Below are 278,771 nucleotides of genomic sequence, written 5' to 3' on the forward strand. Positions count from 1 at the left end.
TATTTAATATACAATATCATATCATGTTGTTATAAAAGGAGTCTATAACACATCATTATATTAACGTGATGTGATTATATTATTACACAACTTATATATTTTATTGTGTTACTGTTTATTTATTGTATATATATATATATATATATATATATATATATATATATATTTGAATAATATCATGCTATCGGAGAATATCTGCATCGCATTTTTTATTTATTTTTAAGAATGATTGTACTTATAATTTATATGTTACTTTTTATTATCACATTAATAGATTTAGAACTTAACTAATAAAATATATTGTTATTTTTTTATTACCATCATGTCAAATTTGACAAAACTCGAATTTGTTGTGCTCGACATTACGAGAAAAAATTATATGACATGGACTTTCGATGTAAAAATACATTTTGATTCATTGTATCTAAGTGAGACTATTAAAGAAAATGGTAACTCATCATCACAAGAAAAATCAAAAGTTATAATATTTTTGCGTCGACATCTTGATGAATGATTAAAATGTGAATATCTCATTGAAAAATATCATCATGGCTTTATAGAAAGGATTAAAAGAAAGATTTGAACATATAAAGGAAGTTATACTTCTGACCGCTCGTGATGAATGAAATACGTTAAAATTCCAAGATTTTAAGAAAGTCAGTGATATAATTCAATGATATATCGAATAATCTCGCAATTAAAATTTTGTGGACATGAGGTTACGGAATCGAAAATGCTTGAAATTTTTTTTTCACTTTTAACGCATCAAACATAACTCTACAACAACAATATAGAGTGCGTGGATTTGTGAGATAGTCTGAACTTATCGCATGTCTTCTTGTGGCAGAAAAGAACAACGAGCTGCTAATGAGAAATCATCAGTCCCGACCCACTGGATCAACAACATTTTCACAAGTAAATATTATAAGTAAAAATGAATTTAAACATGAAAACCAAAACCAAAGTCAAAGACAAGTTTTTGGTTGAAGTCGAAATCGAGGTCGTGGTGGTGGACGTGGACATGGAAGTTGTCTTGATCGTGGTTGCGGCCGTGGTTTTGAAAACAATCGAGATAGTTACTTCTATAACTCATTTCAAAAAGCCGTCACGAACCACCCACTGAAAAGGCATCACGAGAACATGAGTGTTACTGAAAATCACTCAAAACAATTTGAAAGTTTTTGTTTTAGATGTGGCACTCCAGGACATTGGTCTCGTATTTTTCGAGCCATCGAGCACGTTTGTAAGCTCTATAAAGAATCGATAAAAGGAAAAGAAAAAGAGATCAATTTCACTGAACGCAGTAATCATTTGAGTTATTCAACTCATTTTCATGATGCAGAATTTTTGAATGATTTCTCTGAAAATGATCAATATATTGGTGGAATATAAATGTAAAATATTTTATTTTTCATATTCTTATATACTAATGTTTTATTGTATAATTATGATATGTGTTATATTTTTCAATAAATTACATATATATTGTCAGTAATTTTTTTTCATTACATATTTTTTTGAAGTTCAAATATGAAAAATGTTATGAACAAAGATAAACAGGAAACTAATCACATGGAAGTTTGTATACCTGATAGTGGTACAACACACACTATTCTCCGAGATAAAAGATATTTCTTGTAACTAAAACCAACAAAAAAATGGTTAATACGATATCATGTCATGTAGACTTGATTAAAGGTTGTTGTAAAACACATTTTTGTTACCTAATGGTACAAAATTTATGATAAATGATGTTTTGTATTCACCACAACCGAAAGAAAATTTGTTGAGTTTTAATGACATATATTCTCATGAGTATGATACTTAGAAGTAAATGAAAGAAATGAGAAATATATGTGTTATCACATATAAATCAGGAAAGAAATATATAGTTGAAAAACTACCAATGCTCCATACTGGATTGTATTATACACATATAAGTTCAATTGAATCAAACATGGTAGTTGATAATTCTTCAATACTGATTAATTGGCATGATCGATTAGAACATCCTGGTTCAACAATGATGCGAAGAATTATAGAAAATACACATAGTCATCCATTGAAAGACTAGAAGATTTTTCAAAATAATAAGTTTCAATGCAAAGCATGTACTCTTAGAATAATTATTATAAGACCATCACCAGCTAAAATCCAAATTGAATCACACATGTTTCTTGAACGTAATCAGGGTGATATTTGTGGGCCAATCCATCCACCACATGGGCTATTTAGACGTTTTATGGTATTGATCGATGCCTCCAGCAGATGGTCACATATATGTTTATATTCCATTAATAATTCGATATCTTGAATCTCAGACAGACGACGTATTTACAACATGTTTTGTTGATTTTCATTTTAATGAGGAAATCTTCTCAATGTTAAGGGAAGAAAAGAAACATATCGAAAAAAAATCACATGATTTACATCATCATTGTTACATATGGATCCAAGAACTAAACAATGTGAAAAGGAAGTACACCCATGAATGTGTGTGGCTAAAATCAATGACTGAACATATCTAAATCTCATGCGGATTATCATTCGACAAGAAGCTCGTGACACTAAATGAAGATAATGCTGCATGTGTTATTCAAATGAAAGAAGGATACATAATTCCCTCTAAGTTCTTCGCATTCACCCAAGAGGTTGAGAAGAAAAAAGATATTGATATTCGTCACATTCAGTCAAGTGAAAACTCACATATTTCTTCACAAAGACACTCCCTACGACAAGATTCAGAAATCATATATATAATATTGAGATGCGTAATCTACAAAATTTGTGAAGAATCATTTGTGTTAAGATGATGAAGAGTTTACGTGACTGCACTTTTTTTCCCTTACTATGATTTTTTTCCCAATGGATTTTTTCTAGTAGGATTTTTAACGAGACAATATAAAAATACATAGTATAGACAATCATTGTATCATGATTATCATCACAATGGAGAGTGTTGAAAATAAGAGATTGAGTGTTGAATATAAAAGTTGTAAATATTGAAAATTAGTGTGAGATGATGTATGTAATGATGTATATATTTTTGGATGATTCTCAAAGAAATTCTATAAATAGGTCTCTCAATTTGTGAAGAAAAACACAATTGAGTAGACAAAATTTTATAAAGTGTATAATTTAATATATTTTGAGAGTTTGAGATTTTTACTTTTTGCCATAACTTTTTACTTTTAAAAGTAACAATTCATTAATAATCATCATTGTTTACATAAAAAAGTCAAATCTGAATTTAGTGTGTAACATTACCAAATTCAATTTACTATTTAATTGACTGAGTTTTTTTTTTTTTTGGGTCTAGCCAAAACACGAGTATATTCATTAACAAAGAACTTCAACAATCAAACCCTGGCTGGAAGAGCCAAAAGGCGGTAGAGGCATTTGATTGCTGATGAATTGCAATCAACTCAATTTATGGGCTTTTCGGGTTTTCTCTATTTGGGCCGTGTGAAGATGGCTTTATTCTAAAGTGCGCCACAATCTGAGCTTACAAAATAAAGCCCAATTCGTTATTAGAAGGGGAAAAAGTGTGATTTTATGAAAGATTTTAGCTTTATGTATTTTAATGTTCAGATAATTTAGACTTTCCAAAAAAAAAAATCGAAATTGGTATATAGCAAGTGTATAGAATGCGTCATCAATCTTATAATTGAAAGATTACAAAACTAATCACAATTTAAAGGTAATCATTGCCCCCATTTGTAATTCATTCATGCAGAACATTAATATATATTAAACTCAATAATTTTTTTAATATAAAAAATTAACCATTGGAATCTTAATTAAAATTAACCAGTGTGTCCATTTAGTGCATGATTAATATATTGTTTGAAAGAACTACATGCGTAAATGACTACTATGTTGGACCACACCAACTTTTGAAAATTCTAACCATTCAAGTTTTCCTGAATTAAAGTTTCTTCCCGATACATTCGAATTCTAAGTTCTGGTTTCCAAGAAACAAGGCACTCTAGTCGAGGCATACATGATATTTTAACCGCTTTCCTAAACGCTTAGCCAACATCCTAGCATCAAAAGATCCGCTACAGAACATATACGTTTATTTTCTTTCGTTGATTTCTCCTAAATTACATTGATTCATGTGGATTTCAACAGAAGTCTCAAATCTTTGGATACAAATTTTTTCTTTCATCCAGATTAAGTCGAAGCACCAAATAAATAATAATAATAACAACAACAACGACGAGTTTTCATTTTAAAATGAGAAAGTGCAATATCAATTATGTAGCTATTTAGTTTTTTTACATGACGTTGATGTGACATGTTTGTGAAGGAGCCTACATGACTCCTATGTAAGCGCAATGTCACATCAATACTTAAAAAAAGACTATAACTGTCAAAAATTGAAAGATGCATGACTAATACTGAAATTGACAAATAAAAAATACTAATATCGCAAAAAAAACAAAAAAAAAACATACATGACAAAAAATATAGTTCTCTCTTTTAAAATTCTAGAAAATGGGAATACAAGAAGATATACTCCTTATAATTCAAGTTCCCAATGAAGACTAAACTATAATTTTCATTCTAGCATTGGAAAAAACGTTTTAACCTATGAGAAATGTAGTTTTTTTTTTCCTTTATGAGAATGGATGGCTTAAATTATGATATGGAAATTGAACTTCCCGTTTGGAACAACCTTTATTTTCAACTATTCCAAGGCAATGGAGAAAATTGAATTTTTGAATAAAAACTTAACATTGATTCTTGGATCACTTTTGGACACAAACGATGCAAGAAATGTTGATGGCTGGGGTTTGATGTGCGGTGGGTATAAAATAAAATTGGGAATAAACTAAGGTAACTTTTATAAAGAGGGCAGAGAGTTTGGAGCAGAGGGAACATGATGGCTTCCATGCTTACATATCCATGCCTTAGCCTACTTTAATGTCATAAATCTCTTGGAATTTGGATCCCTAGCTCGATGTGTTGATTCCTTGATTAGGTCAATGTAATTTTTTTTATTATTTATTTACTTTGGCACCCAAATGTTAACCCAATAATGACAGCATGTTTATGTCAGCACAATGTGTGTGTGTGTTAATGGTTTGATGAGTGACTTCTTTGCTTTGAAGGAAACTAACTAGCTAGTCTTGGCCGGGAATGGCTCTAGGAACTCATGGACGCGCATGTATCATGTACGTCGAACGACGCCTCGGAGACAGGTTTTATATTTGATATTTTGAATTAAAGTTGAGAAAAATTATTGATCATTAGAAGTTGCAATTGGAAAGTAGCTAGTTTTTTTTCCCCATGGAAAGTAGCCTAGTTCACATAAATCTATCGATATTTAAAGAAATATCGATGTTTAAATCACATAAATGTATCGATATTTTTTCCATGGCTCTAACGGGCTCTAAATATAATTTAAAATTTAACAAGTTCTTGAGCTCGAGCTTTATAAATTCAAGCCTCCACGAAGTTTGAAGTCAAGCTACAATCAATTAAAAATAGTTCATTATTTATGTTTCGATTTGATTTAAAAGTTCGAGTTATATAAAAATTAATAATGTTGGGGTCAATTACTTACTTTCAATTTTAATGTCGCTAAGATATGACACAGATAATTTATCTGGGAAATCAATTTTAGTGGTGGTCGAATTTCTAAAGTGAAAAGAATTTATTTTTTTCTTTTTACCATTTTGAATTTGTATTATCATATTTCAATCTTAGTTGATTATTTTATTTTTTTGTGATATTTTAAGTTATTTTTCCGATATGACACTGACATGTGTCTGTAAGGGCTGTATATCATAAACGTACATGAAATAAATATAATGAGTATATCAGAATTTGGTGTTGTGCCTCGGGTGTTGTCAACACCAGCACACAACACTGCAGCGAAAATTAATTTTTAACACACTCGTGAATTTTAATAAATAAACATCAGATTTCAACTATGCACAAGTACGAATACTTATGCGACGCCTCATGACAAAAATTCACTATGGAAAAATATGTAAATCGTTTACACAAACCACTACTAGTGAGATTAACAAAACTAAATTCATTGACAATCCAAGGAATTAAAATGCACCGAAATCAATCACACTAAAACTAGATGGATGAAACTAAAGACAATGTATTTAGGGATGGCAATGGGTAGGGTATGAGTCGGATTTCATACATCCATCTCCATGCCCATTTATTAAATTCATCCACATACCCATCGGGTATTGAATTTCATCTTCATCCCCATACCCATCGGATTATCGGATATCCATACCCTACCCAAATACCCTATTATCATATACAATTGAATTTTTTCAAATTTAAATTGTTTCAATGAAGTTATGAATATTTAAAAAATTATTTAAATGAAAAATAAGAAAAATTATTAATGATAAAAAATTGCAAAATAAACTTTGTAGAAAAAATAACAAAATATTAAAAATAGCCCAAGTTAAAAAAAAAAAAACAAAACCAAAACCAATAAAAAAACAAAGTCACGTACATTCCAAACTCTCAAAATTAATTGGTTAAAAAAACCATAAAATGAATTGGAAAATATGCAAACAAAAAAGGAATACAATGAACCATAATCAAGAAATAAAGTATTTTTCAATTTTGGGAGAAGATGAGAAATTGAATGCAAAATAAAAGAGTGGTAAAACCTTGAAACGTAAAAGTGAAAGTGAAAGGGAAGAGAAGAAAAATTACCGATTTACTTGGATTTGAGAAAATGAATCTTTAATATAAATAAATATAATTACTATATATATACATATATACATACATGTATATCTATATATATTTTTATATATATTAATTTAAACGAGTATTGGGGTCGGGTGTGGGTCGGATTATATCAAACCCGTCTCCATACCCGAACTCGAAAATCCCCATATCCGATTACCCAATTATTTAATCGGGTCTAAAAATCCCTCCATACCCTCTTCTATTCGGGTCGGGTATCGGATCCTCCAACGGGTTCGGAGGAAATTGCCATCCCTAAATGTATTGCTTAAAACCAAACACAATCACTCGTCGATCAACAGTCTGTATCACTAAAACTAGATGCATGAAACTAAAGACAATGTATTGCTTAAAACCAAACACAATCACTCGTCGATCAACAGTCTGTATCAGTGTTGTTCTTCGAGTGTTGACAACATCAATCAGCAACACGGCAACGTCTGTGACTCAATCACCCACAGTATTCACACGACTCCTCAACGCTGGACAAGAGCTTCAGCAGCTACGTTTGAAATGCATAAAGGCGTTTTCTTTTCTCAATATTCCATCTCAATTTATATATCTCTACTTGACCTCAATTTCCATAGATACTGTCTACAAATAAAGAAAACAAGAGTTTAATATGAAATAGATTCTATTAAAATCTTAGGAGATTATATTTTAGAGATAAGTTCCCAAATTAAATTATATTGAATAAATTCCAAGAATAAAATTATCTAGGAAATCAAATCTTAGTGATTAATCAATTTAATTCAAATTAATCTAAAAATGTAAAATAAGATATTAATTGATTATTAAAAAAAAATTTCTTTCAGTGTCAAATCAGACGTTAACGCTATATCAATACTAGTTTCAATGAAAAATAAGTAAAATTATCAAAAATTAGAAGATACATAACTAAAACTAAAATTTGTAAAACCGAGGGTTCTATCTTCTAGATTGATAAGGACAACCGACCCATTCAAATCATATATTTATAATTAAAAAAAAATAGAACTTGCTTTTGTTAAGTTTTATATATGTGTGCTACAAAATAGCCTTTTGTCTCAACGATGTCAATGTCTTTATAGAACCCACGATTAAATATTGCATCTTCAAAGAATTCTTCAAGATATTATAAATAGACTTGTGATGGTAATATGTAAAATCAACGTATAACCTTTTCGACATGAAGTACAAAAGGTTGAAAAGAGTGTGAATGTATATAAAATCTTGATATGATGTCCATTTGTTAGTGGGTATTTCAAGAAAGTTGCAAACTGTTGACGGTAACATATTGTGAAACATCATATCGGTTGTTATCTTACATATATCCTTACATATCTCGAGAAAAGTGTGAACATTTTTGAAATATCTAATCAAATAACGTGTGAGGACACAGTCGATGTGAGGTTCTATGATATGTTTCTGCAAATATTTTGTTGCACTCATGAAATCTCCATCAACTGGTACACAACGTATTAATACTTTATATTTATATATATGGCTAGCTGAAATAAAAAGAATATATATATAAAATGATGAAAGGCTTATGCAACGCTGTATATATCTTTTCTTTAATATAAAATGATGATTTGAATCAAAGAAGGGAAAAACGAGCAGAGAGAGAAGGACTGAATGATTGTTTGCGTGGCACAATCAATCAAGATTCTGCTGAAAAACTCATTTTAGTTAGGTATTTTTTTTAAAAAAAAATAAAATAATAAAGGCACGAGAGAATTAATGATGCTGCAGCGTGTAAGGTTTTCATCCACTTCGAGAGATTTGCTTGTGGCATGCAGGGCTCGAGGAAAACAGACACACGCCCATGTGGATGTCTGTGAGTTTGTTTGTGGGGGCAGTAGGAATTGAAGATCACAAGCACAAGAAAATCAACTCTCCTAACATGTCCTGTAATATCTTGATCAAAATCTCTGGATTTATAAAATACGTCTTTATCAATATCCCATTTTTCTAATGTCTATTTCTTGAACTTGAAGGACAAAGTGTTGCGTTTATTTTACCGACTTTGTATAATATCGATAATCATGAATAGGAACGAATATAATTGTGATGCGTCTATTCAGAAGAAAAATGCAAGAACTTGTGAATTAGTAGTACTAAACTTCAATTTATCCGACAATTTTTTAGTTAAATCATATATTTTTTACACGAGCACTTGAAATCCCCTTAACATGTCTTGTTTGCTACAAAATTTCCGGATGAATGGTAGCTTTGCAAGTATATGAGCAATGATTAGCAGACGTGGTCTCTCTAAAATGCAATAAATTAGAGGCCGTTTGGCTTGTTTTTGTAGTGCAGCAATAAGTATCCAGCATAAGTGGATTTAATTGCTAAATAATCGACAAGATAAGCAAATCCTACGTGCCTATTAGCTATTGAATTATGTAAATATCCAACTTTAGACTGAGAATAAGATTCGAATAATACATATTTCTCTATGTATTTTTTCCATAATTTAGAAGGGGGAAAAAAACAAATAGAGTATATTTTTTAACGTATCAATGTTAAAGTTCGACCTTTAGAGAAGAACCCACATGATGATGTAAATAGTATATTTTAATAACATAAAATGATTTTAGAGATAAATATATATTTGTTAAGATTGGAACTTGTACCTAACTCAACCACAAAAGCTAGCTTCGGGAGAGGATTGTTCAAGACTATATATATAACTTTCAGGTATTTTATCCCGACGATGTGGGATAACTAACACACCCCAAGAATGAACATCTGGAGCGTGAAGTTTACAAATGACCCAATTATAGGCAGAATGAGTGATCCAACTATGGGCAGTCCAACACATAACGGCAGAACCTGAGCTCTGATACCATGTTAAGATTGAAACTTGGACCTAACTCAACGCCAAAAGCTAGCTCCAGGAGGGAGGATTGTCCAAGATCATATATACAACTCCCAGATATTTTATCAAGACGATGTGTGACAACTAACAATATTCAAACTCTTTTAATTTGAGATTTGAGAGGAAATACTATGCAAAGTGTAGTGGCTAAATTGACTCCAAGTAAGAGTGGTGGGCATCACTCATTCTAATTCTTTGTGCGCATGGTACAGTGGCACTCGTTTTTATATACACTTGTGTTAGTGCTGAAATCGCACGTAAGACTTGGCCCCTAATTTTAATTCTTTTGGAACTATGGATTGTGCATATATTTTGTGCGCATGCGAGCATGTATGGCGGCTAAAGTCACTTGTAACCCTCTCAAATTATGCATCTGTCCCCCCTTTGTGTTTCTTGGTGGGGACTCGATGTTTGCGAAGATTTGTTCAATTTTAGAGTTACTTTGGCCTATGGGACTAGCTTGTAATGGAAGTAGGACACATTCTGGATGCATGATTTGGAGTTACACATAGTAACTGAGGTTTACTGTGCGTACGTGTGTACGGAGTGTCAAATTTGGAAAAATAGTTTATTCCTAAAAACTGAAATTTCGACCTGGTTTGTTGTTTTGGTCATCTATATGTCAAGTTTCCATTTTTAGTCATTTATCTATCAACTTTTGGTGGTTTTTTTTTAATCGAAAGTGATTAAGTGCTTATATTTTTTTGAACCTGAATTGAAATGAATTTTCTATTGTTGAGTGATAATTGATCTTTTGAAATCTCAAGAAGCTACTAGTTAAGTGTTTATTTTTTCTATATATACTTTTGTTTGACATGAGGTCACTATTTTTGGCACTTTATACATACACATTTGATTTATATTTTCGAAAGCCTTGGCATATTCTCTATTCTGTTTTTGCTTCCTTCATAATAAATAAATGGGGTGGGTCCCGTATATCTCATTTCTTATTTTTCTTTGTCATTTTGTTTTAAATAAAAGAGTGAGAATGGACTACATAAAAATTGGGTCAAATTTTCCTTGATTCGCACAAACTTTTAGTCTCTCATTTTAGGGGGAACATTTTCTTGTCACTTTTTCATGTCAAAGTTGAGATTTTGTCATACTTTTGAAGTAAGATTTGGCCTAAAAAAACACTTTCCTTTATCATTGAAGTTAAAAGTAGTTGACCATTCCTAAGCCCAAGGGGGGTGTCTCTCTCTGTGTGTGTGTTGAGTTTCTGTGTATGAAGTTTGGTGGTGCGCATGCAGCAAAATGAGGGAATGTGTAGTCATCATGTGTGAGTGTGGCAGCCACCATAAGATTGTCCGTGACACCTTCATTGCCAATATCATTTTCCTTATTTTCCACAAATTCCGATTTCTTGATTTTAATTTATATATATATATATATATATAAAATTTTAATTCACTATCCTTTCAAATTCTTATACAAATTTCAAATTTCTAGTGTGGTGTGCACATGTATACAAGTTTGTATAGTACAACTTAGGTGAATCAATGTTATCAAAATTCTTCGATACGACGGTCGTCGGTCATTTTAGTAATTAACTTCTTCGACCATTTATTCTTGATATGTAATCTTTTTTTTAAAATACCATTTTTGTACCTTTAATAACATGTACATACTCGGAATGATTGAGGCCAAATCTTGTTAGGTGTTCGGGTAAAGTAACTTAAAAGGTAAGGTGTAATGTATGTTATATGTATATGTATAGGCATAAATTAATTAGATATCATATCCACAGTGTCAAAGTCACATGATTTTTCTTGGACAAAAACTTGTGTGAGACGGTCTCACGGGTCATACTTTGTGAGACGAAACTCTTGTTTGACCCATCCATGAAAAAATATTACTTTTTATGCTAAGAGTATTACTTTTTATTGTGAATATCGGTAGGGTTGACATGTTCACAGATAAAGCGATTAAAAAAAAAGAAGTTGTCGTATTAGAGCAAATTGATGAACATTGTCTTCTTTTGAATTGACAAGAATGGCACGATATATAATAATTAAGCAAAAGTGTGAAGACCATGCATTATGGAAGTGTACCAATTGTGGAGGAACTCATACAGCCAAAATCACTCCATTTCAGCATAAATCTCGAGTGAGCACCTTGAACCAAAAAGTGGCCACATTCATCCGGGAGAAGTTAGTGCAATCACCCATTGATTAAGCCATTAGCGTCATTCGTGGAGCCATCAACGCAGCGTCATTCGTGGAGCGACTTCAGAGCTTACCTTGTAGCAGATTATTCGTGCCTATAAAAAGGAAGGCTCCTCATTCGAAACTTGCACATCCAAATTCTCGAAATCCTCTCTAGCAGCACCGTATTCTCGAAGCTCTTCGCCCTCTATTAACAAAGCTCTGCCGCAATCTCACCGTTCACGTTTACGTTTCCTTGAGCAGTCAGAATACAGTAAGTGGGCTTTTGCTATATATATTTCTTTGTAAGTGGGTTCTTGATACTATTTTATTTGGCACACTTATTTCTTTTTAAGTGGGCATAATATGTTTCGAAAATAAATTAAACATGACTTTGAAAATTCGGTCGGCGTGATATATTCATTTCCATTTGGTATTGAAATCCCTTGAATTGTTCTTTGTTCGATATCAGTTAAATATGTGAAAGCATGTTTGAATTTTTTTGAAATGCACTGTAATGACTCGATTTAGAAATGGTAAAGGAAATTCCGAACTTTGATATACTTTGTTTAGGCCCTGATGCGGTGGGTTATAATAACCGTTCCTTTGGCCTCGCCCCTTAGAGGAGTAACATATAGGGGACTGATCAGTAAAAACCATAGAAAATGAGATGATTTTCAGTGCTATATTCGTATTTGTGTTAGTATTTGATTCAACATGCTTAATATTGAAATTTTGATAATTTATTCATATGTATATCCTCGATAATGGTCATGCGCGATCGGCCCCTATTTACTGAGTATTTCTCCAAAATACTCACCCCTTACTTTCCCACCCAGATAAGAATGAGAATCAAATTGAGGATGAGGAGCAAGACTACTTTTGGGGATGGTGATGAAGCAGTCTAATTCGGGACCCGTCGATTATTCTGTCTTATGATTTCAGTATCGTGTATTTATGCTTCCGCATGTTTCTATTTCTTTTGAGTTGTAAAGACAGTGAACTTTTGGGAAATTTATGATAATAAACTGGTTTCGGTTTATGATGTACTACGAGGACTAGTTGTTTTTCGATCGTGTGGTTGTTAAACAACGCCGGTGTCATAACTCGGTCTCGGGGCGTGACAAAAAGTCACCTGATGCAATTGCATTCAGTCTCTTTGATCTGAATTTTGTTTGTTTCCTATCTAGAAAATTGTAAAAATTAAAATATACATGACTAAAATTAAAATTTAATAATATATATGAATTAAGATCGCGAAACAGAAACATATATAGCAAAGATTATAATTTTTCCTTTCTTAAAATATCACTTTCTATGTAACATTACCATCTTAACATTTTTTTATACAATATCTTAATTTCTTCGAGTATTTTTTATTTAAAATATCATTTTGCAGAAGAATATTATTATTTTTAAAATATAATATTTATAACATCAAAAATTTGTGCAAATATTTAATTTAGACATGCAACGTACAAGCAACCCGGCATAGAACTAAGTGTACAAGCATGTGGCTTCAAGAAAACGTACGAATTAATAAAGTAGATAAGCGTTTGACGAATAATCAGAAATTCTATTTCTCGTATCAGCACTTTTTTGGGTGAGCTTTTCACTCAACCTTTGCCCAATGTAGTTTATCTGACTAATATGATTTGCAGAGTATTACGTCCATACAAAAGTTTACACTCACACCGAAAGGTTGGGAATGTGATTAGAAAAAAGTATACAAGGATGTGATAGAAACGGATTGGTTGACAAATTAATTAAATAGTGCTCCAACTAAGGGAATTTAAATTAAATTACCAGCAATTTCTTAAGATGGACCCTCCCTAAAATTCAAGGATATATATTCTAATTATTTTAGCTGTCACGCCTGATTCCTTGTTATGTATTATTTAAATTTTGTAATTTGATGTTCAATGTTTTTGGGAAACAATTGATTATTTTTGGGCACGACTCACATTCTTTATGCACACCTGCTCACTACATCTGTAATTGCTTACTTGTCCCTTTTGCCCAATTGCTTTCACCTCAAATATTTTTATATAATATTTTTGAACTTGCAGGCACACTAGTTTCACTCATCTTTTTATGTGTAATATAAAAAAGGTCAAACAACTTAATGCTCTAAGATCAATTATATAACTAATACTCATTTGTTAAAAAAAAAATTCCCTAATTTTGAGAAAATGTAATTAAAAAAATAGCTAAAGAATAATTTCATGGTTTCCTTCATGATCTAGAACAAATATAAAATGTGTTGTAAATTTGCGAGCCTACTCGATGACACCCCATATATACAAGGAAATCAGCCTGCCTCCTCTTAGGAACTCTAATAATTGTTGTCATGAACTGAAGCATCTAACTTTATAATTATGTCTCTATACTTATGTATATATATATATATATATATATATATATACACACATATATAGAGTTTTGATGTGTTGCTCATCCATCGTTCTTAACTCTATACACACCAATGATGTGACATTAATCATCTATTGGATATATCATTTGAATATGACTGATCACATCTAACAGATGATTATCACTTCATTCGTGTAAACGGTAGTTGCACAATATACAAAACTATATATATGATAGATATGTCGACATAAAGTCGTTTTGGTATTTTTATGTCGATTGCGATTACGAATTAGTGTACAATCTAGATCTCCATTGAAGGTGTTTGATATTCAAGTTTTGAATCATCACTTGTTAGAAATCTTTCGGGAATAAATTGAATTAAACAAGATCAAATGTACCACACTACGAAGATGGTGCCAATAGTGGCACACCTTTTAGCAAAAGGAAATGATGTCAAGCTTTGAAATATAACAGGATACGCATTAATCCGTCTAATCTTGTCACATTAACTAATTAAATACATGTGTAGGATCAAAAATTAATTCTTTATCCACAAAAATCAATATATCCATATATTTTTTTCTTGAATTTTGAGAAGAAGAAAGAACAAGAAATGCGCATGGCCATGAATTAAGATTCATGTTGTTGTCTTCAAAAAGATCTCACAGAACACAAAAATAACCATCATCTTGCACTCATTTTGCCTGCAATCCTTCTTTTTTGTTGCCCTCAGGCCTCAACCCGCATGCCCCCCAACCCCCACCTTACCCCACTCCCATCTTTCTTCTTCTCCACCTATATATACTCACGTACTCCTGTACCTTGTAAAACACCTCAACTTGACTCACACATCAAACACACAGCACGCAAAGTACTGAGCTATAATATCCATTTCACCTTATCTTCGTCCTTTTGTTCTATATTTATCAGATTTGTAGTTTTCTTGAACTTCAAAAATCTTGGGTTTGATTTATTTTGTTAATGGCGATTTCCGGGTTCGAGGGATTCGAGAAGAGGCTGGAGTTACGTTTCTCCGGCGGTGATCTGGCTGCTGAGAAAGGTCTCCGGCTGTTGGATTTTTTGTCAGTGGAGAAAGTATTGCATGCGGTGCAGTGCACCGTGGTGTCAGCTGTGGGGAACAAATATTTCGACTCTTACGTTTTATCAGAATCGAGCCTCTTTGTTTACCCGACAAAAATCATCATCAAAACTTGTGGGACAACCCAATTACTCAAATCTGTCCGTCCATTGGTGGATCATGCTTTGACTATGGGACTGATCTTGTGCTGGTGCAGATACACCCGCGGCAGCTTCATTTTCCCGGATGCCCAACCCTACCCCCACACAAGTTTTAAGGATGAAGTTGTGTTCTTGGAAGAGAATTTGCCTAAGAATCTTTCATGCAGAAAGGCCTCTGTGATGAACTCGAAATCTTCTCACAAGTGGCATGTTTTTACTGGTTGTGATAAAGGGCATATTTTTGCTATGGAGGACGTGCATACAGACGATCTGTACACTGTTGAGATCTGCATGACTGGGCTGGACCGAATTCTGGCTAAGAATTTTTTCCGGCGCGTCGGAGATGGAAAAAACGGCGACTCCGCCGGAAAAGAGATGACAGAGGTGACCGGGATTAGGGGCATTAATAGGAAGGCCCTTATTTGTGATTACGCTTTTGATCCTTGTGGATATTCAATGAACGGAATTGATGGGAACCGGTACTCGACCGTTCACGTGACACCGGAGGACGATTTTAGTTACGCCAGTTTTGAGTGTGTTGGCTCGGTTTACGATGACCGGGATGAGTTTTTCGAGGTATTGAAGAAGGCCGTGAAGGTATTCCGGCCGACAGAGTTATCGGTGTCAACGACTTGCGCCACCGGCGGGCACCAGCTGTGGAGGGGCGTGGCGAAGGCCATGGAGCCTCTTGGTATGAGACTCCGGAGCCGTGTTGCCAACGAATTTCCGACTGCTGGAACTGTCGTTTTTCAAACATTTTCGGCTCGCAAAATGTAGTATGCGGTCCCGGCCTCTCGTGTTGGTGTTGATCACGCTAGTGCAAAGAAGTTGAAAAGATTAAAAAGGGACAACTTGGGAACTTTTTAGGATTTAGGTGGAATTCTTTTTTCTTTTCATTTTCTTTGTTAGGAAAATAGTTTGGTCTATCAATATTAATTGATCATGCATGCCGATTGATGTCATTGCATTGGATGATAAAATGATCAAATTAAAATGTGGGGTTGACTTTTTTGTAATAAAAAAAATGGAAGAAATTTTTAAATATGAAAATTATGAGGCTGACGTGGAAAATATTATTGGAGATGGTGCTAGTAGATAATAATATTGCACCCCACTTAAAGTTGGCACGCCTACAAATTTTTGATATTGCACACTGTAACTTCAATTCGTCAGTGGGGACATCTCTATCGCAAATTTCTAATGATTTTCCTTTGGTATCAGTTAAATGTACAAAATAATTCGATTAATTAATCGAGAGTTATATATATGAAATTAGACGTACAATTTTTTCGAATTTGAGTTAAGGTCAAACTCACAATCTTAACATATTATCAAAGTCAAAACTCATCGTTATGTGTCGAACTATCATATTGACCAACCGATGATGTTTTGTAAAATTTATTCTTGAGTTTTTCATTTCTAGGTACGAATGATGTATTAAATGTCGCACGTTGGCTGGATTAAAGGTTTAATTTGTATATATGAAGTTCAATAATCTTTATCACCCGAGCTAGCTTTTCGGTTGAATCAAGTCCAAATATCAATCTAAACAGTATCCAAATTATTCATGTAAAACGTATAATGATCAACTTATCTCACGCATCAATCATCCTATTTCTAATAAATTTGTCCACTTTTTTTTTTTTTTTTTGGTGATAGGGAACCGGGGCAGCCAATAAAAATAAACTTTCCTAAAAAAATGAATAAATTTTATTTTTGAAGAGGCTGGAGACTTGTAAACCTGTATTTAAAGAGAAGGGGGGACAACGTCAGCAAGCGTGCTTAAAACAATATAAAACATAAAAATCTTTGGCAGATTAGTTTTGCTGATTAAAATGGCTCCCACGTGCCACTGTCTATATATGCATGAACCTTATTATTTTGTACTAATATTACTAATATATTACTGTGCATGCATGCATGCATGCATGATGCGTTGGCCAAGTTTGTTTAAACTTGTAATAATATTAATAATTTAATTATTCAAATTTCAAATATCAAAACCTTAACCAAGAAAACAATACATGAACAAGTACGATTTTAAATTACTTATATTTTAACAAGTCAGATCGTAAGATGCATTGAAAAATTAATTAAAAAGGATTTTATGAACTAATTAAATAATCTTATATTCTTACGTAGTTTATTCGTTGTATTTTTCCGAATCCTATCTCCATTTTTTTATATATACATTAAAATTACTCAATACAATAAAATGGGGGGCATTAAAATATTACCGGTCTAAAATTGAAATTTAAAATTAGTGAAATTTGAATATTTTCACATTTAAAGGGTAAAAACTATCATTTTGCACCTATAATATTCTATTTATTTATTTCTATATTATTTTCCAATTTCTAAGCATGCATCTAACTAGCTAGGCTAACAATATGATAAAATGTATTTTGATTACTAATTGAAATAATAACCAAATATTTGGGCCAATTATTACCATTGCAACTTTGTTTATCTGGCACATTTATATTATTGTTTGTTTAAAAAAATATAATGGCCCTTGAATATTAAATTAATTGTTTAAAAGCAGATTCGATGAAAAGCCGAACTTAAATTAAGCATGGGCCGTCTAGCTCATGAAGCTGATTTTCCACTATCCATACATTTTTAACATGAACTTCGATTCCTCAAATTTTGCTAATATTGATTTTACATTTAACCAATTCATTGATGAAAAAATATATAATACGGTGAGGAAAATTTATAATTTACAATCGTATAAATTATTTCAAAATACGAAGTCTTTGATTTTTTTTAATTATGTGAGAATCCGGAGATTTTTCGTTATCACGTGAGATCGAAAGCAAGTTTTTCCGGTAATGGTGTATGCTAATGCACCAAAGCATATAAAGTGGTCACAAAAAATTATGTAAGATTGTTTCATGAATCTTTTTTTATTGTTAAAACTTATGTGAGACGGTTTCACGGGTCGTATTTTATGAGACAAATATCTTATTTGGGTCATCCATGAAAAAATATTATTTTTTATGCTAAAAGTATTATTTTTTATTATGAATATCGGTAGGATTGACCCGTCTTACAGATAAAAATTCGTGAGACCGTCTCATAAGATACCTACTCTTTTTTTAGATAGATATGTAACTCGATCTATGAAAAATATTACTTTTTTTTGTTCAAAGTGTCAATATTCACTGCAAGAACATATTTTTTGTTAATTAAGTTATGAATAAATATTGTTAATATATATAGATTCGAGTTAAAATATTATTTTTATTATAAACATGAACATGATTCATTTATTTTACAAATTCATGAGTTTGTTATACAGGAGACCTATATAAAATCCCGGATTGGACATTGGGTTTTATTTATGTACCAAAAGGGTTAAAGAAAATAAAACATTTAAAAAAACGGAACTTATCCGATAACCCGTCCACATTCATTTTCCGAGTCTCCACTCCCCTAGTTGGGGGATTCAGGGTTCCCCACCATTAAAAGAAAAAAGAAATTAAAAAACAAAGCAGGAATGGCAGAAAGTTCTCCTACAGCCGAGAAATCGGAGGATGAGTGGCGGGCGGTTCTCTCTCCTGAGCAGTTTCACATCCTCCGAGAGAAAGGCACTGAGTCAGTACACTCGAAACTTTCTCTTCCTTTTTTAATTTACTCGTAGTTTGAGGGAAACCCCTTTTCCATGTTCAATGTGTCGATCAGTTGTTAAGGCTTTTTTTTAAATCATTGAAATTTGAAATTGTACTTAGAATCTTGCGTCCTAATGAGCTGATTTGGGCGATTGAACGAATCTTGCGTCCTGATGAACTGATTTAGGCAACGTTCAATCGCCCCTGGAATTATATATAATAAAAAAAAGCACAGCAATCTTCCCTCAAATTTATAGTTTCTCCATGGAATCGAGTCTAAATTTCTGTTGGCCGCTGGATCACGTGCGATTTTTTTTTTTTTTAAAATCTAACTTAAGCGATAAGATTGTAATGTTGCACAGACCTCGTGGGACGGGGCATTACGACAAGTTCTACGAAGTAGGTGTTTACAACTGTGCGGGCTGTGGAACGCCCCTCTATAAATCCACAGCCAAGTTCGACTCTGGGTGTGGCTGGCCTGCATTCTACGAGGGTTTCCCTGGAGCCATCAACCGATCCGTGAGTGCTCAGTTTTCGACTCTGTTTCTTACCATTTCCATCGATCCTAGTTCATTATGTTTTCCATCTTGGTGTTTTCAGCCGGACCCTGATGGCAGGAGGACGGAGATAACATGCGCAGCGTGCGATGGGCACTTGGGGCATGTGTTCAAATGGGAAGGATTGAAGGTGCCTACGGATTAGAGGCACTGTGTTAACAGTGTCTCTATCGAGTTTTCTCCAGCTCCATAGCGTCGATGTAGAATGGAAGGAACTTTGTATCAAACTAATAATAATATCGTGGTTTTGAATTCATTCAGTAACGAGCAACTGAGCAAGGGCTTCAGTAGGTGTATGAACTTGGACGCATAAGTCATAACTATGTTATCATATCCGATGCTTGTCTGTCTAAACACCGAAAATTTGAAAAAGGAATGTTTCTTCATCTTTCCGTTACCATCAGCCATTTTTTCTTCTCTCGTTGCATGCCTACAGAGCTTGAACTTCTGTTCAAGATTATTATAAACCAATGGTCAACAGAAATCTGCGCCCTTGTCCTAAAAAAAAATATCAGACATACCTGCTAAATTTAAAGGGAAAAAAAATCGATACCCTTCTGGCAGGACTTCCAGTTCCTGTTGATTTTCAAACTCATGCGACCCATTCACGGCCCAGCTATAAATATGTAATCTAATATATGTATACCAATCACGGCCCAGCTACAAATACATGATGTAATATATATCTATACTTCTATACTATATTATTAAAGGTGAGACTCTTAGAGTAACTATCATAAAGGACATCAAAATATTTAATTTCATAAATACATTTCTTGTTCTACTAAAAACCTCGTCAAATTATTACATAGTTTACATAGAAAAAAATCTAAACAAAACATCATTTTAAATCGAACAACTCTTCTAAATTAAAATAATTTCGCTTTAATTGATTAGTATTATTTGATCAAATTAAAAATAATAATAACACATGCAACGTATGTGCATCTTTTACTAGTATATATAAGAAAAAGATCGTAAAATTAAGTAATTAACAAATTTTCAAAATGCTTAAAAAAAATTAAAAAAAATAGGAGCTATGTGGTAGACGAGAAGCTAGGCAGTGTATCAATTATTTGTGAACATACGATTCCCCTCCGTTTGAACAAAAAGTGATCCCTAGAAGATGATATGATGGTTATTAATATTCTTAGAATGCCGATCCCACAATTAAAAAGAAAATATATATATATTTCGTATACGATAAAATGACGATAATTTATTCAGCGAGAAGGGAAAGGGAGCACGAAACCCATCGTTTAGTATTTGATAGTGTAAATAAATCAAATCAAATCAAATCAAATCAAATCAAATCAAATCATATAGATTTGAGCCCGAAAATTCAACTATATTTGGCTTTATTTTCGTTCGTTTAAAATTTGAATTTAAGATTGATTCATTTGACTCCATCTCAATAATCGAGTTCTAATTAACAAAAAGTTAGAACCTTGTGCTCAAGCTTGTAATAATAATTAAACATTTTTTAAATTATTTTTCGTAATTAATTGTGTTTATCATTGAATATTGATTTGTATATTTCAACACTGATTTTTTTTTTACATTTCAACATTGATGTTTTTTAATTTTGTCTTTGATTTTAAATTAAATTAAGCTATAAGCTAACTCAATGCGAAGACAAAAATAAATGAGTTTAGATATCTCCTAATTTGGCGTTTGTCGTTTTCGTGTTTTTTTAAAAAAGAAAAAAGAAAAAAGAAAATCGGTGTTTTTCTAAGATTTGTCTTTAATTTGTAGCATTCAAGTTAAATCTGCTAATTTGCCAAAATTCATATTATGAATAATTATTTGGGTTAAATGATTTTATTTATAGTAAATCTTTAAATTAATGAAGAAATTCCCATTACGTGTTTTTTCATGAATTCAGTACAACCTCCGAAACCTTTAATTTTACATACATAGATTTACACAAAACTCACGTATATACAAGACGGTTTTTCAGTTCAAACTCACATATAAGACGGTTTTTCAGTTCAATTTTGTGAGATCAGATCTCCAACTCGTCCACACTCATAGAAAATATTATTTTTATATCAAAAGAATTATCTTTCATTACAAATATGAATAAGATCGACCAATCTCGCAAATTTAAATCGTTGAGACGATATGATCATCATACATTGAACGAAAACCTACCCTTACGCTTTCCTGTCTTATTTCTCCTTTATCCTATGAACATAAAGAATGAGAAAATAAATCTCTCAACCACTTATTCAATACCAATATTAAACAAATTACACACATTAATTCCACTATATCAAATTCATGATGCTCTTTAAGCTGAAGTGCTTGCAGACGGAGTTGAACTCGGGCTTGAAGGGTATCCTATTCCATTGCGTTTGTTTGGGAACAAAACAAACAAACACCCCGAAAACGCCCCGATAACTGTTGGCAGCACCATCAACATCGCCTTCTGCGTAGACTCGAACGATGGATAGAAGCATTCAACAGAGTTAGGGTCCAAAAGGGCCACTGCTGCAAACACTATCAGCGAGAAAAAGGCGTGAACAAAGTCTCCAAACCGGAGTTTGTACGATGACAAGTCTTGTGGGGCGGAAGAATAAGCAGGCCAGAGCCCGGTCCTTGTTGCAATCCCACAGTGTATCACTCCTTCGCTATCGGTGTAGCTATCTGTGAACGACGCGAAAAAACAAGCAAAGCCACAGCTTGCTATCAAGATGCTTGACAAGTACTTGTTGTTGGTGTGGCAATTGCCATTGTTTGTTAGGACAGGGTTGAGGAATTGGAACACGAAGACGGTGGCGGTAGGGAGGAGCTTGATGAGGTTGCCGAAACCGGTTAGGGTTACTTGTGTGATGTTTGTTGAACTTTTCGGTGATATGTTGCTTGAGTTCGCTGACATTTTTTAGTTGATTTTGTGTTTATTTTCGAAATGTGTGATGTTTTATGTGTTGGTTTTTATTTTGGTATGAAATCGGATTTTGGGCATATTTATAGAGTTGAGAAAGGGAGAGGGGTTGCTTCCAAGTAAAAGGAAAAAATTTAGCCAGGGCGAGAATTCAAATTTGGGTTTTGCTTGTACTCTTCGAAAGATGGGTACTCCATGCTTTAAGATTTTTGGGAATTCAATTTTCAAGTTAATTAGTGCACGTGCGATTAAGTTAATTTATGGATTAATTGCATACACTATTCATCTGAAATCACGAGAATGTTAAAACCTCGTGTGAAAAAATTGATCTATTAACTCCATACGTTTCAATCTTGATCGCATACATCCTCATATTTTTTTCAAATTATGTGCACATACCCCTTGTCCGTACGTGTTTTAAGAGATATGTATGCTTAAAATTTGAAAACAAAGAGAGTTAACAGTCGTATAAGACTTTTAACAATATCGTAAACAATCAACTCTTAATTTATATATAAAAAATTGTATGCAAGTGTATATGAATGATGTGTTAAATTTAACAACGTATCGGATAAATTTGGTTGGAAAATATTGTTGTCGTGTTACAATTGTGAGTTTTATTAATTAAAACAGTCAAACTTTGGCAGGATAATTCAAGATTGAAAAGACAATCAACTTTTATAACCATCTTTTATGTTAATTAATGGAAAGTTTTCATTGATCTATTTAAAATATGTATGGACATGCATGCATATTGAACAAAAAGAAACTCACAAATGCTATGTTTTTCGAAAAGGCTTGTGAATTTATTATGCTTATCAACATTACGATAATGATCAAACATTTTTTTAATCAATTTTCAAGTCAATTAATGAAAGGCTGCTTCAATAAATTTATTTATATTATAATATGTGTGAAAATGCATGCATTATATTGAACAAGAGAAGAAATGTTATTAAATGTTCGCGTGTTACGATGGTTAATTCATCCATTCAAAGAGGGAAGTAGAAGATATGGTCGTCCATTCATATATATATATATATATATATATATATATATATACTAGCAGCATCCCTTTGTGTAAAAGTTTTCTGAATTTTTGTTTTTGGTTTCGTCAATTTTGTAATTAATTTGTCGATATGGGAAGGTTTATAATTAAGGATAATAAAACATGGGTAATTTGACAATTATCAGAGTTGTCAAGGCTAAAATATGATAATTATAAAAAATTTGCCATACCAAACTTGTCGGACTAATGGGGTCACCATTAATTTAGAATAGATATGCGATCACTTTGGAAATTTCAAGTGTTCAAATACTATGAAATTATTTATAAATATAATAAAGATGGCATGGTCTCATTTGATTACTCGAAGGCTGCGTTTTGTGGTGTTCTTTGCCTAAATAAACGTTGTCATCGACCAAGATCCGTACAAGATACTCCTTTTACTTTGGAGGTTTTTTATTTTTTTTCTAAAAAAGGTAAATAGAAAGCTAAATCAGTTAAATCTAGCAGTCATATTACGTAATGCTTGGACATTCTTGACTCTTTCCTATGTTTATATATTTAGAGATTAAAAATAATTATTTTGTTTTAGAGTAGGCCTCTTGTGAGACGGTCTCACGAATATTTAAATGTGAGACAATTCAACCATACCGATATTCACAATAAAAAGTAATACTCTTAGAATAAAAAATAATATTTTTTATGGATGACCCAAATAAGAGATCTGCCTAAAAAAAACGATATGTGAGACCGTCTCACACAAGTTTTTGCCTTTGTGTTAATAGACTTGTTACGTTGTGAACTCAAGAAAGTATCATTTCAAAAGATTTGTCTGATGAGTCATATATCTTCATGATTTATAAATTATATTCATTAGTTTTAATATTCGATTTAGGATATTTATAACATTGTCGACCCATTGAGAAGACAACATCCGTTGTTTTCTATTCTAGACAACTTTCACTCATCTTTTGATATTCTAAACGGTTTTCACTCGTGATATTTGTAATATTGGCGATCTCTTGAGAAGCTGACATCTGTTGTGACATATACTAGACGAATTTCTCTCAATTTTCGGTATTTTAAAGGTTTTTACTCACCTTTTGGTATTCAACTCATTCATTTTAGATACATCTGATCTGATTATAACATTTTCAAGATCGCATCTTTCTCTACGTCGACTATCAACGAGAGTGACAATGTTAGGTTATAAACTCAAGTTTATAAAATATTATTTATTAGATTTAGTATTTGATGTGGTCGATTACTTGCTATTTTAAAATTCTTATATGAAAAATAAAAAAAATCTCTAATTCGGATTTCACATAAAATTAATCTTATATGATAATATGTACACGAAACTGGTTACTAACACGGATACTTATTCTGATATGAAGTGAAATTCAAATCAACATCAATAATATATATTAGTAAACTGTTTTAAATTTATGGATTTCATTTTTTTATGAAATTTAAAATTATAAATTTGACTCAATCCTAGTATATCCACAAAGATTATCCCTCTTCCATTCTTTTCTTCACCAAGTTTGCATCGCAAATCGACGAATATGACATTGCCCATGGGATCCCAATTTCTACACTACGTAGACACGGGAAAAATTTTGCAAACTACTTTGCGAGTTGATCCAATTTCGTTTCTCTGAGAATAGACACAGAAGATCTTTTGAAATTTAGGACACACTAATGGTCTTGTAAATATAGGCCGCAAAAGTTGGTCTAGGCCAATTGTGCACCAATTTTTGCACAAATGCATGTTTTTTTTTTCCCCATAGGAGATCTAGTCTGTTACGATATATCGATATCTAATTTGGCCCAGAACTTCGCAAGTTAATTAACAAGAAACTGAATTGTAAAATTTTATATAAATGCATATCAATTAACTACAAATAAATAGGATGCCAAGTTTTGGCTTCATGGTTTCAAGATTGATCATATACATAGAAATCAAGATTCACCACCCTGGATCCCTCGATTTTAATCAAATCTTCTGCAACTTCAAATTTATGTTCTACACCTCCTCATGCAGATGAGTGAATGAATAACAAAATACAACACAGTTTGACAGCAAAATTAAGGGAGGACTTTTGCAAAGTGCCAAAAGGAGTAAACAGGGATGCAGCCTCCTCGACCACAAGATTAATGTAAACCAGATGGAAGATTCTATGCTAGGTGCTTTACCCTATGTAGCATCCAACGTTAATTGATATGGACCTACACAATGAATGGTTAAGATCCAACTTCAACATGCATGCAGGCTATAAAATCTCATTTATTAAGGCCTATAACAAACCTAGTGCTCATGGAAAACAATCTCCTAACCCTTTTAAGACTTGGGGTTCCCAGGCATTTGAGAACTTTTAAAGTGAATTGTCATGTTGAGACAAGAAAGCAAGCCATAGCCAGAGTTTCTGCGATAAGCCATAGCCTTAGTTCCACCATGGGAGCGGAGCTTAGCTTATGGTTGCCGTAAATCCAACCCAAAAACAAAATTAACCATCCAAAACAAAATAGAGAAAACAAGAGCCAATTTTTTATAAATATCATTTCATAATGCCAATAGATACAGAATCTCTTATTACTTCATTGATGATACAAATTACAATTTCTCGTACACACATCATCAACAGACTGTACCTACAAAGCTAAAACAATTATCAAACCAAATTTCTAAAGCAAATGTGAAAAGGGCAAGTGCCTGTTCTGCCAATTAGTAGCAAACTCATAGCTGATACCACTTCTTAAGCCAGAAGTCTTTCCTTGATTTCGAATCAAAGAAGCATCTACAATAAAGATTTTCCCTCTTCTTTGTTTGATAATCATTCCACTGCTTCACGATCAGAAGACCCCACCCCACCCCCACCCCAACCCCCACCTAAACCACAATATCCCATTTTAAATAGCTACTGCGAGAGAAACATAATCTAAATCTAGAAAACAGCTGCAGCACCCCACAACCACACACACCCAGGCAAAAGAAAATGTAGTAACCACAATAATTTTAACCATCTGTGATGAAATTGCTTCATAGTTTGCTCATATTTCCAGATTTAGTAAACCCTCAATCCGTTTTGGAAAAATATATATACGGATATGGTTCGAGATATCAAAGAAATCAGAGCCCGTGAAGCGAATTCCCGAGCTTTTTCACATCGGATGCATAATCAATCGAGGCGAAGCATACGCCTGAGACCCCTTGTAGCAGAATCATCAAACGATTTGATCTCACCACGTACTAGTTGCTTCATAAAAAACGAAGGCACGGGAACAGATCTAGGAGAAGGTGATGAGTGAACAGCCGGACCGGAATACTCGTCTGCCAAATCATGCACGTTGATCTGCTTCGGTAGCATCAACGGTGAGACCGGTTCGATCAGATGGGGCTCACAAACTGCCAGATCCTCAACCGGTTTCTGATTCGGAGAAGTGGATTCAGAGTCTCATCCCTTGGTCTTAAAGGTGAGCGAGTTCAACGATTCGCGTCTTCTCAATAGAGTCCCCTTGTGAAATTTTTTCTGATCCGACTTGGGAGAATCCTTCCCGTTAACGGAGTTTCCCTTCCGATTCACGGTGAGATTCGTCAAACTCCCGTCCCCGACCAAATTCGGCCGGCGATGAAACGGCACGGGTGGAACCCGATTCACCGTCAATAGATCCTGCGGCCGCATAACCTCCGTTCCCATTTGGCACACGATAAACAAGATTAACGAAATATACCACACAACCCGTGAAAAAATTCCCGATACACGAGAAAAATTAATGTCAATCTGTAAGTCTACCCTTTCTTGAAAGAACAACAGAAATCCAAAATTTACCCTGATTTATTTATTTTTCTCTCAAATAAATAAAATAAAGGGATATATTCAACTCAGGAGATTTATTGATTTTTAATGATTTATTCATTCAAGATTTTTGCATAATCTATAGAAGTCTGGTGGTATTCAAAATAGACTTTCATGTAATTTTAAAAAGTTAAATGATATTCAACATTGACTTTTAAAAACTCTATAAAAGTTTAGAGGTATTCAAATTTTCAAAAGACGTTTAATAACTTCATGAAATTCATTAACATACAAACATTAAAGCCTAATGTACAACTATAAATTATTAAAAATTTTATTTGGTTCAACCCAAAGATTTGGATGGATTTTTAAAACTTCTAACTCATACACAAGCTATTTATTTTCTCTCTCTGTCACTTCACCTCACATCTCTTCTTATCTTCTCTCCTCTCATATATCTCTATCAATCTATTAAATTTTCTAAGTGTATTTCTATATTTTCATATTTTCTTATCAAATTTTTCATTTTTTGGCTGATTTTTCATTTAATAATTTTTATTTTAATATCATAAGAAATTTTGAATTCAGATTTGAATTTGTGATTTTTAATTTATGATTTTTACAAATTAATATAATATTCAATAATAATAAAAGATGATCCAAAAAATTCCGCTTAATTCTTAATAATTGAATAGCCTCGCAACAACCATGATTTTTTAAATTATTTTTAGTAGTTTCAATTAATGTGTAAGCTATGATATTTTTATACAAAATTATATCCAAATAATGATCACATGTATATTATCAATTCAAAAACAATGTTACAGATTAATCAATTGATGTATTTTAAAAATTTACAAACATGCATACAAACACACATATATACATATGTAAGGATTAAATGATTTAACTTTTAAATAAGTAAATTTACTTATTAATATAAATATCGAAAAAATATTTCAAACTGAATATGTTATATATGTCAACTAATTATTAGTTCATAATATGTTATAATTAAGTATAAAATTTATAAAATTCTATAAAAAAAAATTCACAAAAGCCTATAACAATCTTGCAAAAAAATCTACATGAATCCAAATAAATCTGTTTATAAATATGTGAGATTTTGTATAAGTCAATTAAAATCTATCAAATCTATAAAAGTCTATAATTCGAAAAAGTCATTAAAAATCATCAAAAGTCTGAATTGAATACACCCCACGAAATATGAACAAGGTATGGGGAGGGATTCGCTATAAATACGAGAAGCTTCCACCGAGCTTCTCTCCTCCCCGCGCGTTAAGAACATTTTCCATTACTCGACTAATATTTACCTATACAAATTAAATCTTTGTAATATTTTTTTGACAAAAATTTATGTGAGACGGTCTCACGGGTCGTATTTTGTGAGGCGGATCTCTTATTTGGGTCATCCATGAAAAATATTATTTTTTATGCTAAGAGTATTACTTTTTATTGTGAATTTCGGTATGGTTGACATGTCTTGTAGATAAAAATTCGTGAGATTATCTCACAAAAAACACATATTTTTTGTAATTTCACTTGCTCAGTCAAACAAATTAAATCTTTGTAATCTTTTTTTTTTGTAATTTCTCTTGCTCAGTCAAACAATTTAAATATTCTATTGCTTGCAAATACTGATGCTAAAACTAAAGATTCTATTTATTAATTAATACTCCAATTTATAAAATTAGGTAAATCTCTAACATTTAATTTTTATATATAAAAAACGACTCTATATTAATTATTCAAATATAGTTAAGATATCAATACTCATTTGGGAAGATATGATGTGTTTTTTATTTTGTGGATTTTGAATATCACATATAAATTTTAATGTATATGTAATATTTGTATTTGTGGATAAAGGTGTTAACAATTCCATTTCACAGTCGCTTGAAATTCGGAGGCCTGAAATTAATGGAAAGCAATTTAGAAGGACTTAATTTGGCGAGTAGGTCTCTTGTAAGACAATCTCATGAATCTTTATCTGTGAGACGGGTCAACCCTACCGATATTCACAATAAAAAATAGTACTTTTTCATGGATGACCTCAATAAGAGATCCGTCTTACAAAATACGATCCGTAAAACCATCTCACACAAGTTTTTGCTTAATTTAGCATGGGACTAGAATGACAAGTTTATCAAAGTTTCATTAAAAAAAAGATATAAATAAATAAATAATGTATGAAATATATTCAACAGATTTCATTCTAAAATGTTACATAATACAGACTTGTAAAGAGAACATTATGCCAAAGATATATTGTTTTTTATGATTACATATATATTTAACAAGTGATGATGAAATATTAAATTTATTCTATAATTATATAAAATATCATAATAATCATTGAAAATAAAAAAAAATCATATTAATCTTCATCATTGATATCAACAACTACTCATTCTTACATTCAACTAATTTAATTATATACAAGATGACTTAATATATGATATATATCATATAATTCTTTTTATATATCAGATTTTCAATATCATTAAATTATATATATTCATCGTATCTCAGTGGAAGGTGCCATCACATTTCTATCACATATCAAAACTCGAGCTAAATAGCTTGCTATGGTTATTACTCAAATATCTTTACATTTTGATAAAATTCAATAATCAAAGTATAGGGTAAATTTTTATAATTAAAATTTGGTATATTCCGTGTGCATATTGTGTTCGTGACCAGCATGTCACACCCTGTCCATAGTTTTTTGCCTGTATACCGTGTCAGCATCGTGTCTTGGATATCCCTTCGGTAAATTTAACATGGGAGAATCCGAAATTTCAGCAGGAAGATCTTCCATATAATGTGGACAATGGATGCCCACCACTATTCCATTTCACATTGATTATCTCTCTCTCTCACACATTCTGAATCAGAATTTTGCAGAGCTGAGCATTGGTTCCTGAGCCCAGGAACCATGGAAAACACCCATGACACCTTCACCCCTCCACGGTTATTATACTTCATCAATATCGTTTCTTTTTTGCTTATATTCTGTCAATGGTAGATGTTTTTAACTATATTCCTACGAAAAGTACCATGTTTTTCATTTCTGTTCTTTTTGGTCGGCAAATTTGGGATTCATTTGTTTTGATTGTTTCAAGTGCATGATTTCAAGACTATGTCATAGAGAACAATGTAGTGAAAGCAATGGGCAATATCAACGTAACTTGTAAATGTTAGCTTGCTATTGATTATTATTAAACCGGCCACGGGGAAGTTTGTATTGGTAGGGTGAAATGAACATCTTGCATATGTATAAAAAGAGATGATTAAAGTTTGGAGTTTTTCCTTTTTGATTTTCCATCTCTGGGTTGGCCATGCTCACCAGTGACCTCCTAACCAACAGGAGGTGGAAAAAATGTATTTTCTGTCGAACAAAAAATTTTGGATTTTTTGGAATGATTATTTCCAAGAACATACTGCATTGTATCCTGGTCCAAGTATTGAATTGAATTGGCATGAAGTGGGTATTTTGGGGTAAAATTGTTCCCCTTTGGAGGAGTAGTACATATAATCTAACAGGTTCTGAAATGACAGTGAAAGCGAGAATGCGTGCAATATTGCTGTTGAAAGTTCTGAAGGAGAACTTTTGGTGTTTGGACAGACATTGCTTGTTCCTGCTTCCTCCATTTCACTCTCTGATAATGGTAATAATCTCAAATCTTATAGTAATGTTTCTCTTATTTTGTAGTTAACTACAGGATGAATCAGCTAAGTAAAAAAATCATAAATTTTGTGTAATTTATGATTTTTATCGAATCTTCTTTTACAAGGTAAATGGTAATTTAAATCCACTAAAACTGCAATCATGAATTGTGACTCAGATTTGAAAGATGTAAGTGTGGAGGAAGTACTAGTAGAAGAATGCTTCCTTAGAGAAGAAAATGGGGAGGTGGCAAAGCCAGAAACGGTTAGTAATTCTGTGACAAGAACATTAGAACTAGAGCCTAAAACAGATGGGAACTCCGATTCGCAGTGGAAAGGGTTCATTCGGAAACTAAAAAAGGGGCCAACGATGAATTGGCATTCCTTCCATCCTAGCATACTTAACCTTCCTTCGATCAAGAAACTCTCGAGAAGACGAACAAGGAACACACAAAGCTTGCCAGCATTGCCTACCCATATAGAAGTAGACTTGTACTATTGCTTCGAAACTTCTTGGAAAAGTTTCTCTCTTTTAGATCTTGAAGAAGCAACCGATAATTTTAGCCATGGTATGTGGTTGGATAGATCCTCGGTGTGAATGGATAAACTGCAAATTAAATTAATGTCAAGAAAATGTAAAGAATATGAGTTTTATTAATTATTTGGATAGATAACCTGATTGGGGAGGGAGGCTATTCTGAAGTTTACAGGGGACACCTGAAAGATGGGCAACTAGTAGCCGTAAAAAGGTTGATTCGGGGAACTCAGGAGGAAATGACAGCAGACTACCTATCCGAGCTCGGTATTCTAATACACGTTAATCATCCAAACATTGCGAATGTTATTGGATACGGTGTCGAAGGAGGGATGCACCTTGTTCTTCCTTTGTCTCCACATGGGAATTTAGCATCTTCCCTGAATGGTTCGTCCCTCGTCCTGTGACAAGAAACGAGCTTTAGATGTTCAAGAATCTCATAATAGTTTCGTTTTGCATGGTTTGTTCAGGCAAAAGTGGCAAACTGGCATGGAATGTGAGATACAATATTGCTCTGGGAATTGCATCTGGGCTTTCATATCTTCACGAGGGGTGTCAACGAAGAATTATCCACAGAGATATCAAGTCTGCAAATATTTGCTTACTGAAGATTTTGAACCTCAGGTAGCGAACGATATCTGCAAAATTCTTGTGCAGCAATCCCTTATCTTGATGTGAATTTGATGTAAAAGAGTTGACGTTAATTTTTGGCAGTTATCCACTTTAAAACTTTGATATTTCATTCTTTACTATAGATTTCTGATTTTGGGCTTTCAAAGTGGCTGCCTGATAACTGGACTCACATTACTGTTTCACAATTTGAAGGAACGTTTGGGTAGGTGACTGCATTACATAAGCCAGAAATTGTTGAAACTTTTGTAATCATATCGTCATAATACTTCAACCTTTCTCTTATCAGCTATCTCCCTCCTTTTTCATGCATGGAATAGTTGATGAAAAGACTGATGTTTACGCTTATGGAGTGTTATTGTTAGAGCTCATTAGTGGTCAACCAGCTCTAGACGAATCACACAATAGTCTTGTGATGTGGGTATGGTTGCTTCTAGACAACAATCATTCTCTTACATAAAAATCTGGATAATATAATTTTTCTTTCAACCAAGAGATGCACTCTAATCTGATTGAAACTTTACAGGCCAAACCTCTGCTGAACAGAAAAAGTATAGTGGACCTAGTGGATCCATCACTCAATGGCGTCTATGACTATGACCAAGTCAGTCGAATGAGTACGGTTGCCTCCTTATGTATTCATCATAATTCTTCAGAAAGGCCTCAAATGAGCCAGGCAAGTTGTTTACTTAGCTAGCTCTTTGAGAGACACTTAAGAGTGAAGAAAGCAAATACAATAAACTATTTAGTGTGAATGATTCCTGAACGGGATGCAGGTTGTGAGTATGTTAAAATGTGGTGAAGGCATAATGCAAAGCAAGAAGAAGTTCCAAAAACGGCCTGCACTCAAGAGGACATACCCCTTGGAGCTAATTTCGGAAGAAGAATGAAACCCTGACAAATTTTGAAGCCAAGAGAGCCATTTTGCCTACGGTGTACATAGATTCGTTCTGACAAAATTCTTATGAATTTTACCTAGAATACTCTAGTATTTCGTGATGGGGTAGTTCATCAAATGAAGAGATAGAGTAGAAGTGAATTGTATGCAATTACTTGTGAATACTCTATGATTGAGTTCAATTAGTTTGTAGGAAGTAGACGTAAAGGGAACAAACATAGGTTCCACTTTTACAACTTTTATGGCTAATATTTTCCATCTGTACTTGCTTAAAAAATACTTCACTTTTATTTATAGAATCTGTAGGGGAACTACCCCCATGTCCTCTTTCCCATGCACTCTTGTTTATATATCTTCCATGATTTAGAAGTCTGATATGCACCTCACCGTTGCAACTTTCTGTAAGTTGCTTTCCAAATCCTCAGCAAATTTTTTGAACTAAAGTGTGTTGTGCCCCACCAAATTCTACCAGTTGAGTAAGTATTTTTGAAAACTAACGGGTTTCAAGTTGTCAGCCAACCTATATTCCCATATATTCATTCTAGAAATTGAAGGGATGAATCGGCTTGAACATGGCTGGCAATATTTTCAGTAGTTAATGTACTTACACTTTCTTCTGATAAGATTTTTTGGTCCCAGTCTAAGATGTTATCATGCATCATCTTAAACCTTCAACCACCATATTAATTAGTCAGTCACATTCATTGGTACAAATCATGTTTATCACATTAATAAAGGCATTTTGTTCTAGTATCATCTTCTCGGGGAGTATATTTTGAATTAGCCCCTTAGGACCATCTCCAATCCATAAATCTATTTTGGTGCAGTTTTTGCATCAAATATAACATTCATATCCAACTCATTTACTTCAAATTTTACCATAGAATATTCTTTTTGTTTACTATTTATTTATAAATTTAACAACATAATTATAATTAATGTTAATATTAGTATTATAATTATAATTTTATTAATAGTTAAATTTATTTATTTGATTCTTATATATGTTAACTCTAATATTTATAATACGAATTAATACAAATGCTTCATTATTAAAATTGACATAATTTTAATACAGATAATTGATTTTTAGAATTTAATATGAATTCAAATTCAAACATCTGAATAACTATATTCCTCCCACAATTTTTAATATGAATCAAAACAACTTAATATGAATCCAAATATCTAATTATTAAAATAAATATTATACTATTATTTTATAATATTTACAATTTTTAATATAGTTATTTATAATAAATACACATTAAAAAAATTTAAAAAAAATGACCCATGGCGCAGGGGAAGAGGGGTTGCGCTATTTTGGTGAAATAGCGGGGCCCCATTGGAGCATTGAATGCTGCGCCAGTGTTGGAGTTGCTCTCACAGTTCGTAATGACAGATCAAGTTCAGATTCAAACAAATATTTTCCACAAAAGTGAAATTTGGGAAAAATGATTAATTTTTTTTTCATATCCCACTGATTTTGCTTCTGTAAACTGCATCGATGGTGAGGGAATCCTTTGGAAATTTGATGATCAATCCATGTAAAGTCAGAACCATCTCGTGGAAGCCCAGGTACATATATTTTTTTGCAAATTATTCAATGATTGTGAATTTGTGACGAAGTCTCGGTTTTAAAATCCAATTATAACAAATCTCTCGTCCAACAAAAAAATATTGTTTCAATATTTTGTTTCCTTGACGAGCTCTAAAGGTAATAACCTCACACAATTAAATCTGACAAACAAATTTATATCTATATATATAGATATGAAAGTGTGATATATGAGGAAGGATTTTCTAATTGTGAGATATCAAATCCATCCTTCAAATGCTTATTTCTTTCAATAATATAAGAGTAGGTCTCTTGTGAGATTGTGTCACGAATCTTTATATGTGAGACGGGTAACCCTACTGATATTCACAATAAGAAGTAATACTCTTAGCATAAAAAATAATATTTTTTCATGGATGATCCAAATAAAGATCCGTCTAACAAGATACGACCCGTGAGATCATCTCACACAAGTTTTTGCCATAATATAATGTCAACAGTGAGATTTCACACTTGTTTACTCAATTGGCAAATTGAATTTTATTAATTGTTAAAAGTGCAATCATAAGATTAAAGTGAAAAAAAAATGAAAAGATACGAAATTTAGCAAATATATTTTTTGGAAGTTAATTTGACTGCACACATAACATATATAACAAAAAAATTACTTTAAATTTATTTTATAAATATTTAACAATTTCAAATATATAATAAAAAAATTAAAGTAACTTACAGAATACTCTTAACAAAAAAATTACTTTAAATTTATTTTATAAATATTTAACAATATCACTATAGCTTATAATTTATGTCAAATAGACTCTTTTTTTAAAAACATTTATTACACTTTTTTTTTCATGTCAAATGAATAATCTTATCAATTGATAAATATTTCAAAAGAAGTTTGATACATTCTTCTTATTAAGTGAATTATACAAGTGGATCTCATATGCCACAGTATTAATTATCTATACTTACGAGGGTCGACTCAGTTTATATTTACAATAAAATATAATATTTTTAATGTGTCAGATTTATGTCGAAAATCGGTTTCATAATATAGAATGATTTTATATATGTATTTTTAACTCACAATTTTTTTATTTTATTATATTTATTTGATATTTACGTAATTCATGTACTTTATGCTAGTCAAATAAAATGATATATAAATATAAAATGGAGCTTTCATATTTTAGGGTGGCAAAATGAGAGTTTAATGTATCACTGTGCAAGTACTGGAGCTTCCCCTAAATCCAAATTCTCATCAAACGACGTCAATTTAACTCCTCTCAGTCGTGTGTGTTGTTAAATGATCTGCCTAAGTCGCAATCTCAGAAAATTTCAGATTCGATCAAATATTTCCATAAATGAAAGTTGGCCAAATGATCAAATTTTCTCAAATTGCACTAATTTTCATTCTTACTATCGCAGCGATCGCGCGGGAGTCCTCCGGACATTCGATAATTAATCCATCTAAAGTCAAACCGTTATCATGGAAGCCCAGGTACTGAATGCAGGAACCATGTTGGTCTGTTTATCCATACCCTTCAATTTGTTTTACAATTTTTAAGGTTCTTTTGACAGCTATTGGCGATCGATTAATTGTTTTTTGATTACGGTACGGTTGTAATTATGTTTTAGAGCATTTGTGTATGAAGGTTTTCTAACGGATGAGGAATGCAATCATTTGATCTCGCTGGTGAGTTTAGAATTGATTAAAGAGGTCGATCTTTTTTTTTTCTTCGCCTTTTTAGGTTTTAATTAATTGTTTGTTTTGTGCTTTGTGGGATTTCGTAATTAAATTAGGCAAAAAACGGGTTGAAGAGGTCAGCTGTGGCGGACAGTGAGTCTGGCACGAGTAAGCTTAGCGAAGTACGGACTAGCTCTGGAATGTTTATTCCGAAGGAAAAGGTTTGGTTTTTCTTTCTTCTCCTTTTTATCATCTGATTTTGCTTTGATATGCATTGGTGTTCAGAAACCAAACCAAACTTTAAATCAAACCGAACCGCATGGTTTATTTTGGTTTTCAAGACATCACGATTTGGATTGGTTTTAAAATCTACCTAATCGTAAAAATTGGTTTGGATAAATATTTGCAATTTAAACCAACAACGTTGATATAAAAAGTAATGTAATAAAATTTGTTAACTTATTGTAATTTTTGTTAGATACAATGTAATTTTATTAGATTTTTAGTGTTGATTACTTTATTAGGGAGCTTTGAAATACAAATGCAACGAGAATTTATTTATCATATATTTTAGTCCTTACCATAACTCTAGAAGACTAGGTTTTTCATAAGTTACAAAATCATAAACATTTTAGTTCACTGACAAATAAAATATTCTCTTAATTTCTGTCAAATGTCAATCACCATTTTTTTCAAATTACAATATTTCATGCACTAATTCACAGTGAGAACTCAAAACTTAAACTTAGTCATCCAAATCAGACTAAACTGAAATATCGGGTTGGTTTGATTATAAAAATTTCATGTTTGGTTTGAAATTTTGTAAAACCAATAAAATGTGGTTTGGTTCGAGTTTTTATTTAAAATCGAACCAATCAGCAGTTGAACAACCCTAGATTTGATGATTCTTTTATGTGTTTTTTTTATTATTGTTTTGCTCAAAGGCCGTTATATCAAAGTTTCAACCTTTTTCCAGTCAAATTTTCAGTTTATTAAAACCAAGTAAAGCAATCCCAGTTGAACTCAAGTTGCACGTCAGTATATCTCACCACAAAATTAATCTCTCTTTTTTGAGCTGATTAAGATAACGAAAATTGTAAAATGTGAATTGTGCATGATTCTTTAGGTAACAGTACTGCAAGTTATTTGTGTCGGTGTCCATAACTTGCTTAACTTTTTCAACAGTTGATGGTACGGTTGGTTAGCCCTTTGGTGCAAAGGTGAAAAAGTTATAGCTTGAGTTATTGTTTTTTGGTGGCTTTTGTTTGTTATTTTAAATGATATTCAGTTGTGATTCTTTACTGACGTGTGACGTTTCGCAATGACTTGTATAAAATTTATTGGAGGGACAAACACCACACAAAGAATAATCACTTTAAATCTTGTAAATGAACCATGGAGTCATGCTCTTAGTTATTGTTTAATTTGCTGTTTGGCTTTTGAGACATAACTCGTCACACACCTAATTCTTTTTCTCCTCGTCTTGTGTAGGATCCTATCGTTGCTGGCATAGAAGAGAAGATATCCACGTGGACATTTTTACCAAAAGGTGTTCCATGTTGCAGAAAATTTGAGCTCTGAAAAAATCATTTACTTCTTTATATTGGGGCATATCACCATTTGATCATGAGTGTCAGTTTTTTATTACCTTTGCAGCATGAAACATCTATCAATGTGACATTCTTAGGAATGTCTTTTTGAGTTTTTTGATTGCATTGGAACTCACAAATTTGCGGGAAGTAAATCCAGATAGCGCTGGCCTGTGAATGTGACCTAATATTTATGTTGTCAATGATATTTTAATGACCCTTCCGTAACATTTTACAGTATTGGAACACATTTCTAGTCTTGATTGTTGCAGGCATGGAGTCTGGAGACAAGTAGTTTTTGAATTTACTGAATTGAAGTCCTGCTTTCTGTTTTGGTTTGATAGAGAATGGAGAAGATATTCAAGTATTACGTTATGAGCCTGGGCAGAAATATGAACCTCATTATGATTATTTTACGGACAAGGTCAACATTGCTCGTGGTGGGCACCGGATAGCTACTGTGCTAATGTATCTTACGGACGTCGAGAAAGGGGGTGAAACTGTTTTTCCCTCTGCAGAGGTTTGTCCAGAACTTTTTTTTTGTTAGGATTTTTGTAGATGCTTCAGAAGCGGTGATTTATTCATAAACTCAAGATACTAGCCAATGTTTATATACCTCAGAAGAACAAGGGTTCTAACTTGTTATATGGTAGAATTTTCATGCATCTAACTTGTTTATTGTGTATTCTTGTGGTTCATTTTGTGGAGAGACAATGCCTATTTTGAATAGAGAAGTGTATTCCTTAAATTTTCATGGTATGTACCTGAAAGTTCTGTCAAGGCCTGATGAATCACTGTCAAATTCCATTATGTTTTCTCCCCATCCGCTGCATTTTCTGTGATATGTTTTTAAATATCTCATTCACATGAAGCAGGAATCAACTCGTCGCAGAGCTGTTTCAGCTGATAACGATTTTTCTGAGTGTGGAAGACAAGGTCCTGCTGGTGAGACAATAAATTGATCCTTATAATTATATGTGATTGAAGAGGTTATCGTGATCAGCAACTGTATTTTAATTTTCTTTTCGTTTTGTCCAATAAAATTTTACAGTGAAACCACGCAAAGGAGACGCACTTCTATTTTTCAGTCTTCACCCAGATGCAATTCCAGACCCTGCTAGCCTTCATGCTGGCTGTCCGGTAGACCAGGGTGAGAAATGGTCTGCGACAAAGTGGATTCATGTGGATTCTTTCGACAAGATTGTCGGTGGGAACTGCACAGATTCAGATGCAAATTGCGAAAGATGGGCTTCCCTCGGGGAATGCAACAAGAATCCAGAATATATGGTCGGATCATCAGATCTTCCTGGATATTGCCGGAAGAGTTGCAAAGTGTGTTAAAGTTGTGCCTTCCACTCAAAACACTTTCATCGGCAATTCACCTGTTTACGTTGGTTTTACTTGCTGAACTCTTGCGTAATTAATAGTATTTTTTATAATTACCAGAAAAAACCGTCTGTTTTCATACTCTTTACTTCACGCTGTCTAAAAAGATTTGTTCTGTGCTCGACTTATGTGACCTGAAAACTATTCCATTTTGAGGGGGCCGTGAGGTAGCAGAGTTTGACTTCAATTTTAAACTTTATTTCCTCATAGGGTCATTAAGCTTGAAATATCATAAAACTAATAGCATCGGAAAATATCATAACGAATATCAAAGTCTCTTATTTATCGCTGTATGTTTTCTACGAGCTGATGGATGCCTGAATTTCTTCCAGTGTTCTTCCCTTCGTTTCAGGCACGATCTTTGCCACAAACAGTACAGCGAGGGCGCAGAATCCGGCATAGACTGAAAAAGTACCTGAAGTACTTGTATGTCAGAAATTTCTCAAAAAATATAACATTGTTGAATCTTTAAAATCTTTTGAAGTCAGTGAATGGTGTAGGAAACTTGAAGGGGCCATAAAACTTACTACTTCAGAAAAATCACGGGGAATTTGAAAATACTTAATCTGTGAACCAATGCACGTGGTGATAGCCCTTGTGAAATATGTGCCATTTTTATGATTACCTGGTGGACTCCAGCTCATGAGAAAGTTAAATGTGTAGGAAACTGCCCATGCACCTGACCAGTTCACCAACACTACCAAGCTTCCAGCAATGCCTTTCACATGAATTGGGAATATCTGAAAAACGGGTAGCAACGTTAAAATGCTTGCACACTTGGTTAAAAAAAGAATAGTTGGTGGCAGTGATGTTGCAACATGACTGCGGCTCGACCCACGTTAAGAGCCCTTTAATGAAAGCATTCTGTAGTCTAACAGGTCCTAGAGATAAGCACATATTGAGGAGAGTTGATTTTATGGTTAAATAAAAATCCCATTTGTATGGTTAAATATTGGCTGCTCAGAATCTGTGTATTGTCGTTATAAAGATGGGAAACTCGCATTTTCACGAGGAGCAGAGCTGAAGAAGTTAGTATAAGACTACTCCAACCAGAATGAGACTAATAATAGTTTCTTGACGAAAAATAAGTCTTAACCTTACCAATACACCAGATATAGCTAGAACTGGAACCCATCCTAGTAATAGATACTGACCCTGATTAGGAATGAAGGAGACTGTTGAAATATGAAAAAATTTTGCTACAACAAATGAAAATCACCCTGATTCTGAAACTTTACCTTCAGGTAGAAAGAGGTTGCTGCCAGAAGGCATCCGATAAATGTTCCTGATGCTGATATCTGAAAATCTAAGAGCATTTTTTTTGTAAGTTTTTACTTACATTGCTACATAATGTAAATTTCACTGGAAAAATATTCACCATGAGAAGAGGTCTTCTTCCCGATCTGTCCATTAGTATTGCACCCAGCAGAGTAACTGGAACCTAACGTATTATGTTAAACAAAACTAATTAATTGAAACTCTAGTTCAATGGTTGTCGAATGCAGAACTTCACGCAGTTGCCATGAGCTGAACAATTGGGTCCCTCCCTTAAAAAATCGCAAATTTTCGGCTTTAATGTATAATTCGGAAAGATATACATCTCGCCCGCCAGATTTTGCATGGAACTGCTTTCCTAAAAGTGACAAACCTGAATTATGGCATAAGAGATTGTTCCGATTGTTCCTGAAGAAAATCCTGCATTTCAACCATCAATATTAGTGATGAACTTCAGAAATAAGGAACGATCCAACGGAGTTGGATGGTTTTTCGTCCCTTCACAGCCAACCTAAGACCACCATGGTCTCGGTGTAGGATAGAACGACAATGAGTATACTTGAAAATGTGGGGGCAAAAATTTCAACTCATACCTGCTGCCTCTAAGGTTTCACTAGCGTAGAAGCCTATTCCATTTATTCCTCCAAATTGTTGAAAAAACATTAGTCCCGCACCAATCTGAATGTACGGATAAGAAAAATCCTGTAAGATTAAGGTATAACATTTAAGTATTCAAGAAAGCAAGATGTTATTTAAGGTTTTCGTACTATGACAGTGCGCATGTATTTGGCATGAAACAAGTCCATGATTTGAACTTTTGGAAGATCTTGAAGGGCGCCAATGCTCTTTTGTAATAAAATAACCTTTATACTTGACCAAAACAAAAAAAAATGGTTCAAATCATATTACATGTCAAATAATTGTAGACTTAAAATGTACTTGAATTTCTGCAGCTTCTTTAGAAACATCAGCATCTTTGCCGCGCATCATTCGTAGTGACCGCTCAAATTCGTTTTGATGGCCTACTTTTGCCTGCAAGATTCGATTTTTCACTCGTATTTCACAACCGAAAGGCGCAGACACAACAGAGGGGAGAGCAGGAAGGTTTTGTCATAAAAAAGTTTAATTCATTCAAGATTATATATCTGGATTCCTCAACCCCATTCACTAAATGGAGGTCTAATTCATACTTACCAGCCATCTTGGGGACTCTGGGATGAAGCATAGTCCCACAAGTTGCAAAATACATGGGATCAGTCCTATATATCATAAAATGATAGAAATACAAATTAGTTACATGAGAAGTAAACGTAAATTTTTTGTCATTGTTTATTTATTACATGTTTAAAAACTCACCTGTCAAAGCTAAGGTTCTCCAGGTTACTACTGCTCCCAGCAGAAATGCCATTGATGATCCACAGACAATCATCAGCTGCCGAGACAAGAAACAGGAACACTTTAGTTTATAGGGCAAAATATTACTTCTAAAAACTAACTTTATGCTAAAAAAATGTCCATTTGTTTTTTCTCACCTGATTAACAGTGGCAAGTCCTCCACGGAGATTCTTGGGTGCGATTTCAGCAATAAATACTGGAACCTGTCGAATTACGCGATTTCTAACCCGTGGTTGCCTAATAATGCAAGTGTAGAAAATCAAATTAGATGGTTGTTACCACATAAGAAAATATCCCTATGCCATATCCTGTGCAAAACCTCCCAATGTCTAGCCAAAAAGCCCCCTGCATCAATATATTTGGTGCCGTGAGCTGGATTTTGATCCTTACTATTTCACCTTTGTATTCCCTTTTGGAAAAACTATTAATATACAAAATTTACAAATTTGTTTGATCATCTCTTGACATTCTAAGCCACTAAATAACTGAAGATTCCAGCTGGTAAAATCACAATATAATTTACAGCAAAATGATACTTTACATTGATCGTACGTACCATGGCAAAATATACAGCTAACCATCCTATGATACATAAAGCAGCTGATATTCTCATTGCCTGTCACATAAAAAAAAATTAAAAAAGAAAAAAATTACATATAACGATAGTGAAAAAGGATAAAATAAAATAAAATAAACAGTCTTTTTATTTTCCTTCTCCTTTCTTTTGCTTACCCTTTTTCGACCAATGAAATCTGCAATTCTGCCACTGGAAATTGCTCCAATCATAGCACCAATTGTGATTATTGACCCAAACATTGCGTACTATGCATACGTGAAAAAATAAAAATAGTTTATACCACGTGAGAAGCTTAGCAGAATAACTTATGGAATGGAAGAGTTCAAAATATTTTTATTTAGTCAAGCTACCATTTTTTTAGAGTTAAGATAAAGTTCATAGCATTGTCCACTCCTGAGAAATCAAGACTGGACAATTTTGGTGAGATCATCATCTTTTCCAAAAGCATTCGTTGGGGAAATTTTGTACCTGAGGTAGAGTTCAGTTCAATTCTTGTCTTATTTGTGATTGAGTAGGTGATGAATAGCCCACCTGCACGATAAGAATATTACTAAAAGAAACTCTCCTAGCTTCTTCTTCAAAAAAAAAAAAAAAAAAAAAAAAAACCAAGAAACTATCCTAGATAATTAAATTTGACAAACAAACTTACACATGATCCGAATTCAAAAGATCCACAAACAGCAACAGATGTGCTCAACAAAACCATCCAAATCGATCCATTTTCGAGTCCTCGGTTCACGATTTCTTCTTCACGACCGACACATTTCTGGTTTCGAATAAAGGGTTTCTCCAAGTCATGACCCTCGTTTTCAGTATGGTATTCAGCATTAATAGCCATGGCTAACTTCTGCTAAAGAAATCAAGATTTATTGGAATGAATGCAGCAAAAACATGTATATTGTGAGATGAATTTGAGAGTAGACAATGAATTCACAGTTGAAGATTAAGATATTTAAGCTAAGTGTTTTAGATTCATATTAAGATTCATGCGAGCGAAGCTGTCTCTGACGTGTAATTGTCACCTTCATGCTATATATAACGATGGATGCTAAATATATTAAGCCAACAAATTTGAATTTAAGACACATCATTTTTTACAAATAATTAACACGTGTTTTGTGTTAATAAAAAATGATTGATTTAATTATGTAATCAATGAAGTTTTATTTTTTGTTTTTCCGCTAAACTTCATTTAAAAATATTCATTAATTCTTCATTTCAAAATCATACCAAAACATAATATCTTCTTATCTATAATCATAAGTGTGAAGTCGTATAAGAATTAAGTGTGAGATTTCTTAGGAATTATTTATCTTTTGAAGAAATATGATTAGTTGTGAGAAAATGAATGTTAAAATGAGTGTATTCTTAGTGAAATATTTTGTATTCTTAATTCTCTCGTCTTCCTTGTTATTAATCAATAATTGTTCTCCCTGAGAGGTTTAGAGTGGATGTAGCATAATTTTGAGGTGAACCACTATAAATATTGATGTTCATCTTATTCAATTGTTAATATTACTAATGATGTTCCGTTGCGATGTTACCTCATTTATTTACCTGATATTTCAACAACGGATATGAGAGCGAGGTTCTCAAATACTATAGGAAATCAATGTATGTTCTGTGGTTGTATTTTAGTCTGAACTTACATATCAGAAAAATCTTTCTAGACAGTATTAGAGAAATAGTTCTTTTTATTCAGGTTTTATCGATTTATTTGTTGGTAGCAGTCACACAATATGGAGGTACGAACCAACAAGATGATTAGCCTTAATGGCTCTAATTATCAACTTTGGAAAATTAAGATGAAAGATCATATATTCGTCACCAAGATACACCTATCGGAGTTCAGCAAGTGTAAACCATATGATAGATCAGATGTCGAATGGAACTTTGAGCACAAGCAAGTCTGTGGGTACATCCGACAATTTTTCGACGACAACATGGATAATCACATCTATAACGAGACTCGTGCTCGTATGTTTTAGATGAAGCTGGAGACACTATAAACCTTCAAAAGTGGCAATCAACAAATTGTTTTATTTGAGCAAGGTTGTCCAAGTACGATACAAAGAAATAACTCTGGTCGCAGATCATTTGAACGAGATTCAAGGATTTGTGGAGCAATTATCAAGTATGAGCATAAAACTTGAAGACAATGTGAGAGCTCTGATTGTGTCAGCTTCATACTGAAGGTATCACTCACGAGACAGTCTCATAAATTTATTATGTGATTTAGTCTCATATATTTATATTTATGAGACGGGTCAATTCGATTCATACATAGAATGAAAAAGAATATTTTTTCTCAAAAAATAATATTTTCATGAGTCGAGTCGGATAGAAGATTTGTTTCACAAAATTGACATGTGGGACGATGTCATAATAATGTTGTGTTAAAAAATGTACGTCAGATACATAAATTCGGTAAAAACAGACGGGTGAACTTTTAATGAAATGGAAAAATAAGCATTTTACCTTGTAAAGGTAGAGTAATTAACATCACAAAAATAGAAAGTAGGTTGGGCTTTAACCAGTTTAATTACTGTTCTAATTTTTTTTTTAAAGAAAAAAATGCCGTTTTACTTGGATTTTTCACCTTTTTATTACTTGGATTTTTCACCTATCTATTATTTATAACAGTATATTTTAACTAATACACCGTTCTTATTTTCATTTACCCATTTCTTTTAATATTCAATGCGGGGTTAAAAAAATTACTCGAATAAAATAATTGAGATGGAATTTTACTACAATATATGCTATAAACAAACATTAGTTCGACGAATTAATAATATCGGTAATATAATAAATTTTGGTCCACAGGCTGTCTATTTATTCACGATCTACTTCGTATCCCTCACAACTCACACACGCGATTAAGATTATCAAGAAAATAATAATTAAACTCTTTCGAGATTAAAAAAAAAAAAAAAATTACCATGCAAATAACGTTGGATCACAAAAAATATTTACAAAATACACAATATGGCCAATACAGATGCATTATTCATCGGAAACAAAGAATCATGAACAAGAGATGAACTCAGAATATTTTCTGGGGAAACTTTCGTGCAACAAAACCAGGGATTCGTTATGTGGTGAGGCTAGTGTCAAGACTAGTCAAACAAACACAACCTAATAGTCATGGCGATCTGAACGACCCTCGTATGATGGAGGACGATGACATATACTCTAAAACAAACACCTATAGCGACTATTGCCAAAATAAGAGGTCGTCGGGGTACAAAAATTGCTAGGCGGCTGCAAGATTTTCTCGGCCTTTCTTGAAGATTGACATTAATGACCACGTCTCGGTTTAAGAGAGGAACTGATGCGCCTTCAGCTCGTGAAAGGAGAGACGAGTGTGAGCCCATGAATATTCTCCATTGCTCAGTGCACAACCTGCAGAGGAACGTTTTACACCATTGAATAGATCAGAGTTTACAAGAACAAATCTTGTAAACGGTACCAATTAGGGTACCCTTCTAATAAAAAACAAAACAAATTGCTATGTACAGTTTTTCTATAAATGTAAGTCCCTTGGCTGTATCAGATGAAAATTGATGCCATCTACGATATTCCCTGAAATTTTCAAAGGAATTTGCTGTTTTTACCAGATTCATGGCTGGAACAACCAATCGATTGTGGTTTTGGGAGCTTTGACCATAAAGAGTTCCATCAGATGTAGGTGTCACCAAAAAATCATTTTGTTGTAGTTTCAGATCAAGCACGTTTCGTGCGGTGTCCATATTTTTCTGTAACAAGTTCATATCCGCATCAGAAATACCAGTAACAGAATTGTTATCCAACACAGACTTCAAGGAACAAAATACTCTCTCCAATATAACACCAGACTCTTTTTCTATCAAAAACTCCAGCAAATGGTTGAATCTCAGTAACGACGAAGATGTAGATGGCTGCCCTGAAATGGGATTCCTTAACAACCATGCTACATCTAAAACAAATTCCGAGAACTGAGCTCGTCTTGAGGCAAGAACTTCACAGTCAGGTCCCAGACAAGATAGTCGCTGTTCTTTAAAAGAGAGAGTGGCGTCAAACTTTTGTAGCAAGACCTCCATCTCCTCGCAAATTTCTCTGTCACCCACAAGAATTGGAATGAAGTTGGATAATCCAGACTCATTCTCAACCTGTTGGAGTAGCCCAATGTAAGTAAAGAGGTGAATCCAATATAAACTGCTCGAGATTCTACATTTTTCTTGAAGCGACTCATGCATCAACCCCACATAGATAGAAGAGTCGCAGATCTCACCTCAATAAATGCTGGGCCTAAAAGATTCATTTTAGCCTGCGGAACACGTATCTTCAATAATTGGTGGTCAGAACATTTGGTGCCTCCTTTTTCACAACGCTCAGATGTAATGGAAACATTTGATGACAGGTATCTTCCAGCAAAAGAAACAAGAAACCTGTAGTAGGCATCAGATATCATTTAAGATCTGGAAAGTATTCCAATTTCCCTACAGACATGAAGAACATCATATATTGAGGAGAACAGTGATTGTTAAAACTATCTACAGCATGAAAATATTCCACAAAGGGCACTGCTTTCCTTAAAGCTACTTACTATGAGTCAACCAGTCTCTTTTCCTATGTATCAGTTCACAATTAAAATTAATATCTGGCATCCTAAAAGCATCCATTCAGCATTTTACAAATAATTTTGTGGACAAATCCATTGTCTAATAATTTTGTGGACAAATCCATTGTCTTTCACACAGCGAGTATGCCACACCAAACAAGACTGAAAAAGTTATCAAGGTTTTGGGCAACAAATCCTGCAACAAGTGGGAAAACCGAAGTTAAGGGACTAAAGGGAGTTCAAATCTGAATAATGATGGCAAACTTGAGAATTAGCTAAGACAATACTAGAAAAGTAAAGGAAACTCATGGAAATAAATTATATTTTCATGTATGGTATGGATCACGTCATATACCGAAATTTTGGTTGAAGTAAATCACTTCCACAGGCAACAAATTCCATTGGCTTGCCAGCCTCAAAGCAAGTTGGATAGATATAATGTAGCTTTGGTGCTCGATCCTTCATTTCAATTTTCACAATTGAATTTGCATCTGTTTTCACAAAAGGATCCACCATGTGTTAAGGTAAACAAAGCTAATCATTTCGTCTTCATTGCCCCGCACACTCAGGACAACTCTTGGTGCAAAAGCAGTTATCTCACAGAGTACGATAATATTTTGTGAACTAAATAATATTATTGTTGTTAAAGGTGGAAACCGAAAAAATTTGACCACACCAATTTAACTCCATAACTTGGCATTTAATCCATCATAAACCATTCAAATTTCCATTAACATTACATAGTAGTATCTCTCGTCAATATAGATTAACCACATGTTTACATTCATTTTGTCACCATTTTCATTTTGTGAAAACATTAGTTATTTTGGTCAACCAAACCGACCAAATTCAGCGAATTTAAATCCATTTGGTCAGTTTTATTTTGGGTTATAAATCGGTCAATTTGGTTATCTTGAAAATTATTTCACATCTATTTCGCTTTTTGTAGAATGGTTTAGACGGAAGCTGAACCGACCAAACACTCAAAGCCAATCATTGTATTAACAATTCAAAACCGCCTCATGCACTGAAAATGGTAAAAAGAACGCATGCAACTATAAAAGGCTAAGATGACTTAGTCCAAAAAGAAAACAGAAAAATAAAATAAAAATCAATAGTGAACCAAATTTAATATAAAGTCAAACGGTAGTTCGCAATGCCTAAAATTATGGGCACACTTATACAGACACATTCCTAATGGGTAAAACCATGGAATTAGAATTTGAAATGAAACTAATATTGGAAGTAAAAACTGTAAGTAATCAATCGTTAAGATGCCCACTAACCTTTGGTGACACGATACACCATGTCATTTAAATATACGAGCAAGGTGCCTCTTCCAAACAACATGCTTTCGTGTGAGGAAATAAGGTCTTTTATAAAAGGAGCAGGTTCCTCAAATAACTGTTTGATGCAATAACATTTAACAATTAGGTCATCAAGAATCTACAAGGGAACAACACCAAAATGTTACAAACCACGCATATAACTTACATCAACATTTCTTTACTGTCAGTCACATACTTAGTTGTAAATACATCGGACGTAATGAAATAAAAGCTTGTTGAGGATTGTACAAGAATAGCAAGTGAATACCAGACAGAGATAGATGAAAAATCTGTCAATTTTTAAGTATCATAGTAGACCATTACAAAACATTTTAATTCATTCCACTCATTCACTTGTAACGATAAACAGATTTTTTGCTATGACGAGAATTAATTAATCATAACGAAAAGGTTAAGATTCTGAGTACCTTAATCCACATTGGCTTTGGCATTGCAATAAAAGCTGTCAAAATTGTGCAACCTGGACGAATATACTCCTCCAATTCAACAGGCATGCTAGCCAACCAGTGAAATATCTGTTGTCAGACAGTTACTGGTGCGTTAACCAAAGTCCATCACGATTATTACACAAAAAACATTAAGTTTTCTGCCTTATATACTAAACTGCAACAATAATCTTTAGAATACTTGATGTCGAAGTCGTCGAGGAAACTCCGCTGGGTTCCAGTTGTAGAGCTTGAAGGAGATTCGGCTAGAAGGACACTGAGATGTATATTAAAGCACTATTATCACACCAATCTAGTTTCATCAAACAACAATAAATAAAAGGGTAAAATGCAACACTAAGGTGTTGGGTGTACCAAAGAAGAAAAGGTACTCTTGTTGTCACAGAAGGACAAGGATTGTTTGACTTTGGGATTTCGTTTCTCATTATTCGGACCAAAGGATACAAAACTATCACTCTGGAGACTTTGGGAGTGTGTGGTTGAGCATGTTGTGGAGACATGTCCATCTAACTCTGGTAATGCCTCAAATTCTTCGTTCTGACAGCTTATCGACGTGTCCATCTGGACCATCAACAAAATTTGTTACAGAGGCCAACCAAAGAGTAGTACTTTCTGTCAAATGTTCAAAAATAGCAAAAGATAATCTAACACTCTGAAAAAAGTTCAAAGGCCGAAAAAAAAATCAGCTCTATTGGCTTGTCTAAGGGGAAAAAGTAAAGAGAGACCAAGAGGAAGTTGATTGTATGGAATGTTTCCAACAAAATCGTTCGGTACAATAAAGGTAGTTATACCTTTTCCAGCAGTATCATCACCACTAACATCATCAGTCAAGATAATCTGTTGAGTTTCCTTTTCTGTGTCTTCTTTGGAATCATTAGCTTTTCTTCTACGTCGATTGTGTTGTTCTAATTTTCTCCGACAACTACGTTTACCCTCGTCAAAATCTGACAAGATATGAAACCTGCCGAAGTTGTTGATACATTGGGGTGATAATCTCAGATACTAATTGTAAATCAATTTTCATGCATATACATCAAGGCGAATGCAAAATTCTTTGTAATTCAAGACAACATAAATAAATTGTGACGGATGATTGTAATTGTTTCCAAGTACTATCCGCGCTTACAAGACTCCAGAGAAAACATGAAACATATGATTTTCCAGCTAGAAAGATGGATGAAGCAATGGTCTCAGTCGTTACATACATTGCATCAACAGAAGGTGTACTACAAAACATAAACCAATTTCTCCAATTTTCATTTCCAAAAATCAAATTGTGAAAAGTTCCAGAATTGATATACAGACTGGGTAAGATCTTCCTTCAATCATTTAACAGATGATTAGACATCAATAAGCAACTCACATACTGTGCATATTAAAAAAAATCATCCAATTTTGCATAAAAACATCAAACACGTGTGCTAGCTTTAAGATATCCCAAATTTCAATATGATCTCAATTCTTACCCAAATCCACCTCGTGATCTAGATCTCAGCCTAATGCAACAAACTAAATTGAGCTCCTACACACCATTAGTCTAGCAGAGCCTACAACTTAGTCGTCCAAAGGAAAGGTATCATCCAATAAGCTTCCAACATATAGACTATAAGAAACCATCCCATAAAAGATCACTTGTTAAAACTAACTCAAATACTTGTCCAGAACATCAGAAGGTGGTTCATCATCAACTCAACAAAACAAAACAAAAGACCAAATTACTAACAATTTTTTCATCAAAAATATAGTCATAAGTAAAATAAACTCGTTGAAATTTGCCGAATGTTAGAGAAACTGACTTTCAGTTATTTTGATAGTCGGGCAGGCTGAAAAAACACCTAAAAGCTATAAATATAAATGGACCAACCTTATAGAATTTCAAACGATTGTAAACAGAAACTGAAGTGATTCTTAATCATAAAGACGAAGAATATTGACCAAGCATCTAAACATCAAAGTGAGCCATGTATGCAGTAATTTATTCGGGAGAAAAAAGGGTTGAGATAAAACGAAAAGCTTACTTTCCGCACTGCTGGCAGTACCTGTTGCTCACCTCATCAAGCACCACTACACTCGCATTTGCGCACTGCAGACAAACCCGGTGACGCTTGTGGTACCCTTTGAGCTGGCTAATATCCGCCTCGCAGCCGGCCACCTGACATCGCACCACAATCCCGGCAGGAACCCTCACCGCCCGGGGCCGCTTCTTCCCCGGAAGCGCCGACTCCTCCTCCTCCTCTCTCTCCAACATTTCATCCAGTTCTGGGCATGTGCAAGGAATTTTACCCGCCAAGAAATTGGAGCACACCAACCTCGGGTCCCTCTTCCTGACCCGACCCAGAATCTCCGACGGTTGACTTTGACCAGTTTCGGGCTGCGGGAAAGAAATATTGAAGCTTTCATCGAGGTGGAAGTCAAGAAGATCAGACCAATCGAAGACAGACGAGGAGGAGGGGTCATCGGCAATAACCTGAGTGGTGGCGAAGGACACAAAGGGAATCCCGGTTGTGTCGGCTTGTTTTGAGTTTCCTGGTGGTGGGTTTTGCTGCATGTTTTTATCAGTTTTTCACCTTCTACTGAATGAATTGCGAGTCGGGAAAATGGAGTCAGCCAAGTAAATTGCAAAACCCAAGTGGTCGGGAGTATAAAATTTCTATGGTGTGATTTTCCGTGTATGCATGCCACTCAGAGTCAATGGAGTTGCGTGTGTTGGTAACACGAAGACGCAAGTTTCTTGAGATATTGGTTACATATCACATAGCAAGCCTGGGGATTAGATTGGGGCTGTGCTTGGGTAATGATCCCACCACGTGGAGTGGGCACCTGTAAAAACTTAGATAGTCCCGCAGACGTACGATGATCTTCGACCAAGTTGTCGTTTCATTTTCACCTTTTAAATTTCCTTCATGTTTTTTCCCCAACAAAGTTGTCACCATATCTGATGTAAGGATGTGCTCATTATAGGACTTATGAATGTGCCCCAATAAAATTAAATATTTATATACGAGCTTTGGGACGAGTTTTTTATAACGACAAAAATTTGTATGAGACGGTCTCACGGGTCGTATTTTGTGAGACATGTCTCTTATTTGGGTCATCCATGAAAAAATATTAATTTTTATGCTAAAAGTATTACTTTTTCTTGTAAATATCGGTAGGGTTGACCCGTTTCATATATAAAGATTCGTGAGATTGTCTCACAAGAAACCTATTTATAAATAATTGATTCTCAAACTCGACATTTTAGTGTTTTAATTCAATTCAGTTACTTAATATAAATGAAATGACATCATTAATTTTTATATGATTGTCATATCTTGAGCAAACCAACGATCTTACCAAATAAATATCACAATTTTCCATATAATATTCCAAAATAGGACTTAAAAAATTATATTCATTGAATTGTAATAATAATTAAAAAAAAGGAGCGGAGTTAAATATGAATTTAATTAAATTCGTATTACACATATAAATATTTGTTGAAACTATATCAAAAAAAATATAATTTTTAAAAAATAGTAGCAATTAATTAATTACGAAAATCAAAATGACAACATACCGATTCTATAATGGCTCTTGAAACTCGAAAGGGACACCACACCACATTCATAATCCCCAATAATAATGTATTCCTTTATTTTTCTTACCGATGCCATCGATTGGTAGATTCTTGCGACTTTTCTATTCCGAGCCGAAATTTTCAATGAAATGGGAAAAAATTCATTATATTTGGCGTAGGCTCGAAAAAGACGTGTATTTATTCAAAGGCTAAAAGGGAGGTTTATCTGTTTTTTAATATAATATGTTCAATTGATATCTGAATTCATAATAAAATAAAATATAATATCATAAATTATAAATAAACAAACATATAAAACCCAAAATGTAATTTTTACTCATTTGAATCCGTGGTTATTTTGGTAAGATTTATTATAAAGTGTTAGACGAATTATTTAGGATATTATTGCAATTTAACTTCTCTTTATAATAATAATAATAATAATAATAATAATAATAATAAATTAGTTCTTGATTCAACATGTGTACGATGTTTCCAAGGTGATGGATACTATTGCCGGTGGAATTCGGTGCAGTCGACGGATAATTATTTTCATAGAGTAAAAATTTCACAACCAAAATATATGAAATTATTTAATTACTAAACCTATTTCGCGTCCCGAATCCAAATTATCATCGATCTTTACGAATTGTAGTCAAATGCGTGATTAATGTTTGTTGTCCACACTCTTTCTACAACAATCGCATATTTAAAATCTGAACATCTCAGGTTTTAAATTTTTTTGAAAAAAGTTAAATAAAAGTTATATGAACTTCTGGTATAAATTTTTTGGCAAAAACTTGTGTGAGACGGTCTCGTGGGTCGTATTTTGTGAGACATATATCTTATTTGGGTCATACATGAAAAAATATTATTTTTTATGCTAAGAGTATTACTTTTTATTGTGAATATCGGTAGAATTGACACGTCTCACAGATAAAGATTCGTGAGACCTACTCAATTTTTTTTGTATTCCAAAAAAAATAAAGATGTACTGAGATATGAATTTGAAATCCATGAATTTCGATTAGTTTTATAATAAAACAATAGATCAATTCTTAAATCAACAACTTACTTATTTATATATTAATAATACAAAGTATAATAAATTTCAGATGACATAATTATTGGGTGAACTTAATATCTATTAATATTAATATAAAATGCTATATAAAGATGTAATAAGAGATTGATTGAATTTTATGGACTTACTTCTGTGAACAAAAAAAAATAGATGCTAGAAGTAGTTTAATATCGTATTAAAACATGTTCGATTTAGAATAACAATCCCCTTATATTTTAACAAGACATGTTCGATTATTAGTTTGAATTCAAAATATAAATCTATTATGACCACTAAATAATCAATTGTACATGTCATATTGAAACATGCTTTGTCAGGATATTAGTCATTATATGGTGAAATGGCCACACACATTAATAGTTAACTGTGTTTTTCTTCACATGTATTCAGGCATTTATAGCGCAGCGCTTAGATATCTATCATAAAATGTGGGTTAATGAGATTCTATCTATGTGGGCACTGTCTTCATTTCATTTCAACGGGTAAGATCTTGCCACACATACAATTTCAAAAAAAAAGTGGGTCCTATTTATGCATGGGCAAATCTTGGTCATCCATCCTATCATGGGACAATGCCCACATGGGTAGGATGAAATAAACCTAAAATGTGGGGATATGTTTGACAAATAGAAACTATTTATAGAAAGAAAATTAATGGGAGAAGGTAACTAATTCAACAATTGAAATGGTGAATAACGTCATATCTTGTATCACGTGTTTTTTTTTATAATGTTATAACATGTAGTCGTTATAATTCGATGTACATTGAATAAACTCTTGAACTAACGTAATAACTTACTAGTTACGTTAGTCAGGTAAATCACACTAGTCAAGTAATGTGTGCAAGAACATATATATATATACACACACATACAAGTTAGAGCTAGCAATTTTCTACTAGGCAATAACCCACTATTGTCCTAAAGAAGTTATATGTGACCAGCCCATCCACCAACTCAAAGATTTCTTTCGACATTTTTTTTTTTTTAAATTCCTCTCGATAGTGGAAATGAAAGAGTGATGCATACATTATCATACATTTCTATCCATTTGTGATTTCTGATGACGTGGCCCAATGGAAATATGCCTCCCTAGTCCTTACTGTCTTTCTTTCTTTTCTTTTGAGCAAACCTCCTCAATGTCTGTCTTTATCTTACGTCGATTCCATCCATCCATATATTCTAATTACACAGAATGAACGAAGCATGGCTTCTTCACATCATGTGCTCCGATATTAAAAATAATTAAGAGGCTAGCCATCCACCAAATTGCTGTTCTGTAATAAATTCCTGAATTTACTCTCGCTATTCAAAAGCTTGTTCCTTTTTACCACTTCAAGGGATTTCATTTCTTTGCGAGTTCAGAAGTACAACAGCAACCCATCCTCAAACTACCCATATCCCGTACAGTTGCATCTTTGTGAGAACCAGAGTAAAGTTTGTTTCTTGCTCGGGAAAATCAGAGTAAAGGTGGTTTCTTTCTGGGAAATCCGAAACATTATTTGGGATTTCTTGAAACTTTAGTGTGCGGAAACGTGTATATAGAAATAGCATATCTATGATGGCCCTTTATACATTTCCCTTTGCTGGGCCTGTGAGCAAGGGTGTGGGTATAGATGCTCAAAAGCATACTATTTTAGCCTCTCAGTGGTTGGGTGGAACTGATCTGCAGTGCCACCTTGGCTTCAAGAATAAGCAGGTCTGCAAGTATTTAATTCTTCTGTATTGATTTGTTGATTTTAAAAGAAGAGCGATTCTTCTTGAGTTTTGAGAGTACATCCATGTGTTGTTCTTGGACGAGGAAGTTCCCTCTTTTGTCATTTATGTTACAGATTGGCATGTCAATTATTCTGTCCTAGATTCAATGGGTTGCTTAAGAGTGAAAAAATTTGCGGCTGTCTTTGTTTTTTGCATGTTGTTTTGGGTGTATGAATTGAAAGGAAATAGTTGTGTTGATATTCAGCTGTCAGCCAGACAGGAGGACTACCATTGGCATCCGCCGATTAAAAAAAAAACAAATTTTATTTGCAATTCTAGTGTCAGTTCTACCCAAAATGCAATTGAGTCCCTCGAATTTAGAATTTAATTAATGGATTGAAATGGATGCTTTGTGCTATGTTTGTGTTGTAGGCAAGGAAAAAGTCTACCGTGGTCCATGGGTCATTGTCCGAACGAGGAGAATATTACTCACAGAAGCCGCAAACTCCTCTTTTGGATACTATTAATTATCCAATCCATATGAAGAATCTCTCCATAAAGGTCTCACAAGTGTTTGAAACTCGAGCTATTATATTTTCTGTCAACCTTGGAATCAGCATTCATTGAATGCTATTTTTGGCGCAGGAATTGAATCAACTTGCAGATGAACTGCGATCTGATGTTATTTTCAATGTCTCAAAAACCGGAGGTCATCTTGGCTCAAGCCTTGGCGTAATTGAGCTCACTGTGGCACTGCATTATGTTTTCAATGCTCCTAAAGATAGAATACTTTGGGATGTTGGCCATCAGGTGATAGTTCATTTCCATTGAATCTTATGGTTGTGTACACAGGAGTCACTGTAATCGTTGTCCATATTTTGACATTCTAATTCTTAACGCTGCAGTCTTATCCGCACAAAATTTTAACCGGAAGAAGGGACAAGATGTCAACTTTGAGGCAAACAGATGGTCTTTCTGGCTTTACTAAACGGTCTGAAAGTGAATATGATTGCTTTGGTACTGGTCACAGCTCTACGACTATCTCTGCTGGATTAGGTATGATCTGACACCGAGATGAAAAATATAAACATACTTCATAAATCAGAAATTGTGATGTGATTTTAGTTTGGACGAGGCTTTTATTTCCTCATCAAGAACATGGAAGCTTTGTGTTCGCTTGGATATCCATCAGGTTTAGCTTAATATATGTGAAAGTTCCGTTTCCACAGAGTGAATGTGACGAGGGTGAGTGTTGTGTGTATCAGAATGTAGGTGTTGTGCGTAGGTGTTGTAACACCCACGACAACATGCAGCGGAAATTATAGTTTGACACACTAACACGCAACTTGAATGATAACAATACGAGATACGAGAGATAAATTATGCATAAGTATAAAATACTTGTGCGGTGCCTCAGGGCAAAATAATTCACTAGAAAAACTTGTAAGTTTACAAAAACCAATACTAGTGAAAGAATAAAACAACTCCCTTATTAAGGCGAGTAACAAATTGCATCCTAAACCTCTAACAAACCGTATAACCAAAATACATAGGATGCATCAACTGAGAAGTGAAAAAGTCTTCAAAAATCAGCGCACTAATCAAAACAGTGATTAGATGTTGTCTTCAGATGTTGTCAGCACTTCACAGCAACACTTTATCAACGACGCGAGATTGCTTCAATCAGAAAATATTTTCTTCGTACAAATGCATCTCTGTCTCTCCGAAAGTTTTTTTGCTCTATAACGTCCCTCTCGCATGTTTCTTCTCCTTTGAGTCCTATTTAACATAGAAACACAATTTCATTAGGAAACAAACTCTTTTTAAAACAAGGATAATATCTTAAAGATATTGTGATATCATATCTCAAAGATATTATGATATCACATCTTAAGGATATTATGAGTCATATCAAATGTAGTCTCATATCAAATATTAGATTTACATGAGATCATATTGTCAATTTCGAGATTATTCTCATGTCTAGAAAGGCAAAATATTAAAGATAAAAAAGAAAAATATATCAAGGAATAAAATTCCTTTCAATATGTTTGAAATGACTATCGGCATTTTGTAATGATGGAGCAAATGTTTTAAGTTATTGATGGAAAGGGGAGTTACTACTTAGTTACTGACAGTATACATCAACTTGTATGTATCATACATCAATAATAACTATATATACACAAATTGGGAATTTACATCTTTTTCAATTTATTTTTATCTGCATTTCTTGACTGAGCAGGAATGGCTGTGGGGAGGGATCTAAAAGGAAGAAAGAATAATGTAGTGGCTGTGATAGGGGATGGTGCTATGACAGCAGGGCAGGCATATGAAGCAATGAACAATGCTGGCTACCTCGATTCTGATATGATTGTTATTCTTAACGACAACAAACAAGTTTCTTTACCAACTGCTAACTTAGATGGGCCGATTCCTCCTGTTGGTGCTTTGAGTAGTGCTCTGAGTCGGTTGCAGTCCAACCGGCCTCTCAGAGAACTTAGAGAAGTTGCCAAGGTTCTTATTTTTCTTGGACATGTTAACTAGTAAAAGTATCCATTTGTCCCAGGCATTTATTTTGAGTCGTTTATTTATTGTATCTGAAATTATCACAGGGAGTTACCAAGCAGATTGGAGGGCCCATGCATGAACTTGCGTCTAAAGTGGATGAATATGCTCGTGGTCTGATCAGTGGTTCCGGGTCGACACTGTTTGAAGAGCTTGGACTTTATTATATTGGCCCTGTTGATGGTCACAATATTGATGATATGGTGGCGATTCTTAAAGAAGTCGAGAGTACTAAAACAACTGGTCCTGTTTTGATCCATGTGGTGACTGAGAAAGGCAGGGGATATCCATATGCAGAAAAAGCTGCAGACAAGTACCATGGTATGTTAACAGCTAAAGATTTACAGAAGGTTCCATAAAAATCAAGTCTTCCTTGAAGTTTTTGCTGTGCCTTATTCGCGCATGAACACGATATCTAGATCATCATTTAATGGGCTTACTACTTACAGGTGTGAACAAGTTTGATCCCGCAACAGGCAAGCAACATAAATCCAGTGCCCCGACTCAGTCGTACACGACCTACTTTGCCGAGGCCTTGATTGCCGAAGCTGAAGTAGACAAAGATATAGTTGCGATCCATGCTGCAATGGGCGGTGGTACGGGTTTGAACCTTTTCTTGCGCAGATTCCCCACAAGATGTTTCGATGTGGGAATAGCAGAACAGCATGCCGTAACTTTTGCTGCAGGTTTGGCATGTGAAGGCATCAAACCGTTTTGCGCAATCTACTCTTCTTTCTTGCAAAGGGGTTATGATCAGGCAAGAAAACACCAACACCCAATATTTTGTTTTCTCATCCACCATTGCTTATTACATTTTTGAAAGGGGAATTTCTTAGGATTTGGTTCCATATCCAGGTAGTACATGATGTGGATTTGCAGAAGCTTCCTGTGAGGTTTGCAATGGACAGAGCAGGCTTGGTCGGATCAGACGGTCCCACACATTGCGGAGCATTTGATGTTGCTTTTATGGCATGCCTTCCTAACATGGTGGTCATGGCTCCATCTGACGAGGCTGAACTATTTCACATGGTGGCAACTGCGGCTGCCATAGATGACAGACCTAGCTGTTTCCGATATCCAAGAGGTAACGGAGTAGGTGTCGAGCTGCCACCAGAAAACAAAGGCATCCCCCTTGAGGTACTGAGCTACCTTTTCTTCTACTCTAATTTACATCAAAGTAGAATGGTTGACCCTGATGGAATCGTACTTGTCTCAATTTTTCTGAAGGTTGGAAAGGGCAGGATCTTGATTGAAGGGGAGAGAGTGGCTCTGCTTGGGTATGGAACAGCAGTTCGGAGCTGTTTGTCCGCAGCTGCCTTGCTAGAACCCCGTGGTGTACGGTTGACAGTTGCAGATGCTCGTTTCTGCAAGCCGTTGGATCATGCTCTTATTCGCGGTTTGGCTAAATCCCATGATGTCTTAATCACCGTGGAAGAAGGGTCAATTGGTGGGTTTGGATCTCATGTAGCTCAATTTATGGCTCTCGATGGGCTTCTCGATGGCAAGTTGAAGGTAAAAATATGAACAATACAACTAGTTTTGGATCTCTTTCAAGAAACGTACTTCATCTGGAGAGTCCTGGACTAACAAACACTTAGTCAGGTCGGAGATATTCTCAATTTGTGGGATCATTGAATTACCAGAAGGTTTTGAAGAATCACCTAACACTTTGACTGGTGACAGAACCAGATCTTTGAACAGTCCGGGGTTGGGGGGGGGGGGGGGGGGGGGGGGGGTGGGGTTACGTGATGTTTCATAATATGCAAGTAAGATTGGTAGTTGGTACAAGGCGCCTAAACTATTTGGCTAGAGGGGAGTGACTCAACACTATTTTGACCTCGCTAATTCCATCCAACTAAGACAAATTACATCGGATTTAATAATTCTGTAGAGGTGGGTACAAGGAGAAGGTAAGGTGGGGAAAATTCGATGAATTTTAGGGGGAATCTAGCCCGTTCTTAAAAAATCACAAATAAAACTTCAAATTTTGTGTCTGGTTGTGTCCTAATTCTGCCCCTTGGTTTTCGTTGAACTAGACATAAAACTCGGCGTGCATTCACATTCACATTCATTATACGTTTTACTTGCAAACATCCTGCATAGGCCATCTAACACTGTCAAAATGATAGCTTAGTCGAATATAATGAAACGAGATAACTAATTCACATGTGTGTTATTTGATATTTTGCAGTGGAGGCCTCTGGTTCTTCCAGATCGTTACATTGACCATGGATGCCCAGCCGACCAGCTAATGGAGGCCGGTTTGACGCCATCCCACATAGCTGCAACAGTCTTTAACATGCTTGGGAAAGCTAGGGAGGCTTTGGAGATCATGTCCTAGGAAGATGTGCATTGTAGAAAGTGAAATATTTCTAAATTTTGTTTATAAATGCGTCATTTAGTGTTAGATTGAAATTGATTTTTTTGTATAATCAGATTTAACTAAACTATGGTGGTGAAACGATTGAGATTTCTTGCAGCGACCGAAGCTTTCAAATCACTGTCCTCGCGTTTCCTTTGCATGGATTTTTGCATTGTACGTGTTGTTTTCTTTGAATCCAATTTTAAGGCATACCTTGGCTTATTGTAGGACAATATATTACAATTTTTTTTAAAAAAAATATGTAGAAATTCGAATATTTTTTTAGTGGGTTTATTCTAATGCCTTTCGCAAAGCTGCTATATTTCATCAAGTAGTTATTTTTTTAAAAAAAAAAAAAACAGAAGCTGTAAAAACCATCAGCACTTAAACAAACGCCATGCAAATGCATCAAGTTTCAAGCCGATAACAATGAAAGTTAAAATTCATAGAACTACAGATCTGAGCTTAACAAAACACTGAAACAAACACAAATGATCATATTCGTAAAATAATCCTATTTGACTTTAGGGTTCACAACACGACAGTTCTTCCGAATTTCACCAGCATTTTCCCCGACCAGTACTTGAATCCCCCCCATTTTCACCATCGAAGCCGCAAACTGATTGAAAAAATTCCTCGTAGACTGGAATCTTCTGACGATTCCTGCTGAAGTTGGGTTGGTTAGAAGAGCTGCATCGGATTGGAAAAGGCCCATGCTTTGGTTGACAGCGATGAAATAGTGTGAGTCGAAAGAGAGGACGCTGTTAGGATCCATGCCCACGACTGTGGCGGGGTTGGCCGGATTGGGGCACCGTGTCTTCAAGAAAGCCGCGTAGGTTGGGTCGAGTGAAGGGTCAGTATCGCCTTTCCCCGTGAAGTCGAAGAGCCTCCGAGAGAAGGCTCCGCAATGGGCTACTCCGATGGTGTGTGCACCTGCCATTTTGTTTTGAAATCTCAAGCAACTGAATATATATTATAAAATGATTATTAGCAGTTTTTTTAAATATTCTACAGCCAAATGAGGGATATTTTGGAAAATACACCAGGTCAACCATTTTATTAAAAAAATGACTTACTAAGTGAAATACACTGCATATAAGACCATTTTTAAAAAATAATGATCGACTAGAGTTAGATAATAAAATATTCCGTCTAATGTCGAATGATAGTCGTATACGATATGCATGATCCCATTACTTACCTGATAAAGCAACGAGATCATTGATGTCTAAACCTTTATTTGCGAATAGATTTTCAAGTGTGGAAAAGTTCGAAAACGGCGAAGGCAAGTTGCCCGCAACATCTGATAAAAGAGAAACCCTGCCATCTTTTCTACCCGTGAGAACATTCCACATCGACCTTCCAAACTGCAAATAGATTGTACAAAACTGAAAGTGTTGAAACCAAGACGTTGTTTGGAATGTATGTTAAATATAAATATAATTTTTTTAAAAGAAAAAAAAAGAATTTACAGGCAAAGAAACAGCATCACGAGCAGCTAAAGCAAGAATATCAGCGCAAGAAACAATTCCGGGCGGGCAAGATTGCTCTATTTGAGTCTTGATATCATCAATAACTTCAAATCCACCCAATGTGAGATTCGGCCTCGCGTCCTTTTCAGATTGATTCGTCCCTACCGTGTCCAGTAGTATCGATGCATCGCACCCCTATACATACCCGAAGAACACGACAACATGCAACATTAGTACATGCATATTCATATTCATGTGAAGATACGATTCATGTTGGTTATACAATAGCGTGCATGCTGCACGCATGCTCGCAAAAAGTCGATATCTATATCAAGATAAATGTGTTGTTGTACGTGGTGTGAGACAGTTTGAATAGTATACCCTAACAAAGCAATCATGATAATGCACACGAAGCAATTTAGCAGCCAATGTAGGGTCTTTTCCCACCCTGTTCCAAGTGATTCGCCTCACTATCTGTTCGGCCTGTGGGCACCGAGTGGTTCCGTAGAAATTCGGTATCAAACGTGCTGTTTTTGCCGGACCCTTACCGGATCCAGCCTCCACCGAAACTAGCGACAACAAGATAATAAAATTAATTGCAAATCTCATTTTCATGATCACAAATAAGCAATAAGTTAGTAAAACAATACACAATTGTTTTTGAAATGTTGGAGGTACATGAAAATGAAATCCCCGATACCTTTTTATAGGCAACAAGATTTACGAATGACTGGATAAAAAGTTGGACTAGCTAGATAGCGCAACTAGCCGCAGTTGGTGGGTTGTGAAGAAGACATTGTTTATTTTCCCGAAGTAGGGTACGGATATTCAAACTTATATTATCATATTAAAAAAAATTAAATTTTCAAGTGGTAATACAATTTTATTTTTTTTCGGTTTTGGGTCTTTCTGCGAAAATGAGAGAATCATACAAAGTAGTCAACAGTTACTAGGAAAATGATGAAAGTTAGTGATTCCTCGGTTAAAAAAAGGTATTTGACAATTTGGACGTTTTATTATACATAAAAATTCATATGAGATTGTCTGTTTTTTTTGTGTGAAACATATATAGTTTGACTCGATTCATGGAAAAATATTATTTTACACTAAAACTATTATTTTTACTTTAAGTATGGATATGTTTGACCAGTCTCAGAGAATTGATAGATCTGTGAAGCATCTAAAAAGATAAATACTTATCTATACTATTTTATTAAAAACGTGGTCATCATATTAACTACCTTAGAGGTCACCAAAATATTTAACTTTATAGTTATCTTTTTTATCCTACTAAAAACCTCATCAAGTCACTTCATATTTTACATAGAAAAAAATCTAAACAAAATTTTTTTTGTGAAATTGAGCAACTCTCTTAAATTGAAAATAATTTCGTGTTAATTGTTTAGTATTACTTAATCAAATAAAAAATAATAATAATGCAGGCAACGCATGTGAATATTTTACAAGTTATTAGAATAATCTTAACACACTTTATCATTAAATTATAATTTTTACAAATCTGATTACTCTCAAATTAAATTAAACAAATCATTTTGCACATTTTTATATTTTCAATGGAATCTTTTCCCAAAATATCAAAATTTAAATGACAATGTGAATTAAAATAAATTATTAAAAGGATTATTAATAAAATGAGTTTTCATTGTCTTAACTTTTTATGGTATAGATAGATAGATATAAACGGGTAGGATATATTTTTATTCTTTAATCGATAGTAAATAGTTTTGAAATAGAATTAAACAGCATCTTACCATATATCAAATCATTGAAAATATAATTTATTTGTGATCAAATATATTTAAAAATAATAAATTTGAGAATATGAAAACAATATAGAATAAATATTTAAGAATATGTCTATTATTGACAGAATGGTGGATTATCCGATTTTTGTTGTGGTTGGAAATTTTGAAGTTGAAAACTAGTAATGAAGTAAAACGCCCTGAAAATATTATATTTCTAAACATTTTTGTTTAAAATAATCTTATAATTTATAACATTTTTGTTTAAAATAATCTTATTTTTCCCATTTAATTTAAGAGCTTAATCATTAATAAAATAACAAAAACCCACGCGGAACTGTCTTACGAGTTAATTATGTTAAACGAATCTCTGATATGACCCGACCATTGAAATATATTATTTTTATGTCAAAAATATTAACATTTATGGACCGGATGGAACTATTTCACGAATATATATGTGTGAGATTGTTTCACAAAGTATCAACTCCAATGAATTTAATAACATGGTCGATTAGGTCCTACCTGAAATTAAAGGTGTTCTTTCATTTTGAATAATTGAGAGTAGACATTATTTTTGTTTAGAGAGCTTTTTATAAAGTATGTTTGAGTTATGTACAATCTAGCCTAGGTAAGATATTTGAACCACATCGTACGTATTTGTTAATTACAAGTATTATATGTGTCCAAGTCAACTTTAAAAAAAAAAAAAAAAACTGACCTTTTTAACATAAAAAAAAAGCGACCTTTTCAAAAAGCGCTTGTATTAAAAAATATGGTATTTCATTTGAAATTTTATTTTTAGAAAAAAACACTTCAAATATAAATCGATAAATATGCCTTTAGACTTATATCTTAGCAGCATGAAGCAAAATTTAAAAAATAATACCTCAATCGTGTGTTTGAATGTATAAAAAATAGATTTGAAATTGGAATTCCATCTTTCGTTGGTTAAAATTTAAAATGTAATTTGGAATTTTAAAAATAATATTTCTTATATTAAAAATTTTTTTATTAATAATATTTATATTTATACTCGTATTTTTTATGAAAAGCAAAAATTACTTTTAGCATATAATAGCATATAACAAATATTTTTTTTAGCCCAACCAAACGGAACCTTGTGTTTTTGTTTTTTCCCGTTGACTGTATCAAGTCAAAAATATTTAAAAACCAGTGTTGACTCAAGCGTAGAGTACGCAGAAAAATAGGAAGAAATTTCTTAGTTTAATAAAGATTGAAATAAAATTTAAAAAAAAACTGTCACTCGATATGGTGAAATATGTAATAATAGATAAAAATAATTGTAATGACTCGAGTTAAGTTTTTAATAAAGTATCACTTAAATATGATTAAGATGTTATTAGTTAAGCAATTTGAAGTATTTAATCATCAATCAACCAGTTTGGAGCTACAGGTCATTCCGGAACTTCCGAAGTTTAGATCAGTCTTCCGAACCTACACAACCAGCAAGACAGTAACGCGTCAAATGAGTATCGATGCGTAACATTTCGAACCTTGAATTGGACCTTCCGATGAGGTACCAAGACAAGCATGACACGTAATGCAGAAGATGGTTCGAAGCTTAGCTTCCGAACTTCGATCACTTATAAATAGGTCATCCAAAATTCATTTCAAGTTAATCATTTATATGATACTCTCTCGAATTTATCTTGTTTTCTTGGCATTTCTAGCCATTCTAGAAGGCTCAGCAGTCAGCTAGCTACTCAAAGATCAATCCACCGAAGGGCGATCAACGATAAAAGTATGATAGGAAGATCTTAGTTATAATTGAGGAATTATAGACGTGAGGAGCCATAAGCATGTGTGGATAATAAATCAGTTTATTAATCATAATATCTAAGCCTAGAGGTAGGCATTCAAGACTATATACTAGACGGTGACGGAGTCAAGAGCTATATAGCTCTGCTCGAGCTAGAATTTTAAACTCTAAAATCTTTTAATATTTTAAATTGATCTACCCGAACTAATATCATGTTAATCCAAAATTATACAAAAATTACATATAAATTTTTTTAAAAAAATTGGACTAGCCCGAGTATCAATACAAGTGGCACCGCCACTGATAGTAGAGATATGTTTGCATTTTTATATGTTGTATTTTACTTGTTATATTATAATGTTATATATGTGACACGGGGGATATTATGGTTTACGTGTCTTGCACTGATTTGTGGATTTCATACTCTGATTATATTTGATTAAGGTTTATTATTACATGCTAGTTCCATATTATGTAGGTGTTTCAGGTAAAGTGCAATAATAATTACATAACAAACTATTTTATTTAATTTTCCTATATTTTAGTGGATTAGATCTCATGTAAGACGGTCTCACGAATCTTTATCGCTGAGACGGGTCAATCTTACCGATATTCATAATAAAAAGTAATACTTTTAGTATAAAAAGTAATATTTTTTCATGGAGGACTCAAATAAGAGATCCGTCTCAGAAAATACGACCCGTGATACCGTCTCACACAAGTTTTTGTCATTTTAGTGAGTGCCTAAAAACATTGACATTCGTAAGTTACATATAATTGTTAGGATGTTCACTATTTTAAATTATTTAGGAAAAAGTTTTACTAACATGATATATATTTTTCAAGAAAATTGATTTTAGTCTTTTTTGTGATTTGAAAGTGAATTTAGTAATCTAATCCTTAAATTAGAAGTACTATTTCAGTGTGTCCGAAAAAAATACAATAAATATTATGTTTTTATTTTTCTCAAATATATTGAAATTAATAACCATACAAATTGTTAATTTTAAAATTTCATATAAACAACATTTTTTCCTTGAATTTTAGCGTTAAGCAACTGATACTTTTATTATGGAGAAACTGATTCCTTGATATATAGGCAAAATTTATTACAAAATTTCTATAAAATTATTGTTGAATATAAATCATAATATATATATATATATATATATAAGCAACTGATACTTTTATTATGGAGAAACTGATTCCTTGATATATAGGCAAAATTTATTACAAAATTTCTATAAAATTATTGTTGAATATAAATCATAATATATATATATATATATATATATATATATATCATATTTGTTATTTAACTCATAATCCCTTCCTTCAAATCCGAAAGCTAAATTTCATTTTTCATTTGTCTTAAATATATAATCAGTACTTATATTTAATATTATTTTCTAAGTTTTTACCAATTTACCCCTATAAAATATTAATCATATACATTAGTTACTCCCAAAAATTTTATATCCTATCAAAACACTCCTTAAATAACGGTAAAGTAGAAAATTTCTAGGTGAATTTTTTAATATATATATCAGTTTTGATATGCTGCACATCTACCGTGCACACCTATGTGAGCACCGATGAAGTATCATTCACCATGAAATATAGAAAAATTGTGCATCCAATGGGTGATTGACACCTCAACAATACCCACATAGATGTACAGAATATCAAAACTATAATGTAAAAATAGGCAGGCCTGTCCGGATGGATTGGATGCAGGGGGTGTATATTCGATTCCTAGTATATTTTATAGTATTGGGCTTGGCTGATTAAAGAGGGCCATTCAGAGGCCTGTTTAGTATATTGGGCCTATGGAACATTAGAATTTCGGTCGACGAGTATTCAGGATTCACTTCCACTGAACCCTTGTTTGAAACCTGAATCGCAAGTACTATTACATTGCAGTATAATCAATCCAAACCCTAAATGAATAGTGATTGATATTTTAATTTTTGGGAGATTACATATTCTTTTGCTAATGCCACGGTAAGTCGATATTAGCTCATTTCTCTGTAAATCCATTTTTGTTTGGTTTTGCATGTGAATTTTTTGGTTTCAACTGATGGGAATGGCGTGTGGTTGCAGGTACTATTGCGATTACTGCGACACTTATTTGACGCATGATTCTGTGAGAGTTCACTTTCCGCATTTTGACTTTTGATTTTACTTTGATTTTTACGATTCTTTTTTAAAAAAAATGTAAATGCAAGAATTATGATTCTGATTGATAGTTAATTTGTCAGTTTACCTGTTTGAATGTGGAGGTATTTGTTGATATGCTTGTTTTGATTTTTTTGATAAAGAATGTTTATTTTTTGTTAATTAGATTATATGTTAATAAGAGACTTTGCGGTGCTGGAATGTGATTTCGCGAAAATTATATGCCTTAATTTTGATGAATTCAGAGATATGGTGAGCAAAATGATTTAACAGGACTTGTTCAGTTTATCTAGAGTAATGATCGGGTGCTTGACAAAACAACTCCGGAAAGCTTTATAGTTGTTGCTCTTAGAGTCCTTGGGTCCGAGCTTGAACTAGTTAGAGTGGGATCTTCTAGATGTTTAGTTACCTTGCATGAATAATCCCACTTTCTTGACAGGGTAATATATATGGCCTTCTCACATTTTCTTTAATCCTAGGATTAATTGAAGCATTGGATATGTCAGAATAAAATCCAGTTGTCATACTTATGTCTGCATCCAACTTGTAATACTTTGATGTCATGGTGTGAATTGCTATATTTGGTCTTAAATGAACAGGTGAGAGCTTGCCATGGTCGACTGTAAAATAAACTTATAATGATGGTAATCGTCTGTCCTAAAGCAATCAATAATAGGAAAACTCGGTTAAGTTTATTTCTTGGGGTTAAGTTCCTATTTGTTATGCATTAGTTGCTATCTGCCAACAACAGTGACTTATAACTTCCATGGCTATAGTACCATTGAGGCATTGGCATTTCCCTCCTGGTCATTGAAATCTTTTCTCAAATGCTCTATGATAAATGATACGACATAATGGATCGTATTATCTGTTGGGCAGGTATCTGTTTGAATATTGGTAAATTCCATGCCCACTGGCAAGTACTAAGAAATAAGACTTTGAATCTACATGTCTAAACTTGCTTAATGGAATCAATATTTCAGTTTGTGTCGTTGCCATGCACAATATTTTTCACATTCACATCGCCAGGAGGACATATTCTGACATTTTTTAACTCTCTCAGCCTTCCGTAAGAAAGCAGCACAATGCTGGTTACAAACACAAGGTGAAGATACAAAAAATTGAAGTAGTGGATGGTTGATTCAGAAATCTGTTTGAATATTTAACCAGTGATGCCGAATGCTTATTGGTATGCAGGCAAATATAAGGGCTTATTACCAAAAGTTTGAGGAGCAGCAAACACAGATCCTGATCGATCAAAAGATCAAGGAGCATCTTGGGCAGACGGCAGTTTACCAACAGATTGGTACGGCTTATCATCAACATCTTGCTGCTTTCCCAGGGGGACGGCCACGAGTTCCTATGCTACCCCCTCCTATGTTGCCTATTCCAGGAGTGGTTGCCCCACATTCCACTTTGGGTGTCAGGCCTCCAGTTCTTTCAACACCTTTTCCAGTTGCCTCTGGTACGCAGGCAGCAGGCGATACCTTTTTGCATGTTTTTTGTACTAAAACATGACACGAGGAAGTCTGAGTCTAATCATATTCAATGACCGGGTAATGAATTTCAGGTTATGCAGCTACACAAATGGGAGCGCAGCCTCCATCCGCTTCATCCTTCCCCTTACCACCTAATGGGGTACCAATACTTCCAACTCTGATTGGGCCTTCACCAATGTCAGGAGCAGGGCCTCCCCCGAGCTCAAATGGTATGCAATCTGCTACTACACAATCAACATACGAGGTTAATCCCTCCGGAACTGCAGCTGGTCTTGCTACACCTACTGCTGGAGTATATTCTTATGCACGAGACTCCCCAAGCAGTAATTGATATAATGATGGATTGTAAATGGCGTGCGCGTACCCACCTATAATCTTGCATAACAAAGAAATATATCTTTCGTCGGGCAACTTTTCCTGCAAAATGTATACATCATTATGATTGCTCCGGCAAAGAATCTGTTTGACTTCAGCTATGGTATCATTCGAAAAGTGGGAGTTGTAAGACTATAGACAAAAGAATATGCATGTCATGTGCGAATGTAAATCAGGCTTGTCATCCTGCCTATTCTTTTGCTTTTCCTGACGGGGTTCGAGAGAGTACGATACATCCCCTTACCCCGAGCCCAGAAACATGTAGATTTTCTGCACAGCATGTTTGTCACGATCCATTGCATCTCGAATATTTTGACTAGTAATGTAAATGTTCTTACGTGCCATATAACACAGTGGCGTGTGTGCCTTGTCAGGCTAGGTGTATTGAACCATAATATTGTTAAAACTGTGGTGTATAATCATATCTGGTCTAGTATCACAGTAAATACGCTTTATAGATTGTGGACAAACCAGATTTAATATAATGATAATAAAGATTTGTATCAGACATAACAATTCACACGATGTAAAAATAAAGATTTATTCGATCCTACCTTTGGGCATTATCATTTATATCAAGGGTTGTTCCGACGATCATAAAGAGGTCATGTCACAGTGAGAAAACATGTGTGAATTCGATCAACTCATGGTAGAGGATAGTGTCTCAATTGGTCGAATTTGAAGCTTGATTTTAAGCTATTCAAATAGATCGTACTTAAATCTTAGCTTGGTCGTATAACCCAAACGGATCTATATAAAATAGTTTGTCAAGTTGTGAACCGATCTGTGTCGAGTGGGGACGACAATAGGTTGAGTTCGGATAGAATTTCATATCATATGTCTTCATCCACATTTGTTATATTCATCTTCATCCACATCGGATATTCAATTGCATCATCATCTTCATAACCGTCAGATGATTGAATATCCATACACTACCCAAATATCATAGTTACTACATATAATTGTATTTTTTTAAATTTGAATTATTTCGACTAAACTATAAATATTTACTAAATCGTTGAAAACAATAAAGAAAAAATTATATAAAAATTAGCAAATTAAATATTATAAAAAATATTCTTTAAGATCTGCATTAATCCTCATACCCGAAGATCCTAATACCCGATTATCCATTTATTTAATGGGTAAAAAAAACTCCTTCGTACCTTTCTACATCTGAATCGGATATCGATTCTGAAGAAATTGTCATCTAGATGACCGGTTGGGATAGGTCCCAGTTAGACCGGTGGAAGGGTTTTGTGAAACATTAACATTTTAACTTAAATGTCTTTTTCGTTTTTCAAGTAGATAAAATTTAGGGAAAATTTGAATTGAGAAAATATATTTTAAAAAAGTTTTTTTTCCCAATTTAATCCAAAAAAATAATCCAGTCGCATATTTAACCAAAAAATGAAATGTTTAATTAACTTCTAACAATTTGGTTGCTTAAAGAATTTATGTAGCGAATTTCAAATCCGTCCATTTATTAATTTTATAAAAACTTGTGTGAGACGGTATTACGGGTCGTATTTTGTGAGACAGATCTCTTATTTGGGTCATCCATGAAAAGGTATTATATTTTATGCTAAGAGTATTACTTTTTATTGTGAATATCGGGAGGATTGACCCGTTTCACAGATAAAGATTCGTGAGACCGTGTGACAAGAGACATACTCTATTAATTTTATGAAATGATTCATTTGTTAATTTATGGAAAGGTAGATGTACGTCATTCCAAATTCATTCTTCAAATTCTTGTCCAAATCCGACTACTCCATCTAATCAAATTATTTCAGCGCAATCTTAATTTTAAGCGAATTGGATTTGATAAGTTGTAAGGGGCGTTTTCCGGTTCCCATATTTCTGTTCACAGCTTTAATGAGGGCACAATTTACAATCATACGAATGCTTGAACAATTGCTTGCATGAAACTTGCCAAACATTTCGATGAACATGGAATGAACGATCGGCTATCGCATAACCGAATCATAGTTAGCTAAAAAAAACTTCTATAGACAATTTCTTAAATCAATTTGAGATAAACTGACTTCACGGTATCCTTATTCTCGATACTTCTTTCCTATAAGTTGAACAGAAAATGAATAGATTTGGATAAAAAATCATTATCAACAGAAAATGTTGATTTCTTAACTTTCATCTGTAAAATAGATTCATAAAATATATATATATATATATATATATATATATATATATATATATTAGGAGGAGGAATAATAGGATTTTATTGCTACAAATACGGATTATTGAAAATAATAAGACATGGATTTAGATATTTCCCTTCAACTAATTGTGTTGTGTCCTAATCGTGCCAAATAAATGACGTTGTAAAGTTGAAAAAAATTCTCCGAAGAGAACATGATTTTTTTTTTATCAAACCTCCTACCACGAGCCATAAAAATGGGTTAAGCATGTCTAGCGCCAAATAAATAGATTGGGTTGGCAATTTCCCCACCACCCTCCCCGTCAAATGGCGGGTTGACCGACCGTTCCGGCCAGTCAGCCTGTTTATATGATTCTGATTTCTCTGGAAAAGATGATTCTAATAAAATGGATGGATCTTTATTTGAAAAATGTTGCGAGGAATTTTCTTTTTGTAAAGGGGGAAAAATAAGAGAGAGAAATAGAACCATCATCTGGGAGGATTTTGGAATTCATTAGGATAATTAACACAAGATCCAAGAAACTTTGGCAATACAAAACCGATGGTTTTCACTAAAAATAGAAACGGTTTCTCATAGTACAGTCACTAATGTCGAATGCAATCCTTGGAATGCAATTATGCAACAGAAAGAAGCCACAAGTCGACAAATCAAGTTCCAACCAGATGTCAAGTGACCTTTCATGCTGAGGACTATCGAACACCCACTCAGAGACAAAATGTTGTTCATTTGCACGAAATATATTAACCCTGTTGTGCCAGAATCATCAAGATAACTGAAAACAGGTGTCGTTCAAAATGAAAACCCGGGAATGACATGAAGAGGTACGCCGCAATAACCTTGCCATCAATAGTTTTTCATGATTTCTTTAAATAGTTCCTTTGGAGCTGCAATCATATCACAGCATATCAGCAAAAGTATCTATTCGATGTGTTTTCTTTTATACATGTCAAATATTCTGCCATATAACTTGTTGGACATTTAATCATTAATATACTAGGAGTTCCCCACAAATACATAATGGGACACTTGAAAATTATGTAGTCAGCATAACAGGAAGCATAGGTGTCACTGTATGGGCAAAAGACATAATGTTTCTTACCTGGTAATCCAGTAAACCTCTCGTATTGTTCGTACGCCTGTCCAACAAACATATCTACTCCAGTTACGATTTTGGCTCCCATTTCCTCAGCTTCTCGCAAAAGTCTAGTGATTTTGGGAGTGTACACAGCGTCAAAAACAAGATCGTAATATCTCAAAGCTTCCTGAAAAACCAGACAAAAGGCTAGTAATATAGTATTACTGAAGCAAATGAGTGATTACAACGAACTTCAAATTTGGATAACATGAAATTTTCTACACATGCACGAAAAGTTGCTCACTCAAAATTTATCCGTTCCGCCTCTGTAGACGAGATAGATAAAGTAAGAAAGACATAGTGTACCAACCTTGGTAACAGGCGTCTCATCGACCTTAGGCTGCATGCCTATAGAAGTTGTGTTTGCAAGTATCATTCCACTCTCAGGATGGAAACTATCTAGTTCTGCAAGAGACAGAGCCTGCCCTCCAACAAGCTCAGCCAATTCTCTAGCTCGATCTTGCAAAAATTAAACGGAGAACCGTAGTTGTCAAAAGCGAAAAGCGCATTAAAAGCGCTCAGGTGTCCTAGGGCTTAAAACGCAAATCGCACGCTTTACGGTCATGACGATGCAATGAATAAAATATTGTAAAAAGATAAAAATTAAATTACATTATTTTAAAAATATGAAACATAACATATCAAATATTAAATCATCGTCATTTTCATCTTCTAAGTATCAAATATTAAAACATTTGGGCAAAAGGCAAAGGCGATGGGTGGTTGAGGCGACGTGGGGCATAGGCTACAAGATATTAAGGTTTCTTCTGATCTATTTTCAATAAATAAAGGAGAAATCACATTTTTAGCGAGCGACATCTGTCAGATTTTTTAAAACAAAAAAACTATTTTTTCTATGAAGAGCAAAAAAAGACAAATAAAAAGCACAAAAGCATGCGCTTCATGGAAGCCGTTCGCTTTGGAGTACACTGGAGCGCAGGTTGTACGTTTCGCTGTGCTGCTTTTTGCGCTTTTGAAAACTATGGAGGGAACACAATAAAATATTCTAAAAATTATGAAAATATAAACATGTTCAAACTTCACACCCAACAGACTCAAACCATCCGAGGATGGGCGGCTTTCAATGTGTTAATTCAATGAAACACACAAAGTTCACTAATCAAAGTCGACTCAGACAGGAACTTAAGGGTTCTTTGTGTTACAAATGTCGCATGTCGAATATTAAAACTACTAAAGAGCAACTTATAAACCCAAGAAAATTATATCATTCAATTGGCAAACCTTTTGGAATGGTACCCGTTTGGAGTTTATAACAGCACTGGTGCTCTCATTGAGAGTTCGCACAGCGGAAGGTGCGACCTAGAAAAGGGATATTACCAGAGTGTTGACGAAAAAAAATATAGGCTGAATTAAGGTGTGTAATGCATGCATTGGTTACTGAAAAGTGTGTGAAAGTCTTCTAGAGTGGGCCGCCGCACATGTCGGCTTCTCAAGAGTCGTCAAAGTTACAATTGTCAGACATCGAATACTAAAACTAATAAAGATTGGCTGATAAACCCATAAAGATTATGTTTCCCGGTCAATATTCAATTTGAAACATTTGTAACATTTTGTCAATATGTGAGATCCAAATGTAGCGTGTATTACCAAACTTAAACTAGAAAGCTGCAATGTAAAAAGAAGTCTAACCATAAGTGCGATTAGCAACAACCACCCTTGCTCCCTTCTCTTTTGCACCATAAGCAATCGACTTACCCGCACCACCAGCACCTATGACAATAAACAGTTTCCCTGCCAAGGGCGACCCATCGGTGTTATTGTGCGAACCTAAAAAATAATACAAACGCATCAAACTGGGCACTTCAAGTCATGTTAAAACATCTTCTTAGCCAGCAAATAAAGAAAGAAACCTTGAAGTCCATTCTCAATAGCATTAATTGCACCAATATAGTCAGTATTACAACCAAACAGCTTTCCATCGGGTCGCTTGATGAGGCAATTAACTGCTCCTATTGACTAGCAAAATATTCATGTGAAAAATTAGATGCAAATACAAAATGCAATAGACTCAATGACATGAATCAGCAAGATTAAGTAGGTTGGCATAGATTTCATTAGCTACCTTTGCAACAGGATCAACTTCATCACAACAGGTAAGTGCCACTTCCTTGTGAGGAATAGTACAGCTGTGATATTCCAATTTCATTAAGCTTACATATTTAGACAACAAATCAATTTTTAGGTCCAGATGCATAGAACTGGCCATAAGAATTTAAATGAAGAAGATAAACCAAAACATGTCAAGAGTATATGTCTATGGTGGGGTAATATAATATCAACTCCTGGAGCTTGTTTGAGAATCGATGACAGAAAAAATTCAAATAATGCAGAAAAAATTGATATTTTCATTTAAATTTAAAGGCTATTTCCCATATAATATTTAATTCATAGATATGATGTACGGAAGTTGGATGGCAACCTGAAGCCAGTAAAATCTGATGTGGAATAGGTTTCAAAGAACTTTGGAACATTGTCCACTAACAAATATACAAACACTCCATTAAAGTTTTCTGATTTGAAAGCTCCATTGTAAAGTAATGGTGATTTGCTGTGAGCGACTGGCTTCCCAATTATCCCAAATACCTTGGTATCAGGACCAATTGATCTAAAGTTGTATAAACTAACCAAGTCCTCTATTGTTGGCTGCCCAGGAGCAGATACCTTTCCTGGTTCCAGAGTACCAAAAGTGAGATATCCACCAAATTTTGGACAAAGTACCCTTGACATCAATCCCCTTTCTCCCATAACCATCGCAATTATGGGCACCTGAAGATCACGAAGCTTTAGCAAATGTTTCCGGCTTTCAAAACAAATTTGATTAAGAAATGGTATATGCATCGATAAAAAAAAAAGAGTTATATTAGGAGAGAATAATACCAACTCATGAAAAATAACATCTCAAAGCAAAATAAAGATGAACAGAATGTCCATAGTAACTTGTTATCTGGCTTTCGCACTTACTTGGGAATGAACAGTTATTTGAAAAACTCTTGCAACATCAGTGATATCCAGTGCTGTTGTTGCAAACTTTACTATGTCAGCTCCGGCAGCTTGTATTCTGGCAACAAGGTTGCCCAGCTCCTCTGCTGAAGGGGTACAATCGTAGTTGTGCGATGAAACTATGACTTTGCACTTTCCAGGCTTATTTCCATTCATAAATTTGTTGAACTCATCGGCAGCCTTCAAAGAAGTTGACAGTATAAGATCTTTGCAGATCTTTTAGAGAACTCAAAATTGAGAGAGCTATATTGTGAACAATAATTGCATTTTTTCTAGTTTGGGTAAACAACAAATGCTACCAATGTTAAAAAATTTCTTCCCGGTGGCATGGTAGAATCTCATTGCTAAAACAAAAATTTTCACCAGGGGCAGGTTTGTTTCAAGAAAGAAAATTTAGCCATATAACAATAGTGACATCCTTACATAATTAAACCTTAAATAGGAAAAGGGACCTTGAGCTCAATATCAATGTGATCAGCTCCCAACTCCATGGCAGTTCGAAGTGCACCAAAACGACTTTTTTCATCACCATCATACTGACCACCTTCCCATGTAGGTCTAGGAATGACTACGAAGTCAGGTTCTTGAGATAATAGTTTCTATACTCTATTAACATGCAAAAGAATTGCTTACGGTAATAAACAGACTTAAGATGCAATACTAAAAGCAGTGACGAGGTAAATATGCTCACACCTCGCAATCATGTTCTGCAACTTGCTCTCGAAATGGATCTAAAGCTAGCATTTTGAGAGGCCACACATAAAAGAATCTTTTTTTAGAAGAACACACATAAAAGAATCTCATCAATCCAAATTACATCAACAACAAAATAGACACTAAGACACGTTTGTTTATTGACTTTTTGTTGTTAAATTAATGATTTCAGCTGGCAAGTTTGAGTTTATTACACTATTGTTTTGTCTATCTAATAATCAAAACAATTCACACATCTTGTGCTCTAATTACACTTGCAAACCTGTGATATGGAAAAGAGAAGGTTCGAAGAGAAAATCTTAAGCAAACAATTTCATATGCCCAAATAAGTTTAATTTCCTTTTCTTCGGGCACAATATCTTAATGACACTTATCCATGGTGCAATTCTTAACCTTCCCCCTTTTCTTTTCCTTCCACTTATATAATTAATGAGCTGAAATTCTTCATCGTTTCATATTTACACACACGCGTGCGTGTGTGCGCGCGCGCGCGTGCGTGTGCGTGTGTGTGCAGGAATCCATAAACAAAACCATATGTTGACTGGAAAAAGTTCTTTCCCGCCTAGAGGAAGAAGTGGCAAGTAGCAGTTAGAGGCTTGAATTAAAACCCAAAAGGAAGAAGAAAGAAAAAAGAGGCATGTAAGGCAACTGTAGATCAACCTATAAGTAAAGAGAGTAGGCAAAGGGCACTCTTTGATTAATCTTTCAACATCGAAATGAGGGTCAAAGCTCTTTAGATGGTCCAATCTAATTTCTACGATATCAGCTCCTTTTATCTTTGCCTTGTGCATCAACTCCACCAGCTGATCCACTGTGTCAGCCATTAATGGAGCACATATCAAAGTTTCATTCCTCCTCATCTTCGCAGCAGATTCAACTGCCAGGTAAAACCCTAAAACCCGAAGGAAGAAAACTAAAAATCAGAACTGATAAGAATCAAAATTACAAGTTTCATCATCGAAACAAGGGGACAAGGAAAATATGGGTTTTTTTTTTCTTTTTAAGGATGAATAGTGATGGAAAAGAGTCGAAAACCTGGAATCTTGCCGGAACTTCTTAAGTTCTTTTAACTTTGAACAATTTTTGGTTCTTTATACGTCTAAGCACCCAAAACAGGGAAAAAAAACCAGTCTTTACAATTACATAGAAATTTTCGATCAAATCTATTATATGGGTTGACGGAAGGTATTTCAAAATATATTTTATTTGAATAACTAATCTATAATTTTGAATCTAACAAAAACATCGACCATGAGGAAAAAGGGACAAATCAAATATAGTAATAAATCAAAGATACTAACTTTAACAAAACCCAGAAAACTCAAAAAAGAGAAGGGGAAAGACACAATCTTAACAAAAGCTAATGTGTGAAGAATATATTGAAAACATGGGCTGTTGGAAGCTTACAAACAAATTCAATGTGTTCCGAGTGGGCTTCTTCTAGCACGGATGGAGGTTTCAGTGCGTAGCTTATCAAGGATGGCAGAATGTGAAAAGCATGGGAATGTGGAGAGAGAAAGTTTCCCAACATTTGGTGGAGAAATGGGGTAGTGGCAGTTGGGGATTGTCTTGGTTTGTCAGGATCACTTCATCGCACAAGGCTTCGACCCATCTACCCGTTACAGCTTCCAAACCCCTACTAAATACGGATATAATGATATATCCACTGGAAACTCAAAAAAGACCAAATTGCCGATTTTGAGACGAGTTCTTGAATTCGATAATCAATTATAACAAATCTAACAAAAATCAACCCGGTCATATACAATTGCACTTGCCCGTACCATACATATGTTTGTGTTAGAGCCTAGAGGATGTACATATATATATTTTGATTTTCTAAAAAAAATTATTTTGATTTAAAAAAAAAAAAGGAAGCAGATGAACTGTGTCAGGTAATGAAGCTGCAGGCATCTGCCCTTTCAAGTCAACAGGCCAGTTCTTGTTGACAATAAATAAAATTTTGTTTAAAAAATTTACACTCTATTAGAAACCATAAAAAAATCATAAATAAGAAAATAATAATATCTGATGACAAAATAATATTATGTTTGATATAATTGCTGTGAAATCCATAATTAATCTTAATGCATTAATTAGATTATTCAAAATTAATTTGCACTAAATTCTGTTTTTTATAAGATTTTCTAAATAAAACTTCTAATTTTAAAAAGTTCTTGCTGGATTGGTTTTTTGCAGACAAACTCCCTTTAACACGAAAAAGAAAACAGAACAAACATGGGCAGCAACAACCCGGTGGTTCATTACAGTAAAAGTACCTAGAAGGCAAGTGCCCTCAAACAATGACAATAAAAATCATTCAAACTCAACGGTCCTAAGACTCAATCCCGAGTTCTTCACTTCTCCAAGAGCCTCAATCCCGAGTTCCTCACTTCTCCAAGAGCTTCTCGATCATATCAGCCGCTTCTTGAACGGTGGTGATGCTCTGGGCGCTTTCTTCCTCGACGCTGATTCCAAACTCCTCTTCGAGTCCCATTACAATCTCAACCTACGCGAACAACGGCAACGTTTCAATTGACATCATAAATATACAATCATTACCAAGAAATGGTCCGATCCCAGGTTCTGTTTCTAGGCTGTTTGAGTCTGATATTTTTCCAGAGATAGATATTACAACCATTAATGACAGACCACATATCATATTCTCATACATAACAATGCAAGATGGTTAGAGGAGTGTTTGTAAACAAAGAAAAAAGTACAATAAAAATCCCAAGAAAAATAGTTGACAGCCGAACAATATAAAAAGGAAGCAATTTTTAATTTACGCAACTATTTAGAAAATTCGGAGGTTGAAATGAATGATTTAGCCAATAGTTAAGAAACACAATGTTTGATTGATATCAATGCTTCACTAATTCCACATTACCGTGTCAAGTGAATCAGCACCAAGTGTTGCAAACTTCGACTCTCCAGAGACGCCTCGATCGGCAGGAAGGGCGAGTTGCTTCCTCACAATCTCACACACTTTGTCCACCGTTTCAGGTTTGGCCTATACAAAATAATTTTTGTTTCTTTGAGAATGTAATAAACACCACTCACTATCTTTTCCACTTTTTGGATAAGTAATGAAATTCATTTATAAATAAAAAAACACCACCTATCACCGGTGAACATGGAATAAACGACAAAAACTTCATGACAATGATAGCAAGATGCTAAGCAAAATGATGAACAAATGATTGTTGGTATAAACGAGACATACTGCACATGCAACTCGGAAACGAGTGGATGACTGTGCCGTGAGAGATGGGAAGCCCTTCACATGGAATGAAAGTGAAGCCTTCCTTAAATTTGAAACCTGCTTGATCTCAAAACATATAAGATTGGTGAAAACATGGCATTAAATAGAGATGAAAGAAATTTCAAAAAGCATGTTATCTGATGTAATTGATTGATTTTGAATATAATAATCCATAATTAATCACATTTGAGGTAATAAAAATCGCTAACTAAAACAGCTTTGAAAATTTTCTCTAAAATTTGAATTATTTCATAATTATTCGCATTGTTTCAAAATCCAATGGCACAGGCAATCAAAATAGAACTAAAACTGCTGCGTTCCTTTAGACATTCTCATATAAGTGGTACCGAGGTCAGCATTGAATCTTCATAAATTTTCGCTACATATAATATAGTAATATAGAACACCATCATTAAAAAACACAATACTGTTAAGCTCATGCTAAAATAAAACTTAAATAACATTCGGGAGACAAGTGTCGTGCTTAGATAAACACATACCCATGAAACTCGAATTTATTGCCTACAAAAGAAATTTGATTCCTTTTGTTTGAGATGAGACTCCGAAATCTTTTTCCCTCGAGAAATCTATCTGCTAGGTTCCGATTTTTAACTTAAAACTTGAAAAAAAAAACAGAAATCGGACTTCCTGTTTGGAAATCAATAATCCACAGCGAAAAATCAGAGTTATTTTGGTAGATCATGAAACTATGCTAATGCAACCAATATATGAGATTCCAAGAAACCTATCAGCCAACATAATGACAATATATTTATAACTATATAATCAAAAAGCAATCAAAATCAAAGATTTCGTCATCATTCGTGATTAGATAGTTTAAATTTCACAACCCAGGTAAAAAGGGTCGATTTTTTTCAACAATAAAATCAACATATATTTTACAACAAACAGATCAGATTTTTAACCCACGAAGAAAAAACGTATACATTTCACGACTGAATACACAGCTCCCCAAGACTTCAGTTCTAAAAAAAAATTATACGCCTACACATAGAAACCGAGAGAAACTACCCAGTGACAAAAACATTAAACCCAACAAAAAGAACAACAGAACACAAAAGAAAAGCCTCCAAAAATCGAATACATCGCGGGGAAGGGAATGTACCTGATTCTTCTTCAAGGTGCAAGAAACAGGTGAAAATGAAACAGGAGAAGCAGCGAACGAGGCCATTATTCTGGGATCAACTAATGGATATGCGAAAGGGGAGAAGGAGAGAGAGCCGCGGCGGAGAGCACGAAGTTTGTGACGTGCTGGTATGGTGATTAGCAAGCCAACTGTGTAGAGAAAAATAGTGAGAAATGAGACGAGCTCTCTTGGTATATATATACACATTAAACTTTTCTATTGTTTGTTTGATCTTTTCTTCGATTGTATCGAAAAGGTGTGTTTGGATGTGAGCTTGTTTGGGAAAACGAGGAAATCTTGTTTGGTATTTTCAGGTCCAATTTTTTGTTTTTTGGACAACCATTATATTAGTTTTTAAGTAATACTTTTTCCATTTCAATTGCATACACAAAAATTTACGGTCTCACGAGTCAATTTTATGAGATGAATATCTTATTTAAGTCATCTATAAAAAAAATGATTTTCATGTCAAAATAGTTATTTTTTATTGTAAGGCAAAACCTTGTGTGAGATGGTCTCACGGGTCGTATTTTGTGAGACGGATCTCTTATTTGGATCATCCATGAAAAAGTATAACTTTTTATGCTAACAGTATTACTTTTTATTGTGAATATCGGTAGGATTGATCCGTCTTACAGATAAAGATTTGTGAGACCGTCTCATAAGAAATCTATTCTTTCTTTAAAATCGTCATTCTAATATTTTATACTAAAACCAATTATTTCTCTAAAATACCCTTAACTCGTTTTGTTAAGAAGATTATTGGTTATATTTTGATGTTTTTTATACCATAAAATTCAATTTTCCAAAATTTTAGCAAAATTCTCGCAAAAATACCCTTAACGAATTTTGTTATTTTATTTGTTTTAGATAATTGTGTAGAGATTTTATTATTAACGTAACTTTTTGAGGAAATATATTTATTCAGCGTTATTATATTATTATTGAAAATCAACTAGTTCAACGGTATCTTGGTAAAATCTTGCTAGATTTGATAAATTGGATGTTTTTAATATGAAAATTCATACATGAAAATAATAATTATGAGAGTTACAAATTTGGTTGGCCACTTGACGTGAATTGAATTTGGAGTCGTTGGCTGAGCAATCCAAGTAATTTTGATAAAGACATAGACTAGTGTATTTAATTTACACAAAATATTTTTTAAAATAATAAATTATTAATTATGATTTTTTAAAATATTTTTAATGTTTATAGATTATTTTTAAAAATATTGTTAGAATTTTAAAATAGTTTTTAACACAAATACTTTTGTGAAAACGCCTTTGGAATATAGTGTGAATTTTATTCATGAATTGAGCAAATGTAATTTCAATATATAAATTATATTTTTGGAGAAAGAGATATACACAAAACTTAAAGGATCTTTTTGTAAATTTAGTAACGAAGATTAAATCTTAAAAAAATTTAAAAAATTGCTCATATTAATCCAAGAAAAATAATAGGTGTATTTTTTTTAATAGAATATTTAAACACACGCTCTTATGAAACTATTTAGCGGGTCAATTTTATGAGACATAACACATATTGAGCCCAACATATCCAAAAATATTAATTTTTATAATATAAATATTACTTTTAACTCTAAATATGGACCAATTCAATTCGTCTCACGAATATAGATCTTTGAAACCGTCACCAACTCATATTTAAATATATGTATGTTTGGCTGTGTGTTATTTATATTTTTTGTTATATTATTATTATTATTAATGTTTGAGCATATATGGCCTATATAATTATCGGATATTAATATATAATTTGTCGGTATGATTTTTAAAAATGGACGGTAACAACCAACCACACTACCTACTAAGTACTAACCCTATTGAAAATAGAACGTCCCTGATAGTTGATGATAATTTCTCGAATTTTAAATGGATATTTAGACTGCTTTTTATTATATTCTAATTTTATTACAAGTAATTAATGCATACAAATTAAGAACCTTGATTTAATTATTTTCTTCAACCGTAATTTTTTTTGAGTAGGTCTCTTGTGAGACGGTCTCACGAATCTTTATCTGTGAGACGGGTCAACCATACCCATATTCACAATAAAAAGTAATACTCTTAGCATAAAAATTAATGTTTTTCATAGATGATTCAAATAAGAGATTTTTCTCACAAAATACGACTTGTGAGACCGTCTAACACAAATTTTTGCATTTTTCTTATAGGAGGTTCAATTTTATGGAATTTATATCAACTTCTGAGAAACATTTTTCCACGATGTTTTGCGGAGAGTTTCATTGCAAGTTTATTGTGAACTTTTGTAATTGATGGTCAGATCATATGGGTAAAATTTATAAGACTAGGAACAACGCACATACGATATGTATGTAAGAGTAGGTATCTTATGAAATGGTCTCACGAATCTTTATCTGTGAGACGGGTCAATCCTACCGATATTCACAATAAAAAGTAATACTCTTAACATAAAAAGTAATATATTCTCATGGATGACCTAAATAAGATATATGTCTCATGAAATACGAACCATGAGAACGTCTCACACAATTTTTTACATATTACTAGTAACAGTAGGACCTGTACTATAATTTAGTTCAGACAGTAAAAAAATAAAAATATGAATTAAATATATAAATTTATATCATATCTATTATTTTACACACAGAACTGCTAGTTTACTACAATTTGAGTTAGATTGAAATCAATAATTTTATCAGCACAAGAACAAAAGCACAATTACATTATTTATTTTTTATTTGAACAAAAATTCTTTTTTTAATCTCTCAATATAATCATTAGTATGCTCGAAAAATATATAATTATTACTCTTCGTTCAAAATTTTATCAGTAAGAACAAAATGACATTCAAAATTAAGATCAAGTTTCGAGTTTAGAAAAATAAAAAATATTTAAATTCTAAAATTTAAATTAATTTTATGAAACGAATATTTTATTTAATTTAATTTATATTTTTTTATTTGAATAAGTTGGTTCTGTTCATAAAATTTAGAAAAATTTAAACCAAGTGAAGATCCCAACGACTGTTCTCAAAAAACACGATCACTTTCGCATATGATTCTTCGTTATCGATTTCTACGGGTGTCTTTGTTCGAATTTGAAGAATCGGATTCTGGTTCGCACAGCATCTCAGTACCTGTAAGTTTTTTTTTTCCTCTAATTTTTCACGTTCTATTTGTGTGAGCGGTGTGGGTGATGATGGTTTGGAGATCATAAATTCATGCAGTGATTGCTATTTTTTGAAGATCGTACTGTGTTGATTCGGCTATTGAGTTTGAATACTTTTGGACTTCGAATCTATTGATAAACTGTCCTGTAAACAGTGTGTGGTAGCTTTTGAACTTTATAAAGCACTGTACAGCCACTGCTCAGAGAGTACAAAGCTGTAAGTGATAGTTTAGGTGGAAGATGAAGTTCCATATTTGGTGGACGTGGAAAATTGAATTTGGGGTTAATTGTCCTTGATTACTGATTTTTAGTCCACGTTACCTGTATTTTAAAGCAAATGCCTTTCAGTCTGTTAAGAGAATGTGCAAGTTTTGTTTTTGTGTTGGACCCCTGCTTTTAATTAAACTGTCAAGGTTTGTTCTATTGGCCAGTGAAGGAATGAATTAAAATAATCTGCTATTGTTATTGCTTTAAGTTTAAGTCTGTTGACTTTTGCGTGTTATTTCAGGTTTGAAGAATTATGAATACTCAGCTAGTAGAGATTTTACCTCGGGAAATTAAATTCGTATGTAAGTAAAATAATGCAACTGCCAAATGCTACTGTTTTGAATCTTTTGACGGCCTTAAATTGTGTTTAGGGATGTATCCCATGCTTGGACGTTGGGTTTAAATAGTAAACTTTGAAAAGAAGTACTCGTTTGATATTCTTAAATTAAATTGTATGTGGAATAAGAATCACCGCTTTAATTTTCCTTACCATTTTGGAAACAACATTTCGTCAAAATTGATGCAGGTTGTTGTGCATGGGATTGGGAAAGTTATGTTCTTGTCGCAGTTACTTAGAACCCAGCATCATATTAATTATGCCTTTTGCCATGTCGATTTGGTTCTTTATTATTGCGCTGTACCATTTCCATGTCAGTTGTTCCCGGTGAAGCTTCTCACATATACAATAGAACATCTAATCTCAAGCAGAAAACTTTAGGATGCATTTTCCTTAGCTGCTTGTATGTTCCATGCATCATCTTTTGGAAATACCTAGTTAATTTTTGTTTGTGGAGTGCTGGGTAGAAGTTCTTCTTGAAGAAACGTAAGACAGTTATATTTGTATGACAAACAAAATTCAGTCTTTTGTAGATTTATGTTGCTTTCCTCCTTTTTCTACCATATTCGCTGCAGTACAATTGGTTCATCTCCATTTCATCATGTATGCAGATAATCTATCTGATTGTTCTGTTCTGAACTCTAATAGTTTTCTAAACAATGTTTCTTTTCTTTACTGAAAATTGAAACCGAGGAAAAATCCTTACTTCTCCGTTTGCGTAGAACCAAGCTTTTGTTCAGTTCAGTGGAGCGTGGACTTGAATCTTTTTCATTCTATGCCACATTTTATCTTTCGGTTTCTTCTTTCAAGAAGTTGTTCATTGCTTTATCATCTCCTGATATTTGTGCTCAACATTTCTCAGTATAAGTCTGTCTATTTAAACAAGTTCTTGTTACTTTAAATGGTTGAGTCCACAACTTCAAACAAAAGCTAAAAAAAGAACAGAATTGCATGAGTTCAAGCTACCCTGATAGTGGCATACTTGCTTAAATTCTTCTGGCTAGTGGCTAGGTGGGGTCCACATGAAAAGGTATTTCCACGTGACCAAAAAAATTTAGGCCGTTAGATCAATTGCCCTTAGGGTAGCATCTCATTAACTATTTGAAATTGATAAATCCTCATACCTCTCGTCTGAAATTGTTTCTGCTCGGACACTCTCTTGTCTTTTAAGTTGAGGTGAAGAAACAGAGTTCATGTGCTGTACACCTTGCCAATGTCACGGAGCAGTACGTAGCTTTCAAGGTTAATTGGTTTTCGACCCTGTATTTGTATCTTTTCTTTATGCAGCTGCGATGAATATATATTAGTGAATCTATGTGATCATTTTTCAGGTGAAGACAACATCGCCCAAGAAGTACTGTGTGAGGCCTAATGTAGGTATAATCAAGCCAAACTCAACATATGATTTCACGGGTATTTTATTCTCCTTCCTTGTTCTTGCAATACTTCATTCTTTTAAATCATGGTGGGGGCATTGGTTGTATAAGACTGTATTTCATTTCCCCTGCAACTTATCTAGAGCTGTGAGTTGTTTAATTTCTTTCAGGGACACTTGTTTTTTGGATCCGAAGTATAGATATCTACTAATAATTTACATCAATTTTGGACACATTACTACTATGGTTGTGCAACTGATGCACCTATCACTATGAAAACGGAGTTTAAAACTTTTATTTGAAATTTTTTTGCCAAAAACATTTTGTGTCTAGCGGTAAAGTTCTGCTTCTCATGTTTGATTTATCCTTTTCATGTTTCGATATCATTATCATATTTTATTGCAATTACCATCACATATGCTGTGGGTTAGAGAGTTTCTGATGTCTTCTTCCGATGCAGTTACCATGCAAGCTCAGAAATATGCTCCCTCTGAGATGCTATGCAAGGACAAATTCCTGATTCAGAGCACAGTGGTACCATTTGGCACCATAGAAGAGGAGATTGTGCCTAGCATGGTAGATAGCAGCCACACTGAACTTTGAATTGTATCTGTACTTTTCTTTACTTACTTTCCTTTTTCTTGCATGTCAAACTATCGGGAAAGTTGGTGGATTGCAAAGTATTGTCTTATTCTTATTCTTATTCTTCTGGCAGTTTGTTAAGGGGGGTGAAAAATATATTGAAGAGACCAAAATCCGGGTTGTTCTCACCAGTGCACCCAATTCACCCCAGAAGCAACCTGTTCATGGAATTCTCAAGGAAGAAGCCTCTCATGAAACTTTATCCCTGAAAGAGCCACATTCACCTGTTTTTCTGCCTCTTAATGGAGTTTCTAAGCAAGAACCATCATTTGAGACATCAGTTCTCGAAGTTCAATTGTTGGGTGGAGTTGAAAACATACCCCCTCCCTGTATGGTGAGACATCTTTACATCGCATCTTTCCTGAATGATAAACAGCAGGATCCAGGCCCCATTTTTACTGTTATTTAGCTGTAAGCATTGATGACAATCCGTACCTTGTTAACTAGTTGATTTCGCAATCAACAATGCTGTACTAACTCTATAATCGAGAATGCCTTTTGAAAGAGATCTTTATTTGAACTACATCTAATTAGAATACATAGCATTTGCTTCGTTAACCCAATCGAATTATGAAGCTATCTGTCTCTTGGATGCAGCTAAATAAGAAAGTCGAGGGAACCAAAACCGTTAATAACTCGGAGGAGTCTAAATCACCAAATATTAAGGACAATATGAAGTCATTTCCTGCCAAGGATGAGGAGTATCACCTTTGTAACGATGATGAATCAATACAAGTTAAAGACGGGGAAGCAACAAAGTTGCTACTTTCGGACAATGTTGAGAAGTTAAAGTTGAAGATTAGTGCTTTGAATTCAAAGTTAGCCGAGGTTATTATTTATCATACGGTACCCAAATTCTGGGGGCTGAATATACTTTGAGCTGCATATAATCCATTATTGGGGACTAGAAGTGTAGCTCAAACGTGGCTTCATATTGTGGTACAAGTGTGTCATATCTTTTAAGAATGCAGGGCATAGACTGTAGGCATAGCCAGAAACAGGGTATTTTCCTCCAATTATATTAACTCTACATCGGTAGCAACCAGTAAAACAAAGTGATATCTACCCATTTTGAATACAGGCTTTGCATCATTCACATGTCCAGGTGTAATTTGGTCCGGACTTACTCAGCTGATGCATCTTATCTTTTGTCATTCTTACAGGCTGAGTGCACCATTATGAAACTGCGAGAAGAAAATATGCATACCATCTGTGAGAAGGAAACACTGAAGGTAGAATTGGTTTTTGAATCTATACACTACATTCCTTGTCTAAATCTCCGAGCGTAACGTCCTTACTTTCTTGTAATGGCTGAATCTATAGGAATAACTGAAACCATGTTTATGACTTATGATGCATAACATGATAGTAACAAATTGAGAAATTGCTTTTATGCACTAATTAAAACGAATGCTATTCTCTACAAGTGGATAATATACTCTTGCAACTGACTATATGTCGGTTTCGGTTACGATTATTTTTCCTTTTTTACTCTTTAATGGTTTTTTCTTTCCTTCACAGGCGATTTCAAGGAGAAAGGGTGGTGGAAGAAAAGTTCAAGTTGGTTTTCCTCCACTATTTGTCTGCGTAGTCGCGCTGATTAGTCTGTCAGCTGGCTTCGTATTTCGATGTTAACTCTGGATATAGTAATAAGAACGTATAAAGGACTGACTTCTATCAAATATAAAAGGAGAAAAAAGGGAGGCCTTCGTTTTCCTCTTGGGATCTTGTGATTGCATTAAATAATGTGTATGCTTTGCTCCCCACATGAACATTGATGTGTCTGAAAAGCTGTTTTTACATATGGTAGACTAGATGGTGCTTGATGGGTTTCTTTTATCGTCATAACTTGAGCTCAAGACTGACAATAACACGAGTACCAACCATCTTTTGACATATCTGATATTTATTGGTAGAAGGGAGTCCTATTTTTTACATGGAATCAATGAATGTTTTAAATCAAAATTGTACTTTATTTGTTAGATCTTCATTCGAGATTTATACCTTATCCGATATGATATGTCTACAAGTAGAAACACCATCACCCAGTTGTCGTTTCCAGTATTCTCAAGATGGGAAACTCATAGTCGTACATCCTAGAGAGCTTGGGTATACCTACTTGTTAGTTCCGATTCGCGTGGAGTTGATGAAAGACTCGGGTAAACATCATCCATTCTATTTGTCTAGGTATTGGGAGGTTGAGAGCGAGAACCGTCACTTGATATTGCTTCATACTAAGGAACAAGGATGGAGCTCGAGAGGTTGGAGAGTCGAGCAAGCTATGGGTTTTCCCTTTTTTCCGAAGATCATGAGCTTGAGACCCTCCCAATTTGGATTGGATGAGAGCAGTGACACAAATATCCGAGGAGTTAGCAGTTTATTGTTGGGGTTATCCAAGACCATAATAAGTTCTTCAATTATATGACATATATATACATGTTTTTTTTGGCTCATGTATATGATTGACATGAGTATCCGTTCGATCAAATTTAATCAAAATATTTACATCCATAATAGAGAATTTTTGTTGTTATACATAATAAATGAGTTGAATTCCAATCGGGTAACTAGATAGAGGATCATCAATCAGGTACAAAGTTAGTTTTCGTTATTCCCTAACAAATGGCTAACATGACAACATGGGGACGGAAAAAAGATACGAGTCGAAATAAGACCATACGGAGTCGAGCTTCTAAAACTTCCAAGGCTACTTGGATCATTAAATTTTTGAGTTGAGCTCCAGTTGTTCATTGAAGCTTTATAGTTAATCGAATTCAAAATTAAGTAAATATACAGAATAAATCACTAGTAAGTAGTACATTGAATGCATCTAGTATTTTTTGCTTGCATATTAAATATTTAGGTAAAATAAATGTCTATATTTGCTTTAAAAAATTGTATATATTTAAATACTTTTTGGTTATGTACTTTTATATGTAAACCGTGATTTTAAATTTTTTTTAAAATATCTTCTTTTGTTTTCATAGAAACTGTGAACTTCTATGATTTGATGCTCTTATTTTAAAGAAGGAGTTGCTCTGAAGTTCTTTTTATTTTATATAATATGATATATATTTCATGGAGATAAAAGGTGATTGTAACTGAAAGACTATGTTTTAATTTTTACTTGATAGAGTATGTTATGGTGTATGACCAATATAAAAATTAATAATGATATGAACTTAGCGAGCTTGAGCAATTATATAGAGTTTAAACTCGATTGGCGATAACAGCTCGAACTGTATAACAATCGAGCTCTGTTAAAAGAAACTACCATCCGCAAAGAAACCAAGATGACACTTTGACTTGGCATATCACAACAAATGAACGTAACCTTGCGACCTATACCACCAATTATAGACATCTCTGCTACCTCCTCCACCCCCACACGACCAAAATAATCGTCCTAAAGCTCAAAACTGATCGTTTGCGACAAAGCAAACACGATGCAAATGAATATTAGCACAACATGATTATTCTTCACCTTGTAGAAGATGGATGCTTTGTTCGACTGGTGAGCCTGGAACGTATGGGGCAAAACCACGGCCACCAAAAACAGGACGCAGTGAATGCGTCATCGAATTTTCTCCAATAGTAGTGGACTGTACGAGTGGGGGTTGTAAGTAGCATCTTCAAACTGCTTGGATGGAGTAAGGTCTTGCCACCTTCATGAGATTCTGAAGCTTTTCCATTACCAACGAATAGCTCAGCTTCAGAATCTTGGCTTTCGCCTAGAAGTGGAATAATCAAGGATTTTGGGGTGCCTGGCTCTGAAGAAACCATTCTAGTCAGTTGTTTTGAAGATGGCATTAATAACCTTACAAGAGGCTTTGTCATCAACCCGAAAACCTGCATAATTATGCCATACAACGTGCATGAAGTCAACTTATAGAGATCATATTCTAGCAAAAATAAATGGCAAGGGTACAAAAGGAATATCGCATCACGGTGACAAGTACAAAATGATGCACATCTTTCATATATAATTTCTATGTTTTTTTGTTTTTCGGAAGCTTAAGTTATCTTACCACAGTGCTGAAAAGCACCACAGTTATTGTACTTGTGATCAAAATTGCATTCCCTCATAACTGGGTGTGGCCTGCCATAGTAAACTGTACAAGAAAGAAATTGGTCGGCATATATTCCTTTGTATGCACCCACGCTAGGCAATAAAAGTAAACTGAGTTACAGCTTCACCTGGTTGTAAGCGAGGGCCATGGAAACAGCACCACGCATAAGACCAGCCCACCATATCGTAATCTGCAGTCGCTATTGACGATTATTAAATAGTAAACATGAAGAAGGTTTTGCACGCCTTTAACAATTATTCTTACTTGCTGCTTAAAATCAATTCTCTCATTGGGAGACTTCTTGGTCAAGTTAGACAGGAACGATAAAGGGAAAACAAAGGCTGCTCTTCCAGCCAAGGTCAATCCCAGTAGTATTGCACTAACAGAAGCTGATGTTTTGGGACTGAAAAAAGAACCGATATATGAAAGTTGTGAAATTTTCAGATAACTGTAGATTTATTGTATATCTCTTTGATAATGTTTTGATGAAGAATGTACGCTGTTCTTGCTTATGCATCAACTTGCAGTAGCACACATGCACCGTACCTGGTACTTACAACTCTCCATTTCTCAATGTCTAGAGCATCCATGCCAACGTAAAGAAATATGAATATCTCAGCAACAAAAGACAGAGTAGCAAATGCGTGCCTGTAAATGGTTAAATATACACGTCAAGTAACGATTTTAATGGAAATGGGACGTGAAATGAAATAAGCAATAGTTTCTTCCAAGTGGCTCTAATTGTCAAACAATATCATACTTGGTGGTAACTCTTGAGTTCTCAGTGACATTATGCCAGGTGTAGCGTGACATCACAATCCCACAAAAGAATACGGTGAGGATGCCGCTTAAATAGAACAACTGCAGGATACATCGGGTTAAAAAGATGGTTCACTCTTACAAATCACATACTAAAAGAATGCCAAATTCACAAAATTTCTTACAATTATTCGAAAGACTTACTTCAGCCAACATGTATGAAAGGTAAGCCATAAGCATCATGATGGACACCTCACGGTCGGTGGAATGGCTGCGGTTGATCAGAGAATCAGTCACGGAGTTCAGAGAACACTACTAGCTAGGGCTATGAGGCTATCAACTGATCTTAATCCCAACATTTCTATATAAGATTGAATTATCTTCTGATAGATTTATGGAAGACAGCTCTAAAATATTACATTATTTCATTACAATGGATTATGAAAAATAGCTATGTGCACAGGTATCAAATACTTCACTCAGCTTGCTGTTTCTGGGGTTCATAGAATCTTCGGCAATAGTTAGTTCTCAAGTACAATGTGGTAATAAATTTTGATTTCAGTTGTTGTTGTGATAAAAGACGTTCACAGGGAAGGCAATTGTCACCAACCTTCCAAAGTAGAGCTTCTTAATAACGTATGCACTTAACAATCCAGCCTGCAGTACAAGACAAATCAAACATTACTTTCAAAATATCTAAGAAGCTAACAAATGAGATCCCCACCGAGAGAGAGGGAGGGAGCAACGTACGACAACTCCTAAGACAGTGCTTGTGACAAACAAATAAAAGAAGTTTCCAACTAGCTGCAAAGCTACAGCAGCATTGATATTAGACAGGTCAAAGTTCTGGACAGCATTGAAAAGCACCACAGATGTGGCATCATTGACAACTCCTTCCCCAAATACTAAACTGTAGAGTAAAGGTGTCTCATCTTGGTTTAGCACCTGCAGCGGTAGATTTAATGTCTCGAGATAGAAGAATTTTTTTTAGAAATTTCAATGGCAGAGGCTGCTTAGTCTACCTGCAATGTGCAAACTGAATCCGTTGCAGCAAAAATTGCTCCAATTGCTGAAATGAAGCAGATACAGTTTGTTCGAAACCGAAATAAGTGTCACACATATTGAAAGTAAGAAACAGAGAGATACCAAGATAATCCCCAATAGCAAGGTCAACATCCATTTTCTGGAAAAAGAAAATAGAGCCTGCCACAAGATTTAGAAGATGTAAGAAAGAGCATAATCATTTGGAGTTTACAAATTAAATAAATGTGACATGAAGGAATGAGCACACAACTTATTGAGTAATATCAAAAAAATTTCTATATGATTCCGAATTGTTTTCCCATCTAAATCTAAATAAAACTTGAGAATTGAGACAAGAAGTGAGAAAGAGAGACGGACTAATTATCAGTAAATTGCTCATGGTTATTGTTTTCCCAAGTCCCGATTAGAAAATATTTTATTCGGTTTGTGGCATAGCATTAACATTCCAAAAATCAGGAGGAACAATATGAATGAATTATCACATTGAAATTGAATCACGACATATATATGCAACCTTCAGAAATCTAAGCTCTATATCAAAGGTGATAAAGTTTTAAAGAAGGAAAAAAGAAAACAAAAGTTGACAAAAAGGCTTATCCACTAATTGACATGGTAAAATAAATTTTCTTGTTTTTGTTGAACAGGTTTAGCTCTCCAACACACACCAAACGAGAAAAGAGCAAGTGGCTGAAACAATGACAGTTAATATCAAACAAAACTGACTTAAATCTACATAAAAGACAAGAATAATTCTCATTAGTAACATGGGCAATCCATCAATTGAATAACTAAAATAAAATACAAAGCAATACCCAATGATATGATTATGAAGGATATCAAGGTGCCAAGTGCTCCAAACAGCATAATAGTCATGAAATTGCGAAAGAACTGTTTCTTCTTAACCTGAAACCTGATGAAAGATTGAGGAAAGAAAACGGAACTCAAGAAATCGGTATGTTAATCTCACACCTCAAAACCTAGCATAATTTGGAAAGCCTCAAAAGGACAGTAAAATTAGTCACTTCCACTCAAATAGCAAAACACGTTAGACTTCCGGGGTAAGACCATCTGCAGAAAGATTTGATCCAGGAAAAGAGTGTCGTCCAGAATAAGCATTAAGTAATTTGTGATTCTGTCTTAACCACACCTTATAGTTTCTCATTATCATAAAATGAAACTAAGGTTTAGAGTTCAGAGTAACAGAAACCTCAACCTCATGGGCTACCGATCAAAAGCAAACCCCAGATATGATTTTTATATCTCACTGGCACTGAGTAACACTCTTGCAAATAAATATATTCCAACGAAAGATATAATTTTGCATACTATGTTTTACAATGAATGCTGCAAAAAATGCTACTCAGGGGAAATTTGACGTCTGATTAAATAAAATTCATGGAAAATCTCTGATACTTTTTACCATTATGTTGATTAGGTCTCGTAATAGAATTGAACTCATCATCTCTTAATACCCTCATAATACATACGAAAATAGGGAAAACATCCTAGTGTCATTTTACGGAATAAGAGAATAATATCATGGCTCCAAATACAAAATAATCATATGGATTTCTTGTAAACCACAGATTGCAAAGTAAATGTCAAAGACAATCAAAAGATAATAGTGAGATTATTTTTCCAAAACAAGAACATACCCAGCATTGAAAATAATTGGTGGGAGGAGATAGAAGAAGAAAAGATCCTCACTGAAAACCAAAAGACGCGAGCTTTTCCCACCACTTATTACTAGAATCAAAACTCCGGTGCCTACTCCCTATGATATTAAATAAGTTGTAATCATCCAAATGCCAAATACAACTGATGAATAAAATCATTATTCAGATAAATATTGTCATTATGATTGCACGTGTGTGGTCAGAAGTTAACAGCATATTCATCGTCCCTCGCGAAGTTCCAGAGTCAAACCCAATTTCATCCAATAAATTTGGCCAACTATAGTTCTCAAATAGCTTCAAGCAAAAAAACTCAATTCAGCTCGCATGCAAAATTATTCCTGCAAGTTAAAACAAAAGGCAGAATACTGATATCAATAAATTTATTAAATAATAGAATCTCCGAATTTCCTTTCCCAACCAGTTCTCTCATTGCACGTAATTGCAGTTATAAGACAAGAATATCCACAAGGCACCATGTAACTAGATGAAAAAACAACACAAAAATTCGAACTTTTTTGAATTCACTTCATAGAACAACTAACCATCGGCAAATCCTTAATTACAAGGGAGCATAAATGTGACAGTGAAGCTATGTAATAAACAAGAGGCTGGTATATGTAATGAAATGCATTTCGAACTTGTACAACCGGAGTTGGTCAGTTAATGAGCAAGCACGAGTTCACAACATCCTAATGGTCAGGCTAATCGAGATTCTGTTACTCCAAAACATGAACCAAGATGGTTGAGAATCAGTCCTTGATGCACAAGCTAATAATCTGTAAAATAGATGTAAAAACATCAAGCCACTCAAGGTCCAGCCAGGACATTTAATTCATGTTTGGATTTGTCCATCATCAAACAAAGCTCAAACACAACTTCAAACCAGATAAAATTAAAATCAAGATTATCTATGGGCTGATTGCCTTGTTTCCATTATTTATCAACAAATAATACCAACACAGACGTTAGGCACATGCAGCCACACTCGAAGAAATAAAGAAAGATAAGAAATAGACAACACCCTGAAAAATAAATCAAAACGTCATGCGTACTTATTATGAGCACAATAAACATGTGAGCATGGCTACGTGATTGCATCAACTAAAAATAAAGAATACATACAAACAAACATTTCTCGTCACCTCACTAAAAGCCAAGAAACATCTCCTTCATCAAAGGCTAAACTCCAAATCAGATCTCCGTTTCAAACGTCAAATGAAAACCAGATCGCAAATAGCTTCCCCGAAATTCCTCCCGGAAAAGCTGCTTCCACAAAACTACTCAAAGACAACAAATCCAAGTCACCGAACTAGCTCAAATCACCCGAAAATGAACCTAACTGCATTCAAACACGGATTTGAATCCGTCCTTTTCCTTCAACCAGCACAAACACAGTAAATCAACAAAATAATATAATACGTTGAAATTGAAGATTCCTGAGGAACTTCCAAATAAAATACGGATTTTCGAATTAAATATTTCCCGAACAATGTGCTTCAAATTCCCACGGGATTAAAGCTCGAACGGTAAATTTTGGAGATATAAAATGTTGAACTGTGGGTTGTGCGTGCATGAGAGGGAAATCGTCAGAAAAACGACAAATCCGCGAGAGGTAACGTCAGTATTTATAATGGCAACTGAAGGAGAAAATGACGGGACTCTGATCAATTTCGTTACGATTTAATTTAAATAAATCAGATTTAAAAAGGCCACGTGGAAGAGAAATTGACGGTTGTGGAGCCCACTGAGGGTTTTAACCAATGGCAACAGTTGATTCCTTTTATTAGTGGAGCCCACTTTTGTCTTAATCCGCTTCATCATCGGGTTGATTATATTTCGTATCCCAACCGTCTGATTCGAACTCAATTTTGTACGAAGAATCACATAAGATCCCGCGGATGATGCCTTATGGCACATCTATGTCAAGATATACCAACTAAAACGGTTTGACAATTTCGACGTGCAAGATACAAACATTTTGACAAATGTCAAAAAATTGTTTGGATACTTTTTTAAATCTATTCTGTTTTATTAAAGTTGAGGATATGATAATAATCATTTGAGAAGGACATCAATTTTTTTTTTCCAATTTTCTAATATTATTATTTTTATTTTTTGTTTTTAAATTTCAACACACACTTTTATTTTTATTTTTTTTATTTCAACAATTCAAATATCAATTTAGTCCCTCCATAATTAATCAAATTTCACTTTAGTTCATCGATAATGATTAAAAAGATTGTACACACACATCGCGTGTGCAGAGTAAATAGTGTAAATGAAAATTTAAGAAAAGTTGAGAATAATCTTAAAGGATCTAGGTCTATGCCAAAAGACTTAATTATAATACATCGATAAATTAGGTTGTAAATGAATTAAATAGTTTGATCATTTATTGTGGTAAGTTTGATATTAAAAAGGTGGCTCAGAATATATTTTTGTGAGTGGCACGAAAATAATAAATGGAAATGGGGGTTTGGGCTTTTGGGGTAATTATTTAAAGTAAATCTTGTTTTGCTTTTTTGGGTGTCATATGTTAGGAAGAAAGACAACACCATGCCTAATGAATGCTTTATTAAATTGGAGAATTCACTTTTGGAGTTTCAAGAATGTTCGTAACAAATTTTCAAATCCTTTATTAAATTTTATAGTTTCATAAAAAGATGTGTAACAAAACGAGAATTTGAAGGTATAAATCATGTTAATTAGATAAATCGTATTAAACAAATCATATATGTTTAGTCGTACGATATAGTTAGTAAAGAGAATCGAACTCATGATTTTTTGTCATATAACCAAGTACTCTATCTGTTGGATGAATTTTATTTATATGAGCGTATATGTGAATACTTATGCGTTGTGGGTTGTCTATGAAATTAAGCCCAAAATAAAATGATTAAGAAAGATTTGAGTTATTGGGTTTTAATGTATCTAATAGGTTGTGTGCCTTTAATGTGTAGAGACATAAGTGTAATTTCTGTTTTTATAATGAGTTAAAACAAAAATATCAGAAGATAATAATAAACATTATCTATTTATATGGGTCATGGTCCCCAGAACACGCGCTCTCACGTTCCATGTTTCTTTCTTATTAAGAAAATAGCTCAAAAAAGAAAACTAGAAGTTTTCTATCAAGGAAAGAGCGCGTAGATCTAGAAGCTGATCAATGCACGTTCTAAAGAATTCAGGATTATGACTTCAGGTACGTTTCTGCTTGAGTTTTCTGTCAAATTCTTAACGATAAAGCATGTCAAATTCTTAATGATATATATATATATTTATTTATTTATTTTTTGTTGACGATAACAATTTAAAAGTACCCCCGTGACAAAAGAAAATTAAACACTCATCACGGCTCTTATATTATGTATATATATTTGTTGACGAGAACAATTCAAAAGTATAACCCACGACAAAAGCAAATTAACACACTCATCACGGCTCTTATATTATGTAGCATAAACGCAGCTCAACATAATTAGTGGCTTGTAAGCACATGTGTCTTTTTGCATTTAGTGAATAAAGCAGAAGCACTCGACCAGATTGTGGCGAGCAAGGCATGATTTCCACGCTTTACTTAAGGCAGACGAAATGTATTAACCAACTGGATTTATGGTCTAATTACTTATTAAGGTTCCAATTGGATTTATGATGTCCATTGATTATATAATGGCATGTTACGGTACGTGCAGGGAAACCAGGCCATATTTTTGTCAACGATGGCCCCCATTCGGCTTTCACGAAGGGAAGACCAATTGGAGCAGCCGTACACCTTCAAATTATTATTATCATTTTCAGATTTTATTTGAATTTTTTTTATAAAAATATTTATTTTGGTTGAGCAATTTTGAAACTATTAGCATATACTGTATCTGAATTTTAGTTCTCCTTTCGTCCCGAAATTGATATAAAAATGGCAAGATCATTAGGTTAATTCGGTCAAATTTGTGATAAAATTTCGAATTATTATTTAAATAAATATATTTTTGTAGTTTTAGATAAGTAAGATCATAAACTTCAAATTCAATTATTCGATATTTCATGTTAATTAAGATGAATTTCAAGTTCACTAATAATGGAGACATTTTAATTCAATTATACTTTGTTTGACTAATGTATAAATAAGTAAGATATGAATTTAAGATTTTATCTTTTTTTTTTTATTCTCAACGATAAAATTATAACCGAAATTCAAGGATTTTAAATATGTCGAAGTAAGTATTTGATTTTGAGTAAGATATTTGATTTGAGAAATGAATTTTAAATGACACTACTTTATATCGTATTTTAAACGCGCCACAATTACAAGTAATATTATTTAACTTGGTATTTAGTGGATATGAAATTCACTTATCATGTTTTTTTTCTATTTATCATGTTAATATTGTATAATTGTGTTATAATAAACCAATACTATAGGTTCCTCGTTATGTAGGATTATGTTTTGTTAGTTAAATTAAGGAGTACATTCTAAAATGGGCCCAAATAACATGTCCGGGCTTTCGAAATGCCTAGTTTATCTGCACTACCCAAATCACGTCCCGCAGATGACTCCAGGCCCAAATAACTTGCTGAATCATTTGAATTCACGTCTATAAATAATTTCAAATATTTTATTAATTTCACTAATATGTTTAAAAATGTTTAGATTGTGAACTGAAATTCAAACAAATAGTGATCTTATCATTTATAAAATTAAATTTCTTTTTAAACAATAATTTCACAGTTAACTTGTTTTTTCTTCAAGGGCAAAAACTTGTGTGAGACGGTCTCACATGTCGTATTTTGTGAGACATATCTCTTATTTGGGTCATCCATGAAAAAATATTACTTTTTATGCTAAGAATATTACTTTTGAATACTTTTTATTGTGAATATCGGTAGAGTTGACCCGTCTTATAGATAAAGATTCGTGATACCGTCTCACAAGAGACCTACTATATTTCAAGAAAATCCAAACTATTATTTTTTTTCCCTTCAGAAAATCCAAAGTTTTATTATTTTTTAAATAAAAAAGATTTTTATTTATAATTCAAATTCAATCCAAATCTTGGAATTGTTATTGACCGGAATAAAAAAATAATCTGAAAAATCATATAATGTGATAAAAGGAAAACTTTTACGCAATGAAACTTCAAAATAGTGTTTAGAACCTCTTCAAACGCGAGTTTTAATTATTTATGGTACAATAAATATTTTACTTGTCTCTAAATTTTATAAAAACATTAAAATAAAAACTCAAATACAAAATTAAGATTGAGAATACATCACACTTAAATAACACCACATAAAGATTTAAGACAATTTTTTAATTTAAAGATTTAAGACATTGTTGCTCGTGAGATGACAAAATTTAAAAAATTTGATATTTACTTTTTTCATTATTTTGAGAGCCATATTTTTAAAAAAGATTTCCAGTTATTTTCCTGTTGATATAAACTTAGAACAAAAGAATATTTTGAAAAATATAGTTAAATGATTTAAAAATAAACCTTCGTTATTTTTATTTTTTAAAAAGTTTTATATAAAAAAGATTTACAAATGATAAAATTCACGTTGTTTCTTACTTTTGTCAATATTACTATTATTACAAAATAAATAATTAATTACATTTACCTTCTCAGAGGTTGATCATGTTAAAAAAATTATATTTAAAATATTACATATACTTCCATTGAGATATGTGAAAAATAAATCCAAAAACTTCTAATATTATATTATTACACACACCCAAGCATGTTTGTATTTTTGTTACAATTAAATCCCCTAAAAATATAAAATAAATATTAATTTAAGAGTGAAAAATTTAAAATAAATAAAAACTTGACGTAGATGTTTGTAATTTCAGAAATTATTGAATTAAATTTTTTTGTTTTTCACAATCCGCAATGAAAATAAATATAATATTTTTTTATCACTTGGATTTTTTGTTAATTATTAAAAAAAACATAACGCCAATAAATGATAACGTGCTTCCGCCGAGGAGTCGTTGCCTCGTTGATACAGACTGCACATAACCGCAGGGAAAATTTGGTCCGTCTCCCTATATATAATATAATATAATATATATATAATATACAAATGATGAGGCTTTATAATAAATTATTTTTCTTTTTATTTTTCATTTTCCAATAATTTATAGGTTCCGAGTGATCCGCATTGCAGATTTTACTTCATTCGTCAATTTTATCGTTCACGATGAGTTCAGCTCGAGTTTTAGAGTAATTTGACGTATTTCCAACGTTTTTTCCCCCTATTTTTTGAATTTTATTGGAGATCAAGTAGTTTGATTCCAGGTAAGGCAGCTCTTGATTTTATTTGGACCTAATAATCCATTCGAATTTCAATTTATGTATTTTAATTTTTTGATTTTATGTTATTATTTTTCAAGTTCGGTAATATAATTGTTTTTCTACGGCTTCCTTCATTTGGCTTGATTTTTTAAATTCTTATGATAATGCTGGAAGTATCTTATCATGAACTATGTGTAACAGCTAATGCATTGAGTTGCAGAGGCTCTGAAGTTGTCGAGCTGGGTGTCATTATTATTATTATTATATTTCGAAAAACTTCGTTAAATAAAAATTCGTTGAAATCGAAGTCATTCTTGTATGAGATATTTCTTGTTAGAATACCTGTCGAAATATATGTATTTTGTGCAGTGTGTTACTTCTCTGTGGAGCAAGGTTGATGCCCACATTCTGATATTGAATGCGAAGCTTGAGATCTGTAATCCTGTTCCGAATTTTTGGTGATTAAATTCAGGTCACAGACAGAATAGACTGCTGGTTTGAATGTTTATCTTCCGGAAAAGATATTGTCCATTTTCTAGGTGTTCTATTGTTAGTGTGGTGTCCAGGAATCTATTGATGTTCCACACTAACTAGCGCGCAAGGTATAAGGTTTGCTTCTATAAATGTAAATTTGATGGGGAATCTTCATTGATTCAAACAAGTGAGTGTACAATGTTGAAATGTGATGTGTTGGTTTTTCTTTGTTTCTTTTTGACTGACACTGGATGCTCTTCCTAGCAGTTTGTAGGGTTATTTATTGCTTAAAATTTGGTGGTATGCCCTCTCGGGAGTGGGAGAATGGCTGCCTTGGTGAGGCTTCATGCTGCTGGAAGTGTCTCGCAAAATGTAAAAGGTAAGGAAACGAGCTATTTCATCTTTAAATCTACTTGTTTGTGAGAGCTGCTTACAGTTATTTAGGGGCTGAAGTATTGAGTATAATATCATAGATTTACTTTGTTGATTCTTTATTAAAAAATGTGCTTGATAATGTATAATTTTACTGAAACTTTTGGTATAAAATATTTGATAGAAGCTGCCTAAAAGGTCTCTATTGGGAATATTTTATATTTAGTAGCTTGTGTTCAACCAAATTTTAGTTGGAACGGTATGCTAGTCAGGAAAGTTTACAAGTTTTGGTTATTATTCTTGATGTTTAGGAATGATGACAAAATCAATTCACAAAGTTTATTTGGAGATTTAAGTAAATCACTGAAGATTGAGTGATGAAAGTTTCATACTGAAACTAATCACAGATAGAAGTATTTGTATAAACTTAGTTTTTTGGTGTTCTTTATGTGAAGATTTTCAAGATAGATAAGAATCCCTTTTATGTTATGTAAATTTGAAATTTAAGTTTCAAGTTATGCACCTCTGTGGCATTTTACTGAAAAATCTAATTTGAAAGCCATTGTGCCATGTCTTCATGCCTGAACTCAACCCTTCCCCCCCTCTCACTTTAATCTCTATGATGCAGCACAAGTTTAATTTTGGTGCAGTGGAATGGGTAATTTCAATCCAAACAACTAAAAATCTCAATTGAGAGAAAAACCAATATTACTCTTGAAAATAAATATTTTATTGCAGAATGGATTCATGTTTTTTTAGGGGTCATAGACCTATGTATAGAGTTGTAATGCGATTAAAATATGGAAAAACAATTAAAATATTGAAAATGCTAATAAAATACCAACAATAGAATAATCTTAAAATTAAAATAGAAAACTAATAATCACTCTCACTCCTGCATCTCCAATGTATCACTCACTATCTTCATATACATATTTGGGAATAAATTCCAGGATTGTCCAAACTTTATGTCCGCATCTCATGTTCATTTATTATAGTTTGAAGAGTATTCGGACGAAATGCAGTGGCTGTTGAATTTATTCCGACTTAACAAAAGCCATGTTAGCTTGCAGAAATCATAGAAAGGGCTAAATTTAATTGTCTGCTGCATACTTTTTTATTATGATTCTAATTTTCTTTGACCACTTGCTGGGAAAGTCCATTTAGCCTTTTGAAACTGGCCTTCCAACCTTTGTTGACTTAGAATTTTTCATCCTCTATGTTTGCTTTCTCTCTCTCTCTCTCTTGCTCAATTGGCAGAGGAAGCAGGCAAGCGGAAATTAGCTGCACAATACATACAGAGAGAACTATGTGAGGCAGATGAAGCAAACTTACTTGATGAAGAAGGTTCGAGCTCATGGTTAAACTCTAATATATCATTGTAAACCTAAGAGTTATCGAACTAACAATGGCTCTTGGATCTTATGTCTAATTCGTGGAGATCAGTATTTCTAGGTAGCGATAGTCGCTGGCCATAGTTTCTCATAACATTTCAATTCATTTATATTTATCCGCTTCTTTATTTGTTAACAGTGACTAGTAGCCTTAAAGTAATTAAAAAGAGACTAGACTGTATCTTAATGGGAATCCATACTTGTTATCTGGACCACAATCGCTTTGCTCTTCTCTGATGGTTGACTTTGTGAAGTTGAATTTTTACATGACTGTGGAAATCAAGGTCAATGTGATCGGCAGAAAATGCTGTTTGATTTATTGGTATGCACCATTATTTACGGTGCAATTATACGTTTACTTGACAGTCTTCTTTAGTTGTCAGATAATGGTGTCAGCACTTCTATTTGATTTGCAATACTGCATGATATTTATTTGATTGAGATTAAAATTTTTGGTCCTAAAAATCTTAGTCCCTTCAATGCTTAGTTGTGCTGGAGAATTTTCTAAATTTTTCAGTCCATGCTGAATGTTGTCTCGGTTTTTCCCTTCACTTTTATTAAATTTTCGGCTTCTGATTTCCCGACTTATTTCTGCTGACACATTCCTGTAGATATGATCATATTTGGTTTGAGACCGACGACAGATCCTTTAGATTTGGTAAGATTTGGAAACTTGTTCATCTAACCCTTTAATCTAAAGTTTTAGTGATCTGAGGTGTTATGAAGATATCATTACTGGTTTTTATGCCATACTGATTTCAGTTGAAGGGTAAAAAGCAAAGGCGTGTTTTCAAGTTGGACTTGCATAATTTGTAACCGTAGCCATTCTTTTGGTGTGTAATTCTCTTTAACAAGGTTGAACAAAATGATCACGTTACGAAGTTAATCGCCGTGTATGATTCTCAAAATATAACTTAGAAAAGTAAAACGCAGAGAGCTAAGAGTGCAACAGGTTACAAACCTGAAAAATTGTGAAGAAACCAAACATATACATGATCTATTGTGCAGGGTTGTATGAAACGTTTTTGATGCCATGTGGTAGGTTCGATGTGTTGGTCAAAATGGTCAAATAGGATTTTTAAGAACTTTTAGGTTGAATCATAATCACTATTGCACTTACATAAGTTATAGGTGGGTAAATTTAAGATCCATCCAATATAAATTCATGCAATCAAATGGATTTTAGATCCATAGCTTCAAATCTCTACGTCCAAGCACAATCTTAATTAAACAATATGTGGAATGCGTAATTCCCTCATTCGTGTTTAATTATTTAAAGAGCCTGGTGTTGAAAATTGGGTTAGAAGACGATTTTCTTTGAAACTCAACTGTAAGATAAATACATCATAATGAAAATGTTAAGGCCTATCAAGTTTGAGAAACTATTATAGCATCATATACTTTTGAACAACAGAATGAAATCAAATGAGGTGTATTAATTTTGGCCGATGCCGCGCATTTTATGAATATGTTTGCAATAATTAATTTTATTTAAGTTGTATGTCTAACTACAGATAGCATTCTTCCCCTCTAATTAGAGCTTAGTGAGTAGTAATCAAGTGTTTGACGTGTTTTGAGGTTTGCTGCAATGCTTGTAAGAAGCCAATCAAGGCCAGTCAATACACTATGCATGCAGGTTTTCCTTTAATATACGTTGTTTCTACTCAAATGCTTCTTCTCCTAATTCTTTTATTGAATTTCTAAACATATACTTTTCAATTTTTTCCAGAGCTTTGTAAGTCTTTGATTTCTAGAGCACAAATAGTTCCAGAACTCGAGAGTTTGGCAGTAAACAAGAAGCCTCCACGAAAGGAGAGAAAAAAGACGGTGATTGCTCATAACCGTATCCTTGTTTCCTCTTTACTGTTTTGTTATATATCCTTTCTTAGGTTGTCCTACATATTCTATGATATCCTGTTATAACGAGCAGTTCGTGAGATGATTTGCATCTTATTTTCAACTTGGAAAAAACTTGAAATTACCATTTTCACACACAGCTGCAGCATAAATTTCTTTGAAGTTGTACTGGTATGAATTAGTTTTACTTCTTGTAACCCATCATTGTTTTCAAGTTCAATTTCTTAAATTCGTATAGACCAAGCCACATCACAGAGAGAACGAAAAAAATTCGTTTCTGTAAACTCCGAGAGTATTGCTGGGACTGTATCATATTTAGACGAGCAGGTTCAAGTCACTCAGCTTGCTGAAGCTAATGGTATAGTTCTACCATGTCTCATTTTTCTGTATCTATCTTATTCAATTGGTTACACACTCATTTGGACATATTTGCAGCAAAAGATATGAACTTGTTCTTAGATTCTATATCAGTTTAAATTTCTAGTGTAATTTCTCTTGAACTGATTGTCGTTACAATGATATCGTTCCAAATGTGAAATTTGTGCGAATGGATTAATGATTGTCTTAATTTCCAGTTATATGATTCTTCCATTTGTATTTCTGTTTTTTCACTTGTAAAGTTATATTGCAGGAAACATGCAAGTAAGTGGGTCCCATTGTATAAATGGTTCAAGTGTTGGCCCTTACAATATGAATTGCCCAGAAAACGTCTCTTTACATTCTTCAAAGCCTTTGAAAGGGTATTTTAAGACCAAGATCTCATCTCCTCACAATTCTTTTGTTTTGACACGTTTTTCTTCTTTTGCTCATTTATCATTATACCCCTACAGCTTACACGTCCAATTATTTCTGGACTTGATTATGGGATGTGCTGTACCTTTTTTTTTCCTGAACATTTACTTTTCTAGCATTACCAGATCCACAATCTTTCCTCTTCAGGATAATTTTGAAATATTGTTGGTTTGCTTCAATATCTCAATCAAACACTGATGAGTGATGTAGTCATGTGCTTTTCGTATGGTGTTAAACAGTAATAAATGTTTTAATTTAGGTTACAAAAAGATATGCGAAATTAAGTAATAGAATTTGATATTAGTCGTTAGTGTTGGAAGCAATCAGTTGTCCCAAGGTCATTAAAAAAACCTAAATTCCATATATTTTTTAGTTGCTGAAATTTATGAATCCTTATGGGGCTGTCAAACATTAGCTTTTTATTTGGTGCATGAAAACATAAAATTAAGCTGTGAAGGTAATGGCTTTTACTGAAAGATGAATCAAGAACACAGCTTAAACACATTTTCACAGTTCTGATTTATGAACTTTTACAAATTTCTGCTAGAGCTTGGGGTGTGAAGTTACTTGAACTCTGTGCTGTTTGGCTGGATGAAAACTCAGTGGAAGCGGGCCTGTTAAGAAATCAGACCCAGTGGAGACTCAGTCTGAAGCTCACTAAATTTTCAAAAAAGATAGACTCTCTACTACATAGTTTTTTTGTTATGATTGTCTTTGTAAATATCCTAATCGTAAATGTGGCCTATCTATGTCTTAGTGATTGATCAGTAATACCACAGGTTCACACCTCTTGATGATTTTTGACTCAACATTGATTTGTCCCGAAGTTGGATTTCTTAGAGTAAAAAACCATCTATCGAGTCAGTAATTCCACTGACTTGAAGAACTAGGGATGTAACCTATTCTTCTCCTGTAGGGAAACAGTTGAGGCTCCATCAAATCCCGGCACTAAGAAATTTTGTACGACAACTGCAGGGGTAGTTCCATGTAAGTCGCCTCCTCTTTGTTGATGTTATATTTGCTTGAAAGTTTTAGCTTTGCAGGGTGGTTGTACCTCATTAATTGTCTATCTCTTTGCTCAGTGTTTGGTCATTTATGAATATTTCCTTTAGTGTACAGCAATCAGCATGCATATTTGGGGTAGACTCTGGGAATAAGTTTTCTGCTATAGTTACATCGAATCAATATCAGTCAGATCATATGAATAAGCCTACCAGATTTTATTAAATTCGAAAATTAACTAAGCACCCATTATTTTTTGACCTTCGAACGGATGGAGAAAAGATAGCGGCGGATTGTTCAGATACAGAGGTTTTTAGGCAATCATGGTGACGGTTTCCCTTGTGGACTTGATTCAGATGTCCATTGGTAATACTAAAAAGAATAACGGAAAAAAGGACAAAAAAAATTATTCTCTCAGATTTTCCACATCAATATGAGTTCAAAGTCCTTTTACGCTATGGATATACTAGATGGAGCTGGTAACATCCTCCTCTTATGGTCCGCATCAAAGCTAGGTAAATATTGAAAAAGTAACCTCTCTTTTCTCACAGAGCGCCTTAACAAAATATATTTTAGACTGTCAGCTCATGTGGTTCCATGAAACGTTGTTGTTGATTCATGACTAATTTTCTTAACTTTAGCTTTTTCTATAACTCGTGCTTAGGTCATGAGATCTAAATCAGTCCCTACTCCGTAGGAGGAGAGCAAACATGCTTAAAATTGTGCCCCAGGGAGCAAGTTATGACTGTATTTTAGTGACCGGAGTGAGAAGGTCTATTGGATTTTGGATATGGTTATCATTAATTGCTTGGCAGTCCAAATCGCTTGACTAATCAGACTGTCTATAGTTGTTACTTGTTAGATATTACCCTGATGATATTGACTGTATGTGACATTCTCAGATGTTCCTGCTCCCCTAGCTACCAAAGTATACTATTCCCAGAGAAGCCTCTATCTCCGAAGAGCCATGCGTTTCATGTACTATGAAGGATCAATCAAGGAGTGTAGCAGTGAGTATCTGAGTCCTGAAGTATTGCCGGTTAATGCAGTCAGCAACAGTTGCCATGAACCAGCTGTGAACCAGCAGGTTATAGTCTGCCACTGATTTATATCTGGTTACATTATCCTAATTTTACTTGAGAACGTGAGTTTTATGTGATGTTCATTGCTGTAATTTTTGCCTATTGAAGCCAAAAGCAAACCCTGGTAGTTGGTATAAGAATCTTATATGACTTGCCAAAGATGGCCACTTTAAGATGAATATGAAGGACCTCATAGGAACCTGTAATAACAGAAAATTGTTGGGCATCATAAGCAATGCCTGTGATTTACATTTTTCTCATCCATTCATATCAATTATCATTTCAATGTCTTTGACTTTATCTTTTTATATACTAATAAGAATATTTTGGGGGTAAAATTTTTCGCAGCAGCACGTGCCACAGTTTTAGTGCCTCAGATCACAAGCGTGTGGTTCATCACTTGCATATGTACATATTAATCCTTAACACCATGTCACAATAACTAGATTTGTTTCTTGTTGGAGCAGAGAGAGAGCCATATTTTGCATCTGGCACAAGAACCTGATCAAATTGCTCTGAAAAGTCCAGAAATGCACTTGGGCAAATCAGAAGGATTTGTTCCAGCGATGAACGTATCATCTCAACTTCCTGTGAATAATACCCTAGGACCTCATTACATGCCAAAATCATATTCTTTTGCAGGCAAATCTGGTAAGTCTGTTAGTTTTAGGTGTTGTGCTCTTTCTCTAAGAAGGTTAGTTGTGCAAACCCCCCATGTCTAGATTGGTACGCAGGAGTAGGTTGAGAATGAAATTGCATTATTGGCTTGTTTTAAAGCACATGATTGGTATGTTTTACACATGGGAATGCTCTATTTCCATTGAAATGGCTATTCCCACGATTTACTCATACTCTCGGGTTTAGCTACACTCATTCCTTCAATTTTTATAATTGACAAATTTGTCCTCAATTATTTTTATTTTTAACAATATAATTGATAATACTAACAAGAATAAAGGTAAAAATAAGTAAAATTAGTAGAAATGCCACTACTGCTACTAATAATAATAGTTGTGACAACAACAATTTAATAATAATTATCATAAACTTCATATGCAATTATTATTTACATTTTTTCACCAAAAATGGTGATTTGGTCGGTAAAAAAAAATTATTCAATCTCAATTTACTTTGAATTATCAATCATAAGATTGAAATTAAGTGAGGAATAAGTATTACATCCCCTTTTCATTTTTTATGATATCAATCGTAAAAAATGTTATGTTTATGCTATTCGTTTCCATGCTCATTCCATTCCAAAAGTCATTCCATTTTTTTTTTACCTTATTATGCTCTTCTATACCAGTCTAGACCTTAGACAATTGTCATGGTATGTAGTTCTGATTCTAGGGCACGCAGGTGTTCAAGTTTTTTGTGTACCGTGGACTGATTTATAGAGACAAATAATGAAGTCAATCAAGTCATTCCAGTCCCCGTTAATGTCTCCTTGTCACAGCCTTTTGTGTCTCTTTTTATTAACTCAATTTCTTTTTTATTCTCTGGTTCGTATATTTTTGGGTTTAGAGATGATTTCCCATTAAAAGTTTGAGCATTATTTGCGCGGCATACATCATTAAGGATGCAATACTAGTTTGGAGCTATCTTTTGTTACATTTTTCACGTGATCAGCATCTCTGGCGAAATTTTCTTTCAATAGTTTCTTGAACTAGAATTATAATAGCACCTAACTTTGTGGTATGCACTTCACAGCATCACTGCTGAAATTTTCTTTCCGTCATGTATCATTGAAAGTTCCAATTTGTGTGACTCGCCTGTTGAACTTATGTTTGCACGTTTAATTCATTGGATTTGCAGGAAACCCTCTAGGTACCGTTCAGTAATGTGTAGAACTCTTCGAAGTTGTACAGGAGTTGTGGAGGAGATTTTTACTTGGTAAAATTGATATACTCATTTTTGCTCTAATATATGAGTTAGTCGATCACCCAGCTTTGAAAAGAAAAAGAAATGGCTTACGACGGTAAGTTCTTTGTACATCAGATATCTGACTGGGACAATACCCACCGTTAAGTTAGTTTTAAATTTGTGCAGTGTCCCATATTTGTTACGCTTTTTTACTGCACATTAAATAGTTGTGGGTCAAGAAGTTTACCCTATTGGCATCTTAGCATCCCGCACATTTTTCATACAACGAATCATTTTCACGAATGGAACTTTCTACTTTTTTCCTCAAATTATGCATCTGGGAATTAGGATCATTTGGTTTTAATCGGAATCAGTGGTGGTGGATAAGGAAAATTAAAGTTGTGAAAAATGCGGATTTTATAATTCACCTTGTCAACTAACTGGACATCATTAGTTTAGATTATTTCTCGGACACAATTACACGTAGAGGTTATTATAGTAGAAATGTATACTTGATTTGGTGACTAAACATATGACCAACCTAACCTGTGTCCACCTACTGGGGCTATCCATTATCTCGTCACGTGGGAGTTGTAGGTTTGGTGTGAGCTGCGCTTGCTTTTATCCAAACAAAATTCAAGTTGTTTGGATTGGCATGTATAAACAGTGGGCGTAGCACAGTATATAAATCCTGAACTGAAAGAGTTGAGACTTTTTCGTCTCCGCCATCTTGTTCATCATACGTTTAAAAATGTTTCAATTGTTTCATCTCGTGTTTTTTTAGGACTTGTATACTGGTCCATTTTCTATAGGAGTAGAGTATTTGCTATGGATATTTCTTTAACTTAAGAGTAATTTGTGACTTCCTTTCTTAGGCCCCCCACAATTTGACGTTCAACAAGTGACTGACTGCTTTTCGTTAGGTCGTAGATAATAATAATTCATACAGCTTTTAGATTTGTTTTACTCTTTAAAAGCCCATTGTGCCCTTTTGGCCTGTGTATTATAGTCTACTTTTGTCTGTATTATTTAAGTTGTATGGAGTGGGAAAGCAGAAATTGAATCTGGGGTGGGGGGGCTAGGGGCTACCCCTTTGTATTATAAGAGTAACGACTGCTACCTAACATGTAGAATATAACTAAAGGAAGAAACAAGATAAAGAAAGAATCATCGATTATATTGCACAAGTTGGGACTTGCATATCATACTATTTTCTTTTGTGATTATTTGAAAATGGTTGTTTTGTTTAATTTAATCTGATCTTTGAGTCTCCATTGCTCTTCACCTTATATTTTTTTCTCCTTGTTTATTCTAGGGGAAAAAAATTTATCGCGCGCGGGGCACACAAATGTATATACCTATATTTTAATCGCAGTCCACGGAAAGTGAGGATATGGCCTTACATACACGGGGTCCATAGGCCTAGGATTTTCAAACTTCAACAGCGAGGCAATAATGAATTATAAATTAATGGAGAATATGAACGTCACCCACCCCTACGATACAGTAATATAAGACAAAAATTTATATGATACGGATTCAAATTTCGATTTTGGGAGACGAATTTTTTATTTTGATCGTCTATAAAAAATAATATTTTGATATTTTTTTATTGTAAATACATGCATGATTAATTTATCTCACGATTTGTGAAACGTTTTACAAGAGAACTACTCTTAATATAATATCTAATCCATAAAAAATAATAATACCGAATATATTTGACTTGAGATTTCAAATCCATAATTTTAAATTTATCATTTTAATTTCGATGACATATTTGAATGTACATAATTTAAGCCAACATCAAATTAAAGTTTAATTTTTTTTAATAATTATTATGATTAATTATAAACACATCCATGTATATCATTTGAAATTTATTATTCAAATATTTTTCAAATTAAATCTATCAATCAAAACACAGTCTAAAAAAAAATTAACAATAGTTGGTTAAAATACACCATGATTTTGTTTTCTTTTATTTTGAAAAAAAAAAACTATTAGTTGAAGCACTAAATCTAGATGATGTCATGAACAGAAAGAACTCTAGAACAAGTCTAATTTTGGGATAAGGTTGCATGTGGTTGTCTTAAATTGATTTTCATAATGCATTGTCATAAGTTTACAACTCTCGATAATAAATACCGTACCAACCAATTTTATCAATATTAAATATAATAATATCGAATATTGAGACTATCGAAGAAACTGACAACTAAACCATTTTATCTCCTTTTTCATTTACTCTTTTAATATATTTATGAAGAACATGTTATCATCCATAACGTTATGAATACAGGATAATTATTGACTTAATAGGATATTAAAATAATGTATAATTAGTTTATGAAAAATAAAATCTATTTTGAGCGAGTTTCAACATTTGTCAAATGAATTAAATATGATATGATAGTCTATCACTTGTTTTTTTCTTTCTTAAAATAATAATAATAATAATAACACTTTTCTTTCTTAAAATAATAATAATAATAACACTTTTTGCATTAAATCGAGATAAAAACTTGTGTGAGACGATCTTACAGTAGTATTTTGTGAGACGAATATCTTATTCAGGTCATCCATGAAAAAATATTACTTTTATACTAAGACATAGTTTGGTACACATGATAGGATAAACATGTGATATATAATAAAAGATAAGTTAATGATAAATAAGATGTATGATATTATAGTTATTGTTTTGATATGATTTTAATAAGATTGATTAAATTTATATATTAGATTGTAATGACAAACTTAATCTTATCATAATAGATTTTATAATTTCAAAGTTGTCGTTTGAGTTCATATTTCTTATCTGTTCATGGGCCGACAATGCTTGTATGATTTTTTTTTACCTAATTTTATATATTATATAATATGATAATTGAGTCCTTAATTTTGTGAGTCAAGTCAATTATAAATTTTTAAGGTTAATCGAGTAACACTAATAATTTTATTGAGATTTATACAAATCATTTATATAATTATCTCGAATTCATTTATATAATTATCATATTATATAATATATAAAAAATAAATAAAAATATTTATTTGATTTTAATTTCTAGCTTCAAGTGAATTGAAAGAAAAATAGGATTTAAGATTTTTATATATTGAGGGCAATTAAGTCATTTGTGATATTTTTATCATTAGATTAAAATTGTTATATCTCATGAAAATGATATTTTATCCATATATAAAATTATTTATCACGAACTTATGAGATTATCATGATCTTTCTAAAAAAATACTACGTGAGATAAAAAAAAATTATTTATCAACTTTTCTTAATTTATATATCAAATTATACCTAAAAATATTATTTTTATTATAAATATCAATAAGATCTACTAATATCACATAAAAAAAAGTCGTGATTCCAGGTCACAAGTGCCTTGATCTTAAATCGAATGAAATTTCAAATCAAACGCCCTCGACGTTTCACAATAGCACCTTTTCACCATTGCATTTCTTTCTGTGGGCAATCCTGGTTTGAATCCCGTTGTAATTTTTTTTTTTTGGAAAGATTTGATTTTTAGTGATGTTAGATAATACAGGTCAAGATTGGATTTCGTGTGTGGGATTCTTGATCCGAGAGGGATGAATGGTTGTTTGTGAAGAATCTATAAACTTCGTTAGTGGGTCGAAATTGTGATTTGGGAGAAAACAAAGAGCATAATGATGAATCTGGGCTTGAAGTCCCGGTCACGGAGAGTGGTTCAGGACAGCTCAACGGCGGTCGAAAAATCTAAACTTTATGTTGGAAGCAACAACAATAGTTTAAGCAAAGGTTTGTCGGATAATTATGATTATAGTTGTTGGGATAGCTTGCCTTCGGAATTACTTAGGGAGGTGTTGATGAAAGTGGAGGAGAGTGAATCTAAATGGCCGGGGAGAAAACATGTGGTGGCCTGCGCTGGTGTGTGCAAGAGCTGGAGGGAGATGATGAAGGAGCTGGTGAAAAATCCTGAGGATTCGGGGAAGATCACGTTCCCGATTTCTGTTAAGCAGGTCTGATTAGTAAACATGTGAGTTTTTGTTTTTGAGGTTGTTTTGTTTGGTTATTGTTGTTGGTGGTCAGTTTTCTGTGGTTTGTATTTGGGAGCGGGGAAATTCTTACGGTAAAATGGATGGTTTTTACTTTATCTGTTTTTCATATGTTCCAGATTATTTGAAACTTGGTTAATGAATAATGATCATCTTGGGAACTCCACAGAGCAGGAATTGATTTATAGCAGTTGGATTTTCTTTTGTTGCTTAGTTTTCCTTGTCTATTTGTATGTATGAATACGAATTATTTTGGATGTGGAAGTTTTGCAGGCATCCCAGATGAATTAAATTTGTGATGTCTTCAAGGTGATTAGTATTTGATTTTATTTGTTTGTCATATGCTTCTTATAATTTCGAATTTAATGATTCTATTTGGATTTTTTGAACATCTTACTGCTAAATTTGATAGACATTGAAGTATGAGTCCTTACATAAGATTCATTGCACCATAGTCATTTGCATTCCAATTCTACTTATAGTTTTCTGCGATGAGTATAGCTTTTGCCACTCAAAATAACTCCATTTTGAGCAGATGATTTTGTATGCAAAAGATTAAGCAACTGAAATGATTGAAACTTCAGTCAATATGACATTTTGTTGTCTTGAAATGTGGGTTTTGGCTGCATGAACTGAGAAATCGCAACTGGAAAATGGTCTTGCATTGGCTCTGAGAGAATGGATGAGTATCTGATTCTGTTTTCGAATCTGTGCTCATTCAGCTGTTTTCAGGGCACACAGTTGGCGGTGGTTCTTCTCAAACCCCCCCACCCACCGCGGGCACTGGCTACCTTTCATGGAACATTCGTCCCAAATGTCACTATGATTGTGTAGTCTTCAGTTTTCCATGTGATGTGATGGCGTAAAGTCTGGGCGAAGGACAACATGTCAAAATATTATCTGTAGTCTTACCTTTCCAATGAAGACTTTCCATTTACCAAGCAAGGCTTTGTAATTTATGAGCTTTTTTATATTTACGTAGATGTTCTTTTCTGTTATTTCAGCCTGGCCCAAGGGAGTCTCTACTCCATTGTTTTATAAAACGGAATCGTGCAACCCAAACATATTATCTTTTCGTGAGTTTAAGTCAAGGTTCGGCTTTCTTCAGAACTTTCTGCAGATATCCGTGTCTTATTATTTTAACACATAACACGATATGCAGGATTAGCCCTGTTCTATTCTGATGTATTTTTTCTCTCCTTTTTTTTTTGACAGCACTGGCTGATGATGGAAAGTTTCTTCTAGCTGCTCGTAAGTGTAAGCGAGCCACTTGTACAGACTACATGATCACTCTGCATGCCGATGATAAGTCGAAGGGGAGCAACACTTACATCGGAAAATTAAGGTTTATTTAGTTTTTGCCATTAGCTTCAAATAAAATACTTTCATATATGGTTGAAAGCCAAATTTTTTTTCCCAGATCTAATTTTCTTGGAGCAAAATTTGTGGTCTACGACACTCATCCTCCTCATTGTGGAGCAAAAATGGCAAAAAGTTGGTCCACTCGCCTGGTTGGCTCAAAACAAATATATCCAAGGATTGCTGCTGGAAACCATCCGGTGGCTCACATTTCGTACGAGTTGAATGTGTTGGGAGCTAGGTAAGAATAAGATCGATACTATTCTTGTTACTATTATTCAATTGTATGAAACATGAATGAATAAGGGAGTGGATTTTTTTAACTAGGTTTTGGAAACTATGCGTTGGCTTACATATATTTGCATTCAAAATTTGTCTGCGTATTTAATTCATACAAACATCTAATAATTGACATATTATGATTAAATATTGGAGATTTGGAACATTCTCGGGTTATTATTGACAACACATATTTGGCATATGAAGATGATTCATTTGTATGTGTTCTTATTAAATTCAGATGTAGTATACAAATATAGAGATATAGATGAAGAGTACTTTCACCAAGACATGCTTGACATACTGAAGTGTGTGATGACTGATTTTTTTTTCCCGAATGACTGAGGTTTTATTACTATATATAGATGTGTGAGGTGATACAGAGATATAGATGAATTGTATTTTTGGCATATCAAAATTATCAGACCCATGGTTTTTGTCTAGGACATAGTGCATGGTATATAGATATAGACGATGAGTGCTTTTGACAGGTAATTTGCAGATAATCAAAATTGTTGGTGTGAGATTCTCCCGGTGAAAATATGTAGTATAAGCTAATAAACAAAGTTGTCGCTCTTTATATGCAGAGGTCCAAGACGAATGCGCTGCTTAATGGATGTGATTCCAGCTTCTTCCATAAGACCTGGAGGAGTTGCTCCTACACAAACTCACTTCCCTATCACCAGTGTTGATTCATCTCCTACAATCCCTTTTTTTCGTTCAAGATCTAATCGTCTAGACGGTACTGTATCCGAACATTTGAGTGGCCAGACGGATAGTTCACTTGTGTTGAGAAATAAGGCCCCGAGATGGCATGAACAGCTCCAGTGCTGGTGCTTGAACTTCCACGGGCGTGTAACCGTCGCATCAGTGAAAAATTTTCAGTTGGTTGCTTCTCCTGAGAATGGTCTTGTTGGGCCCGAACATGATAAAATCATTCTTCAGTTCGGGAAAGTGGGGAAAGACGTGTTTACTATGGACTATCGGTATCCAATATCAGCTTTCCAGGCTTTCACAATCTGTCTTAGCAGCTTCGACACTAAAATTGCCTGCGAATGACATGGTTCGAGCAGGTTATTGATCCGACACACTCTTGTTCAAAGTGGCCTCCACTTCTTCACAGTTCCTGCTTTTAGAGCTTTGTTTAAACTTCATTTGCTCAGTTCATCTGGGCTATTTGTGATACGCAGAATGTTGGGAATTGTATGAACTTATCAAGATTCTCAGTTTCTCACTGTACATTCTCTGTGCATAAAAGAAACTGTTCATCTTAAGCTTTATTCGATGAACGTATCTATTATATTTTGTCCCAAATCTATTGTTAAAGATGTATAATATAACTGATTTGTAAGCAGGTGCGAGGTATATATATTGAATTAACTTCGACAAGCTTGGACTAATTATTTCCATGACAAACCCAAGCTGCAGTCATCCTATGTAACATTGATGATCCTTTGATCATTTAAATTACTATTTTACATGACAAAACACGTATTTTCTTTTTTAAAGATAATATCACATTGAATTTTTTGCTACGGCGAAAACCTCACCTTCCCGCACAAATTCTGTATAATGCAAAAAATTGAGATGATTATGCAGGAAGCTATTATTTGCTCCAACAATGATTCTGAGCTCGAGCGAGATTCAACTGGCTGGTGATCATCTGATAGGTCCATATTCCAGGGGGTTTCATCTTGCTCGAGTTCCTCCCAAAAAATTCAGCTACAGATTCATATCCATCTCTATTGACGGTGTTATAGAACCCTGCTGTTAACTCGGAAGTGTGGGAACGTGATTTAAACCACGAGTGTGCCAGAGGAACTTACCAGATATAGTAACTGGTACGTCTTTGAAAGTTGATGCAGCAAGTGACAAGATTCGGTCTTCCATGAGTTAATATTGTTTATTAAAGAATTCACTTGCACCGATCATTCGATGATGCTTTGTAGCCCATTACAATCGATCCATATTTTGGGCAATATTGTTTATTAAAGAACATACATATATAAAATAGTGGTTTCAATCCAAGAAAACCAAGAATTGTAATCAAACAAACAATGAGGTAATGAATCGCCCCCTCATCTGAAAATAACAAAGATTCCAACATACCATTTAGTACAATGTTGTTTATCTGCTGTCGGATATAACGCGTAAGCACTATATGCTGTCTTGGTAGGAACCAAATTCATTAATAGCTTTAGCCTGGGTAAACACCACCTTATTCTTTACATCATTCTTATTTACATGACAACAGTACAGATTAACTGTTATAAAAAAGAACATTCCCACTACAAATATCTCTACATGCCCGAAGCTTTCACTTGTGTCACACTTGAGCGACTTGTTGTGACCAGGACGAATGCATAGGCTTAGCAATAGAAATTTGGACACGAATCACTTCATGAATGGCACCACGATGAAGCACACCAAGGACCTCTTCGTTGTATGCCGCTAAATCACCCAAAGTTATGCTACGAGAATGTAATTCATCACGTAAACGGAAACCATAGAACCATCTACCAAGCTTCCACCATTGGACACACACTTGCCTTTCCGAAATTTGGCTTTGGTTTAGTGCCTCCACCACATACTCGACCTACCAAATGTGTTGTTAAAAAGATCATTTAACTCGTAAAAAAGAATATCACATCACTGTTCCTGGTATGTATAATGTGATTTAGTTAGGTAAAAGGAGTTGTTAGAGCTATAGGAATTACCGGCACGCCAAGACAAATGATGCAGTAATGCAGGCCAACCAAGTTAAGTAGCACGTGGAGCTTTGGTTTGAGTAAGAACATTTCAACATCTTTGAAACCAAAATGCAGAGAATTGAGTAATTCGATAGCTTTCAAATAGTTTCCGACCTCAATCGACTCGTAAGCTAAAGCTCGTTCCACAAAATCGTGTATCAAGGCTGCTTTTCCAGCCATCTCATTATGTTTGAATATATACAACTCCCTCCACCCCTATCGTCGTCAATAAAACAAAATATTGATCCAGTTCAAGTATTCAGTAACATATACAACAAGTAATGGGGTGATAATATGATTAACATTATAAGCATCATACAAATGTTAAGATTGAGATTTGGACCTAACTCAACCCCAAAACTAACTCAGAATTGGATGATTGTCCAAGCTCATATATGCAACTCAAGGATTTTATCCATCTGTGAGACAACTAACACACACCTATCACGTACATTAATGAAATTCTGGAGCGTGAAGTTTACATATGGCCTAGGCATGGGCAGAACGAGTGGCCCAACCGTGGGCAGTATAACACATAACGGTGGGTCTTGACTCTGATACTATATTAAGATTGTGACTTATACTTAACTCAACCCCAAATGTTAAAATTGATACTTAAATCTAACTCAAACCCAATATCTAGCTCAAAAGAGTAGAATTGACCAAGTCCGTATATGCAACTCCTAGGAATTCTGTCCGATGCAAGACATCTTAACACAACCCCTCGTGTTCAGGAATGAACAACTGGAGCGTGAATACACAAGCGAATGACACCACTATGGACAATCCAACACACATCTCTCACTTGTTTGATTTGCAGCACAACATTGGAAATAATTTGTGACGCAAGACATTAAATTAGGAGTAGTTCCTGATTCCAACAATGAGGAATCAGTTCTACAGCACCGTAAAGACAGAAGTATCCCTTAATTTTATTTGCTAATGTATCAAATATCCTAGTCCTAAGTGGAAAAACTTCAATCTCGGAATCAAGCAGTGATTCAACTAAAAAAAATACTGCAACATTCACAAAATCTATATCTCAAAATACTATAAGTATCACCAACTAAGTTTTTAAATTTGTACATAATTTGAAATATATCTGACGCGAAAATAAGATAAATCACTGCAGGTCAAACCGAGGAATTTGTAAGTTTAAGCAAGAACCTTGGAATCGGAGTCCATTTTTTGATCGGATTTCTGATCCCAAGCAATCGCAGGCCACCTGTCTTTGCATAAAACCTCCCACACGCAATCGGACCCGCATAGCTCCTTCCAGAACCTGGAGCAACTGCCTAATGAACACACATCCATAACCTGAAAAGAAAGACTAAATCTTTTTCAAAAAACAACTGTTCGATTTGAAAAATCAAGAAAGAAAAGATACAAGGTAGTTCAATGACCTCAAGGGAAGAAGCTATTTGGAGGGCAATATCATCTGGAATTGAATTCTGTATGCTGTTTCGTGAATTCACCATATTCCTATGATCCTTAGCAAGGAAAAAAAATTTATCGGGAAACAAAAGGAAATAGTTGTGAATTAATTTAATTTACTGGGATGTATTCAATCTAGAAAAAGGGGTGAGTTCTTGATGAAATATTCTTGTTACTCCACGAAGTTTTGATATTATTGTAGAATCTGAAGCTGTCCACGTACAGCGAACTCTTCTTTCATTTTCGCTCTCTTATTGGAATCCTGTCAGGGGATGTGTTTGGCTACGTTTTCGGATTGATCGAATAGATTTTTCTTTAAAAAATAATTTAATTGATCGAAATATTGTTATATTATATATTAATATCTATTTAATTTAATTAATAATATATTTTAAATTTTAAAACCTAAAATATATATAAATAAATAAAAATATATTTGCCACATTTTAAAAAATAAATAACATTATACATATGCTAAAAATATCAATAATAATTATAAACATTTTTTAAAACAAAAATAATATAATAAAGAATTAGTACGACTAAAATAATATTTTAATGAAGTCCAAATCCGAAACAATTATGTACATATATAACCAAATATTAAGTTTAAGTTTTTTTTGACAAAATTATTTTTTAAAAAATTAGAAAATCAATTGAACTGATTTTTCGATTCAATTACGGATAAAACCGGTTCTTGACCGATTTTTTTCGGTCAAACGGTTTTTAAACTATAATCGATCAAAAGCGTGATTGGTTCTCGATCAAATCGGTCGATTCGGTCTGATTTTAAAAAACCCTGCATTGGCAAGAACACGAAGTAAGGCTTCTGAGTTTGGTCTAGGGACTCAATTTATTATATTTGTGAGAAATAAAATTAGAGTAATTTTAATAAATAATTATTGGGCCGAAGCTCGATATAATTATTAAGTATAATAAAACGACGTATATCCCAGCTTATACACGTTTCACAAAATTATTCGAGATTTGAGCTCAGTGAGTTGAGGCGGTTCGAATTAAGAAATATTATTAAAAATTCAATTTGAGTTTTATAGGCTCTGAGGTAACAATTGTGCTATATTTTAAAGATTAATTAAAATTATTTTTAAAATTATACAAATTAATCTATCATTTATAATTTTATTTTAATATATATGCGTGGTAGTAATAATTATTTCTTAATTTAGTTTAGATGGTAAAAAAATATGAATTAAAGTGTATAGATTTATATTATATCCACCCATTTCCGTTCACAAAGACGTGTGCAAAAATTACTAGGTAAATAATTATATATGAATACTTAGCTAAATTCTATACATTCTTTGAAATATTACTCAATCATATGCACTGGTGAAATATTATTCAATCATATATTTAATCCAACAAAAAATTTCTAATATATAAATGAGTATTAATAAAACAAATTATTCAAGACCTTATTGAAAGATATTGAGAAAACGTATTATACTCATCATCACTAATGATTTAAATAGTAAATAGGGTGTATACATGGATCATATAATTGGGATGAAATAAATATCATATATAAAGTAAATGAGAGTCATAGTGTAGTACGAAATATTTGCAGTATTATCAAAAGTTATCACTTGTGATAATCGATACAATGCAATTTAAATTTTTTAAACCGTACAACAGCTCAACCGTCATGCTTCGACTGTTCAACCTATCAAAAGACAATTATTACCTTCCAATACACAAGTTGTGTGTTATAAACATTGCTTAAATGACATGATAATATGAAATATCTTCTATATTACTGCTAAGGTATAATATTTAATAAATTAAATAATCTATTTTTCCATACATACAAAAAAAAAACATATAATTTAGGTAATAAGAACATTTATTATAACCATTGCCTGAGGCATTAACACCTCATTTAACTGTCAAATAATGACAACAAATGGAGCCGTAAAAATAGTGTAATTGATGCAAACAATGCGTATACCAAGTAACTTTATATTCACCTAAATCTCAGCCTCATACACATTTACAACCTTCTTACAGAAAAAATTCAATCAAGAAACCAAGATTGCGTGATCCATTAGTGAAAAATAGAAAACACCATCAAGATCCATATAGTTCATAGTAAAACCTACAAGCGTAGAAGCTCTTCCTTCATCTTCTCAATGACAATGTCGTGTCCATGATGATTCGGTCCCATTAGCGTGGCTGCGAATGTCAACAAGTTTTGATTATTAACCGAGAATCTTGCCTCCAAAATCTCAGTTCGATGCTTATCCAGCACATATACAATATCAGTCATCAAACCAGGTCTAAACGGGACGTCAATGGCGAGAAATGTGGCATTATTGAATAGTGTGACATTGACTGAGGAGTTCTGGTTTGTGCATTTTGATAAAACTTGCTTTTTTGCATCCTTTGATTCATACCATGGCTGTTTCTTTAAACTCTCTAGCCACAGTATCTCTTCTTGAAGGGAATTAATGAACTTCACCGTTTCATCTATAATGTCTTCCCTTGAGGGCTGCAAATGCATTATAAAAACATTAAGAAGACAAACTTAATTAGGTATGCCAATCAACTTTCAGCCAACATCCAAGGTTCGAGAATTACTATCTTCAAATCTTTTATAAGATTCAGAAAACAGAATTTTCAAATAACAAGATGAGCAAGTAAGGAGTGCAATAAAATTTTTGTGTCAAGTGTTCACATATATCTTGTATAATGAGTTTGATTAGAGACAGAGGATTGCAATGTTGCTTCCTCCATGCCGGGCTAAAACCCATCTTCGGGGTAGCTTTCCTTGGGAATATATATATATCTTCTTCTACTTGTCAATATTTGTCATAATTCACATTATTGATTAGGGGGTTAACGATGTATCTCAAAGTATCATAGGATCAATGAGGAACATAAAACGTATAATCAAGTGCAGAAACAGGCTTAGTATATATGAAAGCAGCATTCTGAGTTCTTATAGGATGCTACCACTACTTTTCAGAATTGAATCCAAGGATTCACAAAATTTGGCAGACCAATAATTATTGATCAATACTTTTTCAACTGATTTAAAAAATCGCAGACCATATACAAAAGATAGATATAAAAACCAAAATTTCTTTAAAATCATGAATATGATTGATTAGCAAGAAATAAATGACACAATTACGTTTGAAACCAGAATGGAAACTTGCAGTGGGCTCTAAAAATTGATCAGTACAAGATTAACAACAGAAGCTTGGTCATCTAATCTAGTTGAATTGACCAAAATTAAGAAGATGAAAATGCAAAAAAAAACAGGAATCAATTAAGCTCATAATATCTAACCAAATACATGTATCAAATAAAATTTACAAGTGGGGGAGAACTGAATCGACCTTACTGATCTTGAAAAGGCTGGGCACCATAGAATGAAGAACAGAGAAATTATCATTAATTTGCTTTCTCCTTTTGCGTTCGCTGAGTGATTTCTCAGCCCAAATGGACTCCTCTTCTTCATCTCTTTTTCTTGAACTCGACCCATTTTCGCTGATTGAAATTGGTGAAAAATAAGAAAGTGGTGGGATCACAGTGTCCTTGTACCCTTCCATAATGCCCAGAAACAGATTTCTTATTTCATCTTCTTCCAACTGTAGCAGCGTTTTCCCCCTGCTGCTCATTTCGCACACTGAAATGAACCTCATTTGCCCATTTTAACATACAAAAATGTGGAATTTATACGTGCATGCACGCAGAGACACGCATTGGTGCGTCAGAGAGGAGAAGCATTTTGTTGGGTGGCCCGTTGTTTCAGCTAGCAAGAAAGCTGTTAGAATATTTGCAGCAGAGAAACAGTTGTGTCTGGATTTTCCATCAACTCAATCATAGTTCAATTAATTTAGCAATAGTTTGATTCATTTAATAACTTTATATAAAAAAAGTAAAATTAGAAAGAAAAAAAATAAGTAAAAAATTTTGTCCGGTCAAGCTACAATTTCATAATAAATCATTGTGTCAATCGATTATAATGCATTAGTGCAATAATTATCCTTGTTTGATAGAACGATCAAATCGTGATGATTGAGCTACTGTGCGGTTTAAAAGATTTGAGTTGCACCATTACCACTAGCTATAGATTTGGCAAAGCGGTAAGCACTCGGTCCTACAATTGGTATCAGAGTCAATGTCACGGGTTCCATTCACATGGATTGCAAGGAGTGCAATTATTGGGAGAGAGATTGTTGAGTGCAATAATTGTCCCTGCTTGGTAGAGCGATCGATCGAATCGTGGTGTTTGAGCTGTTGTGCGGTTTAAAAGATTTGAGTTGTACCATTACCACTAGCTATAACTTTTGATTAAGCGGTAAGCACTCGGTCCTACGTGATGATTTAATATTTATTTAGAGAATAATTTTTAAATATTTTTGAAATAATATTACACTTGAAAGTTGAAAAAGTGAACGAAAAAAAAAATTTGAGGTCATTTGCTGTGCTCTTTAATGATGACAAGTTGATTCTTGGTGGTGTGTAGTTTTGATTTTGTACTTCCCCTTCGATTGGATTAGTTAAACTAACTCTGCACCGTTGATTTTATTTTTATCTTTGGATGAATAATTGGAACAGTTGATTAGGTTGACCTTTTAACTCCATAGTATCGCGTTACACATCGATCATCATTTTCAGACTTGAATTTGATATGTTTTTCACTTGATTTTTCATTAATATTTACTGGTTATGATATTTTTATATTTTTATTAAATATAATATTATTTTATTACACATGACATCATTTTTCGAAATTTAGTTCATAACAATATTTCAAAACATACCACTACAATTTATTTTCACAGCGTTGGGATGCTTATGAATAATTTTCAAATATCTACTTATTATTTATACATATAGATATATTGATAACTAATTATGAATTTCCCTCTACATCTTTTTTATTTAGCTTAACAAGTTGTATTATTATATGGGTTAACTTGTAATTTATTTGTTTATATTATTATATGGGTTAACTTGTAATTTATTTGTTTATCTTAAATAACTATAACTAATTACTGATTATTAAGAAAACATTGAATTCATTCTGATTTTTTATGCCTTTCGGTTCTACATGACTTCTTCTTGTTTTTTTCAGGGTTCAGTTAATTCTTGTCACATTTTACAAAATTTGAAGATTAATATCTTGGTATCTAAGGATTTAGTTTGATGGTTATTTTGAGCTCTTTTATCCAAACTATACAGTCTATATTTATTTTACTTTATTACATTAATTTGTTTAATGCATTAGATATTTTAGTGTTTCATTTTATTTCAGTGATTATCTATTTTCCTTATTTTATGATTTTTTTTACTTAATTATTTGATGTTACGTTAGTTTGCTTGATTTAATTAGTTTAATTTATCGATTGTTCGCGTTTTGTTACCGTTTCTTTTCCTTTATCTTTTTTACAGTTCAATTAATCTATTTAATATATTTACCATCTTTCACAAAATTATGAGGATATATTAGTTTTCAAATATTTAGTTTGATAGTCATTTTAAGTTTTCCTCTTCCAAATTATATATTAGTCTATATTTATTTTAACTTTATTACATCAAGAACTTTTAATCTCGTTTTTAAATTACAAAATTATTAATGTTGTTTAAATATTATTCATGTACCACACCACATTAACTAAGTCATGATTACTAATAAATAGTATATTATTATTATTGCAACTCAACATAGCGTATGTGTGGGTAAATGATTGTCAATATCACCTCCACACAAAATTTGTCATGATGAAATAGTTGGGGTAAAATATGGTTAAGATAGTATATCGATTTGCTTTTGGATGAGATCATTTGATTTGTGATCTGGTATAACTCGATTAATATTATGTTCGTTTAACTAAATTAATAACGTGTTGTTAATTATTTGAGAAAAATATATTTAAAGATTTAGATTGAAAATGATAATAACATTATTTCATTATTTGGTTGAATTAACGACAAATATTATAAAATACATTAATATGATACTTTATTTAACTTTTTAACTTCTTAAATTATGATATTTAATTAATATCTCAATATATATATTAAGCTTATACTTTTCTACAAGTTCCATTAAAATCATGTCAGTAAATGTCATTTTTCTTATGATAATTTTCAAATGAAAATGAACATTGAGTGCATGTAGATTTTATATGTTTTTTTGCAATATATATATAATATATAATTATATATAATTTACAATATAATTTGATTAGTTCAATTTATCTCAACTTTATTCATATAAAGAAAAAGCAATGATAAATTAAAAAAGAATGAAATTTATTTTCTACTTTTGAACTAAATTTATGATATAATTCTTATAATTTTTTTAATCAATATAATCGTTATAATAAATATGAATTATGTTGATAATTTATTATCATTTGTTATATATTACAATTTTCCATATGATTTTTTTAACTAACTATTATATATTATTTTATTATATATGTGTTTTACTACACATATTTATTTGAGTGATATTATGTTAAAATTTTATTCCACCGAAATTTTTAATCGCAAATATTAATTTGTAAATGATTAATTGTGATATAAAATTAATTATCTATGATATGTATTCTAAAAACACTTAAAAAGTAAAATAACATCCGCAAGGGATTAAAAGATAGCAAAAACATAAGTGATATTTAACTAAATAACAAGTTTAATTGTTTTATTTTAACATTATTATGATAATTTAGTAAATTAAGAGAATTTTATTGGACGTTTGTCTATGTGTACTTCACTTAAGTACATTTTGGTTTTGATTTTGATAAAATTCACTATTATGTTAATTTTATTTTATTTTTTTCATTTTAAATGATATTTGGATGAGAAATATTTTTGTTGATTTATCATTTAAGAGAGTTTTCATTATGTCATGGATTAAAAATTGTCATATAAATAAGTGAATATATATGATTTATTGTCATGATGTATTTTTATGTATTGTGTTTTGATATATTTATATTGACTAGAAAAATGCACGTGTGTTGCACGTAAAAACCTAAACTGTTGAAAATATATGTACGAAATTTTGATAATATTTAAATGAATTAAAACATGGCTAATAACATTTATCAACTGAAACAAACTAATCCATAAAAAATAAAAAATCATGACCATAGACGGTATATGAATAAGATAAATTATCTTATCCACTCGAAACACTTTCCAATATGCTTCTTGGTTGATTTTGAGAACTCAACAACTCTTTGTCGTAGTTTGTTATAATATGCATATAACTATTTTGGTATGCTCAGCAAGTATCTGATCGTCTTTAACATATATTATGTTATTTACAATCCTTATCCGGGATCTGACATGCTCATAGTTTGCTTCTTTATCACGACATTTTTTCGGTTTTCTACATTGTTTTTATCTGATAATCTTATTTTTCCGACTATCTTTTTTGTTGTTAAATGATTTTTCAGCTTTTGACAATCATCAACTATAAATCCTAAGAAAAAATGCTTTTACTCGCGATAAGTTTTCACTGTGACTAAAAGTATGTATAACTTATATATTCTTCAACAACAAAATCAATGAATGATGTTGCACCTTCTTCAAATATTGTGATATTTGTGATATCATTTTTATATATTTAGTATCAATATTATAAACATATAGCTATAAGGTTAATAAATTTTGACAACTATTTCTCAATCATTGTGAGAAAAATACTTGAAATCTCTTCAAATGGCTATATTTTAAAATTCTGTCCTCATTTAATTTGACGCAATTCAAGAAAGTCATATTGATCGTCATTTTTCGAAAGTTTTGAAATAATGATTGCGCGCATCATGTCATAAGGATGATATAATTTCAATCTCATTTGTTGCGTTTAGAACATAATATTGTATTATTCATTGAAAAAAACAAATTTTTTTCTATCGAATTTATATTTTGTTTTATAATATTTTATATCTTGTGGAACGATATACAAAATTAATTATTGTATTTTAAAAATCTTGAGAAGAGATACGAATAATGTAATTAAGATATGCATATGAGATATCATTCAAATATATGTCAAAGTATTTGTCTTATTCAATATCACATCTAATAATATAACCATTTAGATTTCATGAGCATTTTATGATAGTCAAAATTAATTTGCTAAAATATTGTAGAATTTTATTTGAATTTCAATAGTTGGCTAAATGAATTTATTTGACGAGGAGTTTTCTATGCTACCATCATATATGTTATGAATTAGCTGGTTAGACAATTTGACTAAAAAAAGAGACAAAAACAATCTCGTAGTCACATCGAAATATATCGAGATAATATTGGAGGAAATAAAGTGAAACTGGCTTAATGTCTCAATAAAATGCACAAAATTGTTCTTTTATATTGTGTCAACAAAGCTTTAGAATTGTTCTCATACCATTATAAATAGAATGAGAATTATGCACAATCTGTTTTTTATGTATTTCTTTTTCTGAATGAAGAATTTTTTCTTTTTGAAAATTTTATTGAGAAATATTGACATTTTATATGGCATCCATATGTCGCACAACCATGAAGTAACAACATAATCAATATATAACACTTAACGTACACATACAATTCTTCAATTTCTTCTTCATTGTGCTTCATTTAAATTTAAATTTGAACCATTCTTGATCTTAATATTTCGCTTTAAATATGATTTAATATATATGTATATGTTTCATGTTACTTAGTTGAACTTAATTTCAAATATCTATAAAAAAAATGTGCTTGAATTATATCATACAGAAATTAGGACATAGTATATAGGACCACGCTTGCCGCTTTACCAAAATCTATAGATAGTAGTAATGGTGCAACTCAAATCTTTTAAACCGCACAGCAGCTCAAGCACCACGGTTCGGCCGCTCTACCAAGCAGGGACAATTATTGCACCCGACAATATCCCTCCCAATAATTGCACTCCTTGCAATCAATGGGAATCGAACCCGTGACCTTGACTCTGATACCAATAGTAGGGCCGAGCGCTTGCCGCTTTACCAAAGCTATAGCTAGTAGTAATGGTACAACTCAAATCTTTTAAACCGCACAGCAGTTCAAGCACCACGGTTCGACGGCTCTACCAAGCAGGGACAATTATTGTACCCAACATAGTAATACACAACATTATTTTTTTATTTAACATGTCTTTTTTTTTCATCCACTATGTTTGTCTTAACTTTTTTGTTCAAAATTTGACGCATTTCGTAGACTATATGTATGAAAAACCAATAATTATATAATTTACAGAAACCATATATTATTCTCTTTGTAGAACAGAAGACCCAAAATACGTGGCTTTGATTGGTATACTTTCATACTTATTTTTATATAAACAACAAGACACATCATATAATATCAGAAAAATCAATTACCGCCAACAATATTAACCAAAACGAATAAAAAAATCATAACACAAACAACCTCGATAAAAAAAAAATGATAACTCAAAGTTTAAAAATAATTTATTTAGTACAATAACAAAGAAATTGAAGTATATACGAGCAATAAAAAGCATAAATCACTCTCAAATTAAATATTAACTCATATTATTCACAATTTGTATAAATTTTCCAATATTTTTTTCAAATAAAGAGAAAACACCTTATTAATGTCATCGTTTTATAGATATTCATTCCACTTCTTTAAAAAAACACAAATGAAAAATGGTGCCTTGAAATCATAATAAAACCATTTAGAAAAGCAGCCGTAAAAATATAATTCAAAGTTACACAATTTTTCTTAAACCATAGAAAAATATTATACTATTGACAAAATATATATAGCAACAACAAAGCATGCGTTAACTTGTGATATAATTAAAATTTAGAATCATGCATAATCATTGAATTAGAACAAAATCGCATGCCAAAAATCTACTGGATATTATATATTTTAATAATTTATCCATATTTGTCGTTCATCAGAGGACTCTTAGACCTACCAAATTTTGTAGTTCACCTATTATTTTCATAATAAATAATATTACAAAAATAATATAAGCAAGAAAATAAAAACTCAAATTAAAATGACTTCTATCAATCTAAGTAAAAAAAATTGATTAGAGAATATAATAATGTCGTAAAAAAATTAAATATTGATTTATAGACAGAAGTTTGGAAATACATTTTCCCTAATAAATAAAAAATATTATCTCTTGATATTCTGAGACATAATGTAAAAACGAAGAAATATTTCAATTTTTTTAATATTTTGTAAGTCACTTCAAACTAAGTAATCTAAGCAAACAGAAAACATGCATTATGTGTTTAAAAATTAACAAAATATCTCAAAAATAAAAAATTGAAAAATAACCATTTTTGTTGGATATTTGATTTTGTTTCTCCTTCTTTGTGCAAACAAACAAATCACATAAACAATCCAAACACAATTACATGATCAATACAAATGACATATAACAATCAAACATGTTAACGCTAGGGTAAAAAAACTTCTCTCATTGCAAGAACAAAAAATGATCAAATGGAGCATATTATTTAGTAATATTTATTTAGCAGTATTTATAAAAAAAATTGACTAAATAACTTAAAAACAGTGTTTGAAATCACTTACAGACAAACATTTCTCTCAATCACATATCTCTATTGACACATATAGAGTCTGAAAATATTTTTATTCTAAATGGGAGAAAGAAATTTTGTATGACATTAATATTTATTATTAATTTATTTTTATTCAGTCCGACTCATCTCTCTTTGTCTTCAAATTATTATTTGACGACAATATATAAATTTAAGTAATTAAAATTAAATTTAAAAGTAAATTAAAATAATAATTAGTTTGATTGAGTTAAATACACTATTAATGATCTTATTAAACTAAGATAAAAAAATGACTTAAATAACATCATTAACATGACAAATTGTAAAACAAAAAAAATAATATAATAGTAAGATTACAAATGAAAGTCATATATTTAATAGATTAATTAATAGATAATATATTATTTAGTAATATGTATTTAGCATCATATATTGAAAATTGATTAAATAACTTAAATGTTTGCAATGAAATCACTTACATATAAACATTTTCTCTCAATCACGTATTTTTGTTGATACATAAGTAATCTATATATATCTACCTTCTAAATGGGAAAAAATGTTTTATATGACCTTAATATTTATTAATAATTTAATTTTATTTAATCACACTCATCTCTATTCGTTTTCCCATTATTACCTTAATGTTCGTAATATTAACAATTTATTTAAATTTATAACATTATGATATTGATTTTCTGTGAATTTGATGTCAATGTAAATATTAAAGTAAATAATTTTAAATTTAAAAATAAAAATATATTAATGATTATTATTAAATGAACAGATGAAAAAAACAAAAAATAAATATGTATTTATGATAGTGATTTTATGTGAATTTGATGTCAATGTAAATATTAAAGTAATTAATTTTAAATTTAAAAATAAAAATATATTAATGATTATTATTAAATGAATAGATGAAAAACAAACAAAAAATAAATATGTATTTATGATAGTGATTTTATGTGAATTTGATGTCAATGTAAATATTAAAGTAATTAATTTTAAATTTAAAAATAAAAATGTATTAATGATTATTATTAAAAGAATATATGAAAAAGAAAACATGTAGTAATTAATTTTAAATTTAAAAATAAAAATATATTAATGATTATTATTAAATGAGTAGATGAAAAAAAAAAATAAACATGTATTTATGATAGTGATTTCCTGTGAATTTGGTGTCAATGTAAATATTAAAGTAATTAATTTTAAATTTAAAAATATATAGATTATTAGTATATAAATATAGATATAGATATATATTAAACCTCGACATATAAATTTATAATTTCTTATTTTCTGTTTTCTTAAATATAAATTTTTTGTATTATTTATTTTAATAAAAGAATGTTTCTGTTTTGTTAAATATAAATTTTTTATATTATTTATTTTAATAAAAGAATGTATAACACTATTACTATTATTTGTAAGTATTTTCACAAAACCAATTAATTTTATAAATAATATTATTATATATTGAAATTTTTGTATTATTTATTTTAATAAAAAAATGTTTCTGTTTTGTTAAATATAAATTTTTTGTATTATTTATTTTAATAAAAGAATGTATAACACTATTACTATTATTTGTAAGGTATTTTCACAAGACCAATTAATTTTATAAATAATATTATTACATATTGATTATTTTAATAAAAGAATGTATAACACTATTACTATTATTTGTAAGGTATTTTCACAAAACCAATTAAATTTATAAATAATATTATTACATATTGATTCGAATCATTAGTTGTTGAACAAATACTTTGATATTATTTGTAGTCATGCCATGAAATTGAGTGAAAGAGTAATAAATAATAATTAGTGAGTGGATTAATAATAATTAACTAATTACATAAAAAGAAGACAAAGTGTCGTTAGAGTACAATTTTAATGAGGATAATAAAGGAAATTCACAATTCAATCTGTATATTTATATAGATATAGATAAATACTTATAAACATGATGTTATTCAAACAATTTTAAATATTATCTAATTCTAATGATTACATAAAAGGAAGACAAAGTATCATTAAGTACAATTTTAATGAACATTGCTAGTTCAACTCAATAGTCAATACAATCATCCTCCTAGTTTTAGTGAAATTATACAAAAATAAATATTACTTTTCGATTTAATGAACAACCAGAGTTGGTTTTTTTTTTTTTCAAGAATCCAAAACCAGATAGGCAAACTTGCTTTTCGAGTATTTTTGGACCGACAACAAAAGAATTTCTAGAAAATGGTTTCGGGATCATATATATCAGCATCATATTTTCCGGTTTTCTTATCTGCATCATAGAAAATGGTTTTCTTATCTGCATCATATTTTCCGGTTTCGGGATCATATATCAGCATACTCTCCGCTGCATAATACCTTCCGATCTTCCCAAACTCAGCTGCATCTTCCAGCTAAGGAAACACCTTCGCAAGAAAATTAATAACTCCAATAGCAAAGTCCATTATCTGAATTGGTACCTTAAGAAACTTAGGCTCCTTTCCTAACATCTTAAACAGGATCTCCCCTTGTTCCAATGGTGTCAACGCATCCCCTGGTCCCCGATGGGGAGAAGCCAGTTACTCATTTCTTCGCTCAACTCGCAATCCGCGATAAACGAAGCCAAATCTTGCTCGCTGATCGGCTTGCAGGCACATAATTTTCCGTCACCGAACATGACATAAGGTTTCCCATCTTTAACCAACTCAACCTGCCCTGCCAAGCTCTTGAAAAATGCAGTAGGCCTAACTATACTATAAGTGAAACCCTCATCCAATTTGGCTTCTTCCATCAACTCTGCCTCGAATTTCAGTTTTGCTCGTTGAAATTCAAGAAGGGGCTTTTGCACACAGATCGCAGAGAGCAAAACAAAATGTGAAGCACCATACTTCCTATCAGTAATAAAACTGTTCTTTGTTGCCTCATAATCAATCAACCATGAGTCCTTAACTCCACCATTTCTACTAGCAAGGCAAGAGACAACAACATCAACAGAAATCCCAAGATTTTCAATGCTTCTCTCTAAAGATTCTAGCTTGGTAACATCCGAGAAGCACACATTCGCGTCATTTAACAAACCGAATGTTTCCTCTGTACTATTCTTCCCTCTTATACCACTTCTTTCTCTAGCAATGGCTATAACATTGAAACCTCTTTTAATTAACTCTTTAACCACAAAATTTCCAATATAACCCGTTGAACCCACCACCAAAACGTTAATTTCTTTTAGGTTTTTGTTTCTGAATGAGACCTTGGGTACTGTTTCAACATCTGGGGTAGACGTAGATACGGCAGTCACAAGTTTAAATCTTTCTCTCCCAAATTTAAAGGGATGTAAGAAATAAACAGGAGGAAAAGGGAAAACATATGGGATAGTGTTACCTAAGTTGATTATCAAAATGAGAGAGTAAACACCTTCTATAGCTCAGATTTTTAGAGGAGCGCAGTGTGAGTCCATTGCAGTTGAAGGGAAACTGACATTTTGTTGATTATGGACACCAAATTTTCAGAAGAAAATTGGACCAAGGAAGAGCATTGTGTCAAAGAAAGTTCATAAAAATGGAGAAACAAAGAAGGGTGAACTGAATAAGAATCGTCAATTGTTATAGCTTAATGCCTCTGTCGCGGTAGAATCCAAATGATTGGTTCATATTTGGTGGGAATATCACAGGAGCTTATGGGATTGGGGAGACCAATAAATGGATTTGGGCCTTACGAGAATTTGTGAGGCAAAGCCCAAAAATGAACTCCGAATACCATACATATCGGATAATTAAATATCTTCCAAAAACCTAATAACATTGTCAAAAAGAAACAAGGTAAGAATTCAATTCCCTTGCCCCCAAAAAAACGACAGAGAGGAGAAACAGAAGGAATAATTTATGTTGTTTACTCTCCAATAGTATTACTACATCAGTATATCATAATATTATGAATAATATTTTATTTTTTCGATTCTCCGATAATATATGAAGTATGATATAGAAATGACGCGTCCTGCCAAATAGAAGGTTGCAAACAAGTCCATCTCACTGGCCTGTTTTGATGTCTCTATTGATGGATATATGTGTGTGTGTTTATATATATGCATATATTTGGAGTCGAGATAGAGGGAAACCCAACGATAACAACTAATGAATAGCTATCGTTCTACGAACTTTTACCTGTCTTCATCAATGATATCCTGTAAATCTGTTGGATGGATCGACATGAATAGGTATCCTTGATCATATTCCAGTGCTTGAGTAGCCAAAAAATATGCTGCCATGTTCTGCCCTTTATATATATCTCAATCTAACTTCTAAATCTTTAGCTATAAAGTTTATCCTGAAGGAAATCAAATCAAGTGACAATGAACAAGACATTCTTTCTTTATCAGCCACTTCACTGCTACTTTTTAATTAACTTCAAGCATGATCTCTTGTGCCCTCGGTTCCATGCTAGTTCAAGCCCCTCGCGAACAGCCCATAGCTCAGCTTTTTCGATCGAACATCCAATGTTAAACACGAAACCTGTGATCCAATTCCAGACTCATCACGGAGTAGTCCACCTCCACCTGCCATTCGGCCAGCCTGTTTGCAATATCCATCCACATTAAGTGAATTCCATCCTCTGGGTGGTGGTATCCACTGCAACACACAATTTTCATATTCCACTGTGCGGTTCGACATTACCTTCTTAGCACTAAAAGCTGATTTAATTTCCCCAAATTGGTTCTTCATCCACAGCACTTTAAAGCCCAAGTTCACTTTCTTCTCCTTGAATACAAAATGGTTACGGCATTGCCAAATCCACCATAACGCAGTAGCAGAAAAGGTGCTCCAGTCCATGTTTATATTATTATGTTGCTCATGTATCAATTTTGTCATTAACCAGTCATCAAAGCTTAGTCTCAGGGACAATTGATCAGCCGTTTGAGGCATTAACTTACACCGGATTCCTTGTGATTCACCACACTTACGGAAGAGGTGTTCCATATCTTCAATGGAGGTATGACAGAAGGCACACATTCCATTAGTGGTAAGGCCTCCTCTTAGCCTCTCAGCATCATAATCTTCCCATGACGTACTTCTAGCTTCCATATGTTTTGCCAAGAATTATCACTTGTCCTCTCATTCAAATCAGTTATCATATCATATGCTGATCTTAATGAGAATCGCCCGTTGCTCGTTTTGTCCCAGCATCTGCTGTCCTCTATATCCTCAATGTTACTCACAATACAAGTAGCCAATATATTCTTCATATATGTAGGCAACATTTCATTCAAGGCTTCTGAATTCCAACCTATTCTCCTTATCCAATATTCATGGACTTTTTTATATCTTTCCACTAAGTCAATGTACTTAAGTAGAAATTTGCCCAATGGTTCATTTCCCACCCATTTATCAATCCAAAAGCATGTGGATTTTCCATTTCTAACGGCAACCTTCCTTCCCAATTCTAAAAAATTTGCAACATTGGTTATACCTTGCCATGCATTAGATGCACCTTGTTTAGCCTGGAGTTCCTGTCCATTTGGAGCAGTTTGCATGTATTTGCCCTTCAAGACTCGCGCCCAAAAACTATCTTTTTCTTCCATTAACCGCCAACCAAGCTTTGTCTTAAAAGCTAAATCCCTTGGATGTAATCTCTTAATACCAAGGCCTCCCTTAGACTTTGGATTCACACAAACTTCCCAGTTCACCAGGTGACATTTGCGTTCCCCATTCTGTCCTCCCCACATAAAATTTCGAATTGTTTTCTCTATTTCAGAGCATATCCCCACCGGTAAAAGGCTAGTTTGTATCGAATATAGTGGGATGGATTTAAGCACTGACTGCACCAATACCTTACGCCTGCAAAGGTCAGATACTTGGTTTTCCAACCCTCTAACCTTGATTTCACTCTGTCCAGAACATGTTTGAATAGGTTACCAGTGACTCTCCCATGAATTGATGGTACCCCGACATACTGCCAGGATCAGCCGTTGATGGAATCCCTGATATAGAAGATAAGTTGTTTGCCACAGCTGCTTCAACATTTCTTGAGACAAAAATATGTGATTTCTGGCGGTTAACTTTTTGTCCAGACCTTGAGCAGAACCGATTTAAGCATTCAAGGATGATATTTAACTGTTGTGTGGAAGCCTCCGCAAATTGCACCATATCATCAGCAAAGAACATGTGTGATACGAGGGGGCCATTTCTGGAGATAGAGTTGAATTGCTTTCCAAGACTATTCACAAACTGATGGATATATTGAATTCGATGCTTTGTGTATTCCATAGAACCACGCAATTTCAATTATTGATGGTTGGACATCATCTCCTAGACATCCGTTTTGTGGACTCTACCGCAATGATACGGAATTATGGATATCATAAGACGTTTTTTAAAAAAGTTTTCTTTTTCTTTTTTGGGCCAAACATGCTTTAATAAAAGATTTACAAACTTTTTCCAAGTTTGAAAATAGGCATAGACCACCACTGTACTTAGGTTTGGATGTTAATGGGGATGCCCATATTTACGACCAGGACTGATCCATTCCAGGCGCACTTATGTGCAAGGAATGAGACTCTACGTCCATGTTTATTCATCTCTTAACTCGAGTTCTCGTCCGGTAAAATTCATTTAGTGTAATATTTTTTTTATTACAATACACGCGGGGAGGGAGATCGAACCCGGGGAACCGGCTAATTCGACAAAGAGCTGAGATCATTGGGCTACAAGCCGGTCTTATTTAGTGTAATTACAATACAAAACAAATATATCTCCCCAGAAATGTGATCATCCCTATAAACAAATACGTTCATCACATGGATTCTACAACTGAAGCTTGGATATACATACAAATTAACTTTTACATTTCCTTGGATCAATTCCCGACAATTAAAAAGCGAAACCAACCAACCATAGATTAAATTGAAATTCCAACGACTTCAGCTGTGAATTGGTGAAAGTTCATGCTAGCTACTTGTTCTTCAAACAAAGCCTCAAAATCTGCTCTGCCACTTCATCTACTTCTTGTTCTTCTTCCTTTTTAATCTTTTCGCTCAATTTCCGTGCTTGAAACCTCATATCTTCACCACTTCTCTCTGCAAAAACTTTACGGACCGCTTTCGATATCTCTTCCCCTGTAAAAAGACCATTTTGGCACTTCACAACCTCCACTCCAACACCAGCCTCGACGATCAATCTAGCATTTATAGGCTGATCATATCTACTAGGCATGGCTATAACTGGAACATTATAATACAAGCTTTCTGTTACAGAACTCCATCCGCAATGACTAGCAAAAGCACCTATGTTCGGATTCGACAAAATCTTGGCTTGTGGAACCCATCCCTCCACAACCATCCCTCTCCCATTCTTCACCCTTTCAAGAAATCCTCGAGGGAACGCCTCTTCTAAGGTGACACGCTTATCCTCAACCGAAAATTTTATTACCCATATGAAATTTACGTCGCATAGCTCCAACCCTTTTGAGATTTCTTGTATTTGATCCTTAGACAAGAAGTGTTCGCTACCAAAGCAAATGAACAAAGTAGAGAATCCCTCTTTTTTACTTAGCCACTGCAGAATATCTAAGTTTCCTTCATCTTCTTTAGAATCATCCACCAATAGTCCAGTAGGTACAACTTTTTTTTGACATAAAACAGAAAGATGATCCATATACTTCCCATCAAACCCTTTACACCCCTTGACCAAAACAATTTCACTAGACATCCTAAATATTCCAAATGAAAAATCTTGATCAGCATCTTTGATTTCTGGTTTAACCAGAGCATTTAGCTCGACTTTCTCACGATCCAGGAGATATATTTCTTGAAAAGGAAAAGTAGAAGTGCTCCCATATGTATATAAATGATGGAAATATGAAAAAGGTGCTGCTCCTGCAGTTGCAAAATAAACCGAAGGAATACCTTGGGATGAAGCAAGCTTTGGAACCCATGGTTGGAAGAAATCATATATCACCAAATCAGGCTTTAGATCATTGAAGATTTCAGAGAAGCTAGAACTTGACATTTGGAAAGCTTGCATAAGTGTTGATGTCAGGTTGGGAGGCAAATTCTTGGTCGTGTGGAGATCTGGAGGAAGTTGAGGCAAGGATGGCACGTTAAGTTCTACAAGTTCAATTGAGGAATCGCTGATTGATTTTTGCATAGTTTTCTTGATGGATTCAAGATTGATAGCAGAAGAACAAAAATATATGTGGAAGTTTCTGTTTGAGAGCCTTTTGGCTAGTTCAAAAAAGGGATATACATGGGAAAACGACAAGTACGGAAACACTAAGATTCTAAATTTGGCCTGTTCCAATTTCTCCATGAATGAAACCTCACACTCAAATTCTTTTTAGTTTGTATTTCTCTCAAGAACTTTTAGTTTTAGCTCCCAGTTCTCCAATGATTGTTGAATTCCGGTCCTGTGAGGTTCCAAGGAGCAAGTAGGCGATATATACTAATAAAATACAGTTTTAGTGAGAAAATTAACGAAAACAGTACTTGCTAAGGCCCAGCTAGGTTCCAAAGAGCACGCAGGCGATATACTAGGCCCACTGCAGTTCTCCAGCTACAATTCTTTTCCAGTTTGAACTAAAGTCGTTGGATTATATTGTTAGGAGGTAACGATTTTTGAGTTTCGGAGGTATGTGATAGGCCCAATGTAGAGGCCCAATGACCTAGCTCATGTTCATTTTAAATTTTTTTTTCAGGATGGAAATATGAAACATCAAATTTGCTTACCCAGTCAATCAATAATCAGTTGGATGCTACCATAATAAATTAAATTATATCCTTAATATTATTCTGAGAAAAATCATTTTAGTCCTCAATTTTCTCTTTTAGCTTTGTAGTTGGTCAAACTTTAGTATTGGTCCGCTAAATTATAAAAAATTTAGCGGAAAATTACTGACTAAGCCGATGACATGACATCAAGGAGTTTTGAATATCGATGAAAATAATCCTAGTTGGAATGCCACCTAAAATTCAACCATATCATTGTATCAAAATAAAAATTCCACAACATCAAACCAAACTGATAAGATGAAATATTTAGGGACCAAAAGCATTTTAGTATGAAACTATGGGGACTAACTCAAGGGCAGGCCGATTTTAAAAACTGGAGATCATGTGGACTCATCTTATTTGATTCCTAAAAATAACAATAAATCATTAACAACAAATTCATTATTCTCTTCTTTTTATATTTAAAAAAATCAGTAATAATTTGTTTTATGTACTTTATTTTAGTACCCATATATCGGACAGATGGTGCATATGGTTTATGGTTACCCGTGAACCTATTTTGAGTCTGGCAGATGATGTATGCTTTTCAAAGTTATTTTTTTAATTAAATGTGCTAAGAGACAGAGCCAAAAGGAGGACGAATAACTCTCTTGAGACGGTGTCACGAATCTTTATCTGTGAGATGAGTCAATCCTACCAATATTCAGCATAAAAAGTAATATTCTTAGCATAAAAAGTAATATTTTTTCATGGATGACCCAAATAAGAGATCTGTCTCAAAAAATACCGTGAGACTATCTCACGTAAATTTTTGTCAAAAAGAGGATGGTCTTCGATTTTTTTGTTTTTATACAGTAATGTCTTAGATGTAATTATTTTACTTTATTTTATTTCTCTGAAATTTTGCACTTGTCGTACTAAAATTTTAAAATAGATAAGTAAGATCAAGACGTCTGCTGAATCACCCGAGTAAACGATGAAGTTGAAATAATAAAATAGCAAGGATAGATTGGTATCTGCTACTGGGTTCGGTCGACTCTAGCAGCAAGGGTACTGCCGTAAACCACATATCACAGGTATTTACTGTTAGTTAGGTTGGTCAAAACTGTAAAAAAAAAATATTTGACATATGTCAAAATGTGAATGATCAGAGCAGTGCCCACAAAGGTAGTATGGAATAAACTCTGCTATTGACTGAATCACGGTTCGGTCGACCCTGGCAGCAAGGACACTGCCCTGAACCAATCAATGAATGACACATCACAAGTATTTACTGTTAGTTAGGTTGGTCAAAACTGTAAAAAAAAAAATATTGACACATGTCAAAATGTGAATGGGATCAGAGCAGTGTCCACAAAGTTAGTATGGAATAAATCCTGAATCACCAAATGACTATTTATTACTTGGAACACGCATCAATACACGTTCATTCTACGCTAAAATAAGTAATGCCTAATTAAGCCCGTTGCATACGTTTATATCAAAGGTATTTTATTAACATCAGAACAGTTGAATTTGGATGTAAATTTATGAGACTTGTTCTTGATGTGTTTTTTATTTTAAGAGCAAAGACGATGTCACGGGTTCGAGAGTTGACAAAATCCATATTTCAAGTCCACCACACTGCACTGCTGCAGGTTCATGACATGAAAATAGATCTAAAGTTTAGATACACAAAGCTTCATATACATTAATTAGTTGAATCAATTCCTGACATATAGAAAGCCAAACCAACCATGTAGATCAAATGAATTTGATCTTTACACCTTTAACAGTGAGTTCATGCAAAATCTTGTTACTTATTCTTCAAACATAGCTTCATAATCTGCTCTGCCACTTCACCTAATTCTTGTTCTTCTTCTTCTTTAATCTTCTGGCTCAATTTTCTTGTTTTAGACCTTATGTCTTCACCAGTCCTCTCCACAAAAATTTTACTGATCGATTTCGATAGTTCTTCCCCTGTAAAAAGACTGTCTTGACCCTTCACAACCTCCACTCCGATACCAGCATCCACGACCAACCTAGCATTTATCGGCTGATCATATCTGATCGGCATGGCTATAATCGGAACGCTATAATACAAGCTCTCTGTCACAGAACTCCAACCACAGTGGCTTGCAAAAGCACCTGTGCTAGGATTTGACAAAATCTTGGCTTGTGGTGCCCATCCATTCACAACCATCCCTCTCCCTTTCACCCTTTCACGAAATCCTTGAGGTAATGCCTCTTCTAAGGTGACAAGCTCATCCTCAACTGAAAATTTTACTACCCATATGAAATTTACGTCGCAGAGCTCCAACCCTTTTGCGATTTCTTGTATCTGCCCCTTGGACAAGAAGTATTCACTACCAAAGCAAATGAACAAAGTGGAGAATCGTTCTTTTTCACTTAGCCACCGGAGAATATCAGAATTTTCTTTATTTCCTTCAGAATCATGCACTAACAGTCCAACGGGGACGATTCTTTTTTGACACAAAACAGAAAGATGATCCATATGCTTCTCGTCAAACCCTTTGGACCCCTTGATCAAAACAATCTCGCTAGACAGCCTGAGCATTCCATCGGCAAAATCTTGATCAGCATCTTCGATTTCCACTTCAATCCGAGCCTTTACATCGTTCTTTTCATGCTCCAAAAGATATATTTCCTTAAAAGGAAAAGCAAAAACACTCCCATGTGTAAATAAATGATGGAAATACGAAAACGTTGCTGCTCCCACAGTTGAAAAGTAAACAGAAGGAACAGCTAGACGTGAAGCAAGCTTTGGAACCCATGGTTCGAAGTAATCATATATCACCAAATCAGGCTTCAAATTATTAAAGATTTCACAGAAGCTAGATCTTGACATTTGGAAAGCTTGTAAAAGGGCTGATGTCAGGTTGGGAGGCACATTCTTGGTGGTGTGGAGATCTGGAGGAAGTTGAGGCAATGATGGTACATTAAGTTCCACAAGTTCAATTGAGGAATCAGTGGGTGACTGTTTTTGCATAGTTTTCTTGATGGTTTCAAGATTGATAGCAGAAGAACAAAAGTATATGTGAAAATTTCTGTTGAAGAGCCTTTTGGCTAGTTCAAAATAAGGATATACATGAGAATAAGACAAGTACGGAAACATCAAGATTCTGGATTTCGCCTTATCTTTTTCCATGAATGAAACCTCTAGCTAGCTCGAATCTCTTTTAGTTGTATAAATGGAGCAAGTAGGCTGTTGACCATTGACCGATGAATTATATCCAGGCAAGCACATGGCAATCTTGAGTCAAGATAGATAATGAAAGGAAGCTACGAGCTTTCACTTTCTTCAGGCTGACACCTTCAATAATTTTCTATTCCTTGACAGAAACATCTTCCTGTAAATTGATTTCTTGAGAGTTATAATAAAATCCATTGCTCCTGGTTCCCAAGTGGATGTAGCCTATTGGCCGAACCACTATACATCTTGTGTTTCCAACTTTATGCATTAACATTCTTAATTCTTCTCTGTTGTGTATAATTGAGTTCTTGAACTCATCTTGATCGAGAAGTTCCGTGATTGTTTCACAACGCAATATAGAAGACAAATATAGACATATAGGGGAAAGATCTGTCGGGTGATATAATTTTGCTCTATGCTTACTTTGGGTGGCAATCCCTTTTAGTATGCCAAAAATGGTCGCTGGTGGACATAAAAAATCGGAAATCACAAAACATATGCATATATATTATTTATATATCAGAATCGAAAGAATCCGTCAACTGGATATTTTCTAATAAGAAATAAAAAACTTTTGAATATCCAATATATTATCAGATTACATCTGGGCTATCAAATTGTGATCTGAGTTGATTATCCATTTAAGAGTTTTTTTTAAGGAACTTCGTACATTTAGACGATTATATTATTGAGTCTTTTCTTATATTTTCATTTATTCTTTGTGTATTTTGACTTTCAAGAGTTTTAAATTCAATGATGAAACCCCCGTGGCGGACCAATTTAAGAGTATGTCTCTTGTGAGACGGTCTCACGAATCTTTATCTGTGAGACGAGTCAAGTCTACCGATATTCACAACAAAAGGTATATATTCTTAGCATAAAAAGTAATAATCTTTCATGGATGACTCAAATAAGAGGTCTGTCTCACAAAATACGACACTTGAGACCTTCTTACACAAGTTTTTGCCCCAGTTTAGCCCCCCCGCATGTGTAGTCCACTCACTTATTTTTTTTTAATCAAGAATTAATGCTTAGCACATTTCGTCCTTAAAATAATTAAATAAAATTGATATTTTTTATTTTAAAATTAAAAAAAATTCATATTTTTTTAATTACAAATGATATCTAAAAATTTAATGATATACATTCATAAATTTAAAATATTTTTAAAAGTTGATAAGATATGTTATAAATTTACTAAAAAATGTATTTATGTTATTTTTTATTTAAAATAATTTCATTTTTGTAAAATAAATTTTTTATTTATCTAATATAACTACATCTTATAAAATAAATTATTTATTTTTTCATGAGATAGCTTTATTGGTATTTAAATCGATAAAAGTGGACAAACATTCATTTAAATGTCATTCTAGTTAAATACTTCTTTGTATAGATTTGTCTCTCTATATGCACTATTTGTAATAGCAATGGATGCTTTTGCTGATATACAGAGAGATGCATTTATAAATTAAAATTTTAATTATATTTTATTTTACAAAAATAAATAGACAGGAGAAGGAAATTAGCGACGATAGATGACCAGAAAAAGTTGTACAACCTAGCTATGCGATTTTTGCTTAGATTGGTTCCACATTCGATACACTCATGTCACGCTCGTATGCTTCCAGACAAGTCAAGCATTTTTTTAATGAAAATCAAGCTTGTTAAAACAAATGCAAGAGAGATTAACGTAAAAATCAACACACAGAATTACGTGGTTCACTAACAATATGTTAGCTACGTCCACGGGCAGAGAAGATGATGCTTTATTGCCTTTGGTATTCAGAAATTACAGAGTGTTGTTCTAGGTTACAGAATAACCAGTATTTATGCTGCTAAAAAAAACCCTAGACCAGAAAGTGCCAGCTTAGGCCCATAATCAGACAGCCCAAATACCCAACATAGCATACACCGAGTCGGGGGCCTCGTTGCGCCCCCGAACCCCCAAAACCAGGGTGCTTCGCCCCTGGACCCCGACTCGTTGACCGGGCAGCGAGACCCCCGTTAAGGGTCGCAGTAGGGGCTAGACAGGTTCAAGGCATATTCTAACAAAGCTCTTTATTTGCACACCCCTCTGCGGGCTAGCGCTACAGAGAGCCTCTTCTCTTGATCAATCATTTTTATTATTTTATAAAATGTAACTCAATATAAATTCATCTGTACTCTTTTTATTTTTATGTGAAACAAACCCAATGTTCTCCAATAACATACAACCCATTATATATGTAATCCCACAACTTGTTCGGAGGAGGTAACAACTCTTGATTTTTGGAGGGATTATATGTGATAGGTCCAACAAAGAAAACCAATAAAATTGTTATCAAGTTTAATTCAATTGTGTTTTTGCTAACTTTTAATATTTTATGGATTTTGTATACTTTTTATGTTCGGTTTTTAGAATTACATATTTAGGTAATTAATTTTGTATCAGAATACATATTTTCCCGTTGATACTTTTAACTAAATTTCATTAAAAAATTTCTTCATGCAAAAATTCTTCCTAAAACAGAAATTTACATCTTATAGCTTTCGAGCAATGACTGTAAACCAAACCTAGAAATCGCTTCCTCTAACATCCATTTTAAGGAGGAAAGATATTTCTAAAATTATTTTCAAAATAATATCAAATCTAGCCAAAACTTCATTCACGATTGATACAAAAAGATCATATGTCAAATCGGTAAATCAACCGCTATAACTATCAAGCCTAATGACAAAAAACATGAATCACTTGCTATCATGAAGGATTTTCATTCACACGATTGTAATATAATAAAGGAGATGGTAAAAAATGAGAATGACTTGAACATTATCAACTATAATATAGCGAATTTCTACATATTTAGCATCATCTTTGGGACAAAACTAAGGGACAAAACTCAAAACCGAGTTAATATAAATATATATTCTACCTTTCTTCTCAAACGATAAAAAAGTGAACTAACCAATAAAGAGGTATCACATAAAAATAGATCAAGAATGTCAAGCACAATAAAAGTACTTCAATTTATTTGTGTTATCAACTGTAAGCTCTCACGAAATATCAAAAGTAAAACAAATTATGCATATAAACAAATGAAATGAAAAACAAAAAGGAAACAAGATACCACAGTCATCATAATAGAATGCAAAACCTCTTTCAACAAAAAAATGCCACAAAGAGGAAAAAAAGAGTGAAAATAACAAAAACGAATGTCACAAAGAAGAAAAAGAAAAGCATGAAGAAATCAATTAAAAAAAATGAAGAAGAATGATAAAACAAGTGAAAAAAATACAAAAGTAATACTAAATGTCACAAGAATATAATAAACACATGAACTAAAAAATAAATGCACAAGACATCAATTTATACCAACATAAATACAATTGAATGATACTATTAAAATGAATTAAATCATATTAACCTTAACATGCACAATTACTAAAATAACCTCGTCAACTATGTCAAAATGCAAAACAAGATGTCATAATAGTAAGCTCACAAATAAAACTCATATTTTTATAGGTACATATATAAATGCTAAATCATGAAGTTTTATATATATATATATATATATATATATATATATATATATATAAATGCTAAATCATGACAACTTCAATTATATATTATTTCAAAGAATAATTCCATTACTTTTTCACTTAAAAATACGGTTTTCTGCCTCTATATATATGAATACAAACTAACGTGAAAAACAGGCAGATGCATCAAAAAGGGAAATTAAAGGAAAAAATATAATCTCTTTATTTCTCTCAATTCAAGAATCCTTTCCTCCCTTCATTTCAACACCAAACATGGGTTGTGGGAAATCAAAGCAGGCTGTGGCGACAGACAATACTGTTACCATAACAAAAAGTTCAAATTCCATCAAGATCAATAACCCTGTTGTTGAAAAGGCTACAGAGGAGGAAAATGTTCAAGAATTTGGAAATGTGAAGAAAAATGATAGCCCTGATGCATTAATCAAGAAGGTCGAATATAATGAAAATATTGAGACAAAAGAAAACACAAAAGAAAAGGATGGAGCAGATGGAAACGGAGAATCACGGGCGGATGATAAGGCGAAAAAAGTTGAAGAAGGGGAGAAATTTGTTGAAAATGAACAAGGAAAGCTGAATTCAGACGATCATTCTCCAAGGAACTTTCTTTCGCCTATACGGGATCAAGAAGAAACCATTGAATTCATTATTTCTGAAGGGATATCTGGGAAATCCGAATACTATTCGCCCCGTGCTAAGGGGCACGTGCATGAACAGAAAACAGAATGGAATGATGCTGTGGAAGGAGAGGCAAAAGCAAAGAAAAAAAATGGTTTGTGTATCTTTAAAGTTCTTATCATCTATAGAAATGTTTGTTTATATATGTTCTTTAGCCACGCCATTGTATGTCTTGTATTGTTTTGTAATCTCGAGGTGCTGGATTTGCAGAAGAAGGAAACAAGGTTGAGGAAGGCAAAGAGGTGGTGATAATGGATGAAACAAAAGAGTCCGCCTCCACAGGCGAAGAGAAGACTCTTGATGGTACTAAAAATCTAAGTTAACAAAACTTCACATTTTCATGTCAAAAATGTTGAGATAATTCTATAAGTACATGTTTTCATGCAAAATATATCTATGTTTCATAGGGATAGGGCAGTTTAAATTGTTGTGATGCAAATTATGAACATGGTATTTAATTCGAAAACTAATTAATTTCTTGTAAATGACTTGAAATTTTCATGTATGAACAAAATCAGGAATAAGCTGCACCACCATTGTTTGAACCATGGGGACAAGTTTAGAAATCTTTGAAATCAAATACAAGGGAAAAAAATGAGAAGGTAGACCAACGGGCTCAAATAACTGAAATTAAATTAATAAAAATTGTTAGCTTTACCTTGCTACATACAATAAATTTAAACTTCTAAACAAACACAGATTTTTGCCTGCAAAAAAGCACATAATATGGCATGTGATCACTAAACATTTCTTACGTTGGATTTGGTGATGATTATGCAGGAAAGTGAAACCAAATGATTTGAAGACAAATTGAAGGAAATGGTGATCCAATCTTTTTATTTTGTTTATCACACATTTCCTATTCATTTATTAACCGCACAAATTCATATTTCAATGAAATTGATGGCAAGATTTGTATCTCGCCTTCTGTGTAAAAGTTACTGACTGAAAAATACAAGAAAAATTAACCAGTAGAAACTTAATTACGGAATAAAAATAATAATTATTAATATTTTTAATTTCAGTTGAATATTGCATTATTTCGTCGATCAAATTTCAGCATATCTGTCACGAACAAAGAAGTACATGTACAAAGTAGATATTTGGATTAAAATGATATATACACATGAACAGTATTTATATACAAGATACTCCTTCCCAACCCAAGGCCGTCCAGATACAGCTCCAACCAATAAGATAATCATACGGCTCGTGTCATGTACACGCATCAATGGCACAGTTGACCGAAATCTACATGGAAAGGCCCTGATTGGTTACCTCCTCTGTACTCTGTTTCAAAACTGGGGTGGACAGATTCCGGGATAAAATGAAATTCCCATCAACATCCGTTTTTCCATAAGCAGCAACACGGGGATCCATCACAATTCTGCAGCCACTTGGTGCATCACATCCCATTTCAATGCCATAATATGACAAATGGTCGGATATACTGTTCCCACTCACCGACCTACAGAGGAATCCGGGAAGTGATTATCACAAAGGCTGCCACTTTGCTAGCAATCAAGAATGATATTAGCAGGAGAATACCCAGGAATTTGGGCGCAGTGCAAGATAGAGGGAGATGGATACCTTCTGCCTTCTGGGAGAGAGGTGTATGAAAAGTGAATTTTAAATAAAATTAAAAAAAAATTCATTTTTTTTTCGGTTGAAGGGGTTGATTGCTTCACCTTGCCGCTGCAGGATCATCCTCTGATAAAAGAGGAAGCAATTTGAGAACTACAAATATTCTTACGAAGGATTGGCAACAGTATAGAGCTATCTTGGCCAACTCTATCACTATTTAGTGTCCAAAGGGTTGTTCGTCACCATCCAATACCCTCTGGTGATCAAGACTATCTAAAAGTATAAAGAAAGCATAGGCTATATCTTATATAGTACAGCAGCAACCAAAAATAACACATAAAATTCATTAATAGAAATATGACAAAACTTAGATGCAAATACTTGCCTGCTACAAGTTGGATCTTCCCCAGAATTGTCACAGACCTTCTCCACCGTATAAATCAAAATTCCAAACCCGATATCGTAAAGCCAGACCTACAACATGAAGATTTTATATCTTAATAAAGGAGCAAGCCGAGAAAAATCATGAAGCAATTAACGCCAAAATAACCCAATTGTATGCAGTATGATTAAAAAATGGTGAACTGTTCATTAATTTTGGGGGTTTATGCAGTCAAAGAACTAAGATACGAAAATAAAAAAATACAAAACTAAAGCAATCACTACCACAAAGTATATCATTTCTGCAGTTTAGGACAATGATCCAACAAGATAAATGAAAGCAGTGAATCAAAAAGTGTGCAAATACATCCAGGACATTTTTTTCCACGTTACCTTTATTTACGCCAATCAAATATAATTTTCCTTTAGAAAAAGAAAAGTATGTTTCAGATTCCATCATGCTGAAAATACTCCATAAAAGCAAAATTGATAACGTATATAATTGGGGTGTACAGAAAATACAAGAAAGAGGTGGTCTAGTTAATTAAGATTAGTTACTGACATGTACATAAATCAAATAAAGATTGAGCAACTAAAGCTTAATATATGTGTCATGAAGTTAAACACCAAAAACTAGTACCTCTCTCGCAAAGTGATGGTACGTCTTTTGAGGAAAATAATGGTAATAAGGAGGTAAATGAGGCACAATATCATGTCCATTCGTGATGCGAAAGGTATTTGGCACCACCTGGCCATAATATGCTGCAAAAGCAGTATTACCAATCCTAGGTTGCCCAAAGGTCATAACCTGAATGTCTTGATCTCCAAGACTGAGCTGAAAACAGGACAAGTACATTAGAAAAACTCCAAAAAAGAAAATACCAAACAAATTATCCCAGAATATATTAATTAATAAGTATTATTATACATTTCAATTTGAATCCTCTACCAGACGACATCCCAGGGCAATTATTTTGTAAAACTTTAAGAAACCATTGTGTAAAGTTTTGGACTGGAAAAATCAAACACAGTCGTGCAGTTAGTTAAGAGTATAGAAGCTCCAAGCACTTAACTCAAAACATCTTTTAGAACTAAGGAGTTCAATCTTCTTGATTGATAACCTGACCATAGACTAGGCTAATTCTGGAAACATGATCGTATTTTTGTACCAAAAATAAATCCCTGGGAGCGCTCTTCTATACCCCTTTTGGGCAAAGATCACCATCTAAATATTGGCATACAGCACTAAAGTAAAAGCCAATAATAGGTTAATAATGAAAATAATCATGTAGAATTACACGAAGATCGAGTCCACAAAAAGCAGCTATCGCCCCTCCCATCGAATGCCCAGTAACCATTATCTTAGTGTCTCCATATAACTGCTTTGCCTTTTGGACAGCATTTAGAACTCCAGAACGCAAGGATGTGTTGTAGTAAGCAGAATAAAAACCATGATGCACCTGGACCAAAAAATAACACCCACATAAAATGAATATGGATACAAACACAGCAAACTCGTCAAAATACTCATGTGGATGAGGGAAAAAGAAAAAAGAAATGCGTATGTTTAGTTGCACACACCATAGCATCATCAACTCCAGGGTAATCAATATCAAGCTGCTTCCAGTACAAATCTTCCACCCAGTTCTGTAAACTGCAAATAAATTACCTATAAATAAGTTAAGAACTGACCTTAACAGATTACAACATTTTAGTTTAGAAAAAATATTTTATGTAAATGGCAACTCTAAAAGCTCAGAGACACAAGCATCGGTCATATTATGTGTGGAAACAAAATAATGAGCATGGGAGATTGTCCACGGGTTGTATTACGCTTTTAATACATTCGACTCAAAATTCAAATAGAATGGCCTTGAGGTGAAACAACCAATCATGGAGAAGATAATATAGATCAACAAGTAAGAATAAGCCAAACCTGCGCTCTTGAGTTCCTCTGAATGCAATGACAGTGGCATTAAGATCAGTCGCAACCCCAACAAATCCCTTCATAGAAATAACTGGATATTAGAATCTCATAAACAAAGTCAACAGAAAATAAAAATAATGCTTTATCTGACAAAAATGATGAAAACGAAGATTCATTTCCCCAAACCTGCAGGCAGGATTTCACGTCCACAATTAGGTCCATTATTTCAAAGCCCTGTACCCAAGAAGAATAATACCAATCCAAATATTAGGGGATAAATAGCTATTCAATTTAAGTCAACAAATAATTATGTATTATGTAACTATTAGTCTATTACTTTACCTCAGTTAGACCATCGCATCTCGAACAAGTCCACGTAAACAACTCAGACAAGTCTGACAAATATACCTGCAATTGCAAATTTTGTTTAGTTATGCCATACATCAGCAGTTTCGTATATGGATGTTGACTCAACAAAATACTATCGAAAAATTTCTTGAGAGAATCGTAACGTAGAATCTGAGGTATTGTAACAAATTATTCACTCAATAATAAAATGGGAAAACTTACCAAACCTACCGCTTCAATAAAAAAGAGTGTTAATGAAACAACCAACACCTCTACTCACACAACTGCACTTATCTTTGAGGACGACAAGCAATAAAAATGACACTAAAGAAATGTATACATATATGTAAATATCTAAAATACTTATCCTAAAGCATAATCATACAAATGGATCCAAAATATAGTTCAGAATGAACTCACAGCCGAAGCATATTGCACCAATATTTTTGCAAGAGTATGATTGTACGTCACCAACTGATAATTGGTATTACGCCTGTGCTTCCCCGTCACCTTCAATTCTGCGCACATAAAGCATGGACACATTCATATCCAAAAGGGAAACAGAGATGCAGGTATCTCCAAATAGAATTAAGCAATAAGAATGATAAACCACCTCATTCAAAACAAAGTAAAGAATTCAGAATTTTTTAATTACATCTAAAGTTAATTTGGAACGAGATTTCTCTGCAGAGAATTAATCGACACCACATAAAAAAAAAGTATCATATAAGTCATAACATTAAGAACGTTTATGTATATAACGAAGCAAAGACAAATTAAATCAAAGATTGAACCAGTACAAGATTATTATAACACGAGATTAACGTAACAAGTTATGGATCATGAAACTTGGTCATTTAACGATCAACTCCTCTGCATAAACTTTATTTGTATCACACCACACACAATATTATTATAATTTTTTACCAAAATCTCGAGAAGGGTTAGAGTGTATCTGCGATACAAACTTCTCCTAAAAATATTCCAATTTATGCCGAATTTTGCCGCAAATAGAATTTTTGGAGTCACCGCTCATCGAATATCCCTTCACATCCGCAATCAGAACTAAAAACCCAAATAATTAATTACCTCTACATGATGAAAATCCAAACAAATATACACAAATTGCAATGGCCAACCACCGTCTTCTTTCCATCTCCTGCAAAAAAGAGTATCAAATAACGAATTATAGAAAACCAAATAAGAACAAAACCAATCAGCACTTCGAAAATAGCACGGGACAAACCCAATTAACTCTCCAGAACCGAATTGCAATCCCCAATTCCGAAAAAAGGTCAGCTTTCCGGTGAACTCGAGAGTTTTCTCCGGATAACTCAGACCAGACGAAACGACGCCGAATGATAGACACAGTTTTGTTGGATAGATCCTGGGAAGGGGAACACGTTCGTGTGGGAAAAGAAAAGGGTATAATATAGAGCTTAATTAATAATATGTAATTACATAATTGCCCCGAATAAGGCTGATTGATGACTTGGTTTGGGCGGTATTTTTGAAGTTATTGAGGGAGTAAATTGTAGTTTCATAATGTTGTTTATAAATAAGTTATGTAACTTGTTCGGGATGGTTTGTGGGTTGGAGAAAATTGACCTTTTGGTTTTTCTACAAATTCTAATCCGCAATGTATGGATGGAGTTATTAGGTAGCTAAAATCATCAATCTCGTCTAAAGAGTATTTGATAATTTACGCATAAGTGCCCTTCTAGTTTGCTATATCACAACGCAACAGTCTCACTTATCGATTTTGTGGGACATATCTTCAACTCGACACAATCCATTAAAAAATATTATTTTTTAGCGAAATATATATAATCTCTAGGTTCATGTATCTTTTCATGTAGGGGTGGGCAACGGTCGGTTTGGTCCGGTTTTACTCTACAACGGTTCGAGTTTTCGGTTTTCGGTTTTGAATATCTCTAGTCCAAAACCAAACCATTTTATTACGGCTCGGTTCGGTTTTATTTTTTATTTTTGTAATACGGTTCGGTTTATACGGTCGGTTATATACAGTTGGCTAAAATTTGTTGAGAAATAAAATTATATGTCACTTTATACCTTTAAAATCTAAATCATAATTTTTCAAATATTTAATTTGTTAGATTTAATCTTATATATGTGTGTGTGTGTGTGTGTTGTGTACAAACATGTCATACGAATATAATAACAATATATAACTAATTAACTATGTAAACATGGAAAATGCATGAATCAAACAGAATATTCAGTAATAAGAATGATAACAAGGTGTCAACCAGCTCGAATGGAACACAAATAATCTTACGAAAATATTAAAGAAATATATACAGAAAAAAGAGAAAACGTCGACTGATGAGTGTTAAGAAAAAAGAGAAAACGATTGGATTGAAAAATTAAGGGTTAATGATATTAAGTTCCTAAATCTTAATAGGTCCATTATACATAAAAGTCTTATACTTACCAATAATATGGCCCATTATACATAAAAACCTTATATTTAACAATAATATGGCTGGTTCGATTTTTCGGTTTTTTTGATGATTAAAACCGAAAACCGAACCGAAAAACCGAACTTCATAAATTTTAAAACCATAACCGACCGAAAAACCGATAAAACCGAACCATTTAAACCGAATTATTCGGTTCGGCCGGTTTTTTTGGTTTTTCGGGTTTTATGTCCACCCCTATTTTCATGGATGAAAATCGGTACAAAATATTGAAAATACGGTACTAATATATCATATTTGAGTAGCAACTGTTTCGTATCTACAAAATATAAAATTTTGAGTATACTGATTTTCATTTGAAAAAAGACATGCGTCATTAATATCAATACATGTTGTACATGTTTGGATACTCAAAAATCATATATTAATATCAGATTCAAAATATTTTGTAATCAAATATTATTTATTAATATCATATTTTCAATTTTTGTATCAATTTTCATCTGAAAAAAAAATAAACTCAAAGATTGCATAAACATTTTTTCATGCATAAGATAGTGTAAACACGTATTTTTTCTGACATGGACCAACAAAAAAATGATGTTGGGAAAGCTTGAAGTCCTAGTACTGACTAACTTTTAATTGTTTTGGTGAAACTTTGGTTGAAATTACAATTATGTAACTTTTGGAGATTTTTTTTTCATAAAATGACATTTTTTTAAAAAAAATATACTTTAGTTGAAATTACAATTATGTAACTTTTGGAGATTTTTTTTTCATAAAATGACATTTTTTTTAAAAAAATATCTATATTTTTTAATTCAATCCTATTTTTATCAATATTTTTAAGTTTGTAGATTGTTATATCATTCATGATAAAATAATATGAAAAATTATTAATTTAAAAATGACAAAAATCATGTATAAAAAATGTCTATATTTTTTAATTCAATCCTATTTTTATCAATATTTTTAAGTTTGTAGGTTGTTATATCATTCATGATAAAATAATATGAAAAATTATTAATTAAAAAATGACAAAAATCATGTATAGATAATTGTACAAGGACACTACCTTGCAAACGAGCACTAGTAGATATTGTTGTTTTAAATTATTATTGTTGTTGTTGTTATTATTATATAGTCCAACACATGTTCAATAATTAGATAATTTAAGCTATACTAAAATTTCTATAAATTAATATTATAAGGGTCACTAAATTTTATTTTAAAATTTATATAATAAATTAATGTCATGAGGATTAGGTGTGTTTCTAGCCACACTCATTTTATCGGCATCGTCCTTACTTCTCTTTGCTTCCATTTCTATTCCACACGTCTTTTTGTTATTTAAGAAAATCATCGAAAAAATGATTAAAATAAGTTTTCATTAGAATGTAATTTTATCTAGTACTTAAAACGATTGATTTAAAATTCATAATTTCTAATCTAGTTTTAGTTATTTTGGATCATATTTACGCCGTGGATTGATTGATTTAAAATATATTTCAAAAACTAAAATCAAAATGTTTTTCAAAACTTAAACTGAACTTGTTATGTGTATATTAATATAAGAGTTGATATTTACGTTCCATTTCTTGTTATTTTCACTTCATTTGTGAATAAATTTAAAATATATGTATACAAAAAACGTAGCGTTGATAACACAAAATAGAGTACAAATATCAAATCTATTAATATTATAATATATTCTATCCAGCACAGAAATATGGAGTGCAAGGTGGAGCAACGCCGCAAACTGACTTTTGAGACAATTTAGAGCCATTTATGGACTTCGCCGACCTATCGATCTTTAGCCCATTTCTCCTCTCTCTCCTTTTTTGGCTAAAGATGCGTGAGATCCAAGTTGCCAACTCCGTGTTAATGTAGTCAAGAATACGATTCATCAAATTTTGATTACGTAAATAGTTTGATTTTTAGCCTTAAAAGTTCGAGAAACTCGAATGATTTTTTTTTAAAAAAATAAAAAATTCAAGACCAAAAAAAAAAAAAAAAAAAAAAGAAGCCCGAACCCGATACAAAGACACATTATTCTACGTGAAATATGACGCAATTGATCTTACGCTGACAAATTTCTATTCTCCGACAAGGAACTAAATTTAAACATATATTCATTCATTCGTGGATGTCATCAATATATATCCCTTAACAATAAGGTTCTATCCTCGTTGCTTGTTCATTTCATACTATCGAATCTTTGTAAAGAAGAAAGAAAATAAAAAAAATTAAAAAGTAAAATAAGAAAATTAAAGAGGTCCCAAATGGATGTATCCAGCTTGCCAGATGCTTCTTTGAAAGATACAACAGAAAGACGAATGCGCTTGGAAATTTCACTCATATTCTTTAACCTTCGATACCTAATTAAGTCTATGTAATCATGAGTTTAATCAGATGGAAATTAATTCGTCGAGTCGGATTGAAAAATCTCATAAAAACTATGTTTTAATTCGATAATTAAAATATATAGATCTCGATTTTTGACAAGATATAGAGAAATTGATGATGAATTTGTAGTATATTATAATTTATTTGGAATTTTTATGCTATACAGATTAAAAGTTAGAAAAAATGACAACTTTTCATAGGTGAAAAAAGATTAGTAAATTAATATCTTATCATTTTGAACTCAAATTTATTTCACAAGTACTGTTAGTTGTTCCACATCGGTTGGATAAAATACGTGGAGTTGTATATATGGTCTTGGACAATACCCCCTTGAGCTAGCTTTTGGGGTTGAGTTAGGTCCAAGTTACAACCTTAACAAGTACTTATGCTTATTAAATTGGTTGGCATTGAAATAATAAGTATACTCGTACAATTTTGTTTATTTGTAGATAAAATCACATTCGGAATAAAGATAAATATGTAGACATACACAAATATGTATCACATTCAGAATAAAGATAATAATATGGATAGATATATACAAATATAAATCACATGATTCTGAATAAAAATTGACACATAAACATGGTGAAGTGGTGGAGCTTGATTTGGAATTGACAATTCACTAAAACATCAATATATATGTTCTTAAGATCAAATTTAATTCTAGGAATTAAAAATAGTGCTTAAAGACAACACATTTTTAACATGTTTTTATTATTCGATTTTAGAAATTTTTTACAAGATAATAAATAAAATCAATTAGCGAAAACACGAAATTTGTATCGAAAAATCAAAATATTAAAACCCGCAAAAATTTTGTAATTTCTTTGCGATTCTGTTCATCTTTGTGTTGAACACTGTCTCATGTAAGATACGTCTACCTACACACATGAAATATTATATACTGATTCAAATTATTGGTAATATTTGTTAGATTGATCCACGGATAAATTCTAAAATCAGTCTACTTTATGTTATAAGATTATATTTATGAGTACCATACAGAAATGCATGTCTCTATTATTGTATGCACAGATTCGTTATCGTGAAGTGTACCTTTTTATATGCTTAATCACTCTCAGGCTATTGACAAATACGAAATATGATGCATTATTTTAAATAATATGTTTTTTTTAAAATAAAAAAAACAGCCCATCTATCCAATAACAGCACCCTTCCTTCAATCCTATATAAACGTTCCCATGCACGCACAATTTTCCTCACACCAAAATCAAATCAATCCAACTAGAGATATATCATCAAAATACATACATAGTTACATATTCTCTCTATCAGGATCAATCACATCTTCTTCGATTTTTCATCGTCCCGACGACCTTGTAGAGTCAAAGCTACCTTAAATCGAATAGTCTATATATATCCAATGGAGAGAGTTAGCAAGATGGTGTCCGAGAAACCAGTGGTGATCTTCAGCAAGAGCTCGTGTTGCATGAGCCACACCATCAGATCACTCTTTAGTGATTTCGGAGTCCACCCGACGGTCTATGAGCTCGACGAGATTTCCCGAGGACGCGAGATTGAGCAAGCCCTCTCGAGACTCGGCTGCAACCCGACGGTTCCGGCGGTGTTCATTGGTGGCGAGTTTGTCGGAGGAGCCAACGAGGTGATGAGCCACCACATCAAGAGGTCACTAAAGCCCATGCTCAAAAGGGCTGGTGCCCTGTGGGTCTAATTGAACCAGCATATGACGTACGAATTAGGCAGACACGAATAATGATGCATTTTGTTGCATCTCACGTTAAATTATAACGTAGTTAGAGAAATTGAGCAACTGGGCTCCAATTACCACTTCGAATCCTGCGAACTTACTCGAGCTTCTTTTGTGTTTTGACTGATTAATAAATAAACTTTAAATTTCGAGAAATTAATGCGAACGCAAGAAATGATCCATATGGCTTATTAATTAAATCCAAATTAATATATATGTGTGTGTGTGTGGGGGCGCGCGCGCACATGTCCAAAAAGACGGTCTCACGAATCTTTATCTGTGAGACGACGAATCAATCCTATTGATATTTACAATAAAACGTAATAATTTTTCATGGATGACCCAGATAAGAGATATATCTCACAAAATACGACCCGTGAGACCGTTTCACATAAATTTTTTTCGATTTGATTAGACACACACATATGTGCGTGTGCATTATCCAACTAAATATGTGGGTCTACCACTTATATATATATTTGAAAGGAAGAGTAACTATTTTTTCTTGTAACTTTCATATTTTTTATTTTTTTATTTATCATATTATCGATTCAATTTAAATTTTACTCAACTTTAACTTTTTCCCTTCATATTTAGTCTTTTTTCCCCGTATGTTGACATGAAACCGGATACGTCATCATTTCTCGGTCTCAATTCAACATTTTCTAGTGTCATATAAGGATTCTGATTAAAAAAAATTGACTAACAACGAACAAAATACAAGTTAATGAACCAAAATCGTTAATTGATCCATAACATAATCGAATATGAAAATGTGTACAAATTACAGTACCAAGATTATTATTCTCCCCTTTCAAAAATAAATCTAGGGGTAGATGAAGTCCAATACATGCAATCGCATGCAGTTACACGAGAAGCAACTTTAGGAAGCGGCCTCTGAGATACGGTAGGGGTAATTATATTGCGAGTATGCGAGTTTTCTCTTCTTTTTTCCGTTTCTTAAATTTTTAATAGAGTTAAGGGTTTTATTTATTACGAAGATTATGCACAAATTTGTGACACAAAAATAAATAATTTTAGTATCATGAAATAGAAAAAATTAAAGATCTAATAAAAAAATCCTACATATTTCGATCTCCGTGAGCTTATAGAACATGACATTATATAATTAAAGTGAAGGTTTATTACCATTAAATATGTAATAGTATAATTAAATATGATCTTAATTAAAAAAAACGAAAAAAAAAACATAAAACATAACCACTAAATTCAATCAAGAAACAAGATTCCCAACAATTTGAATATGTAATTCCAGCAGGCGAACAGGACAATATATATATATATATATATATATATATATATATATATACATGGTGAAAATCAATTGATATATATATATATATATATACATGGTGAAAATCAATTGGAGACGATTGTCGTGAAGGGGGAAGAATCAAAGAAATTTAAATATCATTGGACATTTAGTATTAATGTATTATGTTGTATCCAAATGTATGTTTACATTTCTTTTTTTTTTAAAGGAAAATATTGAGATTATTTCTTCATCCGATTTTCAGATATATATGGTCAATTATTTTGTTTTGATAGAGTAATAAAGTTTTATAAACATGTTAGATAAATAGCAAAAGACAAATTATCAGAAAATATAAATAATAATAAATGTACATCCGAATGTATTGATTGATCTAACGTTAGAGTTATTGATTTTTCAAGACAACAGATAATCGATAATCTTATTTCGACTTAGATGAGAGAAGGAGATAGTTGTGCCTTGAGACCATAACCATATATATAATATAATCAATCTTCGACTCATCACAGAAGACTTAATTAAGTTGAGTTTCTACATGTAAGGTGTATCATATTAATTTATTTAATACTTTGAAAACTCATAATTAATTCAACCACCTTATTAGAATATTTATTAGATAACTTGTCTATGTACACTTTTCAAATACTCTACACTTACAAATCAACCTTTATAGAAAGTTAAAGTGGGGATCGGGACTCATTCATGAAGGAAAACACGGAAAACATAAATATAATTGATATTGATGATTAGTATGTCTGTTAACTAAATAAAATTGAGATTCTTCACATAAAAAGTAAAATTGTATTTTTCGTGCATTTTTAATTTTTTGAAGTTTTATTTTTTTTATTGTCAATTTTAAGTTTTATTAGCTATATTTGTTTTCTGACAATTTTTATAATTTATCCAATATGCCGTTGACATGTCACCGATGTGACGCTTATGTGTGTAATATTTGCTACATCAGCATTCTCAATGAAAAACTAAAATTATCAAAAAATAAAAAAAATACATAGCCAAGAGATTAATAAGACAAAATAGATTACTAAAATCGCAAACAATCGATATTTCCCTAAATAAATTTAAGCATATTAGTTGGGAAAAAATCCAGTTATAAGTAGTATTCTGTCGTTGAGTCCATGTTGTACACCAGAGAATCAATAACCCACGAGGTAACATAACGTAGGCTTTCGGATTTGGGCCCTCATTTTGCACACACTAGTGTTTCTTCTGTAGAGAATTGGATACGAATATTTGTTTTTCAGAACGAAAAATTTTAGGTCCCAAATGGATAAATTCAACTTCGTTCTCAACCTAATTTGATGCCTTGTGGAAAGATACACAAGAAAGTTCAATGGACCACTTATATTTATCACAATCAGAATTCATTAAACCTTCTAAGAGTAGCTTATAACAAGAAGAAAATGATATTTAGCTAAATTAAAATGCTCAAAGATCGTTATTTTTATTCAAAAAAACTTGAATTTATGCGTGTGTGTATATATCACGATTGCTTCTATTTTATGACAAAAACTTGTGTGAAACGGTCTCACGAGTCGTATTTTGTTAAACGGATCTCTTATTTGGGTCATCCATGGAAAAATATTACTTTTTATGCTAAAAGTATTACTTTTTATTGTGAATATCGGTAGAGTTGACCCGTTTCACAGATAAAGATACGTGAGACCGTCTCACCAGAGACCTACTCCTATCTTATATATAATAAGGTGATACATATGTATCAACTACTTTCCTCAAATCAAGAAATAAATTACACTACTCTCGATCCTACCCAATTAATCTTTAGGAAATTAAGGTTTTTGGTCCATTAATTATCCTACTTCGGCTTTTGTAAACTAAGTACTCAAATGTTGGTTTGATACGTTAATTGTGACTTTTTTTTTTACTTTTACTCATATTTCGTCTGAGTGTTGATATAACAACAAAAAATATTGATATAACGTAGAAAAATGCTAACATGATATCATAAATTACTTATGTGGAATAGAAAGTTGTCGACTTTCCAATGTTACGTCAGCAGTTTGATCAAAATATATTAAAATTAAAAGTTAGTACACACGTACCAAAGTTTGACAAGTCAGTGGACTACAACAAAAAATGAAACAAGTTATTTGACCAAAAAATTTATTTTTCATAATCTTAATTTACAACATCATCAATCTGCAATAATATTAAGCATATCCAAGTTTTTTGAGGAATTATCTTTGAAATTTTGAATAAGTTGAAATAGGAAAATTGCAATTTCACTCTTGTAAATTGACTTGTTTTGAGTTTTAGTCATGTAACTTGTCAATTTTTGGTTTTCATCCAATAATTTTTTTTAAAAAATTGTCTTCTTTTCGCTCGAAGCCACTAAATTTGTAATACATTGCTAGGGAAACGACTACCATTTTTCTTCTATTTTGAAATATTGAGTCTCATTTTGCTGATTTAATTTAGTACGTGTAATATAAGTTTGTCCTCTCTACATATCTACGTAGAAGAGAATAAATGTAAAATAAACAATATTCAATGTGATTAATCATTGTTGGCAAAAAAAAAAAAAAAAACGATCAAAACAAAAAAATTCAAGTTATTGAATGAGAACCAAACATTGATAAATTACATTACTAAAACTCAAAACAAATCGACTTACATAACTAAAATTGCAACTTTTATGCTGAATTATAAACCATGCTCCAAGATTTCGAGTTCGGCTACAGATTGGCTCTCATGAGCAAGTTGCTCGGTTATAATCTGCGTTAGATCATGCACGTTTTTTTTTTTTTACGTTAGTCTGTGCATCATCTTCAATGTATTACCTCACTCTAGAAAAAGTCACTGAAGCACCGTCCAAAATGTACACATAATTAACTTATGTTCATACTTTTTCCCCCAAAAAAGATTATCCATGAATGGAAAGTCCTTCTTATGGGTCAGAAGCCCTTTGACTCGGACGAGATGGTAAAGCGAAGATTGTATACGAGTAAACAGCGACCCAAGGAGAAAACTGCAAACATCGACTCTAGAACATATATCTCACAATATTTTAGTGAGAAATATGCTCCACGCGAAGATCAATCCTGCAATGCCAAGGAATATCTTCTCACATCATCCCAAACCTTACCAACTCGCTTATGCACATGGAAGCTTGTTCATGCTATTTTTATATTGACATATATGTGATCCATAAGCTCGCTCTCTTTATACATGCAGCTTCGGAAAATTTTGGAAAATAATCTTAATCTTGGTAAAACTAAAATTTTGAGAAAATTGTATTCATATACATTTGTGAGGGTTAGTTCTCATACAAACATGACACATTACATTACCGATAATCCTTATAAATCTCATAATTAAGGAGCTACTTTTGATATTTAAATTAGTGAAAATAGTATTATTTGTTTTCTTGAATAAAAATCATTCGACAATCTATTTTAATAATATGCAAATTCACCACAATGCACATGTTTTTCCATGTGTGTGTACTAATTTGGTTGAATGGAAAGGGGAATAATAGGAAATATATAGTGGGAATAATGAGAATCAAAGATTTACGCAGAGATTCGTTATCGTGCATGCTCTTTATCGTATGTGATATAACACATCAATCACCCTCAACCAATGCTTCAAATTTAGGTAGTCACTTCACCAAAAATAAAAACAAAGCTACAATTATTAATAAAATATTCTTGACCATATGTCTGTGAGAATGGAAAATTATATAAAATATAATATAATATAATATAATAAAATAAAATGCTAGCAACCAATCCAATAATATTTCGCAAGTACGTACTACGGCCTTCTTTACAATCGAGATTTCTATTTAAATAGCATCCACGCACTGCCCATTTTCCTCACACCAAAACCTCCTACAAACAAATCACCACACACTATATTTCTGACCCCGAGATTTGAAATTTAAGACATTTTCAAATCCAATGGAGAGGGTAGGCCTCATGGTATCCGAAAAACCCGTAGTCATATTTAGCAAGAGCCAGTGTTGCATCAGCCACAGCGTTCGGGCACTCCTTCACGACTTCGGGGTGAACCCTACGGTGCACGAGCTCGACAAGATCCCGGTCGGTCGGGAAATCGAGCAAGCACTGTCGAACATCGGTTGCAATCCCACAGTCCCCGCGGTGTTCATTGGCGGAAAGTTCGTGGGAGGAGCAAATGAGGTCATGAGCCTCCACCTCAAGAGGTCCTTAAGGCCCATGCTCCAAAGGGCTGGTGCGTTGTGGGTCTAAGATTACAGTAATCGAGTGTCTATTTTACCCGATTCGAATAATAATACATGCGGCCGGTTGCTGCATGTTATGTCAAATCTAGCTAGTACGTGCATGGGGTCTGGGGACTAATTAATTAGTTCAGGATTTAGGTGCAGAAAGGGAGCCGATTGATGTCAGCTTATATTTTTCCTAACATTATAAACTAAATGTTGTGTACGTACTCTGTAAGATTTGTTGCACCTCGACATGCTATCTTCGGCACACACTAAAAAAAACCGGTCCTCTAACTATGGTTTTCGAAAAACCGTTACTAAAAATCATCGCAACCTAAAATTTTCTCATGGATTATGTACACCGGGAAAATTGCAACTATTTTCAGAAACTATTGATAAATTTAGCAACACATTGCCAAATGATATATTTCAAATACATTCTGAGTGTTATTTGTGAAAATTATGTGATTTTGCAGTATTAGTGGCTTGTTATTTATTGTTTTTTTTTACATGCATGAATAATAAAATAATGAACACAAAAACACCTGAATTTTAATGTAGTTCGGTCGAAAGACCTATATCTACAGAATCACGCTCATATATCAAGTGAATCAACTAAAATTTAAATAATGTTACAATCACGCAAAGACTTAGACAAATCAAAACACTCCATTTTTATATGACGCCACTATGATGAATACTTTTGCAGACTTCTCTCGATGAACATCACTTCTCTTTGATTCCATTTCACTCGAACTCACTTCGATACTGCGGAAGGCTCTCCCGAAAATGTCACCTTCCTCTCCCGATAAATGAATTACAAATCAGTGAATGTCGGTGCAACCAACATTAATAGAAAAGTTCTCAAACATAATGATAAGGTGGAGCTAATTGAATCTTGTTGTAACGATTATTGCGCTATAAAATGAATGATATGTGTTTTTCTTCACAAAAGTTGCTCACGACAGCTGATACTCTTTCATATTAATATAACAATCACAATGTTTCTCCCTCCACGAAATCTCCATAGTAGATTGAATAAATCTTGTCTAGTTTTATCATTATCCAATTTAGAGTTTTTCTTTGAAACTTGCAATACTTACTGATAAAGAAAAAACAATCGCTCTCATCACTATTCAAAAGATAATATCAAATAAAAATCCACAATCATATCTATTAATCAACTTATCAACCGCCGCGCATTTTATCTTTGGCGTCTAATGCCGAAAGAGCACAAGGCTAACCTGCGCAGTACGCACTCCCTGCCTCACTTCAGTGTAACAGTGCTGCAACTCTCGCTGAATGCAAAAAGAACTATACTTACATTTTCTGTATCGAGACACCAATAGCTAGATAATTGACACGATACAGTACAGTATTACAAAATCGTTCGAAAATCTAGCTTTGGTTCAGTTCAGTGCAATACAAATCCCTAAATTTCAGCTGCATTCTGTTCTGTTCAGTAATTTCACTTCCGTGTGGTGTGTATGTGTCAATATTAGTCTATAGATGCACAATGCTGTATCTAGACCTGATCTTTGTTGATTTTATGTTTACTGTTTGCTGTAATGTGGTGTATTTTTTGAAAATTTATGAAGGTTTCCTCGTTCGATTTTTCTGTGGCAACTGGGGGTTCTGTGAAAAAGAAGGAAATGTTTGGGTTCTCGAGGAGAAGAATTAAGCTCGAAAGGTAATTGATGTCAATGTATTTGTTAAAAAAAGTTTCTTTTCTTTTTTTATTTGTGTGTAAATTGGGCTGGATGGAAAAAAAAATAAAAATTAAACGCCACTGCCAATCGTTTTTTTATTTAACGTGTGTGTGTGGTAATTACTGGCTATTTTTATTTCTAAGGTTTTTGTGAAAATAGTTATTTAGATTTGCTTGTTGAGTTAATGCATCTCCTGTCCACATAAACCGAAATGGTAGATAGATACCTCCAAATATCATTACTTAAGACAAATGTTAAGAATAAACTATGCTCTTGTGTTCGTTGAGTAAGCACTTCGTAATCTTTTCCGGTATTAATCTTATTGACGACTTAGTGGTTTTAAGCCTTTATCATCACATGTATGATGAGAGTATGCACTTGAACAAAATATTGATTGATTTGGAAATTGATTATAGTGTTTCAAATGGTTTAGAGTGAGCCACCAGCTTATTTGTTGAAATCTGTATTGATTTCAAATGAAAATATTAGAATTGGAATTTTCTTTTGTAGAATATGCTAACTTTGTCAAAATTTGAGTTGCACTTAGTATTTTGATGATATGGTGATAACAACAGTGACCCTCTTCCCTGTGATGCCTTTGAACGGAAAATTGAAATACTGTTCCTTTATTGCTCGAATGTAAAACTTCGATTAGACTACCTTTTCATTTTCATAGGACCCAACTATAGACATGCTTGAGAATTGAGCAATTGTCCTGTATAATTGAGTGCATGATTTCACTGGCTACCATTGTGGTATTTATTTTTGGTAAAATATTTAGATCTAGCATATTATTGAAACTTGTTACTATCATATTCATCATTTGTGCAGATGGTTTTGGTGTACATGTCTTGTTATGGTTAACCAGAATTGTAAATACTTCAGAAACTTATCATTGTAAAGTTTTTCATATTTTTTGTTTTCTTCAGAATAAAAAAAGTTCAACACTCGGATGCTGCTCAAGGAACTAGAAGTCCAGGAAGGCACAATAAAAGACTTAACAGTTCAAATGTCAGTACTCAGTTTTCGTCATCGAGAGGTTTTATTAAAGATTTGCCTGCTCATTGAACTATTCTATCATGGCAGGGGGAAAGCATGGCAGACAACACTAATGATTATGATGAGCTCATCCGTCAATCTTCATCTGATGGGTCTGAGCTTAGTAACTGTGCTTCAGGAAGCTCTGAAGATTGGATGGTGCTTTCTGTCAGCGGAGTGAAGCCTGAAGCCCGCTTCAATGTAAAATACTCTTGGTCCTACTCACACCTGTTGAATAAAAATCACGCCTGATTGGTTCTTTTCTTAGATGAAAACATTTGAATATTTTGGATGTATTCTCTATAGCACGCGGCAGCAGTTGTCGGGAACAACATGGTGATAGTCGGTGGTGAATCTTCAGATGGATTGCTAGATGATGTCCAGGTATCATAATAAGCACTTCAACTTCTCTATCCTGTTATTGGACAAAATTTGTGGTGATTTCTTTTGCTTGCAAATTCTACAGTTAAATTATTCTTTTATTCTATCCAGAATTGGTAGTTTTTCTCATTTCCAATTACCCAAACTAAGCAAATGTTTACGGTGTTTGTGAAGGCAATGATGTGTTCAAATATTGCTTGTATTGTTTATAGCATTGACTATGGATTTGTTTGAGGAAGAATGTTGTATGTCATATAGTGAAGTGGAATGCACTCTTATTTCTTCATTATTTGTTCAGGTACTGAATTTTGACAGATTTTCATGGACTAAGGTTTCACCAAAGCGGTATCGTTCACCAACTAGTTATCCATTAAAAATACCGGCGTGCAAGGGTCACACTTTGGTATTACAGTATTTCCTACATCTTATCAGTGTCTGGAGTATGTGCTGCATCCTCTTATTTCTTGCCCATGCCGCCTGATAGTCATCTCATGTCACTTTCTAGGTTCCTTGGGGGAAAAAAGTGCTTCTTATAGGAGGAAAAACTGAACCTGCAAGTGAAAGAGTCACTGGTAGGCTTTATCTGATTGTAAGTCTCTCTTGCTCTCTCCTGGATAATGTGTCCCCTCATGCACTTGTCCCCTTACCATGCAGTCTGGGCATTTGACATGGACGGAGAATGCTGGTCTCTTATGGAAGCAAAAGGAGACATTCCGGTACTAATTTCTCCATAATTAATAGGTTAAAGTAACTATTGTCAATTTTTCTCCATGATTAATAGGTTAAAGTAACTATTGTCAAATTTTCTCCATGATTAATAGGTTAACATAATTCAGACTTTAAATTTGATACATGTAGCTGTACTTTTTTAAGCTGAATATGTTTCTGAGTTATGTATTAGCATTAGAACTTTGGGCTTTGGTTTTATCTGGCATATTGTATATGAACACTCCTGTTATCAATAGTTATTCCATCGAGAAATTCTGAGTTTTGCATTATGCATCATTTTATTTTATTTTTGAATAATTTAGCATATGACCTGAGCTGTCCATCCTGTTCTAATTGTTTATGTTTAACAAGCATCTCTCCCTTGTTGGTTTGAAGAAGCATGTGAATCTAATGCTCAGTTGTTATGTTTTCCCTAATGATGAGATACTTGTATAAAATTAATCGGCAGCACTTATTTTTATATACTTTTTTCTGCCTTTTCCCTAAGCATTCCATTACGTGTTAAGAAATACTATCTAAATCTTCTGTTATTATTTTTGGGAATCTACGTATTCTAGCCCAGTGTAATTTTAAAAATAGCATTCTTTATTAAATATTATATACAATATAGCATTTTATAATTTAGTACTCCTCAAATACCCCTTCTTTATCCTTTTTCCCCGCCTCAATAAAAATATTACGACTTACAGAAATAAGAATCACTTTCCAAAATAGTAATGTTTATCTAGACTATCGGAAATTATTTTACAATTGATATTAAAATTGAGTTATATAATGCGTTTTTATAATATTATCAACAATAATGACGAATATCATCATTATCTTTATTATTTTATATATGATTGTTTATGATTATTCTTATTTATTATTTTCTTTGTTATTACTTATTTTTCTTATTTTTTTATTTGAAAAAATTATTGAAAAAGCAAAAAGTTGGCAAAACGCGGTAGATTCAAATTTTGCAAAATTAGAAAAGTTATTACTTTATTTTATAAAAGAAATTCTTATAAATATCACTAATTCATACTAAAAAGTCTATAATTTTTATTATCAATATAAATTAGATAAAGAGCAAATAAAATTGAATATAAAAACAAATGCAAGAAATTAAAACACAATTGCAATAAAAAAATTATTCATCATCATCATAGCACATTCCTGTTAGTTGCAGGATCGGCTACATGGATATTAGTTCTCCTAACTAAATGATTTTCCCACGTCATATCTTAAAAGAAGATCTAAGATATCTTCCTTATCAATTTTATCCAAGTTTTCAATGACTCACCCTTCTTTTTACTCCCATTAACCTGTCAATCTAAGGATATGTCAGATTGAGGTCGTGTTTGGTCTCCTCTTCACATGACCAAATCATGTTAGACGTTTCTCTCTAATCTTATTCTCAACTCTTTGACAACATGAAAAAACCAAAAGCTCCTCTACACATGACCAAACCATGTTAGAAGTCTCTCTCTAATCTTATTCTCAACTCTTTGACAACATGAAAAAACCAAAAGCTCCTCTTTACATGACCAAACCATGTTAGACGTCTCTATCTAATCTTATTCTCCGTGGGAGCTACAACTAAATAAATCATAATCTTTTCATTTCTAATTTCATCATTGTGGATTTTGACACATCCATCTTAACAAACGCATATCTGCTACCTCCATCTTATGTATATGTAGTCTTGTAGTGGCCCAACAATCCGAGCCATAAATCATAGCTGGTCGAACAATAATCTTATAACATTTTCCTTTCAATCTCGCAGACATCCTTCTATCGCATAAGACTTCTGACGTCATCCTCCATTTCATCCACTCTGCTTTACTCATATGGTCTTTATTATCTCTATTGTCTCCAATCTTTTGGATAGTATATCCTAAATAGCGAAAATGTTCACACCTAGGATTTTCGACCTTCAATATTAATTGGACTACCCATTCGTCTAGATTCAGGACCAAATTATCTAATAAAATACGTAGTAGCTCAATAATTATATTATCATATTAACTCAATTTAGTTTGTTTGTGTGTTGATGTAAAAATTGTCTAAAGGATATATTTAGAACTTAAGGCTATTTTAAAAAATTAAATCTCATTAAGGTCAAATTTGATTATAGGTATTTGTAGAAGGTCATTTTAAAAAATCCCTATCTTTTTTTTATTTGAAAGAAAAAATCGGAGGGAATGTAATCCTAGAATCAAATGGAGCATTGGTGGCAAATTTAGAATAATCAGTAATATCTAGAGCTTCATAAATTGCAGGTTGCTCGTAGTGGTCATACAGTTGTTAGGGCAAACTCTGTTCTGATTTTGTTTGGAGGCGAAGATTCTAAAAGGAGGAAACTCAATGATATGCATATGTTCGATCTGAAATCTCTGACCTGGCTTCCTCTTCATTGCATGTAAGCAAAACTGCCGTCAATAATTTTAGGCTTTCCAGAATAATCGGCGAGTGAATCTTTCTGTATCTGATTATCATTCTGTTACATGTTTTTCCGTGATCCCTAAATATGGAAAAATTGGTTCAGTTGTTATTGACCGAACATTTCCTGTATGCAGTGGACCACGGCCGTCTCCAAGGTCGAATCACGTTGCAGCTCTTTATGATGAAAAAATACTTCTAGTTTTTGGTGGAGTGTCAAAGTCTCGTACTCTAAATGACTTGTACTCACTTGACTTTGAGACGGTTTGTGGAAATAGTTTATCTAAATCTACTGAATTCTTACATGATGATAATATGATTTAAACCAGAGCATATGCAAAAATATAATTCGTGAATATATTCATATAGATGGTGTGGTCAAGAGTTAAAACTCGGGGTTTTCATCCATTGCCTAGAGGTGGTTGTTGTGGAGCGCTTTGCGGAACTAAGTGGTATATTTTTGGTGGTGGTAGCAAGAAAAAACGTATGTCCTTCTAGCTCACCACCAATCTTCTGCTATCATTTTACTCTAAATGCCGGCTGTTTTTGGGTTTGCTGTCCTATATATGTATATATTTTTAAGTTCAGAGAATCTATCATTCTTTTACTTTGCATGAATATAAGCAACTGTTGCCTGTGTGTCTCAAGTCTCTCGAGATTTTCCAATGTTTGAAAGTTCCTTGGGTGGTACAGATAAGAATTTTGAAATCCTGTTTAATTACCCAGCTGACTCTCAATTATTTTCCCTTTTACAGCTGATGCAGAGACCTTGATATTTGATATTCTTAAGCTTGAATGGTCAGTTGTTGTTGCATCACCGTCGTCTTCCATCACTACCAATAAGGTTTGGTTTGATTCTTCTGGTTTACTCTTGCAAATATGTCGCATTCTCAATACATGAAAAATATAAATTTAATTGATGAGAATCTTTTTATGTATATTTGTTTGCCATGTTGCATGCATTCTCGGCATGTGATTGATGTAACCACTGTTATTAATGCTTTTGTTATTTAGAGTAGCCTTGCTCTTGTCTGAACTCTGAAAGATCATGTTATTGAATGAGACTGTGAAACATTGAATGAAAGACCAGCTAAGAATGGATTAGCTGGACTCTTGTTGGGTTGTCGCTATTGACCTCCCGCAAAATCACACACCTGACATTTCTAATTCACTGTGATGCAAATTGGGTTGCATGATGACAATAAGCATTCCTTGAAATTTTAAATTGCATATTGTGAATCCACACATATCTGTGTTTCCAGATATAGACTTAAATGAAGCAACTGCATAAGTTTCCCCTTTGTATTTGTCTTTTTTTCCCTCCCTATGCTATATTTTTATATTTCACCCTACATTCTGAGAATTGTTACTTTCCCCTGCAGGGATTTAGCCTAGTTCTTGTACCGCACAGGGAAAGGGATTTTCTTGCTGCTTTTGGTGGTTTCAAGAAGGATGCATCAGACCAGGTCATACATGAGCCAAACATGATGTGATTTTTTTGGTTTATGACTTGGGCGATTGGAGTCTATTTCTGATTCTTGTGTTTTTCTACAGGTTGAGGTACTTTTCATGGAAAAGATTGAATCATCGATTATTCAAAAAACAACATTGAGTAAAGTTGCTGGATTGCTGTCTGAGAATCGTGCCTCGTCTGTAGAATTGTCTTCTCAGCCAAACAATGGTTCTCTCGGTGCTCATTTTGATTCTGTCTCAAGACTTCATTTAGCATCTGCTACCGAACAACATGGGTCTGGTAGAAAATCGTTGTCAGAATCCTTACTTGTTGACACAAATTCTGCTCCTGGAAATGCCTCATTCCGCAAACAATTTAATAATCAGGAGGAGAATGCTGAGATGACAATCATGAATGTCTTAGGGAAAAGAAACCAACCACAGGTAAACACGATTGGCTATTTGCCATTGTCCCTGTTAAATTCTTATCTAAAATGTTCCAGTTGGTAGTGACTACCTTACTGTTTTTCTTTTTCCCCTCGGTTCTTGCTCTTTTACCTTATGATTTGGGAAAAAAGTTCATTATTACTGCTTTCAGGGTTTCTGTTGGTCTTGTGAAACCTCAAATTGGTAAGGAATCCGAAGACATGAAACTCCTGCTCGTTCTAATGGGGAAAAAAGGTTGTCTAATTCATGTACATGATATCGTTTCAGTTAAGGGAGCAAAACATAAAGCCAGTCGATTTAGGAGCTGGGATTAGCTCTGGAGGAGATAAAATTGCAGAAGAAACATGTGCGTCAGAATCTGATAACTTGAGTTCTCTTGACAAGCAAGGAAGTGGAAGCTTGCTGTCAGAAAGTGATGGTCTTGCATTTCCAGAAAGTGATGGTATATCTAGAATAACAGTGCAATCAAACATCTATCAAGCATATGAAACAAAACTAGCTGCCCTGTTAAGAAAGAATGGCATTCTGGAAGGACAATTGACAGTTGCATTAGCTGGTCGTGAAGCGGCAGAAAATAATTTGTTATCTTCTCTCAAAAGTAGGCAGGAAATGGAGAAAAAATTGGCAGACATAATGAAGGAGTTGGAGTTTTTTAAGGAGAAGCTAAACAGTGTTGAGTTGGCACATGAAGAAGCGAATAGCCTATCTAATATTGTCCACTCTGACAATGTAAGACTGGAACACGATGTATCTTTCCTTAAAGCCGTTTTGGACGATACACAGAAGGTATAGACAGAGCGTAGCTTTCAATCTAAGCATTCCTTCTAGTTAATTATGAAAAGTTATCGGGTTACTGATTTGACTGATTTCCTTCGTAGGAGCTTCATTCGACTCGAGGCGTCCTTACAGGAGAACGAGCTAGAGCATTCCAACTACAGGTTCCATCCACTTCTTAATCAACATGATATCATAAAAAATACGTTGGTCCTAAACTGATTGGGTTGATTACTTGGATCCATCTTCTATACTCTGTCTGAAATCAACTAAATCACTTGTCTCATCTTCTAATTAGACAATAAATTGCAAAAAATCAGTGTTCTTGTTTTCCTGTCCTTTAGATCATTCTATGTTCAGTGAATTGATTCAAGAATAAGAAAACATCCCTTCACACTGTATCAGATTTGCCTGGACAGATGAGATTCTACTCGGGCTCACTGCCTGTCTATGCGATTTAAAAATGTTGGCCAATTTTCACAATTGATTGGCCTGGAAATGACATTATACAAGATTTACCCATTCTTGGTTCAACTTGACTACCAGTTCTCCGCTTTCTTTTTAAAATAATTCATTCTTATTTACTGACCTTATCCATATCAATTACCAGGTTGAAGTTTTCCATCTGAAGCAAAGATTACAGTCCTTGGAAACTCGAGCACCAACTCCAAGAAAACCTTTCCACGTTTAGCGTCCATAAGAATGCTCGTTTCTGTTTTATGTAGTTAGGTCTTCCACTAGCCACATTCTCACAAACAATAATGGCCGGTTTTTGTATTCTTCGCAGCGTTTGTATTGCTAGCTACGCGTGTGTAATCTTGGTCCAGAGACGATGTTGTAATGTAAAAAAGTTGCAGTTGTTAGCTTTGAATGTTGTAATGTTAGCTTTGAATGTTGTAATAATTAATCTCATCATTTCGATAATAATAATAATCTTTGCAAGATCATGATAATTTTATTCTAAGTACCTGTTCCTTTCCTTCTTTAGTCTTGACGTTGACAACATGTGCATACAAGTAGTAACAACCACAAGGATTAAGATCGAGTGAAAGTGAAGTTGATACCACTCATTCTTCTATTTTAAGTTCAAATGAAACGAATTCCTTTGAAATTGAGAATGTCATAATTTTTGGATTTAACGTTCTCTCCGCGGATCGAGGCTTGAAATATTATAGAATTTACAAAATCATTTATTTTTTACATACGTTAATCAAATATACAATATGAAAACTGGCAACAAAAAATTTTTAAATTCTAGTTTCGATAAATTATAATTTCAATTATTTTTTTAAATGAATTATAATTTCAAGAATTCTCGAGCTATTCAATAACTCAAATCATCCACCAGATATCAGCCTAGCTAAAGCTAATTAATACTCTTACGATATTCAGATATTGAGTAGCAACTTGAGAACACACGACACTATACATGATAAATAATAATAATAATAATAATAACTGATACTAAAACTGGACTTACAGTACGGTTTGTCGGTGAGACAAACCTGGTATAAATGTTAAAGCCTTCCACGACCTCATTATTTGACACAACACCATGCTTGAGGGTAGGAACACAACAAGATTTTGACAAAGTCAATTACGCAAATGTATGAAGTCACTATAAAAGATCAGCGTCGTCTGGATCTACCTCAGCATCATCAGCCTCGTTGTCTTTGTCTTCTTCAGGGGCATCCGGATCAACCCCCTACAAGATAAAATGTGCAAAGACAGGTTGGTCTAACTGTACCACACAACCACGTGGACAGACAACACAAACCTTCCTTTGTTTTTCCAACCGCTCCAGTCCCTTTCTTGCGTCATCACTTAGGGGGTTTATCCTGAATGATGATAAGATGCAAACATTACTTCCCCATAATCAGCAGCAATGAAACATGTTTTGTTGACCCCAATTCTCCGATGATCCTTTAGTGAACTAGCCCACCGCCACAAATTGGGCAGGGGAGTTGGAGTAGGGATGAGGGAGGACAAATAAGAGAAATTTACCTCAGTGCTGCCTGATAATGTGAAAGGGCCTCTTGCAGCATGCTTGTAGCTGCAAAAACTTGAGCAAGCTTAGCATGCAAAGAATCATCGGCCCAATCTTTTAAAAATCCCTGGAGGAGGGAGGCAGCATCTCCATTTCGGCCTTCCTGTACATGGAGCTCAGCCAATGCCAATGCAGCTCCAAGGAAACCAGGTTCCAGTCTGAGAGCCGATTCATAAAACTTCTTTGCCTGCAAAATTGAGCGAATAAGCAAAAAATTAAGAAAGATTCACATAAGAATGCTGAATTTAATAGCGCAGAAGGCCTCAATAACTTTGAAGTTCGATTTGAGGAAAAGGGAGTGTACAATTACGAAGTTCACTGATTGAACTCCAGTCAAACCATTACAATATTCAAAAGACCAACTCATGCAAGCACATGCACATTAAATTAGAAGAAAAACTGATTTGCTGCAGAGATTTCTCATCAATACGTGTTTTCTACAAGTTGCTGTATCTAAAAGGTACTTCTAAAAAACACAGAGAGAGACTTCAGGGGGAGTAAAACAAAATCAAGAATCCATAGAACTTACCTTTTCTCTGCCACTGCTGCTACTAGCGTGAACATCCCCAACTAATTTTAGAGCCTTCGCTGATTGAGGCATTGGCTTCATTGCTTCTCGAGCTACAAACAAGGCCTCCTTGATTTTTGACAGAGCCAAATAAGAACGCACTAACCCTGTAATATATTTGAAGATTTTAGCCACAAAAAGCATTCACACTTGTCGATGAATTCATAGAAATAGAATATGCATATAAGATTTAAAAGCCAATCCACAGAGATTTGAAAACTTCATGTCTGCCAGATTGTCTCAAGACTTACCTTGATAGGATCGAAGATCAGGCCTCAGTTCTTGAGCTCCCCTGTAGGCAACCACTGCTGCTTCTGGTCGATTAATTGACAAGAAAAGATTTCCCTGATATCAAGTAAATTATAAGCTAACAAAATTGTACAAACCAATAAACTTGAAGATAGCAAATCAAATGATGCAACCAATAAACTTGAAGATAGCAAATCAAATGATGCATGAAGGTAATTAGATATCCTCGAGCTTCTGAGAAACTAGTGGCAAAAAGGAAAAAAAGGCATAATCAGCTTTTTGGCAATAGACGTAACTATACCTTCATTATATAGCCAGCGACATGCCTCTCATCGATGCGAAGGCTCTGTCATTAGTTAATTGATTGTGATCATAGAAGCATTTGTATAAGAAATGAAGAACAAAAGTCAAGAAATCTAACCTTCTCCACATAAGATAAAGCTCCCCTCTCATCTTTCTTTTCCCAAAGAACAGACAAGGCCACAAAAACTTCAGGCCTCTTAGGATCGATGTTCAACAGATCATGAACTAATTTATTTAACTTGAAATTATCAGACTTGAGCTTTAGAAGCATTGCGTACTCATCCATGTAAGTAACCAAATGTGGATCAACTGATCGAACCTGAAGAGATAATTTTCTAAATTTAATGTTGTCAAGAACAAGAAATCACAATAGCACAAGTGAACTTCCTACCTTTTCGAAGTCCAAAATGGCTTCATCATTTTTCCCAATGACAGCTTTAACCTTAAAAAGACATTTCAACATTACACAGTAGAAGAACGTCATTGGGGCTTGGATATGTTGTATGGTAGCTTTATATGAAAAACTAACAAAGAACTTAAATTCGGTACTTTCCAAATCACTTCCAACAATATTTCTGTCTGCTTATTGATTGGCATCACTTATCTTTGGAAAGTGCATTAATCATTCATTTAACTTAGCATTTATAAACGAACATATCAGCCTATATCTCCCACTTAAATATGAAGGCCTGTGCCACAAGAACGTTCATACATACTGCTTATTTTCACATCCATAAAGGGAACCCACAACCCGGACAAATAAGTTGCTCAGAGAACCTAGAATCCATCAATATTTTGCTGCATTGACATAGATATATGTCCTAAAGCAACATAGCATTTTGAGTCTCTTACAATCTAATTGCGAAGTAGAAGTTTATTCTAAAGTTCATCTAAGGAAGCCTGATGGATCATTTTAAATTGGAACTGATTAAACAAGTATGTAATTAATGAATAGTGCCCTGACCATGTTTGAAATGTTAAGATAATTTATAATGCGAAAGTTATAGACCTTAGCCATTTCAAGTAAAATGTGAATGTTGTTAGGAAATCGCTGGAGAAGTTCTGAGAATAGTTCCAGACCACCTGCAAACCAGGGAAAAAACAAATAAGAACAGTGATGCACTATGGAGAATATATTGGTTGACTGCCCATCAGTTACAGCTCAAAATCAGAACAGAATGCAAAAACAAATAAGAAAAGTTATGCTTAGAGAATGAAACTTCTCAGTTGCAGAACTCAAAATCATTGCCAATAATAGTAGCCATAGAAACTGTTAGTGCATTTCTGTGGCCGCACAATAAGAAATGACAGCTCAAAAAATTTCTGCTGTAAAATTGTTCTAATCAAGTATTGCAATTTTGTTTTCAAAACAAAAGTTTTTATCGACTACATAAAAGAACAAGGATAAGGACTACATGAACATGAGACGCAACCATGTGCACAATGGAACTATTCATACAAAAATCAAATCGTGAAAGAATGCAATGGAAAAAATCGAGTTCTGTAGCCTGACCTTTGTAATCATTTGAAGCAACACAGCATTGAGCTTCAACATACCGCTGCATCGGAAGAAAAGATGGCATTACTGTTACAGTGCCAAAAAAATTTCCACCAAGTGGTTTAAATGCCACGAAAAACAAACAGATACACATGGTTGCAGGAAAATATTTTTTAAAAGAAGTTCAGTGTCTTGGAAATCATAGTATCTAGTTAGATGCAAGTGTGAATTTTTCAGAATATTGTTTGATGTTCCAAGTTCTTTATCACCTATGCTTGAGATATACTATGAAATGCGAAACTGAATGTTTAATTATGATGATATTAGGGAGAGCTCAACGCAGCTAACAAATCACAGAAATAGATAACCTATTTGCCAATTTTAATTCATTGTGATAATGATAGAGTGAGTATTGCCTCTATGTTGATTGTCTGCATCATAAAAAACCGATTGATTGCATGTGATAAGAACTGTAATGGAGGGATTCTCAAAACTTACCAACAACCAGCGGCTCGAATCAGAATAATCAAAGGGAGGTCTTCCACTTCTCTTTGGAGCCTGGAACAATCAACAAATGACATTGTAGAGTAAGAAAATTTACAACTTGTTCAACAAATTAAAAAATTAATTTGTATCCAATGCGGAAGTTGCAAAGGTAATCAATGGACTTTAAACTGTTTAGAATATCCCTGAAAGAAACAGTACAACTTCATAACGTATATCAGAACCAATGGACGACCATGCCAAAGAGAAGAGAACACAATAAACAAGATAATGAAGTGTTCAAAGAAGTATTGTTCATATCGCTAAGAGTTCCTATTTGGCTGTACATAAAAGAAGAGCTTTCTGAAACTTCTCATTGCAGCTTTAACATGGCATGACAATGAATTTAAAATAATGTTATCTTTATGCTAAAATAAAATAATCGAGTGATTAATCGTAGCAAACTTAATTTTCAAAGAAATTAGAGCATTTTATCCTTAGTAGCACAAATAAAACAAATCTGAAAGATGAAAATGCACATTATGAAGGGAACAGAGACAACCGTCATTGAACAATGAAAGTAACTGAAGGATGGATGATGGATCTGAGCTAGAAGGGTCAGGACAATTCAACAACAAAAAAAAAATTCAAATGCATTATACCAGAAACCTTTTTAGCAACTTTGTAAAGCACCATCCTTCTAACTAAAACGGAAAATGTAAAATCCGGGAACACACACACACACACATATGTATATATATATATTACATGGAATCAAGTGTAGACATCAAACCTGAGGGAACAAAGAAATGATATCCTTGGCAGAGACACCCAATTCAGCCAAAACTATAATAGCATCAAGTATGTACGGGCAATTCCTGTCAATATCAAGAATAAAAGCACACACTAATTGTCACAACTGTCGATTATTTCACAAATACAGAAAAACAAACAAGCAAACAAAGTAAGTTGGACCAGTCTATGCACTCTGAGGTGCGGGAGTGCTCCTAAATCATGCAAAGTTATAATTGAACACCAAGATAGGATACCTCAAACACTCCTTAAAACATCCAATTGCAGCTCGAGTGTGCCTAGAATTTCGGTAAAGCTTAGCCATCATAAGGTTCATCTCTAGATTCCTCGATTTGCTAGGAATTCCCTCCATCTATTAAAAACAATAATGGCAAATCAAAGCTTTCAGTACTATTAATGAACCCTGTCTAACTAGACCTCAGTGATATTCAAAATATAGTAAATGCTGAAACTTGATGCCAGTCAAAATACAAAATCAATTTAAGGAAAGAAAGGGATGTGTTCAGGGACTCTGTAATAACATAGCTAACACAGTCCACAAGACTTGATTTGCAACAGAAGAAGAAACCGATTGAGATAATGAGAAGTCAAATATAATTATATACCTCAGCAAGAGCAGCTTTATTCTCATTTAGTGAATTGTGACAAGTAGCAATCTTGAATTTTACCTGTACTGACAAGAACAAAGAAAAGACGAAGAGCCTTTTGGCATTTCTGAATTGCTAACATCACAAAAATACATACTCCCATGATGTGTGATACCTCGTTTTCATTTAAAGCCGAAGGATTAAGAGAACCAGGAGAAGAGGACCTATTTGCTGCTGACAGTGAGCTTCTGATTGTCAGGGATGCAGCTGCATTTCGTTTAGGTATTATTTTGTGGTATTGCAATGCTTGCTTGTATATTTGCTGTCCAAGATATGAGAAACATAGAAAATGAAATACAACATGAAAATTTAAAGAAACATTGGAGCAAAAACAAGAGAAGCGTATTAAATTCATTTGAGTGTACGCATATTAAATTCATTTGCAGTGTCTGATATCGAGGAACCAAAGCCTTAAAATTGAAACCGGAAACACATTCACGTAATCCGTACATATTCTCTATCAATTCGACAAGACTCTAGTTTCACAGATCCAAACAGGCAACTGAATTAAGACAACACAATTTTACAAATGCATTCAAACATTTAAAACACAAAACTGAAGCAGAACTGAGATTATACAGCTAAATTAAAAAAATGTAGCATATGGACTTGCAAATATTGCATGCCGAAAATCTTACAATAGCTCTGCTGTATTCTTTTTCTCGAAAGAGTGAATCCCCATATAGCACCTGTCAACAGAGACAAAATCCAAACATCAACGACACAAATGCAACAAAAGTTCAAAATAAAAAGATAACCCTAAAAGCTGTAAAAATTAGTTCATCTCCGATCCAAATTCTATTTTAAAACAACTGTATTTTAAAATAGCGCAGTATCTGCACCAAATAATTGCGATAATATTATTAAAATGATTAATTTATTTATTTTAAATATATTATTGAAATCTATATTATACGAATTGAAATAAAAATAATTAAAATTGGTGAAATAAAATTAATACATGACATTAAAAAAATAACATATTACAAATACAATTTCAAATATTTGAACGACCATATTCATTCAATAAATTATCAATTAAAGTATTTCATAATGTATAGTGAGCGTCTTTGTCTTGTATTTTTTTATATCGAGCAAGAAATTCTCGAAATCTGATATGCTCATTGACAGCCATTTCTACCATTGGAGTCGGTGCTTCCCTAGCATCTTGAATTGGTGCACTAAGATCGCGTTCATATTCGATTATCATATTGTGCATTATAATACATGCTTTCCTGCATGACTCTTGTTTCATTGCAAAATACTGCTTCTTTGGACCACGCGGATCATGGATAGTTTGCACAATAGTTGACCATTTCGGATAAATACTATCAGCTGAATAATATTCAGTGTTATAATCTTTTGTTCCAATAGTATAATGACCTGGAGGAGCAATTCCTTGTGCAAGATTGAAAAATAGACTGGAAGACTCTAAAACATTTGTATCATTATTGGTTTCAGGCATACCAAAATATGCATGTCATATCCAAATATAGTAATCATCTATCGCTTCTAAAATGATTGTTGGACAACCACTACGACCTGCAAATTGTCCCACCCAAGCCGTGGGGCAATTTTTCCACCTCCACTGCGTACACTCGAGACTTCCCAAAATTCCAGGAAAATCTCGTTGTTTGCTAATGATGTTGCTAGACTTCTCTATATCGGCAAACAACGAGGTTTTCCTGGAATTTTGGGAAGTCTCGACTGTACGCATTGGAGGTGGAAATATTGCCCCATGGCTTGGGCGGGACAATATGCAGGTCGTAGTGGTTATCCAACAATCATTTAAGAAGCGATAGATAATTACGATCTTTAGATATGTCATGCATATTTTGGTAAATAGGAAAAACTTCCACTATAGCTCGACAAAAGCGTTACATACACTGAATTGCAGTAAATTCTCCTATTTGGATGTATTCATCAGTAGCATCCGCAGGTAAGCCATATGCTAGCATTCTCAATGAAGCAGTTGCTTTTTGATTAGTCGATAGCTCGAGCCGTCCCAAACTATCACTTGTTTGTATGAAATAAACATCGTTATTCTTTACGACATCTACTATTCGAAGAAAAAGATTTCGAGACATTTGAAATCTTCGTCGGAACATTGCTTCTTTATATAATGGATTCTCAGGAAAATAGTCCTTAAACAACTTATGATCGGCAATTTCACATTCGTCGGATGACTGTGTGACCTGGAATTGACCCTATGTATATGACTTCTTGTTGGATGATGTAGACAGCAACTAAATCTTGTTCTCGAGCTATAGTTGACAGTATTGCTCTTCTTCTATTTTCAAAGTTTTCAACAAATTGAATATCATCTTCATTATCTGACGATGAAGATGAGCTAGATGAGTTTGCATCAAATAGAGAATACAGAAATTTTAAATTTAGAAAAAAGGTAAAATCAGTATGAAAGTATGATACTATAGTTACATTATATAGATGAGTTTGGAACGGTAGATGAGTTTGGACTGATGGATGAGTTTTGACAGGTAGATAAGTTTGGACTGGTAGATGCGATTTTGACTGGTATATGAGTTTTGACTGGTAGACACGTTTGGACATGTAGATGAGTTTTGACTGGTAAATACGTTTTGACTAGTAGATGAATTTTGACTGGTAGATAAGTTTGGACTGGTAGATGCATTTTTGACTGGTAGGTCACCTTCAAACTATAAATAAACTTATTGTTGGTTGATTAAATCATAAACATTATAGTCTACAACCAAAAAATCTCATTATTCAAAGAAATTCAATGGACTCCATTTTCCGAACAACTAATTACGCTATTGAAGAACAAGTTTGATCATGTTTGGCATATAATGAAATGTATGGAGAAATTTTCGGCAAACGACAATGCACGGATGCCAGTATCGAAACAACATGTCACAAATTTGGGTTCATCATAGTCGGATACTGAAGAACAAGAATCTCCAATATCAATTTCCCCTGCAGTAAATTCATTTTCAATTAATTTAAGCAGTGAGGAAAATGCAGGTGGAACTCCATCTCAACGACCTCTTGGAGTTAAAAATCCAAATTAAAGAAAAAAAAGAAAAAAATGTTTTGAAATTAATTTCTACGATGAAGGACATCGCGAGCTTATCAATGTATTGCAAAATGGATCTAACGATATGCAACAAAATTATGATATTAAGCTGTTAGCATTGAAAAATGAGCAAAAAAAACTAGAAATTCGTCAACAACAAATAGAATTGGCTAAAATTCAGGAGGAGAATAAAGTTTTGTACATGGATCTAAGCACAATTGGCGATCCAGAAATGCGTCAGTTGTGCTTAGATCCATATACCAAACTTTATTCTCCTCCTGAATTTTAGACAATTTTATTTGTTGTTGACGAATTTCTAGTTTTTTTGCTCATTTTGCAATGCTATCAGCTTAATATCATAATATTGTTGCATATCGGTAGATCCCTTTTGCAATACATTGATAAGCTCGCGAAGTCTTTCCTTCATCGTAGAAATTAATTCCGAAACATTTTCTTCTTTTTTTCTTTAATTTGGATTTTTTCACTCCAAGAGGTCGTTGAGATAGAGTTCTACCTGCATTTTCGTCACTGCTTAACTTAATTGAAAATGAATTTACTGCAGGGGAACCTGTTATTGTAGATTCTGGTTCTTGAGTTTCCGACTATGATGAATCCAAATTTGTGACATGTTGTTTGGATACTAGCATCGGTGCACTATCGTTGGCCGAAAATTTCTACATATTTTTCATTATAGACCAAACATGATCAAACTTGAATCTTTTAGTGAAATTTTTATCTTGCTTCATTAAATCCTTTGCCATGTTCAACTGCATAGAAATATGTTACTCGCATAAAAAATAGACTTAGAGTATTCATGTAAATATAATAATAAATACTTACAGTATCTTCTTCAGATGCGTCCACTCGGCTTCAGCTTTTCAATTATCCTAATATATCCACATAATTTTCTAACAGCGCGTAGGATAACTTGCATACGACATTGCAATGATATGATATTGCGTACTTGCATGTTATTCGATTTGCCGACATTGAAAGCTTCTTCAATTCGACTCCAAAATCGTTCTTTGGATTGGTTTATACCAATGACTGGATTTTGCGAAACGTCAAGATAAACATGACACATGAGTTTATCTTCTTCAATAGTGTAATTAGTTCTTCGGAAAGTGAAGTCCATTTAATATATTTGAACTGTGAGATTTTTTGGTCGTTGTAAAATCCAAGAATTTTAAGTTTTATCATTTAAGTTTTATCACGATAGTATATTTTGGATACCAGGATTTATCTCATTTGAGGATGTGAGATTTGTAAGATTTTACCAAGATTGAGTGAATAATAATATCGTGTATATTATTATTTGAAATTTCGCAGATAAATGCCTAATATTTGAGTTGATATGGAGATACCGGGATAAAAATCAGGCAAAGGATAATAAAATCCCTAGAATTCGAAATTTACAGTGTATATATTTGAGAATTTCGAAAATTGAGAGATAAAAGATTTAGAGTTCGAATTTATATCACGGATAGATCACGATTCTCGATAAAGATTTGATTCAGATTCAAACGCGATATCACTCGATCACGATAGCAGCCAACCCCTATAAATAGGAGGGCCCTGTAGACTCGAAAATCACACCACATATCACACCAAATTTTCGAAAATTTGTGCTCTAGTCTCCTTAGGAATTTTCGAGCGCAGCGAAGCCCTGCCGCCGTCCAACCAGTGAAGTAGGAATTTCGAAGAACCCTAGCCTTTTTACGTTTTTCATCAAGAATTTAAGGTAAGTGAGCTTGTTTTAAATTATTGAATTTCGATGCACATATTTTCGGTTTTATAAAAATTCGGGCGAGTACAATTCTTCTTCTACACCCTTCTGGTTACGATATTTTGCATGAATAAATGTTTTGACACTATGAGAATTCAACTTGATATGGGTGGGAATCCCAACCATACGTACCCTTACGCGGTGGGGGAGATAACCGCTATACGGCCTCGTCCCCTTAGAGGAGTAAAAATTAGGGATTGATATCAGTAAACCATTGAAAGTAGATGAATCTCAGTGTCGGGTTAATGATGCGCACGTGATAAGAATTATGTTTGCATGGTATGTATATTTCGAAATTGCATGTTGTTTTGTTGTACTCGAACGGCCCCCACTTGCTGAGTATTTCCCAAAATACTCACCCCTTACAACCTTCCCAGATAAATCTGAAGAGCAGATTGAAGAAGAAGAATCGGAACAATTTTGGGGCTGGTGAATTGTTTTAATCTCGAGAGTTGCTAGTAAAGAGGTTTCTGAATTTTGGTACTCAAGTTTTATGTAAAAAACGTTTCCGCATTTATTTCATTAGTTATTTCAGTTGTAAAGACTTTGGTTTTTGAGATTATGATTAATAAACTGGTATTTCGGTTTATACTATGCTACGAGGCTGGTTGTTTCAATTGTGTGATTGTTAAACGACGCCGGTGTCAAATCCCGAGTTTCGGGGCGTGACATTTTAGTGGTATCAGAGCCGCAAGGTTCATAATTCGAGTGGGAAAAATCGAGTTTCAAAAAAAAAAAAAAAAATTCGGCCAAACAGCCCCTACGCGCGCCGCCGCGTTTTTCGCCGATTCCGACCGCTTCCGGTAGTGTTTCTTTGATCGGAGACCAGATCTAGAACCGTCTCGATGAGACGAACAAAATCCCTCAAACAATTTCATATTTCGTGTTCGGATGAAACGGGAATTTCAGATCTACGAATTTAGCGTATAAAGCCTAACCAGAAAATTATTTTGTCCAATTACCCTACCAATCCTACTCCGATTTTCAATTCCTTATAGCCAACTAATCTATGATCCATGGGTAACTTTTACCAACAATCAATTTTGAGTTCGGATCACCCAATCGGAAACGCCCAATTTCATTGAGTTAACCGAGTTGCGCGAGTTCCCCGCCAAATTAGGTAGTTTTCCTACCGATTCCTGCCGTGCCACCACCGGTTCTGTGATCCTGACCCCTTCGCCGTCATAAGCATTTGCTCCGACCATACTCCAACGAGTCAACTCGGCGAGTCAACCCGACCGAGTCAGCGAGTCAACCCGCCAGCATACGTCATTCGATTTTTTTTTTGTAGGAAACTCCGAATTCGGTTCTGTCAACTATTCTGAAACCCTCTCGACGAATTCTTTCAATCCATATGTTTATCTCTAGACTTTCCATTTTTGGAAAATATCTCGAAAAATCTCGTTCAACGCGTTTCTTGTAGTGCTTATCGGATTTTTATGGAATTTTATTAAGGAAACAATTAATATTGACCTATATTGTTGGGATTGTACTTATCTGAGATAAGTTGACTTAAGCTTCTGATTTAAGGTGAAATATTTGATTTGGGGACAATAAATTATTTATGGGAAGAAAAAAAAACTAGTATGTGAAAATCTGAGATAAGAGTTATAATAAGTTTTGGATATTCCAATATGGAAGTTGATTTTGGGCAATAGTTAAATGTGTAAACATTAATTTGGGTTCTTAAAGAATGCTAAGCGTTAACTTTAAATATGTATAATTTTGGGTTACCTTGTCTAAAAGGAAGTTGGGAAACAATATCTTAAGGTTTAAGTAATTTATATTATTTTGGGATAACTCGTAGATTACGATCTTATATGAATAAAATAAGTTATGAGATTATTGCTGGATATTGAGGAAAGTAAGGTTTAGTGCAAGTAAGATTTAACAAAAGCATTAATTGATGATTAATTTCATTTATACAAGGTTGAATAAGATTTTATTTTCTGACGACTGGGTTATAATTTTTGGGATTTAAATCAATAGGGTATAGATTGATATTGAATTAAGTTCCAAGATTTTATATGGATTTTTAGTTTTGAGATAGTAATCGTGATAATTTCAAGATAGAATAAAATCATCATCTATTCGTATATATTCAGTGCCGACTTGATTCAAAGCACTTTGGTAAGATTTCGACGTCATCATATGGATGGATTGGTTATCTAAGAGCAGTGCAATAGCAGATTGCCGGAGTAAAAAAAAAAATTCAAACTCCGAAACGCGAACCAAGAAGAAATAAGGTATCATTGCAATGCCAAGAGACAGAAATACATTCTTTCTGCTTCCCAGACTTGGAAAGCCATTAAATCAGGCAAAAAAAAAAAAGTTTACCTAGCAATGGTGAACGAAGTGCAGGAAAAAAATTGAGCTCAAGCTGGAAGATACCCTAATTATGCGGGAATTTCCGAACGTTTTTCTAGAAGAACTCAAAGGGATAGTCCCGGACCGCGAAGTTGAGTTCGAAATTAATCTGGTCCCTGGTGCAGCACCAATTTCGAAAGCACCTTACCGAATGACGCCAACTGAACTCCAAGAGCCAAAGGAACAACTCCAAGAATTGCCAGACAAGAAGCAATTTCAACTGGGTACGTCTCCATAAGGAACTCCAGTACTGATTGTGAATAAGGAAGACAGAAGTATGAGATTGTGTATAGATTATAGAGAACTCAATAAGATCACAATCGAGAATAAATATCTTCTTCCAATGATAGACGATTCTTTTCGATCAACTTAAAGAAGTTACAACATTTTCCAAGCTTAACCTGAGAAGATGTTACTACCAATGGAAGGTCAGGGCTGAAGATATTCTCAAAACAGCTTTTCGGACAAGATATGGACATTATGAGTTCATAGTGATGCCTTTTGGACTGACCAACGCGCCTGCAGCCTTCATGGACCTAATGAACAGAGTTTTCAAGCCATTCCTGGATCAGTTCATAGTAGTATTTATTGACGACATCCTCGTCTATTCTTCCAATGAACATGATCACGAAGAGCATCTCCGCATTGCACTTCAGACCTTGAGAGAGAAGGAACTCTACGCTAAGTTTAAGAAATGTGAGTTCTGGTTAAAGAGTGTATCCTTTTTAGGACACGTAATCTCTGAAGCAGGAGTATCAGTGGATCCCAAGAAAGTCGAGGCAATTACAGATTGGCCAAAACCTAAGAACGCCACAGACATCAGGAGCTTTCTTGGACTGGCAGGTTATTACAGAAAGTTTGTCGAAGGTTTTTCCTCAATCGCCATACCACTGACTAAACTCACTCAAAAGAATTCCAAGTTCGTCTGGGACGAAGGTTGCGAGAAAAGTTTTCAGACATTAAAAGAAAAACTCGCATCCACGCCAGTACTAATCTTACCCACTGAAGATAAGGAATTCACCATCTACAGCGACGCATCTAAGGAAGGTTTGGGATGCGTACTCATGCAAGAGGGAAGAGTAATAGCCTACGCATCAAGGCAGTTGAAACCGCACGAGCAGAACTACCCTACGCATGATCTGGAGCTAGAAGCAGTTGTATTTGCCTTAAAAATTTGGAGGCACTATCTCTATGGCGCCAAGTGCGAAATTTTCACAGATCACCAGAGCCTCAAATACCTGTTCACCCAAAAGAAACTTAACATGAGGCAAAGACGGTGGATCGAACTCCTGAAGGATTACGACCTGACAATCAGTTACCACCCGGGTAAAGCGAACAAGGTGGCCGATGCTCTGAGTCGGAAAAATGAGAGCAAAATTACTCTGGCTTCACTCTCCGCGAGACCATGTCTGCAAGAGACCGTCAAGTTAAACCAGGATCGAGACCCTGAGCTAAAGAAACTTAGGGGACAAGTCGAAAACGGGAAGTCTCAAGATTTACAAATTGATGACAAGGGAGTCGTTTGGATGAAAGGACGACTGTGGGTACCAGACAGCGATAACCTCCGCCAAGAAATATTATCAGAAGCACACAAGTCCAAGTTTTCAGTCCATCCAGGGAGTACGAAAATGTACAGAGACCTTAAGAGAAATTTTTGGTGGAACGGAATGAAAAGAGATGTGGCAGTGTTCGTCTCTAAGTGTCAGGTTTGTCAACAGGTCAAAGCAGAGCACCAGCGACCCGGAGGATTATTGCAACCGTTGGAGATACCTGAGTGGAAGTGGGACCACATCTCCATGGACTTTGTGGTGGGGTTACCAAAGTCGAGGCAAGGTCAAGACGGAATATGGGTAATTGTAGATAGACTTACAAAATCTGCACACTTCCTACCTGTCCGTATGAACTATAATCTGGACAAGTTGGCTACACTGTATATGGATAATATTGTACGAATTCATGGAGTATCAGTGAGCATCCTGTCTGACAGAGACCCAAGATTCGTCTCACGTTTTTGGAAGAGCTTTCAGGGGGCCATGGGAACTAAAGTGACTCTTAGTACGGCCTATCACCCACAAACCGATGGCCAAACCTAGAGAACAATTCAAACCCTGGAAGACATGCTGCGAGCCTGCGCTCTAGAATTCAATAGCAATTGGAGCAATCATCTACCATTGATCGAGTTTTCTTATAATAACAGCTATCACAGCAGTATTGGGATGGCTCCATACGAAGCCCTGTATGGGAGAAAATGCCGATCACCCTTATATTGGGATGAAGTGAGAGAAAAAGCAATAGTAGGACCCGAACTCGTACAGATAACAATAGGCAAGGTTACAGTAGTCCGAGAGAAACTCAAGGCAGCTCAAGATCGACAAAAGAGTTGGGCAGATCTGAAAAGAAGGCCAGTGGAATTCAATATCGGCGAGAAGGCCTACGTAAAAGTATCGCCTATGAAAGGAGTTGTCCGATTCAGTAAAGCTGGAAAGCTAAACCCTCGTTACGTAGGACCCTTTGAGATTTTGGAAAAGGTGGGCACACTAGCATACAGATTGGCGCTGCCGCCAAACATGCCTAGAATTCACAACGTTTTCCACGTGTCCCAACTACGGAAATACATCTCGGACCCAAACCACGTGTTGGAAGCAGAACCGCTCATGATCGAAAGTAACTTGGGAGAAGAGCTGAAGTACGAAGAAGTTCCCATCAGAATTGTGGACACCAACGACCAAGTACTAAGGCGACGTATCATTCCCTACGCAATGGTCTAACCACACGGAAAGAGAAGCCACGTAGGAGCTAGAAGAAAGGATGAGGGACCAATACCCGTACCTCTTCGGAGACCAAGCCAACCCAAGTTTCGAGGACGAAACTTCCCATAAGGAGGGAGGGATGTAAAATCCAAGAATTTTAAGTTTTATCATTTAAGTTTTATCACGATAGTATATTTTGGATACCAGGATTTATCTCATTTGAGGATGTGAGATTTGTAAGATTTTACCAAGATTGAGTGAATAATAATATCGTGTATATTATTATTTGAAATTTCGCAAATAAATGCCTAATATTTGAGTTGATATGGAGATACCGGGATAAAAATCAGGCAAAGGATAATAAAATCCCTAGAATTCGAAATTTACAGTGTATATATTTGAGAATTTCGAAAATTGAGAGATAAAAGATTTAGAGTTCGAATTTATATCACGGATAGATCACGATTCTCGATAAAGATTTGATTCAGATTCAAACGCGATATCACTCGATCACGATAGCAGCCAACCCCTATAAATAGGAGGGCCATGTAGACTCGAAAATCACACCACATATCACACCAAATTTTCGAAAATTTGTGCTCTAGTCTCCTTAGGAATTTTCGAGCGCAGCGAAGCCCTGCCGCCGTCCAACCAGTGAAGTAGGAATTTCGAAGAACCCTAGCCTTTTTACGTTTTTCATCAAGAATTTAAGGTAAGTGAGCTTGTTTTAAATTATTGAATTTCGATGCACATATTTTCGGTTTTATAAAAATTCGGGCGAGTACAATTCTTCTTCTACACCCTTCTGGTTACGATATTTTGCATGAATAAATGTTTTGACACTATGAGAATTCAACTTGATATGGGTGGGAATCCCAACCATACGTACCCTTACGCGGTGGGGGAGATAACCGCTATACGGCCTCGTCCCCTTAGAGGAGTAAAAATTAGGGATTGATATCAGTAAACCATTGAAAGTAGATGAATCTCAGTGTCGGGTTAATGATGCGCACGTGATAAGAATTATGTTTGCATGGTATGTATATTTCGAAATTGCATGTTGTTTTGTTGTACTCGAACGGCCCCCACTTGCTGAGTATTTCCCAAAATACTCACCCCTTACAACCTTTCCAGATAAATCTGAAGAGCAGATTGAAGAAGAAGAATCGGAACAATTTTGGGGCTGGTGAATTGTTTTAATCTCGAGAGTTGCTAGTAAAGAGGTTTCTGAATTTTGGTACTCAAGTTTTATGTAAAAAACGTTTCCGCATTTATTTCATTAGTTATTTCAGTTGTAAAGACTTTGGTTTTTGAGATTATGATTAATAAATTGGTATTTCGGTTTATACTATGCTACGAGGCTGGTTGTTTCAATTGTGTGATTGTTAAACGACGCCGGTGTCAAATCCCGAGTTTCGGGGCGTGACAGTCGTAGATTGTAATGTTTATGATTTAATCAATCAACAAAAAGTTTATTTATAGTGAGAAGATGACCTACCAGTCAGAAGCGCATCTACCAATCCAAACTTATCTACCAGTCAAAATTCATCTACCAGTCCAAACACATCTACGAGTCAAAAACACATCTACCAGTCCAAACTTAAATACTAGTCAAAACTCATCTACAGTCAAAATTCATCTACCATTCCAAACTCATCTACCATTCCAAACTCATTTACCAGTCCAAAATGCATATACAAGACATCTATATAATGTAACTATGATATCATACTTTCATACAGATTTTACCTTCTTTCTAATTTAAAAATGAATCTGTATTTTCAATTTGATGCAAACTCATCTACCTCATCTTCATTGTCAGATAATGAAGATGATATTCAATTTATTGAAAACTTTGAAAATAGAAGAAAGCAATAATGTAAACTATAGGTCGAGAACAAGATTTACTTGATGTCTACATCATTCAACAAGAACAAGAAGTCACACACGGAGTGTCAATTCCAGGTCACAGTCATTCGGCCAAAATAGCGTGATTTTGGCGCAGGGATTAGAGATGCCCTTAATACAAACCAAACTTTCTGCTTTGAGATGAGGACTCATCTCAGGGCTTATCGAAGTCGACGAAACAGCAAAAAACCCTAGTTTAACCAACAAAACAAATTAATTTCCAGGAAAAAAGCTCAAATCTAAAAAAAATCATATATCAGCCTAATTACGAAACAATTGACTACATACTACTAGTTTGCATGAAATTAGCTTCATTATTTCCAGCATTTGAGCAGAAGAGTAGAGGCCATGATCCAGTAAAGTGGATAAATGCTCTTTAGGTACATCCATCGAACAGGTGGAGTGTAGTTCGTGTGTGAAGCTTTGACTGAACTCTCAGAACGCTCTTCTATGAAATCGCAATTTGAAGAAAAATTCTCATATTCGGACCATGCTTTTGGGTAATTCGTTTCAGGCCCCAAAATAGACCCCTGCTGGGCTGGCCAGTAACAAGATTGGCTGATGTTTCAAATAATTAAAGGTTTTAATGAGGCGGCATTATTTCTTTTGAGTTTCTGGGCATAATAATTTCACTCATTATTATTCATAAAAAAGGAGCACAAATATATCTATTCCCCACGTCTATACTATTTTATTAAGTTTGAGACAATTAAAGTAACTAACTTTGATGTCATGATCTATTTTTATAATTATATATATTAATAAAATTTTAAAATTTAATGTAAATTATATGTAGTTCAGCGGATAGAGTCATTGTTTCTTGGGATTTAGGTTGTAGGTTCAATTCTTAATTTTTTTATTTTTTTATTTTTCAATTTATTCTTAAATTTATATATCAAAATTACACTGTAGTCCCTTATATTTCTTATAATTATATGTTGATCCTCATTTAAATATGAACCAAATTAATTATAAAAAATATTATACAAGCACGCAACGCGTGCGTCGGTGTACTAGTATATATTATGAACCGCGCCACCTCTAATTAAAATATTTTTCATGTTTAACGAGCTGATTTGATTTATACTTATAATAAAAAGTAAAACTTTTAACATAAAAACAAATAGTTTGGAAGTGAAAAATAATATTTTTGAAATAACAAATAATATGTATCATGTGTTAAATATTTTTAACTCAAATCAGCATACATCATACATTACAAAATATTTCTTCACAACAGAACTAGCAAAAGATGATATTTTTGTTGTTAAAAATATTACTTTGGACATAAAATGTAATAATTTTTTTAGATCGGGTCGGAGATTCGTATCACAAAATTGATCTGTGATACGGTCTCACATGAGTTTTTGTATTATAATTTTAATGACATGATTTTGAGTATATTACTTGCGAATAAAATTTCAAATTACCTATATATTTATATTATGTTTTAAGGCAGAAGTTAATGTCGTATAGGACTATATTTGTCTCATTAAGCCATTATAGTGAAATGCAAATTAATAAAATCAAAGAGGACTAGTCATATTTTAATATCATTGTGTTCAATTCGAGTTCAAAATAAATATATATAAAATTTCAAACGATCAATTGAACATATTATATTAAAATAATAAGAAGACTGTTAAGAAATAAGGATAGGCAAGTGTAAATATCAAAATCAAGAGTATATTTAAAAAATTACAAACTAAAATGGTGACTTTTGCACTTCTATTCCATGAACTTATTCAGACCCCCCGCAAGTTGTTGCATGAGGACAAGGAGTTTTGGTTTATTTTTACGAAACTTCTCCAGAGTTCCACCTTTTAAAATTCACCAAACGTCAGCCATATATATAGATAACAATTTAGTATAAATATCCTTATAATTCTTTATCTTAAATATTATTATACATATATTAAGTTAATGCTTTGCATTAAATTATTGGATCCGCAGCTAGAAAATAAAAAAGTTTACAAGGGCTGCCAACAAACACGCCTAATACATCCAATCTTTTGTGACTTAGCCTGCAAAAAAGTATGGGAAATAATCAACGTATTTCCACTAAGAATAGGGGTGTCAATTCGGGTAGGTTGAGTGGGGTTGAGCAATAATACTATTCAAAAATTGCTCAACCCGAACCCGAGCAAACCCGTAAACTCTCAACTTGAACCTGAACCCGAATCAACCCGATAAACCCGTATAACCTGATTTTGAATTTTTTATAATTTTTTTAAAAAGAAAATTAAATAAAATTCAAAAAAATAATAGTAATATTTTAATTTAAACACATAATAATAAAATCTCTCTCATATATATGATTTAAATTTGAAAATCTAATTGTCGAAAAATAAAGTATATTTACTAAATCAAATAAACAATTATTTAAAAAATATAAAATGTTCAAAATAATTAATAAATTATGAAAATTTATGATATAAATATACAATAAATATTTTTTCAAACATACAATATATAAAAATATAGGCAATATTTATTAATTATATTTTTAAAAAAAATTAAAATTTTCGGGTCAAACCTAACCCGATCATTTTTTCGGGTCAGCTATCGGGTCCAACCCGAACCCGAAAACCCCAAACTCAAACCTGATTTTTTTCGGGTTAAATCATGTTGGGTTGGTGGGTCGTGTCTGATTTTGACACCAAGAAGAATCCCCACACACACACACACACATATATATATATATATATATATATATATATTACAGAAGTTCTTTGTTGGTTCATTAATTTGTCATCACGTAAAGAATGCATGAGTATATCCCTTTGTTTACACATATTTTTCAAAATATTCCCACAAATTAATTTAATAATTCGATTTGATTTTTTATTTTCTTGGGACAAAAATGCAGAGCGAGCTAGTGAGTAGCAAGAAAAGACTGGGATTTGATTTGATAGTCTTGTGATGATAACTTACTCGAGTAATTTTATGAGTCAGCCTCATCATTGGTTGTCTGTATTCTGATAAAAAAAAAATAATTCAAACTTCCACATTTTTTGAGTTTCGGGAATTTCATATGGTGTGAAGAATTTACTGCTTTTGTGACTTTTTTTCTCGAGAAGCTGAGTTCAAATCCAAATGACTGTGAAAAACCTCACCTATATATAATTAAAAATAAATTTTGGAGTGAATGTGTTTGAAAGTCAACTCACACTTCTCCTAATGCCCATAACTAGTCTTTTTTCCTACAAAATAAAATAATAATTTCACATTAATTATACATATATTTATATATTATCGCCATGGATTAAAGTAATTTGTATGTCGCTGCTCAAGATTTATTTATTTATGGTGCTGCCAAGGTACTAGTACTTGGAAGGATACAAAAAGTTTATGAGCTGTAAGGAATCCATGATGAAACATGGGGTTAGCATATATGCTGTCTGTAAGCAACAAAGATTGAAAAAAGGATGACATCACCTTGTGTGCTTCGGGTTGTTTTATGTTATCTCCCTTATCCTTAACCCCAACCCACCTCCTCCAACAAAAAATTTAATGCCCCATCAAGCGAAAATATATGAGCCATTTTCATGTGTAATTAATTATGGAAGTCAGATTCCATTATTGTTTTTGGGTATTTTGCATTGAAGGTTCTTCGCTCCGGCCCCGTAAATCTTGGTTGTGTGGATATCTTTTATGTTGAAGATAATTTTTAAAAAAAAAAATAGAAGAAGAAAGGAATGTCAAATAGTAGTGGGGTACAAGAAAAAAGCGAATGAGTTGTACTGCATTAGGAATTGGCAGCATTTCTCCTTTACACAAGCTTATGTTACCCATGTTGATTCTAAAGATTATCATCCAGTTCTTCACCAGTGAGCAACAAAAACAGCCACTTTCACACGGATTAATAGATCAGAAAGTATCGCTTGTAATTGTGCACCATGTTTTTTGAGCAAAAATAGATTCTGAGTGTTGCAGCTTTCTTGAATATTTTGATGTGGAGTTGTCTGGTATTTATCCTTCTATATCATAGGGGAAATGTTGCTTGAGAAGCTATCAGCAGCTCGATGTCTTTCTCTTTCGACTTTTTCGAGCTTGTTTATGATTTCGTTCTGCGGTAAGTAGAGAAGAAGAAGGGCTAGTTTTTATCCCGAGGGAGAAGCGGATGCTCGAATAGATGGCAGGTTCATTTGCGGCTATTGTTGGAGCGGTAGGAGGGACATTAGCTGTTTTAGCCACTGTCATTTTGCTCTTGTGGATTCGCATGAAACAATACGGAAAATTTTCGAACAAGAATTCGGAAACAGAATCCTCCGACCCATCTGCTGTGGGTAATGTCTTCACATAAAAGAAAAAAAGTTACCTTCAAGTTTCTCGAAAGAAATTTTTTTCTATCACCCGTTGTTGCATTAAGTTTCATGCTCAGTTATCAATATTTTGCCCTCAAGTTTCTTGAAACTCTTGTTTCTGCCATCTGATACTTGCATTAAATTCCATGATCAATTGTCAAGATTTTGCTTTCAATTTTCTTGAAACAATTCTTTTTCTGTCACCTGGTTATCTGCATTAAATTCCATGAGCAAATGTGAAGATTTTGACTTCAAGTTCCTTTTATCACATAAAATTCCACTAATGGCAAACTCTATTGCCAAGATTTTGAATTTCAAGTTTCTTGAGACACTTTTTCATCACCGATTTTTCCTCTGAATTATCAAGATGTTGCGTTTAAGTTTGTCGAAACATTTCCTCTCACTAATATCACAATAAATTTCATGCACAATCCTCAAGATTTCACCTTGAGGTTTTCGAAGGACTCTGTCTGAATCCTAATTTTCATGTTCGATTGTGTATAGTGGAGATGAAAAGAGGTGGAAGCAGTCCATTTTCAGCTCCATCAATTACTGGAATAAGGCAATTCAAAATGGAAGAATTGGAACAAGCCACAAGAAATTTTAATGAAACCAATCTCATAGGATGTGGTACATTTGGTTTAGTTTTTAAAGGACTGCTCAGCGATGGAACTGTCGTGGCCATCAAAAAACGTATGGGTGAACCTCGGCAGGAGTTTGTTGAAGAGGTATCAAAAAATGTTCGCCATCTTTGAATTTGAAATGAGGACATGATCAAACAAAACTGCAATAATAGAAGCCCTTTTTCAGATCAATCAATAAGATTCCTACTTGTTCATGGTTCATTTGGATTAAACATACGTAACAACATTTAATTATAGAGAGTATTCTATCAATAACTTCCTGATATTTGCAGTTATGATCCCAGGTGGCCTATTTGTCGACGATTTGCCACCGTAATTTAGTGGTACTTCTTGGATACTGTCAAGAAAGAGGGTACCAGATGCTAGTTTCCGAGTACTTACCTAATGGTAGCATGTGTAGCCATTTGTACGGTACGAATTTCTAATGACAATGGCTTACATTCATCGGAAAGAAAATGATGGTTATTTTGTTGAATAGACACTGGAAAAAGTTCTACCACGAAGCTCGAATTTAAACAAAGGCTATCAGTAGCAATTGGTGCTGCTAAAGGTATATATCAGCGAAGATTTTCAAGCAATTTTTTTTTATAAAAAAACCAGTATTAAACATAGTTCCGTGTTCTTTTTCCTCTGTAGCAGGTTTATGTCATTTGCATGGCCTAAATCCCAGGTTCGTGCACGGTAACTTCAAAACGGGGAGCGTCTTGGTTGATGAGAATTTCATCGCTAAAGTCGCGGATGCAGGGATGTCTAAAATTCTTGAAAAAATAGAAGATGGGGCTTCATCTGTATCAAGTTCCCTCAGTGCTTTCAAAGATCCAGAGTAAATCAATTCCACCTCAACTTTTAATAAGGGCATCTGAAATTTGAGTCAAGAATTTCATTGAGTAAATATATGTCCTACCTACATGAATTAAGTATCATATTATAGATAGATTCTTGTAGCAAATTTTATGATTCTGCTCTGATCAAACTTTCATTTGTTTGATTATTAGGATGGAACAACTCGAGGTATTATATGAAACAAGTGATGTATACAGTTTTGGTGTATTTCTTTTAGAGCTCATATCTGGTAAGGAGGCGACGACATACGAAGAGGCCTTTGGATCAAATCACAGCTTAATTCAGTTGGTATGGAACAAAACTTTCTGTTCATACTCAAATTTAAATGAGATCAACTATACTCGAGTATCATGTTAAACAATACTTGCACCCCGCAAAAATAATAGGTGGAAGACCATTTGAGATCAAACGATCTAGTCGACCCTCGACTAGCCGGGGGCTTCACTGCCGAAGGGATGAGGGATCTTCTGTTGTTGATGCTCAAATGCATGAGTTTTCCAGGGAAGGGTAGGCCAAGAATGGAGAATGTAGTGGTGGAGATTGATCGAATACTCGAGACAGAGATCGAACGGACCATGGTCATGGGTGAGGGGACTGCAACCGTTACTCTGGGAAGCCAACTCTTTACAAGTTGAGCGAGACAAAATTGTAAGCATTTGAAGGTACAGAGTTTCTTTGTTTTCGGTACATTTTAGCTTAGGAAGGCTTGTTTTTACCTGCTGAATTTTGTAGCAGGCAGAAATACATGTTCTTTTGTTAACATTTTTGGGTCTGTCTTGATTTTGGTATTAGCCAGAGTTTGCTAGCTGGGAGGGGTCAACAAATTGAAACATTTTCAACTCAATTGTAAAAACTGTTTCTTGCTTAGATTCAACATTTGTTCATGAGCTATAGCCACCACTCTTTTCTTTTTCTATATTTTGTGGAGGGGAGATAAAATTGGCATCTTGCGAGATCTCATCCGTTTATTGGGAAGCTGGTGTTACTGGGCCAAAGGCGCATCTTTTGAACTTACAATGGCAAGATTTAAATATTAGATTATGTCGAATTTGGATGGATGAATATAAACTTACGAATTTCAAATTCATAATAATAAATTCATTAGTTTGTTTGGGCAATTTCACTTTACAATAGTTTCTTGGACCAATGATTATTACCGATGATAAAACTCCGCAACTTTTTTCGGGGTCCAAATATCCAACTATTTTATAATGTGAGATTTTCGATATGTGAGCATAAAATCTTTAATTCACTTTATGTATCGCATAACCCGATTAATGGTCCAATGTCGGGTTTCTTAAATATCTGCCAAACATTCCAATGATGTACACAATATTCAGACGGTGTTCTCTATAAATCCGAATGAGATTACCATGCGATAAAATTTATACTACCACATATGTAGACATATACATCAATATTTTCTTCTTAATGTTGACTTTTTAATTCACTCACTTCTGCTGAAGTCAACATACAAAATTAATTTGCATTTAATTTCATGCATGCATACTATCAATGTCATTTAAAATATTGATGTTCATTTATCAAGCTTATCAATCAAGGAATCAATACCAAACATATTTGAATTTCGAAAAATTGAAAATTTTCTTTATCACATGGATAAAGGAAAAACTTGATTTGTCCAAACATAAAACTAAAATCAAATTTCTTCTAAAAGCATCGCAACAAAAGTGTTTTTTTTTTTCAAAATCAAATACCAGAAAAATAAAAAAATCAGTTCTTAAATAAAGCTTTTTTTAAAAAATAAAATAAAATAAACCAACAATTTTATTGTCATTTTCCATAAGAGATGTATCTTTCACCATGAGTTGGCAATTGGCACCTTAGGTAGCCCTTTCTTTGCACGCCAACTGACATATTTGAAACAATATTTCTTCTTATGCCCATCAGTCTTTTTGCAAAAGAAACAAGTGATCACTTTATCTTGATTATGTTGTTTTATATGTTGTGAAGTCTCAGATTTTCCTTCCTTACTGCTCAATTTCATTTTCTTATTGATGCAATTACCTTGATCGTTAGATGCCAAGTACTGAGCACTTTCAATCACATCTTGTTTCAATCTATTCTCCTCCTGAATGCACTGTGTAATAAGCTCATTCAAAGTGTACTTTTCCTTCTGGGTATGTATTATAACTTAATTTGAGTTGATTAAATTGCGCAGGCAGATAGATCAAAATTAAATGCACGACTATGTGTTCCGAAAATTTCAACTTGAATGCTTTAAGTCTAGTCACAAGATTTGACATTTCTATTATGTACTTCATTATGTTTCCTTTCTCTTTGTACCGCATTGAGGCAAGCTTAATCAAAATAGTACTTGTCTCGACTTTTTCATTTGCAGCGAAACAATTTCCTATTTGAGTAAAGAACTTTTTGGCATCATTTTCTTCAGGAATTGCACCCCTTATAGTATCTGAAATGGAATGTTTCATAATCATCAGACTCATGCGATTTGATCACTCCCACTTTTTCAAAGAAACCCTTTCGATCAGCAGTTCCAGAACTGGCCAAAGGTGGGGGGCGATCTTCCCTTAGCGCATAGTCCAAATCCATGCAGTCGAGCACTATCATAATATGCTCTTTCCATTTCTTGAAGTTTGAGCCATTAAGTACTAGAATGTTTTTCAGATTCGCAGATGTAGAAGATGCTATAACAAAATAGAATAAAAACTCACAACAAATTATAGTCCATGCATATATTTAAATTAAATAAATCTCAAAAATATATGCAAGCAGATTGTGGAACCATTAAAAAAATATCTAGCACAACATTGATATTTAATCTTTGAACGAAAATAACAATCTGTAAGTGGTACACTCAAATATCATGGTTATTAAATATTGATAATAAATCCGACTAATAATATGAATTTCCTTGGACCGACAATTGAATGCATGGATAAATTCAAAATTATCACATATTTAGTACCACATAAAGACCTTCCTTTGGGCTGATCATTTTTCGCATAAATTTAAATACAATTTGCCCTGAATCCGGCGGTTTATCCCAGAATCCAAAATAAGAATTTTTTATTTTCTTTTTTTTTTAATTTCGAAAATAAATGTGGATTTTGTATTTAAAATTCAAAAATAATAAATCAAATAGCATGAATTTATTCAAATTCAACTTCAGAAAACCTAAAAAAATCAGATCAGAATCCAAAAAATTTATAGACAAGAAAATCGCCTCGGATATGAGAATAAAACATAATTTTCTGTTTCGATCAATCAATAAACAAAATTCTCATAATTCAACATGAACGTGTCTCTGATACAACTTGTTGGAGATTTAATAAAATAAATCTATAAATCATGTGATTAAATTCATATATTACAACACGCCAGAAATTCATGACAAATTATCAGAAAATATAAATAACAGAAAAAAGTACCAAAATCCATTGACTGATATAGCGTCGGAGTTATGAATCTTCTAAGATAACAGAGAATCGATCACCTTATTCTTGCCTTAGATGGCAAAAGGAGAGAAATCTAGAATATATGTGCCGTATATATTCTGTGTTATTTTTTATAACTTGGGGACCATATCCTTATATAGCATTAGCTGTCTTCGACTCATCATAGAAGACCTAATTGGGCTGAGTTGCTACACATAAGGAGGACCATATCAATTTATTTAATACCTTGAAAACTCATAATTAATTAGATCGTTTTATTGAGTTATTTATTAGATAGTTTATCCATGCAAAAAAAATTAAGTAAATTATGTGAGCCCACAAAATAATTCCAACAGAATGGACATTTGAAATATGAAGTTTACACGGAATGATCAGCCCAACAGAAAAAATAGAATCTAAGCTCTAATAGAATATTAAAATTGAAATTTAAACATAACCAGTCTCGAAAATCATCATTAATTACTTAACATGATGCTTCATGTATAAAAAACAATTGTCAATATTTTTATATTAAAAGAATAAAATTAGGGACAAAGTTGAAAGTACTTCTATATCCCCACTTCCAGAACTTGACAGTCCTCGTAATCTTTGACCCCACTCTCAGAGATTCGCTTCTACTGCTCACTATTCTGATTTTTACAGACACCGTAATCCAAAATACACAAATTAATCCTCGTAGTAATCATAGTATTATATGCTCCTCGATTCACGTGTTTACCGTACGTGGCAACCAGTCCCCCGCCCAAATGCACACAGTACAATCCTGACACTTGCAGCTTTACTGACGTGGCGGCCAAGGTGCTCCTCGCAGGTCGACACGTCACCGCGTAGGGGCCCACCCACTGCGTATGAAAACTTACACGTTTCACTACGTTGGATTATGTGGCAGTCCAAGCAGAATCTGGAGGCACTACTCTTTTTTTTTGCCCGTGTTTGCAGTTTGTGCTTCTTTATTAGTCATATGCAACTTCTAGTTTCAAGTACCCTATAAGCAGAAAAATATAGATATGATTTAATGAATAAATCCAAATATTATTTTTTTTAAGAACGAGTTATTCACTTATAATTGCTAGTTATATGTTGATACTTGTATATTAATTATTTATTTGAAGATTTCGTTAGCGGAACATCTATTCGAAAGACACGACCATGTTCATACGACTACATCATATGTGGTGTGACTAAATAAGAGTTTTGGATACTCAAAATATGAGTATATATACAGGGACGGAGCCACCCCAAAGGCTGGGGTGGGCTCCAGCCCAGGTTAAAATTTTGGCCCAAAATAGTAATATGTATTGGGTTTTTTTGTATTAAATTTTAGCCTTCTTAGTAAATTTTTTGAGCCCACTTTAGCCCATTTCTTTCAGCCTATTTCATAGCCGTCTTACAAGGGCTTCTCTCTGCACAAAAAATCTTCATCTCCAACAAATGAATACGGAGGGGAGTGAGATTCACATGGGAGATCTTGGCGGTTCGTCTTCCGCAAAAACTGAGGTAATTGAACTTTTATTTGTGTAAATATTTCCTAGGCATTATTATTCATTTAGTATGAATTGGTTTACTTAGCGGTGCGTGCAAAAGAAAATTGTTTGGTCGTAGTTTGAATGGATTTTCTGAAAATTATTTGGTTGTAGTATGAACTGATTCATTTAGAATAGCTTTTATGAGAATCTTATGCGTTAATTTGGTGCTAAGTGTTTCAAGTAGTAAGATTTACTAATTATGCGTGAAAGAGATCTGTCTTTTTAGCATTGGTTGAGATATTTTTTTTCTTTTATTTTTCTTTCATGGTTTCACATGGATCCATCTGTTTTAAATTTTTCTTATATTTAAGATTCAAATGTACAAGCCACGGTGCATTGAAATTTTAGTATTGTAAAATGTTAAGATTCATACTGCGCAGTGAAAAATGCTTGAGATTCATCCTTGGCAATACATTTCGTTGATGAATGGCTTGCTTTTCATTTTTTAGGGCAACAATGATATGATTATGGTATGCATCTCAGCCCAGGTTCAAAATACTTTCTGGCTAATTCCCTATATATATATATATATATATATATATATATATATATATGTCTTTAATAAGATATGCTAGATTTATATAATCGAAATATATATATCCACGCTCATTAACATTTTTTTTAATGAAAGTTGTATTTAGATCTATGAATTCAAATATATTTTTGTAAATTTACAGAGGCGAAATCATAAATTCCAAATTCACCACTTGCAGGTTTAAATAGATTTTCATATTAATTATGATGTATTTCAAGTTCACTCAATAATATAGATATTTAAAATTCATTCTGTTCTGTGCAACTAATGTGTAAATAAGTAATATATGGATTTCAGATTTTATCTATTATTTCATTTTTAACATTAAAATTATAATCGAAATCAATATATTTCAAATCTATTACCTAAAACACAAAGTAAAAGAAATATTCAGTTATGAGATCTGAAATGGTTTTAAATTTAGAGCATAAGTATACTTCTAGTTTTTATATTTGTTTCGATACTTACTCAGTGTTTATTATATGTTAAAGTTTTTTAATCAATTCAAAAGTTGTGTAATCGGTCAAAGACATGAAGTCAAAGTCCAGTTCTTTTGGTCCTCGCTCTCATATCCTCGTTCTCTTTTTTCCCTGAATTAAGGATAGCCTTAAAGATATATTTTCATAAGGAAAAAAGATTGCATTTTTTTGGAGATTGTGCAAAATTCCAATCTGACCAAACCAGTTTTCTTGTCAGATTTGCAGGATTTCATTCAAAGTCATATACACAAAGTTATCTTTAAATAGTTTTTTAACTGATTATTTTAAGAATCCGAATTTAGCTTGGCGAGAGTAGTTTATATATTAATCAATAAAGTTTTAATATATTAAGCCTATAAAACCTATGTTGTTCTCTCGAGATGTAACGATTTTTCTTGTTGGGTAAAACAATTGAAACGCGACATTTGAATTATTATACGATTTAAATTAAATATTTAAAATGCATTTAATATACACCGACAATTAATTCGAAATTAAAATTCATAGTCGGAAGAGGAAATTGATATCTTGGTGTCTTTTTTATTTATTAAATTGTAGGAAATGTTTAGTGGAAGAGTCAAGGCTCCTATATCTTGTATATATGTCACACTAAAAACATAGGAAATCATATTATATATATGTGTGTGTGTGTGTTATTAAACAGTTCCAAATCATTAATGTGAGGTATTTTATTATTAATATATGATCTTATGTTGTTCCCAATGCCATTAGGCACGTGAAAAGCGCAATTATAAAAAAGGGTATAAAGTTAAAAGCTCCATCTTTAGAGCTGCTTATTACCTCGATTTTATAATTATATAGATAGAAAAAAATGGTGTGTGAATTGTCACTAGAAAATATAATTGGAAAATTCATAATATTTATCTAATGTTTTTTTTTAAAAAAATATGCTAATTATACTTGGCCTCATTGGTTAAATATTGAAATTTAACAGAATAAATTGTAATTTTAATTGTATTGTGCTTAGGGATGGCAATGGGCCGGGGCGGGTTTGTCATCCCCATCCCTGAATTCCATCCCCACCTACATACTCGTCCCAATCTCCGTTTTTTTCGGTTCGGGGAATCCCTAAACCCGAAACTTCGGGGATCAACTTCCCATCCCCGTTTCAAAAATATTAATATGGCAAGACGATGACGAATTCAGAGATTTTCTCAAACCAAAACTTATTATTATCTATTATTATTAGAGATAATATTAATATTAATATCACTATTAGTATTAATAATAATAAGATTATTAATATTTTTAAAAAATAATAATATTATTATATTATTATTATTATTATTAATATCATTATTTTATTATTGATATTATTTTCTGGGCGGGTTCGGGGATTTCGGGGATGGGGATAGTAATCTCATATCCGTCCCGAATTACATCGGAGATTTTTTCAAATCCCCGAACCTGAACCCGAACCCGAAAAAATCGGGGATCCCCATCCTCGTTTCGACTTTCACCGCGGGGCCCAAAACCCGTGGGAAAAGTTGTCATCCCTAATTGTGCTTTGCATGTGATTTTTTAAGCTTTTGCAAGGCCCTTTTGACTAGACAGGGCTTAATGAATCCCCAAATTACTTTGCTTTTCAATACTTGGTTACCAAGATTTCTTGAAAAATGTACACATATATAAAATCATTATTGATTAGTTCATTCATCTACTTAGTTTTACTCAGATTTGTATAGCCACCAGCACAAGCTAGTCGCTCCCTAATATTTTAATATATCGTTTAGTACTCTACGATACTGTTTGATCGGAAGATCTAATGAAATGAATATGTAATACGAGTGATGAAAAATCGATAGATATAGATAATTTATGCAGTGTAATTCATTATATAGCGTTTGATACTTTTTTTTTTAAACGACAATGGGCCGTAACCTGATCTAAATTGAGATTCAGTTCATACTCATGTATCTCTACTAGTCATACGCCGTAGGTTGGTCCAGCATGAGTAGTAGCTCATGTCCATGCAACGTCGCTAATAAAATATTTCACCCATGGAAAGTGGTTTCTTTCGCATCCCCACTTGAACCAAGATTCTTAAGTATTGGTATCAACTGAGCTCTAGTTATTTAAGTCTGGAGGTCCTGGGTTCAACTGTTGGGAGAAGAGAGAAAAATCACTTTCCAAGAATGAGATATTCTATGAGTGACGAAAGCATGAACATGGACTACGATCCATGCTAGACCAACCTACTAGCCATGATCCTTACAGTATCTTAAAAACTACACCAAACATTAAATAAACAACATGCTTGTTTTTACATGGCATACTATATATTTCACAAATAATTTAATAATTTATTCAAACAATAACGCCTTGCTATTCGTTCACAATCATCATGTTTAAACAAACATACTGTCTTTAATTCAAATTCAAATTATGACAAGAATATTCACCTAATCCATTTATGATATTTTTTAAAAAAATTAACAAAAAAAATGGAATTATATATGTATTATTGCATAACATGGGGAGCTTTTATATAAGTGTCAAATTACTATATATATTTGACTTGAAGCTTTCTCAAGTAGTATCTCTTTTTCTGAACCCTCAAAAGAGCTAGTAGCTAGATAGCTATTTTATTAATAATTAAACTGTATTAATTTTAATTTAAATAATATTTCAAAAATTATCTTATGGCAATTCCCTAACTACTCCCTTTGAAAAGTATCAACAAAGACACGATCTTTGGAACATTTTATTTGTTTAAATTTTGCATTAAATTCGGATTAAACACGTGCATGCATGCAATCCATGATGGGAGATTTCAAATGCTCGAGTCTCTCAAGAAATGCGATTAGAGATAGGGATATATAGTAAATAAATATTAATAGTCTTTTTAAGAAATGTTTTATGCATATAATTTTGTGAAATTTTGAATTGGTTTTAATATGAGGTCTATACTATGTTTTACGATATATAGAAGTGAGTATAATATGATTGTGACAAAAACTTATGTGAGACGGTTTTACGAGTCGTATTTTGTGAGATGTGTTGTTTATTTGAATCATCCATGAAAAAAGTATTACTTTTATGCTAAGAATATTACTTTTTATTGTCAATATCGCTAGGTTGACCCGTCTCACAGATAAATATTCGTGAGAACGTCTCACAAGGGACCTACTTAATTCATTAGTTATACTTCAATTTAAATTAGGTCATTGGTTATTAAAGATTGAAAAAATTTCAAAAAAATTCTAAATTTTTTTATTATTAATATTTTCAAATAAAATAAATTATCCACCAAAATCAAAGTTAGTGGAGGAGCAAGGGCTACTACTAATAAAGAAAAATAAAAAACTCGAGATAGATATAAATTATTATTATTTCAAAGAATGACATTTTGCAGTGTCCTCTAACACACTGCTACTGATTACTGCCTTTAAAAGCCCCTCCATGCACACGCTCTTTCACCAATCCAACTTAAAAGAATCAGCCCTTTTTCGAACACTTGAAAACTTTTCCCATATTTCATCCAACTTTTCTCCTCGACTCGCCAAGAACAACATTCTGCAAAGAAGAAAGAAAACAGTGGAGTTTGTTTGATTTTCATCTCTTGCAAGAATCACAATCATGTCACACCCAAAACCCTCCCCAGAAACTATACCCTTCCCTCTCTTTGAACCCATTCTCACTAACACGGGCTTCACATTGCTCCAACGCAACACAGCCGCACTGTCTCAGCCGAATGAGCGTCGGGGCCGGAAGAAGCCTGCGGAACCGGGGCGGTACCTCGGAGTCAGGCGGCGTCCCTGGGGCCGATTCGCGGCGGAGATAAGGGACCCCACTACCAAGGAAAGACACTGGTTAGGGACCTTTGATACTGCACAGGAAGCGGCATTGGCTTATGATAGGGCGGCCCTCTCGATGAGAGGCACTCAAGCAAGAACAAATTTCATATACTCCGATCAAACAAACTATTTCCACTCCCTAAATGTGAGCCCTTTTGATCATAATCTTCAGAACCTTTTTCACCAATCATCATCCCGGAACAGACGATCTGAAGCCAACGCAAACCATTCCGCCCCCTGTACTCAGCCTGATGCCTGCAGCATGATCAATCATACAATCCAATCGGAAGCAGACGCATGTCATTCCCCTGAATCTTCTTCACCACGTAATGATCATGATGAATACAGCACTGTCTTTAACCTCTCCACATCGGACTCAAATTCTGGATATCTAGATTGCATTGTTCCCAACAAGTACTTGAATCCTGCCAGCTCTTCCGAGGGAAAGATAATATTCAGCCCGAACTTGAGTTTTTCATCCGGCAAGTCCAACATTAATCACCCGTGTGATGAAAGCTACAGCAATGCACTTATTTCTGATGAATCCAGGATTGGAGCTATTGAAACGATGGGATACTGGGATCTTGAAAACCCTGAAAACTTTTCAAACTGTGATGATCACATGGGTTATGGATTCTTGGACTGTGATCAAATACAGTCATGGGAGGGGTTGGGTTCAAACTGTGAGCTTTCAGCCATGATAAATAACCCTTTGTCAAATATGGGAGCTGATCACATGAATAATCCAGTTATTGATTGTGAAAATAATCCAGTTTTTCCGATGACGAACATTCCAACCAGTACAAGTGCTGGTACTGAATCTGATGCGTCAATTGGTTGCTCGTCTATGTTTCCTTCTTTTGTGGACTTGGGCTACCCACTCTTTTGAGATTTGAAGGCATCGAGGGTTAATTAGTGAACGAGATTTTACATGTATAAGTTCTTGAAGTTGATATAATTTTCTCATCTTCTCATGTTATTACCATTGTATTTGTTAATCACTTTATTGTGTCAAAATGAAGTAGGGTTTTATCAATCAAGCGTGTGCTATAATATTATCATATGTGACATATCCTACCCTTGCAACCAGTTAAATAACAACATTTTCTTAGGTATATGCTATACTAATTTGTAGAATTAAGATCGTACAATTAATCTATGATCATCAACACATTTACAAGTCTCCCGGATCGATATATCATGCACATAAAATTTTAAAATGCATAACTTATTAAATTGAGGAACTTGTAGTTATCATATTAATTAACCATGAAATGTGGAACTTGATAGTATCTATTAATATAAATTTATATCTACGTAAATAACATTGAATAAGGGCTTTCTTAAAGGTTCCTACAATAAGTCATGAAGGGTATTCTAATGCAATGTATTGTATTATAATACGTACTTGTATCAGTAACATGATACGTAACATAATCCCATGGACAACTTAAGATGTAAGTGAACGATAGTTGACAAATTCAAGATTTTCTATACAGTTTCATGTATTGGTCATAAATATATAGTCAGAAGCATTCAAGCAATTCAGACAACTACATATCTTACATAAACAGGCATTATAAATTTGCCTTGTCATTCTCCCCAAGTTAATCGCATCGCTTCCACTGCAAAGCCCCAGACCCAAAAAGAGAACCAAAACAGACGCATGCCCATAATTTGGGATGATCTTTTAACGAAGAGATCAACGGATGAGAGAATAGCGAAGATGGTTAAATCAACGTGGAAGCGGTGAGGAATGTATCTTTTCCTTTCTGAAAAAGATATCATAAACAGACACGACAAGATTAAAAAATGGAGCAGTGCTGACAAATGCCTAAAGGAGGATGTTTGTTTTATTTGTTATTGAAGAGACTAGGTGAAAAGGATAAATATGGTCTTGCAAGATCTTTTGGGGGGTGTGATGACTTTATTTTCTAATGGAAATTGTAGTCCGGTGATCATATTATGAACACGGATGGATGTTGAAGTGGATTTGCACCAATAAATCACATCTGCTTTGTGACAGAGAAGATCGGATGAGTCGGCCCTTCTGTTTATCTTGATGTGCGAATCTCACCTCCCTGACTTGTGCTACCACTTGAAGAGATAGAACTCGTTCCAGATTGACGAACACTTGGTTGAGGAACATGCTCGGTTTTTGAGAACATTGAACCAACTGAGGCACTTGAACTGTTCATAGATGACATCTGTGCTGAGAAGGCATCTTGACTGAAACCAGAAAGTAATTCGGGCCTCAGGTCTGATGACGAAGATGATGGAGCCAGAGTTGCACTTGTTGATCCCACAGGATAAGGTGCAACAGGCATATCAGTTAGAGAGGAAGCAGATGGACTATAACTCAAGGTTCTCATTGAGTGATCGAATTTGCACGAGGGGCCAAATTTGCAGACTCCATTTTGTGCGTAATGCAGACATGGTGGTGCTCCCTGAAAATGATGAGAGTAATACGAAAGGTAAGGTACAAGTCTCAGTAACGACCATACAACAGAATGGAATCACAAGTCCAAAATCGTAACCAAAGTTGAAGAAAATCGATGGACAGATGTACCCCACAACTCCAAGCTGTGAAAAGCTATGAGAATATGCCTACTCTATCTCTGACGTTTGATAGAAAAATATCTAGAAGACAAATCCAACCCTTCTAATTCTGGCACAAACTCATGCATCACCCAATCAAACTGTCCCACACCACTACAGTTGTAATCACTGTAATGCAATGACACCCACTTTTTCCCCCACAAGTAACAGTTACAGTTTTGTAAGCCAATACTTTCAATCAAGCAATAATGCATTCCACAGAACCGGAAGAGGTCACAATTAACAGGTACTTACAAGCTTCAAATTACTAGCAGCAAAAATTTTGTTATTTTATCCGGTATAATAACCAAAGGATATAAAGAAATGTTTCATTCCTCAAAGTTTCTGTTCTATATCAAGATACTTAAGTACTGATCTGTCAAGTTATAAGGAACCAAGGAGAATTTGAATAATGTCCAAACCATAATGTTCTCGCTGGAAAAGGCAAAATTCAATCTAAAAAAGCATAAAGAATCACGATTATTATATAATTATTTGCCAATTTAGAACTGTGGATGCACTGATAGTATGTTATAATTGCACTCATAGCATGTTATACTTCGTTTAGAGCAGGTACTAGGTCAAAAAGAAGATGCCCATTTAAGGCTGTATGCAATAGAAAATTAAGAACACCTTCATATATAATTATTGGTAAATTAGATTGACAATAACAGATTCAAAATAGAGCTACATGCTTACTGGGCGTAGTGGTAGACCCATTGGACTTAGCAGAAAACTTGTTTTTTGTGCACTCCACTCAGGTGGGTGATGATATTTACAAGTAGATCCAAATTTACAGTCCCCTGTCCTCAAATAGTACTGGCATTCTGGTTGACCAGGCCTTTCTGGAAATGCATTTTCCTTTTGACTGCTACTTGAGGGACCAGCAGACGAAGTAACAGGAAGGTATGGTCTGGTGTATGTGGTTGCCTGAGGAGATAACTGGGTGATCCTATACATTGTGCCTGTACCGCCAGAGGATTGGGTACTTGGGAAGCCCGCAGGGCTAATTGGCGCCTGTCCAATGCACTTGTACTAGTTAGCATGAAACATAAGCATTTAAAACCGTCGTAGTTAGAATGGAATAAAAGCATTTAAAACGGTCCTGAAGATAGGTAAACATGTGCTCAAGAAGGAAAAAAGAAGAGGCAAAAAGTTCCATCTACACTCACGGGATAAGGTGTCCAACCAGGGACAGGAACAACTCCTGGAGGAAGGAGCACGTGACCATAACTTCCAGGAACATAAGAACCAGGAAGTATGGGTGGCCTGGCTACTGGCCAGTTGCCTGAAATTACCCCATATTGTTGAGAAGAATGAATAGGAGGCTGCAACGTTGGATAAACTGCAGGCGTCGGTACAGCTGCTGGACCAGCCAAAGCTCCTGGACCAGGGGTTCGCTCTGGCACTTGGATACCAACTGGTTGAGGATGATGATATTTACAGGTAACACCAAACTTGCAATGCCCTGTTTTAACATAATATGAACATTCCTTTTCTCCCTGCAGCAAAAACTCAACGTGACACCTGGATAGTTAGTGAAACATTATCTAAAATGAAATCATAAAAGACGGAACTAAAATATGAAAAAGCCAATATATTTCAAGGTGCCTAACCGGTCGCAAGGGATATCCATAAAAATTCAGTGTCACTGGACCTGAAGAACCAACTCCATGCCTTGGATGGTGATACTTGCAGGATGCACCAAATTTGCACATTCCCGTCCTCATGTAGTACTACAAATTTGGTGCAAATAGTGTTGGTATAAACTTCAGTATGAGTAGAATAATTATAATAAAATTCGTACGAAGGCGATCAACTTCTTTATTTGTTTTTAACAATTACAAATAAAATAACAAACAGAAAAATCTTAGGATGGAAACTTTTACATTACGAATCTGAAATAAATAACAAAGGAATATGGCAGGTCATGCAGCCATAAAAAAGTAATAAGAAATCCTCATTTTTATCAAAAAAAAAGGGCCAACTCTAAATAATAGCCGATGGACCTTAGTCACGACAAGTTTCATTGACAGATTCTAGTTTGATCCAGCATGGTAAGGCCATAATAAATGTATGACGGTAACAAACTGATGAAATACGAGAGAAAATGTAGCAGGTATTTGTTGTTTATTCTGGCATATATAACAACAACGAAATCAATTTACAGCACAGGAAAGAGTAAACTTTTAAATTTAAAATAAGTAAAGAACAAGAGTAACTTATGGACCTGCAAATAGGATCAAACAAAACCAGAGGATGATAATAGATAGCAAGAAGACGAAGCACCACAGATCAATAAAGAAAACTGTCAACCAAGAAAAGACAGGAACAGGATAACGATCTAAGCAACTGATATGTTTCCAACAAAAAAATATGATGTCGTGCCAACGTGCAGCATCCATAAATATAAAAACGACACAATGGACACAACCATGTGGTTACTAATTTGATCAAACCAAAAAAAGACGAATGCCCAACCAACCAGACTGACCAGTAGAAACTCACCTTTCCAGAACCAACAAGAAGACAAATTTATAGTTAGGCAGAACAATAAAAGAAACTGAAATTCCCAAAACATCAAGCAACCATTAAAAACATCAAGTACAAAATGTAATACAGAGCACTTAGATGTATGTTCTATATCATTTAGCAGTTTACATATTGCACCAAATTTAAGTTAAGTACATATCTGAATATATTTCAGCTTAGTTTCATAAACACGGTGATTTCAAAGCTGAAAACCAAAGGCAAACAATCGTAGACCTGACAGTCAGGTTGCCCAAAGCGTTCTGGATGTTCACTTCCGCCAGCCCTCGTAGTTCCCATTGCCTATAATTAGTATAAAAAAAAAACATTTTATCGATTCATTTCCTTGGTAGAATCTTATAATAAGTCAAAACCATCACAATCTCACTTAAACAAGAAATACTCCACTTTTACTAAAAATTACCACAAATTCCACACGAAATTCCACTATTTTACTCAATGAATGTGCACCAGAATAGAGTGATCATTATGATTTAAATGTTTTTCTCGATCTCATCTACTTCTGTTTCATCAAAATCAAAACAATATAAACACCTCTGAAACAAGAAGACCGGTTGTGTACATTCATTGCCATAAATATTTCACTGGACACCATCCATTAAAATCAATGCATGATTGAAACAATTTTATCATTCCAAAAGAAGATATCATTCCAATCTATTTCAAGACTACAACTATAATCAAATCAACACAGGAAAGACAACATTTTTACTCAAATTATCAACAAATCGGCATAAAACATCAATAAATTTCAATCTTAGACACAATGATCACACAAACAGTGCATCAAAAAGTCAAAACAGAATCCTACAGCTCAAAAAAAACTGGGGATTTTACCACGCCACGATCACGGGGATGATTGAACCGACACCTATTGCCGTATCCACAGAATCCAGTCCTCAAGTAATAAATACAATCGGGATCATCAGGCCTCTCAGGGTACGATGGGGGCCCACCGCCAAGCCTCAATTGCCATATAGGTTCTGCATTCAAATATCAACCTCAACTCGTCAACATTACAAAAAAATGCTCCATTTAGTAAAATGGAACTCAAATTCATGTGAAATTAAAATGAAATGCAAATGTAACCCGCCTTCAAGCCCAGTTTCTCCTCCCGGCGCCACCCATTCCCCCACCGACTCCCCCGGTACCCCTTCCATTGCCTGGATTCCACTGTACCTCTCCATACGCAAACACACACTACCTCTAAAATATACACACAAAAAAAAGTATAAATACACAAGTACAACACAAATATTTCGCAATGAAAGGAAGGAATTCACTGAGATAATGCAAGAACTTGGGTATATACACGAGTGTATAGATACAAATCAGACAGAAGTGTGTGTGATTGTGTGAGAGAGAGGCGGTTTGATCGAATGGAATTCGATAGTCTTAGAGAGAGAAGGGGCTTTGGAAGTGATATTTTGGGTACTCACTTGCCTTTTATATATCTCACACTCTGCGTGTGCGGTGTGTGTGTGTGATTTTTGTGCACTTTTTGTGTGTCTTCTTTTTTTAATAAAATTAAAAAAAATTCCGTTTTCTTAAAAAATACTTTTCTTTTTCCTTTTTTCTTTGTTTGTTTGGTCAGTTTTATGACGCGCCAAATATGTGTACCTAACAGTAATCTCACGCATGATGGCCTGGGTGTCACTTACTGAATGGTGCGAAAAGACTGATTCGTCCTCCCCTGTTTTAATTTTGACCCTTATATCTAATAATCCATATTTTAAAAAATTTACATGAGACGATCTCATTAGTTGTATTTTGTGAGATATATCTCTTATTTGGGTCATCTATAAAAAATTATTATTTTTATGCTATAAATATTATTTTTTATTGTGAATATCGGTAGGGTTAACCCGTCTCATAAATAAAGATTCGTGAGACCCTCTCACAAGAGGTCTACTCATCCATATTTATTTTTAAAAATTTTAACCCACATACGAGAATAAATTAAAACTATAACATCTATAATTTTCAATTGGTCTTTATCTTAATTACGAGTAGGTCTCTTGTGAGACGGTCTCGCGAATCTTTATCTGTGAGACATGTAAACCCTACTGATATTCACAATAAAAAGTAATACTCTTGGTATAAAAAGTAATACTTTTTCATGGATGACCCAAATAGAGACTCGTCTCACAGAATACGATCTGTAAGACCATCTCACACAAGTTTTTGACCTTAATTATATACTTAGTATTCTTTTACATTGCATAAATACTTTCGCTAAAAAATAGAAATTTAAATTTGGTTACTCTAATACAAAAAATAGAAGTTCGAGTTTGGCTCGAAAGAACCTGTTTAGAGGCGAGCTTCGAATAATTGTTCTAGCCAGGCTTTGGATTTCTCGTGAATTGTGATTCAATGACCGCTTGTGTGGGTTCGAGTCAACATTTTTGAAGGAATTTTTGATATAAAGCGTTTGATATCTGTACTGAATCCTATGCTTTTGAAGAAAATCATTTGCTTTGGTATCACTGTCGTGTTACTTTATTGGCGGAGGAAATGAATAAAAGATTTTTACACCCCATTCGAAGTTTAGAAGATTCAATTGTACAACAAATTCTTGTGTGGCCCCAATAATAAAAGGCTATTATTCCATGGTTTCATCTACATCGAATCTTTTATGTGATGATAATTCCTCATGTTACAAATTTGTGGGGAATTTGCAATTTTTTGGTCTTTATATAAAATGCATTTTTATGTTTCAAATATTCTATGCTGTCAAATTTCAGTCTTGATATGTTAGATTTGTTTTTTTATTTATAAATTTTAGCCATTTTTCTAACATGATTTTAATGTAACACCGAGAGACGTTAACATGTATTATGTTACATCAGCATTTCTATTGATAATGAACTTTAATTGCAAAAAAATTGAAACATAGATGACTAAAACTGAGTTTTAAAATATCAAAATGATAAAAAAAAATATAAAGAAATCAAGAGTTTTAAATTAAATTCAAATATTTTCTTCTTTCATTTGACTTTTTGAAACGCTTTTGAAATTATAAAATTGTAATAAAACACAAACATTTATTATAATAAAAATAATTTTTCAGGAAATATATTATTATTTTATAAAAAAAAAATTTGATTTAGAACGTAAGTGATTATATTTCGTTTGATTACGATGTATGAGATCAAGTAATCTTAATAATTTTACCTTAATAATTAAACTGTGTTTATTAATATTAGTAATATAATTACGCAACGTTAAATTTTACTGCCTGTCATTATGATATAATACTTGTTAATATTTGTAAAAAGATTCATAGAATAATTTTAATTGATATTTATTTAGACATATTACTGAATAATAATACTAATATTAATAAAGAATATATCTTCTCCAAATATAATTTGTAAAATAACGGCATAAATAATAATAATGAAGTATAATTTCATCATCCTCCTCATTGAATGCGAGCAGCGGCCCATTGCCTTCTCTCTCTCTCTCTCTCTCCAGAAACCATGCATGCGTCGGCGCCTTGTATATTTTGTCATTATTGCTAGCATATCTTCGGGTCTTTCCTCCATTAATGCTTCAATTTAATTTAATTTAATGATACATACATACATACATACAAACATCGTATGCAGAACCGTACCTGTCATTCACATGGCCTAAAACGATATGTTAAAAAAAATCTTGTTGTGATAAATAACCGTAAAGCTCAGTTTGTAAATTAAAAATAACCAAACAATAGATATAAAGAAAATATAATTTACGAGTTATATATTTATCTTTTTGTGATTTTTTTCTTCGTGCGTTACAACATCAACATAGCTATAACGTAATGCAGTGTCATATGAACAATTATATTGGAAAAAGATTGAAATTGACAAAAATTGTAAGATATGTTGCTAAAATTGAAATTTATCAATATAAACTGTCAAATAAAAAAATGATAAATATAATGAATCAATATTGTAAAAATATATGATTTGTTTAAATAATAAATATAATATTTTATTCAAGAAAATATAAAATAAAGATATGTAAAATAGATAAGTATCACAATTTTTTTTATTTTATTTTTTGAAATGGGTTCAACTACATAAATTCAAGAAAAGAGGCCAAATAATCGACAAGTAAAATATAAAAATTTAACATATTAATTGACACAAGATAAAATAATAAATATATTGGACAAACATTACTATTTTATGCATACAAAATTTTTAAAAAATTAATTAATGAGCCATGTAGCTTTATTGTTTTGGCTCTACATAATTTGATTAAATCTCAATGAACACAATCATCATAATTTAATCATATTTTCAATAGGCCAATGTCTAATTTTTTTAAAATGTCTAATGTAAATATTATTTAGGTGCATGCCTCAACAACATGAGACCAATTTTTTTTTTTTGGGCCCCTGTGAAGGCTGGGCCCTGAGGCGATGGCCTCTCTCGCCTCACAGGAGGTACGACTCTGATTGTATGCGTGTATATATATATATATGTATGTATATATATATGTATGTATTGTAATAACAACTATGATTTTTATTTGGACAACAAATTTGAATTTACTACACGATAGGAATTCAATAAGACGAACGATATATTATTATTACACCACGTAGACATGTTTAAGTTATGAGAAAGAGTAGGTTTTTGTGAGACTGTCTCACGAATCTTTATTTGTGAGACATATCAACCTTACCGAAATTCACAATAAAAAGTAATATTTTTTTATGGATGACCCAAATAAGATATCCGTCTAACAAAATACGATCTGTGAGATTGTCTCACACAAATTTTTGTCCACGAGAAAACTTCTTTTGTCATTTTGAAAATATTTATTTGTTAGTCTTTTAATACTTCAGATTTTGTTTGTTGCTTCTTAGACATTTATTTATTTTTTTTTTCTGTTTACAAAACTATTCTTATATGTAGTACACTATTCATCACTACAACAAAAAAGGGACAAAATCATAAATGAACTTGACATAGTTCATATTTCAATATATTCTAAAAAACTTCTAGTATTATGTATGTTCTACATTGTTACTAAAATATTGATTTATAAATTTTAGAAAGTTACGTTAACTAATATGCAAGTTTTTTGGAATGATGTTTCTTGAATTTGTAATTTAACATTTATGCTCTAGTTGAGAGTCAGCGTAGCAGGTTAGCAGAAAGAGCGACCTTAAAAAGAGCTATCATCAGAAAAAAGTGAGATAAATTCGTCTAGAGTAGGTCGCCATAGACTTCAGCTAGTCAAGGAATCGACAACGCTACAAATATCCTGCATGGATGTATTAAACTAATAAAAAATTACTTATAAGCTCTACAAGGTTACATTAAGATAAACTTGAGGTTGATAATTTCAAATTCATTTATTTGTTTGGGTGAATTCAAACAATTAACGAATTTTAAATTTCAACTAGTTATTTTTTGAATCATTTCAAATAATTCATTCAAATAATTTATGAAATCCAAACTTTATGATTCAAATAAACCTGATTGAAATGAAGTTTGCTCTATATTAGAACAAAATAATTAATGCTTAATCTCATAATCATATTGTTATCGTCTTCATAAAACTCGTATAATAATTGGGTAGCATAATTAATCATATTGTTCTTGTTACAACACGTTTGGTTCAAATAATTCAACAAAAGTGGTTCATGTACTAAAGAATTAAGTTTAACATGTAATAATTTCAAATCCATGTATTTCAGTTCTAATCTTTATCGTAAACAATCAAATCTTAAATCCATATATAACTTATTTACACAATAGTTATATAAAACACAATAGATTTCAAATGACACCATTATCAAGTAAAATTTGAAATTCACCGCGTAATCAACATAAATATTTTACAAACATGAAATAAATGAATTTGAAGTTTATAGTATCGTTTATCTAAATAACAAAAATACATTTGAACATATTTAAAATCTATCGTCACATCCAAACGCAACCTAAAAGCTTTTTCTCCTCAAACATACAAAGAATGATGAATAATTAAACTCTTATTTGGTTTTTTATTTTCTTCCAAATTAAAAGCAAGATGGTGGTTCGGTCGACCCTACTCCTGCGGGGTCGATCCAACAGGTCGGATTTTTCCGAGTCAATTTTTTTTTTTACAGGGAGGTGGGCCCCGGATCACTCATGTGGAGTGATCCGGGCCGTTCATTGCCCGTGTAGGCACTAGGCAGTGCCTACACGGGCAGGTTGAAACAAACCGTGGTCTGGGCAGACGTTTTTGTAAACGCATTTAATAGATGCCTTGTGCATGTTTGAGTTTTCCAAAAGATTTTCATTATTCCAAAACATATACAAATGAACACACATCCTGCGTTATTTGACCATGTCATTTTCTGAAATTGTCTTCTTTTTACATGTTTTAAAATTTTGCAGTGTTCAGTGTTCTCTGCTGTCAAAGTTCAATCCTAGTAGAAGTGATGTTGAAGTGGTGTCAATGTGACGTTTATACGTGCAATATTACATGAAGGTTCTTGATAAAAACCATTAAAATTGTCAATAATTGAAAGTTATATGACTAAAATCTACATTTGACAATTTACAAAGAAGACCAAAACTGCAAAATAAGAAACATTCTAGATGAAAATTTTCAATTTTCCCAACCTTTTTTTTACATAATTATTGCTATATTTTAAATTTTTGTTGTTCTTCACACACAAATATTTAATTCTAGTTATATTTTACGTATCAAATATATAGTTAATAACCTAAATATAATATTTAAAGTGGTATCACCGACCCAACAATTTTTTAACTAAACTAATACCTCATTTAATAAATAGTAAAATACAATATCCCAAATTATATTTTCTTATAAAATTTTTAACTCAATTTTTTCTTTAAAAAATATTTTTATTCAAATATTGACATATCTCGTATAATTAAAATATTAGGCGATATTTGTTATTATTATGCCAAAATATTTCATTCTCACATATGACAAACAAAAATATATCATTTTCATCATCTTCTTTTTTTAAAAAATATATTTTTCAGCTCAGTAACTCCACAAAATGCTGTATTGTTATATTTTAATTAAATATATTTACTCTAAAATCTTAAAATATCTAAATATAAACAACTACTTACATTTATTTTTATCGCAGAAGATTTACAATTAGATTTTTTCCCATCATGTTTGAGCTACTCTTAAAAAGTATTTGAACCTGTACAGATGAGTTTTGAAAGATTTAGCAATTAATTAGTGACCAGACTTGCCTTTAACTCAGCCCAGCCCAGCCCATAAGCCACTGATTTAAAATTCCGGGCTCTGGCCCAATGGGTTCTTTCTTTGTTTCATAATAATAATAAATAAATAAAAATAAATAATAAATGTCTATTCTGTATTAGTATAATAATTTATTCTTTACAATTTATAATTTTTTTTATAAAAACAAATATACTGGTAATTAATTTAATATAATATTTAAAATAGAGGATGATTGTATTTGTATAGCTATGTTTAATATATTCTTTGGAAAGATTAAAATAATTTTAAATCTTAGGAACCATTGTAAAAAAGAAAAATATCTTAGGGACCAAATAGTATAAACCATCCATGTCGAGGGACTCAACAAAATATTGAATTTCGCGGCTTGTCTCTCTTTTTTTCCTCCGATTGATCAATCCTACGGCTCTTGTCAATCAATTTATATTTCCAAGACCAGTTTCTAATGTTTCTGATCCTGATGAGCATTGAATTCGTGTGGGGTTGGTGGGGTGGGGGGTGGGGTGGGGTTTGGTTTCAAGCTAAAGAAACAGGAACACTTGTGGCTCAAATCTTAGATGGTTCAAGAACAAAAGACACAAACGATTTTAGATGCTGCTATGCAGGTATAGGAATACATTCCAGTCAAAATACTCTCTCCTTGCAAGCATGCATCTTTTTTATTTGCCTATAAAAGCAAGAGACACGGGTAATAGTTTCTTCACTGTATCTTGACTTACATCAGCAAAGCAGAAGGTCGATAACAGTTCTTCTGTGCGATCTGATTCATTTTCTCATCTGTAGGAAATATCATCACTAAAAAATACAGAAGACACTGTCAAGAAAATTGAGCACGCTCCAGGTTATGCAAACAACCATATCCCACCAGATGACCTCTGTATGCAAGTGGTAGGATCTTACATCTTAAAAATAATTCTCTCTCCTTTTTTCAGGATCCTTTGAAATTTTTATCCAGATTTTTCCTACTGCCTAATTCTAAGTTGGCTAATGCATCCATCATTGATCATCCATGCTCAAATTCCTTCAGAACTAATCACAAAATGTGTAGCAGCTTTGCTTATGATTCAGGTGAATTGTTGGATGAATCCATCCACATCCCCACCCCATAAAGCATCCTATTTATTTATTTTATTTCTGTAAGAGGTCGTTTACCATTGTCGAATAAAATGCTGACCTTCGAAGTATAACTGCAGAATTGCACAGAACGGCGCATCCCTCCATCAGACATTGCACAGATTCTAGATTCTGTTATCACGAGCTTACATCCCGCAGTTTGCAAAAACCTTACTACTCTTATACTGAAAGACAGTGGTGCTTGGGTATCATCTAGAACCAAATAATGGCACTAATACCTGCGTAGTTTCGTTAGCGAAATTGGGCTTCTGTTAATTCTTGAATCTTTATAAATAATTAAGTTGGTCTTCCTTGTGTTGATTTTCCTTTCATTTTGAAGCAAGTAATTTATAACTGTAACTTTATCTTAAGTTTCGAGTAGTTAAACTTAGAGATGTGAAAACATATGAAAGTGTGGCGAGTTTTGGCTTGATGGTGTCGCTGATCGAGATCTCACTAGTTGCTTTGAAATTGTTCAGATAAGAGGGTATCGACCTTTACTCGACTCGTACCATGACTAGGCAAAGTGCATTTATATCAACATCAAGTAAATAAAGGTTATAATCGAGGTTGACTCTTCCACAACTGCACTTTTACATGTCAACCAAGTTACCTAGAAAGTATCAATCACTACATGAACATTGTAGAACCAAAGCAATGATAATACCAGAAATAAAACATTAAAGAAAGATTCAAATAATTCAATCATCCCTCTTTTTCCTTATTTTTTTTTCTTTTTCACTAAATTCTGTGCTGCTGATAATGTAAAGCAGCCCACTAATATCAAGAAAACCCCAGTTTCGAATGACATTACTCGTTTTTCCAGCTGATTTAACTTAAAACCAGGCGATGAAAGACGAGGCATCCAATTGTATATATACGAACAATGCCATCAATGAAATTATTGTTGCTGACTTTGTTTAACCACCACCCACAAGAAACCGAAAAATATCACCAAGGGAAATGACACCTTCCACACGCTTACTTCCAGCTTCCACAATAACAAGACGTCTAACGCCTGAACATGAAGAATTAACAGTAAAACAAGAAGCTAAGTGCTTAGGGTAATCTACAAATGCATAATAAAATAAAGGAATGTTCCATCAAAATATTTAGCAAGAGACGACAAGCAACCTGGCACCGATAATCTCTCCATCACCTTATGGAGAGGATCAGACCGCAAACACATGTGACACCTTTGGTTGGTGTACCCGTACGTCGAAAAGGGATCGTCTCTGTACTGCAATGCCTGTAATTCGAGAGCCGGAAGGTGATCATAATACCAAAGATCACCTGAATTATGCTACTAAAATATAGGGCAATGAAAAGCTTTATACGTGGAATTTCTAACTAAAACAACTCATTCAATACTATCCAGATCTAAAAGACAATTCAAGTGAAACAAAAGTTCGGAGATCTGGCTTCAGGTCTTCGGCATTATCTGTGAACAAGCATTTTTTATGCAGTGCATCCAGGAGCAAATCTAGCATCATATTAAAAAGGGAATACGTGGCTGCTTGCTACAGTATGCATGTGCTTGAGATAAGAAGTTCAACAAAGGGAATTTAGATGCCTAAAAAACCACTCGGTGCATTATTATTTTTAAATCCTCTTAGTGCAATTAATTTAATTTTATTTGTCGCAATTAATTTAATGTAAGTGTATGATTATCACCCTACCACGGCAAAAATTTTAAATTCTGTTGCCAGGTAGCTTATTTCAATGAAGATCTAATTCAAATCCCATATATAGTTGAATACAAGGCTTCTATAACATGGCAAAAGCAGAAAGGCGCCTACGTAATAGATGTGCTCACCTGATGAATAGTTGTTTCTTCAAGATTAATATGTGTGTAAATTTTGTCCTTCGCCAAGGTAGTTATATCACTGGAGGAAAACAAGATACAAATAGATAGACAATTCATGAATGTTTTAAAAAATAAAATAAGCATGGATAACAGTTTGCATTACTAACCTTCTAGAATATACATCCAATAACGAGTCACTATCATCCACAATTGGTATCGAACTAACTTGGGCTGCGCAAGACAGGGACAGGGTGGAGTCATAGAGATATAACCGGAATCTTCCACTAATATATCACATAATCATAGATCACAAGGGATACTTTTTGTCATTCTCCGTACTTCACAAAATCGCATACATACATTAAAGAACTCTAAAGAAGTTATAATTTTTCTCAGGAAAAGCCTTACGGAGAACCCACAAATTCGGTGACTAAACCATCTATAGCCAAGAGATATCATGTTTAGAGTTATAGATTAAATGAATCTTCTATAACACCAGTTTGGAGCATTCAAAGTTGAATGCTCGCTGTTATAAAACCTCATAAAATTCGACTTAATTTTCAAGGCCAAGTATTCTGCCACGAGAAAATATTGAAAATTTTCCCACTACGGTTGTGAAAGGAACAGATTGTACATGGCTAGAAATTTATCATACTGTCAAACACAAAGGTTAAAGGACACTAATTATTATCAGAAGAGGCACATGCTAGTAAAACGTAAATTTTATTATAAATTATTCTTTAGATTTTAAAGCAAAACGCACGATAAAGAAAATTTTTGTATAAACTAATTTCGTATGTGATAAGAAAATGAAAATTTTCAAAAAAATGTCAGATAATTACCTTGAATTAATAAATTCAGTGCCGCACTAAGTGAAGCACTTGGTCTCAAGATAGCCAATGGCTGGCCATCTGGCTCTCCAATCTTTGGAACCCAGGTGCCCACAGGGATGGCACAGATTGGCATTTGGAGAACTGGTAATGAACCAGGGGAATGTTTAAAAAATCGACAAATACCTGTAAAACACCCCATGTTAATATTGACAGGAATTCTATCATTTCCTGAACAGTAATATTCATATATACACAAAAGTACAAAGGCATGATCCGATATCCTCACATTTTAGTATTCCAGAAAGAGAAGCAAGATGTAAAAGATGTGGGTGTGATGCATTGTCCGAAGGAGAATGAATAATGGGAATTGTGGCAACACCATTTTGCAAAATCTTCAAGGCAATTTCCTTCAAACTGTCATCTGGTCCAGCCTGAAAACTCTCATTTATTAAATTAGCATAGAAGAATGGACTACATGCTAATTACAGGCTAAAGTATGTAACAAATGAATAAAATGCCGATGCTGGTTCAATGATTTACATGATCAGATAATCATGGCAATATCAGAACGACCACAAGCATGCCTGGACATGGTTTTAAGAATGATCAGATTAACTACCACGGGGATGAAAATGGCAAAAGTAGCATTTTTATTTATTCTTTATCGTGGGTATACTAAAAATCCACATACAACACAGATATCCAGACTTACTTGTATGAGTCGTCTTGAAACTGCACTCCCTTGCCCATTAAGTTCGCCATTCAGATATGACTTCGCATCTTTCCAAGCAGAAATAGTGTGTGTCTCAAGCTCTTCCTCAGTCAGGTTGGAACCGTGGTTGCCAAGCTGCCAACCACATCGAACACATCAAAGCAGCACATGTAAAGGTTTGGAGCACATAACCAGCAAATATTATTCAAGTGAGCCTACCAATAAAGAAATTTAATAAAGCCAATTGAAAACGAGCCTCTTTATGCTTCAAGCAACTTAGAAAACAAGACAAGGGTAGCACAAATGCGGTTGTCTTACTGCATCTTTAAGAGGTCCAAAAATGCATTTCAATGGAACATATTAACATCTCAACTTTTTAAATGCAAATTAAGAAAAGATTTATCCAAGAAATAAGTTCACCTCAACTGAAAAGCAAAAGGACTGGGGTAGGGAGTAAATTCAGGAATAGTAGAGGATACGGAAGTGAGTAATAATAATATATATTCCTTATAAAAACTGACTGAAGACAAGGCTTACACCTCTCTCATAATGAGAATAAAATCCAACGCACTAAGGACGCCAACAAATTTTCCTTTTGAGAAGTCCCATAAGGGCGCCATGGAGATTCCCTGGAAAGATATTGGTTGTTCAAAAGAGTTGTGTTTGCATCAAAATCAAAGTAACATAAAAAGCGTAATAAATAACAAAATACTAATACCACATGGGAAGATTAAATGAAGTAATCTTTATTCTATAAGCATAAAGAAATGCATATGTGGAGCTACTTATTTTAGCAGACCTTGATAAAAAAACACAAACAGTCCCCATTCTTCATCACAACTCATATTTCAAGTTGAATACTTTAGGAACTTGAACATATTACAAGCAGATATCCTCATTTCACCTACTTACAAGTTACAACATTACGCTGTCTCGTGTTCTTAAAAAAATGATGGCAAAAAAGCTGATGATGCTAGAAGTGGTGACCAAATTATTTTGCAGGTAAAACACAAATCCTAACAACTTCGTGCAATTATTATTGTAAAACATACCTGCTCGTGCAGAATATGAAATGCTTGCTTTACAGGCAGTTCAACATCCAATGCAATAACCTGCAAGCGTGTAAAACAAATCAATATAAAAATTTAATGAAAAAGAAATAAATGTAAAATAATAGCATTAGGACAGACAAGGGTGGGGTCATCCAGACCTTTCCAGATTCAGGAAGTAACTCATAAGCCAGGTGTGTCGACATGAACACAGCTATACGATGCCGAGAAATCTCCAAATCTGCATCTGATATGCTTGGAAAGGGCTCAGGTGAAGTACCATCCGACAGTCGAACCTGTTGATAGACATTTATTATGATGGGGCACTCCTGTAACTTTCAGCATGAATTGATCATGAGCCACCAATACCATGCAAACTGTGCTACATATTTGGAGGAGGGGCCGGGTGGGTGTGCTAGTTTTACTTTGATGCTATGCTTAGTATGCTATATTATTGGAGATGGGCGTGGCCGATTTCTCTAAGATGCCACACTGTAATATTCAAAATAGGAAGTGTTCAAACATATTTTGTTCACAAAATCATTTGGTAAAATCTGCAGTAATGACTGATCAAAATATATCCCAGTTTGAAAAATGGAAACTAATAAAGAAACCATCATTCTCAAGATTTTTCCATGCACACCTGACATGTAAAACTGAAAAAGGTAAGAACAATAGAAAAATCAGGAAGATATGCTCTTTATCAAATGAAAATGGGTATGAATAAATTACTTGGTCCAAGATATCCAAACAATATTACAAACCTATAGCTGCAAAAAATAGTATCTGGAAACAAGCATGAATGAAAGGAAAGATGTCAGCAGCAACTGCATACCACACGCTGAAAGGTCTCATTATCTACATCCATACTGGAACTGGGACCAGAGGGAGGTATTTGCGGGCTTAGAATTGCAGGAAGGTAATCAGATTTCCTAGCTAAGAGGACTGTATTCACGGTTCCAATGTTACTACTGACATAAGGCCGTTGCTCATCATGTCTCCATTCCCCATCAACCACGAATTTGTACTGGAAATAAGCAACAGTATACAATTTAAAATGCACAAGCAAACAAACAAATATGAAATCCATGGAAAATTGCAATTAATTAAAAAGCAATACGTGCAATCCCAATTTCAATGCAACAACTAGCTAAATAAATTCTTCAAAGAAGTACACATCTTTTCTTAGTTTACCCACTGAAAAAAATTCACAAGTCATTGTGTAAATTGGCACGGCAACAAAATTCGATCCACAAACCCGAAGTACAGCACCAACCTGGTGAAAACCGGGCGGTAAGCTACAAACTGTCTGAAACACGGTTGGGCAACCCTCGACCGGAGTCATAGGCCATTGTGTCCACCTTTTGCAAAAATTACCATAAATTACAGAAATAGCTTAGCGCAGAAAACCACAAATGATGAGAAACAAATTAAATAACAAGCATTCAAAAATTTTAAACGCTAATAAAATTTCACCCAGTAAACGAGCCGCTGATACACACAATTCTCCCACCATAACGCCACTCGAAACGCGTGGGTATCAACACCATTCCACTTTCAGGTGCAAAATCCATGTTAATAGGATACATTAACTCCTAATTACTTCTAAAATTTCCCCAAAAAACAGCATCGGAATTTCAAACTTCAACAATTGATTGCAAATTCCAAGAGCACCGTTGAGCCAAATCCCTCAAATTTAACGACAATGCCGAATTTCACCTTCAGAAGCACAATATGATGTAAATCACCACTTTTTTGTTTTTTATCGACAAAGCCCCGACTGTACGGAAATAGGTCTAAATACGAAATCAAGAACGATAAAATTAAGAACACTAGAGGAGGAAACAGCTAGGGAATGCGAGCACGAAGAATTAAAATGAGAACTTTATACATAAATCGAGAAGCATTTGATAAATATAATTAGAGGATGAACCAGTGGAAATTTTTTTGGCAGAGAATCCATTTAGCCCTAACCCTAAAATCCCCGATTTTTTAAAGAGATTTTGTGTGTAAAAATTGTGAGTTGGGTCCCGCACCACATCAAAGTATAAGATTCCCCGATGTGTTGCCAAGTCAGCATTCTCTTCCTTCAGATTATTCACAACGGACACCTTATATTATCATAGGTTCTCATTCGTTCCCCTGTACTATCCTAAATTCTTATTTCCCCCTCATATTACCATGAATTCTTATTTTCCCCTGTTATTGTCATGAATTCTCTTATTCACACCCCAAATGTACCGTAATTAATTAGGAAAATATTTAGAAATCGAATAAATCATTTTGGGAGAAAGTAGCTCCATTTTCCGGATATAATTTGACGGAAAAAACCCAAAAATTTCATAATAATTTATAATTAAGTAACTTAATCATTTCTTCTTTCAAATGATGAGAAAGTAATTTTTATCATGTCATTAGATAAATATGATTTCTTTATTTCTTTGAATAAAGTTTAATTACGTTGCTAATAATTTATTTATTTTCAAAGTGCATCATGTCCTTTACACATGCAATGTGTGTCGATGACAAATTTCATCGACTGATAGACTTGTGCCGTATATTTCCATGGATGGACGGGGCTATTAAATAAAGTTAATATTTAGAGTAATTAATTTTGGTATACTAATCGGTTGAATTCTTTTTCAAAATTTCATCAATATCCCTCATATGTTTTTAAGCCAAAATTTATTATAAATTTAATTATACCTTCAATACTTCTCATTCATTTTCCCTTACAAATTAAACTGCCAGACAAAAAATAATTGCTCCCTTAAATATCTAAAGTCAAATTTGTCGTTAATTTTTCAAAAGCAAGTATTGGAATTAAGAACCTTGAGAGATTGGTGTTTATTTCTTTCTTTTTGGCTGCACTTGTTTTGAATTGAATGGCTGGTGATATGGCACAGAGATGTCTAATAGTGTCGGGATCGATACTCGGTTGAGCTTTTTTCATCACTCGAGTGAGTTTACCTGAAGTGAGCAAAATAACTCACTCCAAAAGCAATATTATAGGCATAACCTGAATAATCTGAAGTTAAACCAGCGAACTTTTGGATCAGAAATTTATTAATACATTATTTCTTAGTCAGTGAATTGAATTACTGTTGTTTTACTGTTTGATATTACAATAACAAGTGCATTTTCAGGTTGATGGTAATCAAAGCTTTAGATTATTAAGTAGATTAAACTTGCCATTTTTAGTTTTAAATTCTGTTGTTCATTGATTGGCCAGTTTTTGGTTGTAGTATTAGCTATGGCTTTAATCATGGTTTTGTTTGGCATATATGGGATATGTGCAACAATAAATCGGCTTCTTTCATAAACAAAAGATGTAATAATAAATGTCTACCTCTGGGATAATGCTGGCATGAAATTTTCACGCCCAAGTAATCTTGGCTGTGAATGGAGGCACAACTTTTGCGATATAGTGTAGAAAGAAAACAGAGAGCACAACAATTTTGTATACTTGTACAAATTGGTGTTGATTCAGCATTTTATTAATATGTACTCAATCAATGTTGTGGAGTACATGTGGGAATGTAGTTCATGCATGTTCAAGAACATGGGTTCAGACTTGAGAACGTATGTATAAAAGTAAAGAGCTGTTTATGAGAAAAAGACAAGTACTTGTGCATGCTATTATCACATCTGTCTTCATATTATAATGTGAATGTCATTGTAGATCTGTAAATCTTTTTTTCTTTTTTTTCTTTTTTTTTTTCGAATTTTCACTTAGGACATCATAAACACATCTTATGTTTTTTTATGAATGTTTGCAGCAATTCCGAGATTCGCATTATTGCTTAAGATTGTGATTTTGAAGCAATATTGTGTTTTAAGTTCTCAAATATTGTGATTGTGATTATGTTAGATAATTACTGAGTCGATTTGGAGACATTAGAGCCATATGAAAGACAGAAATCAAGAAAATGACATGTGGTATTCCTAATGCGGGGGGTTCCAAATTGCCTTACGAAAAAGTCACACAAATGGCCTACTCTCATTTTGATTGATTTTAAGGTGGGATTGGATCGATTGATTTGTATTTGATGTATGCAAATGATTTTAATAGAGGAAGATTAAGAACACAATACGAGTCAAATACAGAGACAAAAAAGCTTAATATAATTGGTGTCCACGATTTTCACTTGTCAAACAAAGAAGGATGTGGAATGGCTAAAAGATTCTCCAAATAATATTTCTCCCAAATGGACAAATGTGGTATGTTGACATGGAGACAGACATACTCGCCAATGGTAGAATTAGCCCTCACCAAGTACTTCTTGCTCTCAAGTCACATGTGACAACTACATTTACTTGTAAAATATTTCATTTTCTTGAAATTAAACTGGATTCCTTCTCCTATATTGATTCTCTTCTTAGTTTTTACAATCAACCTATAAACACCACTCATATTTCTTTTGGTGCTAATGCACCAACCTTTTGTGTGGCTTGTCATGGAAATTCACTAACACGCTAGAAATTTCTTTGTTCGAGCTTTGAATGAAAGTATGAAGTCATATTTCTCTGTTGATGGGTTATTCTAAATTTACTTTTATTTCTCTTTAATATGGATTTCATTCGATCACATGGTACTGTTGAAATCCCAACTTTGAAAAATGTATTGTATATTTATCAAATCACGACCTTTCTTATATAACATAAGTTTCCAAAAATGAATCTTGAGTCCACCAGAATCCATCAAATCTCACTGTTTCGGTTTAAAGAAATTCAGTCAATTTGTTGTTAATTATGGTAATTATTAACTTTCCTAATCTTATCAAATGCCAAAGTTTGATCATAAGAATTACTGAGCAGTCTCTGCCAAATAACATGTATCACTAAACCTCAGAAAGTGCAATTATTTGGACCCTCAATTTCTTTTATAAATAGACACTGTCCAAACTGGATAAATCATAATCTAGACAACATATGATCACCTAACTTCGATACAACTCAAAATCTTCACGCAATCAGTGGCTCCAATGTCAGTTTCCCATATTGATGATGTTCAAGAGTTGAGAAAGGCTAAATCTTTACAAATTCAGGAAAGGCCAAATTTAGATAAGGCCATTCCCTCCACAAATTCCCATATTTGCTGGAAAATTTTGAAGAAGTGGCTATGGAATTCTTCTTGATGCCATTAGAGGAGAAACAGAAGAATCCAATGATTCCAGGGACTGTTCAGGTATATGGCCAGGCTTTTGTCTTCTCAGAAAACCAGAAACTAGATTGGTGTGACACGTTTGCTCTTGGGTTGGAGCCTCATTAACTAAGAAACCCAAAATTATGGCCGACTAAGCCATCGAGTTTCAGGTAAAAAACTATCCAGAATTCTATTTTCATCCCAGGACCTATAGGAGTCTGCTTGTATTGTTCAAAACTAACACCTCAAGAATTTTACAGTGAAATTGTGGAGATATTCTCCAGAGAAATAAGGAACTGTGCAACAATTTACTCAAGTACATAGCTATTTGTCTTGGCCGCAAGGACGACCTTTTTGAAGAGATTTTTGGTGTGGCTGTGCGAGCAATAAGGATGAACTATTATTCAGCCTGCCCCAGATCAGACCTTGTTTTAGGTTTAAGCCCACATTCTGACGGAAATGCACCGACAGTTTTACAGCAAGGTAAGGGCAACTTAGTTGAACTTCAAATACTACGAGACAATGCAAGGATACCCGTTGAACCTATTCCAAATGCTCTGGTCATCATCAGTATTGGTGATACCATTGAGGTATGGTATCAAGCTTTTTTACTTTTTCTGCTGCTGTTTCCACCCTTTCTTTCCCAAAATTTGAGGCATTGTAAGAACAAGTAAGCGCAGAATTCCCCATCAGTTTGTGGGATTTGACGGGATTGATAAATACAAGAGTACAATTTGCTTTTCTAGCAACTTGTATTAATCAGTGTTGAAAAGATGCGAAGAATCTTGTTTGTGATCTTCTAACAGGGTGGGAAGTGACAATCATATTAGAGCCAATCCTTGGATGCTATTCCTCTGCCAGGTGTTGTAGAAAAGCCCATAATTCTTTTTTGAAGGTTTAATTAAAGGGAAAAATTTTAGGAGAAGAAATTATGTTATCACCCTTTATCTTATATGAAAATCACCCTTGCTGGCCTCTGTCCCTGCGCTGCCACTGCCCAAATTGTGAACAGGAATGACTCAATAGTGCTCGTCTGATAGTGGTACTCATAGAATCAGTTGCTATGGAGGCTATTATACATTTGCTAAATATTTTAGATCCAATGCATAATAGGCATGATAGTCACCAACTAAAACTTAAACTAATGGCCACCCCATCATCAAAGTTACACAAATTATGCCCCTGATTTACATTCATTTTCAATCAAACCACGTTCTAACAAATGGGAGATACAAGAGTGTGGAACACAGAGCAGTGACACATAAAGGAAAAGAGAGGCTCTCAATTGTCACATTATACACTCCTAGTTATGAAATAGAGGTTGGGTCACTTCAAGAACTCGTAGGCGACGAAAATCCTTGCATGTACAGAAGATACAACCATGGAGACTACAGCAAACATTATGTCACCAACAAGCTTCAGGGCAAGAAAACGCTGGAATTTGCAAAAATCAGTCATGTATAAACATCAGACTAAACCATAATGAATTGGACATGCTTAAGTAAATATCTTCCTTCAACTGTAGTTTAAGTGATGTAACATATTTCATTAGTTATATGACATTCTTAGGACTTGTGAATAGTGTGCTGTGAAATGCAAGTTGTGTGAAGATTGATTAATTAAAGCTTTTTTCTTCTTCCACCTACCAAGCACAGGGCTAGCCTTAGGCAAGAGCAAAATCTGGAGTTCGAACTCAAGCTTTCAAGCAAGAGTTGTGGGACTATAAATAAGTTACTGATAATATTTTCTACTATTAATATAATATCGGTATGAATCCTTTAAAGCATAAAACTAACTACTTTTTGATAGCTTTCAAAAGATGCTTCACAAGTCTCTGAATTTCACTGATTCACTTGAACTAGAGGGAGGATTGCAGTGGCAATCACTTCCCCTAAATTTTTCAAGTTTTAGTTTCGAATATGGTCTTTCGATAAACGAAAATATTAAGTTTTTTAACGAGATAAATTTTATCATCTAAAACACATAATCTACCCCACCCCACTAAATTTGAGTACTACAATACCACAACCAAGTACTAGTCTGTAAGATTCCAAGAGAAGTAGTCACATTTCACCTTTTGTACTACAAGATTCCAGTTATGGAAAGCAACATATTTAGTCTAGGAGAATGAAAATGGAGAAAAATTGCATCAAGTTGGTTGCATCAAGTCGGCTGCCGGATCCGCCGCCGGACCACCGCGGGACTGCCGGACCGCCGCCGCCGGAGTGGAAGAAGAAAAAAAAGAGGAAGGGCAATTTTATCCTTTTCATCAAAAATTTCAAAATTATCCTACACTTAAAAATCTTACCAAACATACTACCATATATCACATATCTACGACAATAATTTTCTTTATCATTTACATACTAATCATTAGTTTATTTTATCCTGCAACCAAACGCAGCCTGACAGTATACTACTGAAACATTTTTTGTCCTAAATTTAGCAATACTTTTATCCCTATAAACTATATGAATCATTAGGCAGTTGGTATTCTCTCTTAATTTGATGGTTAAACATAACAATAATGACTAATTTCTTAGGGAGTGTTTGGTAGGGGTGATAAGATGGGTTTATAATTTTTAACCCACCTTATCCCTTGTTTGGTACGAGTGATTATTTAACCAAGTCAATCCCTCCTATGAATGATTAGGTTATATTAACTGGGATAAAATATTCACTCTTCACCCCTTAGGATTATTTATCCTACTTTTAATACATCCTATTTTTTCACTTTTACCCTTCTCCTAAATCCAAATTCACCACCACTTCCCTCCACCGACTGCCGACCGACCACCCCCGCCGCCTCCACCCGTCACCGGACGCCGCCGACCGTCGGCGCACGCCGACGCCGCACGCCGCCGGCGCCGATCGCCCCCCTCCGACCCCCGTCGGCCGCCCACCCCCTCCTCCTGCCGCCGCCGGTCGGCGCCGCCTCCTCCGACCGGCAATCACACCGCTGGCCGACTACCACCGCCGCAAAAATGGAAGGACAATTTCGTCAATTCATCTAAAGATTATTATTTATCTCATTCTTAATAATCATATCAAACATAATATTATTTTATCATTCTCTAATTCAATAATTCTTTTTATCATTTATGTGTTAATCATTTTATAATCCTATCATTTAAACCAAACATAGCCTTAATATCTTTCACAGTTTTGACACCAAAAGTGTTATGCTAAATGTTAGAAACTAAAAACATTAGAGTAAGATGAATAAGCCTCAATTATAAGTTATTGTAATCGAATTTTTTAATAATTTATATCTATTTTATTATATTTTTATATTATTTGTATGAACTAGAATTTGTAATAATTTTTAATTTCTCCATTTCCAGGAATAATTTTTTTTTAAAAAAAGCAAACTAAAAGTTTTTCCCCGTGTTGGTCAAGGTGGGAATTTCACTAAAACCGACTACTTTTAAAATTCTTTTACTCGTATAACTTTCAATTCCAAAGGGAAAAGAATAAAAGAAAATAAATTAAAATTGTATAGAATTAGGACAAGAAGGAGCTCGTACAAAAATCCATCAATGGAAGAGAATTTATCTTGGGAACAAGTGGAGACAAATGCAACCAAAAGGCTACGCAAAATGGAACACAGTAGCAACGATCGACTGAGCACATAAGTTTCTGCATAAAATGCTGTGACCTACATCCATTTCTCATCTTATGTTATATTAGACTAAAAGCTGAAAATGAAATATTAAGCATTCGAAAACAGATGTCATTGAATCATAAAATAGAACACAAAACATCAATAGACGTGGTTACTGAAATAAAGGTAAGAGGAGGGTAAAAAGGGTGGAGACAGATTTTACTAAATAGCTATATTTGTTGAAAAAAGCAAATGCACGATGACGGAAAATATCGAGATGGACAACATACATTGAGAACCAAGTATGAAGAAAACGCAAGAAGCTGGATTTGTCTCACTGCTCAGAACAGTCGATTCACCTTCTCAATGCAGACCAGTGTGTAATGATGGCCCGTGCCTCTGATTTAGGGTCCATTGTTCAAGATTTCTCACGCCTCTTGAGTCAATCAAACTATATCACAAAGTCACAAAAAACATCAGGCGAGTTTTGCAGTTTGAGCTCGAAAGGTGTCCCCACTCTTTTGAACTGTTCTGCAGCAGCAATAGAGTTACAAATTCGATCACTAGCTAGCTTGAATCATGCCAAGTACTTGAACAAGTTGGGGTTTTCCCTGTCTCTTTCCAGATAGTCACGAGTGATCAAATCTTCGATCCTCTTCTTGATTGCTTTAACATCAGGCTGTGAAGTTACATTTCAGCTACGTCAGCATCTAAATAGGAACAAATAATATCTATCAGAAAATTAATGTACACTTCAAGGGCATGGGGTACCTTGAACGTACAACCCAATTGCTCAACACATTCCATAACCAACTGCTGATATCCCAAAACTTTCCTACTCTTCATGATACGCACAATTGAGGCATCAATGGCATATCGTCTGTCCTTGTCAACATCCTCAATAACCTTCTTCTTCTCGTCAACTGGAGGGAGAGGGATCTGAGTTCAAATGAAAGCAGTGAGAGAATCAGGTACAAATAAACACAGATAAAAATTTTAAAACATACTCAATCTAGCATAGGGATAGTGCGTGAAATAATTACCTTAATCCTTCTCATTTTGTCGGTGAACTTTGAATTAAACTCAAAAACATCAGTCGGAGAAATAGTTTTGGTGTTTGGCTCCTTGTTCAGAATCCTATATTTGGCACATGAAAGTGAATGAAGCAGCCTAACAACATCATCATCTGACAGGTTTAACTGATTCATGATTTCCTGGTAACTCAATCTATCTGAGGCATTGAACAGAAGCAAGGCAGCAGCCTAGGAAAAGGAACCACAGATTCCAATCATTACTGTATCCGTTACAGAAATCATGAATAAATGTGATATGATCTTGGTGCTGGGACGAAACCTGATAGGTTGTCACGATCAGCTCTATTGTCTTTGGTTCAAACTTTCCATTGATGTTACAAGTACCCAGAGAATATATCCACGTAAGTTTTCGATGCTTCGTTTTTGTCTGGTAGAAATCTCTAAATACTTCCACGCACTTCACCTAACACAAGTTTTTCAAAGTAAAATGAAAAGAAAGTGGTATACTAACTTTGAAAACAAATAAGATGTAGCCTAATGCAATGTACCATCTCAGCTGGAAGGTTAAGATCAAAGGACTTGTAACTTGGCCAGAAACCTGTTGTGAGTACAGTCACTGTTAAGTCAATCCCTGGATTAACATTTACATTATTGCTGAGATATTCCTCAAAGCTGGCTTGATTTTCCCTTGCTAGTGTCAAATCCATGACCTGGTATGGATGCAACAGAAGGAAATATAATCTATGTCCTAAGTTGATTCACTATAGGCAACACCAGGCAACACATTAACAACAAGCAAGCTCACCATCCCCTCCATTTTTGAGGTAAATTGACCACCACATTGCTGTTTCAACTTTGTCAGTATACTTCTCTCATGTTCATCATTAGCACTTTTATCAAATAATAGCCTCCGAGCAAGCTTTTTCCTATTGACAGAAGCCAAAAAAGAATAAAGTATAATCACATAAGGAATGACTAAACACTAACTAACCCGTTAGTTACAAAAATTACCTATAGAATTCAGCAAATAAATCCTTATCACTGATATAAGCAAGCAGTTTCACAACCTGTAGGAAGATTAGAGTCCCAATCATAGCCGAACAAATGTTAAAGTGCGAGTGTAATATACATAATACACACCTTCTCCAGTGTTTCTTCAATAGCTTCATCACTCAATTTTTCACTCCCACCCTTTTTGAGAATGTTATCACAGAATGTGGCAAGGAGTTCCGCGTTGGAACTTCCAGCAACTCCTTTGTTGCAAAAGACTTCAAAGGCCTCTTTAAGAGCCTAGAGAGAATAGAGAAAAGGGGAAGTTGTATAACACCTACAGCCTCTTCTTAAATGGTATATTAAAAAAATCATGAACTAGTTTCATAATCCTAACCTTATGGAAAAGTGTGTGGTTTAAGAAACAGTCATTCACATATGCCATGAATTTGTCGTGGAGCTCGATTACTCTTCTGACAAAAATCTGATATCCATACGCTAGTTACTGTTAACATCTTAAATCGTATTGAAAAATAAAAGTAACTAAGAAAAGCTTACATGTTCTTGTAATCCAACAACATCTTTCTTTTCTGCCTGTAAAAGACAATCCTTCAAGTCAGATAAGTTAAATATTAAACTATTACATAAAATCTTTCGCATAATCATCCCACGGAAGAAGATGGCAGAGTTTCCAGAAGACCTGCTCTGAAAATATGTTATTACCAGAACTGGAATAATGTGCTACCTAGTGTTCTAACGTCCAGCAGATATCATTTGGACATCCAAAAAAGAAAAAAGAACAATGTAATAATGATATTAAGAAATTATTTTTGTTTTATGAAAAAATCAAGTTCATGTCATTAACGCTTATATAAGACAAAAATGAAAGCTTTGACAGGAACCAGAGTTTCGGTTATAATTATGAGAAACCACGAAAAAGGTATGTGCACGTTATTATGGACTTCTCTGTGAAGTACAAAAATCTTTCAAACCACTTTTGTGCAGTTCTATTGTCTTCCATGACTTTCAGACAAATGAGTTGAATTGAGGGAATACAGACTTTCCATTTGCATCTGCCAATTTAAATGAAATTCTATAGCAATGGAAATACTTTAGAGATAATGAAAAATTTCACTCGTACGATCTAGCAAGAGATGATTGTAGTTTTTATTTCATGAGCACAACTACACCATTTGAAAATTATTTAACCTTCTTTTCCTCCTTGTTACTCCAGGGTAAATGCGGAGTTTTCTCTCAGTTCGTGGAATTAAATAGGCAACCTCACAGCGTTCACTAATATCATAAAAGAATTCAAGTGATCTTTAGAAAATTCTAACATCATAAGCATGGAATACCATGCAAGAGAGGCACCATGGCGATCCCGGCATGAGCTTTTGATTGTTTTATCGAATAGCATTACTACCATAATATATTCCATTTTTTCCCAAATGTAGTAATGATTTCTTACACCCTTAAAAATACCACATTCTGCAACTAAAAAGAAGATAGGAAACTTTTAAGCTCTACATAGCAGTACTCGAGACTATTTTTACTGATATAAAACACACAATCTATTTAACAAATAAATCTAACTAAAAATGCTATAACACGCTTAAAAAAAGACACCTTCTTGTTACTTGCTGCATCTTCTGCTTGTTTAACAAGAGCTGTGCCCTCAGCAATAACATGCTGCCATGGAAACATGACACATTAAACTTCGAATAATTTTGAAAAGGTATAGGCAGCATGAATGAACAGATACTCATTCCATCACTTAAAATAAAAAATTATGCACCTGCTTAAATATATTCGCAACAGGTTCTAAGCCACGAGGTACTTTGGAGAAGAGTCTATACATCCTTGACAGATCCTCAACCTAAAAGATTAAAAAGGCTATGAGTTGTCATATCCAGCATCACAACAAATAAAACATCCAAACATGGAAACAAAGACTTCATTGTTAAGTACCTTGTCATCTCTAAGTAATGCATGACAACCAGAGTGCTCCTTCTCAAGCAGTTGGGCGGCATACACAGACAAGAGCTCGTTTTGTACTTTCTACCATTAAAAAAAATCATGAATATTCAATTGCATCATAAGATCCTATTAACATGACTCTTGACCATACAATCGCATCACAACACTCAGAATGCTACATATCACCCACTTCCGGGAATCACTATCCTAGTCCAAGAACAAACCTCGAGCAATTTTGTTTCGCTACTTGAATGAAGATAATGCGAAACTCTGTCCTTTTCCCTTTTTAAACACTCCTCGGCCTGCATTTTACGACCAAATGTTTAGCGACCAAGTGCAAAAGTAGTAGGATTAGGGACACCATGGCTCCCATATCCTCAATTATGTCAACGCATGCTGTGCATGTGTTTTCTCCTTTAAATTCAAGAGGGATGGAGAATTCTAAGTCAAAGGGAAATTTTACTTTTTTCATGTAGTCTGGACACGAATCATCTAAGATCCAAGTGGAAGCCTTCCGAGAATAATAAGCTGCAGAGTCATTCAGCATTGCTGCTTCGAAATCATTCTCATACTCATTCATCTGACCCATTCCTATTTCAACAAAAATATCTAATACATTCTTCAACAAAGCTCGATCAATTTGCTCTCCTTCGCGCTCTTGATCAATCTGTCAGAAAGAATCATACACAGGGTCCAAAAGCAAATAGAGATAGAAAGGCACAAAACAATATGAAAATCATACCAGAGATATAACTGCATCTCTTACTTTCCCATCTACCTCTAAGTACACCTGCGATAACAATCCCAATACCAGCTCAAAAACCAGAAAGGAAAATGTAGGAAGAAAAGATGAAAGGGAGAGCAAGGGAAAATGTATAAGAAACAAAGACGGAAAAATCCGCTCAAATTTGTTCCCCTTTTGAAGCTACAAGACGAATTTACATGTAAATGAGAGATAATAGAACAAAATATCAAGGAGTCATGCAAATAAAAACTAAAAAGAAGTTACCATGTCTCTAAAGCATGTCAAACCAACTTCTTTAAGTGCTGGGAGTGACCTTCTAGCTATGAAGTATCGATCAAGATAGTAAAAGAATCTTGACAGCCATCGCACCATGATTTTATGATTTGACCACCGTTTTACTAGTTCCCTCAACATAAACTCATCATGCTTCTCTCTCAATGAGGGTAATACCTGTAAAAAAATCAGAGATGCCAACTTGTTGGAATGAAGGTACCACAAATAAATTCTAGAAACTTGGCATACAAACAGCTGTGATAACTAATGTTTCAAAATTAAGCATCCAGTTTATCCAAAAAATGTTTAGTTTAGAATAGAGTCGGACAACTTTATGTGTCAGGGTGTGATTTTAAAAAGCTCTAAAGTAGAATAGTTGAAGTTAAATTGTCTAATGTTCTTCACGTAGTTTTTTTTTATTATAAAAAACGATATTATATTAAATAATTAAAAGTAGTTACAAGCAGCGGAATCTGCACAGTAAAAAAACAAAAGCTCTAATCATATCAACAACATATATAACTTCAATCTCAGAATAAATCTGAGATCGAGAAATTATTAAATTCTATATGCGTCTCAATCTAGTCATATGCTCAAATCTTGATCTTGTAACAAATACTCTTCAACCGACTCTTCTAGATTGTCAAAATATCCTTCTATTCCGCTCTAGCCAAACTGTTCAGTCTAATGGCATATTTGGATGGGAAACTTTTATAAGAAAATGTTGTATTTTTTTAATTAAAAAATGTTCTTTTGTCACAAAGAATGATACTCAGTTGGTATCTTATTCTAAAAATAAGACGTTTAAAAATGACCGGAAGCAAATAACAGTAAAATGTGGTTTTTAAGCCTTCTACTTCAGCTTCTCATTAAAAAATTTAAAAAAACCTTTTCCATGATCAAATTAAAGTAAAATAGTGTTTCTATTATAACAAGACAAACACCAAAAGAAAATAACGAAATCGTTTCTTTTAAGACAATTGCTTATATAGTCAACAAAAGATGGCTATAGATCATCAACCAACTCAATGTCTCCATTCACTACATAAACTGTAGAGTTGTTTTTCCTATATCAATATTGGGGCAGACTTTGCACCCGGTTTGTGATCGATCAAACCTCTGCACGGTAAGAATGTAAGCCACTGAGAGGCATTAGATTACTTATTTCCTAAGATACATTGTCTTTCAACAATTAACCACATAGTGTAATCCACAAGGATGAACTCCACATGCCTTGGCATCGACAAAAATAAGGTTCTCCACAGTGTCCTGCCATCTAGCAACTTGAAACCCACTCGATAACCATCCTCCAATCCATATGTTAGAAAGCCTTGTCAGACGAGTAAAGGTTCTCCATAGTTATTTAAGACTGAACGTGCCTCGTGATTCGACTGATATCTTAATAAATAATGTTGCTGAAGAGTTCAAACAACACATACGAATTTGTCAACCCATGAAGACAAGTGAGATCAGCAAACAATAGGCACGAGATGGAGTAACTCTACAAGTCATTTGCATATATTTATAAGAAATCAAATGAAGAATGGCAATAATGTGAATCAACTGAGGCATCTAAAGCAAGGTCAACAAAGTTTATATCATGAAAGACTGATCATGTTTTAAGATTTGAAGACTGTCTGAGGAGGTAACTTGCAATGAAGGAGTTGTTACTTAGGAAAGTTGCATATTTAACAAAATGTAAAAGAAACCATCCCCAGAACATGGCAAATCTGTGTGCATGAAATTATACAAATCTTCACAACAATACATCTGTAACTATAAAATCTGAATTCGCCGTTACCGTCGATGTAATGTACACTTCGAAAGCCTCCTTGTACTTTTCATACAACGGTTGAGAATAATCGTGCGGGGGTTTTTGAGTACACATGTTATAAATGGTCCTGTAAATAGGAATTTGGAGACATGCATTAAGCAAGTTACATATGGTCTATGAAATCAAGAGAACTATACAAAGAACTAATTGATACGTGTAGAGCGTCATGTAGTCTTCTGAACTGAATTGTGGCTCTGGTAATCCTTCCAGAATATTTTTCAGTTTTGTAATCCCCTTTTGCATAATATCCCATCCCTGTTCTAAATCAATGATGTTCCGCTGGTTCATCGACATATTCTATATCTAGACAAGGTCAACAGTTTAATTCGGATTCCGAACCTGACATCATTTGAACAGTAAAATAAAACTGATCAACATACAACAAAAAATTATCACAGAAACTTAAATTTTTGAGACAATTCAATAGCATGAGCTCAATAGCATTTGCAAACATCTTCATCTTTACAAAGAATTTAGTGGTAGCTTAAACAATAACTGTGCTAAGGTTGTACATACTTAAAATAAAGTGATTATGGACTTATCATTTATAAAGTTGCACAGTTTTGTAAAGAAAAAGTTCATAATCACTTTCTGAAAACATTTGCAAATACTACCTAAGTACCCTTAACATGCTATCACTGAGAATAAAAAATAGCCAGCTGAATATATTAATCTCAGGTAGTACAAAGCAACAAATGAAATTGGAAAATCAACATAAAATTACAAAAGAATCATTAATAACATGTAATGCCACAGCAAAAAGACAAATTACCAAACGTGGCCAACATTTATTTTGAAGAGAACCATGACAAGGAAATCTACACTAATTCCAATCACAACATGTTACAATGCTAACCAATCTTATAAATCAGCAAGAAAGAAACTCACTTCAAGGAAACCATGAAACAAATAATAGAAAACACTTAGATTTCACAATTAAAAATATCACTTAAATCTTAATATGCACAAAAGTTCCCCACAAAACTCTTTTCTAAAAGTCTTTCCTGCAGTCAAAATTCTTGCAACTTCATAAGTAAAAACGATCGCAAGGTAAGGAAGAGCATTTATTGGTATCAATTATCAAATAAAGGAGAACTGAATTTCTACTGAGGCCAAGAATTATCACCAAGCAACATTAAACTCAAAATAAAATCACAGCAGATATAGAAACACCATCAAAGATCCAACATAACCCTGCCCGCCCATAATTATAACAGCAACAATTTGAAAAATAAAACCCTAACAAGCAGTAGAATGACTGCCAAACACGATCAAGGATCATAGTGATACCAAAAACACAAGACGATCGATCGAATCTCCAGCAAAATATACGAACACCCGCACCAGTCAGTACCAGCACACGATAGAAAAACACACAGTACACATACAAAGTAAATCTATAAGCAGGTAGAGAATACCTGAAAGGAGAAAATCCGAGCGACAGGTGAGTGAATCTCTCTCTTCTATTTTTTTCCCGACTACATATATTTTTTTTCTGCCATCACAACCTTATATATATACATTATAAAATATATATTTACCAAAATTCTAAAACGAAGACCGGAGATCGTTTGGTTTATTGCAATTTTGATCCCTCAACTATAACTGGTGTTCATTTAAACCCTCGTGATCCCTTTTTTCAACAACTCGTAATCCAATTATATTATTATAATATATAATTAATTTAAGGATAAATTACCAATAAACCTCCGATACCAAACATAAGTTTATACTCAGTCTCTATGTTAGAAAAATGTATTTAAACTTTTTGCATGAAAATAATTTTTGTTTGAGCTCTCTATCGATTATTTTACAAATCTTCATTATTGGTCGTTAATACAGTAATAATTTTCATAGTGCCGAATTTCTGGAGACTGGGTGGTTGGTGTTCTCATATATAAATACTCAATTTACTAATTGAAAGTGTTCGATTTCATCAAAATTGTAATCAGATATTGGTGATTCGAACGGTAAATGTGTTCGTTGGTGCCAAATTTCTGGAACTTAGATGGTTATTATCCTCACATTTAGATGATCAATTTACTCATTAAAAGTGCCCAATTTCATTCCTCATTGTACTCATATATTTGTGATTTGTAAACGTAATTTTTTTAGCTGGTGCTTGAATTGTAAGCGAGTCAAGTCGATCCGGACAATATCAGGCTCGAGTTCGAGTCGTTTAAAGTATATAAGCTCGAGCTTGATTCGAAACTTTTATCATGAGTTTCACATCATTTTAAAATTATTAAGATCGCAAATAGCTCGAGCTCGACTCGTTAATAGCTTGTTTAGCATGTTTAACGAGTCTGACTCGAGCTTAATTTATTAAGTGAGTTTGTTTTCGAGGTTGTTAATCAATTTTATTTTCAAGCTGGTTTTCAAGCTTTTCAAGAATGCTTAGCCCAAATTCCGACTTATAAGATATGAGAATTAAGGAGGTAGACTTATTGTAATGTCCCGAAAATTTGAAAGTCCACGTGAACCACATGCATGCAAGTTATTAAATTTCTTTGGTATTTTATTAAATTATTTTAAAGCTTTGAATGCATGTTTATTTCATTAATTGTGTTTTAATTCATTGTTTATTTAAAGTTCATGCAATCTAGGATTTTTATTTAAATTATGGATTTAATTCATTTTATGCATAATTCATGCATGATAGGATTTAATTCATGAAATTTTAAAAGTTCACGCATTAGGGTTTCTAGGTGCATTTCACGCTCGAACGAGGATCGGAGACCGGAGAATTTTCAAGAAAATTATTTTATTACACGATTTATTTTTATAAATTAATTTAAAGCATTTTAAGTGTATTTTTCGAAAATGGGAATTTTTAGGTATTTTTACCCGCAAGATTTTAATTTTTAACGGTACGCAAAGTTTATCGAATCGGGGGACTTTTTAATGGTTCGGCTAATATTTTCAAAATCTTTTCAACATGAAATATTTTTCGGGAGTTCGTTTGGATTTAATGGGCTTATTTTTAAGCTTGTTGGGCATAAAACCTTTTTTTTTAACTTTTAAAATGTATTTTTATGGCCCATGAACTAAGTATTATCTATATAATTAGGCCCTAATCACCCAATTAACCCTAAACCTAATTTTACCCCACCAACCAGCCGACACCCTTTCAGAATTCATTAGTTCCTTGGTTTCATCATTTACTGCTAGGCCCCATCGGTTGGCTCTTGTTCTTGAAAAAGAATTTCCTCCGGCCTCGTGTTTGTGCATCATTCCAGGCATGCTTCGTATCACCTTTGCTGCATCACTCATGTTGTATATATATCTGATTTGTATGTATTATGTATGAAGGAACTCGATCTGTCCAAGATCATGAAGAAAAGTTTCGACTTTCATCCATATTATGCATTCTTTTCATTATACTCACGTTTTTCCCTAGTTTGTGCAAGGGGCTGCGACCTACGGCTGTTAAGAGATTGTTAAAGGCATTGAGGGTGATCCTGAAGGCAACACAGAACGTTGCTTACTGTGAGTAGTAGAGACGAAGGGTTGAATCGAGGTGGGGGTTCGGGTTTGCTAGTATTGTGGGTAAGGGGGAGAACCATCGGTGCTATGGTGAGCCAAGCGGTGGATCTACTCCTGGTGGGTCTGGTCCACGTCCTTGGAGGACCCTAGCCCTGCTGGTTCGATCCTTGAAGCAGCACACGTGAAGTGGAAGCAAGGGAACATGGGTTAGGAGATGGGCTTCTAGCGGGTAAGATGGCGGTGTGGGGGCATGCATGGGAGTGGAGGTTTGAGTCGGTGGAGTACCTTAGACTCTGATCTACGTCCCTGGTGTGTGGGCTCGTGAGTGGTGCGTCGATTTGAGGGTATAGGCGTGAGTTGTGGTCAAGGGAAGTGCATGAGGTGGACAAATGGGATAGGACCGAGAAGTTAATAAATTTATAGTATTGATTAGCCGTGTGTTAGGGAGAAAATGTCATGGTTTTAGGAGCATTTTAATATGTTAAGATATGGTCCATATAAGGTTCGGAAGAATTTAGTAGAGTTTCGAGTCGGTTCGGTTTGAAACCGGGACTCCGTTTCAAGTTTTAAAACGTGTCGATTAAGTTCTGATTTGGCTTGGGATTTACGTCTAAGAACACTTGTAAAAATGTTTTGGGATATTTTAAGGAGTTTGGTAAGCTTCGGGGCAATTTTAGAAGTCCAGGGTTGAAACGATAATTTTTGGGTTTCTAGGGGCAAAATGATCATTTTGCACCCGGGGTGAGATTTTGGTCCTGGCAGCGCCCTGAGCACAAATTTATGATATTTTAAATGTTTATGCATCATGTTTAAAATTTTTACGCGATTATGATAAATACGGTGCATGCTTGGTTTAAATGAAAAATTATGTACATGCATGCTTTTATTTAAGTGATGAATATGATGACACGTTTTGAAGAAAGTGATTTAGTTGTGACTAACACGATGACACGATGACATGTAAGGCCCGGGCTCAATGGGCGGGTAATGTCGTCGCTGATGACCCTCGCCGCCGGGTACCGCGGTTACACGTAGATGGATCCATCGACTGACATGATGACATGATGATACGAAAGTCACAGCTAATGAACGGAATTCAAATTAAGATTTTAACACGTATATGCTGATACGATGATACATGCTATTACCATGTTTTGACAGGTCACAGTTACGCATACGATATGATAACATGATGAGACATGTTTTGACACGGTTACGATTTTACACGACACGCTTATGTTCATGTTTTTAAGCTCATGAAATGTATTTTGATTATGCTATTTTTCACCGCTGTGTGCTATGTATATGTACTTGTTATTACTGGTACAGGTGTGTTGAGTCTTTAGACTCACTATGCGTGTGTGATGCAGGTGAGCTTGTTGCTGAGGAGACTGGAGGTCCTGAACTCTGAGTAGGCAGCTCTGGTGCGGTGACACGACCTGAGGACCGCATGTTTTCCGCATTATGATTTATGAATTTGAGAGGAGATGAACCTTTTGATACGTTGACGATTTTAAGCTTTTTATTCGTTTACGTTTATGTTTGATTTTGGAGTAGTTTGGAAATTTTAAAACTGCGTTATTTTTATTGTCAAATATTTAAGATCATTTTTATATGTTATTGCGAGATTGCGAAGCTTTTATTTTTTTAAAAAAAATGTCTAGTAGAATTTTAAAAAAGAGCGAGACGTTTCAGTGGTATCAGAGCCGACCTCTCTTAGTACGGTGTGGTTCGGGGACGAACCAAGCGGAAGCTGGTGGGCATGTGAGGCCCGGGGCCGAAGAGGGCGGGGGTTGATCGCCGGTGCCATCAGTTGCACGGACAATGAGCGGCTCCTGGTAGGCTTCTAGGTGGAGGGAACATGAATGAACCGACCCACACGGGAATGAGAGGGATTCCGAGACTGTTCAATGTAATGGACTGTACAGTTGAAGAGGGCTTAAAATATTTGATTTGTACTACTCATATCACGAAGGTGCATCTTCTTTTCGGTAGCTCATCACATAAGAACTCCAAAGTTAAGCGTGCTTCACTTGGGGCAATTTTGGGATGGGTGACCTCCTGGGAAGTTTCCCAGGGTGCGTGTGAGTGAGGACATAAGCACGCTGGAAAGACTCGTCTTGATACAGTGAGGACAGTCGTCGAATCTGAGACGTTTCAGTTGGTATCCGAGCAAGGGTCCTCCTGTATAGGGTTGTGCCACCGCCAGCTTCTGCCGCTCAGTCTTCAAGCCTCAAGTCTGTAAGCTTTTATGATTTAATTGTTTTAAATGATTTACTCTTATCACCTGCATGTTAACATGATTTACGTTGTATGACGATCTATGGTATATGTTTAACTGCTTTTATGATTTAAGGATTTACTGTTAAAAAAAAACAGATTAAATTGCATGTTGGTTTTGTGATGGAATTGGACTTGATAAGAATTTTGCTTTTGAGCATTAGGAAATGTTGGAAATCATTTGACTATATTAATTTTTGGGTTAGTAATACTGATATTCTGCTTATGGGTCATAAGTTAATCTTGAAAATTATGAATGCTTTTGGACTTGTAGAATTTCTAAGAAATTACTTATGCATGGTTCGTGGTTGCTAGTTGAATTAATTTTTAAGGATTCTATGTAAGGATTAATGATTCTAATATTACGACGATCTTTGGAAGTATAAAAACGTAGAATTTATATATGATGCATGCTCTACCTAGTAGGACCTAAGGATTGAATTGCATGGATTGAGAATATTAAGGACCTAATTGTAATAACCAATAATTGAGGACCTAAGTGCAAAAATAATATTCTAAGGGACTATTTTTGAATTTACTAAATTTTGGGATTTAATTTTGAGTTTCGAGAATTTTAAGGTTTAAAGAGTCTAAGTCGAAAATTTTATAGGGACAAAAATGCAAATTTCGAAGAGTTGTAGGGCCAAAAATGTAATTTTTGAGAACTTTAAGTGTCAAATTGCCAATCTCAACATTTTTGATGATTAAATTCGAATTTTTGAGGAACACTTGGTTAAATCAGTAATTTTTCGAGGTTATGAGAATTGATTTTGAGTTTAATTAGCTTAAAATTATTGAACTTTATGTTTCGAAGAACTTATAAAATGGAATTTGGAACGTCAACAACTTATGGGTGATAGTCGAATTTCCGAAATTAAGGTCAAAGTTGATAATTTTTGAGGAAATTAAGAATTAATGTTGCAATTTTAAGAAATTGGGGGATTAGTTTAGCAGTAAGTGAGAATTGAATGGTTTAAATGATATGAATTTTCGGTGATTTAGTTTTGAAGGATATTTAGAATCTTTAGATATCTAAGTTATAAGGTTATAAGGAATGGTAATCAAGGACATTATAGGATGAATCAATCTTGGTCTTGAAAATTTAAGTGCTGGTGAAATAATGTTGTGGCAAATTAAGAATTTAAAGTGATGATAATTGAAGGTGAAGTTGAGCAATTAGTTAAGTTATAAGATTTGACAGTAAGTTAACTAATTTTTGGGAACTTGAGTTTGATTTGTCATAAGTTTTATTCATGATCTTAACAGTTAAGATTCTACATTGTTGGAATTTAATTTTGCTAGAAAGTTGGGTATGATTGATGGTTGGGTTATTTGATATACGTGTGTAAGAGGTGAGGTAGACACCTTGTCTTGAGGAAATTTGAAAGTCATTAAGAAACTTGGGACTAGGCGGATACTATCTAATGCTACTTGGGTTGCGTAAGCTTGAATTTTCAGTTTATGAGATAGGTGTTCATACAAAATTTTTGGGTGAAAAAAAAAAAAGAATTAAGGGTATACAACATAGGTTATCAATAGGATGACTATTAAGATTTTTGTCGAGTAAGATATCTAAAAGCTTGATATGGGAATTCTATAACTATATGGATTATAAGTGAAGTTGATTTATTAAAGTTAGTTTAATGCTATCATGTGATAACTTATTAAGTTTTATACGCTAGACTTAATTAAGCATTGAGGTTACTTAAGAATGCGACATTTGTCCAATGAGGAAAGTCCCGAGTCTTAGGCCTCAACTATATTGTAATTGGAGAGAAAATAGTTTAAGCATGTATTTGATACTAGAAGGGTTTTATTATTAAGGTAGAAGATCGAGATTGTATATTTTGGGTTTTATGGATTATCACTACTCGAATTTAAGATTTGCAACAATTTAATATTTGGAATGTACTCACAAATAATTAAGTCACGTAAGTTTGGTGTCATAAGACAAGATTCGATTCAACGATTTTAGGTTAATATTATTATGGGGTCGATTTAAGGTTAACTTCTAAGTGTATTACCGAGGATAGAAGTCGATCAGTAATTTTTGGTACTAAGGTTTCCTAAGTTGAACTGCCTAAATGCTAAGGTAGTAGGTCAATGAACATCCTGGGTATAGTATATGAAAGTAAGATGCAATAAGTTTGGACTGCCATTTCTAATATTGGGAATATTGAGAAAAGTCCAAATTCAAGGACATAGAGAAATAGAACTAAATCACTATAAGTTGTTTTAAGTTGCGATCCGCAAACGAGAATTTTGGTAGCCAAATTTAATTAGTATTGAGGAGCCGTAAGGACAGCTTAACACTTATTTTATCAAAGTAGCGCAACGGAAGCGTGGACTATTGGGATTCTAGAATTAAGGGTCTAAACTTTTTGTTCGTCGAAGGTAAGCGAATTTCGGGGACGAAATTCAATTTAAGCGGGGAAGATTGTAATGTCCCGAAAATTTGAAAGTCCACGTGAACCACATGCATGCAAGTTATTAAATTTCTTTGGTATTTTATTAAATTATTTTAAAGCTTTAAATGCATGTTTATTTCATTAATTGTGTTTTAATTCATTGTTTATTTAAAGTTCATGCAATCTAGGATTTTTATTTAAATTATTTTATGCATTTTATGCATAATTCATGCATGATAGGATTTAATTCATGAAATTTTAAAAGTTCACGCATTAGGGTTTCTAGTTGCATTTCACGCTCGAACGAGGATCGGAGACCGGAGAATTTTCAAGAAAATTATTTTATTACACGATTTATTTTTATAAATTAATTTAAAGCATTTTAAGTGTATTTTTCGAAAATGGGAATTTTTAGGTATTTTTACCCGCAAGATTTTAATTTTTAACGGTACGCAAATTTTATCGAATCGGGGGACTTTTTAATGGTTCGGCTAATATTTTCAAAATCTTTTCAACATGAAATATTTTTCGGGAGTGCGTTTGGATTTAATGGGCTTATTTTTAAGCTTGTTGGGCATAAAACCTTTTTTTTAACTTTTAAAATGTATTTTTATGGCCCATGAACTAAGTATTATTTATATAATTAGGCCCTAATCACCCAATTAACCCTAAACCTAATTTTACCCCACCAACCAGCCGACACCCTTTCAGAATTCATTAGTTCCTTGGTTTCATCATTTACTGCTAGGCCCCATCGGTTGGCTCTTGTTCTTGAAAAAGAATTTCCTCCGGCCTCGTGTTTGTGCATCATTCCAGGCATGCTTCGTATCACCTTTGCTGCATCACTCATGTTGTATATATATCTGATTTGTATGTATTATTCATGAAGGAACTCGATCTGTCCAAGATCATGAAGAAAAGTTTCGACTTTCATCCATATTATGCATTCTTTTCATTATACTCACGTTTTTCCCTAGTTTGTGCAAGGGGCTGCGACCTACGGCTGTTAAGAGATTGTTAAAGGCATTGAGGGTGATCCTGAAGGCAACACAGAACGTTGCTTACTGTGAGTAGTAGAGACGAAGGGTTGAATCGAGGTGGGGGTTCGGGTTTGCTAGTATTGTGGGTAAAGGGGAGAACCATCGGTGCTATGGTGAGCCAAGCGGTGGATCTACTCCTGATGGGTCTGGTCCACGTCCTTGGAGGACCCTAGCCCTGCTGGTTCGATCCTTGAAGCAGCACACGTGAAGTGGAAGCAAGGGAACATGGGTTAGGAGATGGGCTTCTAGCGGGTAAGATGGCGGTGTGGGGGCATGCATGGGAGTGGAGGTTTGAGTCGGTGGAGTACCTTAGACTTTGATCTACGTCCCTGGTGTGTGGGCTCGTGAGTGGTGCGTTGATTTGAGGGTATAGGCGTGAGTTGTGGTCAAGGGAAGTGCATGAGGTGGACAAATAGGATAGGACCGAGAAGTTAATAAATTTATAGTATTGATTAGCCGTGTGTTAGGGAGAAAATGTCATGGTTTTAGGAGCATTTTAATATGTTAAGATATGGTCCATATAAGGTTCGGAAGAATTTAGTAGAGTTTCGAGTCGGTTCGGTTTGAAACCGGGACTCCGTTTCAAGTTTTAAAACGTGTCGATTAAGTTCTGATTTGGCTTGGGATTTACGTCTAAGAACACTTGTAAAAATGTTTTGGGATATTTTAAGGAGTTTGGTAAGCTTCGGGGCAATTTTAGAAGTCCAGGATTGAAACGATAATTTTTGGGTTTTTAGGGGCAAAATGGTCATTTTGCACCCGGGGTGAGATTTTGGTCCTGGCAGCGCCCTGAGCACAAATTTATGATATTTTAAATGTTTATGCATCATGTTTAAAATTTTTACGCAATTATGATAAATACGGTGCATGCTTGGTTTAAATGAAAAATTATGAATATGCATGCTTTTATTTAAGTGATGAATATGATGACACGTTTTGAAGGAAGTGATTTAGTTGTGACTAACACGATGACACGATGACATGTAAGGCCCGGGCTCAGTGGGCGGGTAATGCCGTCGCTGATGACCCTCGCCGTCGGGTACCGCGGTTACACGTAGATGGATCCATCGACTGACATGATGACATGATGATACGAAAGTCACAGCTAATGAACGGAATTCAAATTAAGATTTTAACACGTATATGCTGATACGATGATACATGCTATTACCATGTTTTGACAGGTCACAGTTACGCATACGATATGATAACATGATGAGACATGTTTTGACACGGTTACGATTTTACACGACACGCTTATGTTCATGTTTTTAAGCTCATGAAATGTATTTTGATTATGCTATTTTTCACTGCTGTGTGCTATGTATATTTACTTGTTATTACTGGTACAGGTGTGTTGAGTCTTTAGACTCACTAGGCGTGTGTGATGCAGGTGAACTTGTTGCTGAGGAGACTGGAGGTCCTGAACTCTGAGTAGGCAGCTCTGGTGCGGTGACACGACCCGAGGACCGCATGTTTTCCGCATTATGATTTATGAAATTTGAGAGGAGATGAACCTTTTGATACGTTGACGATTTTAAGCTTTTTATTCGTTTACGTTTACGTTTGATTTTGGAGTAGTTTGGAAATTTTAAAACTGCGTTATTTTTATTGTCAAATATTTAAGATCATTTTTAAATGTTATTGCGAGATTGCGAAGCTTTTATTTTTTTTAAAAAAAATGTCTAGTAGAATTTTAAAAAAGAGCGAGACGTTTCAGTGGTATCAGAGCCGACCTCTCTTAGTACGGTGTGGTTCGGGGACGAACCAAGCGGAAGCTGGTGGGCATGTGAGGCCCGGGGCCGAAGAGGGCGGGGGTTGATCGCCGGTGACATCAGTTGCACGGACAATGAGCGGCTCCTGGCAGGCTTCTAGGTGGAGGGAACATGAATGAACCGACCCACACGGGAATGAGAGGGATTCCGAGACTGTTCAATGTAATGGACTGTACAGTTGAAGAGGGCTTAAAAGATTTGATTTGTACTACTCATATCACGAAGGTGCATCTTCTTTTCGGTAGCTCATCACATAAGAACTCCAAAGTTAAGCGTGCTTGACTTGGGGCAATTTTGGGATGGGTGACCTCCTGGGAAGTTTCCCAGGGTGCGTGTGAGTGAGGACATAAGCACGCTGGAAAGACTCGTCTTGATACAGTGAGGACAGTCGTCGAATCTGGGATGTTACACTTATCATCTTATAGCATGTCAATCACTTCTCATACATGCAAATTTCAATATAAAACAATGCAAGTTATTGTACACTCAAGACTTAACAAAATAGTCGAACTCGAGCCACATAAACGAGTCGAGCTCGACTTCGCGAACATGCTCGCGAACTTAGGAGCCGAATATTCTTAAGTTCGAGCTTGATTCGATAATTGCTGAGCTCGGCTTGATAAGCCAACGAACAATCTAGAACAAACTTTTTATCGATCCAAATTCTGAATAGCTCACGAACGTTTTGATTCTTTTACATCCCTAGTTGGTGCCTATTTTTTGAATTTTGGGTGGTTAATGTCTCAATGAACCAAGAATTACAGTCCCAAAATAGTGAAATCTCTCACTAGCATGCGTGTCAAGATCATACAATTTTTCCTTCCCCTCCTTTTACACCTCTTACTCGATCCAATCAGTGACGAAAAATGATGGAAACGAACAATCCAGCTAAGAAATTTTACAGTGGTAAAATCCCAAAAATCTTGGTAAATCTTTACAAATTTTTGTTTTAGGAACAAATTTTTTCCACCGACACTAATTTAAGCAATTTTATAGTTGAAATAATAAAATAAAATCATTTAAGCGATTATGATAATAGTATAGATTGAATCAATCATATACATCACAAAAAAAAAAAAATGGTTCTAGTCCAGTTTTTATCACAAGTTTTTATTCAGATAGAAGAAAGGGACATTCACAAAATTCACTATCACAAGCCCCAACTTGAAGATGGGCCAGATTTTATTCGTATTGAAGGTGATTCCATTGCACAAAAAGGTCAAAATCAGCCTTTAGCCATTCAGGGTCCGCAGCAAACCAGTGGGGAATGTGGGCAGTGGAACTACTCTGCCCCTATTCTGTGCACGGTTAGGAACTCATATATAGCAAATGGAACACCGACGATACCTAAACCTTCTCCAAACACCAAATTTATAATGCCACAACCAGTAAAAAAACTCAAGAAAACGTGCAACCAACGGAACCGATTATACGAAAATTTCACACCATTTTCAACTTCAACCAAAAGATTCAAGCTGCCCTCAAACTTGATAATTGAAAACTGGTGAAACGAGACTCTCCACAAAGGTTCCTCCATCCAAAAACTTTGCTGGAACTCCATCAGCAACCATGTCCCTAAACGTCCCTGATTTCGGATCATAAACGACAAAACTCTCCTCTTCTGTTAGAAACACAACTTCTCCATCCCCAACATAGCACAAAGGCTTAACTACATCCCGTCCACGATCACTCTTTATACTGAATTTGGTCCAAGAATCTACCAGACCATACTCTTTCATAACCCAAACATCTATTTCATCGCTCCCCATACTATCGATCATACAAAGACACCCTCCAAGAACCACAAGTTTGTTGAACACGAATCTGTACACATCAACACCACTTGGAGCAGGAATTTCGTCAAACGCCTCACGGGCCAGATCGAAAGCCGCAATGACGGATGGGTAACCGGATTCCTGGTCCCGACCACTAGCCAACCAATGAATGGCTCCATTCACAAAAGCCCCAGAGGCAAGGTCAGGGACAGCGTGATCGTAAGGGGAACTATCAAGTCTTTTCCAAACACCAGTTTTCACAGAATACACATCCACAAACGTATCAGCACAATCTGGCTCATATTCATTATCAGTATCAAAATATGAAAGTGTAACAATCTTATAATCATCACTGGAACTATCATACCCAAATCCATGCATGCTAAAGCTCCCTGGTTTATACAAAGCCAAGGGAGAATCCTGTACATGCACCTTCTGCAGAGTAATGGGATTCACCAAAAACTTACCATCTTCTTCGTTTGTTAAGAATACCAAACCATCGGACGAACCCACGATGACATCCCAAGTATCTGGTAACAAGTCGAGGTTTCTTGAAAAGCCATCCATTTGGGTTGTGGATATGGTATGAAGGGAGCGAGAAGAGGAGATGAGAATGAGATTCTCTTGGTGGCTTTTGGAAGTGAATAGCGGGCTCGAAAGTAGATTGTTCCATGGTTTTGATACGCACCTGCACTTGCCTACGGATTTCGCAGGAAGTCTGGAGAGGATTTCGATCAAGATTTCTTGGGGCAACTGGGAAGTCATCGTATAAGTTCAGGGTCGAAGAATTGGAGAGAGGACCAATAAATTGTTCCCACAAAAGATTGCAACTTGATGATGTGTTGGTTGGAGTAGGTCAGAATTCATAACTCTTGTCGGCAGCTAATTGTGACAGATGGAGCATAAACATACATACATACGTAAGTATTACTTGTCCAAATATTAAATGAAAATTTCGAAGGGATGTGTGCGGTCGATCGGTACAAGTGTACGTCGCCTGTCGGGTAATACGTAATTTAAACAGCTACCATCATTTCAACTACTTTTTTAAAATTCACCAATAGCAATAATGTTATTTAACAATTTTGTTCATTTCTATAGCATTATGCGATGAAATAAGCGTTGTGTAAACCTGAATATTTTAAAAAGTGTACGTGTATACATCGGTGCAACTTCACAAGGCATCGTGGATGATGGATACTCGGTCCGCTGTTTTGTAATAAATACTAACCACCCACGCATAATTCATAGAAGGCAAAAACTTGTGTGAGACGGTCTAACGGATCGTATTTTGTGAGACAGATCTTTTATTAGTGTCATCCCGAAAATTTTTTTAATTTTTATGATAATAATATTACTTTTATTATGAATATCGGTAGAGTTGACTCGTCTCACAGATAAAGATTCGTGAGACTATCTCACAATAGACCTACTCTTCATACAAATAGCGCAACAAAAATAGTGTTTGTACAAATTTTTTGGACTACGGAAACATAAATAATCGAACTTCTAAAAATTCAAACGGCGTAAAAATCAAATTTGATCGTAAGTTCTAATCTACTAAAAAATAAAACGTTAAAAATGAAGAAAAATAGTTTGGAAATTGAAGTTATAAACTCCCGACATAATTTTTATATCTATAATAATATGTATGCATCACTCATGCTTTCTGTTTCTTAGCTCCTGTTATTAGGAAGTCTAGTCTCTAGAACCGAAAGGAAAGGTAAATTAGGCTATGACATCAGTAGCAAATCTTTTTCCAAGGATTTTGGTTATTTATAATGCATAAAAATATATTAAAATTGTTGGAAACACTGGAAATTGGAATGAATATTGAAGAAAATAATATAATTTAAAATAAAAAGAAAGTGAATTTGTTTGAACTAATGCTATGGAATTTTTGCAAAGAGTTTGCAAGAGTTGTGATGTCGAGTTGTCTTCTTTTTCTGTAGATACTTTTCTCTTTCTTTTATCTGAATTGGCGTTGACACAGCCTAACTCCCCACTATCTCCATCTTCCAGACGATCTGAATCACGATTTCTTGTCATCAAAACTTCGAGGTTATTCAAAATAGTTGAAAGACTATTGAGCTATCTTTGTTTTTTTTTTTTTTTTTTACATACATGTATAAATGGTCCAGTCGACCTGATCAATACAGATACATACATTTATAAATGGTTCAATACTCTTATAAACACTTCAAAACACCATACAGCAGATATACATCGCACCCACAAACCTCAACAACAAGGGCATGATCTAGATTTTTGAAAATGAAAATATCAGTTATCAGGTTAAGCAGCTGCCTCATCCAAATGTTTCTTTTCTTCAAGATTGCTCGCATGTACAATGAGCAATTCACGTTTCACAACCTGTTGCAATGAACATCTTTACTTCATCAAGAAACTCTGCTTGGTGTTAAACATAATGGATTTTCTTTTTTTCTTTTTTCCTTCTGTTTTTATAATTCGCACACACATACATCTAAGGTGACTCAAACTCAGAACTGCTAAGTCTCAAGGCACCAAATGATCTGTGGACTTCATTGATTTGGCTATGCATAGTGAAAATTGGATGAAAGAACAGCAAACGAACCTCGAATAGTTTGTGTCTGGTCCGGTACCTCAAATAGCTCGAAGCCCTGACTTTCCTCTTGTTTTAAGCACTACTCAATCTACATCACATATGTTGCGAACAAAATAAGCATCCACAAGTCATTGCACAGTTTTCGTATTTCGAATCTTCTGATATATTATACATTAAATTCTCCACCACACTGATTCTATATCCACTGCACTAACTGTATGCTTGCCCTGTGTTTCATCCAGAGCATAGCAGGATGTAGAATGAAATGTTACTTAAGGTCAGCACTAACTTCTTCAATAGCAAAACTATAGACTTTAGACTAACCTTAAGCATGTGATTCTCTTAGGACATAGTCGAATCCAGTCCATTGACGAGGATACTTCTGTGGAGATTACTGAAGAATCAATCAGACATTGTCCATACCGTCTCTAAACCAGAATGCTCAAGGGCGTGAATGGTGCTGTCCATAAATCAATCAGGAATTCAAAAGGGATTTAATCGAGAAGAAATGGTCAAGAAAGACATTAAAATCCCATTTGATCCGGTAGTTAAAACATGCAAGTGAAGAGTTTGAGGCTCCCATGAGACTTCCAATAGTACTCGAGTGTCATCCCAGGTTCAAGAAACTTGAAATAGACCATCTAATCGCAACATCTTCCGCGATCAGGTTTCATCAAGAACGGGTTATAGAAGCAATTATGATTCTATACAATGAAATTTAATCAATATATGAGTAATGAAAGGACTCGATGGTTCTGTTCTCTGTGAAAATCTTATTTTTTTTGCATTATGTCTTATTTAATTAAAAAATCCCTAAAATGTTTTTTTCTATAAACACACATGTTTCATTTTCGTGATTCATTTGTTTAATTATCTATTATTTCTTTTTAAGAGTTGATTTAACATTTGTTCTGTTTTATTTAATTTATAATATATTAATTTTTTTAATACTACTTACTTATATCAATAAACATATTTTAATAAAATTATGAATTGTTAATTTGAAATAGTGCATACGAAAGCACCAAGGTTATAATATTTTAATTACGATTGTTGCTCATCTAAAATAATATAAAAAAATCAACAATCACTATGGTTATGAAACGTAATAATTACATCAATGTGAGTTTATACAAATATAAACAAAAAATCTGATGGTCTCAATTAAGTCTCTACTTTATTTCATGCTAACAGTTTATGAGTATGCACAATAAACCTTCAAAAAAATAAAATGTATAAAAATGATACTCGACAAAAGAATTATCTCAAATTATCACTACTCTATGTCCAAATGCATGGAATTCATAAGATTATTCCAGAAATTGCGATAATCAAATAAAGAGTTTGAGATAAAGAAATTGATGGTGAATAGAGTTTAAATGATAGGGGATATCTATGTAATTTGATATAATAAAAAGACTATTTTAGTAAATTAATTTAACCGAAGACTAAAATTGATTATAGTAATTGTGTGAAGTTTATTTAAGAAAATCTCTATTTTTTTTAACTAGAAAGAAGCGCATACATCGCACTGATCGCACTGATAGAGCAAGTGTATCGCACATATGTTGGAAATGAAATTCATAACTGATTAATTATACCCATTCATATATCGCGCATATGTTGCACATGAAATTCATAATTAGTTGATCATACTCGTCCATAAAAACTTTTGCAGTCAGTTTCTCAAATTTTAATTAAACTCCTTGATACAATACAAAACAAAGGTTGAACAAAATATAAAGATACAAATTTTGAAATTGCGTTGATGTGACGTATAACACGTATATATCCCACGTTGAAACTCATAATTGGTTGATTATACTCGTTCATAGTTAGACTTTAGACATAGGTTTAATTTGAGTCTTGTGAAGTAAATATATATGACTTTCAAATGGTGAAGAGATATTGATTAATAACTTGTGCTATGGAGAGATTTGTGAATCATCTACAATTTTAATCTTTAATAATTTGATTAATTAGTTCCAAATAAATATGAATATAATTACTCAAGTTTATCTTACATATTAAGTTCAGTTTGTTAACATATATCCTCGCTCTTATATTACACCCTCCAAATGTGATAAAACAGTATAATAATTAGAACCAACTACAAGTAATAAAAAATATAGAAAAAACATATTAAGATTGCACTCGGATCAACGAATTTCAAATTCACTGAAATTCACTCGAGTTATTAGGCCGAAAAAAATTCAAGTGAATTTCAAATTTAATTCCTATCAATTCATGCAATTTTAATAATAATTAATGCGGTTGATATCAAATCATACTCAATTCAAATCAATCGATCCAAACACAATATGAGATAATATGAAAGATCAAAGAGCACGATGAGAACATGCTACGTACCCGAATGTTAGCTCTCACATGATTCATTCTGTATAGGGATGTAATCGAGTCGAGCCGAGCCAAACTCTGAATGTTTGAGCTTGGTTTGTTTATAATCGAGCCGAGCTCGAGCTTTATTTAACAAATATATTCATGGCTCACGAGCTTATTCAAGGTTTTATCGAATCTAAACGAGCTCAATAAATATGAATTGTACATTTAAATATTCATTAAATTCATTAAAAGATAAATTATAGAAAAAAATATAATATTCTTATTAAAATTTGTCAACTTATTATAATAAATAAATTTAATAGATTTTTATATATACCTCATAATTAATGTGTTAAATCAATAAATTAAATATCAAAATTATTATTTTTCATCTAAGATATTACTTATGAATTTACTAACGAACATGTTCACGAGCTAACAAGCCGAATACTGTAGAGCTTGAACTTGGTTTGTTTATCTTAACGAGCCTCATTAAACGAGCTCAAACAAACTTTTATCGAATCGAGCTTCGAATAGCTCACAAACGGTTTGGTTCATTTACATCCATAATTATGTACATAAGCTTGTGTAGTAATTTATAATCCATAGCATAATATTGGTTGTAAAACCTATACATACATGTATTATGTATATGTACTTTGTATGTTTATTCATCAAAACCAATCAACTTCCATATTTCTCACACAATTAATTTTCTCATTTTTTTAATATAACTGTATATTATCTGTACGTAATCTACACAGGAGGCGACATAGATTCACAAAGCAAGATTTATTATTGCTTTATTATCAGCCCAAGTCCCAATATTATATGTATATATTCGTGCATGTACCATGCATTAGCAATGCGGGCCATATTTTCTGCTTTGATTTTGACACATATAAAATATCTTCTCCCAAAATATCTCGAGGCTTAACACAACAAATTTTTCATTAACAGCCAAATAAACTTATCACAACTTATAGCAGTTGCCTTCCTTTTATTTAAATTTTAAGTTTTTTTTTTATTGGGAAAAAAAAGAATCATATATCGAACTAGCTATTTGAAAATAGATCGAGTGTTTGTCACTTTACAAACTAGATCTACGGACCTGTAAAAATTTCAAAATATCTTAGTCGATAATACATGCATGGAACACACACACAGTCAAAAGTTGGCTTTTCCAAAGGGGTTCATATTCACATGCGCTTGTACAAATATTGTTCTGGGACATTTCCTCAACTCTTTCATATTTCCACTTTTACTCAACATAACAGCGAAGCATGTTGGATAAAGTGTTCAGGATTTTGATTAGAAAATATATAAATTTTCCCATTTGGATACATAAATTAATATAAAGTTTTAACTTTATTATATAAAAAAAAATAAAGCAAACAGCTTGAATATAATGTAATATGACGTGACATCTAGTGGTCTATCAAGTGGGATACAGAGGACCAAAGAATCACCGAGGTGGCTACGGGACATTATAGAAAAATATTTAGCTGATGCCAACTCAACATACAACCCACATAATTGTGTTCCATCCAATTAAAAATTTTCATGTATATTATAATATATATACATATATAATTTTCTTTTGCTACCACAAACCGTACCTATTTTTATATTCATCAATATGATGACAATCACTTAATATATAATTTTGATATTATTCATTATATCTAACATACGAGTGTCATATCATTGATTAATATAAATGTAGTTACGATTGGTGGAGATATGCCTGCATTTTACGATAATTTGGGACTTCTGTTGGAAGTTGGGCAAATCAATGGGATCGAGAGTGCAGCAATTCCTCTTTAAAATTAAGAAAAATCTTTTCAAAAGAGTTCACGAATATTAATTTATCCTTTAAATTACAGTATCTTTAATTAATCTATAAAATAAAAATACATGTGCTACAATGACAACTTATATATCGTCTTTTACTTTTGGTTTTGCGAAGCGATGAATAGATTAAGTTGCTCAAGTTTTTGTTTGGACAAAAATTCGTGTGAAACGGCCTCACATGTCGTATTTTGGGAGACAGGTATCTTATTTGGGTCATCCATGAAAAAATATTATTTTTTATGCTAAGAATATTACTTTTTATTGTGAATATCGGTAGGATTGACATATCTCACATATAAAGATTCGTGAGACCGTCTCACAGAGACTTATTTTTTTTTGGTTTGAGGGCTGCTTCCTCACTGGTCTAGTGGGATGAGTTATCCTTTCCCCTACTTTAATTTATTGTGTAATTTCTCTGATATGATTTAATAATATTATCATGCTTTAAAAAAAAAACACCCGACCATTATTAAGTATTTAACAAATTTTTTTATAAAAGGTGTATGTAATTCTTTTGAGAAAGAGATATATACAGACTTGACTTGTAGTATAAAATATGAGGCAAGCGCCTTGAGCCCCCAAATTTTGAGGACACCAATTTTTTTTAAAAAAATTATTAGTAAAGTATATTAACGTAGTTAATTCATGAGCTCATCACATAAATAATGATTAATCGACAGTGGCTTGAGATGAAAATTTGAAGTCTTACCGTCTATTTATCTTTCTTAATATCATTCGTAAACATTCAGCAAGAACTGATAATCAATCTGAAATACTTCTCTCATGAGTTCCAACCAAAAAATAAGTCATGATCATCTATTCTATGACGATCAAGCTCATTGTCGCTTGATTTATCTGTCTATTAATATGTTTCAGGTGATTTTCCGACATTTGTCTGCAGTACATTTTGTGATCCAGCAAAAGTTTCATACGTGGAAATTAGTTTTTCAAGATGAAGTTGATCGAAACCTATCTTCGATCAACTTTGTTACAAGAAAAACTAAATTCCTTGGTTATGTTCTCGATCAACAAAAACATAGTTTAGAAAATTGATTATGCAAACTTAATCAATATTTTCACTTCCAAAACTGTGAGGCGAGCAATATTCAAGTGACTATGTACTGTTTCGAAACATAAATTTTATATTTTGTATGGATATTTTCTTATGACATATTGATTTGGGTGATATATTATGTTATCTTTTATTTCTAGAATTTATGATATTTATACTATGTTTTATCTCATACATTTTCTCCGCAATCCGCAACACATCATTTCGTAAATCAAACAATGAATCTACTAATTCAACTATTTTATCAGCTTTCGCAGAGGCAGTTGAACTGGAATTGGCACATGAACTTTCTTCGCCACTAGCTTTGAAAGAAGCAGTTTTACATTGTTTCTCTACATATTCCTCGAAAGCTCTCATCGCTTCTGCCCTACTCGAGAACTTCTCCAATTTTTCCCATTTGAAAACAACATATGTTTTCTCCTATATTGAATGGAAAAATGAAAAATTAATTACCGCATTATATTAAAAAGCTATATCATAACAAAAAATAACTTAAAACTGAATTAAAAAGTCTGTGAAGGGGCATTGTTTTTTTCAAGAATTATTGTGTGGTGTGTTAAAATAATAAATTCCATACTTCAAATCGTTGAAGCAATTAATTTTACTGTCAAATAGTCTAATTCCTTGCTCGAACACTGCCAAAGTCACCAAAGCTCGATATGTGCTTCTTGCGATAAAATAAAATCCAACCTAAATTTAGACCCTTTTAACAATTTGTCCAAAAGTTGCTCTAATTCCACGAATGTTTGTAAGTGGTCCAAAGAGTGAGTGGTTCAGAATTTTTTTTATTTTTTTTAGAAATTAAACTTCTCATTTTCAAATTTGAAACATTCGTCGTTTTATTTAATTAGTATACAAAGAATCATAAGAGATTTAAGTTGTCACATTTATCCTGGAGCGGGAGTCGGAGTCGGAGTCGGAGGCTGAGATCTGCACTGGATTTGGTGGTGGAAGGAAACAGCGGGTCACCGATGCGTGAGAAATATTTATCTGATAAATGAGGAAAACACCATGAACTTTAGACATCGTACGTGTATCTATCTATATCCAGATTTATCCCTAGCTAGTTTTCAATCCGCAAACACAGCAGTGAATCTATTTAGATACCCTCCTTCAGCTATCCTTTCCAAATTCCAAGGCATCTATACTAGTCTTAACGTTTGACCGCATCTATCACTGTACAAACAAAGCTTCATAGCATTATCAAATACGTGTGTATTCTTCATTTACACGTCAACTATTCCAATGGATTAGCCAACTATTCCAATGTGTGATCCGGGCGGTCCAGGGACCACCACGGCTCCTCTCTTCTCGAGAATCCATACATCCTTTCGTAATCCTATTTTTTTAGAACGAGTTGAAGGTGTAGGCATTATTGACGCATAAGAAGCACTAAATTGGGTTTTATCAAGATCAATGCTATGAGCTTCCGGGATACAATGGGATCTTCGTAAAGTTGATCGTTATGAGTGTTACGACGAATTTGATTGGGAGGTTCAATGGCATAAAAAAGGGGATTCATTAGCGCGTTATTTAGTAGAATCATTGAAATGACAGAATCCATAAAAATTATTCAACTGGGTACATGTACACACACATATTATATATATATATATATATATATATATATATATATATTGAATTTGAAATCGGCATAACTTAAAATTTGAATTTATGCTAATTATTAAGTTATAAGAATGACTAAAATTACAACCCAAATATTTCCCTAGCTAGCCACCTTTCATTAACTTAATTAATTTACAGGTGAAGACAGTTAGATATTATGTGTTACAAAATTATTATTATCATTATGTGATTGGGATAATTTGACGGGATGCTGTGGGTCCGAACCCAAAATCTTTGTCTTGACAATAACAATGTTGGGCATTGGTCGGGTCAGGCCCGGTGATAGGAGCGTTGCTTCACGAGGCACCCTAGAAATAAAAATTTCTATTATTTGGAAAATTTGCGTCCAATGAACCCTACAATACCTGCCATCACACTTCACATGTTTGGGCATAAAATCAAAAGCCAAGAATCTTGCGAGCAACCCCATATGTTTTCGCCTCATTTTCTAACCTTTGATATTTTTGCATTGTACATGTCTATGTAATCGAAAAGCTTAAATGAACAAGTTTTATACTACATTTAAAATAATTATCAACATATCACAATATCATTAGATCATGTGAATCCTTAATATTTTAGCGAAAACTCATTAGTTGATGGTTCATATGACAATGTTTCAACACATCATCGGAGAGAAACGCTCATAATATCGTAGCATAGAAAAATTCATCTTCGATGAATCAAAAATGTTTCAGTTGATTTTTTTTCTTTTTTTTAAGTTCGAAAGATTATATATAACTCATTCTAAATTAATGGATCGATCTATCCCTTGTAGAGCTGAGTGTGACCATATATAATGATCAAAATTCACCATGAATGGCAATCCCTTTTCTTCGGTCCTACCGATTTGCCAATTCTTGAACTTCTACGTATTAATTGCCAATGCAATCTATTGTCTGGATCGAGCTATCTGGTTACGACACCATGTTTGGGTGTTACACCAACATATATATATATATATGTTTTGGGATACATACACTCAACATGAAGTAAGATAGTTGACAATCCCAAAAAAAGTTTTTAATTAGATTTCGTATTTGAGTTTTTCTGATTATCAATCATATCCTAATTAATTAATGTAATTGCTTCCCAAATCCGAGTCTTAAAATCATACTAACTGGAAAATTATATTTTTGGTCAATAACTTGCATGTTTTTTTTTTAAAAAAAAATTTATTCATGTGACACGACACCAGAAAATTTTGATGTGTCACCAAAATTGCTGACGTAAAGTCGTGCATTGTTGACGTGTCCACGCTCCAATGAAATCTTTAGATCACAAACGTCAGCTGTTACGATCCTTAAGATATCCAATATATATTCTCAGATAAATTCTTGCACTGTCGACATTGTATTTTTCTCTTGGCCTTTCTTTTAATATTGGAAATTTCCGACGAGGGTTTTCAAGTATTTTAAAAGATTCTTTCATCCTAATGGAGGGGCTCAATTTAAAAAGAATCGAATAAAGATAGTCGGATTCTTCTCAATCCGATCACGATGTTGTTTCTTCCCAACAATTCTAGAGTGGCATGCATAGAAGTGCTACCAGAAGTTCAAGAATTTTAATTAAAGTACTAAATTTATTTTACAGTGAAAACTTTTATTTGTTAAATGATACTATAATTTTTTTTATTACAACTATTTCCATTTGGTCCGAAGTCAATTACTAGGCGAAACTTATCCGACTAATACTAAAAAAATATTGCACAAATTGGAACAATCATTAATTCGAACCACACATTGAATTATTTTACTTAAAAGTTCGACCAATCTTTATTGAAGACATATTTGAACTCTCCCACGGGTGATGCATCTTGACCATGCCCATACCCTTTTCATGTGGGCCCGATCTATCCACAACTACAACCCGGCCCTCAACGTCCCAAATAGCATCTCCATTCCTACCTAGCTATAATATAGGAGGTGTAGAAGAAGAGAAAATATAATATATATATATATATATATATATATATATAGAGAGAGAGAGAGAGAGAGAGAGAGAGAGAGAGATTTTAGCCGCCCTCTAAATTTTTTTAGAAATTAACATTTAATTTTTGTCATATGTAATTTATTTCACTAATACTTGGTATTTGGTGCCATTCACCATGAAAAAGTTGCTAGCTAGCTAGCATCTCCGATCCTATATAAACTCATGCACCCCATATCTTGAAATCCCATCTCCAAAAAGCCAAGAAAACATAACCAATGTCTGGTGTGTGGGTTTTCAAGAATGGTGTGGTCCGACTAGTCGAAAACTTCGGAGACTGCCCTCGTGGGAAAACCCTAGTTCATGTCCCCTCCGAAGAGGTCATTACGTCATACGGAGTCTTGGAAAGAAAACTGTTGTCACTCGGTTGGGAGAGGTACCACGGCGATCCGGAGTTGCTCCAGTTCCATAAAAGATCCACGATTCACCTCATCTCACTCCCAAAAGACTTCAACAAGTTCAAATCTATGCATATGTACGATATTGTTGTCAAGAACCGCAACGAGTTCGAAGTTAGAGACGTGCTACAATCGCAGTGAGTTTGAATTTAGAGAAGTGTAATAATACTGCGAAATTTCCTATTAAACTTTGTTCCAAGTTGACTGAAGGTGAAGTTTGCTTCATATATATTGATGTATTGTAAATTATATATTAATGTATTTCATCTAGCTAGATGTTTTGGGATGGATAGTATATATACGGCACTGCGTAGCCAGCAAGATATTTTACTTTTCTTTTCTTTTATTTTTTTTCTCTCTTTTTGTTTTTTTCTTTCCGCTTAGCACCTTTCGAAATAATTAATTAATACAGGATCGGATGAGCGTGTCCCAAAAAAAAAAAAACAATATCATATACTTTGAATTTTATTTTTTTATGAAAAATAAGATAAATTTCAGCGTAAATTTTGTATAATAGATCACAACAAATTGATTGATAAAAAAAATAGTTTATGAAATCTAATTAAAAAAAAATTGTCTCATTGTGATACTCTCAACTCGATGATGAACTCGACTTTTTTTTAATCAGATATGATTACATAGTATATCTTATTCTTTTTTTTAAAAAAAAAAATTACAGTAACACAAATTTCATTAAGATTAATTGACGAAAAAGTACAAGTTGCGTATAAAATCTCTGCCCTTTTGTGGAGAACGATTCTCTATCTTGTGTTTTTATATATCTTCTCTCCCTTCTTATTTTGTCCTACTTGCTAACGTACGATACACTAAAAAACAATACTAGTCACAATATTATCTGATTTTAGATTTAAATTAATTTTCATTTTTAATCTTAAATCTCACTATTTAATTTGAAATATGTCCCTCACATGTATTTATTTATGATATTGGTTAACCTTGTACATATTTACAATAAAAAGTAATATTTTTTGTTCATGAGAGATCTAAATAGAATTCTTGTCTCACAAAATTGACCCATAATACCGTCTTGTATTGATTTTTGTGTTAATATAGTAAATAGGACGTGAAAAACAGAGGATATAAAGTAAAAACTTGAGCACTTTATAAATGTTGCATGTTCTCGTATGTTTTGTGAAGGGATGAACTTGTAAGAACATCGGACTCCAAAAACAATGTGGCGTGTCCACTAACCAATTGGCCCAAAAGTCAGATACTCAAGTCTTTCATTATACAATGTTTTCCATTAATTTTATAATTATGGATCCGTTTGGACACACATTATTTCGCATTTTTTGTTCCAATAAACCTATAAATCAAACTAACCTTAATTTTGTGATTCTCCGACGATTTGAGAGCGAGTTTGCTTGTTTTCCATCGTTACTGCTCGTGAGGTTTTGTTTTCTTTAGGTTTAACATGCAGAACGATCTGGAAAAATGGTCTATTTTCGGGTAGTTTCAAAACCCAAGCCCAAGCCCAAAAGTAATTGCTTCAATTAACTTAAAATAATAGTTGTATTTAACTAAAATATCTCATTATATTATTAATTAAAGGTAAGATCATAATCATATTTATATATAATATATGTTTTTAAATTAATATTCAAAATTAGACTTATATTGTTTAACATAACTATATCACTACACAGGACCTCATTTTTCAAGTATAAGAATTCATTTTAATATGTATTTTTACTTTTTTCAATAAATTACTTTTTATTGATTGAATTAAAGTGAACAAGAAAAAACCTGAAAATTGTTTTTTGGGAATTCAAGTAAAATCTATGAAATGTTATTATGTAATTCAAATTCATACCATGATCTATGGAAAAATGTTAAATTAATATTCAGTTTTTTTTTTTCAAAATAAATATATTATTACTGGACTACATTTATACGGCATACCGCTTAAAAAATTAAATATTTATTTAAATCTTGTAATTACATTACCAAAAAACTCTCTCCGTCCCCAAATATAAAGTTAGCATTTCATTTTTCATCCATCACAAATATATAGTCCAATATATATATTTGGTTTTATTTTATGTATTCTTTTTTTTTTTTTTACAAATCTACCCATATTCATTAAATACATTAGAAATTAGTTATTTGAAACACGTTTTTATATCATATTAAAGACCTTTTTAAAATAGTTAAATTTTATCGTAACAAATAGTAATTTTTTGTAATTAAAAAATAATAATAATAATTGATATATTTAAAATAAAAGACATATTAATTTTTACTGTACGTCCATGTTCAGCTTTAATGAGAAAGTTTAATCGAAACCCGAAAGCCCCGGAACAAGTTTAATATAATGATCAAATAGAATTATTTCATATTTGGCATTTTGTCCCCCAATTTTTATCATTATTACTATTTTTTTCATAATGACGATTTGACAATTCTATGTCAATAAAAGCAGATGGTCCGAACACATGCATGAAAAATTAAAGCGTATGATAATTGTTATTTCATTTATTTTATTTAAATGAGATGACACTTTCGTTTACTTGGACTCCTGCCACTTTTGAAACATTTTATTTAATTCTGAAAGAAAAATGACTTGTACTTTAAAATTATTATTTTTTAAATGAAATTTTAAATTAAGAATTTGTCTTTTTATAATATTGAGTTTTTAAATTTTATATTTGATTTCTAATATTTAAAAAAATATTTTTCTTATCTTGTAAGAATCCTATTAAGATCAAAAAAAGTCCCGAGAATAGTTGTTACACAATGCACGTGCGAGATACGAGAGAATAAAGATAAAGATCGGGAAAATTTTCTGAAGAACGAAGCATCGTTGTTTCATTGTGTTGCTGTGAGTTGATGAAGACACTCAAAGATAACACATGCACAAAGTGTTGATTGAAGAATTATTTTGTTACTCCAAATTTTATTAGCACATATTGCATTATTATATTTTAGTTATTTTTGTTATTAATATTTTAGGGTGTAATTTATTTCCTTTACTTGTTAAGAAATATAATTTTTCATTTATTCGCTACTACTAATTTTGTAAACTCGGTTTCTTTTCTAATAATTATTTTTTCATGAGACATCACACAAATTGTGTTCACTTATATATAATTATCACTTGTCATTTTTAATTAAATTATTTATTCGTGTTTAGTTATTATTAGTTCATCATTACTTGTAAATTTCACGTGCTACTTTTTTCTTGGCTCAAATGCATTCGTCATAATTTTAACCTCTTTATTAGTTGCCAAATCAATTTCAATTTTCAAGTATTTCTCCAGTTAATATATCGAATCATTAAAAAATTTGTTTTTTAAAATTACTACTTAATTTATTTCTAAAAGGAACTTACTATGGAGAAAAACATATGATAATTTTTATTACTATCAAATCATTACCATTATTATTGTTGTTGTTGTTTAATAATTAAGTCGTCCAACTGCCAATTAGACTTAATGCCAACCACCTGCAGAGTGTCGTCTACCTTTAATTATGTATAAAAGTCGACCATGCAAATTAATATGGGAAATAGTTCAAAGATTAAATAGTATCGGGTTTTTTTTTTTTTAAAAAAAAAAACAGAAATTAACTCTCATATACCTGCAGATATATTAAATAATACTAATAATAATAATTGTAATAATTATTATAATAAATAAATAAACAAACTATGTTTCGATGTAAACAAAAAATTGATAAATCAAAGATATGTCACATACAAGTCATGAGTAGGTCGCTTGTGAGACGGTCTCACGAATCTTTATCTGTGAAACGGATCAACCCTATCGATATTCACGATAAAAAGTAATACTCTTAGTATAAAAAGTAATACTTTTTCATGGATTATCCAAATAAGAAATCCGTCTCACAAAATACGATCCGTAAGACAGTCTCACACAAGTTTTTGCCAGAAGGTCATTGGTTTTGAGTTTAAAAGATTCAAACAAGTCAAACCGATGAATTTCATATAATGAATATAGTTGTTGAAGGCAAATGGCAAAAACATAAAATACGGCTGTAAGCCAACGACATAGGGTATCAATTTTTAACAGAGAACAATATGAAGTACTAGAGAGAGCAAACATTACCATATGAAAGAGATTTATATAAAAATGGAGAAAATCCATAAACAAAATTGAGTGATCGGGTTTTTTTTTATTAGATTACATTATTTTTAAAATATATTTATCAAACTATTGTGTTTTCTCACAATTTATCAAATTATTGTTAAAATAAAATGAATTTTTTTTTTTACTCACGACTATCCCGAACTTGTAAGAAGTAGAACATCAAACAAATATTTTTTAAATAATTTTTCACTCGCCCGTGATATATATATATATATATATATATATATATATTAGTTACATATATAATAATTTAATATATATATATATTATATTAATTACATATATAATAATTTAATATATATATATAAATAAGATATAATATAATAATTTATATATTTCATAATATAAAAATACATGTATATTTATAAATAGGTATTTGAAACAAAAAAAATTTCAATAGTATGATAACATAAAATAAAAAAAAATCAAACATCTTTTTATATATACATGAGTTCAAATTCGAGCGGATAGAAATCATTTATTTTCAAATATTAATTCAAACTCTAATTTATACAAAAATTAAATTCAAATTGAATCATTAGATCAAAATGAAATTTGAATATATTAAATTTATTTAAATTTTATATAACACGGACATAAAATATTTAATATAAAAAAATTAGATGAGCAACCAATGTTTTTTTATTAATTAAAATGACTTTATAAATTTAATATTTTAAATTAAAATTTGGATATATCATATATATAATATAAATAAATAAAAGTTCGATTTTTTTTCCTGAATGAAGTTTAACGTAGTTAAACAAACAAAATATAAAATAATTTGTTGATTAATGATTATAAATATTTTTGAAACATATAATTAGATTCATGCATTTAAAAATATCATTAAAATATTTCTCTAATAATATTTAAATTAGGAAATTATGATATATATCTCAATAAATAGAAAGTCGATGATGATTTGCTTCACCGCGGGAACCAAACATCTCATTTCTCATCAAGTCTATCAAAGAAATTTGCATTTATCAAAGAAATATGCCCTTTTTTTTTATATTTTTCTGAAATAAATATATATCAAAATATTGCTCTTACATTGTTTTTACAAACTGTACAATCTAAAGATCATAAAATGACAAGTAGACCAGCTTTTTAAAAAAAAACAAGTAGAACCCATCAAAGAAATGACAAATGGAAAATAATATATTATCTTCAGTTTAAACTAAAAGAAGGGTTCAAGCAATTAGTTATTTTTTTTTTTACTCAAATAAAAATAATTTGACATAGTCGTATTTATATATTCATTATTTGTATTATTGTGATTATTACTTTGAGAAAGTCGGCATCATTACGCATTAAGTCAAGGTACCTAAGTGGTCTGATATGACAACAATATTTTTGAAGAAAATAATAAAATTCATTGGATAAATTAACTCTATAAACTTGACTAGTCAAAGTCGAGCATAATTTCGCACGCTGTCCATTCATATGATGTAAAAAGAAAAATATTAATTGCGGCAACAAGTTTAATTGCTTGATGTTGATGTACAATAGTTTATAGTTGTCTCTGTCGAGTAAAGCGATCGAACCATAACGTTTAAGCTGTTATGTTGTTTAAAAGATTTGAGGTGCACAAATACCACTAGCAATATAGCTTTTGGAAAAACAACAAACGTTCGGTCATATGATTGATATCAAAGTCAATGTCGTGAGTTCGATTATCATTTATTGCAAATAGAACCAATTATTGAGAGAGATTGTTGAGATGCAATATTGTTGATGGGTAGACCGATCGAAGCTTGGTATTTGGACTACTTTGTGATTTAAAATATTTGAATTACAACGAAATACATAAATTCCATATTAATTAATGTACGCTGCTTGCTGATGATCTAAGAGCATATATGTATATATGTGTGTGTATATATTTGTAGACGATAGCAAGTGGGATGTAGTTCGTGCAAGTTTCTCATGATTTAGTGGACGAATTATTTTTCACGGGCTTGGCGTACACCACTATTTTCTTTATTTAAATTTTTTATTTTAAATATTAAAGTAAATAATATATATATTTTGTATGCTTTATTTTTCCACCCCAAAGTGCGAAACAACATACATGTAGGGTGTCCACACTGTGAAAAACTAAATAATTATAAGCATTCAATGAAGCTTATTTTTTTTATAATTTATCAATAACTTGACAAAAATGAAAGAAATATAAATTACAGTACTGAAAATATGCATATTATTATTGTTATCAAATAATCAATAATTGGACATAAAATGAGAGCAATATAAATTACTTGACAAAAAATATAATTTTTCTGCATATCTATACTATTATATTATTAAGTGGGATAAATTTTTACTAACTGAATTTGATCTGACTTTGTGACAACAAACTAAATTTACATAAAATAAGTCTTTTGTGAGACGGTGTCACGAATATTTATCCGTGAGACGGCTCAACCCTACCGATATTCACAATAAAAATAATACTATTAGTATAAAAAGTAATACTTTTTAATGGATGACCCAAATAAGAGACCTGTTTCACAAAATACGACTCGTGAGACCGTCTCACACAAGTTTTTGTGATTTGCATATATTTAATTTAATTTAAATTAAATTAAATTCTTTTTATATGCAATTTTTTTTCTTCTATATTTCAGACACATTGCATGCTCAAGTACTATTCCATTAAGATTATTGCTAAGAATTGAATATAATCAACATTTGGGTCTAATATATGATGTGAATTTCTGATTTTAAATATGTTGATTAATATTTAACTTCATCATTTTGATATATCTCGAACGAAGGGGACTCACATTGATATTAAAATCTATATCTCTGCTTTACACAATGTAATTTTTTTAATGAATTTGGCAATTAATTTATTTTATAAATTTTTTATTAGAAGCTACTAAACATTAATCATCTACTTTTTACCAAGTAAGATTTATCAATTTGAAGTAAATTATTGGGTTCTGCTGTATTTTTTTGTGACGTGAGAACCTATATATATATACTATTTTCGATGCATATTAACTAAACTTTTGAAACAATAAAAAAACTTAATTTTATTTTGTACATTATTTTCGGACCATCCAAAACGAAAAGAAATTTGTTCAAAGAGAAAAAGAAAAGGAGAGGTTAAAATAATAAAGAACATTACCAATCTGTAGTTGGAAAAGGACAGTCCCACGCCGTCATCAAGTCTTGACTGTGAATCTGTGTTATATATATGTATATATATGCGCGCGTGTACAGAGAGTAGAGAGAAGTAGACTTGCCGGCATTCATCGTTTCTCTCTAAATAAGACAGGATTTGTGTTCTAGAGTATCTTATTTTAGTTAATTTTTATTAAGCGTGTTGAATAGTCAATAGCACAGCTCATTAATTTTATTCAAGACTCAGTCTTTTTCATCATTCTTTGAAGAATTTTGTGGCAGGTAATCAACAATTCCTCAATCTGCGCAGACTGTTTCTGGGCTTGCTTCGTTTTTGCTCAAGATTTGAGTTTGTGCGAGAATCTGGTAATTGATTTTCTTTGATCCGGTTTTAAAGTTTGATTCTTTTTCAATATACTGTTGTGCGTGAAGCTATGGCGTAAATTATGGCTCCTTGGTTTGTGGTTTTGAATTGTCGAAGAAGCTGATTTTTCATTTCAAAGTCCGGTCGGGTGTTGCATGACAGTATTCGATTTTGTATTGAATTGGGTCTTGATTTATGTGGTTGGATTCACCTTAATATTATGATGGATGCCATTTTCGTCATGGGTTTCTGAAAACTGAGAGATTTTGAAGAGATTATACAGTGGATTGGCTGTTATTTACGAGTTTGGAAGAGGGGTTTGATTGTTATTGGTGAAAACTATGGGTTGTGTGTGTGGTAAAGCTTCTTCAGTAATCAAAGACAGTGAGGAGAGTCCTAAGCAGAGAGAATTGATTAGGAAAACATCAGAATTACGCGCAGCTCGAGCGATTTCCTCAAAAAGAGATGAGAGCTTTCGTCTGAAGGAGAACTTGGAGAATCGTAGTGTAAGAATTGGATTGATTGATAAAAAAGTAAACGCATCAAGAAGGGTGAGAGATGATTACTATGACAAGAAAAGAGAAGCCCCTGAAGCCGCGAACAATTTTCCTTTAGTGGTAAATATTCCTAAAGCTGTAGAAGGAGAACAGGTTGCAGCTGGATGGCCATCTTGGCTCGTTGCAGGGGCAGGTGAAGCTATTCGGGGATGGATACCCCGTAAAGCAGACACTTTCGAAAAGCTTGATAAGGTATTTTTTTGGGTCTTCTTGTTAAATTCATTACAAGATATGCACTTTCTATGGTGTGAAAGTATGATTTGAATGCCTTTTCTAAATCAAACTAAAGCATGTAGATTTCGCAGAAATCCGAGAGTTAAAGGTTTTATCAACTAAATTGTTTCTGAAGTATGCTGGTCTTGTTCCTTTAGTTCAGGGTTACCTGGGATTTGCGGAGAAGCATATCCAATGGATACATCCAAGAATGAAAGCTGTGTGCATATTCCCAAATTGTCATTTTTTTGTAGTGAAAAATATCTCTTCCGTTCATATACATGCAAGGGACTGGCCAGGGATTTGTGTTCGGTGTTCCATTTTTATGTGATTTGTTTTGGGTTCTTTTGTGAGCATTTTATAATTGCAGATAGGCCAGGGTACTTACAGTAGTGTGTACAAGGGTCGTGATCTCCTGCAAAACAAAGTTGTCGCTCTTAAAAAAGTTCGTTTTGATAATATGGATCCAGAAAGTGTCAAATTTATGGTCAGGGAGATTCTTATTTTGCGAAACCTTGATCATCCAAATATAATCAAACTGGAAGGCTTGGTCACTTCAAGAACATCATCCAGTTTATATCTTGTTTTTGAATATATGGAACATGATCTCACAGGACTCGCTTCACTCCCTGGAGTCAAGTTTACAGAAGCGCAGGTAAATTTTTGTGATGAATTCTTCTATCTTGTTTCCTGTCTTAAATGCAACACTAATTGGAAAAATTGTAACTTTGGTTTCTGGTGTATTTTTTAGGTGAAGTGCTACATGCAGCAGCTGTTGTCTGGATTAGATTATTGTCATAATCGTGGTGTCCTGCATCGAGATATTAAGGGTTCAAATCTTTTAATTGATAATAATGGCATCTTGAAGATCGCAGATTTTGGTTTAGCATGTTGTTTTGATAGTCGTCAAAGTGTTCCATTAACAAGCCGTGTTGTGACTTTGTGGTATCGGCCACCAGAACTTTTACTTGGAGCAACTCAGTACGGAGTTGCTGTTGATTTATGGAGTACTGGCTGTATCCTTGGAGAATTATGCGTCGGCAAGCCCATCATGCCTGGAAGGACAGAGGTATTATTTGGAACATGGCTTTTATCATGCGAACTCATAATTTCTGGATACTTATCTAGTGAATTTTAGTCTATGTTTGTTCTTTTCTTGCATATACGGCTCATTCCTTTGGCAGTTCTTTTCATAAGGCTAGTCTTATTACTTTTTTAGGTTGAGCAATTACATAAGATATTCAAGCTTTGTGGTTCTCCCTCCGAGGATTACTGGAGGAAGTCAAAATTACCTCATTCGACTGTGTTTAAGCCAGTTCAGCCATATAGACGGCGAATTGCTGAAACATTTAAGGATCTTCCTGCTGCTGCCGTGAGCCTCATGGAGACCTTACTCTCAATTGATCCTTCTGGTCGAAGTACTGCTGCTAGTGCTCTCAAAAGTGAGGTTAGTTCTCTCCGTCTCTTCCTTTCTCTCTATATATATACATATATATGTATGTGCGCGTGCGTGCGCGTATGTGTGGATACATTTGCCACCATCCTAGAATTATCTATGAGGGTTGAGATACGAGTTGGCCGATGTCCCTTTGTCCAATTTAGGATAAGGTCTTGGCTTATGGATATCATATTGTGCTCTATGTTCTTTTGTTTATTATTTTTTTACAGTTCTTCTCAACAAAGCCATTTGCTTGCTCTCCATCAAGTTTACCGAAGTACCCTCCAAGCAAAGAAATAGATGCAAAACTACGGGAAGAGGAAGCAAGAAGGTATGTTCTGTGACGAGATTGTGATTTTCTATTTTTGGGTACTTATTTGTGAAAAATAAGTTTCTTTAGTTTTGATCTATTGCAAATTAAGCCTTCTAAAGATATATTGGCACTAAATGGGACCCTAAGTAAGGGACAAAGGGGTGAAAGGACATTGTTACTTAATTTTGCTTGCTGGCTTGTTAGCTTGAACTATATTTTTACAGGCAAGGAATCCATGGAGTTAAGGGACAAAGGGGTGCAAATGAATTCAAAAGAATGAAGGAATTGCAAGCTGCTCCAGTACCCGATACTAATGCCGAGTTAGCAAGATCGATGCAGGTATTTGATAGATTCAGTCTTAAACTCAAATAAACAAAACTTAATTCAATGTTCAAACCTAAAGGATTGTTTTAGATGTTAGTGCTTCTGCTTTAATTTTCCCTTCCCGAATCAATCTTCATGCTGTGTTGTGGAGAATTCAAACTACAGCAGCTTCCTCCTGAACATATAATTAGTAATTACTACTGGTCCTCTTGGCACATAATTAGTGCGCATATATAAATCTACATTAAATTTCAGTGTCCCGTCATATGTTAAATTCGATTTTTTTCTTATTTCAATTTTCATAAAAAAAGGGTAGTGTGGGTATTTTTGGGAATTTTTTTTTGGCAGTATTGGAAACCAAAAATAATTACTTTAATGGTCTGACCCTTAATAATATAGCAAATTAATGGCTTTGGTATGGGGTTTTATCATATGTAAATCCTCAACCTTTATGATGAAAGCTCGGTTCTTTTTCTAACAAGCTTTTTAGTCCTCACTCTTAGATCTATCTGTTATCATGATATAGGAAACTTTGATGTTTTTGGATGGCACGTACTGGAATTCAAATACATGTTTATACTCGTGTCTTCCGGTCCATTCTTCCCCGATCCCATTTTTTTCCCTCTTTTTTCTGTGGCCTGATAAATTGGAATCTGGCATTTTTCTATGCCTTTTTTCCCCCAGAGGCAAGGCCATCCTAATTCAAAGAGCCGAGCGAAATGTTCAACTCTCAGGAGGAAGAAGCTGCTTCAGGTTTTCCAGTTGATACCCCACAGCCTGTACAAGGTATGATAGAAATGAGCAAAGATCATCCCCAGAAACGCCCGGAAAGATATTCTCATTCAGGGCCCCTTGCCCCAGGAGTGGGGTGGACGTACTCTGGCAGGAAAAACGACGATATTTCCACTGGTTCTACTAGAAGTGATTTATCCGCACTATCAGGTTTGGTAGCATCCAGGGCTTTTGCAACAGCTGAATCCCGAGACGAGTGGGCTTCACATGCAGAAGCTGCAAGTCAAGCAGGTAGACTTTCCGAATCATTTGGAGATCCAGCGAGGAAGCAGGATCGAAAACATCCCAGGCGTATCTTTTCTGGCACCCGACAAATAGAAAATGGAAGAGCTAGCACAAAAGAACCAGTTATAGTAAGCTTCAGCACTAAACTTGAAAAACACCTTGTTTTTGTCTTATAATTTCATCATCTTTCTACAGCTGCCCGAAATGATTACCTAATCTCCTAGTAGCTTCCATTTTTATGCATACTGTCTGGAGTAGTGGGGAGATCCAGGGATTTGGGAGAGGGTTGATGTAATAGAATTTGGGTAGAAATATACTATTCTAAAAAAAATTGCATCGCCTCCGATCCCTGCGGGATCCACCCTTGTTGATTTGTTTGGCTTATATAAAAAGGCTTTCATGTATTCTCTCCTCAGGATGGACATGGCAACAAAGAGAGAAAATATCATTTCTCAGGTCCAATACTCGTCCCTTCAAATAATATAGACCAGGTTCTCAAGGAGCATGATCGCCGGATCCAAGAAGTCGCGCGACGCATGAGGCACGAGAAAGCAAAAATTGGTAGAGCCCGGCCTCAGGAGGCGCGTGTTTGAAGTTTCATCGCTACCATGTAAATAGATGGTTTTAGTGTATATTTATTCTGATAATCGAGGATTAACGTTTCTATATTTTCAGTATTATGGTCAAATCGTTGCATGAAATGTAATTGCAAGATAATTGGTTGCTGTAATGCGATGTAGGGATGTTCGGTAAAAAAATTTGCATTTTTGGCGTCGTATTTATAGAAGTTTCCATTTTAGTTCTATATCTATGGAGTTCTCCAATGTAGCCCCTTTCTCAATCCTATAATAAACGAATTTGATCATATTCCCCGAAAATTCCTTACTCTTGACACTTTAGTGGTAATAAGGAAATGACAAAAACTTATGTGACACATTATCACGAGTCTTATTTTTTAAGGCGGATCTTTTATTTGGGTCATCCATGAAAAAATATTATTTTTTATGTTAAAGTATTATTTTTTATTGTGAATATCGGTAGGGTTGATCCGTTTCACAGATAAAGATATATCGTGTGACACCTGGGCCGAAGAGGGTAGGGTGTAATCGTCGGTGTTATGAGGTTGCATGAACAATGAGCGGTTTCTGACAGGTTTCTAAGAGAATATGAATGAAAAGAAAAGAACATGAATGTACAATTCCTCTAAACTCCAATACATGACAACTACACATAATGGTACACTCATCTCTGTCAAACGTCCAGGGAAACACTATTTTTTTTAAAATGAACTTGTATATTTTAAGATTGACAATTGAACACTTTAATTTTTTTAATTTTGCGTATTGCACCCTCGAGAAAAATGGTTGGAGGATTCAAAACGAGGGCCGGGTATAGGAAGAAATGTGGGTTGGATCGGGGGAGATCATTATTGGGCTTATGGCAGAAGAGTCCGAGAAATATGTATATCATTTTGGACTGAAAAATAATAAAAAGTTAATTTCTTGGGCTAATTTTCGTACATTTTTTTAAAAATCTTTCTTCACAACTTTGATTTAGTATTATTTTAAAATTAACTAGATCCATCTTATAATTCCACATGGATGTCAGAAATCTGATTATAATAATGTAACTAACATTATAATTACTTAATTATATACATTATAATTTTAAAATATAAAATAAATAGCATAACTAATAATTAACAACGTGATGGGATTAATCGGGCAGCAAATGCAGTCGAAATTTGTGAGCCCGCTTAAGTAGGCAGTTGAAAAAAATCCAAGCTGGATTAGATTTGAAGTTTTTGTTGCGAAAAAGTAAAAATTTATGGTAAAAAGTAAAAATCTCAAACTCTCAAAATTTACCAAACTACACACTTTATAATATTTTTCTCTCTACTCAATTGTGATTTTCTTCACAAATGAGAGATCTATTTATAGGAAATCTTTACAAATAATCCAAAAATAAAATACATCATTACCTACATCATCACACACTAATTTTCAATATTTACAACTCTTATTTTCAACATTCAAATATTCAATACACACATTTTAAATATATTTTTCAACACTCCCCCTTGTGATGATGATCATAATGATTGTCTTCATTACGTGTTTTTATACTGCCTTGTTAAAAACCTTACTAGGAAAAACCCATTGGGATAAAAACCATAGCAAAGGAAAAAGAGTGCAGTCACGTAAACTCCCCCTCATGTTGACACGACAATTCTTCACAAATTTCGTAGATTGCGCATCCCAATATTATATATATGCTTTCTGAATATTGACGTAGGAAGCGCCTTTGTGAAGAGATCTGATGAATTTTCACTTGATTGAATGTGACGAACATCAATACATTTATTCTTCTCAAGCTTCTTGGTGAATGCGAAGAACTTAGGAGGAATATGTTTAGTTCTGTCGCTTTTTATGTATCCTTCTTTCATTTGAGCAACACATGCAGCATTATCTTCATATAGTATCATAGGGTTCTCGTCGAATGATAATCCGCATGAGATTTGGATATGTTGGGTCATTGATTTTAACCACACACATTCACGACTTGCTTCATGTAGTGCAATAATCTCGGCATGATTTGATGAAGTTGTTACGAGCGTTTGTTTCTGTGAACGCCAAGAAATTGCAGTGCCTCCACGAGTAAATACATATCCAGTTTGGGAACGTGCCTTGTGTGGATCAGATAAGTATCCAGCATCAGCATAACCAATTATACTTGGATTAGTATCTTTTGAATATAAAAGTCCCAAGTCTGTCGTTCCTCGTAGATAACGGAATATATGTTTAATTCCGTTCCAGTGTCTCTTTGTTGGATATGTGCTAAATCTTGCCAACAAATTTACGGCAAAAGATATATCGGGCCTCGTACAATTTGTAAGATACATAAGGGCACCGATAGCACTTAGATATGGTACTTCTGGACCAAGAATAGCTTCATCATCTTCACATGGTCGGAATGGATCCTTTTCTATGTTTAATGATCTAACAATCATTGGAGTACTTAAAGGATTTGCTTTACCCATATTAAAACGTTTAAGGATCTTTTCTGTATAATTTGTCTGGTGAACAAACATTCCACATTCTTTTTGTTCAATTTGTAAACCCAGACAATACTTGGTTTTTCCAAGATCCTTCATTTCAAATTCTTCCTTCAAGTATGACACAACTTCTTGAATTTCCTTATTCGTTCCAATGATATTTAAATCATCAACATATACAGCAATAATTACGCATCCGGATGTTGTTTTCTTAATGAAAACACAAGGGCATATTGAATTATTTACATATCCCTTTTTCATCAAGTGATCACTTAGTCGATTATACCACATTCGACCTGATTGCTTTAACCCATATAATGATCTTCGTAATTTCACAGAATAACATTCCATGTGTTTTGAACTTTGTGCTTCAGGCATCTTAAATCCTTCAGGGAATTTCATATATATATTACTATCAAGTGATCCATATAAGTAAGCTGTAACAACATCCATAAGACGCATTTCTAAATTTTCAGATACCGCCAAGCTAATCAAATACCGAAACGTAATTGCATCCATCACGGGAGAATACGTTTCTTCATAATCAATTCCAGGCCTTTGAGAAAAACCTTGTGCAACAAGTCGAGCTTTATATCTCACTATTTCATTTTTCTCATTTCGCTTTCGAATAAAAACCCATTTGTATTCAACAGGTTTTACACCTTCAGGTGTAAGGACTATAGGTCCAAAAACATTACGTTTATTTAGCGAATCCAATTCAACCTGGATGGCTTCTTTCCATTTTATCCAATCCTGCCGATTTTTACATTCACCAAAAGATTTTGGTTCATGATCTTCATTATCATTTATGATGTCGATTGCCACATTATAAGAAAATATATCATCAATTTCTTCTATATCTTTTCGGTTCCATATTTTTTCAGTATTAATGTAATTGATAGAGATTTCATGATTCTCGTCAGTTTGTGGTTCTGACAGAATATTTTCATCATCATGTGTTTCTTCAGGAACACCATTCTCTATTTTGTGATCATCATGTGTTTCTTCAGGAA

General features: G+C 33.6%; 32 protein-coding genes, 2 long non-coding RNA genes and 5 pseudogenes across 70 annotated transcripts; 19 read left to right on the forward strand and 20 right to left on the reverse strand.

Moving 5' to 3' along the window:
* The first annotated feature begins 14,915 nt into the window (after positions 1-14,915).
* LOC142526822 (S-adenosylmethionine decarboxylase proenzyme 4-like) lies at positions 14,916-16,445 on the forward strand. Its single transcript, XM_075631437.1, has one exon. The coding sequence runs from the start codon at positions 15,100-15,102 to the stop codon at positions 16,132-16,134; it is 1,035 nt and encodes a 344-aa protein (XP_075487552.1). The 5' UTR covers positions 14,916-15,099; the 3' UTR covers positions 16,135-16,445.
* A 2,324-nt stretch (positions 16,446-18,769) lies between these two features.
* Positions 18,770-19,925, forward strand: LOC142526827 (peptide methionine sulfoxide reductase B5-like). Its single transcript, XM_075631444.1, has 3 exons — positions 18,770-18,957; positions 19,334-19,490; positions 19,572-19,925. The coding sequence occupies exons 1-3, from the start codon at positions 18,860-18,862 to the stop codon at positions 19,671-19,673; spliced, it is 357 nt and encodes a 118-aa protein (XP_075487559.1). The 5' UTR covers positions 18,770-18,859; the 3' UTR covers positions 19,674-19,925.
* Positions 19,926-21,556: 1,631 nt separating this feature from the next.
* LOC142526993 (protein DMP2-like) lies at positions 21,557-22,551 on the reverse strand. The gene has a single exon (XM_075631698.1). It carries the CDS (start codon positions 22,407-22,409, stop codon positions 21,822-21,824), a length of 588 nt encoding a protein of 195 aa, XP_075487813.1. The 5' UTR covers positions 22,410-22,551; the 3' UTR covers positions 21,557-21,821.
* Positions 22,552-30,008: 7,457 nt separating this feature from the next.
* LOC142528016 (receptor-like cytosolic serine/threonine-protein kinase RBK2) lies at positions 30,009-33,463 on the forward strand. The gene is made up of 9 exons (XM_075633045.1): positions 30,009-30,215; positions 30,804-30,913; positions 31,091-31,480; positions 31,582-31,833; positions 31,917-32,070; positions 32,202-32,281; positions 32,397-32,497; positions 32,603-32,752; positions 32,853-33,463. The coding sequence occupies exons 1-9, from the start codon at positions 30,181-30,183 to the stop codon at positions 32,964-32,966; spliced, it is 1,386 nt and encodes a 461-aa protein (XP_075489160.1). The 5' UTR covers positions 30,009-30,180; the 3' UTR covers positions 32,967-33,463.
* Positions 33,464-35,758: 2,295 nt separating this feature from the next.
* LOC142528017 (putative prolyl 4-hydroxylase 4) lies at positions 35,759-39,324 on the forward strand. The gene is made up of 7 exons (XM_075633046.1): positions 35,759-36,039; positions 36,177-36,234; positions 36,342-36,446; positions 37,717-37,774; positions 38,159-38,334; positions 38,690-38,759; positions 38,866-39,324. The coding sequence occupies exons 1-7, from the start codon at positions 35,903-35,905 to the stop codon at positions 39,153-39,155; spliced, it is 894 nt and encodes a 297-aa protein (XP_075489161.1). The 5' UTR covers positions 35,759-35,902; the 3' UTR covers positions 39,156-39,324.
* A 140-nt stretch (positions 39,325-39,464) lies between these two features.
* On the reverse strand, positions 39,465-41,894 carry LOC142528018 (sugar transporter ERD6-like 16). The gene is made up of 10 exons (XM_075633047.1): positions 41,832-41,894; positions 41,666-41,734; positions 41,415-41,507; positions 41,243-41,323; positions 41,069-41,153; positions 40,849-40,895; positions 40,579-40,641; positions 40,439-40,498; positions 40,302-40,355; positions 39,465-39,940 (listed from the first exon to the last, which is right to left on the reverse strand). The coding sequence occupies exons 3-10, from the start codon at positions 41,463-41,465 to the stop codon at positions 39,632-39,634; spliced, it is 750 nt and encodes a 249-aa protein (XP_075489162.1). The 5' UTR covers positions 41,466-41,507; positions 41,666-41,734; positions 41,832-41,894; the 3' UTR covers positions 39,465-39,631.
* Positions 41,895-42,003: 109 nt separating this feature from the next.
* Positions 42,004-43,422, reverse strand: LOC142528019 (sugar transporter ERD6-like 16). 2 transcript variants are annotated; one of them, XM_075633049.1, is made up of 4 exons: positions 43,097-43,422; positions 42,603-42,692; positions 42,427-42,486; positions 42,004-42,107 (listed from the first exon to the last, which is right to left on the reverse strand). In XM_075633049.1, exons 1-4 carry the CDS (start codon positions 43,283-43,285, stop codon positions 42,093-42,095), a joined length of 354 nt encoding a protein of 117 aa, XP_075489164.1. In that variant the 5' UTR covers positions 43,286-43,422; the 3' UTR covers positions 42,004-42,092. The 2 variants fall into 2 exon arrangements, with proteins under 2 accessions (XP_075489164.1, XP_075489163.1); XM_075633048.1 differs by lacking the exon at positions 42,004-42,107 and adding an exon at positions 42,135-42,215.
* A 1,948-nt stretch (positions 43,423-45,370) lies between these two features.
* Positions 45,371-51,744, reverse strand: LOC142526343 (squamosa promoter-binding-like protein 7; annotated as a pseudogene).
* Positions 51,745-54,622: 2,878 nt separating this feature from the next.
* LOC142526239 (putative 1-deoxy-D-xylulose-5-phosphate synthase, chloroplastic) lies at positions 54,623-60,232 on the forward strand. Its single transcript, XM_075630502.1, has 10 exons — positions 54,623-55,186; positions 55,618-55,746; positions 55,831-55,995; positions 56,091-56,241; positions 57,431-57,702; positions 57,801-58,074; positions 58,203-58,510; positions 58,609-58,890; positions 58,981-59,265; positions 59,945-60,232. The coding sequence occupies exons 1-10, from the start codon at positions 55,046-55,048 to the stop codon at positions 60,092-60,094; spliced, it is 2,157 nt and encodes a 718-aa protein (XP_075486617.1). The 5' UTR covers positions 54,623-55,045; the 3' UTR covers positions 60,095-60,232.
* Positions 60,233-60,481: 249 nt separating this feature from the next.
* On the reverse strand, positions 60,482-62,244 carry LOC142527284 (peroxidase 24-like). The gene is made up of 4 exons (XM_075632047.1): positions 61,969-62,244; positions 61,588-61,782; positions 61,317-61,482; positions 60,482-61,048 (listed from the first exon to the last, which is right to left on the reverse strand). Exons 1-4 carry the CDS (start codon positions 62,200-62,202, stop codon positions 60,630-60,632), a joined length of 1,014 nt encoding a protein of 337 aa, XP_075488162.1. The 5' UTR covers positions 62,203-62,244; the 3' UTR covers positions 60,482-60,629.
* A 4,755-nt stretch (positions 62,245-66,999) lies between these two features.
* Positions 67,000-70,558, forward strand: LOC142527926 (U1 small nuclear ribonucleoprotein C-like). Of its 2 annotated transcripts, XR_012815563.1 has the most exons (6): positions 67,000-67,137; positions 67,237-67,279; positions 68,375-68,416; positions 68,509-68,776; positions 68,882-69,515; positions 70,544-70,558. XR_012815563.1 is itself a non-coding variant. In XM_075632921.1 (5 exons), exons 1-5 carry the CDS (start codon positions 67,130-67,132, stop codon positions 69,139-69,141), a joined length of 621 nt encoding a protein of 206 aa, XP_075489036.1. In that variant the 5' UTR covers positions 67,000-67,129; the 3' UTR covers positions 69,142-69,558. The 2 variants fall into 2 exon arrangements, 1 of the variants encoding a protein (XP_075489036.1); XM_075632921.1 differs by lacking the exon at positions 70,544-70,558 and having other exon boundaries at positions 68,882-69,558.
* Positions 70,559-71,843: 1,285 nt separating this feature from the next.
* On the reverse strand, positions 71,844-77,935 carry LOC142526521 (bifunctional 3-dehydroquinate dehydratase/shikimate dehydrogenase, chloroplastic-like). Of its 4 annotated transcripts, XM_075630982.1 has the most exons (12): positions 77,649-77,913; positions 77,277-77,340; positions 76,902-77,133; positions 75,980-76,085; positions 75,489-75,707; positions 74,947-75,293; positions 74,590-74,677; positions 74,378-74,483; positions 74,157-74,294; positions 72,817-72,965; positions 72,471-72,633; positions 71,844-72,255 (listed from the first exon to the last, which is right to left on the reverse strand). In XM_075630982.1, exons 3-12 carry the CDS (start codon positions 77,099-77,101, stop codon positions 72,215-72,217), a joined length of 1,557 nt encoding a protein of 518 aa, XP_075487097.1. In that variant the 5' UTR covers positions 77,102-77,133; positions 77,277-77,340; positions 77,649-77,913; the 3' UTR covers positions 71,844-72,214. The 4 variants fall into 4 exon arrangements, with proteins under 4 accessions (XP_075487097.1, XP_075487095.1, XP_075487096.1 ...); XM_075630980.1 differs by lacking the exon at positions 77,277-77,340 and having other exon boundaries at positions 77,649-77,921; XM_075630981.1 differs by lacking the exon at positions 77,277-77,340 and having other exon boundaries at positions 74,590-74,653; positions 77,649-77,916.
* A 460-nt stretch (positions 77,936-78,395) lies between these two features.
* On the reverse strand, positions 78,396-80,869 carry LOC142527889 (acyl carrier protein 1, chloroplastic-like). Of its 2 annotated transcripts, XM_075632876.1 has the most exons (5): positions 80,633-80,869; positions 79,468-79,563; positions 79,132-79,254; positions 78,647-78,750; positions 78,396-78,614 (listed from the first exon to the last, which is right to left on the reverse strand). In XM_075632876.1, the coding sequence occupies exons 1-5, from the start codon at positions 80,858-80,860 to the stop codon at positions 78,599-78,601; spliced, it is 567 nt and encodes a 188-aa protein (XP_075488991.1). In that variant the 5' UTR covers positions 80,861-80,869; the 3' UTR covers positions 78,396-78,598. The 2 variants fall into 2 exon arrangements, with proteins under 2 accessions (XP_075488991.1, XP_075488990.1); XM_075632875.1 differs by having other exon boundaries at positions 78,483-78,750.
* A 2,777-nt stretch (positions 80,870-83,646) lies between these two features.
* On the forward strand, positions 83,647-88,389 carry LOC142526802 (uncharacterized). Of its 6 annotated transcripts, none has more exons than XM_075631404.1 (10): positions 83,648-83,802; positions 83,891-84,049; positions 84,341-84,401; positions 85,608-85,678; positions 85,768-85,849; positions 86,273-86,388; positions 86,528-86,788; positions 87,052-87,282; positions 87,618-87,686; positions 87,976-88,389. In XM_075631404.1, the coding sequence occupies exons 3-10, from the start codon at positions 84,353-84,355 to the stop codon at positions 88,087-88,089; spliced, it is 993 nt and encodes a 330-aa protein (XP_075487519.1). In that variant the 5' UTR covers positions 83,648-83,802; positions 83,891-84,049; positions 84,341-84,352; the 3' UTR covers positions 88,090-88,389. The 6 variants fall into 6 exon arrangements, with proteins under 6 accessions (XP_075487517.1, XP_075487519.1, XP_075487520.1 ...); XM_075631405.1 differs by having other exon boundaries at positions 83,650-83,802; positions 83,910-84,049; XM_075631402.1 differs by lacking the exon at positions 83,891-84,049 and having other exon boundaries at positions 83,647-83,802.
* A 1,208-nt stretch (positions 88,390-89,597) lies between these two features.
* LOC142527836 (sodium/hydrogen exchanger 1-like) lies at positions 89,598-95,645 on the reverse strand (annotated as a pseudogene).
* Positions 95,646-99,972: 4,327 nt separating this feature from the next.
* Positions 99,973-109,327, forward strand: LOC142526368 (uncharacterized). 11 transcript variants are annotated; one of them, XM_075630709.1, is made up of 13 exons: positions 99,973-100,036; positions 100,146-100,299; positions 100,769-100,898; positions 101,038-101,149; positions 102,403-102,489; positions 103,148-103,194; positions 104,115-104,172; positions 104,266-104,379; positions 104,632-104,751; positions 105,025-105,133; positions 106,102-106,172; positions 107,090-107,274; positions 107,737-109,327. In XM_075630709.1, exons 4-13 carry the CDS (start codon positions 101,095-101,097, stop codon positions 107,989-107,991), a joined length of 1,101 nt encoding a protein of 366 aa, XP_075486824.1. In that variant the 5' UTR covers positions 99,973-100,036; positions 100,146-100,299; positions 100,769-100,898; positions 101,038-101,094; the 3' UTR covers positions 107,992-109,327. The 11 variants fall into 11 exon arrangements, with proteins under 11 accessions (XP_075486824.1, XP_075486826.1, XP_075486825.1 ...); XM_075630714.1 differs by lacking the exon at positions 99,973-100,036 and having other exon boundaries at positions 100,090-100,299; positions 107,737-107,920; positions 109,085-109,327; XM_075630711.1 differs by lacking the exon at positions 99,973-100,036 and having other exon boundaries at positions 100,088-100,299; positions 100,769-100,905.
* Positions 109,328-112,534: 3,207 nt separating this feature from the next.
* Positions 112,535-116,123, forward strand: LOC142526391 (tubby-like F-box protein 6). Its single transcript, XM_075630753.1, has 5 exons — positions 112,535-113,149; positions 114,190-114,277; positions 114,401-114,530; positions 114,606-114,785; positions 115,411-116,123. The coding sequence occupies exons 1-5, from the start codon at positions 112,817-112,819 to the stop codon at positions 115,880-115,882; spliced, it is 1,203 nt and encodes a 400-aa protein (XP_075486868.1). The 5' UTR covers positions 112,535-112,816; the 3' UTR covers positions 115,883-116,123.
* Positions 116,124-116,871: 748 nt separating this feature from the next.
* Positions 116,872-119,259, reverse strand: LOC142526392 (uncharacterized). The gene is made up of 4 exons (XM_075630754.1): positions 118,977-119,259; positions 118,741-118,890; positions 117,541-117,789; positions 116,872-117,419 (listed from the first exon to the last, which is right to left on the reverse strand). Exons 1-4 carry the CDS (start codon positions 119,049-119,051, stop codon positions 117,150-117,152), a joined length of 744 nt encoding a protein of 247 aa, XP_075486869.1. The 5' UTR covers positions 119,052-119,259; the 3' UTR covers positions 116,872-117,149.
* A 1,688-nt stretch (positions 119,260-120,947) lies between these two features.
* Positions 120,948-122,844, reverse strand: LOC142527501 (basic helix-loop-helix protein A-like). Its single transcript, XM_075632320.1, has 2 exons — positions 122,370-122,844; positions 120,948-121,516 (listed from the first exon to the last, which is right to left on the reverse strand). Exons 1-2 carry the CDS (start codon positions 122,673-122,675, stop codon positions 121,124-121,126), a joined length of 699 nt encoding a protein of 232 aa, XP_075488435.1. The 5' UTR covers positions 122,676-122,844; the 3' UTR covers positions 120,948-121,123.
* Positions 122,845-131,665: 8,821 nt separating this feature from the next.
* On the reverse strand, positions 131,666-133,063 carry LOC142528005 (divinyl chlorophyllide a 8-vinyl-reductase, chloroplastic-like; annotated as a pseudogene).
* A 3,265-nt stretch (positions 133,064-136,328) lies between these two features.
* On the reverse strand, positions 136,329-138,064 carry LOC142527244 (mogroside IIIx synthase-like). Its single transcript, XM_075631985.1, has one exon. It carries the CDS (start codon positions 137,882-137,884, stop codon positions 136,529-136,531), a length of 1,356 nt encoding a protein of 451 aa, XP_075488100.1. The 5' UTR covers positions 137,885-138,064; the 3' UTR covers positions 136,329-136,528.
* Positions 138,065-139,838: 1,774 nt separating this feature from the next.
* On the reverse strand, positions 139,839-141,534 carry LOC142527245 (mogroside IIIx synthase-like). The gene has a single exon (XM_075631986.1). The coding sequence runs from the start codon at positions 141,449-141,451 to the stop codon at positions 140,099-140,101; it is 1,353 nt and encodes a 450-aa protein (XP_075488101.1). The 5' UTR covers positions 141,452-141,534; the 3' UTR covers positions 139,839-140,098.
* Positions 141,535-145,156: 3,622 nt separating this feature from the next.
* On the forward strand, positions 145,157-146,681 carry LOC142526638 (uncharacterized). 2 transcript variants are annotated; one of them, XM_075631161.1, is made up of 3 exons: positions 145,158-145,811; positions 145,928-146,020; positions 146,498-146,681. In XM_075631161.1, the coding sequence occupies exons 1-3, from the start codon at positions 145,295-145,297 to the stop codon at positions 146,503-146,505; spliced, it is 618 nt and encodes a 205-aa protein (XP_075487276.1). In that variant the 5' UTR covers positions 145,158-145,294; the 3' UTR covers positions 146,506-146,681. The 2 variants fall into 2 exon arrangements, with proteins under 2 accessions (XP_075487275.1, XP_075487276.1); XM_075631160.1 differs by lacking the exon at positions 146,498-146,681 and having other exon boundaries at positions 145,157-145,811; positions 145,928-146,154.
* A 123-nt stretch (positions 146,682-146,804) lies between these two features.
* Positions 146,805-151,367, reverse strand: LOC142526637 (secreted mono- and diacylglycerol lipase 1-like). Its single transcript, XM_075631159.1, has 11 exons — positions 151,204-151,367; positions 151,047-151,116; positions 150,378-150,475; positions 149,952-150,017; positions 149,796-149,843; positions 149,619-149,686; positions 149,264-149,336; positions 148,981-149,142; positions 148,323-148,517; positions 147,687-147,775; positions 146,805-147,185 (listed from the first exon to the last, which is right to left on the reverse strand). The coding sequence occupies exons 2-11, from the start codon at positions 151,111-151,113 to the stop codon at positions 146,969-146,971; spliced, it is 1,083 nt and encodes a 360-aa protein (XP_075487274.1). The 5' UTR covers positions 151,114-151,116; positions 151,204-151,367; the 3' UTR covers positions 146,805-146,968.
* A 4,649-nt stretch (positions 151,368-156,016) lies between these two features.
* On the forward strand, positions 156,017-156,692 carry LOC142526710 (monothiol glutaredoxin-S5-like). Its single transcript, XM_075631260.1, has one exon. The coding sequence runs from the start codon at positions 156,192-156,194 to the stop codon at positions 156,498-156,500; it is 309 nt and encodes a 102-aa protein (XP_075487375.1). The 5' UTR covers positions 156,017-156,191; the 3' UTR covers positions 156,501-156,692.
* Positions 156,693-161,678: 4,986 nt separating this feature from the next.
* On the forward strand, positions 161,679-162,284 carry LOC142526848 (monothiol glutaredoxin-S5-like). Its single transcript, XM_075631477.1, has one exon. The coding sequence runs from the start codon at positions 161,772-161,774 to the stop codon at positions 162,078-162,080; it is 309 nt and encodes a 102-aa protein (XP_075487592.1). The 5' UTR covers positions 161,679-161,771; the 3' UTR covers positions 162,081-162,284.
* Positions 162,285-163,250: 966 nt separating this feature from the next.
* Positions 163,251-171,945, forward strand: LOC142526942 (acyl-CoA-binding domain-containing protein 4-like). 8 transcript variants are annotated; one of them, XM_075631625.1, is made up of 17 exons: positions 163,251-163,332; positions 163,654-163,745; positions 164,694-164,775; positions 164,851-165,003; positions 165,109-165,186; positions 165,482-165,586; positions 165,689-165,755; positions 165,838-165,899; positions 168,177-168,316; positions 168,474-168,600; positions 168,706-168,820; positions 169,092-169,180; positions 169,719-169,802; positions 169,891-170,232; positions 170,503-171,021; positions 171,114-171,173; positions 171,620-171,945. In XM_075631625.1, exons 1-17 carry the CDS (start codon positions 163,276-163,278, stop codon positions 171,698-171,700), a joined length of 2,253 nt encoding a protein of 750 aa, XP_075487740.1. In that variant the 5' UTR covers positions 163,251-163,275; the 3' UTR covers positions 171,701-171,945. The 8 variants fall into 8 exon arrangements, with proteins under 8 accessions (XP_075487740.1, XP_075487746.1, XP_075487745.1 ...); XM_075631631.1 differs by having other exon boundaries at positions 163,285-163,306; positions 171,620-171,944; XM_075631630.1 differs by having other exon boundaries at positions 163,307-163,425; positions 171,620-171,944.
* A 425-nt stretch (positions 171,946-172,370) lies between these two features.
* LOC142526897 (anaphase-promoting complex subunit 7-like) lies at positions 172,371-189,915 on the reverse strand. Of its 4 annotated transcripts, XM_075631551.1 has the most exons (18): positions 189,809-189,915; positions 189,607-189,679; positions 178,256-178,306; positions 177,733-177,879; positions 177,576-177,638; positions 177,207-177,322; positions 176,951-177,035; positions 176,173-176,232; positions 175,690-175,735; positions 175,186-175,259; positions 174,568-174,618; positions 174,295-174,495; positions 174,175-174,219; positions 173,876-173,969; positions 173,586-173,731; positions 173,014-173,243; positions 172,787-172,847; positions 172,371-172,714 (listed from the first exon to the last, which is right to left on the reverse strand). In XM_075631551.1, exons 1-18 carry the CDS (start codon positions 189,871-189,873, stop codon positions 172,628-172,630), a joined length of 1,695 nt encoding a protein of 564 aa, XP_075487666.1. In that variant the 5' UTR covers positions 189,874-189,915; the 3' UTR covers positions 172,371-172,627. The 4 variants fall into 4 exon arrangements, with proteins under 4 accessions (XP_075487666.1, XP_075487664.1, XP_075487663.1 ...); XM_075631549.1 differs by lacking the exons at positions 189,607-189,679; positions 189,809-189,915 and adding an exon at positions 179,085-179,253; XM_075631548.1 differs by lacking the exons at positions 178,256-178,306; positions 189,607-189,679; positions 189,809-189,915 and having other exon boundaries at positions 175,690-175,732; positions 177,733-178,187.
* A 2,986-nt stretch (positions 189,916-192,901) lies between these two features.
* Positions 192,902-196,219, forward strand: LOC142527371 (putative serine/threonine-protein kinase At1g01540). 2 transcript variants are annotated; one of them, XM_075632149.1, is made up of 7 exons: positions 192,902-193,772; positions 194,295-194,518; positions 194,719-194,845; positions 194,913-194,984; positions 195,071-195,257; positions 195,430-195,565; positions 195,664-196,219. In XM_075632149.1, the coding sequence occupies exons 1-7, from the start codon at positions 193,619-193,621 to the stop codon at positions 195,910-195,912; spliced, it is 1,149 nt and encodes a 382-aa protein (XP_075488264.1). In that variant the 5' UTR covers positions 192,902-193,618; the 3' UTR covers positions 195,913-196,219. The 2 variants fall into 2 exon arrangements, with proteins under 2 accessions (XP_075488264.1, XP_075488265.1); XM_075632150.1 differs by having other exon boundaries at positions 192,912-193,772; positions 195,074-195,257; positions 195,664-196,212.
* Positions 196,220-204,744: 8,525 nt separating this feature from the next.
* Positions 204,745-205,964, forward strand: LOC142526108 (uncharacterized). The gene has a single exon (XM_075630376.1). The coding sequence runs from the start codon at positions 204,858-204,860 to the stop codon at positions 205,962-205,964; it is 1,107 nt and encodes a 368-aa protein (XP_075486491.1). The 5' UTR covers positions 204,745-204,857.
* Positions 205,965-206,533: 569 nt separating this feature from the next.
* Positions 206,534-211,642, reverse strand: LOC142526607 (zinc finger CCCH domain-containing protein 58-like). Its single transcript, XM_075631107.1, has 8 exons — positions 211,536-211,642; positions 211,317-211,429; positions 211,061-211,206; positions 210,440-210,505; positions 209,290-209,409; positions 208,846-209,175; positions 208,373-208,690; positions 206,534-207,522 (listed from the first exon to the last, which is right to left on the reverse strand). The coding sequence occupies exons 2-8, from the start codon at positions 211,408-211,410 to the stop codon at positions 207,130-207,132; spliced, it is 1,467 nt and encodes a 488-aa protein (XP_075487222.1). The 5' UTR covers positions 211,411-211,429; positions 211,536-211,642; the 3' UTR covers positions 206,534-207,129.
* Positions 211,643-217,975: 6,333 nt separating this feature from the next.
* Positions 217,976-219,499, forward strand: LOC142526577 (uncharacterized). The gene is made up of 2 exons (XR_012815287.1): positions 217,976-218,067; positions 218,246-219,499. It is a non-coding gene; the product is annotated as an uncharacterized LOC142526577 (long non-coding RNA).
* Positions 219,128-224,988, reverse strand: LOC142526576 (sucrose nonfermenting 4-like protein). The gene is made up of 13 exons (XM_075631063.1): positions 224,453-224,988; positions 224,253-224,337; positions 223,812-224,003; positions 223,138-223,272; positions 222,980-223,039; positions 222,467-222,556; positions 221,928-222,062; positions 221,502-221,646; positions 221,225-221,398; positions 220,550-220,613; positions 220,392-220,461; positions 219,710-219,824; positions 219,128-219,593 (listed from the first exon to the last, which is right to left on the reverse strand). Exons 1-13 carry the CDS (start codon positions 224,563-224,565, stop codon positions 219,496-219,498), a joined length of 1,476 nt encoding a protein of 491 aa, XP_075487178.1. The 5' UTR covers positions 224,566-224,988; the 3' UTR covers positions 219,128-219,495.
* A 2,204-nt stretch (positions 224,989-227,192) lies between these two features.
* On the forward strand, positions 227,193-229,725 carry LOC142526109 (protein LATERAL BRANCHING OXIDOREDUCTASE 1-like; annotated as a pseudogene).
* Positions 229,726-231,821: 2,096 nt separating this feature from the next.
* LOC142526401 (cullin-1-like) lies at positions 231,822-240,113 on the reverse strand. Of its 4 annotated transcripts, XM_075630767.1 has the most exons (21): positions 239,998-240,059; positions 239,540-239,583; positions 238,734-238,918; positions 238,547-238,646; positions 236,737-236,922; positions 236,470-236,517; positions 236,191-236,394; positions 235,952-236,029; positions 235,719-235,808; positions 235,546-235,626; positions 235,377-235,439; positions 234,309-234,344; positions 234,148-234,234; positions 233,901-234,050; positions 233,772-233,827; positions 233,566-233,686; positions 233,309-233,470; positions 233,080-233,223; positions 232,770-232,988; positions 232,498-232,665; positions 231,822-232,405 (listed from the first exon to the last, which is right to left on the reverse strand). In XM_075630767.1, exons 3-21 carry the CDS (start codon positions 238,871-238,873, stop codon positions 232,304-232,306), a joined length of 2,235 nt encoding a protein of 744 aa, XP_075486882.1. In that variant the 5' UTR covers positions 238,874-238,918; positions 239,540-239,583; positions 239,998-240,059; the 3' UTR covers positions 231,822-232,303. The 4 variants fall into 4 exon arrangements, with proteins under 4 accessions (XP_075486882.1, XP_075486880.1, XP_075486883.1 ...); XM_075630765.1 differs by lacking the exon at positions 239,540-239,583 and having other exon boundaries at positions 239,998-240,113; XM_075630768.1 differs by lacking the exon at positions 239,540-239,583 and having other exon boundaries at positions 238,734-238,882; positions 239,998-240,095.
* Positions 240,114-250,635: 10,522 nt separating this feature from the next.
* On the reverse strand, positions 250,636-252,247 carry LOC142527619 (F-box/kelch-repeat protein At3g06240-like). Its single transcript, XM_075632463.1, has one exon. The coding sequence runs from the start codon at positions 252,106-252,108 to the stop codon at positions 251,050-251,052; it is 1,059 nt and encodes a 352-aa protein (XP_075488578.1). The 5' UTR covers positions 252,109-252,247; the 3' UTR covers positions 250,636-251,049.
* Positions 252,248-253,525: 1,278 nt separating this feature from the next.
* Positions 253,526-254,589, reverse strand: LOC142526257 (uncharacterized). The gene is made up of 3 exons (XR_012815214.1): positions 254,255-254,589; positions 253,940-254,018; positions 253,526-253,716 (listed from the first exon to the last, which is right to left on the reverse strand). It is a non-coding gene; the product is annotated as an uncharacterized LOC142526257 (long non-coding RNA).
* An 8,289-nt stretch (positions 254,590-262,878) lies between these two features.
* Positions 262,879-263,482, forward strand: LOC142527070 (flowering-promoting factor 1-like protein 3). The gene has a single exon (XM_075631786.1). It carries the CDS (start codon positions 263,033-263,035, stop codon positions 263,351-263,353), a length of 321 nt encoding a protein of 106 aa, XP_075487901.1. The 5' UTR covers positions 262,879-263,032; the 3' UTR covers positions 263,354-263,482.
* A 7,064-nt stretch (positions 263,483-270,546) lies between these two features.
* LOC142525847 (putative serine/threonine-protein kinase At1g54610) lies at positions 270,547-275,568 on the forward strand (annotated as a pseudogene).
* The last annotated feature ends 3,203 nt before the right edge of the window (positions 275,569-278,771 follow it).

Source organism: Primulina tabacum, chromosome 15 (assembly GCF_025594145.1).
Source record: "Primulina tabacum isolate GXHZ01 chromosome 15, ASM2559414v2, whole genome shotgun sequence".
NCBI classification, from domain to species: Eukaryota; Viridiplantae; Streptophyta; class Magnoliopsida; order Lamiales; family Gesneriaceae; genus Primulina; species Primulina tabacum.

Coding starts and splice junctions, on each gene's coding strand:
- LOC142526822 (XM_075631437.1), top strand. CDS start 15,100: ATGGCGATTTCCGGGTTCGAGGGATTCGAGAAGAGGCTGGAGTTACGT.
- LOC142526827 (XM_075631444.1), top strand. CDS start 18,860: ATGGCAGAAAGTTCTCCTACAGCCGAGAAATCGGAGGATGAGTGGCGG. Junction 18,958..19,333: donor CTCCGAGAGAAAGGCACTGA/GTCAGTACACTC, acceptor AATGTTGCACAG/ACCTCGTGGGACGGGGCATT. Junction 19,491..19,571: donor CTGGAGCCATCAACCGATCC/GTGAGTGCTCAG, acceptor TGGTGTTTTCAG/CCGGACCCTGATGGCAGGAG.
- LOC142526993 (XM_075631698.1), bottom strand. CDS start 22,409: ATGTCAGCGAACTCAAGCAACATATCACCGAAAAGTTCAACAAACATC.
- LOC142528016 (XM_075633045.1), top strand. CDS start 30,181: ATGGAAAACACCCATGACACCTTCACCCCTCCACG. Junction 32,282..32,396: donor CAATTTGAAGGAACGTTTGG/GTAGGTGACTGC, acceptor TGCATGGAATAG/TTGATGAAAAGACTGATGTT. Junction 32,498..32,602: donor ACAATAGTCTTGTGATGTGG/GTATGGTTGCTT, acceptor GAAACTTTACAG/GCCAAACCTCTGCTGAACAG.
- LOC142528017 (XM_075633046.1), top strand. CDS start 35,903: ATGAAAGTTGGCCAAATGATCAAATTTTCTCAAATTGCACTAATTTTC. Junction 36,447..37,716: donor TGTTTATTCCGAAGGAAAAG/GTTTGGTTTTTC, acceptor CGTCTTGTGTAG/GATCCTATCGTTGCTGGCAT. Junction 38,760..38,865: donor TGGAAGACAAGGTCCTGCTG/GTGAGACAATAA, acceptor AAAATTTTACAG/TGAAACCACGCAAAGGAGAC.
- LOC142528018 (XM_075633047.1), bottom strand. CDS start 41,465: ATGATGCGCGGCAAAGATGCTGATGTTTCTAAAGAAGCTGCAGAAATT. Junction 40,642..40,848: donor TCTCTTATGCCATAATTCAG/GTTTGTCACTTT, acceptor ATAATACGTTAG/GTTCCAGTTACTCTGCTGGG. Junction 39,941..40,301: donor TAGCTATATCTGGTGTATTG/GTAAGGTTAAGA, acceptor CCCGTTTTTCAG/ATATTCCCAATTCATGTGAA.
- LOC142528019 (XM_075633048.1), bottom strand. CDS start 43,285: ATGGCTATTAATGCTGAATACCATACTGAAAACGAGGGTCATGACTTG. Junction 42,487..42,602: donor ATTTCATTGGTCGAAAAAGG/GTAAGCAAAAGA, acceptor TTTATGTGACAG/GCAATGAGAATATCAGCTGC. Junction 42,216..42,426: donor TAGCTGTATATTTTGCCATG/GTACGTACGATC, acceptor ATATTGATGCAG/GGGGCTTTTTGGCTAGACAT.
- LOC142526239 (XM_075630502.1), top strand. CDS start 55,046: ATGATGGCCCTTTATACATTTCCCTTTGCTGGGCCTGTGAGCAAGGGT. Junction 55,187..55,617: donor TTGGCTTCAAGAATAAGCAG/GTCTGCAAGTAT, acceptor TTTGTGTTGTAG/GCAAGGAAAAAGTCTACCGT. Junction 59,266..59,944: donor TTCTCGATGGCAAGTTGAAG/GTAAAAATATGA, acceptor GATATTTTGCAG/TGGAGGCCTCTGGTTCTTCC.
- LOC142527284 (XM_075632047.1), bottom strand. CDS start 62,202: ATGAAAATGAGATTTGCAATTAATTTTATTATCTTGTTGTCGCTAGTT. Junction 61,783..61,968: donor ATCATGATTGCTTTGTTAGG/GTATACTATTCA, acceptor GGGTATGTATAG/GGGTGCGATGCATCGATACT. Junction 61,049..61,316: donor TGATCTCGTTGCTTTATCAG/GTAAGTAATGGG, acceptor ACAAAATGGCAG/GTGCACACACCATCGGAGTA.
- LOC142527926 (XM_075632921.1), top strand. Junction 67,280..68,374: donor CTTATTTGACGCATGATTCT/GTGAGAGTTCAC, acceptor TAACTCTCTCAG/CCTTCCGTAAGAAAGCAGCA. Junction 68,417..68,508: donor ATGCTGGTTACAAACACAAG/GTGAAGATACAA, acceptor ATTGGTATGCAG/GCAAATATAAGGGCTTATTA.
- LOC142526521 (XM_075630980.1), bottom strand. CDS start 77,772: ATGTTGGGAAACTTTCTCTCTCCACATTCCCATGCTTTTCACATTCTG. Junction 77,134..77,648: donor GGAACACATTGAATTTGTTT/GTAAGCTTCCAA, acceptor TTCGGGTTTTAG/GGTTTTACCTGGCAGTTGAA. Junction 75,294..75,488: donor AAATAACTGTTCATTCCCAA/GTAAGTGCGAAA, acceptor CGTGATCTTCAG/GTGCCCATAATTGCGATGGT.
- LOC142527889 (XM_075632876.1), bottom strand. CDS start 80,860: ATGTGTATATATATACCAAGAGAGCTCGTCTCATTTCTCACTATTTTT. Junction 79,255..79,467: donor GTTTCCGAGTTGCATGTGCA/GTATGTCTCGTT, acceptor TATTTTGTATAG/GCCAAACCTGAAACGGTGGA. Junction 78,751..79,131: donor GTGCTGATTCACTTGACACG/GTAATGTGGAAT, acceptor TTGTTCGCGTAG/GTTGAGATTGTAATGGGACT.
- LOC142526802 (XM_075631402.1), top strand. CDS start 84,353: ATGAATACTCAGCTAGTAGAGATTTTACCTCGGGAAATTAAATTCGTA. Junction 85,850..86,272: donor CTCAACATATGATTTCACGG/GTATTTTATTCT, acceptor CTTCCGATGCAG/TTACCATGCAAGCTCAGAAA. Junction 87,283..87,617: donor TGAATTCAAAGTTAGCCGAG/GTTATTATTTAT, acceptor TCATTCTTACAG/GCTGAGTGCACCATTATGAA.
- LOC142526368 (XM_075630709.1), top strand. CDS start 101,095: ATGGCTGCCTTGGTGAGGCTTCATGCTGCTGGAAGTGTCTCGCAAAAT. Junction 102,490..103,147: donor AAACTTACTTGATGAAGAAG/GTTCGAGCTCAT, acceptor ACATTCCTGTAG/ATATGATCATATTTGGTTTG. Junction 104,752..105,024: donor TCAGCTTGCTGAAGCTAATG/GTATAGTTCTAC, acceptor GTTATATTGCAG/GAAACATGCAAGTAAGTGGG.
- LOC142526391 (XM_075630753.1), top strand. CDS start 112,817: ATGATGAATCTGGGCTTGAAGTCCCGGTCACGGAGAGTGGTTCAGGAC. Junction 114,278..114,400: donor TTTCGTGAGTTTAAGTCAAG/GTTCGGCTTTCT, acceptor TTTTTTTGACAG/CACTGGCTGATGATGGAAAG. Junction 114,531..114,605: donor ACTTACATCGGAAAATTAAG/GTTTATTTAGTT, acceptor TTTTTTTCCCAG/ATCTAATTTTCTTGGAGCAA.
- LOC142526392 (XM_075630754.1), bottom strand. CDS start 119,051: ATGGTGAATTCACGAAACAGCATACAGAATTCAATTCCAGATGATATT. Junction 118,891..118,976: donor AAATAGCTTCTTCCCTTGAG/GTCATTGAACTA, acceptor CTTTCTTTTCAG/GTTATGGATGTGTGTTCATT. Junction 117,420..117,540: donor TCATTTGTCTTGGCGTGCCG/GTAATTCCTATA, acceptor CACATTTGGTAG/GTCGAGTATGTGGTGGAGGC.
- LOC142527501 (XM_075632320.1), bottom strand. CDS start 122,675: ATGAGGTTCATTTCAGTGTGCGAAATGAGCAGCAGGGGGAAAACGCTG. Junction 121,517..122,369: donor GCCTTTTCAAGATCAGTAAG/GTCGATTCAGTT, acceptor ATGCATTTGCAG/CCCTCAAGGGAAGACATTAT.
- LOC142527244 (XM_075631985.1), bottom strand. CDS start 137,884: ATGGAGAAATTGGAACAGGCCAAATTTAGAATCTTAGTGTTTCCGTAC.
- LOC142527245 (XM_075631986.1), bottom strand. CDS start 141,451: ATGGAAAAAGATAAGGCGAAATCCAGAATCTTGATGTTTCCGTACTTG.
- LOC142526638 (XM_075631160.1), top strand. CDS start 145,295: ATGGGTTGTGGGAAATCAAAGCAGGCTGTGGCGACAGACAATACTGTT. Junction 145,812..145,927: donor AAAAGCAAAGAAAAAAAATG/GTTTGTGTATCT, acceptor CTGGATTTGCAG/AAGAAGGAAACAAGGTTGAG.
- LOC142526637 (XM_075631159.1), bottom strand. CDS start 151,113: ATGGAAAGAAGACGGTGGTTGGCCATTGCAATTTGTGTATATTTGTTT. Junction 150,476..151,046: donor TGGATTTTCATCATGTAGAG/GTAATTAATTAT, acceptor TTATGTGCGCAG/AATTGAAGGTGACGGGGAAG. Junction 147,776..148,322: donor ACCATCACTTTGCGAGAGAG/GTACTAGTTTTT, acceptor TTCATGTTGTAG/GTCTGGCTTTACGATATCGG.
- LOC142526710 (XM_075631260.1), top strand. CDS start 156,192: ATGGAGAGAGTTAGCAAGATGGTGTCCGAGAAACCAGTGGTGATCTTC.
- LOC142526848 (XM_075631477.1), top strand. CDS start 161,772: ATGGAGAGGGTAGGCCTCATGGTATCCGAAAAACCCGTAGTCATATTT.
- LOC142526942 (XM_075631625.1), top strand. CDS start 163,276: ATGCCGAAAGAGCACAAGGCTAACCTGCGCAGTACGCACTCCCTGCCT. Junction 168,317..168,473: donor TGGCTTCCTCTTCATTGCAT/GTAAGCAAAACT, acceptor TCCTGTATGCAG/TGGACCACGGCCGTCTCCAA. Junction 171,174..171,619: donor CTAGAGCATTCCAACTACAG/GTTCCATCCACT, acceptor ATCAATTACCAG/GTTGAAGTTTTCCATCTGAA.
- LOC142526897 (XM_075631551.1), bottom strand. CDS start 189,873: ATGGATGTACCTAAAGAGCATTTATCCACTTTACTGGATCATGGCCTC. Junction 176,233..176,950: donor TCATTTCTTTGTTCCCTCAG/GTTTGATGTCTA, acceptor TGATTGTTCCAG/GCTCCAAAGAGAAGTGGAAG. Junction 175,260..175,689: donor TGCTTCAAATGATTACAAAG/GTCAGGCTACAG, acceptor CCTGGTTTGCAG/GTGGTCTGGAACTATTCTCA.
- LOC142527371 (XM_075632149.1), top strand. CDS start 193,619: ATGGCAGGTTCATTTGCGGCTATTGTTGGAGCGGTAGGAGGGACATTA. Junction 193,773..194,294: donor CTCCGACCCATCTGCTGTGG/GTAATGTCTTCA, acceptor GATTGTGTATAG/TGGAGATGAAAAGAGGTGGA. Junction 194,985..195,070: donor AGCAATTGGTGCTGCTAAAG/GTATATATCAGC, acceptor TTTCCTCTGTAG/CAGGTTTATGTCATTTGCAT.
- LOC142526108 (XM_075630376.1), top strand. CDS start 204,858: ATGTCACACCCAAAACCCTCCCCAGAAACTATACCCTTCCCTCTCTTT.
- LOC142526607 (XM_075631107.1), bottom strand. CDS start 211,410: ATGGAGAGGTACAGTGGAATCCAGGCAATGGAAGGGGTACCGGGGGAG. Junction 209,410..210,439: donor TTGGGCAACCTGACTGTCAG/GTCTACGATTGT, acceptor CCAAATTTGTAG/TACTACATGAGGACGGGAAT. Junction 207,523..208,372: donor TGGGTCTACCACTACGCCCA/GTAAGCATGTAG, acceptor CATCATTTTCAG/GGAGCACCACCATGTCTGCA.
- LOC142526576 (XM_075631063.1), bottom strand. CDS start 224,565: ATGTATCCTATTAACATGGATTTTGCACCTGAAAGTGGAATGGTGTTG. Junction 224,004..224,252: donor TACCGCCCGGTTTTCACCAG/GTTGGTGCTGTA, acceptor GCTTATTTCCAG/TACAAATTCGTGGTTGATGG. Junction 222,557..222,979: donor TTCATATTCTGCACGAGCAG/GTATGTTTTACA, acceptor ATATCTTTCCAG/GGAATCTCCATGGCGCCCTT.
- LOC142526401 (XM_075630765.1), bottom strand. CDS start 238,873: ATGTCGATGAACCAGCGGAACATCATTGATTTAGAACAGGGATGGGAT. Junction 236,395..236,469: donor GAGATGCAGTTATATCTCTG/GTATGATTTTCA, acceptor TCTTTCTGACAG/ATTGATCAAGAGCGCGAAGG. Junction 232,666..232,769: donor ACAAAATGAGAAGGATTAAG/GTAATTATTTCA, acceptor ATTTGAACTCAG/ATCCCTCTCCCTCCAGTTGA.
- LOC142527619 (XM_075632463.1), bottom strand. CDS start 252,108: ATGACTTCCCAGTTGCCCCAAGAAATCTTGATCGAAATCCTCTCCAGA.
- LOC142527070 (XM_075631786.1), top strand. CDS start 263,033: ATGTCTGGTGTGTGGGTTTTCAAGAATGGTGTGGTCCGACTAGTCGAA.